A 288,358-nucleotide genomic window follows, 5' to 3' on the forward strand; every position below is an offset into this window, starting at 1 on the left:
TTTACTGTTTCTGATGTATTTTGATAAAAACCAGGGCAAAAACATTGAGAAATAGAGTTTTCCAATAGTCGAAAAACTGTTTTGCATATCACCATACTGTAGCCTAGTATTTTAAAAAATCCTCACATCTACAGCCCAAGTGTATAGTTAGCTTAGCTATAAAATTTGAACTTTCAGACATATAGAAAACTAGGCAACATCGCTGAACACACATTTTTCATTTTGATCTTTTATTGTTTAAGTTTTTTAATCCTTTTTCTTTTTTAATCATTTTTATGTCAAAGAAAATGTGTTTGAACCAGTGGTGCCGAAGTAGGGGGAGATGGGGGGATATATCCCCCACAATATTTTGGCAGCATTCCCCCAATAATTTAGAAAAAAATATTTGCTATGAAGTTGTACTTCGGTTTGGTTGTTTGCAAGCATCTTAAATTTCTGTTGTTTTTCTTTTATTGATGTTTGATCGCAGTTCTAAATTGTATTGGATTTGACGCTAGACAATGAAGGATCGACCTTCATTGAAGCAAACTGCGCCCAAAGAGATGGCTGTGTAGGGTGACACCGATACAGGCAACGGTAGTCAACTATCATGTCATCACAAAAACTTTGTCAGAAATTGTTGCTTCTGGTCTATTGTCTACGCTAGAAGCAAAAATATAAGCACAAGGAATTTTAACAAGCTTAGTTAAAGCTGAAACATATTTGAGACTTGTGCTGATTTTGAAGCCTTTGTCACTTATGGTCTATGGAGCAATTTAGTAGGCCTATCACGTTGCAAGGAGAAAAGGTTGACATTGACTTTTGTGAAGAGCTGTTTCAGACCCTCAAAAATACTCTAGAGAAATATCGTGATTTGGAGTTTGAGAACAATTACAAAAATGCAGTTTCACTTCCGGAAAAATTTGTTGCTAATTTTATCACGCCTTTGCAAGCACCAAGACAAAGATGAGTCCCTGAAAAATTGGGTGGAGGCTCGATGGCAGCTAGCCTACTGCAGACACTCAACTGCATTATAAAATACTTTACAATCAGTTCATGGACAGAGTTATCTTTGAACTGACCGAACGGTTTGAAAGTAGCCTGAATTCCGATTCGGCAAAGTATAAAGAACTTGCACGACTTTTCAAGACCGGCTTTGTTCCTGAAATGGTCAAAAACTATCCAGAGCCGAATAACAATCGATGAGTTTTCAAATTGATTCATTCAGAAAGGCAACAAGAGCAAAATCTCTGTACGATGCTAAAAGAGCATACCAGACATTGTCCGAGTTGGAAAAACCTCTCTCCAAATAGCCTACTACAGCTGATTAAGATCCTCTTAGCTTGCCCAGTAGGCTAAGCTCTGCTGCTTGTGAGAGGTCGTTTTTAAATCTTCGTAGATTGAAAACCTGGCTTCTATTTGAATACAAGGTTGCATAAGGATTTGGATATTGAATAAGCGCTTAATTGATACCGTGTAATTCTTATTCTTACTTAATAAGCATATAGAGTGCTGTGGCTGCAAATGGCAGCGAATTCCAAGAAAGAAAATGAAAAGTGTCCACTGTGCTTTAAGATAGTGGAAAAAAGTGGCGTTCAATGTGATCTTTGTGATTATTGGCATCATTCCCATTGTGTAAAAATGCCAAAAGAAACCCTATTGGTTCTCTCGAAAAATGACAATGAAGCTAAGTGTGGTGTCATCCAATGGATTTGTCCAGGATGCCAAAGAGGATCTAAAAAAATCATGTCAATTATAACCCAACTAAGAAATGTCCAAGTTGAACAGGGCCAGAAGATTGAAAAACTTGAAAGTGATTTGAAAGAGCTGAGGTCATTAACTGATGCTGCTGATAAAAGGACTGTTGACAATGTTGATATGCATGTATCGACCTTAAAAGAAGAAGTAACTAAAATCAAATGTGATGTTTTTGAAGCTAAGGAACAGCAAAAACGTCAGCGTAATGTTATTGTTTTTGGGATGGAAGAAGAAGCTTTTGAAACAGAAACTCAGCGACGCGATGAAGAGGGAAAAAAGTTGTCTGAGGCAATCAGAGCAGTTTTAGGCTGTGAAATACCAATGTCAAACAATCGAAGATTGGGAACCAAAAAGGTTGACTCCAATACTTCCATTAGACCGTTACTTGTTTCTTTGGATTCACTTGAGGACAGACATAAGCTGTTAAGAAATTCATACTCAATCAAGATGTCAAAAAACTTTCAATTCAGAGCAGATCGTACACCCAACGACAGATTGATGTGGAAGAAACTGATGCAAGAAAGACAGATAAAGAGAGATGCATGCACTACCGAAGAAGAGAAATTGTCATGGAAGATAAGAGGAATGAAAGTTGTGAAGGTAAACAAAGATCATTAAACAGCAAAATCAAGATCTTATATGCAAATGTTGATAGCCTTTGTAACAAGAAAAATGAGCTGTGTGGTTGGATAAGTGTATCTAAAGCGAAAATTATAGTAGTAACAGAAGTAAAACCCAAAAACTATGTGTATCAGTTAAATGAAGCAGACTTTCAAATAAAGAACTTTGACCTTTTTGCAAATATTGGTGGGAATGGGAGAGGAGTACTCATTTATGTACATACTCAATTCAGAGCAATCAAGTGGGAAAAATGTCAAGGTGTCATAGACACTGTGGCAGCTAAAATCTCGTTGACTGAATCCAGAAGCATTATATTGGCATGCGTTTATCGAAGCCCAAATAACTCTGAAGATGGTAATAATGAAATAAATGATTATGTGCGAAATCTTGCTTCTAATGCAGTAAATAATGAATTAGTAATACTCGGAGACTTTAATTACCCTGCCGTAGATTGGTCGACCCCTATGTGCACAGCACCCCAGAGCCACCCCGCACACGCATTTTTAGAAGCCTGCAGAGACTCATACTTAAATCAGCATGTCCTCGAACCAACTCGAATGAACCCAAATGGTCAAGGTAACATTCTAGACCTTGTCTTCACTAACAATGACAATTTGATATGTAGTGTAGAAATTGGACCTCCTATTGGCAAAAGTGATCATTGCTCCATTGAGATTATTGTAAACATTGAAAAACCTATCTGGAGACACAACAATTATAAACAATTCTTTCAATACGGAAAAGGAGACTACAATGGTGTAAGGGAATCTCTCAAGAAGGTCAAGTGGGATCTACTGCTCGAAGATAGCCGGGATGTCGAAGAAATGTGGGAGAAATTTAAAAACAAAATCTTGGAAGCAAGAAATAGTTTTATCCCAAAATCACAGGTCCTCAATCATCCCCAATATGAGTGTAAATGGATGAACAGTGCCATTCTGAAGAAAGTGAAAGAAAAACGAAAACAATACAGAATCTGGAAAAGCACTGGAAGCAGAGAAGAATTTCGGATTTACAGTCAAATTAGAAATCAGTGTACAAGTCTCATACGAAATTCTGTAAAAAACATTGAAAAGAACCTGGTTGTGAACATGCAGGAAAATCCAAAAGCATTCTGGAAACATGTCAAGAGTATGACGAGTCATCAAGAAAAAGTTTCGGAAATTGACACACCAGATGGAAGAGCAACTGACGATACTGAAATTGCTAATGCTCTAAACAGTGCTTTTGCATCTGTATTCACAGAAGAAGAAGAAGATGATAAAATCCCACAACCAGTATGTGTTTCTGTTCCTGTGCCCATGGAGAAACTCCACCAATCTGTTGAAGATGTCGACAAGTTATTACTGTCTCTTGACAGTAACAAGGCAATGGGACCGGATGAAATCCATCCAAGATTGTTAAAAGAGGCTCATTCAGAAATTAAATATCCACTGCAAAAAATCTTCAACTGATCTCTTGCAACATCAAAGTTACCAACAACATGGAAAGAAGCAAATGTCACTGCTGTCTTCAAAAAAGGAAACCGGCACTCTGCTCTTAATTATCGACCGATCAGTCTTACCCCCATTGTATGCAAACTCTTGGAAACTACTGTCAGGAACCATTTAGTACAACACATGCAGGCAAATGATCTTTTCTCAAAGGATCAGCATGGCTTCAGGGGTCAAAGATCGTGCTTGACTCAACATATTGAAGTCCTAGATGATTGGACAAGAGCGATAGATTCTGGTTCAGGTGTGCAATTGTGCATTGTGTATTTGTTGATATTATGAAAGCATTTGATACTGTCCCACACAAGAGATTAGTAGCAAAATTGAAAGCATATGGTGTAGAAGCATCACTCCTGCATTGGATTGAAAACTTCTTGCAAGAGAGACAACAAAGAGTCACAATTAAAGGTGCATTCTCCACTTGGACTCCAGTAAAGAGTGGTGTTCCCCAAGGGAGTGTTCTCGGACCCATTTTATTTCTGTGCTACATTAATGATCTGCCAAATGACATGAAAACCACTGTGAAGATGTTTGCAGATGACACAAAAATCTATAAAAATGTTAAGTCCATAAATGACTGCCTGTCCTTGCAATGCGATTTAGATAAACTTGTTGCATGGGGAAAGAAATGGAAATTGAAATTTCATCCAAAAAAGTGCACCACAATGTCTATTGGGAAACACACTCCCAGCTTTGATTATAAATTTAAAAATACCAGTGGAACATCTACAGTCCTCAAATGCATTGAGAATGAAAAAGACCTTGGAGTGATTTTTGACAACAATTTAAACTTCAACACCCACATTCAATCGGTAGTATCTGGTGCAAACAGGCTTGTTGGATTAATCAAGAGATCATTTACATTTCTCGATATAAAGATGTTTCTTATCCTGTTCAAAACATTAATTCGACCCAAACTAGAATACAACAACACCATTTGGCACCCATACCTCAAATACAACATTGTATCTTTAGAAAGTGTGCAGCGCCGAGCAACAAAACTTGTCCCATGTCTCCATGACCTGCCTTACGATGAAAGACTAAAAAGACTAGACCTACCAACACTAACATTTAGAAGACTCCGAAATGACATGATTCAAACTTTCAAGTATCTTCAAAATTTTTATGATGTTAATGAAAAAGAAATTTTTTCCTTACATGAAGGTGTCCACAACACTCGAGGTCACAAATTTAAATTAAAAGTCAGTACCTTCAAAACAACAAAGCGAAGAAATTTTTTTCCGAATCGGATCGTAAATGAATGGAATAAGTTACCTGAGCAAATTGTCACAGCACCTAGTTTAAACAGCTTCAAAGCAAGACTGGATCACCACTGGCGAAATAGAGAAGTTAAATTTGACCCAATTGGGTAGTCATATTTTGCAAGTACTGGCCGCCTCCACTAATGCTGACATTCAGTACATCTTGTAACTTGTACAGTATATAACGTATGTAGCCCATTATTGTATGATGTATTGTATACCTATCTCTACTGACAGTTATATTCTATCTTATATGGTGTCTCCAGCCCCAGGTGTTTTTGTTTGATTTTAGTGTTATGCTGTGCCTTAAATAAGATATGTATCATCTAGGCAGTATTGACTCGTTTTTCTTGGTGTTTTGTCTCTTGTTTATGACTTCCTTGTTGGTATTCTATTTCGTTTTTTTTTTTTTTTTTTAATATTGATACGTAAGTTATGAAGGTGAAAAAGCACTGCTGTGCTTGCAACACCATTATTATTATTATTATTAAAAATACTTTGGGATAGGAAAGGTTGAATGCTAGCATTGTTTGCAACATTCACCAAAATATTCTCAATGACATCAGCATAAATGACATTGCTAATGAGTTTTCAATGCGCACTACCGTAAGACGCAATATGTTCGGTTGTAACAAGTTCTTGTGATGTGTTTGAAAGTTATTCGTTTTGTCATGAATTTGCAGATATTCTTCTGTAGCTTGGATTGTTTTCAGTCTCCTGACTAGTGACTTTGTCCTATAGTGCAGTGCTTCTTAAACTTTTTTAGTTTTGTTCACCCCTAGCATCTATCTCCAGATTTCATTCAACCTTGTCTCATGATATGATAAAATTATCTCGTTTATATACAACAGCACAAAATGACTTAGGTTGTTTCGATTTTAGTTAAGATCAACTCAAGCTAAGTTTTACCATTGCAAATCTACAATTTCTCGAGTCTAGAAATATAAAGCTACAAAAGCACAAAACACAGTCACCAAATTTTTGTACTTATACACTCAGTGCAAGCCAACTTCACTATTACAATAAGCAAAAACAACAGTTCAGTAGTCGATTTAATTATATGAAAAACTTAAAATTGATTTTGTTTTTTGGAAATTCTCACCAGTTCACTGAACAGGTTGAACACCCGGAATATCCGCCCTGCTCGCAAGCTATCATCCATTTCTGACGGTTCACCCTTATTCACCCCTTTTGGTTGGTTCACCCCTGCAAAAATTTTATTCACCCTGGGGTGAACCATTCACCTGTTTAAGAAGCACTGCTATAGTGCACTAAGTGTAGGGACTAAGTCGGCAGCAGTGGCCGAGTGGTTAGCGCGTTGGGCTTGCAGTCGAGAGCCTGCATGTTCGACTCCAGCCACCCGCACTTGCTGTTGTTTCTCTGGGCAAGAAACTTTACGATAATTGCCTCTACCCAGTGATCGATTTCGAGTAATGGGTAGAGGCAAATTTAAGTCAGAAGTAGAGTAGACAACCGGAAACAGACATTGCAGTCGGCTGCAGCGTGGGTCAGGTGTACGTCGGAAGGCGTACACCGATGCATAGCGCTCACGTCCGCTTCCCCGCAATGCAGGATAGCTAAAAAGTATAAAGATATGACAAACAAAAAAAAAACAAAAAAAACTTTCAGTGAAGGAGAGGACAAGAAAAATATAACTTCTGTTTTTTTTTTGGAAAAACTAAACTTAGTCATTGGAAGGTCATAAGTTCGAATCCCGCTGGAGGTACCAATTTTTCTTTGCTTGTTTCTTAATCTTGCAGCAGCCATTCACAAGAGCATTGGTAGCACTTTTATCTCTATGATTTCTGTAGGCTAGGCTATATTATTTTTTTTTTATTTAATTATTTGCATCAGGCACTAAAGAGACAGGCCCATATTCATAAACACAACACAAGTCACAAAACACACACGGTTACATATACAAGCAAAACTTATGCGTACATAGTCACGTTATAGTGAGACGCATAGTCAGAAGAAGCATAACACTCTGAGGTAAAAACTGCAACTAACCACTTGTTAGATGAGCCGTTATAGCAGCTAATTTACCGCGTACCGGTGATTGTTTAATAAACTTAATACTGGTAGCCTACCACTAAAATTGTGAATATAAATATGCATCCCCATCAATGCTCAAAATTGTCAAAAATTTGATAAAACATAGATTTATCCCCCCTCCAATCCTCAACTAACTTCGGCACCACTGGTTTAAACTTGAAAATAAAACTAGGCTTATTTGTCAGTGCGCATTGCTTTTAAATTAAACACGAGATGTTTAGTTTTGTATGTTTGTTGTAAACTACAACAAAGTAGGCTACCCTCTCCACTAATGTAGGCTACGATCAAATTTAAAATTATCGTAGAAAAACTGTTTTAAGCTATGCATGACTACCTATGTCCTATAGGCTACATCACAGGTCCCTCAGAAAAATTAAATTTGAATTGGTGCATATTTTAGGTGCATAAATTTGAAATTCTGAGCATATTTTAGCTCTATATTGTGATAAAAGTTTAAGTAAAATTTGGCTTATAATTGAGTTTCGCAAATATGTAATATTTTGAAGGGGACGATCAGCAAACATAATTATGTGAATAACACGTTTTGAATGATAAAACGCTAGTTTTTTTCATTACCTACTCCACGAAAAATTCTCTTGAGGCCTATTGTCACTTTATATTTTGGATGTAGATACGTTGCTTATTGCATGACATAACTTATTAAATTCAAACAGTTTTTTCCAAGGATGGGAAGTAGACCTATCCTAAAAAGTATCAGTTTTTCTAGTGCCTCCCTATTTGCGTTCTTCTGTAATTAAGACTACCGTAATAGCCTCCTAATCAGCGAAAAAATCACAGCATGCAGAGTTTCCAAAGATAAATTACACTTATTACAGTCAGTAATTCTGTGAACAGAGAACATAAAACACATTTTTGGCAGAAGAAACGCTAAGATATATGAGAAAATTTTTTGTGAAAATTTTCATGGGAGTTCTGCAGCACCGCAGCACACACTAGCGATCCGCCCCTGAATCATCACATAAACTTAGTCTTCTGTAAAGACCAGAAAGATTCATTTGACAAGTAATAGCAATCATACCAGTGGCAGTAAACGCCCTAAACACTGATTGAGGCAAGTAACACTACAAATGATTGCTAGGCTACAGCAAGAAATAAGCTAATCTGATATCGGCTGAGCATGAAAAGGACGGTACAGTGCATATTAAAGTCCACGGATCATTGTAAATGCACAGCCTACATATTTGCAGACAATAAGCACTTTTATCAGCCACATATTTCAAAGTAAACTTGACATACAAATTAAAATACTTGCAAAAAATATACAGACCAACATACAGTATAGGCTACTGTAACCAGGGCTGTGTCGGAGGGATTTTGGCGTGTCCGGAATTGAGTCATTAAAAAAGGCTTACTCCGACTTGATACAAAATAATGAAAAATGAAATTTTTGTTTACAATCTTGTGAAGAAAGAATTAGTCCTTTTTCTTCATATTTAGGTCTAAAACTTCACCCGAAAATATAAATTTTTGTTGTTGTCAATTTTGTAAAAGTCGCTATATCAATTTCGATCACAACTTTGATGAAATTAAATTTTACAAAAATTGAAAACGACAAAAAAAAAAAAAAACTTGGCATCCTTCATAAATCTGGCAAAGAGGCAATGTTGATTCCTGATCCTTCATCCTTATCCTTGGCTTTTCTTTTAGTTTTAGTTCACTTCTAAGTTCAGTTTGTTTTTATTTCTCACAACGAAAAAAACAATATATGACAAACATAGCAGAGGTCTAGAAAAAAGTAGAAGCGACAAAACGCGGACGTTATAACGTGCAGATTGTATATTTTTGTTTTTTTTATTTTTCACCAACAAAACAAAAATAGGTGCTCTTCCACAAGACGCCCTGTTGGTCAACCAGACAAAATGATGACGTCACACATTGGAATGGACTATTATGAAGGAGGAAGTGCGGGGTGGAAATTGAACGAAATACACCAGAAGGAAATTGTCTCCCATTCATTCATTTCTTGTTCAATTTCAACAAATTTGCTATTGTTGGAAAGCACAAGCATAGATCTAACCAACTAAATTAATACCAAGTCCTAAAATACTACTAGCTCCATCTGGTGGCCACCTAAACTTGACCAAATTCAAACCATCACCAAAACTTCATTTTAAATGATAAACAATCTAAATCAAATCTAATTAAAAGAACATGTTACTGTTTATTGAAGTGCTAACTTTCATTGTTATATCTTATTGAACATGCGCGCAATCGTTGTTCGAAGACAGCCCCCCAACGAAGCTTTTGCCCTATGCATTTCAATGGCGAATCGATCGTCTTCCAGTTCACGCCCTGCATGTTCACGATAATTAATTGTCTCCCATTTATTCATTTCTTGCTCAATTTCAACAGATTTAGTATCGTTGAAAAGCACAAGCATAGATCTAACCAACTAAATTAATACCAAGTCCCAAAATACTACTAGCTCCATCTGGTGGCCACCTAAACTTGACCAAATTCAAACCATCACCAAAACTTCATTTTAAATGATAAACAATCTAAATCAAATCCAATTAAAAGAACATGTTACTGTTTATTGAAGTGCTAACTTTCATTGTTATATCTTATTCAATATGCGCGCAATCGTTGTTCGAAGACAGCCCCCTAACGAAGCTTTTGCCCAATGCATTTCAATGGCGAATCGATCCTCTTCCAATTCACGCCCTGCATGATCACGATAATTAATTGTCTCCCATTTATTCATTTCTTGCTCAATTTTAACAGATTTGCTATCGTTAAAAAGCACAAGCATAGATCTAACCAACTAAATTAATACCAAGTCCCAAAATACTACTAGCTCCATCTGGTGGCCACCTAAACTTGACCAAATTCAAACCATTATCAAAAGTTTATTTGCAATGATAAAAACATTAAACGACAACCAATTAAAAGAACTTGTTACTGTTTATTGAAGTGATAACTTTCATTTTTATACCTTATTTAATATATGAGCAATCGTTGTTCGAAGACAGCCCCCCAACGAAGCTTTTGCCCAATGCATTTCAATGGCGAATCGATCCTCTTCCAGTTCACGCCCTGCGTGATCAATGGTGAATCGATCGTCTTCCAGTTCACGCCCTGCATGTTCACGATAATTAATTGTCTCCCATTTATTCATTTCTTGCTCAATTTCAACAGATTTGCTATCGTTGAAAAGCACAAGCAGAGATCTAACCAACTAAGTTATAACCAAGTCCCAAAATACTACTAGCTCCATCTAGTGGCCACCTAAACTTGACCACATGCAAACCATCACCAAAACTTCATTTTAAATGATAAACAATCTAAATCAAATCCAATTAAAAGAACATGTTACTGTTTATTGAAGTGCTAACTTTCATTTTTGTATCTTATTCAATATGCGCGCAATCGTTGTTCGAAGACAGCCCCCCAACGAAGCTTTTGCCCAATGCATTTCAATGGCGAATCGATCGTCTTCCAGTTCACGCCCTGCATGTTCACGATAATTAATTGTCTCCCATTTATTCATTTTTTGCTCAATTTCAACAGATTTGCTATCGTTAAAAAGCACAAGCATAGATCTAACCAACTAAATTAATACCAAGTCCCAAAATACTACTAGCTCCATCTGGTGGCCACCTAAACTTGACCAAATTCAAACCATTATCAAAAGTTTATTTGGAAGGATAGGAACATTAAACGACAGCCATTTAAAAGAACATGTTACTGTTTATTGAAGTGCTAACTTTCATTTTTGTATCTTATTCAATATGCGCGCAATCGTTGTTCGAAGACAGCCCCCCAACGAAGCTTTTGCCCAATGCATTTCAATAGCGAATCGATCCTCTTCCAGTTCACGCCCTGCATGTTCACGATAATTAATTGTCTCCCATTTATTCATTTTTTGCTCAATTTCAACAGATTTGCTATCGTTAAAAAGCACAAGCATAGATCTAACCAACTAAATTAATACCAAGTCCCAAAATACTACTAGCTCCATCTGGTGGCCACCTAAACTTGACCAAATTCAAACCATCACCAAAACTTCATTTTAAATGATAAACAATCTAAATTAAATCCAATTAAAAGAACATGTTACTGTTGATTGAAGTGCTAACTTTCATTGTTATATCTTATTTAATATGCGCGCAATCGTTGTTCGAAGACAGCCCCCCAACGAAGATTTTGCCCAATGCATTTCAATCGCGAATCGATCCTCTTCCAGTTCACGCCCTGCGTGTTCACGATAATTAATTGTCTCCCACTTATTCATTTCTTGCTCAATTTCAACAGATTTGCTATCGTTGAAAAGCACAAGCATAGATCTAACCAACTAAATTAATACTAAGTCCCAAAATACTACTAGCTCCATCTGGTGGCCACCTAAACTTGACCAAATTCAAACCATTATCAAAAGTTTATTTGCAATGATAAAAACATTAAACGACAAACAATTAAAAGAACATGTTACTGTTTATTGAAGTGATAACTTTCATTTTTATACCTTATTTAATATATGAGCAATCGTTGTTCGAAGACAGCCCCCCAACGAAGCTTTTGCCCAATGCATTTCAATGGCGAATCGATCCTCTTCCAGTTCACGCCCTGCGTGATCAATGGTGAATCGATCGTCTTCCAGTTCACGCCCTGCATGTTCACGATAATTAATTGTCTCCCATTTATTCATTTCTTGCTCAATTTCAACAGATTTGCTATCGTTGAAAAGCACAAGCAGGGATCTAACCAACTAAGTTATAACCAAGTCCCAAAATACTACTAGCTCCATCTAGTGGCCACCTAAACTTGACCACATGCAAACCATCACCAAAACTTCATTTTAAATGATAAACAATCTAAATCAAATCCAATTAAAAGAACATGTTACTGTTTATTGAAGTGCTAACTTTCATTTTTGTATCTTATTCAATATGCGCGCAATCGTTGTTCGAAGACAGCCCCCCAACGAAGCTTTTGCCCAATGCATTTCAATGGCGAATCGATCGTCTTCCAGTTCACGCCCTGCATGTTCACGATAATTAATTGTCTCCCATTTATTCATTTTTTGCTCAATTTCAACAGATTTGCTATCGTTAAAAAGCACAAGCATAGATCTAACCAACTAAATTAATACCAAGTCCCAAAATACTACTAGCTCCATCTGGTGGCCACCTAAACTTGACCAAATTCAAACCATTATCAAAAGTTTATTTGGAAGGATAGGAACATTAAACGACAGCCATTTAAAAGAACATGTTACTGTTTATTGAAGTGATAACTTTCATTTTTGTATCTTATGGGACGAATATGACATTATTTCTAAAAAAACGTTATTTTAAAGCAAATCATGAACTAAAGCAATTTTATTGCAAAGTTTAGTCATTGTTTCTTAACATGAAATCAAAACAGTGATGACTGTAGGCTAATATTCTTTATTGTTTTTTTTTCATCATTAAAAAGTGTCAGACAACTGTCCCATAGGTTGCTTACATACATGATCAATGGGACAAGGGGTTATGTCCCAGGAGACACTTTTCTAGATACATCAATTGATTGTCAAGGGTATGATGGAATGAAAGAGACTCAAGAGAAAAGAAGCAGAACTTGTTTTCTTGGTTTTCATCAATAAATAGACCCGCTTTTCTTTTCAGACATGATAAAATAAGACACTTTAAAGGTTCAATGAATTGAAATCTAAAAAGGTATATACTTTTGCCATGATCTATAGCAAAGTGTAGTGTAATAAGGCTTTTCAAGATTGTACAAAATAAAGCAGTAGCTCTTATCTACATCCCTAGTGAAAAATACTTTTTAAGTGAAAAAAATTTCTTTCAGCCTTAAAATAACGTAGGAATATGTCCCAAAAGTGATTGCTTGCACAGTCCCATTGGTCATTCAACCACCAGTTTGTGTTTAGCTTGTCTGAAGACATATCACAGTACAATGTGTACTTTTCTGTTGTGATAGCATCAGACCCAACCATTTGGCTTAAACTGTCATGCCAGGTCCCACTTGATACAACTTATTCATAGTGTAGAAACTGTTAACAACAATTAACCATTTAAAGTTACTTTGGGAGCAGAAAAAAAAATCAACTGACCTCGCCACTTAACTGCACAGCTCCTTTTCAAAAAGCACGATGGCTCATGCCAAAACAATTATGCATCCATTAAAAATAAATTTAACAATTTAACATGTTTTTGTTATTTCTATTTGGAAACCGTTGCAGCAAGCATTTTAGGCTGAAATTTATTTAAAGTTGCTTTCGTATTTTTTAGATCTTGGATATCGCCACCAAACGGTCAACCATCACCATCATTATGTTTCGGCCACAGGGGTTCATACGAACCACATTGAAAACCTGTGGCTGAATTGTAAACGGAAATTTAAAAGAATGGGTGGCACCACAAGGCCCATGATACCTGGGTATCTTGATGAATTTATGTGGCGACATCAGTTTCCACGGGGACGACATTTTCCGGAAGTTCTCCGCGCCATAAGGGAGTCCTACCCCTTACTGTAGCCGCCACATCGTCCATTTGCCAAAAAAAAAAAAAACAGCCCTTTTCAGGGCTACCTAATGATAAAAAAGAGTTGCTGCCCACATAGCCTACTTTGTGATATTTATTCTATAACAAACAAACTAGGCTAAAAAAAGTGCAATGTCACATGAAACAAAATAATTTTTTTAACTTACGTTTGTAACATGATTTTTGTGTGTTAACGTTTAAGGTTTGGACCTATGAATCATTTTGTTTACACACACGGATGCCTTTGGGAAAAAGACTTCGTGTGGTAATGAAAGAACACGAGAATGCAAGCCCAAGTCATTTCATTACGGTTTCGTTACTTACCTTTGATCCATATTTAAGCCTAGGTTTATTAGGCTTAGCCTATGTGTTGCGAAAAAATTTCTTGGCTAAGCATTGAACAAAACATAAGTATCCGCACCCACTGTCTCGCTGGTTGTTGTTGCTTTTTATTATTTGCAGAGGTTTCTCCATCCAAATAGGATCAATTTTCTGGCTCCTGCACTTGGAGCTGACATCACTTGCTTCCTCAACCGAGCTTTTCCAATAGATGTCGACTGAGGGCCGAGTGACAAGAATTCTTCCACGACCTCCCAAAGGATCAAAGTTCTACACCGCTCTAGAGCACACATCGCTTTCCTATTGATCAGTGTTTGTTACATTACTTGATTCGGACAAGCCATCACACCACCAACTAGGCTATTTGTGTGCCTGATCCTAATACTTTCTATGACTTTAGCATTTTTTCAATATAAATGGGACACAATTAATTATCGCGATCACGCAATGTGAATCCAGAAAGACGATCGATTCGTAATTGAAATGCATTGTGCAAAAGCTTCGTTGGGGGGCTGTCTTCGAACAACGATTGCGCGCATATTGAATAAGATACAAAAATGAAAGTTAGCACTTCAATAAACAGTAACATGTTCTTTTAATTGGATTTGATTTAGATTGTTTATCATTTAAAATGAAGTTTTAGGGAGGGTTTGCATGTGGTCAAGTTTAGGTGGCCACCAGATGGAGCTAGTAAAATTTTGGAACTTGGTATTAATTTAGTTGGTTAGATCTATGCTTGTGCTTTTCAATGATAGCAAATCTGTTGAAATTGAGCAAGAAATGAATAAATGGGAGACAATTAATCATCGTGATTACGCAGGGCGTGAACTGGAAGAGGATCGATTCGCTATTGAAATGCATTGGGCAAAAGCTTTGTTGGGGGGCTGTCTTCGAACAACGATTGCGCGCATATTGAATAAGATACAAAAATGAAAGTTATCACTTCAATAAACAGTAACATGTTCTTTTAAATGGCTGTCGTTTAATGTTCCTATCCTTCCAAATAAACTTTTGATAATGGTTTGAATTTGGTCAAGTTTAGGTGGCCACCAGATGGAGCTAGTAGTATTTTGGGACTTGGTATTAATTTAGTTGGTTAGATCTATGCTTGTGCTTTTTAACGATAGCAAATCTGTTGAAATTGAGCAAAAAATGAATAAATGGGAGACAATTAATTATCGTGAACATGCAGGGCGTGAACTGGAAGACGATCGATTCGCCATTGAAATGCATTGGGCAAAAGCTTCGTTGGGGGGCTGTCTTCGAACAACGATTGCGCGCATATTGAATAAGATACAAAAATGAAAGTTAGCCCTTCAATAAACAGTAACATGTTCTTTTAATTGGATTTAATTTAGATTGTTTATCATTTAAAATGAAGTTTTGGTGATGGTTTGCATGTGGTCAAGTTTAGGTGGCCACTAGATGGAGCTATTAGCATTTTGGGACTTGGTATTAACTTAGTTGGTTAGATCTATGCTTGTGCTTTTCAATGATAGCAAATCTGTTGAAATTGAGCAAGAAATGAATAAATGGGAGACAATTAATCATCGTGATTACGCAGGGCGTGAACTGGAAGAGGATCGATTCGCGATTGAAATGCATTGGGCAAAAGCTTCGTTGGGGGGCTGTCTTCGAACAACGATTGCTCATATATTAAATAAGGTGTCAAAATGAAAGTTAGCCCTTCAATAAACAGTAACAAGTTCTTTTAATTGGTTGTCGTTTAATGTTTTTATCATTGCAAATAAACTTTTGATAATGGTTTGAATTTGGTCAAGTTTAGGTAGCCACCAGATGGAGCTAGTAGTATTTTGGGACTTGGTATTAATTTAGTTGGTTAGATCTATGCTTGTTCTTTTCAACGATAGCAAATCTGTTGAAATTGAGCAAGAAATGAATAAATGGGAGACAATTAATTATCGTGAACATGCAGGGCGTGAACTGGAAGACGATCGATTCGCCATTGAAATGCATTGGGCAAAAGCTTCGTTGGGGAGCTGTCTTCGAACAACGATTGCGCGCATATTGAATGAGATATAACAATGAAAGTTACCACTTTAATAAACAGTAACATGTTCTTTTAATTGGATTTGATTTAGATTGTTTATCATTTAAAATGAAGTTTTGATGATGGTTTGAATTTGGTCAAGTTTAGGTGGCCACCAGATGGAGCTAGTAGTATTTTGGGACTTGGTATTAATTTAGTTGGTTAGATCTATGCTTGTGCTTTTCAACGATAGCAAATCTGTTTAAATTGAGCAAGAAATGAATAAATGGGAGACAATTAATTATCGTGAACATGCAGGGCGTGAACTGGAAGACGATCGATTCGCCATTGAAATGCATTGGGCAAAAGCTTCGTTGGGGGGCTGTCTTCGAACAACGATTGCGCGCATATTGAATAAGATATAACAATGAAAGTTAGCACTTCAATAAACAGTAACATGTTCTTTTAATTGGCTGTCGTTTAATGTTCTTATCGTTCCAAATAAACTTTTGATAATGGTTTGAATTTGGTCAAGTTTAGGTGGCCACCAGATGGAGCTAGTAGTATTTTGGGACTTGGTATTAATTTAGTTGGTTAAATCTATGCTTGTGCTTTTTAACGATAGCAAATCTGTTAAAATTGAGCTAGAAATGAATAAATGGGAGACAATTAATTATCGTGATCACGCAGGGCGTGAACTGGAAGACGATCGATTCGCCATTGAAATGCATTGGGCAAAAGCTTCGTAAAAGCTTCGTTAGGGGGCTGTCTTCGAACAACGATTGCGCGCATATTGAATAAGATATAACAATGAAAGTTAGCACTTCAATAAACAGTAACATGTTCTTTTAATTGGATTTGATTTAGATTGTTTATCATTTAAAATGAAGTTTTGGTGATGGTTTGAATTTGGTCAAGTTTAGGTGGCCACCAGATGGAGCTAGTAGTATTTTGGGACTTGGTATTAATTTAGTTGGTTAGATCTATGCTTGTGCTTTTCAACGATAGCAAATCTGTTGAAATTGAACAAGAAATGAATGAATGGGAGACAATTTCCTTCTGGTGTATTTCGTTCCATTTCCACCCCGCACTTCCTCCTTCATAATAGTCCATTCCAATGTGTGACGTCATCATTTTGTCTGGTTGACCAACAGGGCGTCTTGTGGAAGAGCACCCAAAAATAAACTGAACTGCATGATACCAAAGCAGGACAATCAGTTTAAAATATGGCAGGGTCGCAACACCTCAAAGTGCAAGCTTTTCAAATTTTTAATGTGACCTTGTAGTTTTTTTTTTTTACTTTTATAATAATAATAAATATTTGATGTTGTACCGTAAGCACCGAGGTGCTTTTTCATCATTCTGATATACATAACGCATTTACTGTTAATTAGGTTAACAGCTAGTTTCATAACTAATAACTCTAACTATCAATAACATCTGATAACATATATAAACTTTTAGAAGACAAATTAGTGGGAGCAGAAAATGAAAAAAATAGGCAGTGGCTATTTGACCGGCTCCGCTCTTTGAATTTGGTCATGTCATGACGTCACTGTACGTCACTATTTTTTCTTTTTCTCTTTCAGAGCAAAAGACGAGAAGCGCCTAAATATGTTCTAAATTTGACAGTTTTAAACAACACGTTCTCTGGCGCGTGCGATACGTCTCCTGCTCCCACTCTAGAGGGAATGAGTTCGATACTACGCGGAAGCGTTCATTTTCTTTTTCTTTCTTTTACCTAAATTTTGACCCGAAGTGCATTTGTTTAGTCAATTTTTAATTTGAGTTGCCTACAGCGCAATTTTTTATGTCTTTTCAAATGTGAGTAATAAAGTTAGAGTTTTTTTAATTTGCTGAAATTTGAGAATTTCTCTGGGTAATTTTTTGTTCGTCATAAGAGGATCTGACTGTGTTTGCCGAACGACGCATTACATTCACATACCATTACCATATATTAACATCCAATTTTTTATGTCTTTTTAAATATGATTTGCGTCGTTCGGCAAACACGGTCACATCCTCTTATGACGAACGGAAAATTATCCAGAGAAATTCTTCAATTCAAGAAAATTAAAAAACTCTTAACTTTATTACTAATATTTAAAAGGCAGTGGCTATTTGACCGGCTCCGGTCTTTGAATCTGAAACACTATTTGACCGGTCATGACGTCACTACATAAGCACTTTTTTCTTTTTCTCTTTCAAAGCGAAAGACGATAAGCGTGTTAAGTTTTAAATTCAACAGGATTTTTTCAACTGAATCCGTGGCGCATACGTAACGTCTCGGGCTGCCATTCTAGAGGGAATGAGTTCGGTTCTATCCAGAAGCGTTCTTTTTTTTTTTTTAACTAAATTTTTGAAAGTGGAAAGTTGTCTTGAAGGTTGGTTGAGATGATGATTTGAAACTTGACTGATTGTTGTGCGACAATGAGACTGGATTTAATTTTTAACTTCGGACTTCAGCGAAACGTAATCTTACAGCCTATTAGAAGGTGTGATTTTTTCAGAGAAATTGTGCTAAGAAATGAAAGGAATTTGTTAAAAATAAAGACTAGAAAAAACTTTTTTAATTCGTTTTGAAAGTTTTTTATTCACTTGTTGATTCATTCATATCAGTTTGTATCCTTTTGTAGTTAAAAAAAAAAAAAAAAAAGAACGCTTCCGGATAGTATCGAACTCATTCCCTCTAAAATGGCAGCCCGAGACGTTACGTATGCGCCACGGACTCAGTTGAAGAAAACGTGTTGAATTTAAAACTTAACGCGCTTATCGTTTTTTGCTTTGAAAGAGAAAAAGTGCTTATGTAGTGACGTCATGACCGGTCAAATAGTGTTTCAGATTCAAAGACCGGAGCCGGTCAAATAGCCACTGCCTATTTAAAACAACATAAAAAATTGGGCTGTAGGCTACTCAAATTAAAAATTGACTACAAAAATGCAGAAGCCTAGCGACTGAGTCACTTCGGGTCAAAATTTAGTTAAAAATTTGTAAAAAAATGCTTCCGCGTAGTATCGAACTCATTCCCTCTGGAGCACCAGCCCGATACGTATCCTATGCGCCACAGAATCAGTTGAAGATAGGTGTTGAATTTAGAACTTATATAGGCACTCTTCTCGTCTTTTGCTTTGAAAAAGAAAAAAATGCCTATATAGTGACGTCATGACCGGTCAAATAGTGTTTCAGATTCAAAGACCGGCGCCGGTCAAATAGCCACTGCCTTTTGTTTTTGATGCGGTTGTATATCATCTGGTCTTGATGGATATAGTTGCTTTTGCAGAACTACTTCATAACTCAACCAATCAACCATTTTATTTTTCTTGGTTCCACAAGATCTCAAATGTGGAATAGTCCTTGGCTAGGTGAATTATCAATGCCTAATTAAAAACATAGTTTGGTGTTTTGGTATTTTAATTTTGTTGAAAAAGCAACTGATATTTTATATCTATTGCTACATGCTCATATTGGACATGCGAAAATTCTTATCTCAATATCCTTCAAGTTGTCACAAATTGAAATATAGCTACAGGCTACAGCAGCATTGGAGCAGTAAACTTTTTCTGATGTTCACTTCAAAGTGAAACATAATGATTGTCATCGTTGCAATTATGCGTACGATTATGCACAAGTTGTAAAATTTTTCCATAGAACAAAATTTATCTACCCCCTATAAAAGTCGGTTCGAAATAAAAGGAAACCAAACAAATCAATATCCAACCACCTTGCAATTGGTAAAGTTCCTTTTTCCATAAACTGAGTTCTCGCTTTTTTTAAGTGCAAACTAATATTAAGGTATATATATACCTTTTTATATCGTTTTTTAAAGTGCAAGTTATGTGTTATTTGAAATAAATCACTGTCAAATTTCATCTATTGCAGTTTCAATTATATACTGTACCCTAATAAAGAACAGCCTACGTACACTTCAGACACAGCCTGTAATCATCCTAAAATTAATAACTAAGATATAATAAACTAAGTTTGCATGGTGTGAAAACATTGCTGCGTATCTTTGTAATGTGTTTAACTTTTTATGTATTTTTAGTGACAAAATAAACAGTATAAAAAAAAGCCAATATTCAGCACACCTATGCTGAGTGAACTTTAGCTTTGTAGGTAGGCAGGATTTATCAATATGCTGAAATCTGCCTTGCAAAAGTTACCTTCGCAATTGTTTAGTGGCAAGTCTTCTCCTTTGAAAAGATATTGTGAGTTTTAATAATTATTTAAACACATTAGTGTTAAAACAAACAGCTTCTACTTTAAGGCTTAAGTTTGAAAATAGTCTTGTGCATTTTAAGTCAGTCTTTAGTTCACATCAAGAAAACGAAATATCTTCTGAAAGACCTGCACAAACTCACAACAATGCTTCACACTTTGTTTCTGATTTTGTTGCATCTGAAGCAAATGCTTGCACATTCATTTATTTTTAATTTTTGGGTTTCAAAGAATAGATTTATCTTTTACTGTCAAATATTTTATGATTCTGTAAAAGCTATTTCAAAACATTTGCTTAGTTTAAAAACATGGGTGATATTATCATTGTTCAATGTTCATATTTACTTTTTGAATTGCTGTAACTTATCTACAAATTAATCCATTACTATATAATTATGTTGTATTGTGCACATTGCACATATAATTTGTATGTGATAGCTAGATTTTAAACAGTCCAGCAATGTTGTCATATGTGGTTGTGCAAAACTAAATCAGCATTTGTATTTGTTTGAATGATTTCAGCTGCTGTACAGTTGTCTCGAAGAAATGAGAGCACGGATAATCGAATAGAAGTTTTTGTCAATGATCAGTCTGTATGGGTTGAACCAAGTAATTTTTTTGTGGTGTTTTTATATGTTGTGTAATTTTTGTTTCTGATCCCAAGTAATTTTCATTTCTTGCTGAGTATGTTTGACTGAATAGTAAGAGCACCTTTGAGACTCTGGAAGAAATGTTAGTTCAACACTGCTCCATAGTAAACGTTTGTAACTGTGTCTTGGCAAGATACTTTATGACATTCTAAAATAGTTGGAAGTATCTGACTCGATGACAATATTGTCCAGCTGCCTTTTGTGTTGCATAATTATGTGATTTGCTGTGTATGGTATATACTATACCATTGTTTCTTTCTACAAGAAATGTTTTTTATTGTAACAGCTTATTCATCTATGACATGTTGGTTGCAGGAACTACAGTTTTGCAAGCCTGTGAGATAGCAGGAATTCAGATACCAAGGTTTTGTTATCATGATCGTCTATCCGTAGCTGGTAATTGTAGAATGTGCCTTGTGGAAATTGAACGATCTCCAAAGGTAGTGTAACAAGAAAATTGTTATGGTGAAAAGATTGAGCGTTAATTTTCAAACTGTGAATTATGTCACTTTGTTCCATTTATTAAATTAACAAATCAGAATGTCATATTTTATCTTGTATATCATAATTCATTAGGCTCGATCATTTTTTGCTTTGTTTCCTCCAGCCACAAGCCTCCTGCGCTATGCCTGTAATGAAAGGAATGAGGATTAAACCTGATTCTGACGTCTCCAAGAAAGCAAGAGAGGGTGTAATGGAATTCCTTCTTGCCAACCACCCACTCGATTGCCCTATATGCGACCAAGGTGGAGAATGTGACTTGCAAGTATGTCGCTGCTTTATTTTGTCTGTTAGCTTAACAATGAATGACATATTTGTATAAACATTCAACTATATGAAAATAATATTCTCTTTCAGTGTTGTATGTTAAGGTGACAAAAAAGTTGCCTTTTTAAGAAAAAAAACTTCTAGAAAAGATGGTGATGGAATGGCGCAGCAAATACTCACATGTCACTCGGTTTTTGAGTATGTGATTCTGGTTTGACTCCCTGGTTGTAGAAACACTACTCACCTTTTTACCCAGGGTATAATAAATTGGATCATAGGTGTAGTTCCCCAAGCAAAATAGAACTGACCATCCTACTGTTGTCAGCACAAAAAGCTGATGATGAGAATCTAATCTTTTCAACCCCCGATAACAAAAAAGAAAAAAAATTGGATATTAGCCAGTCAATTTGAGTCTTATACGCAATACGCGTGCCAGGTTGACGTCTGCGCTGTGTGGCACCAGATGATTTATGTTTCACTCACGTTGTCGAGTAATAATTTACTTACGATCATTCAGTGACAGACTTTGTTCATTTGAAAATTAGGCCAATTGCATCTCTTCATGGCACATTTTTTTCTAGGATCAATCGATGATGTTTGGCTCAGACAGGAGCAGATTTCTTGAAAGCAAACGAGCTGTGGAAGACAAAAATATTGGTCCCCTGATTAAAACCATCATGACAAGGTGTATCCAGTGCACAAGATGTGTTAGGTAAGTCATCAGCGTTTTTTCTTAACTCTTCACAGGCAAACACTATTAGTTTGTTATTGGAATATTGCTCGGTTTTCCAGACTGTTTGATGGTGTGACTTTTCAATTTGCCCACTTATCGAAGCTTTTGAATTGTTCAACGTCCAACTACTAAGGTTCAAGATTTGAGTTTCTGTTGGATTGTTGCTTTGCAAACTACACTACTCATGTATTACTGAAGTAAATCATCACTCAAGTGCTGCCGAAAATTACAAATTGACTTAAACTTTGGGTAACTTCTTTCTTAGCGGAAGAATTGGTGAAGCCAACCACATGTTGTAGTAGAGTGGTCCTTCAAATGTCACCATCACTTTTGACAAGTAAAGCACTGTTGCCCATTCAACTACTAGCCCTTATCAAACTGGTAGCTGCTCATTAAACCGGAGAATCTGGCATTTGAAAATAGTTTAAACTTAACATACCGTATATACTTCTTTTCTGTAGATTTGCGGATGAAATTGCTGGTGTGTCTGAGCTTGGGACAACGGGCCGTGGAAATGACATGCAAATCGGCACTTACGTGGAAAAGATGTTTAAGTCTGAGCTGTCTGGCAACGTTATAGACATTTGCCCGGTTGGGGCTCTTACATCGAAACCCTATGCATTTACAGCAAGACCGTGGGAAACCAGGTGATTTGGACTCAGTTTTTTGTTCAAAAAACGTAAATTTTAACTTAAGTTTGTTTTACTTCGGTTAAAAGATTATTTATGAAAGCATAGGGCATCGTCTACCAATTTGGATCTGTGAGGTTTGCGTTTGCCTTGTTTAAATCATCTCTTATAATTATAACTAATAAGACACACAGAATCACACGCTATGGAGAAGTTTTGCGTCTTCTGAGAAGTTTTCCCTTGGAAAATCACTTCCTCTAGAAGAAAAACGACGATTAATAATTCCAGAATTACTTCTTAGGAAAGTGGAGTCTGTTGATGTAATGGACGCTCTTGGAAGCAACATTGTTGTGTCCACAAGAGCAGGAGATGTCATGAGGATTCTTCCTAGACTCCATGAAGACATTAACGAAGAATGGATTTCTGATAAAACCAGGTGCAGTAAATGCTTTTCAAGTTTTTGTTTCTCCCCAGACAACAAATCAATCACTTTTTACATTGATTCAACGTCTGCAGATGTTGACTCAATGTAAAAAGAGATTGATTTGCTAGAGTAGTAGCATCGAAAACTCGAAAGGCGTTTCATATCACCAAATAAACGATCTTTCTGATATTTTTACATATATTTTTACATTATAGCAAACCTGCAAGTATAAATTTATCACTAAGTTATGTGCTATTCATTCATAATGTTGTTGTAATTTATCATCCAAAATTGCTGTTTATTGCTAGAGATGTCTGAAATAGTTGCAAGTACAGTGAGTGTAGTGTAAAACAATTACATATGAAAATACTTAAAACCAGGGTTGAGAAAAACCCGGGTTTTTTTAAAAAAGCCCAACCCGCCCGGGTTTTTTTAAAAAAACCCGGGTTTTTTTGGGTTTTATTGTTTTTTTTTTAAAAAGATGCAAAAAAAGGTAGATTCGTGCTTATTTCACTTCAAAACTACTTGTTACAAATGAAGTGTTTTTCACTCACAGTACATGCTTGCATAACTCAATAAAATAATGCACTAAGGCTGTTGTTGCTTGAATGTTGCATCATCCATTAATTTCAAGATCAAGTTGGATGTTGCATCATCCACTGATTTCTATACCAAGTTGATGCTACCGTGGTAGAAATCACATTATTGCATCATTTGCTTTAGATTTGAAGGCAAGGAGCATTTAACTTAAGCCATCATGTTTAAATATTTTTTATCATTTATATGTATACAGTATATATATGTTATATATAGTAATGCATGAGCAATTGAGCGATTGCGTGGCCAATGGCCATTCAGGCAAATGCTCTGAAACAGCCATGCGTTAGAATCCAGAATCTGTAATTGGTAAATAGCCTCCTAAATTGCATTTCACATCATATATGCAGACTACAGTAGAGTAGTACTTTCACCAGTTTAACTATAAGGCCTTCTTGCATAAATGAGTTTTAGTGTAGTATACACAAAGTGGCATTACTTGATTTTTGTGTAACTGTACAATATCCACTGCGTTTTCAGTTTATTCTTGGAAATTTACTTCACAATCACATCCTTAAGTCCTAATTTAAAGTTTGTTTTAAGTGTCTTGTAGTGTTTTTGTTCATTTTTTTAATTTTCTAATAAAAACTGGACAAATATGATGCTCTGGGTTTTTTTATGGGTTTTTTTGGGTTTTTTTAAGTGGGCTTTTTTAAAAAAACCCACCCGGGTTTTTTTGGGTTGGGTAAAATACCGGCAACCCTGCTTAAAACTAGCTAGAACTAAATTTTTTTTAGACTAAACACTTAGAGTAAACTCTTTTTAACATCACGAACTCTTCACAATGTCATCGAACCTTGGGAGTTCCCTTAAGTGTAGTTCTTTGGGTTACAAACCCAAATGTGGTTACTGGGGCATTCCAGCTGCCAAAATTTGTCTTTATATTCAACATTTACACACTGCAGACGTTAAATTGATTCTTACATCGTTTCAACGTCTAGCGTCGTAGAAACAACGTAAAATCAGTGAACTCTTCAGATCTTTGGTCATGAAATCTAACTAACCTATTATAAGTTTTGTGCCCCGTTTTGTTTCCAGATTTGCATACGACGGACTCAAACGGCAGAGACTGACGCAACCGATGATGAGGAACGCAAATGGAAACCTCGTAACGTGTGGCTGGGAGAATGTTCTTCCCCTTGTAGCAGATAAGGTACAACATACACCTCCAACTTTACATTTTCATGTATGTTATTTCAAGAAACTTGGCGCTTCATTGCTTCCAACCCAACCGTCATACCTTTAACATATTACTTATAGATAGCGGTTCACCGCTTGCGCATTGGAATGACAGAAAATGACTACCCCTTTTGGAATTTCTATGTGTTCATTTAGTCACTTACCACGTTATTTTAACGTCAGATAATGTCAGCGAAACCTGGAGAAGTGTCGGCAGTTGCTGGAGGATTTGCAGATGCCGAAGCTCTTACGTGCTTGAAGGATTTGCTCAACTCTATTGACAGTGAGGGACTTTGCACGGAAGAACTCTTCCTTACCGACGGCTCCGGGTAAATATTTACTTCGGCCATGCCAATTTTAAGTCACAGCAAGCCTACAATCAGTAGTAACGTTTGGAATGTAAGCAGACAAACCCATGCCTGACCCCGGAAGCTCAAATGAAGGCGCAGTCTTAATCAACTCTTTTTCTTGGTTCTCCCATGACCACCTGGAGAGTGGAGATGCGGCCTGATTTGTCACATTTTGCAGACTTTGATTACAGCTACTGCTACTGTTTGACTGACATTTTCTGAGATTGTTTTACTTTTTGCTGTCTCCTAATGACATAAAAGCTTTTTGTTGCCTTGGGGAAGCAGTAGCAAATGAGAAAAAGTAAGTTGAAAAACGCTGAATCAGACTGTTATTGAAAATTAACAGTCTGACTAAAATCTTCGAAATCAAATTGTCTTTGTTTTTCAACATCTGAGAATGTTAAAACCTATTGTGTCATCTGGGGAAAACAGTAAAGAAAGCGTAAAAATATAATTTTTAGTAAAATTTATTTAAACATTCGCCAACAGTTAGCAAAATTTAGAAATTTCTGCAAAATGTGACAAATCAGGCCGTATCTTTAGTTAGCCATAGTTCTCTCATAGGCTTTACCTTTGTGAAGTAGATTTTACAAAGTTCAATGCATCGAAATTATTTTCTGGACGCAAAACAAGTTTGTAAGCTAGACCGTTAATGCAAAGTTGTGAACTTCCAACCTGTATCGGTGAACTGTGGTGAAAGGTGAATTAATTCTGGCCCTTTGAAGTCCATGTTGATCTGATGGCATCAACCACTGCGGCCAATCTCATCGTCTCTACTTTCGATAAGTCAAAGCGTAGTCAAAGTTTTCTTTCAGCTTGTTTCAAGTTTATAAAAACCCCTCTCTACTGGTATACAGTGTTACATTCCAATACCTGCTTGATATTCACAGAACTGATCTCCGATCAAGCTATCTACTCAATACGAGCATTGCCGGCATCGAGGAATCCGATCTTGTCCTGCTGGTCGGAACCAACCCGAGGTTTGAAGCCCCGTTGCTCAATGCCAGGATCAGAAAGACGTGAGTACGGAGCTCCATCATCTACCCTGTCATTAAATCAATCATTTTTTGCATTGAACCTTTGCAGACATTGAATTAATTAAAAAAGGGCGTCTGGGTACATGTAAGGTTCTCGTATGTTTCAAAACATTTTGAAAGCCGAACATTTAGCGATTTCTGTGTGAAACTGTGTTGTAACAACAATGTGTTTTTGTATAGCGCTGTATCTATCGCAGGTACGCGTTGCACCCAACGCTTTACAACCAGTGTCAGCGGCTCAGCGCCACGTTGGTGAATGCACCGCTTAAAACACTTAACTTTATATTTAAGACCAGCTATGATATCGTGATGTTTTTCATGAACTACTTCATTTATATCAAAGCTGGATCCACAAAGAGTTGGATGTCTCGCTTATAGGAAGTAAAGTGGACCTAACGTATTCCTACCGTCATCTAGGAGACTCCACTGAAACTCTGAAGCAGATTGCTCAAGGCACTCATCAGTTCAACAAGGTATGTTGAACTAAATTGCATTAGGTCCAGGGGTCACCAAACTTTTTTCTCTGAGGGCCGGATTGCTGCGAGATTAACAGCTGCGGGCCGGATGCAAATTGCAAAAAAGATATACAACTATTTAGAATCTCCATTGACTTGAATTGAGCACAATAAATAACAAAGTCAGCGGTGGAATAGCAAAGTTGTGATGAAAATCGAAAGGTTGCTAGAAAAGTTATCCCCTGCTGTGATACACTACAGGGGCAGGGTATGGTGCTCTTGAAAAAAACATTACATCTTTCCAAATTTAGCCTACGCTGTCCTCATTTGTGGTGGCCTAATGATAAAACATAACACCAACATGTAGGCTGCCTGGTGGAAAAATGTACAAATTAGAGCACGATGCCCTGTAGTGTATCACAGCAGGTGATAACCGTAGTGTATCACAGCAGGGGCTAACAATTTTTAGGATTTTTTTATATTGTCTATTTCTCTGAAGGACCCCAAAGGTTTCCAAGCGTGAAGCCAGTGAGAGAAGTAATTGTCTTCTATGCGGCACGACCATCGACCGATCGTTTAGCTTACGACGATGATTAAGACCAGAGATGTGAAGTCGACGAAAAATCTACGACTTTGACTTCTCGGTTTATAACTGGCCGACTCCGGTTTTAGGGTTGCCAGATTTATTTTAAATTTTTGTCCTTTTTTATTTTTTAAAAATTTAATTTCATTAAAGTTGCAATCAAAATTGAAACTGCGATTTTCACAAAAAACTGACAAGAACAAACACTTCTATTTTTTGATAAAGTTTTTGAGCGCACTACTGACAACAAGAAACTAAATTTTGAAAAAAATTTGCAAACAAAAATTTGATTTATCATTTTTTTATCCGGTAACTCTAAATACCCATTGTCAGGCATTGTCATCTTTTTACGGGCATTTTCGGGCATTGTCAGGGTTGCTAGTTCAAGTTGAACCAGTTTTACGAATTACAATCTGGGGTGAGGATTAAGATTATGATCCGACAACTATTTAAAATGTTTGCCAATTTCTGAAAAAGCCGACAATGCCTGGTAATTTTCAAGGTTTACCAGATTCACGAGTTTTGCCCCCCAACTGGGTTAGTTTGGCTTCCCAGTTGCGTAAAACGTTTGGCAGTTGCAGGTTTTGATATTGCTGATTACTTTGACCAGGTTTTTTTTAAGGTTTGGTTTGGGTGACCGCTAAGTAGTTTTAAGAGACCGCAAGTGTTTCATTTAAATACCAAAAAATAACCATAACTACATACAATCAACGCAACATAAAATGAATTATTTGACAAGGCACAGCTTAAATGATTGTGACAGCGACCAAACAGCCTGCCCAACACGGCCGCCAAAGAAGTTTGCTGCACAATCAAACAAAGTGTGCTTGTTGGCTTCTGCTTGTTATGTTTCCACACGTAAAAATTGATCATTATGCGCCATAAATCAGAAATAAACATTGACGAGTATCGAAGGTGCACTTCTTTTGTGAATAACTCTTTGATTCAGCTGTTAGCTGTACCTCCACTTATTCTTTTTTCCGGACGTGAACTGTTGATCGTAGGCCATATTCGTATTATCGACAAGACATAGCGAGAAACAACCATTACTTTTCTACTGTAGTTGCAAGTCCAAATTTTGGGAAACCGCTGGAGAAATTTGGGGGGGCCGTTTCGGTCCCCAAAAACACCTTAAAAAAACACTGACTTTGACCTCCTATCATTTTGAATCGACTTAAATAAAATAATTACTATTTTTAGTGAAGATGTCTTGCAACACTGAGAATGGGTATTTAGAGGTACTCTTTTTTATCAAGTCAGAGTCGGCCTTTTTTTAACGACTTCGACTCCGGACACGCCAATATCCTTCCGACTCTCCAACCCTGATTAAGACCGCCATCTTTGGCCACTGTGTCTACTAACAAAGAGTATCTCTGAGGATGTTTTGCTTTATGCAGTTTTTGTTTATGTTGTGCTGCTGGTACAAGCGTTTTCATTGAACATCCATCCCTTGCAAACAAATAACCCGTCCCCATGTAACACTTGTTAACTATTGTTTTTACGATCCCGCACTTGAACCTTACTTGCAGTGTGTTTTATAAGAAATTAGATATATGTTTTGTTTTTTTTATTCACTTGTTTTATAAGAATCTGCATTGGACAGTTATGCTGGTAAAAAATGATGAAGTTTAGATGTTTGTGCCACTGAGAATAATGTTATTGATGTTGATACGTTGTAGGACTTGAGCTATAGAGATATTTCGTCATTTTAACGTGTTTTAACGATCTCATTCAGAAACTGAGCGAGGCAGTCCGTCCAATGGTTATCGTGGGCAGTGAAATGTTCCAACGGGAGGATGCTTCAGGCATCCATGCCGCTGTGGCCACGATTGCTCAGAACGCCAGGAAGGAATCGGCGCGAAAGCGTGGAGACGATGACTGGAAGGTCCTCAACGTTTTGCAGAAGGTAGCTAGATGACCTTGTGCTGGTGTTTGCCGCGACAGAGTCGAAATTCAAACTGATTATCCTGTTTCAGTCTAGCACTTCGTAGCGTTCGCGTTTTATCGCTTTTACCTTTTTAGACTTCTGCTATGTTTGGCATGTATTCTTTTTACTGTGATGATCAGAAATAAACAGGAAGCTGAACTGATGTCCTTAAAACGTTTAATCTTTATCGAACAAGAAAAACCCTGGGTACGACACATACATTATTAATTTTTGCTTTATTCAGAATAATGTCAGGTCGTTGAAGATCAAGATTAAGTGTATATAGGAAAGACAAGGAAGCCACTCTTCGTGTCAACATTCGAACATGTTATTAAGTACCTTACCAAAACACAGCAGCGTGCTCTGGATAAGCGTCGAACCGACGTGCTTGAAACATCGTCCCAGCACTCACACCACTGCATCACTGATAAGTTTACATAAAAGAAAATCATGATTTTACTAATTACACAAATGCTGCAAGCCTTACCAGTCTCCATTAAGTTGATGCCAGTCTCTATTAAGTTGATGCGATATTTTTCACTCTCACTTTTTTCACAGGTTGCGAGTCAAGTTGCAGCTTTGGACCTCGGTTACAAGGCAGGGGTCGATCATGTTCGAAATAACCCTCCAAAGGTTCTCATTCTTCTCGGAGCAGACCAAGGAGCGATCACCAGAGAAGATTTGCCAAAAGACTGCTTTGTTCTTTATATTGGTAGGTAGTATGCAAACCCAGTTTTTCCTCACATGATGCACTGCATTGATTTGGGTTTTAAAGTTAATTTACGTCAAAGTGCCATTTTGGTTATGCTCTTTATGTTATGCTCTTTATGTTATGCTCTTTATGTTATGCTCTTTAATAAATATTTTGATTTATTCAGGAACTCATGGAGATTTTTCTGCTCCATTTGCTGATGCCATCCTTCCAGCTGCCGCATACACCGAGAAGACGGCAACTTATGTCAACACTGAAGGAAGAGCGCAACAATCCCAGATGGCAGTGTCTCCTCCAGGAAACGCAAGAGAAGACTGGAAGATCATAAGAGCTCTCTCAGAGGTCAATGTCTCTATTTTTCCTTTGAAACCTTCGAGAGGAAGTTTTTGTGTGATTTTTAGTAACATCAAAGGCACTTTTTGATTTCTATGCAGTGGCTAAAACATGATTTGCATTAAAGGATAATTTGTAATGGCAAATGTCGAACCTATAACCTTTCGCTCGTTGGGCTGATACTCCTCTCACTACTCTTCCACGTATGCATAGAAAAAGTAATTTCTTTCAGCACAATAGTGCTTGTCTCTAGCGGCACAACCTCACCTTATACGATGCAGTAGCCTTGAATTAAGAAAAACATTTAGTAGTTTTTAAACTACAGCCACTACTGTTGTAACAACAGATAGTTTTTTGGTTTTTTTTTGAGCAAACTGATTGCGTTTGTACACATCTGAAATAAACCCATCCCTACGTTTAATTTCCGGAATGGCCCGTTTCGGTGAGTCCGATCCCTTAACGGGGGATTTTTTCAATTTTTTTTTTAAATTATCGGGTACCGTAGCCTAATTATCATTGCCGTTTTAGGGTTAGAGGTTAGGAACTCACCGAATCGGACTCACCGAGTAGTAGCAGACCCTTTAATTTCGCCCGTTCAAACTTTGAACAGATCATGGGAGTGACTTTGCATTATGACGACATCGATGGTGTACGCGCGAGGATGACAGAAGTGTCTCCCAACCTAACCAGATACGACGCTGTGGAAGAAGCCAACTTCTTCCGGCAGGCAACCGAACTGGCGACGGTACGTTGTGTGGTGACGTGAAAGCTTATCTTTTGTTGCTGAATGAACCGAGATCATCCAGTTGTTTGACTTAAGCTTCAGTCTGGACAGTTATACGACTCTTATTACTGATGACTTTATGAAGATACAATATAAAAATCGGTAAAGTAACCAAAACCATGTATTTACAACGGTACTAATTGAACGTTGTTTTTGTCGTATCCAAACTTAAGTTAAGTTTCCACCGCTCGCTATGCAGCTCACGTCGGTGTGTGGGTCACCAAGTATAAACGGATTTGCCGTATCAAGTAGTGATTGAAATAGTTGGAGAATGTACACAATGCCACCAGAAAGACTTATTTACCAAAGAAAAGTTATGTGACACGCTTGACAACTCCCGGTGCATTGATAAAGTTACCAGATGGTTGACTAATTGAAGCTAGTGGAGTTTGAATTGTGGGTTTCATCGAGCTTAGTCGAACGAAAAAAAGTTTGCCAGTTATGGCTTTTAAAGTTAATGCGGAAAGAATTGTGTTATATGCACTGTTTGTCGTATCCAGGCGTGTCCTGCCAAAGGCTCAGCTGCATGCTCTTGAGCGGTGTCGAACCAGCGCCTTTTCGATTGCCGTTCCGGGGCTCTCACCACTCGGCTATGCAGCCGACGTATGCGCTGTTCCAACCGTTTGAATAGTAAAAGCTTCTGCGCTTTGCTCAAAAATAAGTGCTCTCGGCCCTGCTGAAGAACACGCTGCTTTGTCTTGGCCAGGCACTTCGTGACAGGCAATATGGGAGCAGTTGGCTCGATTACTCTACGCTGTACCAGTCTTTCCCTGCTAATAATTATTGTTATAGAATATCTACCATGTTCTAGAATATCTACCATCTACCATGTTCTAGAATATCTACCATGTTCAGTTATAGAATATCTACTCTCCTGACTAGAGTTTATAGTTTGGAATAATTTTGATGAGGTTAAATGAAGAAGTGCGTTGGTCAAGAGCTGTGGTTAATCAATAGACTTTCATTCCGAATGAGAACAACTTTTCTGTAACTAGCTCAATGGCCAAGTAGTTTTTGCCTTTGGTTCTGGTGCTGGTAGATCTGAGATGGACTCCAGGTCTGGTCAAACCGAAGACTTTAAAAACGGTAATAACTAATAATGTGATGATATAAAAGTAAAAATGAGCCCTATCGCAAAAAGACCTTAGCTGTTGTAGAGCGACAATAAACAAAACCATATCATTATTATTGGGTCTGAGATCGATTCCAGATCGCGTCAAACCGAAGACTTTAAAAACGGTTTGTGTTCTTGCATAAAGCAGTGAGGATCAGTCGGGTAATAATGCGACCACATTCTAAACCTGATATAAAATTAAACATGAGCTCTATCGCTAAAACACTTCAGCAGTTGCAGAGCGACAATAATAAAACCATATCATTATTAGCTTTTTTGTTAGGCCTACAGGCTAAATGTCAGCGCTGCACTTTCACTTAATAAAGACCAATCTCCGTCTGATGACTTATATCCCTGTTTTATACGGCTTTTACATAAAAATCACTTTAATTGACGTTATTATAACGAAGTTTCCTGCTTGTTCCGACTGTTTCTGATTGACTATTGATGTTTTTTGTCAGCTTGCCCAACCAACTTTACTAAGCAAGCCGTTGCAATCATCCCAACTCTCATTGACCGACTTTTACATGACTGGTAAGTCGAAGCTTATGCATTGTCTAGGTTGTAGCTTAACATTATGACAGAGATATCAATTCTTCTAACAGGCACTCCTGGTTGACAAGTCGAATCTTTCAGTCGATTTGGAAGGACTTTTGAAATGACAGATCAATCAGCAACATCACGTGTGAATTTGCACACCGTACAATTCAGATAACCGTTTTTGTTAGATTGGTACCTTCAAAATTATTTTTACTATAGCATAGGTGTGCAGATGTTAAATCATTGTAAAAATGAAGGATTTTGCCTTCAGGGTTGCTGGCTGAGCAAATACAATATATGTTTTAACGTAAATTCAACGTTTACGTTTCAGATTCCATCACCCGGGCGTCCAAAACAATGGCCAAGTGTGTCCGCGCTGCGACGGATGGAGTCTCCCCCGATTTATAAATTTTATTCTTTCTAATAATTTATAGTTGAAACGAACAATCACGCTCGGGATGGGCTTTTTACTTTCATTTTTTCGCCCTTGTGCATCAAACTATGAAACATTGTTATCCATTAATAGAAAATAGTCATGTGGTAGGCAAGTACATTTAAAATTTGTTCTAGTTTGGTGATGACGTGATGTGATGACGTTTAGTGACGTGATGAGACGCAAAGTTGGTTTCGGCGTTCAGACATCATCTTTGTCCGTATCTTAAATCAACATTTCGCTGGCAGAAAAGAGTAGAAGACGTGACATTTTTCATGAGTTTATCATTTAATGCTCTCTGAGAGATGTCACAGTCGTGCAACAGTAAAGTGCGTTTAGAACACAAAACAGTTTTGTACAATACGTGTGCTTGTCGTTCAATAAAGCCTACGAGTGCCGAATGTCTCGTCGCCTACCTACATTGCAGAAATTTTTGTTTGCACGAATGCCGAGGTAGCCTAATCGGTAGCTATCGCTAACCAAGGGTTGCTTTCCTGTAAGGGGCGGTCCATAAAAGGCGTTTGCAGTCATGGGTGAGGGTGCAAATTTCGGATTTTTTTTATGACACACTGCGTAGATTTTGAGGACGGGAGAGTAGCAGTCATTTTTTTGCAATTTTATTGAAAACGTATTTCATGGACAGCCCTAACCAGGCCTTTGCGTGGTCGTCAAAGGTCTCAGACAGCAAAATTCAACGTCTACAAACGTTGAATCAATGTAAAATGACAGATTTTGCTGTTTGGGATTTGACTAAGTAGACAGGAATGCAATGAATCCAATCTTTGTGCCCATTTTGAACATGTCATCGAATGTCTTGCCCAGACTTAGTGCGTATTGTCGGTCGGTGTCGGGTCGATACTCTCATCAGTATCTAGAAACTTTGTTGGGCCTCAACAGCTTTGTTCCAAGCAGTAGCTGTGACAAGGGGGTACATGTGATCCCGGGCCGCGATGATTTTAGGGGCCCCGAGAACTTGAAGAAGCTACTGGTATGCTTTGGATATTGTGCGATTTTCTTAGAAACGGCTTGATTTGAGGCCCAAATTATCCTTAATTACCGGCCCTGATCCCAAGTAAGCATCACAAGAAAAAGGAGACAAAGAAACAGTCTGAAAGAAGCTATAGTTCAGTTGGGAAGATGTTCCTGAAAATGCTGTGCCATAAAATAATTTGTTTTCTTAGGGAACGTTCAAATATTACGTAACTCCTTCGAGGGGGAGGGGAGGTTATGCAAAGCGTTAGCGTCACATCGGGGGGGGGAGGGGGTTCAAGCAAAACGTTACGTAACGTTTTCGAGTACGGAATGGTACGGTAGTTTTTTGTGCTGAATTCGTAGTGAAAAAGCGTTACATGGGGCAGGCCCGGATTTAGGGGGGGGCAGAAGGGGCAGTTGCCCCGGGCCCCCCGACTTTTGAAAGGCCCCCTATGTGGAAAAAAATGTGATTTTGTGTTATTTTTTTCCTTTTGGTCTTTAAAGTTTCTGCAAAATGCTGTGCAGCACTGGACTGATGCTACTGTAGACGTAGAGATGGTTTTTCGCGCCGTAGGCTTGAAAAAAATTTTTTGCACGGGGGCCCCCCGATCTAAAAGTGCCCCGGGCCCCCCATCAGCTAAATCCGGCCCTGACATGGGGGAGGTTGAAAAAGCGTTACGTTGGCGTTACATGGGGGGTCAAAAATTCGAAAAAAAGGTGTTACATAATATTTGAACGTTCCCTTAATTGTTTTGAAATAACAGCACCCACATAGCAAAGCGCCTCGATCTGCTACTGACTTATTTGCATACTTTTACGGAATGTTCAAGAACTTCCTTGGCAAGCTGCTTTTATAACAACTGAGAATGCAAGCAAACAAGATCGTAGCAGGTTTTTCAATTATTATGATATGCGGTTTTCTTGCACAGTAATATGATTTCATGGATGACGTCAAAGTAGCTGACAATGATTGTAGGCCAAAGGCATCACAACCAACGTCATGACTAAACAAGATCATACGTTATTGAACAGTTAGTCAATGTGATTTAACGAGTTTATGGATGCATGCATTTCTAAAGCCTGACCAAGGTCAGCCCCGTTAGCTCAGTGGTTGAGCACCCGACTCAAGATCACGCGAAGCTGGTTCGGCTCCAGGGGTGCGCTTGAGCAACGCATTTTAGGACTGCTCTACGTTCAGCGGCAACTAGTGGATGGAATAGTTTCCCCGTACCAACATTTCAACAATCGGAAATTTTATTCTGTCAATCTCGGTAACCGGCCTACGTCAAAAGCCTCTACAAGTACCGGTATGCGAAACTACCAGGAATAACCTATCAAGGCTTTGTCAGTCCCAGGATAAAGATTCAAAGCCATCTGTGTTTCTACAGCAACCTGCGTGATCCAGCCTCAAAACATGATCGCTATTTTTTTGTGGTCGCTCCTGTGACATAGCCTACTCCATCTTGCTTGTGATTAGGATTAGGCTACTTTAGCTTAAAATAGAATTAAGGGTCAGCGAAGCGTAGAAGTTACAAAAAATTCAGTGTATAGCCTAGCCTACTGATCAAAACACAACTTTTTCACAGGTTTTAGATTCTATGATAAAAGTTGCTCTCAAAACTTTGCTCAAAAAATGTTCAGGGTTCAAAAGTTTAACTAAGCTGTAGCTACGCTAAGTAAAAGTTCAGCGTATTGAGAGCATTTTGCAAGGTTCATTTGGCATTTTGATGTTTCGTCACTGAAGGCATTATTGAAGCCAACCGGATCGGCCACGAAGCATCGTTAAATGTTTCTCAATTATTGCACAGCTATTCTCTTGGTCGGGCAACACATCCGTACCGAAATCGTAGGCTACTCCGTGAGTCTGGGGAAAAACTACATGGCTGTGTTTTTGCATGTTGAGTTGTCTACTACAAATCCACCAGAAAACATAAAATCCGGCCTTTGACATGTTCCCTGTATACATCCATTTAGTCCCTGCAAAGCAAAGAGCTAATTTAGTATTAGGTTGGTTGGTTGGTTTTGAATCTTTATCATCGGACTGACAAAGCCTTGATAGGTTATTCCTGGTAGTTTCGCATACATGTAGATGCTCTTGATGCAGGGCCGGTTACCGAGATGGGCAAAGTGAAGTTTCCGATTGTTTAGGTGTTGTTGCCGGGGAATCATTCTATTCATTAGGTGCGGGCGAATGGAGAGCAGTCCTGAAATGCGTTGCTCAAGCGCACACCCCGAGAGTCGAACCAGCGCCGCGTGATCTTGAGCCGGGCGCGTAACCGCTGAGTTGACGGGGCGGACGAAAACGTCTCTATTAGCACGTAAACGTCTCATTTTTGCTGTATTCGGCCAGCCCCATGAGTGGAACATTACCGCATTTGGATAATAATGATGAGAAGGTGCATTAAGCTTACATTAAGAATGATTTCCTTACCGTTTGAATAGAATCTCCAAAATTCATCTTTATCATTTCAATTCCTTCCCTCACAATGTTGTCGATGGCAAGCTGGTTATTTTCTACTTGTAGCATAGTTTCATTCATCATGACGAAACAACCTGAACGTACGCATTGGTCGCAGCATTCGTTTCGTTCCGATCTCACCTGCAAACAAAATTGGTTGGTGGTTTTGTAGCCTATTTGTTGGTGTTGTGCTGGTTTGTTAAATCTTCAATGCAGATGGAATTTTTAATTTTAAAGACTACCTTTAAACATGACGAGTGAAATTTTTTATCAATACAACTGTATAACATGTGGCGGGTCCAGAAGAGGGCAGTTAGGGAGCAGATCGCCCTGTATTTGTAAGAATAAATTAATGCGGACCTACACATCTCCGTGCTTTAAAATCTCTCCTCTTCCTTGCTAGAATCGCCCTTGGTGCAACAAAACCAGCAAGTTGTTGTTTAGCCTAGTTTAGGCTACATTAGTGTCGTTTTTGCTTTTTAAAATTGAGCTGAAATGTAGAGCATTGTTACGGACAATCGTTCCCCAATTCAAACGTCACATAAAACCGTTAAGGTCTACTTAACCTGGCGTCTTACGTCACGGAATATTACTAAAATATGAGCAGAGATTGCACAATCCTTCGTAACACCTGTAGAACATTGCACATTCCTTTTCAACACCTGTGGGAATTGCTTCACTATGTTTATCACTGTTACGTCACAGAAGCTGGTTACGTGCATTTGAAATATCTCAAGTCAGTTTTGTCATTTTGGAATTGTCGTTAGAAAGGTTGGTCGAATATTAAAACTGTTTTGCTTGTGCTTACCACCTAGACAAAATTTCCGTCTTTTATCCTCAGTAATCTGTATTGTGGTGACAAGTTTTAGTGCTTACCGCGTTGCGCTCCCTTTTCGACAGACTGTGGCTATTTTTCTTGAAATACAATTCGTGAAAAGACGTTTTCAGAAGAGTATTTTTTCGGTGTCATCGCATACAGACGAAAGGATTCGGGAATTTTATGTTACAACTTTCCCACGAAGATATTATGGTTTTCCGCTGTGACCAAGCGTTTAAGCTGTTGAAGTCACTATTTATCCCAGACAACAAAACCTGTGATCTTTAACAATAATTCAACGTCTTCAGACCGTCAGACGTTGAATCAATGTAAAGATTGCGGATTTTGTTGTCTGGGATTGCAAGCTATCCCACCCAAAGACATGCAGCTTTTTTTGAATGTGTTTGAGTTTGTGTTTCTAAAATTTTTGACCGTTTGTAAATTTAACAGCTTCTGTTTATTCGCGTTAACCTTTTGTTATTAGATAAACTAGTAAGTTGTGCAGCAATCTTTACCTGAATACAATTGGGGTCGGCTACCAGAGGGTGAACACACAGGCTGGTCTCGCACGTCATTAGGTTATTTCCCCGAAAACAATGCTGTTCCAGAAAAGAGTCAGGCAGCTGGAAAACAAATTACCAATTACCACTGCCGCTTTGCTAGATAGGTTGTTGAACTGTATCAGTTTATTGGCGGAACGGTTAGAACCTTTGCTTTTAGTTTGGTAGGCAGGGCGCACAAGAGGGGGGGGACAACCGGTGCATTGCACCGGGGCCCGGTGAGTACAAAGGGGCCCGACAAAATGTCTAAATTCACGCGATAAAAAGATTGATTTCAACAATTTTGCATAAAATATTGTTTTTGTATTAGTTCCGTATGTCGAATGGGGCCTCTTTATGGGTAGCCTAGGCTATGCCTTTTTTTAAATTACAGAATTTTCATTTTTTTGAGTTTAGGGGGAGGCCGACAAAATGTTTAGATTTGCGTGCTCAGGTCGACTTTGCATAAAATATTGTTTTTGATATTAGTTTTGTATTTTGATTGGGCCCCCTCATGGATATGCCCTTTTTTAGAACAACAAAATTTTCATTTTTTTTGCGTTCAGGAGGCCGATAAAATGTTTAAATTTGTGTGTTAAGGTCAATTTTGCATAAAATGTTTTTTATATTTTGAAGTTGGTATTTCTTATATGAAGTTGGTATTTCTTAATGTCATGAACAATAGCAGTGCATTCATCCTAAGTTTGCTCCCCTAGGCTCTGCAGATTTCAAGGTCAGAAATGGTATTATATGTTAATGTAAAGCTGTATGCACACATAATATGCAATGCTATGTCAGCCATGTCGGATAATATTACAATTTTTATTTTCGAAATGGCTGATTTTACCATAGATATCTTACATATAGATATGCAACTCAGCAATCGTGGAATTATCGTCACGCTCGACTGACTTTATGGACACAATCAACAATCAAGGTTGCCAGCTTGGTTAGCGTATCTATGGTAGGCTATTATTGTACGGTTTGGGCTTGGCGAGTGGTGGCTTTTGAGCTCCTTTGGAATATTTTGTTTGGCGTATATTTCAAGTTTTCACAGAATAGCCTACTATGAAAAATCAAGACAATAATCTTTCTTCACGTAGGTTATGCAACTTCTGTTTCATGATTGTTGGAACTATCATTTAAGCTTATTTCCAGTGACTCATTAAAGCTTGTTGTAGGCAGTTTACAAACCTGAGATAGAGGGGCGCCGGAACAATTTTAGGGTGAGATATACGGTAGCGATAATGCTGGGCAACTCGTTCGTTTTCCCGCTATTATAGCCATGAAAGTCGAAATGTGAGACAGATGAATAATTGCAATAGCTTGAACAAGAAACGAAAGGTAAATTTCACATTCATAGCATCACAATCTGCTGCAAAGTATAAAATGTGTCCACGGGATAATTTGTGTGGGCCTACTCTAGGCTATAGGCCCTATAATTTGGCTAAAAGCAAATAGCAGAAGTTGTTAGCCTATATTGCAAAATTTGCAGTAGCTTACATGACCTTAAAAGGGCACCATTGCCCCCCATCCAGAGAAAATTTGAGGGCAGGGGGCATCTTCCCTCCTGCTAAGACAGCTTCATTAGCATCACGGATCAAACCGCCAAACCAAGACAATTTTAATGTTTGGTACACACCATAACTAGGCTACCAAATGCTATAGCACAGCTTTCGGTAGCCAGCAGTAAACTTTCATTTTGGTAACACTCAGTAGATTAATTGAATAAAACTTCAGCTTGTCCTGGAACTACAGCTCCAAAAAAGGTCTTTACCTACTTATCAATGGTTGACAGGCTTGTTGTTAGGCATTGTCGGAAATTTTCAAGCATTGTCGAACATTTTTAGGTGTCAGGGGCAGTGTTGGGCGCGATAACTCATTTTTCAGTTAAGCGATAACGATAATCGATAAACGAAAAATGCCTAAAGCGATAACGATAAACGATAAATCAAAAAAAAGTTAAGCGATAACGATAAACGATAAATTATCGCCGATAATGTCCGATAACGATAATTTTTTTTTCTTGATTAGCGCTGCCCCATCCCATGCAGCACGAACTGTTTTCATCAACATGACGAAAAATCGAACATAATATACTGTAGTGTAAAGGGACTAAACTTTTTGTTAGTTATGCATGAATAGAATCGCAACAGCGGCAGTAGGTATCGAATCTTCAACCTCTTGATCCAGAATCAAACCACTGAGGTAACCGCCGTACTCATAATTATACCTTCAGATACCAGTTGGATGCTTTTATCAATTGAGTTACACTGCCGCTTACGTGCAGTAGGCAAAATAAATAAATCAAATGAAAATACCATAAAAAATTCCAAACTTTGTATTTTGCTTTCTGCTTTAAAGGGCTGTTTACAGCAAAGTCAGCAATAATTTAAAAAATTCCAAAAAACGCAAAATGCTTGAAAATTTATCAGTAATCTTAAGCGTTATTGGTAGTAAAAATGTGCATAGGCCTACTGTGAAATCCATCAAGCTTGTCAAATTAGTCGTGTTTGTTTTAGAACAATAACATAATTATCGTAATTTACTGATAATTTCAGATAATTTTTTTTGTTTTCTTTGTGAACACCATCATTAAAGCAATCGCAGAACGCTGAGTTGTTGACATAAGAATTACAATATAGGCACTGTATTAGTGGGAATAAAAATAATTGATTGAGGTAGGCTATGTCGCATAGGTAAATGAAAAAGGTAATACTGTATTTAGCATAATTTTACCACGCAACTCGATGCGCCTATTGTCATGCAAAAACTACTACAAGATGCAAAAAATATGATGTCGGTCTGCATGTCAAATGCTTCAAGCAATATCATATTTCGCAATGACTTGTTTCAGTGATGTTGTGTTACTTTGCTAATTTTCATCTTCATATTTTTTGAACTTTCATTTCAATAAAATGCTCGATGACAATATTGACATGACAAAACATGAACAAGACATTTCCCATTTATCACTTTGAGCGATAAGTAAAATGTTTGTTTTGTTTTTTTTTGCTGCATAGCCGAGTGGTGAGAACACTGGAACGGAAATCGAAAGGGCGCCGGTTCGACACCACTCAAGAGCATGCGGCTGTGTCTGTGGCAGGACACTTGAAGGCATGCCTGAAGGTGGACACGAAGATTGGCTTCCTTGCCTTCTCGTCCCCTAAATCTAAATCTTCAACCACCGGGTGTAAGCCTGGATACGACAAACAAAAGTAAAATGTAATACTAATAACGCTTAAGCATTACGCACAAGAAACTTGTGAAATTTGATAACGGATTTGCCTAGCGTATTATATATAAGACGGCTTTTTTCTCAAAAAGTACAAACACAATTAGGACAAAAATAATTTGTGATATGTTTTTTAGGTCATAATTATGCAATATTTAAATTTTCCGAAATTTTTTTTAAGTACTTTCACTTTCGGCACAAATGGGTTAACTTTTTAAGTTAAATGGCACTTACGCATTTGATTATTATTTTTGGATTAAAGTTATATCACCAAGCTAGAAAAAAATCGATCTTACAGTCTATAACCGATCTTGTGTTGTTATTGTGTATGAATTTTGTCTTTTAAACTGAGTTTGTGACGTAACCGCACGTCTCAAGGCAAGTTCTTACAATTTTAGTTAATCTACTCATCTAAAGATTTAATGCGCTTAAAACAGTAAGTTTCATGTTTTGACGAGAGAGATTTTATTTTTTTACGACAATTACTAAAAACTAACACTTCCAACGAAAAAAGAAAACACAAGAATAAAATAGTTGATCGTGAGGTGGCGCGAAAGATCATGTTTCCGATGTAAAAGCGGCCTCGTATTGCGACACTTTCACAAACCACTTGCCAATTTCTTTCGCTTTGCTTCAAAGGAATCTGTACCGCCCGTGCGCTTACATTTTAATTGTAAAATTCACTCGCGATTGCCGATTGCAGCAAAACAACAAGAGACTTGTTGCATGCATTTCATTGCATTGCAATTTGCAACTCTAAAAATTATTGTGTTGTCAGGGCCGTCGCTGCAGGGGGGCGTGCCCCCTCCCCTGACAACGACCTGTGCACACACACTTCAGGCACTGAAGATGAACTGGTTTTAATTTTAGTATCATTAACTAGGTGGCTAGTAAAAATATTACTTTTCATGGTCTTTCCAGTTGTGTGTTGATCCAAAATAAAATTTATCGGCGATTAATTATCGGCGATAATCAAATATTGCCTTTGGCGATAACGATAAACGATAACTGAAAAAATAGTTAAGCGATAGCGATAAGCGATAAAAATTTATCGCCGATAATTATCGCCGATAAGTTATCGCCGATAATGCCCATCACTGGTCAGGGGTTCTCAGGCATTGTAAAGTACTTTAGATTCTTTCTGGCAGGCATTGTCGGCAGTGGCGTAGCTAGGGAATGTGCTGCCCGGGGTGGATTCAGATTTCAGGTCATTTAAACGCTGCTGTGTTTGTGTATACCGTAAATACGTTTACAACCTACGCAAAATAGAAAGGGATCATTCTGCTGCGCATGCAGAGCTGGGAATAAAAATGCATGAAAATGTTCGACAATGCCTGACAAACGTGTCAAAAACCAATAATGATCGACAATGCCTGGAAATCCTAGACAATGGTAGGAAATGCCCAACAATGCCTAAAAGTAGCTTAATCTAGAATGCCTGACTACCCCTGAAAATGCTAGACAACCCCTGAAAATGTTCGACAATGCCTGACAAACCCGTCAACCACTAATAATGATCAACAATGCCTGGAAATCTTAGACAATGCCTGGAAATTCCCAACAATGCCCGAAAGTAGCTACTCTACAATGCCTGAAAACCCCTGAAAATGCTCAACAATCCCTGAAAATGTTCCATAATGACTACCAAACCTGTCAAACACTGATATCGATCGACAATGCCTGGAAATTCTAGACAATGCCTGGAATACCCAACAAATGTCTGAAAGTAGCTACTCTACAATGCCTGACAACCCCTGAAAATGCTCGACAATGCCTGAAAATGTTCCATAATGACTACCAAACCTGTCAAACACTGATATTGATCGACAATGCCTGGAAATCCTAGATAATGCCTAGAAATTCCCAAGAATGCCCGAAAGTAGCTACTCTACAATGCCTGACAACCCCTGAAAATCCTCGACAATCCCTGAAAATGTTCGAAAATGCTTGAAAATGTTCCATAATGACTACCAAACCGGTCAAACACTGATATTGATCGACAATGCCTGGAAATCCTAGACAATGCCTGGAAATTCCCAATAATGCCTGAAAGTAGCTACTCTACAATGCCTGACAACCCCTGAAAATGCTCGACAACCCCTGAATATGTTCGATAATGCCTGAAAATGTTCGACAATGCCTCACAAGCCTGTCAACCACTGATAATGATCGACAATGCCTGGAAATCCTACACAATGCCTAGAAATTCCCAACAATGCCTGAAAGTAGTTAGCCTACTCTACAATACCTGAAACCCCTGAAAATGTTCGACAACCCCTGAAAATGCTCCACAACCCCCCAAAAAGCCGACAATGCCCGACAATGCCTACAATGCCTGACAATGGGTATTTAAAGGTACCCTCTGTGACTGTGATTTGTTTTCAATCGCCAGAATCTCCATAAAGCAGTCCATGCGGAACGAGAATGTGACGTCATCACAAGCAATCTATGCGTCAACTTGAAAACGAAGAAAGTTTTATTTAAATAAAAACCAAAAAAATATATTAAAAATAAAGTTGTTTTGCTTTGCCAAGTTTGAAGTCAATGCATACAGCCATAGCTACGCTGTTAGCCTTCAAACATTGTTACGCACCACTGAGTTGCATATCTAAATGTAAGATATCTATGATTTTACCCACTTGTTGCCATGGTTACAATCAGGTGTTGCCAGAGTGAGGATTAAAGTTAGGAAAGGTTAGGGTTTTGATCTTTGCTCAAGACTAAAAAGATTTCCAAAATACAAGTTTTTGTTTTCAACAGCTATAAACTTATCCTCAAATTAGGGCAGAATTCCATATGTGACAACGCTATTGAGGCTATATTTACACTATGTAGTGTTTTAGCATTTTACAGCATTTTGTCTTTGTGTATAACTAGTGTGTATCTTTGAATTTAAAGTTATATTTACAATAGTGCATTGTTTGTGAAATAATGGAGTGTTAATACTTTAACCTAATTTATCCTTTGTAAGAACGCGCACCGCAAATGTTGCTTGTGATTCGTGAGATGTCACGCGACATGTCGCGCTAAGGGGCCCGGCAGCAACATCTGCACCGGGGCCTGGCAGGGCTCTTGGAGGCCCTGTTGGTAGGCAATGGTTCGACTCCAGGTCGGCTCAGGCCAATGAACATTAAAAACCGTAACGATTATGCTCTTTTTTGTGTCAAAAAGTGAAAAGATGCGTCAAGTAGTTTATGGTCACCTAGCAAAACGCAAAATATGTAGGCCTACCAGGTAATAACCTAGGCTACTATGGTCACTGACCAAAACGCAAATATAATACAAAATTCTAAGAGTTGAATACAATCACTCAAACATCTCAGCCTAACGCAAAAATACGTAATTGGCATGTAATTCTTTAAATTATGTAACTCACCGTGAATTGTCTTTTATAAGGCAATTCAGCACATTTGCATCTAGTGCACCTGAAACACAAGAAAGTCTTGGTGAAAACTACAAAGAGTGTTTGGACAGGAAAATCTTTCTTAGTGTTACGTTGACTCAAGCTGCCGTCTGCAGACGTTGGATCAATGTATTAAATGACTAATTTGCTGTCTGGGGCACCTTATTGACATTTGACAACTGTGCAGTGTGTAGCGTCGCCATTTTGCATTGTTTCAACGCTATCGTTTAGCCTGAAAGTTGCAAACACAGGACAACCCCTTTGAATGATTAAAAAAAGAATAAACTGTTTTGTGCATCTGACTACTCTAAAACTGCCATAAACTTACATAACATTTCAATGTAAAAGAACGTGTGCTACCTTTGCACAAACATCATTAAACTGCAATTAACTTTTTTGTAACAGGTTGTGGTGTCGCGTTCCCATTTTATTTCCTGCATATAAATTACCGAAGTAGTTTGTAGTGGAAATAAAGTAGGCCGCTTTTCATACAAATTTTCTCACTTTATCATTGCAAAATAGCAAGTTTGAGGTTGGTTTATTGCTATCTACTTTGCCTAAGAAGGTACGTATGGTAGATGAGGAAACAACTTAACCCCCGCCAATGCTCTGTGGTCTTTATAAACAAGAAAAATCTTATTGAAAATTAAATATATAAATGTTCTCAAACTTATACTAATGCAAAAGAAACTTACAAAGATCCAGGATATAAGAAAACTTTTCCAGCGTTTTTCTTGCTTAGGCAGCATTCGAACCTTCCAGAAGGCTTGCACATACAGTCCACGCAGGGATTGGGTTTCACTATGCGCCCGACCTGGATAAAGCAAAACTTCAATCTTTTCGTACTTTGGCTGTTGAATACAGTATAATGAATCTAAAAGTTTAGATGTTTACAAGGCATTTAAGCTTAAAACCTAACTTTGTTCTTCTGAAACGTACAAGCAACAATACAACAAGATGCTGCAAGACGAGACTTGAATATTATTGTTCTGTTAGAAACTTCATGACTTATAGTAGCCTAAGCAGCCTATCACAAAAATTATAAATTCTTAAATAGTAAGTCAATTTGAAACCATATTTAAACACATTATCCACATACTACAGGCGTGTAGCGTACATAGCCTAGATTTAAACAGGACATAAACTAGCGGCTAGCCAATTGTTGATTTTTGCATCTTACTCACTGCGACAACTCTTCTTTGGCCTCTTATGATCATTTCCAAACTTGGCCTGCAGTAGCCTGGAATTCTATTCCTAATTCGAATCTGTGCTCGGGATGCTACAACGACCAATAACGTTAGAACTGCAACAACATTTGTTCTTGTCATGGCGAGTCAAGGCTTTGGTTCCAGCAGCAAAAGATTTAACATTTCTGCCGCTTGATTTTCGGCTAAAATAACTTTAGAGAGATTTTCTTCAATTTTCCGGAAACCGTATGACGTATTCGCGCATTTGTGAAATGTCAAGCCGCTTGCTTCCGAAAAGAATTGGAAAGCTTAATCAAGTGCATACGTTTAAAAAACGTTCGCTGCGATCTTTTTCAATTAAAAAAAATTCTCGAAATTCTTAATTTAAACAGCTTGGACCAGGTGGTATAGCAGTTTTCTCACGGAAAACTTGACCCTATTACGTGTTTTGTGCTGCTTCAGCAAACACAGCAATTTCAAACAAGAAACCCCTACGACCTTCCACTGTTTTGCAAACACTTCAGAAAACAACAACAAAAATAAGATGCTGCGAAGATCTGTGGACAAGCTAGTCAGCTGTTTTTGCATTAAACAACGTTGCTTAACAACTACGTTGCAATTTTTACAGTCTGTCTGTTATCCACAGCTGGAAATGACTCACTTTCTAGTTCAGCAAAATATTTTGCAGTTACGAATCCTTTTTGTCTGTTCAATAACAAATATTGTAGCAGCATAGCTTTTGTATCAATGAACTTGCAACCAACTTTTCCCTTGAGCTTTGCGTTGGTCTGTAGCCAAACCACAATGCCGAGAAAAAATCAACTTGCAAGAGAGAGAATCGCAAAATAAGGAAAATTCTAAATACAGATGTAACATATGTACCATGTTTTTAACTAACAAATTTAAATTATGAGAACATTTAGCCGAAAAAACAGAGAGAGACTGTTCACCAGGCATTTTATAATAAAAGTAATTTGCGTTCTTCTGGTGACTATTTACTAGGTTACCTCCTGATGTTAAAGATGATAACTAGCTTTTGTATTTCCGACGTTTCGTCAGTCAGCACGACTGACTTTATCAAGGTGGCTAAAACAGGTTAACACAACCTGTTCAGCAACGATGGCACAACACAAAAACGTACTGATAAAATGAATAAAGTAAGCAGCAAGAATATTTTCTGTTGCGTGTTTTAATTCTGATTCTTGCTGCTTACTTTATTCATTTTATCAGTACGTTTTTGTGTTGTGCCATCGTTGCTGAACAGGTTGTGTTAACCTGTTTTAGCCACCTTGATAAAGTCAGTCGTGCTGACTGACGAAACGTCGGAAATACAAAAGCTAGTTATCATCTTTAACATCAGGAGGTAACCTAGTAAATAGTCACCAGAAGAACGCAAATTACTTTTATTATTTAGCCGAAACTTATGAGAACTGCAATTTGCAAATGCACTTCCACGTATGAAGTATGACCAGGGCCGGATTTAGCTGATGGGGGGGCCCGGGGCACTTTTAGATGGGGGGCCCCGTGCAAAAAAATTTTTGCACTGCACAGCATTTTGCAGAAACTTCAAAGGCTGAAAGAAAAATAATAATAACACAAATCCACCTAAGGGGGCCTTTCAAAAGTCGGGGGGCCCGGGGTACCTGCACCCTCTTCCTCCCCCTAAATCCGAGCCTGAGTATGACCAGTAACGTTGAAAGGGAGGTCTGGAGTTTACAAATTATCTATTTCGAAAGAAAATATTCAGATTAAGTATATCTGGAGGGGCGAAAAAGACGGAAAAATACTGTTCCGATTATAGTTCCATCGGCATCCTAAAAAACGCACCTTGACTCGGAGGATTTCAAATGTTTGAAGACCTAAGCTGGAAGTCGATCCGAAATCTCTAGTTTTGTGGCTGAATCTTCTGTTTTTGCGACCTGATTTTCTATTTTAGGGACGAGGATTCTGTTTTTCGACCGGGATTAGGGTTTTATAACTGGGTTCTGGTTTTGTGGCCGGGTTTCTGTTTTTGTTACGGGGTTTCTGTTTATTAATAAAACCTCCAATTTTACGACGAAAACTTTTACTTTTGTGACAGGACCTTTTAGTTTCATTACTGAAATCATAAGTTTATGACTGGAACTTATGTTTTTTTTATCAAAACTTCTAGTTTTATGACCGAAATTCCAATTTTGTGATTGGAACCTTTAGATCAGAGATGTCCAACCTTTGATTATAGTGGGCCGCATTGTCATTTGAAATAAATTAATGGGCCGCAGGACATATTAAATTTCAAGAAAAATAGGTACATAAAGAAACAATTAAAAACCATTAATTTCATCTTTGAAAATAGGAACAAATAACACACACATAGAAAGAAACAAAAATTTATTTCTACAATACAAAATCAATGAGATTTTTGACATTGTTTTCCAGCTAAAAGGTTATCAACATTTGCATTAAAAGACGTTGTCTTGATTCTTAGGATGTTTGATAAATGTTTGTCGGTCAGTCTGTTTCTTTCTGCAGTTTTGATGTTTTTTATGAATAAAAATAACTGCTTGCAACAATATGTACTGCCCCACATAAGCAATAATTTTCTGGACAAATTAACTAATTTAATAAATTCATTACATGAATGTAATTCTTTATAAAATAAAGGAAGAGTGTGTTCTCTGTGGAAAGTTTTCAAACTTTCTCGACTTCGCAGTTTAATCAGTTCAAGTTGGAATTCGGTTAGCGCTTTATCACATTGAAATGAAACTGGGTCATTGAATAATTTTAATTCAATTTCAATCTTTTTGAAGTCAGAAAATCTGACTGTAAAATCTTTAAGCAAATGTTCACATAACTTAGCATACTTTTCATAGTTTACAGACCTGTCTTGAGCTCTTTTTGATAGACGACGAAATTGTACAATTCCACTTGCTTTCAATTGTGCTATGAAAAGTTTTTATTTTCTGATAAAGCTACTTATTCACTCGAACATTGAACTACACAACTGACTTTTCTCTTGTAGATCCAAATTGAGCTCAGCTAGCACTTCTGTAAGGTCAACTACGAAAGAAAAATCATTCAATCATTCTTCATTTTCTATAAAGTTCACATTTTGTTTCTTTTTCTCCATGAAGTTCAAAAGACTAGTCTACTTGGAGTGAATATGACTAGCGGGCCGCACAAAAATCTCAGGTGGGCCGCAGTGCGGCCCGCAGGCTGCAGGTTGGACATCCCTGCTTTAGATTAAAATGTGGCGTTTGGTTGTAGGGTCAGATCACCAATTTTTTAGATTATTTTTTAAGCCAATAATTTTTATTTGACTTTTCGATTAAACGATACATTTAGTTCGTCTGAAAAAGGACTAAAATTAGCCAAGTCTGTGGCTGACCAGCTCACCAAAAGCTATGAGTAAATGACCTACATTTAGAACCAGAGCATGCATGTAGGCGAACTTATTTGCATATGCCTAGAGGCAGACAATTTGCAATATCACTTGCAGATGTGAATACTCATTACTTCTGCCATGCAACCCCCTTCAAATAACTACGTTCAACAACACGTCCAAGCGCAGAGCTGATAAATTGCAGATGAACTATCACCAACAGTGACTTTGACGTTCAGAAACAATATCAAATTGTGACACGCGGTGGAGCTAAGGATCTATTTTCAGTGTAGATGTTGTTGACCTTTTTTTTTTGGTTGAAGGAAAGCAATTTTCGTTCACATTTTTGAAAACATTTTGATATGCTTAAAATTAAGAACAATAGTCGAACAAAAGTTTGAATTTTATCAAAAAAGACTAGAACATCACAAAGCGTTTATCAGCAAAGTTAGCTTTTAACTTTCGACATCACACAAGAAGTCAGATTGGCTTTTTCGTTCCATCAAAATAGCTCATTAGTCGACTATTGCTAACGAATAGCGTAGCCTAACTTTTGATACACCTTCAGTTTTCAAAAAAAAGCTTACGTTGCATCGATATTAACGATATAAAACTGTTTATTATAATCTGTCAACTCAAATCCTATAAGTTAAAACTTGAATTCGATGCTTTGAGGTTTGTATGCTGTAAAAATGTAAACGTTATATTTTCGGTCGTCGTCGTCGTCGTCGTGTGAGCGTCTGGGGCCGAGGGTCTATCCTTTTACCACCCCAGATTCACGATGTTCCCGGACTACACTGGAAGGCTACTAGAGAGCAGCCAGTCTTTGGTTTCATCATCCATGACACGCAGACCTTCCACTCCGTTAGGTGGCTTGAAGATGGAGCAGTCATTGATGATGTGGTCTGCGGTCTGTTCCTCGGCACCACATTCACAGGATGAGGAAGAGGCCATTCCCCATTGGTGCATGGTTGAGCGGAAAAGCCCGACGCTCGTACGGAGACGGTTAAGGCGCACCCATGCCTGTCTTGGTAGTGTTAGACCGATGGGGCGTGTGTCGGCGTCGGGGATGAACGAGTATTGTATATTTTCGGTATTGTAACGAGTTTAGATATTTTCGGTATTGTAACGAGATTGAAATACAACATAAATTGAAAGAAAAGGGAACTTTCGTTTGCGGATCGCCTGAAACTGTTTCACACGCCCAACTCCAAACGATATCCTGCTCGTAAATTTGGTACCACTGATTTTAACCGGTTTATCAATGGTTAATGAATAGAGCTTTGGTAGAGAGTTTGCTTTGTTGAACCATAGAGAAATAAAACATTGTAACTTTAGCAGGTTTAACATACTTTATTTCACACATAATATAACATAATTAAAATAAAATAAACTCAAACGTTTTCGACAAGTACATTTTCAGTCCAGAGTGTCGTTACAGTTACAGTGCATGGTCAAATTTATCTTACGATTTTTCATTTTATGTATTGCAGATTTAATTCCTGATGAGGACACACGTACATGTCGAAAACGTTTGAGTTTATTTTATTTTAATTATGTTATATTTTGTGTGAAATAAAGTATGTTAAACCCGTTAAAGTTACTATGTTTTATTTCTCTATGGTTAATAAATAGTTTAATAGATTTGCTAAGTTTGGTCGTCTGAAGTATAGGCTTCATTGTTTAGGTTCCAAAAAAATACTTTTACGTCTTAGCTATTGGCTATTGGCTATAGCGAAATCCATTCTTATGTCAAGACATCGATAAAAGACTAGAAATGTTTGGATGTACCAATAGCGGATCTTTTAAGCGGCCGATTAAGCTACTTTTTTTATTACTTGATCAAGAATCAGTTTCCACGATCCTTATTCGTAGCCTAATCAGCGGATTACGGTTGATGCACAAGAATAATATTAGTCCGCTTATAAAGCTCTTAATCAGCCGTTTTTCTTAGTCAGTAGAAAGTCTTCTGGTGATGCATCCAACCCTAGATTGTTGTGCTAGTTTTTGTGTTTTGAACTGATCTGTCAATGCAAATTAGTACTTTTTACCAGTAGCGTAGCCAGTAATTTTGAAAGGGGAGGGGGCTTTGACCACCCAGCGGCGGGGGATCTGGGGGGCCTCCCCCAGAAAATTTTGAAAAATTACTTTGAATTTGGTGCATTCTGAGAGCATTTTCAACAAAAATGTGGGTACGAATATTCCCGTAAAATGGTGCTGTCCGGTAACATAGCAAAAGGATAAGATCATGTTTTCTTCGGCATTTTTCGGAAATAAAGCTAAGTCTCTGTGTTTTCTTGTTGCTAATTCCTGGCTGAGATGTGTTGAATGTTTGGTATTGGCAAAACTCGGTCTTTTAATGCAGTTTTGTTTAAAATTAGGCAATTTTTTTTAGACTGAAAGCATCATTCTCAATATAGTGACGTCAGACGCGTGCCAAAGGGGGGGTTTTAACCCCCAACCCCCCCCCCCCCCCCCCCCCTTGGCTACGCCACTGCTTTTTACGATGTGGGCTATAAAGACGTCAAAGTTGCAATTTCAAGTTTTAGATAACTTACTGCAGTTTTATATTTTGGTCTTTGCATTCTTTTGTGGCTCATTTTCTTTATAACAATGATAAATATTTACTGACCAGTCAAGTGAGCACATGGTCTATTTAATTACAGCATTTTTCACGCTGCCATTGTGAAATTGTGACAGGTTATTTTTCTGTTTGTTGTTAAACATTACCACGCAAAGCAGTCTCAGATTGAATTTTTAGCTGAACATATTGTTCAGTTTGAGGCCTCCGTTAAAATTCATCATTTGAGTAGAAAGATTTTTTGGTTATTTGCTTAAGTAAAAAGCAATTAAACACCGGTAAGCTCAGCAAAATGAAGAAAGGTTTGACCTTAGATTAGAATAGGGATTCTTTTCTTAGGGGCAGGGGGTAGTTTTGAAAATTTGTGGGAGATAGTGAAGGAAGTATGGTAACATTGGTTGTAATAGTTTTACGTCACAATACATATAACATTTGGCTGTTATATTAATAGTTGTATTCATTCGATTGTCAAGTTATTGAGGAATTTGATTTAGTGATCAGGAAGGCAAGAAATTCAATATTTGTGTCGTCATTTCCATCAAATATGCCTTGTCAGAACACAACTGAAATGATAGGTTAAAATTTGAAGATTTACATGTAATAAAATGGGGTTTAGAAAATAGAATTGGAAGCACTTTGGCCCCTAATTCTAAAAGATAGCCTACTGTGTCATTTCAAGAAGAGTTGCCAATATATTTGATTTAGCTTCCTTTAACATGGTACTGCAAAGGTTCATTTTATTGACTGTCCTTGAAATTGAACCTTAGTAACAAAATTAGCTTCAGCAACAGTGGCAAGGTGCTCCCTTTCAAGAACTTCACTTTAGAAGGCACAGCAAATGAAATGTACACACCATGCGGCTCCACTACTACTTTTTCTTGATTTAATCGCTTGATCACTAAACGTTATCTGATGCTGAGAAAAGTTGTGGTGATTTTCCTCTCAAATTTCCCCTCTCACAAAAAACATAAATGCTTTGTCGTGCATAGCACACTTTTTAAGTGAGGCTGCATTGTTTTGTCACTGTTTCAGCTGTCACCTTTTTCGATTGCCATTTGACGTAACTTACACAATAAACATTTTCGTGTTTCAAAATTGGTGAAAATACAAAATTAGTTTTTTTACTACTAAATGGCCTAGTGGTTAGTGCGTTCGCCTCTGAATCGGCAGGCATGGGTTCGATACCCTGTCGGGTTATACTAAAAACTTTTTAAAAACGGTACTGAATATAATTCCTGTTTGGCACTTAGCAATGGAAAAGATTCAGGTAATAATGTACTCAGTTGCGCCTCTATACGGCTGCATTGACACTGTCTGCTTTGTAAAGCGCTGAGGAGCAACGCATTCTGCAATGAATACAGGGTTTTATAAAAACAAGCATTATTATTATCAATAGTACCAAATCATCCCCCTAAAGTTAGTTTTTGGACGCGCTCTTGCACGAGTAACGAATCATGATCCTTATCATTACCTAACTGAAGTTACGATATGTGCAACGCACTAAAAGTTAAATAAATGTGCTAAGTTTGTGATCGCTGTTAAAGAAATCTGCATAATTTGATACAATGTGTAATTTACCAAAATGTCTTTTGCAAATGGCAACACTTTTTCAACAACTCTACCAAACACTTTTTGATCAAATTTGATATAATTTTGCTTTGGCATATAATAAGGTAGCACTGTGCAAGGCAAACGAACAAACGGACGACAAAAAATGAAATATTTTGACAATATCAAGCAAATTACGGGAATAAAAAGTATGCTAAAAGAAGTACTAGCAAAAACAAAACACAGACCAAATTGGAGGGAGTTCATATGGGAGGCCACAGCTGATCAAACATGATTTATCTGTTGAAGAAGAAGATGTTACCAACTCTGTCTATCTAGAGTTCTAGACCAAAGTTGGATGATTTTTCAGTTCAATTAGGCTACATTACAAATACACCATCAAAATTTTTGATTACTGTACAATTACATTGTTCTGAAACTTTAAAATTACAATTGAAGAAAAAAAAAATTGAAGAAATTTGAAGAAAAGAAGACGACAAACACGATTTCTTAAATACTTGTAGTTTGGTTTGGATGGAAATTCACTGAGGCATACTCAGTGGTAAAGAAATTTCAGTTTCAGCTTATTTTAGCATGGAAAAGTAGGTTCAGAAAATGTGTAATTTGGACCCCTCGAGTGTGTGTAATTTGTACCTATGGTTAGTAATTTGTGTATCTTGTAACTTTGACCTATGACTTTAACTTGGACCTTATAACTTGAGACTTATTTGTATTTCATAACCTGTGGGCTTATGCTCACTTTTTAACACCATACTGGTTTCAAATGTCACTTTTCTGCAAATGACATACTTGCTGTATGTGCTCTAATGACATATTGGATCTATTTTTTCTGAGATTCCTTTAACATTCAGAAAATAAACTAGTCTCAGATTCACAGTGAATCAGTATTTTACATACACAATGATGAAATAATTACATTAAATTTAATATATGACATGCTTCCAAAATTTATGAGTATTATATGCTGGCTTGAATTACACATACCTGTGGTTCAATTTACAATCGGCATGTGTAATTTGGACTACATTATCCAAAATCGAATAAATGCATGTTAGAGCGTTTTGATTATTATTTTCAATTTTTTTTTGCTTGCGTATTAAATACATTGTTATATTCTCATAAATGCGTAAAAAAACTATTGGACACGTCGCTTTGACGTTATAGAGTATTTTCCTGAAGGTGCTCAAATTACACAATTACAAAATTTAAACAACAGATGTTTTAGGGCTATTTTTTGCTGGCGTCATTTCCACCTTATGCAAGGTTTCCTATCCAAATCGCCTTACTTCAATAAAATTTTTCGAAGGGCTCCTTTTTGAGTCAATCTTATGTTGTTAGTCCTATCTGCAATTTTTATCATAATATTGTTGTTGAATCCACTGAAGATTTGATGTTTGATTTGATTGAATCTTTATCCTCGGACTGGGAAAGCTTCTTTGAGAGCTTAATCCTGACAGTTTCGCATGCTTGTAGACTGTAGAAACTTTGAATCCCTAAAATCCCAGGCCCGGTCACCGAGATAGACGGAGTGAATTTTCCGAGATTTTTTTACTGTCTCTCACAGTAGCGCAGCGAAACGGAGTTTAGGATTGAAACAAATTCTTATTTGGTGCGTGTGTGGCGTCATAATGGTTATATCAGTAAAGCAATAATCATAAATAATGCTATTGCTGCTTCCTGTCTGTTGTGGTACCCAGATGGCTATGGTGCTATTCCATTCATCTTGTGTATAATTGTGCCGTGCTATTCTTGCAACAGACAAAATAAAAGTTTCTCTCTCTCTTCCAATCTCTCGCTGTGTGGGGACCCAGAGCCGCATGGGTTGAGATCCAAATGCGTTGCTGGGAAACGTCAGCTGTTCATTGGCTTGATTTAATTATGGAATGATATCGGCAGCATATTATAACAAAACGTCGTTTTCCAGCTAGTGAATCATTTCATTTTGCATTGATTCAATGTCTGTAGACGTAAATCAATGTAAAAAAGGAGTGATTTAATGGCTGTAATTTCAGCAAACGCGTAGGGCAAAGCGTGAGCATTTGAAATCGAATTAAGCAATTTTTCATAAAGTGATAAGGTAATACACCACGTGACGTAAATACTTCTTGATGTGAGGCAAATCAATTATGTGTAGATTAGCGGAGTTTCTGGAGAAAATTAAATTAAAAGTTAGGCGACGTATTTAGACAAAAAACTATATTGATCTGATGTGATTGATCAAGTTGTACAATGTAGACCTTGAGATCATGTTCTGTCTTCTTTCACTAATTTTTTTAAAAGAGAATGGTCTTCTGTTGGTGATCAAAAACCATCACAAAAATCAGATTTGAAGTCTTTTTAACATTTTGTGCTGGAAACAATGGAAAACATTGTAGTTATTAGAGTTTAGAATGATTGATGAAATAGTACGTCATTTAGCCAGTAAATTACTTTTTTGATTAATTCAACCCAGGCAAACATTAAAGAAATCTAAAAATATTTGTTCACTGCTTGGGTACAGCCCAAGCAGGCACCACAAAAAAAATTATACGAACGAGTTCAATTTTATTCGCCTAAACATACTGCAACAAGAATGAGCAGTCAGCTCTGTCAAAACCGTTAGAAAGGAACAATAAAGTATCATAATAATGTATCTTGCCGTTTTGAAACTATTAAGAGTTTTTAGCGATTGTGCTTTGCTTTGTGTTTACGCCATGACCAGTTTATCATTTCAAGTTGTCTTCACTCGCTTTTTTTAAAGTGCATAATTTAACACTGTTTTGTTTTATAAAAAAAAATATCTATCATGCTGAAATGAGAGGTCTCAGTATCAAATACGAAAAATAAAACCAGACGGTCACTTATCTGATTAGAAACTAAAGAGGTACTCGTTGCTTTACTGATTGTTCAAGTTCTGTTGAAAAAATGTCCTTTAATTGGTTCATTTTCTTTTTTCTGCATCGAAAAGAGAAGAATTTTTAGTTTTCTTTGTTTCTTTCTTCATGCTGGAGACGCTGCGCCAGAGGCTCGTAAATTACGTGACGATCTTTGTCTCTCCGCTGTTACGTTTGCAGTGCAAGCAAAAAACTGTATTGAAAAACATAACTGCCTTTGCAGTCGGAAAGTTTGGCAATCAATACGGTCATTACCTTTGTGATAGGAGTAGAACTGTAAAGCTTGAAGATAGAAAGATATCAATTTATTTCTTGAGATAAAGGCAAACAGGTGCGTTTTGGTAAGGGTGTAGGGTTGTAAAGATATACGGTAGCTTGTGCACAGTGAAAAGATACTGAAGTTAAATTAGCGGCTGCAACAGAAAATATTTTTTAAAGCAATCTAAGGCAACGTGTAGTTATTTAGATACCATAGCTTGTTTTAAAATTTAAAATATGTCTTTAAATATAAATCTTCTTTTTTTAGGTTAAATAAGATGTAAGCAATTAACCAAAAGGCCATAACCGACGTACTTATTCTTGTACTCAGGCTACCTATGCTTGTTTCCGTGCCTGTTTTTACTTTTAGCAATCGAAGTCACAAAATTGAATCACCATAGTTGTAAGTTCTGTGTATGCAATTCCTTTATAAATGAAGTGCGATCACAACAGCCAGCTGGTGAACTACACTATTTTGGTTATGTTGAGGTTGATAACCGAACTAAATTTCGTCTAAGTAAGTGGTAGGCTAGTGTTCACCATCTACTCAACTAGCCCGACAAAAAGTAGCCTAACTACCGGTGAGATAACTAGCCCGATAGAAAGGAGATCAAATAAAGTCCACTTTTACTTAGGCCTACAGGGCCTATGATATATAATTCAAGTTACTGTGTTTTTGTCAATGCAGCTGAAAGTTGAAGAAAAACTTCAAAGCAGGTCATTTTCCTACTTTCAAATGATTTAAATCATAAACGTAAAAAAAACGCATTTTTTTCAACATAAAGCGACAACAAAACGTGTCCGTACATATCAACCTAAGCTTGCATAAGAAAACAAAAAAATACTGTCTACCATGAGTTTGTTGTAGATTGGAATGGTGATTCAAATCAATATGATGAAGATATACCGTAAAAAGCAACCCATTACAAAATATATATACAGTAGTTATGATTGCAAAGGTAATAGATAAAATTTTCTGTGAGTAAAATGTTTGAATGGGCTATCTCAAAAGTAAACAGAAAATTCAAACGAGCAAGTCTCTGTAAGTACATCACTAAGTATTTAGCAAAGACACAGCCTGTGCAGCCAAAGGTAGTCGAACCAAGAGCAGGTGCAAGGTTGAATTGATCTTATTAATCAGCAACGCAAATGTGAGTCAGCTTTCACGGACTTCTTTAGCACAAGGGAAGCAATGATTAAGGACAGGTATTTGCTTGAACATTTATACTTTCTTATTATGTCGCTTTCGTATGCATTATAACCAAAACTGCCTTTTGTGTATACTAAGCTTGCAATTTCTTATGCGGTGTTTTGGAAAAAAAAAACTTGAATAGACACAGCACGTGCAAAATTTTGAAACAAGTAGTCTAGTTTTGGAAGCGTCTGAAAGATTTTCGTACTTATTTATTTGATTTTCAATGCTTGCAAATTATAAGCTTGTGTTGGTCTTAAGTCACTTTCAGATATGTTAGCCACAATAGTATAACTTAGAACTATCGGCTAAGCGCTTTTTGTGGACTGCAAAACTGGACTTTATTGATTTCAAGTATTGGAAGCTTTTTTAAATGAACAAAAGACTCTGGTGCAATCTGAGAAGTAAAACAGTGAGTTATTGTTTCAATACAGTATTATTGGTTGAAACTACTGATTGCTTTTCAAGTTTATATTTACTTAATATTGATGGAACTGATTTCGGGTCATCTAACAACATATTTACGCATTACATTGTATAGGCCATTTTGTGGTGTTCATTACAATCTATCAGAACAAGGTCGTCTACTCACCACTTCAAACAAAAGGTAACTGCAAAAATGCGTAACCCAATGGTTAGAACAAGCGAGGCACTGGCGAGACAAAAACATTGCCAATATCATGATTGCCGGTTGACTATGTGCATGTACATGTCCCAGGACCCATGGTTTAGCATTTTTTTTAAAATCATTTAGTGAGAACCTACTTGTCTCCAAAGCATAAGAGACTGGTGTTCATTCTGCTGATCATCCTGCTTCGTGTATTGTCCACTCAAAACAAAACGTTTAGTTGACTTGAAAGCATTTAAGAAACAAGATTTGTTTTACATAGCAAAAACACTCAATTTGCTGTCTAGGTTATTATGCGTAGATGCCACGTCGTAAACTTGTTTTGTTTAAAAAAGTAAAGTCAGATGAAACTGCTTTGTAAGAAGTTTCTTTTGGTTTTTGATAAGGTTCAAGTCTCTATTCATTGCTTTTCAGTGTTCCATCATACATGCGGTTGACTAGTACGGAAGCAAACTCTTGTTTTAAATGTTCTAAATCTTTATTCCGAGTTTGCAAATTTTGACATTTCTTGACATGATTTTTTTAAATGAAAATTCTGCAGACACAGACTTAGTAAAACAATTCACCTTTTGGTGCTAACATGAACTCAGACGCATGTGCGCTTTGTGCTGATGGCTAAAAAAATTCAGCCATCAGAAAGCTTTGACTTGATGCCATTCGCAGACTGTTAATTAACGTTATTCACCTAAGAAAAAATCAAATGATCAGTCTTTTTAGGCCCCATCCTAGTTTAATATTTTTTTTTGTTTTCAATCTTTATCATCGGACTGACAAAGTTTTGACAGGTTATTCCTGGTAGTTTCGTATACTTGTAGAGGCTCTTGACGCAGGGCCGGTTACCGAGATTGGCAGAGTGAAGTTTTCCGATTGTTGAAGTGTTGTTGCCGGGGAATTATTCTATTCATTAGGTGCCGCTGAATGGAGAGCAGTCCTGAAATGCGTTGCTCAAGCGCACACCCAGAGAGTCGAACTTGCACCGCGTGATCTTGAGCCAGGCACGAAACCACTGAGCTAACGGGGCGGACAATTTCCTGTAATCAAAACAAAGTTATTGCCTGCCAATCGACTAGGAAACACCACACCATGATAGGGCTTAATTGTTATCGTTCAAAAAGGGATAGCGTTTGCGTGGAGTGAAGAAGCCTTCGCCGGTTGGCCATGCAGATATAAAAGTGCATGCATTAAAGTAATTAGCGGATGACTGGCTGCATTAAAGTGACACTTGTCATAAGCAATTTGTAGGAAAGTTTGTCCGAAGCAGTTTGAATGAACCAAACCGTTGATTGTATCAACTGTGGATGGTTTATCGAACTTTACGGTGTGCATGTTGTAACTTTGGTAAATATTGAATGAAAGAAAAAGTTGTGAAACACATTTTAACCTCACGGAAATTAGACATTTCATGATGCTTCGCTATAACTGTAACCTCTCATTGTAGCCATTTAAAATTTAGTTTGTGAAGGCTGAAGGAATTTTAAATGATCAAAAGAATTTAGTGTTGTTAACGTTTTGTTATTTGTCATCAGCTGGGATCTGTTAAAGAATTTATAGGTGTTTACATTTCGGTTTTAGGATTCAAAAGTGGAATTTATTTAAAAGTTTGATTATTAAAAATAGAAAGTCGCACTTTCTTGGAGCTATCTCTTTTTCTATTGCCCTCTTTTTACAGTGAGCTGCTACAACTTAACAAAAAAAAGTTTTAGAAGTGTAATTTGGACACTCAAACTTTTCACTTTCATTCAAAAACAAAAAACACGGTTTATTTTTTTTAAATTTCCATCAACAAGAGAAGTGCTTTCACTCGTTTGTACGTCAGTGAAACTATTTTTTCCCTGCATTGCTCTAAATGCCTTAAAATATGCATGTCTAAAGCAGTAATGAAGCAGAAAGTGTATCCAGTCTGGTCTAACCAATAATCTGTGAAATGGGTTGTCTTCTGGAGTGCAAAGCCGTTGAAAGGTAGTGGAGTTTAGGAGTCGATATTTTACTTAATTAGCGCACGGCTGATCTTAGAACACCCAATTTTTATTGTTGACATTATCATTTACAACGTTTTATTGATGTGAAAAGTTTTCAATTTTAATCCGAGCTGACACTTAACAGCGGGTCTCCAAAGAATGCAATACTCCTAAAAACCAGAAGCAGACTTAGCATTGGAACTAATATTGACCGAAACTTTGATAAACTGGTCGATGTGAATTATCCAACAAATTACTCTTTTCTGTCTTCCTATTCGTGTGGCGCCATTCTCTCTTCGCAGTTTTAAAAGATACTAGAAGAGAAAACTAACTATTTTGCTCTCACAAATTGTAAGAGGTGGAGTGTTTCTCTTGGCTGCGTTTATTAATTATTTAAGCTCTGTTTCCCAAGGGAGAAGTATAGCGAAAGAACAATGCCAAAAAGAAATAATCGCCTTCATATTTTGTTTTTGACATACCATGGAAGGGGGGAGAAAATAATTAAATCTTGTTCTTGGCTGAAATAAAGTTTTATGTTTACTCAATATTACAAACCCTTGTTTACACAATGAAACAAAAGACCTTTCACCGAAAAGGTTATTAATTCTTTTTGTGAGATTACTTCCTTGCTGCAATTACTGCACTTACAGCAGAATGTTTTAATTAGTATTCTTGTGGCTAATCTCCCACTATGACGTTTTAACACCTCAGCGGCCGACGAGTTGATGGCCTTGCAAGTGTTTCCAGTAGTTCTTGGTTCGATTCCAAGTCGTGCCATACGTGAGTTTTTTTTAACTGTACCAATTGTGTTTCTTCCCGCATAATATATCGAAGAGAAGTAAGGATGAAATTTATGCAGCAGCACGAGTACCGTTAAGGCATAAGATTAAAAAGTAATTTCTATATTTGTTTGAACAACCTTAGATGTTGAAGAGCAATAAAAAGCGCATTAGTACTTTTGCTGTTATTTTTATTTTGCGCCTCTACTGTTTGTGTACGGTTGTATGCCTTTTCGTTTTGCATATTTTTATTATTATTTTTTTATTCGAATACGGACATCCTTGTCTGATGCAAATATGCAATAATAATAAAAGCGTGTCGCGATTGGGGAAATGCAACTTTCCAATATTCCACCTTTGAGGCAGTTTTTTTTTTGCAATATTTCGATTTAAATTGTAATTTTTTTTTAAATTAAAAATATTATCTCTCAGTCAGAAGGGGATGAAAAGTTCACTTGACTAAGGAAGGCTAATTTTCCGTGTGGGCTCATAAATCGATTTGCTCTTGCAGCCATTACATGTCATGCGTAAACTTTCCTAATAGATTGTTCAATGGCATTTCAAGCAATTCTTTAAAAACTCGCAAATATCGCAATAGATCTTTAGAAGCACAAATAAAACATTTAACTCTTCGATCTCGTTAAATGCGATTCTTACAAAAGTATAATTTTAAAATATAAATTACCTGACAAGAGTGGCTAACATATTAAAACAGACGTATTTGTTAGTTTTACTTGGCTTATTTTAGACACTATCAACATAGCTAAGTATGAAATCCTTTAACCGATATTTCCTGGTGTTTAAAATGCTGAAATTAAGTTTTAAAAAAAAGTGACAATTTTTGGTTTTGGCGTGCAATAGCCGGTATTTGTTCCGCTCAATACAATCACCACCATTTCTTATGCATGTACCTTGAAGATATTTGTCAGCTTTATTTGCAGTGTCAAGGTAACACGACTTGACCTAGTAATATCCTTTGCTCCCAACTGTATTAAGTCACTAATTAGTTCAAAGGAAGTTGTGGCAGAGTTGCCCTTTCCTAATTGAAACTTTGCCAATCTTCGAGGTTAATTTAATAAATTTTGTCTTGTTGTACGTGGTTATTTCAGTCACATTGATTAATCATTTGCTAACATAACACTAAGGAAAAATGTTTTCAAGCCGAAGCCTACAACATTTTGCCGACAGATATACGCAAAGGGTATGTGCACAGATGGCTTACGAAGAAGAGCATTTGGAAAAGCAATAAAAGCAAAAAAATTGATTGCTTGTGCTTGTTTTAATCACGATCCTTGTATTTCTATTGTCTTCATGGCTATCTTGTCTATAAGGCGTACGAGGCTTTCTTGCTGAAATTAGTGCTCGAGGGAGAACAATAAAGGGCATCAATAGTGCAACTACTGGTTGCTGCGTTGCCGCTCATGTTCGAAGGGATTGACTTCGTGATGATATTAACGCTGGAACTGTTAACCCGTTAAGTGCGTAATTGATATTTTGGAACTTTCCAAGTCACCGTGCATACTTAATTTGACAACTCCCAGTCTCTTTCGTCGCATTATTACTTCACAGAGTGTTGTGGAGTCCCCAGCCCTCAGTGTGGTGACGTAACTTGAAAACCTTTACGCACACAAAAGCGTCTGTTTGGGGCAAACATCATTCTACATGAATTATAATGGTATTAAAACATATTTTTGGAGGCGATTGCCTCCCCATCAGTTCCCCGTATCTACTTCCCTGCCTCACCGCAATAAGCTTTTGTTTGTAGTTTCTGCTTTACCTTGTTTTATTGACTATCCTGGAGAATTCAACATTGGACAATTGTTTTCCGATGTAATCGCATTATTTCTGTCCGACTGCAACGGTTATGGGAACACAATGTTCAGTTGAAAAGGAGCGATCTTCCTGGCGTCAGCACTACCTGACTACTCACTATAGAACAGCGAGCATTGTGTTTCGCTAACCATACCGGTGTAGCCTTCACACTAGCCATCAAGACTTTTCCTAAAACCATCTGCTTCTTGGCAGTCGAGAGTACACTCGAGGAACACAATGTTTGTCGTTTTTTTTTACACGCTGTGATAACGCGGTCCAGACAAAGGCGAAAAGCACGAAACGGAATTAAATGTGCCATGAAAGGCCGCGTTACCAACATCAACAATATTTGTCGCGATGTGGGGAGTTCGGTTGCATTATGAGTAATTGCATTATTTGTATTTGTAGTTATTTGTAGGCTTTGACAGGAGTTCCAGGGATTAATTTTAGACTCGGGTCCAGAATGATTTCAGGGGGTCGTCACCTTTTTCAAATGGCCTGGATACTCAAAGAAACCACAGTGTATTCCTTGGCTTGGATATAGTGCATTTTCTTAGAAGTGTCTTAATTTGAGGCCTGAGGATTTTGTTGGTACCTGGCCCAAATGATCCTCTCAACGGTCCTGGGAGTTGGATAGCAGAACATGTTGTGGGTGGTGTGGACACTCCTTTCGCTTAACTCTTTCTCATTTATCTTTCGAGATTTATTCTCTTCAAAACTGGCAACACCTTTTTTTAGGTGAATCTATCAAATAAATTGTAGAGTTATTGTTAAAAAGAATAGGCTGCTGTTTGACAAACGATTCTTCACAGTGAATTGAACTCGCAGCCAAATCGTGGCAACAAAATTTCAGTCAAGATTTTCTACAACATTTTGAAGTTTCTAAATTCACATAGCTCAATAATAATTAATTACCAAATAATCTTGTTTTGCTTGAAACTCACAATAGAAAAAAATTTCCGAACGAAACTATAAAAAGATAATTGTGCACACAAATGAAAAGTGTTGTGATTAATCGTGTTTTTTCAGCACACTGATTTACACGCTTCAAAAATTCGCTTTTGCATTGAAGCAATAGAAAATTGGCTAAAATAAAATGCTTTTATTGATTTAATAAAATGATTGATTTTCTTTTTTTTTCCAGCAAAATTGCGGTTACATTTGTCCTGCATTGAAGTAGTTCGAGATTATCTAAAATTTCCATTTCAATCAAAAGAACTTTCTAATCTTAAGTTTTGGTTTGGCCGAGTCTCAAAAACCCAAAAAATAACCGTTGTTCATGGAAACACCAAGTACTGTATGTCCATTTTCAAACGTCAAATCCAGCAAAGTTTTGGTTGCGACGCACACTTTGTATTTGACCTAATCAAGAACGGTAGGTTTCGATAGAAGTTGGGGTTAAAAGTTTTGGTTCAATATTGAATTTAAATTTAAAATTGTTTTTGATAACATCAGAAGAATTTCGACAATCCATTTTTTAAAGAAATTTTGAAATGCCTTTATAGCAAATTGCTTCTATTTATAAAAAAAAAAAACGTTTCGAACGGAAGACACATCAGACACCGATCTAGTTTTACATGTATAAAATTTGTTACAAAAGTTGCAGTTATTCTGATTGCTGTTTTCCCATCGCTGTTATAAAACAGTGAGCACAAAATTGTCTTTGGGCGTTTTATGATTTTTTACCTAACAGAACATTTTGAAATTTGTCAAACGTGTTTCTCACCTTCTCCAACTACGGTAATTCTCAAAGCGTTTTCACAGCGTCCTAAAATGTGCTTAATGTTGATGAAAGGATTTTCAAGGCCCACTTGCAATCTAGACTTGTTCTGAGTGCTCCTACAAATTCCTTACAATCAAAGGCTTCCCAGTAAAAATTGAATCGCTTTGCGGCGCACGGTTTGAAAATCACTGCCCAATAACATACAATACATTACAAGACCTACCTTATATTGTCTGCATACCGAAATATGTTGATCAATTTGTTAACTTAACCTAGTTATGTGAGGAGTGTTTTTACTTTAAAAATGTGTTTTAAGTTTAGTTTTCTTCAGTTTTTGATATATGCTCATGACCAAATTTTTAACTTTTTATATCTGGTGCTAATTTTCATCAGGGGTCCGTCGTGCCCTATGTCGCCAGCTAAGTCGATGCATAGTTGGGTGAGAAAAACAGCTAGAAAATTTTACAAAAACAACACTGAAAATGTAGGCCTACATGCTTTTTTCTGGATTATGTTTTTCCTGGATGTGGCACGGCACGTCCTACTGTATTAGTTACGCTTTGCTTAGCAAGATTTTGTTTTGCAAGCCATATGCAATATCTATGCAGTTGTAGAACTTGTCAACAATGAATCCATTGACCAGTTGTTGCGGATAATTTTGTAATTTTTTTATCACCGAGAGCGTGGTTTTGTCTTTTTACCCCAGAGTTACTGGTAACGCTTGTTGTAAAAACATGCTTCTTTTATAACAAGCCAGTGCACGTTTTGAATGCATCTTTATTTGTGCAAATATTAAGTTTCTTGAGATATCAAAGTAGTTCAAATGGTTTAATTCAAGGCGTTGAAAGCCAACCAGTGGAAATATTTCAGAAAAAGAAAAGCGTTTTACTGCACCTTATAGTCAGGACCAGAGCTACATTTAGACAATTGAGACACTGGTTTACTGCTCGTTTCTGCCATTCTTCAAGCTGCCATAGAAAACCCGTTTTGATCTTTTTTTTTTATTCTTGTGCTTATGTCTTTTTGAATAAGATTGATTTTAACTGCTTTGAAGTACTAGTATAAATATTTTTGCTACAATTATGGCACTCAGTTACCCAACTTTTTTATTTGCTGTACATACATATAAATTCCAATAAGCTTCAAAGTATATCGTCTCTTGTTTTGACGAAGTAGGCTGAAATGCACCATATGGCCCGTAAATGCCAATGACTCACTTTACGTGATGTAATGTCTATGCAGTTGCAGAGCTTGTGAACAATGATTGAATTGACCTGTTGTTTCCGATAATTTTGTAATTTTTTTTATCTCCAGATGGTGATTCAAAGATGGACAATTTTTCACTTTTTGTCTACCATTAATAATTCAAATAGTTTTACTGCCTTTCCGTGACGTCACAATTGAAGCTCCGTTTTGCCAGTTGTAAAGTTGTGTCAATCGAGGAGTTCATAACATAGCTGTAGGAAAATAAAACATTTTGGGGATGCAAGCAAAATTTGCCCGAATTTTATTTTTGCAAATATATTTTTAAAAACGTAACAATTTACAATTTTCCCAAATAACGAGACAGTTTTCCAAAATCCACGACTTGTTTTTGTTGCGGGGGTGCAACTGCATCCCTATCTCCTGCAGCTATGTTTCAAAATTCTACAAGCAGTGTACAAGCAACCCTTCAGAGTGGTTTCGATACTTGTAAAACACCGAATGGCCCGATTCCGTGAGTCCGATTCGGTGAGTCCGATCCCTCAACGGGGGATTTTTTCAATTTTTTTTTTTAATTATTGGCTACCGTAGCCTAATTATCATTGCCGTTTTAGGGTTAGGGGCTAGGGGTTTGGGTTAGAGGTTAGGAACTCACCGAATCGGACTCACCGAATAGTATCAGACCCTGTAAAGCATAATATAAATGAGTTGTCGACGAAATGGCAGCTGCATGGCTGATTAGTGAATAGGTCTGACTCATTCAGCAGAAAATCAGCAAAAAAGAATCCTTTTTTTTTGGAATTTATCAAGCAAGTTCTGTTATCATAATAAATCCTATCGATTTTTAAAATACCAAGTTTTAAAAATGAAAGAATGAAATGCAACAACCGCAAAGATCTTTTTGGCATTAAATTTTCGTCTTACTGCAAACACTGCCTCTCGCCAATATTCTGGTGATCTATCTGCGGTAGTAGAACCAAAATATTTCCATGCTCTTTTTGAAATTACGTCATCAGTGGCATCAAAGTCGATGATTTTTTTCTAGTTCACTGTTTTTTTTTGCACAGTCTCGAACAGCAAAAGCAAAAAAGTAACCTGGAACTATTGATATGCTTTGCAATTTAAATCTACTTTCAAAACAAGCAGCTTCCAGCTGTCGACTTGTAAAAGTCTCTCAACTTTGTCGAATGCACAATTAGACACAGGATTTCCGAGATTTGTTACCTATTTATTTGTCTCATTAGTTTTACAGTTCCGATTTAATGTTTAGGTTTATCCACCGTTTTAATGGTATAAAAGACAAAAACATGAAGACCGAAACATAAAAAATAACAAATAGCATAAAAAACAAAACATAAAGACTGGTCTATCAAAATAATTATTATCATGTTGATTTCAAATCTTATAAGATTTTTACCATCTTTTTATGATCATTGGCATGGAGATATGTCGCATGTTACAAGTCACGTTTTTTTCTTTTACGACGCAGAAATATTAATGACAATAGATGGAGATAAAAACATGATAATTAAGTGAAGTATTATTCACAATTGATTTAAGCAAAAGTTTTATTGTTTAGTGTGTTTAGCTTATAGCTTGTTACAATAAGCTTGTGAACAGTAAAAGTCTGTTTTTAAAATAAAACAGTGTCTGCAAGTTATTAGACTCAATTACTTGTTAAAAATATTTTTATGTTGATAAGAAAAACTAAGCGCTCTTTCAGGCTGTTTGTTTTGAAAGGTGAAAAAAAATCACACCTTCTTGTAGTAATATGATACGTTCAGAATTGTGTTATAAAAACTTTGAATGCACATCACCGTGGCATCTGCCACAAAAACGCATGTTTTACGTGTTTTCAACGTAAAATGATAGTGCATAAACGCATAACAATCAATGTGTGAAGAAGTCACAAATATCTTCTAGAATTTTAAGCATTTTGTTGTTTGCACTGTACCAGACTGTGGTGTTGCCTTGTTATCTTGAACTGAGAAAGTTCTTTTGCACGGACTTCAATGCTATTTATGCTTAACCAACATTACCTTATGCGCATTCTCAAGCTTGCAACCAAAAATAGAAAACAAGATTTACCCCCAATCGAAGTGCATCATTAAAAACACTTCGTTTTTTTTTGGATTATTATTACTTTTCGTCAGTAAATGATTCGTCTCCTTTGCTGGGCATGCGTACAGAGGAGACAGAACAGTCGTTTACGTCAAGGAAGGTGTTTTGTTAATTTTCTGAGTGTTTTTGTCTTGTTTGTGTAGAAGGTCATACAGTGAAAGTTTAAAGTAAGACCGTTTAAATATTATGACTTGGCCGACATGTACGAGTTTTATCAGCAAATATATCAATTTGTACCTGCACATGAACCTGATTACGCAGTCGGCCTGTCCGTTATGCTAGGGTTTGTTTGGTATCTTGTGACGTAACAAAAAAAAATTAAATTCTAACAAAACTAAGATGTCGTACAGCAAAATGAGATTCAACTAGAAAATCCGTCCATTTTGCTTTGATTTAACGTCTAAAATCAACGAAGCGATGTAAGAATAACGCCTGTTATTATTTTTTTTAATTACAATCACTGAAATTCGAAAAAAATGGCAAACAAATTCTATTTCATTTTGCTCACATTAACTTTTTGCGGACATTCACATTTTTGTCTTCAAATTCAAGAACTTTTTTAATTTATAGAATTTCGTATTTCCGAAGGAATATTTCAAAACATTAGCATGAGAAAAACAAAAAACAAAATTTTATTATAATAAATTTTTGCTGGAATGCAATTTCATACCGATACTGGTGCAAATAGTGAAAATTCAATTATTGTTGAGTGCGTTTTTTTCCATAACGTATGACCTTATGTTTTCCTACGGCCAAGCGCTTTAAAGAAATCTGTCACACATCCTTTGATCACTATCACTAAGGTCTGGGTTCGATTCCAGGTCTGGTGTTGTCCAAGGCGGCAATGTTGCTGGCACCGACTAGTTTCTTTTCTGCTTTTTTCAGTTAATAATTCGAGATACTGCGTGGTATTACTGTAGCAATGCTACCATTGATTGATTCTGGCAGTTTCGCATACTCGTAGAGGCTTTGAATCACTGACGCAGGCCCGGTCACCGAGATTGACAGAGTGAAGTTTCCGATTGTTGAAGTTTTATTGCCGGAGAATTATTCCATCCATCAGGAGCCGCTGAATGGAGAGCAGTCCTTATAATGCGTTGCTCAAGCGGACATCCCTTGAAGTTTCTTCGTTCCAGAAGTCACGCGCTAATCAACTGAGCTAACGGGGCGGACAGTATATATACGTCCACTGTTCATATTGTAAACGTTAATTAAAAAAGGCAAAACGTGCAGTGCTTTAGGACTAAGCATGAGCGAAGTAACAATAATTAGATAATATACCTCAGCTGCAATAGCGTTGCCAATCTAAAAATTTATAAAAATGATTTTCACCTTACACAGTAATATGAAAAAGTAGACTTCCATATTGTAGCCTATTACCTGGGCTGATAGCTTGTAATTGTTATGATGAAGCCATGTGCGCTCAGTGGGATTCGAACCAAGGTCCTTTCGAGTGTTGAAAGAAAGTCGCTTTCTTAACTCTATCAAAGAACTTTCTGTTCAGACTAAGTGGATTGTCGTAACAACATCGATTGGAAGTGCCACATAGACATAAAGAAATTCTTTGCTTGGATAAATTATCTGTGCAGTTAAGCTGTACTAATCTTCTAATTAGAAATTAAAAGGTTACTTGCGTTCAGGCACGGATGCATATGTCACGTGGTTCAATTCTGCCCTTCTGATTGGGCATTTCGGTGCTATCGAATTTCTTTTAATTCAAAAGACCGTTTTGGTCGTCATAAATATTTTAACAAAAAAGAAACCCTTATCGATATTGCTTAAACCTAGTTAGACAACAGTTGCGTAGTTTTGATCAAATTTAACGTTTGGTCACGTTGAAATAACAGAAGCAATAGCGATATTTCTTTTCAGATGTTTATTGATTTCTTTTGCCAGGTTTGTTGTAGCTATGACGTTATCATTACAAAGTAACCCACTAATCTACGTCAGAGATATCAACCCTTTATTGCTTTAGTTCAAGGACAAGACAACTTTGTTTGCATGCGCGAATTCAACTTGTAGATTTCTTGATGTTTTTTCTGTTATGTAACCTAATTAAGATGCTTTACCTGTCTAGCGCAGCGTTTAAATTAATTTATTCCTTTTTTTGCTTATCGATACAAATTGGGTTAAGTCCCAATTGAAAATAACTTTTCTTCAACAAAACCGTTCGTCTGTAGTTCATATTTATTGTGGAGTCGTTTTCAAACGCAAAAAAGTTCAATAAAACTTGTCAAAATTATCACTTACACCAAATTTGTACCGCAATACATTGTACAAACATATAGGAATGAACGTTGGCAATAAATCTGTTTCTTCGGCCAAATCAAGTAAAACGTGTTCAATTCTGGTGTTCAAAATTTACTTTTTACTAAAGTTTTTTTTGTCATATTTTTGCTTCGAATTACTTTCTTTTGTGAGAAGTTTTCCAGTTTCGAAGGAATAAAACTTGTTTCAAATTCCCAATGCAGTCTTCGCTAAATCATCCGTTAGTGTTCATACGGTTTTCCATTAAAAATCTGCTTGCAATTACTTATACAGCCATCAGCAAGAGGGATATAGGGCAACCCCTTGTCTTTCAGGCCAATGATATTAAAACTAAGCCCCTTTGTTTGTCATGTACTCTGGAACATACTGCAATAGCCACAAACTGTAGAAAGCACTTGAAACAGTGGGGAATTTTTACCTAGTCCCCATATCATAATTCTATGGCCCAAATTTTTTTTACATTATTTATTAGATATAATTTTTAGTTATTGTCTTGGTGTTTACAAAGTAGTGCAAAAATGATAAAAATATAATAAAAAAAAGATGACAAAACTAACACAATTTAAAAAATCTAATTTAGATCAATAATAATGATTTGCGTCAACTCGAATGCTTTTCAGCTTCAGAATTATGCCTGATGGTTAAAAGTTCAGCAAAAGTAAACGGAAACCTTTTTAAATCACCTGCTGTAATTTTTCTCATTCCCACATTTTCCTTAAATAAGTTCTTTTCAGACTTTTATAAATTCAACAAATTTTAATTTTCTTTTCCAGATTGACATTAAGGTTTTGCTGATGACGAAATCCTGACGTCATGTCAACCCTGACGCTACTTGACGTGGATTTTACTCCTCTGACGAATCAGCATTTGAAAGATCAACAGAGAAGAATAGTCTTGAACAATGACAAGAGAAGAAAGAAAACATTTAAGGTAACCACAGGAGAGATTCTTCATTTTTCTGCTGCTGGCAAAAAGATACTTTTTTGCAGGATTTCTTAACATGAGTTTTATGGGTTTATATATAGTATATCTTTTGTTGCATTTTTGAGTTATTAATTACTTATAACGAATCTTTTATTGATTTTTGAGATGTAAACTGTTGTAGGTCATTTTGATTGCTTGATGGAATCTCTATTCTCGAACTGAGAAAGTTTCTTTGAGGGCTTAATCTTGGCATTTCCGCATACTTGTAGAGACTTTGAACCACTGACGCAGGGTCGGTTATCGAGATTGACAGAGTGAAATTTCCGATATTTGTTGAAGTGTTGTTACCGGAGAGTTATTCCATCTACTAGGTGCCGCTGAATGGAGAGTAGTCCTAAAATACATTCCTCAAGCGCACTCTTCGAGAGTCGAACCAGCCCCGCTTTATCTTTAGTCAGACGCTTAATCACTGAGCTATAAGAGCGGCTTGGGTTTAGTAAATCTTTGTTACATTGCTGAGTTATTATAATTACTTTAAGCAAATCATTTGTTGCTTTTCGAGATTTAAACTGTAATGGGTCATTTGTTGCTTTAAGAGTTATTTTTGCTTGATTTGGTTCTGAGTACTCTTTGTACTTCTTGCGTTGCTTTTCGTGTGTCTTTTATACTTTCAAAGGGATTTTTATCGCGTTTTAGATACTCAACTGCTTTTTTGTGACTATCTTATTACTTCTTCTTGCGTTTGAGGCCGCCACAGATCATGTTGTTACATCCAGGCGCAGCAGCCAATGGATTGTGTATTCATCGAGCGTTGTTATGTCCACATGTCTATCTTGTGGTCAGTATACAAGACATTGATAGATAATGTGTCGATAGTGTAGTAGATAGTATTCCAACCTTGTTTCCTGTCTGAACTTAATTTTCTACACGATCCCATAAGAAGCGCCGCAGCAAGAAATCAATCTGGAAACTTCACACATCACCAGATGTTTGTTGCAGTATTGACATGCTACATTATTGGTTACTTTATGTATCAACTAGAAGGACATAATTAAATACGCGGGTCGGGTTAGTTGAGTTTTTATGATTATCTGCAGTTATTTATTATGATATATTGCCTTTTTGTGGAATGCAGAATCAAAACTTTCAAACATTGATCTCGTTGAATTTGGTCTTATATGACGGAATTCACCTAAATAAACTATTGAATAAAATTAATCTTTTTTTTTGCAAACTGCGTTTAAAGTTCAGTAACGTTTTCACACCTTCAACATCCTTATACAACTTTCTATGTTTTAGAAATTTAGACTAAAACAAATTGAAAAAAAAAAATTCATTAGTATTATCGTCTTAAATAAGGTAGCCTACTTTGTTTTTCTCAATTGAAATGATGTTATACATAAAATCTTACCTAACAGGAGGCGAATTGTTGACCTAAAACGCTAACTCGCTCCCTAACTTTAAATTTGCTTATATATCAACTTTGTGTTACAAAAGCGACATTTTCTTTAGAAATATTACAAGTAGACTTCTTTTTGACAAGTTTTTTTTTCTTCTTCTTTTCAAACCTCTAGGTAGGAGAGTTATTAGAATAGTGAGCAAAGAAGATGTTGTAGGCTACTCTCGACGGTAACCTTTGTTTTCAGGGAGTACTTCACTAAATGAGTTTTATTTTTACAAATCAGGCGGAAGAAACTGAACAGGCTTCCAAGCATTTGAAGGCGAACTCTGACTTAGAAGCTGGAAAAAAGCTCCCGGAGTATCTTGAGAGCGATGTGGATGGAACGCTCTGCATCCCATTGGTGGATCCGGACCCTTATTATGATGATAAAAATGTAAATATTGAAACTGTACGATATTGTTTATTTCAATGCCACATCTAGAACTGTATAACATTGTTGAATGAACAATTATTGCTTAAGAATTTCTCTTTGCTTTTTTCATTATTTTTGTCGCACCACGCATTCTTTTAGATCATTGATGAATTCAAAGGAAGACTTAATGAAAAGTTTAGTGACGAAGTTTTATTTTGGAATAATCTAGTATTTTTTGACGATTACATATAGGCTACAGTAAGTGCCCAATTCAAACTCTGAAGCATTTTGCTCATGTAAACTCATTTTTCTTTATAACAGACCTACATTATCATGGACAACAAGTATTCTATATATCGGTTTAGTGGAACAAGATCTTTCTTCTGCCTCGGACCTCTCAATCCAGTGCGAAAGTTTGCTGCACAAATACTTATTCATCAATATCCTTTTCTGACATATAGCCGCTTACTGCTGGTGACTGGATGTTTAGGGCTATACGAGCTTGTATCATAGCTCTCACAAGGAGATGTTTGTTTCTATATTTTAGCATAAGTTATTTACACAATATTTTGAAGCATTGTTTCATGGATAAAAATAAATGTTATTGTTTGAAATGTCGTCATTGTGCCATCAATTTTACATTAGTTTTAGAGAACTGGTTTGACTACAGTGTAAACAAACTTCGACGAAATAAACAAAAATTTTACTAATTTGTCTTACACACAAATCTTGAGATGAACCAAAACAAACTCATGGGCAAAGTAAATAAGCTTAAAAAAACCAACAATTTTTTTGGCGGTTTATATTTAGCTCATTTCATTTTTATTTTAGTTGTTTAATTCCTTTGGTTTACCTGGGGTGGCAAAAAGAAAGTTCTTTTTCTCTTAAGTTCAACTATAAAAGTTTGTCCTCATAGCTTTGATAGGCTACAGTGTAAGATGGATGTTAAATAATATTCTTCTTCGTATGAGCTTCTGGGGCCGAGGGTCTATAATTACATTTTGACCACCCTAAATTTCCTATGTTGAGATTAATTGATCTGTTGATAATGTGAGTGACATGTTTTTGAAGGTAAGGAAATAGTATAACAAGCGATACACAGTTTGGTAAAAAAAAAACGTTTAAATTTATAAAAGATATTAGCTTCATTTGTGCTAAACCATGTAGACTACTGCTAAAAACTTGTTGCTACCCTTTTACAACTATCTAGTGAGAAGATATGTTTAAATTTTGTCTTTTAAATGTCAACTTTATATTTAATCGAAATCTATCGGCTTATAAATTAATAAACATTAACCTTCTATTACGTAATAGCAATCTTTAAAACCTCTCCAACGTCACGAAAAGCTATTTTCGTCAATCAGTCATTACATTTTTCATCAATCAAAGCGTATTTCAATGTTTCTCTAAATTAAGAAAAACCGGTAAAAGAAAACGAACAAAGAAAAAAAATGCTTTATCATAAATGAGCCTACGAAACTTTCTCATCCTGATTAACATGCACACAATTGCGTCGTTTTAAATTCTTTTAAAATTTTCTAGCTTTAATTTCCTTACCAAACACAATAAAGGCTATAGCATACTTTTTTAGGTAAACAAAATATTGGATCCTAAACTTCTTTGTATACCATAGCAAACAAATTTGGTTGGTCAAAATCGCTCAGAGAACTTCTCGACAATTTGCTACTTTCTTTTGCATACAGTAGTTGAAGTGAATGGTTTTTGTAAGTTTTAAAACCACACTGAAGAACCCATCGAGAAAGTGGAGTGGAAATGCAATAAATAAAAGCAGTGTCATACTGTAATGGTCTGAAATCAACAAACAGTTTTCAATGCTTTAATGCCCCGAATTAATGGCCTCTAGGGTGTCAAACACCATTGCTTTTTTAGAATTGCGCATCACCGTAGGCTACGTAGTTACATAATACGAAAAGATTTTTGCAGAAAAAATACAACAAAAGATTTCTAAGAAAAGTGTCTTCAATAAAAACCTCTCTCATGTTAAATAACTTCCATAAACGGTTTGGATAAAATTTAATTTGGAAATTTCACCAAAGAAATGGTTTCTGTGTTGGATTGATCATAAACAATTTTCCCAAACTATCATTTTATAAGTTGCTTCAATCGATTACGAATAAAAACTACTGTAAAGTATCTCATTGTTACTACATTATTTTCCTTTACTGCATTATTCTTGCAATCACGTTCTTCAATTCCATGATAATGATCACTATCCTCATCAATTGTGTCTTCATGGCAATGGATACCAAAGACATGGAATGGGTTGATAAATATGTAGAGTAAGTATATAGACCATAACCTTTTTTTTTTCTTCTTTGAGCAAAAGTTTTGCCTCCAGTCACAAAGAAATGGCGCACGTGTACGAGGCCTCTAACTGAAGATGACTATCATATAAACGCGTATACACGTATAAAGCCTACGTATATACACGTATATACGCTTCTTATCACCACCATCCAAATTCGGCGTTGTCCCCACTGGTGGAGGACAACACCGAATGGAAGGAGGCTGATTCTTTCCTTGCAGCGACTTCCTTTACTCCTATTTCCCTTATACTTTTCAATAAACTAAATTTACCAGGACTGTATAAACACAAACAAAAGATTGCTACATTGAAAGTCATCATGCAAGACCGTTGTATATGCTTTTACATTGGAAATGTTTTAAGTAATTTATTACCAAATTCAGTCAATTTCGAATAACTCACTTTAAAATGTAAGCTAACGTAAAATGTTGAGTGTTTTGCAATAGTAACCTCTCTATCAACTAAAATACAGCTTGTAGAAGTTAACTTATGTGTTGAAGTAAACCAAAAGAGTTTCCTTTTTCAAATACATTTTGTCACACTCATGTGGTTATATCACAGATATAACACCATTTTCAATCAAGCTTATTCACATAGAACAACATTTAAACATAGTTGACTGGAGATGACTATTAGGATCAATATTGATACCTGACTGGTCAAAAGGTGATCAAGAGATTGCTATAATATCCATACATTTGTAAGCCAGTTTCCTTTCTAAGTATCTAGTGTTTTATTTCTTCATCGAGCACGTAAAATAACTATTGTATCACAAGACACGTCTGCTGGTAGTTGATATTCAGCGCAATTGTGGTCAACTCCTCTTTCATCTCAACTTTTTACACCCATTTACTTTTGCCGAGATTTTTTAACACAAACGTACTCCATCAACACTTTGTATCAGAATTCAGAACCTGTATGTTTATTGTAGAACTTTCTGTTTTGGTGTTAATACATTTCTCCCCTTGACCGGTGCATGTTATTTATATTTGAGTGCATATGTAGTTATTGACCACTTATGTTATTATGTTGTTTTATGAGGTGCAAGTCTACATGAGGCAATTTTTTTTCTTGAATTTTAACCAACTATTCACTACGTTTCAGGAGGATATTCCTTGCAATTTATACTTTTGAAATGATTGTCAAAGTCATTTCGAGAGGTTTTATTTATCCTCACTTTACGTACATGAGGGACCCTTGGAATTTGCTTGACATTTCTGTCATAGCAACAGCGTAAGTTACTGTAGTTAAAAACAACCTTGTCACAAGAAGCCTATTTGAAATGGTATTAAGTTAGCTGCCAACACTCTATAACCGATAAAATTTCACTTTTTCACCATATTTTTAACAATGTTTGGGAATACTTCATTATTATTTTTTATTGATATTGTTTAAACAGCAATAACCTATTTTTACAATAAAATATAAAAAAGACTTTGAAGAACTGAATTTAAAAACACTTTAACTCACAGTTTTAAAATTTTGACTTAGTCCTAAAATTGTGTACGACTAGATAACTAAAACATCTTTCCGTGTGAACGTTTATTCTGTGTATACAAATGTTCTTTTGCCTGTCTTCCTTTACAGCCTTCTCTGTGAGCTTTTAGCATTGTTACATGTGGAAGTGCAAAGTCTTTCTGTTCTTCGAGCCTTTCGCGTTCTACGTACTTTGAAAGCTATTTCAATTAATGAAGGTTCTTTTTCTAAGCAAGTTAGCTGCTTGAATTATAATCACTGACATCTTTTACTACATTTTCTTGCAAAATTTTTCATGTTTGTTTTTTACGAAAAATAAAACTAACCTGATCTTCCATTTCTTGACTGCCTGCATGAAACTTCCTTGTTTTTTTAAATTACTTTCATATCTTCATTTCTCATTTATTTTTGAAACAAGTCTTTGCTTCGCAAACACAGCAGCTTTTTGTTGCATTAAAATTTTAATACGTTAAGACCTTTGAGCTAAGGAAATTAGTTGGAATGGTTGTTCGTCATACAGTTACATGGATTTGATCATCGAAGCGACAGCTGATTCCAAAGGGGGGATACCTGGAATGGCGGCCCTTCGTGCGTTTCGAGTCCTTCGCGCTTTGAAGGCTATTTCTGTAATTCCAGGTTTGAAGTTTTGTGAAGTTAACATAGTTGATAAAAAAAAGCTTTATAGTTAACGGATTGTGAAATATATTTGCATAAGTTTTGATTCAGTGCAGTCGTGGTGACGTGCAGTGGTTAACTAATGGGGGAAAAATCTAGAAAACTCTACTGCACTGTACGAGTATACAGGCTAGGCTATACAATACAGTCAAATTGTTTTTCTTTGGTGAGTATTTTCAACGCCGATTTCATTGGCAGTTAATATCTGTTTATAGGCTTTACATTTTACCTTGTCAAATAAGCTAGACATTACACAAGCATTCGTATTAGAATTCAACAGCACTAACTGCTGATGCGTATCATTGTCATACCATGATTGCATTTGCAACAGTTTGAAGTTTATTGCAATGTCATTACATGTGTGAATTTCATTTTGCATTTTGATTTTTTTTTATTGTTTATCATGTTACTTTGCAATATCACTTGCTTTCTGCATGGAATTTCATCTACCTTTACAAAGTCAATGCAAAACTATGTCAGGAATCGTTTGTTCTTTTTCGCATTGGTGTTTCATGAATTTACGATTTCACAGTTGATATACAAATAAGCTTTGGCGTGACGCCATGGTTGAGCAGTGGATAGAAGCATTATTGGACACAAACGTTTGTGAAGTATTGCCCAAAAAACCTGTAATCAATACCGAGGCTGGGAAAAATTTGTGATCAAAAGAATCTATCTTTCTACATCATAACTCTTTGAATTCTTTTTGTACAATATGGCTTTTTCTAATACATTTCATATTCATTAAGTAATTTTTCAGGTTTGAAAGGAATTGTTTCCGCTCTGATTGAATCCGTGAAAGCCTTGAAAGATGTAATGATTTTGACTCTGTTTTGTCTGGCCGTGTTTGCACTCATAGGTCTGCAACTTTTCATGGGAAGTTTGAAGAATAAATGTATGAAAACGTGGCCACCTGGGTAAGTGAATATGTATGATACTTAATGACAAGCTACAAAATATAAGGTCAAGTACATGTTTAAGTTGAACGAGAAAGCTAAAGCTAAATACAAGATACCAAAGTTAAAAGTTCTGTTTTGCAGCCTTGCTGTGAAGTAAATGGGATCGTTCAAAATAAACGTTTCCAGGTATTCAAAATACTTGCTATATCTTTGCCTTAATTTTGTTTGGAAATCTAAACCATGTCATGTCAATTATGTTTTGTAAATAAAAGGAAGACGTAGTTAGTATTAAAACCTTATACCGCAAGTATGAGAAATTTTTTTTTATTCTATAGTATAAACCTACCACTCATTTAATCAGATCATTTCTATTTTGTGCAGAGACAAAAATAATGAAACGTTGCGGATGGCGTATCACTTTCAAAATTTTTCCGACTACGGAATTCAGTTGCCCATCGTACGTCCGTACGATATTGATCCTGAATTTACACAATCACAATTTGTTTACCAAATACTCGGTGGGGATAAGATCCCATACACCTCTCCGCTTCTAAACACCACAAGAGACAAATGGCCTGTAAGTGGATTATTTGTCAATTTTTTTACTGATGGTTCATGATAAAGTCATCCAGGAATTTACTTTTTATCGTCTTTCCGCAGTATGTTGGTTATGCGTTAAACAGATTTATTGAAAAATTTCATTTGCTGGGCTGAAGTACTACACATGGTACATTGAAAGCAGGGACGGATCTGGCAAATAATTTTCGGTTTCAACACACCATAATGATGAGTAGATCTTCGAGCATGTTACTTTTCTGTGTTTTAAGGGGATGATGGCCCCAATTGCTCCCCATCTGCCCCTGGATCCGTCACTTGTTGAAAGGCATAGATACTAAGCTCAAACCCTTTCACTAATACTGTAAGGAAAAAGATGACTTCTTATAAACATGTATGTATTGTAGCCTGGACATTTGGTAGCTTTACCGATGGTGTGCCGCGAGAATCCAGCCGAATACTGTCACAATGGCACTGTGCCAAAAGGATGGAACAACGACAGCTTCGACGAATGGACAAATAACGACTGTAAGTTAGCTTAGACAGCAATTCAGTCGTTTTTTACATTGAATCAACGTCTGCAGACGTTGATTCAATGTAAAAAAGGATTGATTTGCTGTCTGGGATCATGATAACAAATTGCCTAGCACGTTCATGTCATGAACATTCAACTTATTTACAGATTCTGCCTAATTTTGTTGCAGTTTTCAGTTTTCTTGAAGTATAAAAGTGGGAGTTTTTTTCTGTTTTAATGTAACAACAGTTTCCTTTTACCAGCATTTCTTGTCGTATCCAAGCTTAGGTCTGGTGATTAAAGGTTTAGTGAGTTGAAAGGAAAATAAGCCATCCTCCGTGTCCAACTTTAATTAACACTGTTGATGTGACGCAAAGCAGCGAATATCCGTTTTTCAGATGAGAGAATATCCGTTTTCTATTTCGGTTGCACAAACTTTAGTTGTTTGTCCGTCTTGCTTTTGTGAGAAAGCGAACATCGGAAATCCCCATTCTTGTATGTACAAGGGACAGATACACGCAATACGCACTAGTTAGCGTTACCCCGCACTGATGTCTAATTTATCTGCTTCATAGCCGAGTGACGGCAGCCTTGATTTGACTCGCAAAAGGCTCCGGTTCGACACCGCTTAAAACCATGTGGCTGAGTCTTTGCCAAGACACCTAAAGACTTACCAAAGCGTGGACAAGAAGATTGACTTCCTCGCCTTTCCGTTACGTAATCTAAATCATTGAACACTGGGGGTAAGCCTGGATACGACAAAAACGTTTTATGTAGCTCGTTTCAAACGAGCATGCGTTTGCTTGTTTTGGAGTTTTATTTCAAGCTTCAATTCTTTGGTGTAAAAAAATCCCAAATAATTTGAAATCTTGTTTTTTCAGGTAACTATTGCTTCGTAAATGGAAATCCTTTGGTGTGTGGAAATGGTTCTGGCAGCGGGTATGTTCTCATGGTAACATTCAGTTCGGTAAACGCACCGTTTGCACGTTGATCAACGTTTGCAGACATTAAATCAATGTACAAATAATACATTTACTATCTGAGATATTTGTATTAAATAAAAGAACGGTTCTTTAGAATGTTTTGTTCCGGCAGTTCTGCATGTTTGTAGCTGACATGATTTGCGAATATTTGTTGTAATGTCTTTTAGTACCCCGGAACAAAATAAATGCTACCATTAGATGGTACCAGTAGATGGTACCAGTAGATGGTACCAGTAGATGGTACCAGTAGATGGTACCATTAGCCACGTGCGACATATTGGAATGTTAAGAAAAACACAATTGTAATGCCGTGCAAATTAAAGTGCATTGATTGTTATTTGGATTCTCAAACAAATATTGGCAACTATACCAAACCGGTACGGCATCACGGTTCATGTTTGTTTGTATGTAGCACAACTACAGTCTATACCAGTGTTTCTCAACCTTTTTTGGCCCAACGCCCCCTTTATGAACTGGAAAAATTTTACCGCCCCCCAACAATAACGATTAATTACAAAAAGCGAATATAAAACAATAAATACTGTTAATGCTACAAAAGTGTTCAATGCCAAGCAGAGCGAATTACATCCAATATAGGCTTTTACCAGTCCCTGAAACCCTTACAGCCTGTTTTACCCTAAAAGGTGGATCATCAAAAGGTCCTTATTCAAATAGAATTATATTTCTGTAAGAATATAAGGACCTTCTGATAATCCACCTTTTAGGGTGAAACAGGCTGTAAGGGTTTTAGAAGCTAGTAGCTATATTTGATGAAAAGCAAATATATATTTGCGAGCATGAAAATGAAAACAGTATAGGCCTAGTGGTAGTCAGTGTGAGTCTTGGGCTTGGTGAGAAGAGCCAGTTTCTTCACATCCGGTGTAAAGCCAGTGAGAAACTTTCGAATATCACCTCTTATGGATATGTCAAGTGGGTTTCGCTGTTTGGTATGTAGCAGAACAACACAACAACTCTTTTCTACCAGGTAGCCTATGCGGTAGGAAATGCTACCACGAAAATACGAACCCTTTAACGAAATCGTTACGCTGGGCGGTAGATGGGGTTAAAGAATGCCTCCTAATAATCAAAACGCCTCCCTTAAGCCGAGGTAATCATACCGCCCCCCTAAAAAATCAAAACGCCCCCTGGGGGCGGTACCGCCCCCGTTGAGAACCACTGGTCTATACTAAACCCAGTAAAAAGTACGTTTGCAAACAGTGATACAAACCCAAGTTGTTAAACAAACATAAAAATAAATAATTTAACGGTTGTCATTTTCACCATACATTAGTTTTTGCTTGATTAGCTTGCTTTGTGGTTTTGAGTCTGCGAATGTAAGTCTGACATTTTTCAAATTTCAGGCATGAGCATTGCTCAAATGCTCAAAGAAACATGTTTGTATGCATTCCACCCGAAAAATGAAATTTGGTAAAAGTGGAAATTGAGTGTCCCCAACCCAAAGTTTTGTCTAATGTTGAGTTTAGGAAGATGGTACAAAACTGTAAACTAAACTGTAACTGTAAAACTGTAAACTAAACTCGGGTGGCTAATTCATTCATCTCTTTCTTTTGGGCGCTTTTCCTTCTGCAACTACGGCCATTCAATGTATTACACCCTGCATAGAGGGGAGCAATGTTTTTCAATACCAATTTTTATCAAGAGTCGAACCAGGATCTCATGATTAGAAAGCGAGTTCCTTATCCACTGCACCATTTCACGACTAATATAGTAACGGTATGTCAAAAAATACTGTACATATGCAGGACATGCTGGGAAGGCTATACCTGTTACAACGGTGGAATAAATCCCAACTATGGCTACACGAATTTTGATGACTTTCGCTATGCATTTCTAGCCTTGTTTCGACTGATGGCCCAAGATTATTGGGAAAATCTGTACCAGTTGGTAAATACTTATGCATTATAACCACTTTAATTCTGTTGTTAAATAGAGGAAATACACCAGACAAATTTATTACAAAATCTGCAATAGACTATTTTTAAGATTTTTTAAAATAATGATAGGATTTGGAGTAGGCCTATCGTGTGCTTAGTAATTTTTCTGTTATTCGTTGAAATTGCAAAGCCTTTTATAGTAGCGTCTTATTTCACAATTTACAATCAATATTTATACTGCAACAAGTCATGACTTTAAATATTTAATGTAATCCAGACTGTTTGTTCAGAATTCTCAGATAAAAGGCTGCTGTGATTTATTGCTAGTTATTTATAAAATGAAATAAACCAACCATATGGTTTAAAACGTATTTGATTTAACATCTCAAAGCATTGGTGTTGAAGTAGATGAATTACCGTTTCGATTCATTTTGGTTTTAAACTGAATGTTCAGCCATAGTGTAGCTAACATTGAACAGATAATAAAAAAAGAAATTTAATTTTTGGATAAGAGCTATTTTTGGTTAGTGGCTCTAAACATGTGCCAACAAATTTACTTTCCGTGCTATTAAGGCGAAATTTAGCATATTATTCCGCAGCATAAAATTGCGTGTAGCCTATACTTAAAGCAATTGATCAGCAAAACCATGAAACTATATTTTATTTTTGAAGAAAAACTTTACACATAAGATTTTATAGTCTTGCAGTATCGAGGTTATGAAAAGAAAAACACGATGATTGATATTTCCGTTTAAGTTAATGTCTTACTGAAAGTTGTTCCACACAATATAACCCAAAGAAATTCTATTTTCGACATGCACCTCAGCTTTTCATAACACGTTTTTAATTTTTTTAAGCTTTGAATTGGCAAGTAGAATATTTAAAAATGCTTTTCCAGACTCACTTGAAGACTCTTTTTGTGCAATCGCTTCTTTCACGCGTGAAGCACTCGATTACTGCTCTTTTGGGAACAATTTAAAAGGCTATAAGCGCAAAAACAGTTCACTTATTTCATCGAACAGTTCTGTGCACAGGTTTTAAATATTTCATGAGGTTGAAACCTGGTTGCGTTATTTTAAAACAGCACTTGCTGGTTTCGTGCAGAAAAATTTAGTGAATATGATTGTTGAACCTACATTGGCAAAACCTACTGTGTATAGTTTAGGCTGTACAGTGTGCAGCACATGTTTCTGACTCTATTATGAATTATGTAGACTTTGCGGGCAAACGGACAAATCTACCTTCTTTACTTTATGGTGGTAATCTTTCTTGGTTCCTTTTACTTGGTTAACCTAATCCTAGCGGTGGTGGCCATGGCTTATGAAGAACAACATCAGGTAAAATAAATCCATCATGAATTGTTCGTAGTTTGTACAATCAATGTGAGTTACAAATTTAAGTGGCCATAAAGTGTTTAAATTATAACAATTTTTCTAAACTTTAACAGATCGCATTAAAAGAAACGTATTAACAAATTCCTTTAAAACATTTCTGGGGCCTCCGAAGGGTATTTAGACTCCACGTTGGAATCCATTGTTTTTTTATGTGATTTCCTATCTTCCAAACAGGTTATTTTTCTGGGTATGTAGGCTACTGTATCTGTTTTGAAATATAGCCGATTATATAAACTTGAGGCAGTTAATGACCCAAAGTTTTGTTGTGGCCAAGATCATAGCTGTAATTCGCAATTGGTTGTGGCCAAAACAAAGAAAAGCAAAGATGATTTTCCTTTTTTTAGCAGAGTTTAGGTCACACTGACGTGAATGATAACTGGTTTACTCTCGTAGAAAAACCTTTGACTCTGAATGGTTTTGAAAGTTGTTCGATCGATAAGAAATTGGCCAAGTTAAGGTTCCATTAGATGTAAAGAATTTTACCACAGAAATCAATAGACTTTTTTTGTATCCCACTGTAAGAAAATTTGGCTACTGCCAGAACAGCATTTTCTCCCTTAAAATGCAATATCTGAAGTTCTGGCTAGCATTTGCAAAGTAGCACGCTTATAAAAGAAACTGAATTATGCATGGCTTAGTTGTAGTTCTTAAAGTGAACGGGGTCTCGAAATTGCATTTTTCTGTATCGATTGAACAAGGCAACAAAATCTTATTAGTTAGCAATAACAAAAAGTTTTCTTTGCCAAGGTCCACCGAGCTCCGTTTATCACAACACGTTTTTTGTTTAGATGTTAACCAAATCCAGTTTTGACTTTCACATTTGTAGCATTCTTATCAAACAAGTGACCAGATCAACCCATTGAAAATTCAAACTTATTTTAAGTTCTCAAATTGCAAAATCCAAACTTATGGCTTAACAAACATTTCAAAAAGCCAAACTCTCATTTTTATCACAACTGCATATGCACATCGGCAACCAACGGCAAAGAAATAAAGCGGCACACAGCTGTCACCGTTTGCTGAATGCTGGGTCTCAATGATGCAGCGCTATTTCTGCCGCATGCATGCCATAGTATGATTCACTCGGTCCTTTACTGATATTTTCAGAATGATGAGTTTCCTATATTTATTTTCTTTTTCGTTTTTTTTTTTTTTTTTTTTTAATTACGTTTATACCAATTTGAGAGTGTGTGGTAGAACCAAACATACTTTAAAGTTCAAAATTAATATTGGTAAAGTATCCAATGCCATGCATACGAAAATTAGCGTATAAAGTTGAAAATAATTTAAAAAAGAAACCGTTTTGAAAATACACTAATTCTGGGCTTCTTCCAATAAGGATTTTTCTCTTTCACACTTTATTTCCATGTGCTCTAGCCTTTCCATTACTGTCTAATATTCCAAACTATAAAATGTTAATATTTAAGATTAAGATTGACAGAGGTTCTTGCTGAATTAATAAAATCTGCTGTTCAGGAAGGATTATATTTTCCAAATATGTTATGAAATATTTTTACTACAAATAGACCAATGTTTTGTAGATAATTGCTGCAGAGGAAGAACGTAAAAAAGCCCTGTGCTTGAAGAAGAAGCAACAGCTAGAATCAATGCTGGACGCCGTCAGGAAATCAGAAGTTAGACTTCAAAGTCGAAGGGTAAAAAATGCGCATGTTACCTATGTACTAACATTTCATAATAACCAATGCAGATATGCTGCGTATGCAGATAACATTTTTTTATCATGCTGTGTTGGTAGTATATCGACCGCCGTTACCTATGTAGCTACTAGCATTTCATAAAAACCTATGCAGACCTATGCAGACCTTTTAAGCGTTTATTTAGGATGTTGTAGACGGTATATCAACCGCCGACTATAAAAAAAATCACAGCAGTATACAGTTGTTTTTCATCCTTGTAGTTTTACGCATTCAATTTTGAAACCAAAAATAAAAGATAAAAAAATAATAAAACAAACTGTTTAACAATTCAAAACGTTTTTAAAACGATCCAAAGGCTTTCAAATCCAACAAATATGCCCCTTGAGTCATCTATTATTTTAGGCAAGCCATGCTACCACCATAAAAAGCTCCGCTTGTTCGACTCCTCCTACCCCAGCGTCCATCTTCCGGGACAATGACAATAACTCGGTAAGGAGAAAGAGATTACTGTCTGCTTCCATGAAAGAAAAGCGTGAAAAGGAAGAAGCAGCAAGGCAAACTGCTTCAAAACTAGCTGTAGAGGTAAACTCTCATTTTGATGTGATCATTATTTTATGCAAGTGATGCTGAAGGTGCACATTAAATCAAAAAAATCTTGTCCCGATAAAGTGACTTCAAACCAACATTTGTTTACAAGTTGTTTTTTTTTAAAGTTTTTACAAGGTTTAATTGTTTGTTTCGTGTTTGAGTTTTGACAGCCAAACTAATTGCTGCCATTTATTTATTAATAGGCAAATAGACTGAATTACTAGTTGTAACACAGTTAATCACCTCAAAAGTTTAGCATATGAGCCCATTTTTAATATCCTAAAAGTCTTTTTTTTGTTTACATACGTTCCGTGTGAAGATTTTGATTGGTTTCTAGATTGTCCTGCTTACTGAGTTGCAAAACAAAAATAAACGTCATTAGCAGGTGTGATCCAACCTAAGTAACTACCTAGTGAAATTGCGGTAGCCAACACTAGCTTATAAAATGCGGATAAAATCAGTGAAATCTTTTCATGACAAACTGATGAGTTTCAATGAACACCGAGCTACTCCTACATGGGTAAAAGGCTTCTCCTAGATTTGTATAATGCTCTTCCTACATTAGAAAAGGCTCTTCCTACAGATAAAAAGCTTCTTCTACATTGGTAAAAGGTTCCTCTTACATCAGTTAAAGGATCCTCCTAAATGGGCAAAAGGCTCCTCTTACATTTGTAAAAGGTTCTTTCTACATCGATAAAAGAGTCCTTCTACATTAGTAAAAGGTTTACCCTACATCAGTAGAAGCAGCCTCCCACATTGGTAAAAGGCTCCTCCTGACTTAGTAAAAGCCTCCTCCTACATCTGTAAAAGATTCCTCCTGCGTTGGTAAAAGTCTTCTCCTACATCTGTAAAAGGCTCTTTCTACATCGGTAGAAGGTTCCTATTACAATGGTAAAAGAGTTCCTTCGGCATTGGTAAAAGCCTCAGGCTGCATTGGTAAAAGACTCCTGATGCATTGGTAAAAGGCTCCTGCTGCATTGGTAAAAGGATCCTTCTGCGTTGGTAAAAGGCTTCTCTTGCATTATTAAAAGGCTCCACAAATGGTTTCCATCAGCTAAGATTATAACTGGTACCATAGAACCGTTAACTTGTTTCAAACGATAGCTGAAGTATGTAGCGTTCAGAAATTAAGTATGAGCAAGTATGATTCAATTATTATTCTTGAGGGAACAAGGATTGTTTCTTATCAGGATAACAAAATTAAGAGATCATTCAAAGCAGTAAAACAATAGTAGCTTTTTGTGAAAAGCAACGTTACTTGCTTGACAATCTCTCATACTCTGGAAGCATACGTATCAGGTTATGGGACATTTCCGTTCCTAAGAACAACCACAAAACATTGCATTTAGCCTACTGGTAAGATTACTGTTGTACTGCAAACTTAGTGCAGACTCCAGCTAATTGTATTGGACCGCCTGTGTAAATGAGAAAGCCATGAAAGATTCATGACTTTAAAAGCGAACTGAACAGTTATGTTGCGGCTGCATTGGGTTGCACTTTGTAAATATTTAAAACAATTTTCAAAAAACATTAATATTAAAAGGACTATAACAAGAACTTATGTTTGCGCGTTTGTTTATTTCGTGTAAGACGTATTCCACAGTAAACGTACTACTTATTTTTGGGAAACAAACTCTGTTTAATGTAAATGGCTGACACGGTCTATGCGAAAAAATACAGCATTACAACTTAGAACGTAAACGAACTTAATCAGTTTAATGTTTAGACGTTATTGGAATCCAACAACAAATCCAACTTCGCTCGCCATAAATTAACAAGATCTTAAATAACCTGCTTGTCAAAGAAGTGCAGATTTTTTTCTTTTACGAACCCCTTGTTCTTGTAAACAAAAAGTCTAATATAAAATAAAGAACTTTTTGCAATTATGTTAAGTAGCATAAAATGACAAATATTCTTCCTATAAATATTAATGACATATTAAGATTCAGTCATGATCCACCGTTCAAGGATAAAGTTAAAGTATTTTTGTTAATTTTGCACAGACCGATAACAAGGTAGGCCCCTTTATTTTTCTTATGGTTCAACGATCACTTTTCGTTCTGTGCTCTGGCAAAGCTGGTTCAAGTTTGGGTGACGACATTTTCTTTTTGTTGAATATTTTATGTGACAAGGCTTTCTAGTTTTTCCAGTTTGTTTGGAAAGTCGACAACTGGCTTTCTAATTCTAGAGAAAGATTAAATCAACAAAGCTAAAAATGAGAAGTTATTAACAAAATTTGATAAAACTCCTTGATAAGAATACGCCGGGGTCCAGCTGTTTATCTTAACTGACATAATTGTATTCTGTGTAATTTTAATTTTGTTTGGCTTTATACATGACAAACCTCAAAGCAAGATACAAAAAAGTTATAAAAGTAGGATTTAAAAAAAAACAACTTAAAATGGAAGTAGGGGCCATTTTGTATCAAGTCTACAACATTACCAAAAATAGAGTGGGTGGTTTATTTGCGCGTTTCTTTGTATGAAATTTCACCTTTGTTAATTGCATTAATACAGAAGCCAAACGGAGTTTAAACATTAAATGTTTATCGTTTGCTCTCCCAGATCGGAATGAATGGAGGGGGGCCACCAATTATTACTCAGACAACTCCAAGTCCAGATATGATCAAAGATGCAGTGGCTCAACTTCACCATAGGCAAGAGAATGAAGAGCCAGAGACCTTGATCCCTCCGCAACATCCTCATGGAATTCTAAGGAGCGCACACTCTACTCCAAGGCAAGTAAATTATATCTGAATGTAAATAGCAAACAGTAACAATGATTAATTTTACATCAGTTGGATGCAAAATAGTATCAATGAAAAGTCTCCATAATTGGCGATTCTCAGCAAACTGTCGCGGTTTTTCCGGGCTGTGCTCTGTAAGGGATCAAACCCTTCGCATGAAATATTGTTCTGGTCTTCCTTGGTTTTATTTCCCTTTGATCAGTTTCGATAACAGTATGTTGTATTCTTTGTCCATGTTAAAGTTATCGGTCAAGTGTTGATCTGCCACCAAAAGCTGCTCCGGATGTTGCATAAGCTTCAAGGCCTCAACTAAGATATAAATATGAACATGAATGTTGACTGTAATATTAGACAAATGTGTTTTAGCTTTCAAAACTTTTTAAACTAGACTACTTATTGAAATCAACTTTCCTTTATTTTTTAATAACTGTAATGATTGTAGAGCTTCTGATAACAAGATAATCTGAGTTCACTTGTACTGTAGTATAATCTAGCTGAGAAACAGAAACTGACTGTTTTCAGTGTATTGAGTGAAAGTGCATTAACCTCTATGGCTTAAGATTGCATAATTGTTTTAGGGAGTCTCTTAAAGGTCTCCGAGTTTCTCCAGCAGTAAAGAAAAGAGAGTTTAACGGCGAAGTGTGCTTGGAGAACTTGAGAGGGATAACTAAGAAGAGAAAGGAAAGTGGAGCAAGTTTGTTTAGTGGAAGAGGTGGGAACAAAACTGACTATCTATGTTAATGAACTTTGCTAGTTTCTTATTTTGTATTGTGCCATTTTACAATTCCAAAGTAAAAAATATAATCAGTTGTAGCTAGCTGCTATACGTATACTGCTCAATAAACCGCCAAAACTAAAGCTAGATATACGTAAACAGAATGGTTAAGAAGACCTAGTCAGTCTGACTAGCAGAAAGTAAAAACTTTAACGAAGTTTTTTTTATTTTATTCTGTTTAAAGCAGGGTTGCCAAAAGTTTGTAGCCACGGGCCACAGTTCGATTGCGTAAGACTTGGTGGGTCACATTAAATTTTTCACTCATTTTAGTCTTTAAAATTCGGCCTAAGCTTTAAGATTGTATATTTTGAAAGCTTATTTGAAAATCACGTTATGATCTCAAAAAACTTACATCAACCAGTCATTTTACTTTTTGAGATATCCAATTCTGACAAAGCATTTATTGTAGGTTATGATTCTGACTTTGCTGACGATGAACAGTCGGAGCGTATGAGCACAAACGGTGTTGCGAGTAGAAGAGTATCAGAACACGACGATGACTTCTACCACCCACACGTCACATACGCCAATCAAAAAGGTATGACGTCATCATTACTTCACAATGCAGAAAGTTTGACAAAAGGGCGGGCGCGTGTCTTCAGTAACTACCACACAGACACAGTCGGGTAATAAAAAATAATGAGGACTTAAACGTCATCTACACGAGGCCTACAAAGTCAACAGAAGCATTTGATCTTAATACCACATATTCTGTTTCTATTGTTGAGCGACAGTAGTTTTGCGAGCTACATTTGCAGGACTCTTTCATACACAGTTTCGGGAGAGAGTTTGCTTTCTTGTACCAAAGACAGGCAAGACACAACAATAAACAGAGTTGAGCATTATAACAATATATAGTAAGTTAGATAGTTAGGCTATCTTCAAGAAGTTAATATTTATTGGATTTTTATAAATATTTTCAGATTCCTGATGAGGGCTTAAGTTAAGCCGAAAACGTTCGATTGTTAAAATTATTTACAAATATGTAAAATACAGTATATTGTTATAATGCTCAACCCTGTTGTATTGTTGTGTCTTACCTGTCTTTTATATACAAATTGTAGCCTACATGGGTGTAGGTGAGATAATTAAAAGCGAATACAAGTGGGCTTAAACGCGCAAAAAGACACCGACAAAAAGAGTATTTTCTAATATTCTCTTTGATTTATGTTTGAATATAGACATAATTCAAGATAAAAGCAAAATCTTCTTTCCCCAAGGTCGAAACAGCAGTGGCACTGTAGTGGATCGTAATGGGATGGTGACACTGGTGAACAGACCGAGTCTTTCTAACAACATCGACTTGCCTGAGGTCGTTGTGGAAACAGCAAAGTCAGATCACGATGTAAGTTATAAAACGTCACAAAAAATGCACCTATTGTGACATAATTGTACGCTTACAACTTTTAAAATTTAAAAAATACAGCCAAGCACAAATATCATGCTGTAACATACTTTTCAGCCCTCGATGAGAGGGAAGGAACTTGGTGATAACGATACGAATGCACGTTAGACTTTGGGTTTTAACTAGGGATGCACGCACCACCAGGAAGTGCGAGACATGTTCCCAGGAGATGCGTGGATGTTAAATTATTTGACTTAATTATAAAATGACGTAAGAGGCTATGTTGTATTTGTTTAACGGGACCGACATTTTCGATTGTAGACAACTATTACTTTTCGGCTGTTTTTAGAAAAAGGTACGAAAACTGGTCGGTGATTTCAAAGTGTCACCAACAAAAAAAACGGTTAAGAGCCCCCACGTTAAACAATAATCACCACTGACACGACTTACGACTTCTTTGATGTAGGCTAAAGCTGTTTCCCTAAGTAATTTAAAGAGACCATTGCTATTGTCGTAACGGTACAACATGATCACATGATCCATTGCCCTAACGAAATTGAAAATATTATGGTAAAACAGTGCTGCTTATAGTAGCCTACACGGCTATTGTTTGCAAGAAAACACTGAAAACAGCAAGGTTTTACTACACATCTCATTCAGCTGTGACACTTTAGAAATGATTTAATGTTTTTTTTTGTTTTTTTACAGACGACTTCTGTTGAGTACGAACTCATTCAGATGGATACGCTAAAGCCCTGCACTCATAGATCTCGGCTGTCATCCATCGATTTTTTGTCAGAAGACGAATTAGGAGATTTGAAAAGAAGAACTCAGAGTCAAGTGTCTATTATGGAAAGCGGTAAGTCTGTGTGAAGACGGCAATGCGCTTTATTACAACACAAAAGCCACACAACATAAAAGAGTAGCTATCAGCAAGAAGGTGTTTGACAGGAGCAGAGACCCAAACCGGCAATGTATAAAAGTAAATAAAAAAAACTAGGTCCTTTTATTGTTAATGGTTTGGGAAAAAATGTAGCATCAATGTAATTGAGGACTTTTAGGCGCTCTTCAGCGAAGCGTGCCGTATGGCTTTTCTTGTCTACATAATGTCTTTAACCACACCACTGCACACTGTAGGGCTTTTTAGCAAAACAATATAAGTGATTCACGTTTTTCGGGTTCCACTTTTCTGTATTTTTAAAGTTTCCTTTTTATCTTTGAGGTGGAGATGGCAAACATCTTTAGCCACCTTATTTCAGAATTAGTGCATTGGTGTTACTACAGGACTAACATCGCTTTTAGAGTGAAATAGACTTTACATGATTCTACAGACCACAGGAAAGTTGTTCTTATTCTAGAAGTAAATACAATGGCATGGTTTGCAGTGTGTTCTTTTCTGACTCAACTACGAGGCCACGCAAGATTGATTTTCATAAATTTTGATGTAGAAAAATTAAAATATTACTTTGTAACAATTTCTTTGTGGTATTTAGAAATGGGCGACAACAAAGATAAATGCCCTGCTTGGTGGAAGTACTTTACAACCAAATATTGTATCTGGGACTGCTGTGGATGTTGGATTAAGTTCCAGAAATGTGTAAGAACGTGTTTATTTTTTCGTGTGCCCATACAACAACTAACAAAAAAATCGTTTGCAAGTTACACTCCTTAAACTTTCAAAGATTACCTTATTTTGTGGAAAGAGTCACTTCTCACTAGAGCCTGCATTGCGTTGAATAATTTAGTTGTGTGATTCTATTTGCATTGCTTTACAGTCAGTGTTTATACTTGAGGCTTTGAAAATTTTGTTATGCTTGTTCTCTTTGAAATTTCATAAAAAAATTCTCTTAGGCCTTACTACAGTGACTGACAATAGTAGCCTACAATAGTGCTACAATACTTTAACTTCCTAGTAAGCTACTTTACACCACATCTCCTAACCCTCGTCTTGACCCAGGGGGTATACGTTCCCATAGTTACAAAGGCAATTTGTAACAACTACGAGGTTGCAGCGTTTCGGGTTTCGGTATATACAATTTGTATCAATTTACAATGTAGCTGGGTTATTACGTTGAAATTTCCAATTTTTCACTAAAAAAAAGACAACAATTACAATTATGTTTCTCGGCAGCCGATTTGTAGCAAGAATTGACAGCGACAGACACGTGTTTCGCCCATGAGGCTGGGCTAATCAGTATCGCACCGTATTCTAGCCACAAATTTAGCGTGGAAGATGGCTAGCGTGGAAGCTACACCGTTATGGTTAGCGAATCGCAACTGCTCGCTGTACTAGTGAGTGCTCAGCCTTGTGCTGATAGCCGGGAAGAACGCCCCTTTCTTCACAATTACAATTATAACCATTTTGATGTCTTTAGAATGTTGTGCAAATTCTTGACTGTAAGAAATTAAGCTTTAAAAATACTCCTCGGTTTACGCCTGTCAATTGCATGAATTTCAGATGAAGACGATTTGCAGTGATCCTTTCTTCGACTTGGCCATCATTCTCTGCATTCTCTTGAACACGGCTTTTATGGCTTTGGAGCAAAAGCCAATAGACGAACACTTCAAACAAACATTAAAAGATGGAAACACTGTATGTAATCAACCGTTATCGAAATACTTTTGCACGAGGTGTACGGAAGTAGTCTATATACTGTATATGTTATTTACGTACATTATATATTTCTTAATACATTCATTAAACATAGTTACATAACAATTTACTTGCATAAATTGCTTGTTTATTAACGATTAGGCTATTCTTGTAACATCATTAATTCAAAATTGATTTCCCTATCGTCAGGCTAGTGCATGAAAAATGTAAGATTGAAAAAAGGCAATTATGGTTTATAAAATCTATAATAATCTACAAACGAAATACAAAACTATTTGAGTCAAAATATTTACCAACAAAGATGACTTAGCAAACTTGTTCAGTATGAATGGTAAAGTAGCCAATAGTGATGATGATGATGATGATAGTGATAATAGTAACAATGAAACTAATCCTAGGCTGATATTGATATGCGTGTTTAGGCTTTTACGTTCATCTTTATGGCGGAAATGATAATAAAAATGATTGGATTGAACCCGTATAATTATTTCCAAGAAGCTTGGAACTGCTTTGACGCTGTCATTGTCACGGTATCTTTGCTCGAGTATCCGTTGAAGAACGTTAGTTGGTTTTCGGTTCTTCGGACCTTTCGATTGGTAAGTTCAAAGTTAAAAAAAAAAAGTTTCCATTAAATGTTATATTTTCTCGGCAGCCGATTTGTAGCAAGAATTGACAGCGACAGACTCAGCCTTGTGCTGATAGCCGGGAAGAACGCCCCTTTCTTCACAAATGTTATGTTTGTTACAAGATATATTTAAGTCGGTTGCATCGCAGAGTGGGTGGGAGCCTTGGTAAGGCACTCAAAAGGACGCCGGTTCGACACCCCTCAAGGCATGCGGCTGTGTCTTTGAAAAGATGCTTAATGACACGCCTAAAGATGAACATGAAAATTGGCTTCTTGCCTTCCCGTTCACTTAATCTAAATCTTCAATCACCGGGCGTGAGTCTGGATACGACAAAATAAAATTAATTCGTTTTTTTTTTGTATAGATGCGAGTTTTCAAATTAGCCAAATCATGGCCAACTCTCAACATGTTGATAAAGATCATTGCAAATTCCTTGGGATCTCTTGGGAATTTAACCTTTGTTCTGATCATAATCTTGTTCATATTTGCTGTCGTGGGAATGCAGCTCTTTCAGCCAATGTATACAGAAGCTCCGAATGCTGTAAGTCATTTTGGGTTTGTTACTTTTGTGTTTTAATTGTTGAGTAAAATTTTTAAGAAAATTTATTTAATGATTGAACCTTTATTCTCGGACCGAGAAAACTTCTTGGAGAGCTTAATCCTGGCAGTTTAACATTAAGAGCTTAATCTTGGTAAGTAAAGGTTTAAACCACTGACACAGACCCAGTAACCGAGTTTGACAGAGTAAAGTTTTCTGATCGTTGAAGTGATGTTGTCTGTGAATTGTTCCATCTACTTGTGGTACGTTTTTCGTATGATACTTTTACACATGAAGCTGGTTGTCTATAAGACAGTTTTTTAAAACTGTTTCCGCATTGGTGAACAGTGTTGTAAGCACCGGGTAGTGTAGTCCGTGGACACTGGACAGTCTAAAATCAAATGATCAACAGTCTGCCTGCTTTTTTTTTGCAATTTGGACAAATTGGTATTTTTCATAGATAAAGAGTGATAGCAGTTTTGGGGCGTAATGGGATAAGATTCTATTGTAACTGATCCATTTCTCTCTGCTGCATGTCGAAAAAACTGGGAGGAGTAGCATTGGATCGTTGATAATGTAAAGCAAAGTGATTAAAGTTCTCAAGCTATTTATAGAAGACTAACACTAAAAACCAAATCACACTCTGCTTTGCTGTGGCAGATCATTGAAGACAAAGTGATTCAGTAGAATATCGTCATTCAACTATGTTAAAGAAAAACAAATTTGCATCATATTTTATAGTTTTCTATTTAATGCAAATACTTTTTTTCAAACTTATTTGTTGCCAATTATCTGTTTATAGTGCACGCAAATGATTTTCCTTTCATAGACATACTATACTAAACTGGGCTGCGCTTTTCTTTAGCAATAAAACCTCAGCCGCAAAACTAACACATTCTAACAAGGGCAAACATTTTCCGGTCAATTTCCATGTTGATTATTGCTTCAAGAAAGTCACTTTCTTGAGCTGATTTGCAAGTATCGGTTTCACAATTCGAATAAAAAAGACCGAAAATAAATCTTGTTTTTTTGTATCAGGAGGAATACAGATGGCATATGAGGAACTTTCCGCATTCTTTTTTGATTGTCTTCCGTATATTGTGCGGGGAGTGGATAGAGACCATGTGGGACTGCATGAGGATGGAAGATGGGATGTCAGCGTTGTGTGTCCCTGTCTTCATGCTCGTTCAAGTGGTGGGAAACCTAGTGGTGGGTTTGAAGGAATGGTGTTTTTTTCACTTCATCTCAACATCATACCTGAAAATAAAATTTATGCGATATAATTGTAAACCTTGTGTTGGGTTTGCATTTGTTGATGGAATAATGGAAACGCTCCGTCTCGAAGTTCTATAGTTTTATCAGAAACGTGAAATGAATCACAGTTGTAAAAAGATATTTGAAAAAGAGAAACAAATTATTTTATCTTGCCGTTTATTTTAACAAACGTTTTCTACTGTAGATGATGCTATCATCATCATCATCCACTCAGTCGATTTTGATTCTCGGTCGCTCTTTAAACCATCTCCTTCCACAGCCTTCGATTCCTCACAGCCTCCTCCAGCTCTTCCATGCCTAATTTCCGTCAAAATACTCTCTAAATGATGTAGCCTATCTTAAAAGCATTAAATCTTTTAAAGCGTGGAGCACCGATTTAGTTCAAAAAAGATCAATCGGAAATCTTATTTTCAGGTTTTGAATCTTTTCCTTGCTCTTCTGCTAAGCTCCTTTAGCGCTGACAGCTTTAGCGATGTGGAAGAAGATTCTGGTCCCAATAGTGTACAGCTCTCAAAGATGAGGATTCAGAAATGGCTTACATACATTGCAGTCCATGTTCGCAGGTGCAAAGACACCCTGATGATGTCCTGCAGGTACTTTAAGAAAATAAACCCTTAAGCACATTTATGCTAAGTTTCGCTTACAACAGATACACATCTTAAGAAATGATCGCCAATATCGAAGGAAAGAAAAAGTAGTTAAGAATTTTATTTGATTGTCATTCATTATTCTTGCTACCATTAAAACAGAGTTTATTTGACTGTTGAGTAACTTTTCGATCTTCAAAGCGCCATATAGGCCTACACGCAAGGTAGCTAGGTACCAGTTATTATTTTATCACTTTGGGGATATAAATGGTGATGCTTTCTTAAGAAAAACGTCTGTTACGTTGGTTTTTACCCAACGAGCCAGTGAATCACTTTTTGTCATTAATTTAACGTCTATAGACGTAGAGATACGTGCAGATATTTTTTTCAAAGTATTAACCAGTTTTGATTTCACAAGTTGCTTTCTTTTATCTTGCACTCCACCTGGCAAGATCTATCATCTCTTTTCACTCAATATGCTCGCTATTTTTGCAACCTTTTTGCTTTTCTTTTCTTTAAATTTCTAAACCTTTCCTTCTATGTTTAAAATTTAAGCTTGACAAACCAATCCAGGCTTGTTTCAGAAAAAACTTCAAAAAACCATCTGCTGTATTATCCTCGGATGGAATACACATGAACAAAGGGAAGACGGACATTGTTACTGTTCTAGTGGAGTCACCAGATGAAAGCAGAGGCAACAGTAGCGCTGGAGGAACTACTAAAGCTGGCACAGCAGCTACATATGCGCCAGGGTCGGCGAAAAACATGGATACTTTGAGATTGGTGAGTAGAGATTTTGGAGGTGGTTAAGTTTTATTAATAAAACGAAAGCTGCAATTTGAAGCAACGTGTTTTTAATTGATTAAAGTAATGGGTTGCTGACAAAAGAAACACTTCAGAAAGTTTTGTGATTGGTGATTTCATTTGATCATGGTAAACAGGACTGTGATTATTTTATCCAGTTTCACCAACTACAAGATGATCCGAACATTAAAATACAGTAGCCTACCTTATAAGATGCATAGGCAATTACTTTCAACATATGTTTGATGCAATTGAAAAGACAAAAAAACAAAGAAATTTTCAATTGGATGAAGCAAAAACAATTTTAATCGTAGGAAACAATAAAAGTTCCAATAGCATCTTTGGAATCTGACCTTGAAAACCAAGGGACTGATGATGACTCAGACAACTCAAGTTTGTGCAGCGAGGTAATACACGTATGATAGTTTTCTTTCTTTTAAACAACGATTAGCCACAACATATATCTAACTTGACAGCATTTAGGATTTTCATGTAGGCTACCAAAGTGAAGCGTTGGCAATTGTTGCTGTTGATAGTGTGGATAAACACGTCACGCTGTGTTGATTACAGCTTTGTTAAATCTTTTGTTTCTGTAGAAGTCGTACACAAGTGAAACCAGTACATGCTCTTCTTCATCAATAAGCAACAGCGAGTACGAAAGAATGCAGACCAATAAAGAAAGCGAAGCTTTACCACTCGGTTTGTGGGCTGAAAGTTTTGTACGTTTACTTTTGTTAATCAGGAAAAAAGATAGAGCAGCACGTTTCATTGTAAAGTAACAACCATATTAGTCTTTTTAATGCGTGTATACGACTGAGAACTTCTGACAAAGAACTAAAACGACTGTACGGTTTACAAAGCAGCTGCTAAGTGTGAATCTTTTGCTTTTTTGTTAATCTCAACAAAAAATTTAGACTGTTTTTTTTTCAAAATTGTAGGCCAACATAATTTCTATATTGCAGCCTGTAAAATCAATTTTAAGCGAGTTCAAACATAACTCGTTCTTCTGTTACTTTGTTTAGAAACGGAAAATGCGGATGAGCCTTCCGCTTGTTGGCCGGATAAATGGTCCGCCCGTGTTCCGTGTTGTGATCCTCCTATTGATTACGGATTCCACAGGACCTGGTGGAACGCCAGAAAGATCTGCTTCAGGATAGTGGAGCACACGTGGTTTGAGACCTTTATCATATTGATGATCCTGCTCAGTAGTGGAGCATTGGTAAATATCATTTCATTCAGGTTAACTTTTTGATTGTGCTTTTATATTTAAGCATGAATATTATAGATGTTTTCATGAAGGGCAACCCTAAATGTTCACACAAGACATAAAAATATATTTTAAACTTTAACCATCACTCACACGATTCGGTTCAGTTAATTTTCTTGGACACATTAAATGTCATTTTTTATTAAAAGATAATTTGACGTATAACCTTCTCCATCAGAATCTAATATCCTCTATCAATTAAGATTCGAATGCTTTTGCGCTACACGCAGAAACATGGTTATGGAATCCATTTCTTACTTTATTATTATTTGTTTGCGTTTAGAGCATTGGTGATAAAAACGATTCGCAAAATCGGAGAATTTAAAATCTGTGTTTATTTTTTTGCAGGCATTTGAAGATGTTCATTATCAAGATAAAAAGGAATTACGAAGGGTTTTGAAATATGCGGACCGCATATTCACATACGTATTCATTTTTGAAATGTTATTGAAATGGATCGGATATGGATTTAAAAAGTACTTCACTAATGCTTGGTGCTGGCTTGATTTCTTGATAGTTGGAGTAAGTAGCAATGACTTTGACCCTCAAGATGCTTTAAATATATTTAGTCTTTTAATTAAAACAAATTTATACGATTCCTATTAAATGACAAACAAATTAGAACAGCCTGCATTTTATACAATTATACATTAGTGTTTTGTAAATTAAGAAATTCCTATACAGTTTGAGTATGTGACGTATAGTTGATATCAAAAAATAATAGGGATAGACAACTATATAGCCTATCTGTGCCATCTCAGTTCAGAAACGAATCCTTATCGACGAACTAGCAAAACCTCTTTGAAAGGTTAATTATTGATTTCGTCTACTTGTAGTTTTTTTGGACCGTAGGCTTAGATCCGGTTACCAAGGTTGAAGTTTTTGCTTATGGCTAAAGTGTATTGTCGTTTGTACATTAATATTTTTACTGAGGGCCCCTAGTAGGAGAACAGCTGTTATTGCAGTACGTTTGCCGAGCTGCACCAGAGACGTCGTAGCCATGGGGAGTTGGAGAGGGTGGGGAGCAATAGCCCCCCAAAATTTTATCTTTTTCCTCAAATGGATTTTTAATAACATTGAATTACATATTGAATGACGTTCCATAAATGCTTGGCTGCATCAGCAGCTACATTTTTTTTAACAAACTCTTTATTTCGAGAACTAAAATGTTTTCCCACCATCAATTGATTTTGTCCCCCTAAAATTGTATTTCTAGCCATGCCACTGAGATGCACGGGCCAGGAGTTGAACCCTCGTTGCCTGATCTTGAATTACTTCATTGCAAAGCCAGGTGTTCTTCCACTGAATTATTGTGCAGAAGACAAATCCTGACCGCATTGTGATGGCCACGATTTCAAATTTTTACTATCGTCAACCGTCTTCTCTTATTCTGTTTTCACTGAAGAGTAAACACGTTTCATCCGCAGGTCTCCCTCATCAGCTTGATTGCCGATTGGATGGGTTTAGGTTCCATCACAAGCATCCGGTCATTGAGAACTCTCCGAGCTTTGCGACCATTGAGAGCTATGTCTAGGTTTGAGGGAATGAAGGTAAGTTTTAGCAACATCACTTTTTATGTTTTTGACGTTAAAAACTACTTGATACTAGCCTCCTAATAATGTTATGGGTTTTATTTATTGTTGCTCTACAGTACAACAGCTAAGGTCTTCTAGCGACAGGGCTCGTTTTAAATGTTATACAGTCAACCCCGCTTAATCGGCCCACGTTTAATAGGACCACCCGCTTATTCGGACCATTTTGCACTGGTCCCAAATCCAAATCCATTTTTCTGTACAATTTTCCCCGCGTAAACGGACCACCACCACGCTTAAACGGACCACCCTCCACCCTAAAATAGGCCTTTATGGTTAACGTTTTTTACTTTTTGCACATTTTTCTGGGAGGTGATTTCAAGCGGTACACACAGAAGCAAATGAAGAGGTAGAGGACATCAATTTTGATGCATCATTGAGTGACATAATTGGTGGAGATGAATACAATTGTATTGATGACGATATACAGTGCTGGGAGGAAGTGTGTGACGAAGATTTAACGGAGAATATCGTGGCAAGACATCGCGAAATTGATGATGAAGAAGAAGTCAACGACCAAGAAGACGAAGATGATGAGGCCGAACCTTTGCCTAAGTTTACCCATCGTGAAGCCAAGCATTGCGTTGCAATACTCCAAAAATATTTTGTCGAACAAGGAGCCGAGCAAGACCTCCACAAGCGTTTGGATGTTTGTGTACAGACAGTCCGAAAAATTGCTGATAAAGCCAAACGACAGACGACCCTTGATGCATTTTTCCAGTGACTACTGTACAGTACTGTATTTTGTTTTGATTGTTGATGGTGTTTTGGTTGTGTTTATAGCCGCAATTGTAAAATGCTTAAACTGTTTTCAAAAACGATAAAAAAAATAACGAAATTTGTTCTCCCCGTTTAATGGGACCACCCGCTTAATCGGACCAATTTGGCTTGGTCCCGATGTGGTCCGATTAAGCGGGGTTGACTGTATAAGGTTTACGATGTCATCACATTATTACTCGAAATCGGTACCGTTTTCAAGGTCTTCGGTTTGATCAAACCTGGAATCGATCTCAGATCTACCAGCACCAGAACCGAAAGGGAAACCACTCGACCACTGAGCTGATTCATTACTAGCCAGCTAGTTTGCTGATTGTGGCTGCAAGTTACAGTGCATCAAACTCCCTCATGAAAAAATTTTCTCATGGCAGTATATTAAAGTTGTACTTTCCTTAGAAAAAATCAATTGTGTAAAATATTACCAAATTTGGATGAACTCCACCAGGTCCACATCAAGCATGAAAAAACGAAAAATAGGGTCATTCCATATGCAAAAAAAACAATTTAAAAATATCTCGAATGCGATACCTCTCATATTCGGATGAAAATTTGTCATACTATGCCTTAGGCTACCAAACGAAAGAATCCTAAGTTTTAGATTAATATCTTAAAGGGTTTGTCCATGGCGTCCATTTGAATTTCGAGTACCACCCTCGTTTTTGACTTATGGGGGTAGCGCATAGCCACTTTTGTCGTTTTCAAGGTCTCATAACTTTCATTGCAAATGTAATAAAAAACTAAAATTTGCTCTGCTAGCTCATTACAAACTATACTACACAATTCAACAATAAATAACAACATTTCATGATGCATGGGTATCAGGTAGATCACCAAAATCTTAATATTTCACCCCGTAAAGGTATTTTTTTTTTCAATTTTTGATTGCTTCTGACACTCAAACCAATCAGAATATTCGTCTAAAACATGATTATTTGTAATACTTCGAAACGGTTGTGGTGCCATTAACAATGATGTTATGAGGGTCTGAAGATCCTATCAAACAGAAATTGGCCTTTTTACCCCTATTAACACCAAAAACAATATCTTGAGAAAGCTTACCAACTCTGGGCGGGGCAATAACTCAATGACCACATTGGCTTTGTGCTACTTCAAGGCAGAACATGCATGCCTTGTTTGGAACAGGTCGTACGTTTGCTGTTGAAGCCTACTATAGTGCGGTAATCTTCTGGTTTTTTTGCCGCAAGGTTAATATGCTATAACTTGCATCAGGATGTTTTCATAATTTATCTTATTGATTCTCAACCGGAGATAAATGTACCTCTGAGGATGAATTTCATTTATAATATTAAGGAGTTAAAGTTACTAAAATAAAAATTCAAATTCTATGATAAATACCCAAATCAGATCTGTAAAAAGCTAATAAAAGTAAGTAGGCTATCTGTAGATAAGCGGCAAAAGATAAACAAGACTGAGACGATTGATAATTTCTGGCTAATGTGCTGTATTTATATTCTATGTGTTATCATAACGCAGTAAAATAACAATCTGAACATCTAGTTGCAATTTCCATCCATATTAATAAAAATTCTTAGACTTCGTGTTCTATTATTTTCAGGTTGTCGTTAATGCGCTCATTGGGGCTATTCCTTCCATTGTCAATGTCTTGCTTGTTTGCTTAATCTTCTGGCTTATTTTCTCCATCATGGGTGTCAACATATTCGCTGGAAAGTTTTGGAAGTGTGTCAACATCACAAGCGGAGAAAAGTTGCCACCAAAAAACTTTACATACTGGACACTAGAAGAGGGGAACGTAACTGTACCAGAAATCAACAAGTGAGGAAAAACCATAGTGATTCTCATTTTTTATATTTCGTACATTCTTCTTTGTTGTTATGAGCCTTCACAAAAACTTTTGTCTAAACAAAATCAAGCCTATTTATTAACCACAAGTATAGAATAATTGCAAACAGTGCAATTTTTAGCATATCAAATGTTGAATTCAGCGGTTTAATATTCCCCTATGACTTGTTCCAATATTTCAAAACGTTTACAGTTTTACTAATTTCGCAGAACAATTTGCAAAAATCTGACTGAAAACGTATCAAAGGCTATTCAATGGCAAAATGGAAAAGTAAATTTTGACAACGCCTGGGCAGGATATCTGGCCTTGCTTCAGGTATGGTTTAATTTTGTCGTTTAAATGTGAAAAAAGAGTTTTAAAATGGATCAATCTCAAAACTTTTATCACGTTTCCCCACAAAAGTGCTACTTTTTCCAGCAAAATTTTTAAATTCCTACAGGGCACACCCAACCCAGCAAACTGCAGCTGCGCTGCTATGAGACTGAATCGTTACTTCTTTCACTGTCTTCTGCATTGTTAAGTCCGGAACCTAAATTTTGTTTCAGATCCGCTGCTCTTTGGTTGTCCTTCAAGAATGTATGCGTAAAGCAGCGTATAAAAAAGTGACTGTGGTGATGCCAGAAGTTATTAATTAAGTATCCAGTCACCTTTGTTGTATTGGCATATAGGCCTACTGTAGGCTTTTGCTGTTTGAACACTGTGTTTAAAGCATAGTTTGATGCTTACGTAGAACATGCAGTAATAGTCTTAAAATCGTATAAGCCATGAGGCAGTGCTACTGATGCTAGTTATGCCACACTGCACAGTGCACATATATCACAAATAAATCAAATATAGTTAGTACTATCTGAATCCTTAACAGCCTGTTTCACCTACACGGATCATCAGAAGGTTCTTATTCAAATAGAATATATAAATACAGTAAATTCAGTTAAATATAACTAAATTCAGTCAAATAGAATATATAATAGATTTTATTTGAATAAGAACCTTCTGACGATCCGTGTAGGTGAAACAGGCTATTAAGGCTTCAGATAGTAATAACTGTATTTGATTTAATTCGCTCTGCTTTGCTTTTTTGCTTAGCATTGAGCACTTTTTGTAGTATTAATAGTTTTCATTGTTATATGTGTCACTTAGATTACGTATGTGTTGTAGCTTATTGTTTGTTTTTTTCATGCAATAGGTGGCAACATTCAAAGGATGGACGGCTATCATGTATGATGCTGTGGATATGACAGACTTTGACCTACAACCTTCTTTCGAAAATAGTTTCGTTGTCTATTACTACTTTGTGGCTTTCATAGGTAAGAATCTTGAAGACAAGACAGTTCGTGTCCTGGGTGGCTGATTACACCAAGATTAACAGCCATAGATAGTGGTGTAACAATCATCAGGCCAGCCTCGATAGCATGGAACCTAAAAATGCTGCAGTTTCGACAACAACTAATCATAGTCAATTAAATTGAAGAAATTATATAGTCTACCTTAAAACTCGTCATTTGAAAATTTATCTTTTTATCCCAGAGTACGAACTATCGTTGCACTAACGGTTTTCAAAGTTCATAGTTTCCATTTACTACCTGAATGTGAGAAAATTATTTTATTTCCATCTTATGGAGATGACCTGACTTTACAAACAAAGAAACCGCAAAAAAAGCGACTCATGTTTGACTCTCGGTGTGTGTTTGAGCAAAGGAATTCAGGACAGCTCTTTATTCAGCGGAAACTGGTGGATGGATTAATTCACATACAACAACATTTCAACAATCGGAAACTTCACTCTGTCAATCTCGGTGACGGCGCTGCGTCAGTGGTTTAAAGCATTTACAAGTGTACGAAACTGCCAGGAATAAGCTCTCAAAGAAGCTTTCTCAGTTTGAGAATCAAGATCAAATCAATCAATCAATACCCTTGTCTTACATATAAGTTTGCAGAAAAGACAGTACCCGGATGTGGCATCTAGCAGATTTGATTTTTTCTCTGTTATTTCGTAGTCATTGAAATAACAAGGACCAAGGTGACAACTTTAAATCGGCATTTTAATTTTTCAGTATTTGGAAGCTTTTTCACTCTCAATCTGTTTATCGGTGTCATCATCGATAACTTTAACCAACAAAAGAAAAAACTCGGAGGACAGGACATCTTTATGACGGAAGAACAACGTAAATATTACAACGCAATGAAAAAGCTTGGCTCCAAGAAACCCCAGAAGCCTGTTCCAAGACCAAAAGTGAGATTAACTTTCTATTTTAGCCCAGACAACAAAATCCCTCATTTTACATTGATTTAACGTCTGCAGAGGTTGAATCAATGTAAAAATAAGAGATTTTTCTGTCTGAGAGGTTTCACTTTAAAATTCTACAAGTTGATTTCAGTAGTGGCAATACAGCTAGCCGGAAATGATTTGTTGAACGTGTTCAATAAACAAGCATCTGTCTTCAATTACATGCAAATAGCGCTTGTGGTGCTCAACAGAGTCACAAATGATTAAATATTCATTGTTTGAAAACTCAAGACTCCGCTATGTAGTAAATCCCTGCTATTGTGTAGTCCAGGGGTGATAACCGTGGAAATGACTTCTATAGGGGTGAATTTAGTCTATCAAAAAGGAACATAATTCAGATTTAAACATAGCTGGTAAAAGTGAATATGTATTAAGGAAGTCGGCAAAACATACACGATTATAAGAACTAATAACTATAATAATTACTAACAAAATATAAATTTATACATGTAGTAATTATTATGGTTCGCCCCGATTGCTCAGTTGGTTAACGCGTAAGAATTAGCGCGTAGCGTAAGCGTTAAGCATAAGCGTTAAGCGCGTAAGCGTAAAGCGTTAAGCGTAAGCGTAAGCGTTAAGCGTTAGGCGTTAAAGCGTTAAGCGTAAGCGTTAGCGCGTAAGTCCAATTTCGAAGAATTAAGCAGCGCTGGTTCGACTCTTCGGGTGTGCGCTTGAGCAACGCATTCTAAGAACTGCTCTCCATTCAGTGGCACCTAATGGATGAAATAATTCCCGGGCAACAACACTACAGTTATCGGAGAATTTCACTCTGTCAATCTCGGTAACCGGCCCTGCTTTAAAAGCCACTGCACGTATGCTAAACTACCAGGAATAACTTATCAAGGCATTTTCAATCCTAGGACAAAAATTCAAAACCAACTAACTGCAATGTTGGCATATTTTTATGAGCTTTTTTTTTTCGTAAACAGCTAAAATGTCTTTGCTAAGCCTACCATCTAAATAACGTGTTAAGCTAAAAAAATCAATTTTAGACCGCTTTTAGTGGCATTGTTTAAACAACAAACGGTAAAAGAATCTGTCACAATTTCACAATGGCAGCTTGAAAAATGCTGCGATTAAATAGACCATGTGCTCACTTGGCTGGTCAGCAAATATTTATCATTGACACAAAGAAAATGTGACCGAATAGTTTACAAACAAATATGAAATTGCAATGACTCATTTTTCTACAGTGTCAATATTATGATGGTTTTCGAAGTTTGCGACCTGTCTAACTTGAGTTGTTAAATATAATGTCCAAACCGGTCATTGAAAATGCAATTGTTTCGACAAGAAAAGAAAATTAATCGAAAAGAAATGCACAAAATCTAGACACCACATTTAGGCTCAGCAAACGAATCGAAAACTAAACTCTTTCATCAACGCTTGGAAGGAAACTTGTAAAACTGTTTCAATCTTTGACGCTGTTAAAAAATGAACAATTGAACATTTACAGAGTCAGATCTGATCAAGTTACTTGGCTTGGTATACTGTTGGTTCAACAAGACAATTAAACTCTCAACCAAAGCTCCAAAGTAAAATTAAAACAATTACCCATTTTTAATAGCACTGAAGATAAAAACACTTTAGTTTTTGAAACGTTTGCTGAACATGAGTTTAATATCCACACTATTGGGTGTTTTCAATTAAATTCACCAGACTTTCCAACCATTTTGCTCTTAAGGTATGAGCTACAACTTGTTTTATGATAGCCTACTATTGTTGTATTTAAGATAAGCGCTTACTAAGCAACAGCTAATCAATTACATATTGCACAGAACAAGCTTCAAGCATGGTTCTTTGATATCGTCACCCATCAAATGTTTGAGATCACTATCATGTTACTCATTGTGGCCAACATGGTAACTATGATGGTAGAGTACCATGGGATGACAGGGAATTACGAGAAGACTCTGGAGTATATTAACTACGTTTTTGTCGCAATATTCACTGGAGAAGCCACAATCAAGGTAACTTTTTGTCATATCCAAATAGTTCGGTTGTTGTGATTTTAGGCCACCACAGCATGCAGGGCTACTCAACTGGCGGACCGCGGTCCGAATCCGGACCTTTTGGATGTTGATAGTGGACCTTGAGCTTTTGGAAGAATAACCTCATTGCCACGTTTCAAGGCTTCTTTAACATATTTCTACTGGGAGGAAGCAAGTTTTATTGTGATTATCATAGTTACTGGGGGGCTTCGACTTCCAGACTCCCCAACACTTTCTCAGAAATGCAATTCGAGTTACATTTTACCTGAAAAAGTGGTGGGGTACAGATAGTTTAACTTTCGTGGTTGCATGTGAGAGAGAGAGAGCGAAATAACTTTATTTGGCAATCAGATTGTGAAATAACTTATTCACCGGACCGCTAAAAATATTCAACTTGTCAAACTTGACTTTTGTTAAGACTAGTTGAGTAACCCTGGGCCATAAAGCAATCCATATGCCAACATTGAAGAGATCTCAAAAAAACGCACACTTTGAGACTTGCTTGATGCTTTAGCCAAGATAGCAACACCTTAAAACTGTTGAAGGTCAACGATTTTGGCAAACTGAACGTGAAGCCAAGGAAGCAAATCTACGTGCCCATATTGAAGCATATTTGACATAATCTTGAACGTCTGTAATCTTGACCAATAATATTTTTTGAGAGGATTCATTGCTATAACAATTTTAGATGTTCGCCTTGCGCCATCACTATTTCAAGAATGCTTGGAATGTGTTCGATTTTATTGTGGTAATCCTATCCATTATCGGAAGTACGATGAGCGAACTGATCAGCAAATATTTCGTTCAGGTAATTTGTATTATAATTGAGTTGTGTGTTTGTATATTGTCTAACAACCTAAGTTGTGTAGCTAACTGCTCTAGGCTGATGCTGAGCTGCGTCGGAGTCTGCCTCGCTTTCTGACCTAGTCTTATTCTGAAACGATCCCTGTTCCATATCTAGAAAGCTAAAACCTCAATTGCTAAGGTAACAGGGATCAGTTGTCAGTAGATGTTACAGAAAATATGTTTCGCACTTATTCAGTGCATCTTCAGTTCTCCGATCTTCAGAGAACAGAGCTCAGAGTTCTCATCTTCAGAGAACTGAAAATGCACTGAATAAGTGCGAAATATATTTTCTGTAACATCTACTGACAACTGATCCATGTTACCTTAGCAATTGAGGTTTTAACCTAAGTTGTGTTTTCGAATCATACGAAGTTCTCAGGGTGAAAAATGGCAAGACATGGCGCCATGTCATATCTGAACAACCCCTTAACCTAAAATTGACAGTATAGGCCTTCACTGGTTTTAAGAAGTTATAAAATGCTCATTTAAGTCATTGGAGCTTCTAAATTGATCACTTTAACTTCCTTTTAAGAACGCTATCGAATCTGAACTTTTTAGCTTGTTTTTGACACCCTGTTAATGGCATTTGATTTGCTTGTACTACCGCTAAAAAAGAGCCCAACCCGGTACAAAAAATCTGGCCGAATTCCTTGGAGCAGAAAACTGCTACTTCATCCAAACTTGGACATTTAAAAATTGTGTAGCAAATCAATTGCATGTGAATATCTGCTGTGCGTTGTGGTGAATCTATAACGTGATGATGTGTTGGTATTTGGCGCTTTTAATTATACTTTTCAATTAGCCCACTTTTTCTTTCCAGCCAACTTTGTTTCGTATCATCCGTTTGGCAAGAATAGGAAGAATTCTTCGTTTGATAAAAGGAGCAAAAGGGATACGTACTTTGCTATTTGCTCTGATGATGTCCCTACCAGCCCTCATCAACATTGGCTTGCTTCTAATCCTTGTGATGTGAGTGGTTCGTTAGACTAACTTAAGCTTGGGAGCTAATCATTGATCACATGACTTTGTTTTCTTATTTTCTTTTACCTATTCCAACTTACATGAGGCAATATGTTAGTACTGATGACCTCTTAAGGTTGTCGTATAATGTTAAAACAGACCCTCAATTAAAATTTTACAATTCTTCATTTACTGTAAGTTTGTTGTTAGACAAACTCCACTTTGATACCGTTAACCATAAGTATCTAAAAAGCATTGACGTTGGTAATTAGCCTAGCTATAAGCAACTTACATAATAGCCTACTAGGCCTATCAATTTTATCACAGAGATAGGCTATACTGTAAAAGTGAACAGGTTAACGTCAATGGGTTAAACATATATTTTATTTTTGTTAACACGAAAATATATACTGACAAAACATAAATAAAATAAAACTTCCAAAGTTTTCAATGCATCTTTGTGTCCTCATCAAGAATAGCCTAATTTACGTCTGCACAATGCAAACAAGTAATAAAGTAGCAATTAGAGGTTCAGCTGGAACATGCACCAACTACAAACGATAGTTCTGAACTCAACAACTGGTACGAGAATGGTAACAAGTATACAACACGACGAGAAACGAATCACATTAAGGTGTAAAATACACATGCTTTCTATACATCACTAATACCCTCGACTGTAGGTTTATTTACTCCATCTTCGGGATGTCTCAATTTGGTTTCGTCCACCGTGGAGAAGTTCTGGATGATCTGTTTAATTTTGAAACTTTTGCCCATTCTTTCTTGTGCTTGTTCATGATCACTACTTCTGCAGGTGAGATTGTATAACCGCTTGCATTGAATTGTCTCTATCAACAGTAAATGATTGGTTTGATTAATGGAATCTTTATCTTCGGACTGAGAAAGCAACTTTAAGATATTAATCCTGGCAGTTTCGCGTACTTGTAGAGGCTTTGAACCACTAACGCAGGTCCAGTTACCGAGTTGACATGATGAAGTTTCCGATTGTTCAATGTTGTTGCCTGTAAATTATTCAATCCATTTAATCCGCCCCAGGGGATATGAAGAAGACTTTCTTGATCTGCCACTACAATTTAGTTGGATGAGTGCTGGTTTTTAAATCAAGCAACTTTGGTTCAATTGTCAGGTGCAGCATACGATAGAACAAAGCACTTCGAAAACTTGAGCGCCACTTAATAAATGGAATAATTCCCAGGCAACACTTGAACAATAGCGAGCAACTTCACTCTTTTAATCTATGTGAACAAGCCTGCGCTAGCAGTTCAAAGCCTCTGTAAGTATGGGAAACTATCAGGATGAAGCTTCAAAACTTTCTTCCTCCTTGGAAAAGCAACCTACACAATCAATAAACAAATCTAAATTTTCTCGTTGTAAATAAAGTAATATTACTGTAATTAAAAATCGATCCATGCAAAATACAAGTTAACCTTCTCACCTTCTTTAATTTGTATTCATTTAGGTTGGGCTGGGTTGCTGAGTCCCATACTTGATTCCGAGGATCCTTATTGCAACAGAAATCTTCCAAATGGTAACCCGAACCCTACAGGCGATTGTGGCAATCCGACAGTTGGAGTGATGTTTTTTGTTACTTATGTTATTTTGACTTTTCTGATCGTTGTTAACATGTACATAGCAATCATATTGGAGAACTTTGGCGTGGCAACAGAAGAAAGTACAGATCCTTTGGGTGAAGATGGTAAGTAATATTAAACTGCATGGTGGTCTGCTGAATTACGAGTGCACAATAAAATCTTCATTTCAACTTTGGCTGGAGATAAATAGTCGCGTGTTCAAACATTGAAATTACACTTTTGTTGTCTTTTATAATTCTATTTCAATACTACTACTACGACTACATTATCATAGCCGATGCGGCCTTTATGAACTAGAAAGGCACTCAGTTCGTATTTTTTTCCAGCCTTCACTATGTTGTGCAGTATCCCAAAGTGTTCTTGGTAGGCATTGCTTTTTGGCTATTTTAATAAAGACCTTTTAAAAATCCTACATCAGATGGATCAGTGTTATGGTTACCCCCTATACATAAATATTGGTGATTTCATTTATTTATGCGTTGCCGAGTGGTGAGAGCCCTGGAAGGACACCCGAAAGGGTGCCAGTTTGACACTGCTCAAGAGCAGGGCCGGATTTAGCTGATGGGGGGCCCGGGGCACTTTTAGATCGGGGGGCTCCCATGCAAAAACCACCTCTACGTCTACAGTAGCATTAATCCAGCACTGCACAGCATTTTGCAGAAACTTTAAAGGCTGAAAGGAAAAAAAATAACACAAAATTACATTTTTTCCACGTAGGGGGCCCTTCAAAAGTCGGGGGGCCCGGAGCACCTGCACCCTCTGCCCCCCCCCCCTAAATCCGGGCCTGGCTCAAGAGCATGCGTTGTGTCTTTGGAAAGACACATACAGTAAAGGCATGCTTGAAGGTGGACACGAAAATTGGCTACCTTGCATTCCCGTCCAGTTAATCTGAAACTTTAACCACCGGGTGTAAGCCTGGATACGACAAACAAAACAACACTTTAATTATTTGAAACTTCTCTGCTTACCATTGCCCTTCACATTGAACACTCGTTTTGTGGCTTATTTATTGTAAAATTTTATAAACATATAATATGGTAACTTTAATATAATACAATCTTTTATTGACTTGGAATTTATTATTTGTCATTACATTTCAGATTTTGAAATGTTCTACGAAGTGTGGGAGAAATTCGATCCAAAAGCAACACAGTTTATAACATATTCATGTTTGTCTGATTTCGTTGACACACTTGAGGCTCCGTTGAGAGTTCAAAAGCCAAACAATCATAGCTTAACTGCGATGGATCTTCCCATGGTTATTGGGGATCGTCTTCATTGTCTCGATGTGCTTTTTGCGTTGACAAAAAGAGTGTTGGGAGAGTCAGAAGAATTAGAAGGACTTCGTTCATCAATGGAAGAAAAATTCATGGCCTCTAATCCTTCAAAAGCATCTTACGAACCAATTACAACCACGTTGAAGAGGAAACAGGAAGAGCTTTCTGCCATTGTCATCCAAAGATGGTGGAGGTGTGTTTGGATCGTTTTAGCAAAGAGAAAAGCTGAAATGGAGAAAGAGAAAAATTTCGATGATGCAGATTCATCCGATGGTGGTGATGAAGAATTGTTACTTCCTCCAGATGAACTCGAGGAAGCTCTTCCAGATTCATTGCTTCCTCCCACTTACGAGAAAGCTTCAAAGCTCGACTCAGCGCCGCTCTGGGAAGCATCGACTTTTCCAACAGCAGCAAATGTTCGAAGCGGCCAGAGACCGACTAGCCTCATCAATAATAAAGAAATACATTCAAAGATGTCGCAATCCAGTCCGTCCACGTCCTCACCACCGGACACGTCGGCATCGTTTCCTTCATCTTCTTCAACTCCACATTGTGAAGGCATAAAAGTGAAAAGTAAAAACTCACCAATGAGTGGAGCGAGCCACACTAGTGATTTATCTAAAACGTTTCGCAATCTCAACAGAGTTGAAAATCGGCCTGGGTCGCTTCCGACTGATTCAGATGCCGAAAATAACAACGATGGGACTTCCCGCGACCCAAATCAAACATTTTTATCAAACGCTTTGAATAACGATTGCATAATCGATAATCAGACACCAACTGTCTGCTCTGAACAAACGGGGGCTCCTGCTGCTCGTCCTTCAGCACATCCCTCAGAAAGCGGGGACCGACCAAAGACTTCGTTTTCTTAATATTTATTTTTCTTTGTTTCTTGCTTGAAAGAGTTGACTAGGTCATTTTGCGAGTACTTTACGCAGTTTTCGCTCTGTCCGTTCGTCCGTTTAAAATTGAAACAAGAGATTTGTAAAAATGCCACTTCACAAGAAATGGTAATTTAATACAGTAGGTGCGGTGGCGGTGATTTGCTTTGAGAGAATGAATATTTAATCAACGGTAACAGTTTGTCCATGTTTCGATTCGAAACCATCTTTTCTACTTATTTTTGAAGTCTATCTGATGTAGATAGTCTATAGATGTAATCTGATGTCTATAGAACTTGCTGAGCATGATACTTTTAATGTTTGTGTAGACCAGGGGTGACGAACCTTTTTGCGGTCGCGGGCCACTTTGTCAATTACGCATGAGTTATCGGGCCACACAAATTTTTAATCGTAACCTACTATGAAATCTTTTAGAAGCGACTCAAGATATTGTTCATGAAAAGTAACAAACGACAGATGAAAGTAATAAAACCCACACAGTTGAAATTATCTTACGCAGAATCGAAACATACAACAGTAAAAATAAAAACAAATCAACTTGAGCAAAAAGGATAGAGCAACAGTAGGCCTACTTGCACTGAAGACAGTTTGATTTTCTAAGTTTAATTTTCCAGTTTAAGCGTTTGCTTTCATATGAGTATGATTTCTCCTTTTTTTTGGCTCTATCCTTTTTCCTCAAGTTGAAGAAATGTTTCGACCATTATGCTCCGAAACAACAAATCAGTTAATGAAATTTCTTTTTCAAACAACAAACAAAGCCCATGCGAATCATACTGCTAATGTAGCATTAAAGCAAAAATATTAAAAAATAACATTGCAGCATTGAATTTTTTTGGTTAGTGGGATTTTTGGAAAGTATTTTGCCTGATTAAGCGTTTAATATTAGGTCGAACAGACGATGTGGCAACTTTCAACTGCACACTAAGATTTTGATCTGTCAGTCTCGACCTGTAACAACCTGTATCAAAGGAAAGGTGCACCAGTGAAGGCATAAAACAGCTTTGAGATGTCTTTTGTCTTTAATGCATGAGCGATTGTCAAATTGTTTTGCGGGCCGCACAAAATTCTTTGACGGGCCGCAGGTTCGTCACCTCTGGTGTAGACTAACAATAATATAAACAGCCTATTCACATTGTTAACTTTGACCATGCTTGGACCAAGTCGTAATTTTACTTCTCTATGTACGGTAGCCTAAAGCTTCAATCACAACACTTGGATCCAACGACACTTGTAACCAGATTTTTCAGATGGATCGTCAAGTAAAACAAGACTTTGGCCTAAGCTTCAATTCAAATTGTTATTGCATCAACGAGTAGGCTACCCTAAAAGCCTTGAGATTTTGATAAAACTGCTGCATTTTCAACAGTTTCGTTTTCTTACGATTGTCTCAGTGATAACCCATCAAGCTGCAACGCAGTTGAAGATTTCAGTTTAAAAACAAGCTTACATTATTTTTTACGATCTGTTGGCAAAGCATGTTCTGACGTCAAGATTTTGTCAAAAACTAATGGAATGCGTCGTAGCCTCCAATACAATACAGTATGGTCCAATGCGTAGCTTCTTGTGGCTTTACAAAACTTAGCCTATCCTTCTATAGTTTAAAAAACGTTTTTGAAACTGGGTTTGAACAGCTTTTAAATTCAAGAATTTAACTGTAGGAGGACTACGCCACTCATAGCCCACCATTATCAACAAATTCACATCAAGCATAACTAAAATTTCTTTACAACTTTGTTTTTAATGTTTTTTTGTTTGTGGCTCTTCACTGACGATGACTATAGTGTGTGGCTATGATAAATGTGATTTGTGTCTTAAAGTAAAAATAACCGTGACTTGTTTTTGCTTGACTGAACTAGCCTATTGTAGTTTTAACGCGCAAGCTAAGCTATATAGACATCAGCCGAATCAATGATTTCAGAATTTAATGCTATTGGTCCATTTTCACGTAGAAAGGGATGTTAAAAAAATCATTCCTTTTATTGCAGCCTGTATGAACCAAGTCCAATTATCTTACCAACCGGCACTCTTGTGAATAGGTGTGTTAGAGCCATCATATCGATAACATTGCCTAGTTTTATATGGGGATAATAAAGACCGCAGGCAAGAAGACCAAGTCACGCGTTTTGAACACTCCCTTGCGTTGTACAAAATTAAAGTTACGTCGCTAAAAAGAGCGAATTAAGTTAGCTATCACAGGATGTTAAGTGAAAAGCGAGAGAACTGGGCTTTTATCAAAATGCAAAAACAGGCAATGTAGCCTACACACTATAGGTCTATACAGAGGAGGGCAGTAGCGCGCTACTTTTGTAGCGGCGCTACTTTTTTGGTAAAAGTAGCGGTAGCGGCGCTACTTTTTAGTGGGAGTAGCGGCTGCAGTAGCGACGCTATTTTTTTTACAAAGTAGCGGGAGAGGCGCTACTTTTTTTCAGTCGCACTCCCGCTACCCGCTACTTTTAAATTTAAACTGAAAAAAAACTAAAAAATACTCGTTTTTTTTTTGGCTACACTGGCGTGGTCCAGCAGCTATATAATCGGTTTGGTTGCAAAGTTTCGGTCTTTTCTAGCTGACGTCAACTTCTTCGGCGAAAATCTCCGTGTGATGAAGCCTATCTGCCAGGCTTTAGACATTCTCCAGAGCGAGTCCAAAGCGTATTACGGAGTCTTGCTTCCATCCAACCATTACAATTTGCGTGAAGAAGTTGAACGAGATCCGTGATCTTGTGACCTGTAAGGAGTTGAGAGTGAAAGTCCTTGAAGGGGTGAAGAAACGATTCAACAAGTGCTTCAACGACATGAAATGTGTTATGGCATCATGTCATCATCCCTCCTTCAAGACGTCGTGGCTACAATTTCTGCACTACGTTTCCACGAATGATGCTGACGCACTGCGAGAAAAAGTCACGACAGACGTAATTCGACTGTTGCGGGAGACATCAAGCCAGGTTGATACCGAGAAGAGTGACACCAACGCCAGTTTTACGACTCCGAGGATGAATTTTTTGGTGTGTTGGCGCCAACCCGTGAAACGTCGGTGCAGAAGGAAGCAGCAGTTGTGGACGCCTTTTTTTCGGACAGGAGCAAATCCTTGAGCTTTTCGAATACCGAGTTAAAACATCTGTTCATTAAATACAACACCCATTCCTTCCAGTGCTGCGGTGGAGAGACTTTTCTCTGTTGGAAAAGATGTGCTTAAGCGAAAGGGTAGGCACTTTAACATGCAGATATCTAATCCAGCCACGAACCAATCAGAAGCTACGTTTTCTGTCCAATTGTGACCATTCCAGCATTCAGCCAGAGAATTAATTATTACTTTGAACTCTGTTTGGTAATTACAGAAGAAAGAAGAGCTATAGCCGTGGTGGGAATCAAACCCATGTCAATGAAATGACTAATCTACCACCGCCCTAACCTTCTGCGCCAAGCCAACCGATGGCAAAGCGATGACTTAATTTAGCTAGAATTCGCGTTTTTCCTTTGTTCTTTCTAAACGCAACCTTGATGACGTCATGAACAGCGTAGCTTCTGATTGGTTCGTGGTTTATCAGAAATCTGCTTGTTGAAGTGCCTACCAAGCGAAAGCGGGTAGGACTTATAGTGACTCTCATTTTGAAATGCTCGTGTTATGGAAAGATGCGTAACAATAAATTTCCTTAGAATGTGTTTTCGATAACCTAACGACGTTAAAATGACAGTTTAAAGTCTTTAAACGAATGCCAACATTCGTTTTCAACGTCATTTTTACGTCACTAGGGACTTGAGTGTTTCCTAGTGTCATTTTAGACAAAAGTAGCGGAAGAAGTAGCGGTAGCGCGCGCTACTTTGGTCCGAGTAGCGCGCTACTTTTGTAAATTGGTAGCGGCAGCGCGCGCTATTTTGGCCCAAGTAGCGGTAACGGGTAGCGCACTACTTTAAAAGTAGCGGGTGCCCACCTCTGGGTCTATAATATATTGCTTTTTACAAAATATAGGCTATTTGTGTCCCGATGCATCAGCAGCCTACTCGCCTTTCCTGTTATTAGTTTTACCATTATTGCGATAGTAGAAAATATAGCCTAGGCTAGGTCGGAGAACGACTTTTCATCTAAACTAGGAATGATGCAACAGCAAAATGATTTTGGTATTGGAGAAAACGCTCTAAATATTAGGCCTAATCAATAAAATAGAAAAAATCCCACACTTTACGTGAATGAGCTGCTGGAAGTGGAGGTAATCTGTCGAGAATTCGAAACAAAATTTTATACGCCCAATATTTATGTTTAGTGATAAGGAAAACTAGCTGGTGAACAAGTTATAACAATCTTGCTAAAACTGTATGGGAATACTCACCACACATCCCCGGCCCCCGTGTCAGCCTCATGGTGCCGTTTGACAATATTGGCTTAAAATTGAGAGTACAGGTAGATTACGCAAGTCAAAAGAACGGACAACAGAAAAGAATCAGCCAAATTGATTAGAAAAAATTCAATTGAATGATGAAAGTTGCACGTCCAGGTTTTCACTTAGTTGAGTGGATCAAGCAGCTCTCAGAAAACGAGGAATGCTAGTTCGATGCTCTGTAATAACTCTCCTATTGCTAACTTACTTTTAAAGTTTAAAAAAAAAACGCTTTGTAGGGGTTTTGAACTAACAAAAACAGATTTCTAGTCATCCTTTCCATGAGGATCCTGATTCCTGAACCATTCCGCTGGAAAGCATTATAAGGACCATTTTGATTTTTTCTTTTCCAGTCCATTTGCGTCTCGTGTTTTTATATTTTTGATTGCGTATACCAGTGGGCTATGTAATATTTATTCTATATTTGAAGATGTAAAAAAATGATTACTGTGGTCTTGTTTCAACAATGATCATTCTATCAGTTAGGTCTTTGTGTGTCCATCTACACAACGAATTAGCGCCAGGCCGTCAGACAATCTAACTTAGGAAATAACCACAAACCACACCCAGCCTTCTAAAAACCCTTTTTATGTCGCGGTTGCAGTGAATGGCTGCCACGATAGCCTACTGTGTCATGCCTATGACTTAGCAATAGCAGACATGAAACAATACCTTTTCACGATATAGATTATATTAGTTTAACGCAATAATCGTAAATGGTGAGTAAAGTAAGAGAGAGAGATAAGCTTTTACTGAAACACACTTTTACTTGTTTACCTTCATTAGAATTTTTACTGAAATGATTAAAATTATGTTCAGATAAAGCTATTGCACAACAAAATATAACTCTACACAACAGCAGGATGCACTGAAGAGCTCAGTTAAAAGATGGAATTTTAAACTTGAAAGTCAATCGCAGAATGGAGAAGAAATGATCCCAGGTCGCCCATTGATGAAAACGACCTTGTTGAACATGACGTTGTAGTGACGTCAGGATGACGCTTCAAAGCAGCGGAGTTGAAAAATCATGTTGCTTTTGAAGCGGTTGATGAGGTCATCAAGGTTGCTGCAAAAGATGAAACAAACGTTGTCGAAGAGAAAACGCTTCAAATTTACTTTCTTTATTGCTAAGACATACGAAAAGTTCTAAGCTTGTTTGCGAAGTCTAGGTGTGAAAAGCGTGTGAAAGCGTATCCTCTAAGCGGGAACGATATGCCATTCATGTAATATATATATTCAAGTTTTCAAGAAAAAAAATTATGAACAAAGGAAGTCTACTGCGATTGAAAACATTGTTTACGATTTAAAAAGCTCAATACTCTCCAGTGCAGAGAAGAGGATTATAAAAGATGCTAGGAAATTTTATGAAATAACTTTAAAAAATGGAGGTGCTTTGATTTCCAAAAACAAATAAAACCTTCTTGCAGTTGAAAAGCTAATTATTGTTTTAACTTTTAACATTTTTTAAACGTTGCAGATAAATCGCCATTATGCACCATGCAGCTGTGATTGGCCAACAAAATACCCCACCGGTTCAACGTTTTCTGCAGCCTCTTAAAAAAAGCAGGAATTATTGGTGGACACTCAAGTTTAGGATAATGCATGAAATGATTTTCAAAAGCACATAACTCACCTTCTAGCACAATTGTGGGAGACCGGAGAAATGGTGGAAAGGGCATCACGAAAAGCTTTCCTGGAACAAAAATATGCTTGCGTTTATAACACTCAGAAATCAGAAATTTCATTCTGCCAAACTCGCTAACCAGGCCTGCGTCAGTGGTTCAAAATCTCTAGTCTACAAGTAAACAAAACTGGCAAGAATAACCTTTGACGCTTTCTCAGTCCGAGGATACACATTAAAATATCAAACCAACCGATAGCCTACTACAAGCCAACAACTCGAAGATAACATCAAGAGCTAGGCTGAGAAGCAACTGCTACAAATTGTACAAACCGAACGCTCTTGTCAAACTACTCTAATGGCGTACTATCGTGACAGGGCCATGTCATACCTTGATGTCAAAAAGTTCTAAAACGCAGCGACACATAATTTCATCAGAACATTGCGTCAAGTGAAGCTGGCGTTGGTGCGTGTGCGGTAATAGCGTCTGCGCCTTGGTTTAGCTCATAATGATACGCTTGTAAATGTACACGAAAATTTATTTTCACCAGTTGGATTCTAATAGTGAGACTTTGCTGATACTGGCCAACACTACTTCGTTTTCTGTTTATTGGAATCTCTAGAAAATAAAGGAACTAGAAAATTGAACTCATCAGTTGCATCACCGAAAACGACTTACTCTGACTCCGGTGTACAAAATGCTAATGTCGACTGCTGGAGGGATTCCAAGTCCAAGCGAGCTTGCAAAGACCCATTCACACCGATACGTGTAATGCACTGGACAAGTCGAAGCAGTTCTTCCGCCAGTGCGCGTACAACTTCCGAAAGAACACGTGACACTAGATCGGGGCAGATGGTATAGACCTGCAAAGAAAAGAAACGTTACTTACACTCTATCAATTTTGCTTCAAACAAGTCTGGTCTTCGTTCCGAAAAATAAAGGTCGACTAGTTGTCTGCAGCAACTCTTCCATCTTTCCGTTGTAGCAAATTTGAAGGACAGTTGCCGTGTTTGGAGACCCGGGTCAGGAATCCTGGTCTTCCTAGTAGAGGTCACCTTAGAGTTTGTCATTAAGTTTATTTGCCAGAGTTTGTCATTAAACCAAAAAAGAACAATTTTTAACATTTTGAAATTAAGATTGTTAGCTGCGCAGCACGTCGGTAACTTCAAGAGATGAGAGTCCTTGTACGATGTTCGAAAGGGCATGGGTTCTGCAACTATGCAGAGTACGCGACTATGTTTTTGGTAAGACACTTCATGACATGCCTGAAGGTGAACAAGAAGATTGATTTCCTTACCTTCCCATCCGCTTCAAATCTTCAACCGCCTGACATTAGCTTGGGTACGACCCAAACAAAACACAAAAAATAGACGTTATTCAACATCCGTTTGCAAACTCACTTCTGCATGGATTCCAACGACACTCATTAGCGCGAGTTTGATGTAAGGTCGGACGCCAGTTGGTTTGAGGCACTCGTCCCAGTCGAAGCTCCCCGCATACATGCCAGGCTCCAGGGCGCCCGTTAGCGGTTCGACTCGGTGCTCGAGATAAGCTTCGAATAATTTCTTGTCCAGATTTGCAACTGCTTGTTCGCAAGCCTAAAAAAAAGTGTATGGAATTCAAGTATGTCAGCCTGTTCAGAGCTACACTCAATTATTAAAATTCTTCAATGCTTTTTGTTCCAAGTTATTTGTAAAACAATACATTAACATGCAAGTTCAAGCCACCATTGTACAATGTGAGAAAACATATGTCAAAAAAGTAATGTTTTTTCTAGAAAACATATGCCAATCCCTAACTGCAGACAGAGCACACCGTTTCGGCTTTCCGGCCTCCTCAGTACAGTAGGTACACTGGGTATGGCCATAGAGATATATCCCTCCATGTGATATTTTCCTATTATTTGTGAAACCAAAGCTCCAAAAATGGTACTACTGCCAACCTTGCCAAAGTGATCAAACTGCAAGCAGTGAGCTTTGCGCAATGCACAGCAAGGTGCCTCCAGTAAAGTGCTATATCTTTACTACACGCTCTGGGAAATACAATAGCATTAGTTGGTAGCAGAACTTCGTTATAATCATCATTCTAACTGCAGGAGGGGCAAGGTTGCCGTACAGTGTGGTGGACATATGTGTTGTATGTCGTATAATGTTAACGAATAATCGTTGACCGAATACCTGTGTGGTGAGTACTACATTAGGGAATCCAAGCTGTTTGAACTGTTCCAATGCAACATACAGATAGTTCTTCGTCATGAAAGCCAGGTTGCTAATTCCTACAACCAGCCTTCGTTCCTACAAAGCAATCGGATGCAACCACTTAGTATGGCAAAAAATAATAGACCCATAACAAAAGTTAGAAGCACAATAGGTCAAAATTTTGATCAATATGAATACAGGTCATTGAGCTCGAAAATGAAATGCAGTTAGCCTAAGTTGGACATATACACTAAAAAATAGAAGTAAAGAAGTATACCACTTCGTTTATAATTAAACAATGGCCAATTTAGTCACTAGTGTGTACATTTTATTCAAAATTATCTGGCAAACATAATCCAACAACATTTTGAAGTTGTACCATGTTAAAAGTTGTTGGTTGCCTGTGGCAAGGACTCAGCACCCGCATAAAATTTAACAAGAAAATCACCAAAAACTGGTTGTTTACTTACAAGTGGGGGAATTCCCGTTGGCGATACTGCTTCGGCTTCAGTGTCTTCAAGGAAAGCAGTTCGTTCAAAACACGAAATACAATTCTGAAAAAAAATTACGTCATGTGATTCAAAAACCTTATCTAGAGTACTCAGTAAGCAAAACTGGTCGTTTTTGGTCAGACCGAGGTTGAATCAATGCACATTGCACAGACAGCTTTTGGTAGCTGGGTAGACAGCAGCAGCTCAAACACACAATATTTAACCAAGAAATCGTGTGCTGTGACCATACCCTAAATCTACGAGCGAAATATAACCTTTATTTTCAGAAACAAACAAATGTAATAATAACTAAATCGTTAGCATTAAATCAAAGAATTGTTGAAATTGATCTTGGTACCACTTCTTGTTTGTGTGTTTGGGATTGCATCATTTTATGTTTGAGCATTGACTTAAAACTTTTGGTTGATGCTTTTCGCACCATCGACAGTTTGTATATAAAAAAAAACAAATCTTTTAAGGTTATTAGTTGCAGCCTTTTATGTTACAACAACGAAACTTCCTTACTAACAATGCTACGTTTTGCTAAGGTTATGTGACATAAGAATCGGGCACAATGTAAAAAGTAGTCATACAATGTTTGAAGTCAGGGCCCAAAATACAACATTTTGTTCGCATTTAGTGCAATAGCGAGAACATGATATATGCCGGAGGCGGAATGGCCCGATTCGGTGAGTCCGATTCGGTGAGTCCGATCCCTTAACGGGGATTTTTTCAATTTTTTTTTTAATTATCGGGTACCGTGGCCTAATCATCATTGCCGTTTTAGGATTAGGGGTTAGGAGTTAGGGTTAGGGGTTAGAGGTTAGGAACTCACCGAATCAGACTCACCGAATCGGACTCACCGAATCGGACTCACCGAATAGTAGCAGACCCTGCCGGAGGGCTATTAGACAAATTATTTTGGGTTTTGGAACCACTTCAAATTTGGTTGAAAGTAAAAGTATTACCAAATGGCATTGTCACTGATCACTCACCATAAACAAAGCAGTCAACAGCTGATTGATTTTGCCTTGAACGGCAACCCTGGCAAATACAGGCTCCTCTCCAGACAGGGAATGAAGAACTTCTTTCACGATTGCAAGCAGCTCGACCAGCAAGATGTTCATCTGGGAGGGCTGGAAACAAAGTTTATTCCGATATCAGACATATAGGAGGGAATCTACAAACAGGCCGAGTTGTGTTCCAGCACCGCAATACTGTAGACAGAGGTTTTCCAAACTTGCCTCTATATCCCTAGACTAGATTGACATTAAATTTTGAGGTATTTTCGCTCAAAGATAAAAAAAGGGGGGGGGGAACTGATGCTAAAAAAATTCACTGCTTTAAAATTCTGTAAAAAATGAATTTAGCTGATACAAACATTGCCTCACAAAAACTTGACTACTTGTACTTTATAATGATAAACATTCCCCCAAATTTGGCACTCTTAACTAGCTTCGTGGTACAAAGGCATTCATTTTAGTGGGATTTGTAGTGGGAACATTGAAACACTTCAAACGCAATCAACCTCAGTAACAAAACTAAAATAAACCAATGTATCTTGAAACATGATTAAAACGACAGAATTTACATTATTTTTAACCTTTGCAAAATTACTGATTCAAAACTGAAACATAATTCAACAAAAAAATTAGCATCATAGTTATTCGCTCGGTACACCTCAGCACGTGGTGACAATCCGTAGTGACAAGAGATGAACATACTCACCAGTGCGGTAACTCCTTTGTTATTCACTTCCCATGTTTCCTTTAGTTTCAAAGCTTTCACATCTGTAATGCACACAACATGTTCTAACATAATTTGAAAACCTTCAGGCACTGCACATGCTCCAGACTTCACCACCAGGCAGATTTAGTTTCATTCATGTGAATATCTTAAAAATGGTCTTAGCGGTTAAATTTAATATATCTTTAGCAAAACAGTCCAAGTGTATCTAAAACACGTTCTTCTATTTTTCCACAAAATCCGAATAGTTTCAAATAAGGTTTGAAAAGAGCTTCTACAGTATTAACAAAATTTTTGGCTTGCTTGCTTATGCCAAAATTATAACGAAAAATATATGTTGAAACAGTGAAGACTTGTTTTAACAACTTTATACTTTCAGAAGTTAACATTGTATGACTTCAAGCAACACATTTTGCTTTCTTGAAGAAGCAGAGCATTGGTAGTTTTCCAGTGGTTTGGTATGAATACTGGCATTGCATAAGTCATAAGAAATCAAAAGAAAAATTAACTTCATTTCGCTTCCGATACCTTCGGTGGCTTCAGTAAGGAAACGGCTCATGCAGAACACCCTGAAGTCATGGATGACGTCCTTCAGAGGCTGTAGCGTGCCTTGTGGCAGGTTAAGCTGGGAAAGTTCGCTCAGTGCTTCTCTGAAAGTTCAAAGGTCGGGGAAATGTTTTGAATATTATCTGTCCATGATTTAACAAAAATACCCCACAATTATTGAAACACTAAAGCAGCTAAATGCAATGCAGATGAGATATGATATTTGGCCATTTGTTGAGCAGTGTCAAGAACCTTGGCGACTTACGACCAGATTATTAATCAATGAAATAAATGCAAGTTATTAACAGGCTTACCAATGCAACTCAAAGCTGTGTAAGAGATTAACTTTATCGAAAAGTGTGCGGCAAGTTGTTTCAGACAGTCAGATAAGTGTCTGTAGTTGACACGACTCTTCTTCTTCAAGTCCAATTGCCGGATCCAAACATAAGGGTCAATGCACAAGGACTTTTCAGTCGTGGCATGGTTATAAAACCCAAAAAGCTTGCATTTTCTAAAAAACCAGCAACCTTGCCAGAGCACCAATCCAGCCAGCAAATCAATGTTTTTTACATTCATCTGCAGACGTTGAATCAATGTAAAAAGAATGTGATTTGCTGTCTAGAAATGCTCCTACCTGGTAGACCGGACACATTCTGAGAGAACAGTTGCTGGTATGGGGATGTTGGCAGGCCAGAGACCGTACTCTTCCCTCTCCTTCATGTCTCTCTCATCTTCCACGTACAAAGTGGTGGGGAGGAACGCAGCACGTATGAGATTCACAAACAGCATGATTGTGTCTTTCATCAAGTTCTAAATAATTAATCAGCTGATACCATTATTTGAATGCTTACTAAATTGTGGACAATTCAACACATAATTGTTGTTTTTTAATTAATTAACAAAACAAGAATAAAATGTACAAATAAAGTATTGGCAGTCAATGTTATGGATCCATGCGCAATATGTGGCAAGAGAGTAATAAGCAATTCTATTCAGTGTATTAAATGCAAGTATTGGGTGCACAAGAGATGTTCAGGCATTCATGGAAAGTTGAGTGGGATGCGTTTTGAGTGTAGAAGATGTGAGGGTATTGTAGCTGATGAAACGTACGAGAAGCATGTGACATTGGGATGCGATGAGATAGAAGTTGTTGTGGAGCTTGGCTATCTTGGAGATATGTTAAAAATAGATAATTACACCAGCAGAGCAGTGACTACAAGGACACGTGGGGGTTGGAAAAAGTTTAAAGAGTTGTCAGGCAAACTTTGCAGCAGAATGCTTTCCCGCAGATCGAAAGGAAGATTGTACAAAGCGTGTGTAATAAGCGTGATGTGTTATGGAAGTGAATGCTGGGCGATGAAGAGGGCAGACATTGGGAGAATGCAAACGACAGAAATGAAAATGGTTCATATCATGTGTGGCAAGACACTTCTCGACAAAATTAGAAACGATGTCTTGAGAGAGTGGACTGATGTTGACTGAATCGACTGAAGAGTACTTGCGTGGTCATCATCTAGGATAGGTTGGACAACTTGGACGAATGAATGAGAACAATTTGACAAACCGAGTCTGGAATAAAGTAGCGACAGGAAAAATGAGAAAAGGAAGGTCAAAGAAAACGTGAGATGACACCGTGAAAGATGACATGAACAAAAGAAAACTGAAAATTGAAGATGTCAACAATAGAGAGAGATGGAGGACTCGCTGCAGACAACTGCTCGACCCTGATGTTTCGGGATAAAGACCAGGCTTCTTTGAAGCAAAATGGATGATGATGATGAATAATTATGATGACATTGTGGATGATCTTTTATTTATCAGTACGGTATGTGCTATGTATTTTGTTCTATAGTAAGTGAGCTTCGGATTAAAAGCGGCTTGCCAATTTTGAATATACCTTCATTTCCTTGGTGTGTTTGGAGGCCATCGCCTTCAAATTTTCGACATCAGAAGTTTTTTCGCCAGTCTCGCTGAGAATGACACCGCTCGCGTAATGTTGCCACAGGTTCCAATGCTCTGGTATTTGACTGAGAGCAATCCGAGTGAGCTCCTGCAAGAACCATGCGTAAGTAAGGAATTAAACCAGCGCAGTGGCTTGGTACTGTACAGTAGTTACGGCTGTAGCCTCGGATCCTAAAAGGTCCGCGTTTGATTCCCGGTAGAGTTTTTTCAACGATGTTAAAACATATAAAACTCTTTTCTTGCCTAAAGCAGTAAAGACAAGTCGGGTGATTAGAAGCAAATTTTGGACATGTCTGGATAACGTTTACACTTTACAATTGACTTACAGAGCAACAATAATACAATCGCCACATTTTTAGCAAAGAAAGCATGTTTATTGTGATTACTTGTCCAAGGTACAGAGATTCGTGGTGTCACAAATTGCTTTACTTCACCATAGACACCAAACTTTAACTCGCTTTAGTTTGCAATCAATAAATACATTTTATATTTCTATCACAAAACATAATACAATTCACAAGAAAACAAATCAATAGCCTTTTAAAGTCTGAACCTTAAAACATTTGACCAGGCTAACACTCACAATAGAATTTCAATAAAATTTAATTTATGTGGTGGAACCGGTTTTCGTTCATTAGAACTCGTCAGCACAATTGAATCGAAACAAAAATTAGACTACAATTCACAAGCTCACCTCAAGGTAATCCTTGGTAACCGTCACACTGCCCTGCTCATCAGAGTTTCCAGCGAATGTGACAGCTAAACAGCATGAAATATAGTTATAAACAACTAAAAAACAAAAATTGCAAGGAAATTAGACAAATACCCAAAAACTAAACGCGATAAAACAACAGATGTTTGTTAGTTTTACGTTTGGACAAGTGAACGGGTATGCTAAGTCACGCAAATATATACAGTTATACATGCATACCTTGGGGTTTTAGAGTGCCTAGGCTGGACGCAAGGTTAGAAAGCTGGAAGTAAAATTGAGATGTTGTCCTATTTTCAAAGAAGCTAATCAACTTGCAGCACATCATTTTTATTGTTTACCAAGATTTTTTGAAGTTGGACAATACAGTTTGAGAAACCATATACTGGATTAACTAGAATAACTATACCAGTAAACTGGTGGTACATGTTTTTTGCGATGATTCAACGTCTACAAACGTTAAATCAATTGAAAAAGAACTGCTTTTTATTTGCTGGAAACACAGTAGGCTATAGCACTTTTCCAAAACCACTTCCCAGCCAGCAAAACTTGCTCTTTTTACATTAATTCAACGTCTGCAGACGTTAACTCAAAGTAAAAATAACCAATTTTGCTGGCAGGGTTTTTCTAGAATCTTCCAAACACCTTTATCCAAATGCTTGTTCTTGCAGTCCTTCATGGAATCTTGAATCCAGGTGTGCTGATGTTGAAGGCATTCCCATGCGGGATCTCCTGCATCACCGAGTCCAAGAAGATAACGGATCAGCTTCTTTTGACGCGTTAAAGGCAAAGGAAGTTCTTCCACTTCCTTTTTCAGGCGAGCACGGAAGTCAACGATTCGATTCTCAACTTCACTGTACACTGAAAAACAAACATTACAAAATCAATGTGTCATAACCGCAAACGGACAGAAAGTCGGCTGCATCGCCGAGTGGTGAAAGCCCTGGTACGGCACTCGGGAAGACGTTGGTTCGACACCGCTCAAGAGCATACCGCAGTGTCTTTGGCACGACACTTAAAGATATGCCAGAAGAACACGGAGATTTACTTCCTTGCCTTCCCGACCACCTAATTAAAATTTCAACCACAGGGCGTAAGCCGAGATACGACAACCAATAGAGACAGTTCGAGAACAATTTTAGTTCCCTTGATGCCGATGGCGGTAAAATGTTAATGAAAACTTTGTGGCCTACAGTTGACTTCACCCTGACAATGCAACTAATCAAACCCAAGTTTTGTAAACAAAGAAATAAGACCCAAGCGACGATAGTTTAACTCTGGACATGTGGCGTAGACCATTGAGTAATCGAGAAAGCTAAAAACAGATCACATTGAAAAGTAATTAATCATAACTCATACAAGAAAAACTGAAAATAGCAACCACCTTTCTTGAAAACTTTTATATCAGTGTTTGAAAAGAGCGACTTTGCCTTCTCGTAGTCATTGATCACAATCCCATAATCCTTCTTCTGAATATTTCTTTCAATGCTTAAGGGCAAGTTGAACAAGAACTGAAACGTAAGAGTGACAATTAAACTAATCAAAAAACAAAGAGCCCAAAATGTAGATAATAAACTCATGTTCAGCAATCAGCAATCATTTCGAAAACCAAACTGTCTTCATCTTCAGTGCTACAAATGGACAGAAGATAAGTGCTACATCGAAGACATACATTCATAGCCCAGAAGATGAAAACAGTTTGGTTTTGGAAACGTTTGCTGAACATGAGTTTACTAGTATCGAGATCAGTCATCAAGGTGTGGTTCTCAACAGGGGGTCCACGAACACTTTGGGAATCCAAGAAACGTTTTCAGGGGTCAGTAAAAGTTTCCAAATTTGCAGCATGATTGATAAATTACGACATCTAAAAATTGTTTATACTTTATGTATTGCAGTGATTCTCAAATTTTTTTTATAAGGGTAAGTAATAATGTGTTTAACTTAATTTTTTTCAATGCCATTGCATTTTAGCTCTGAAGATAATCTGTGAAACCGTGTCTTGTTTTCTAAATCGTAACAACTTCTACACGTGTGGCTTTACTCTGCTATTTGGAATACAGAATAGTTCGCCACAGTAAAGCGTCATAAATGTTACAATATCAAAAAGTGTTAAGAGACAACACAAATAATATGAGGACAATCCATACAAGGCCTCTTCACCTTAAAACGTTGCAGAACATTTAGTGTGTTCCGAATTGAATCAGCTCTGTCCTTGCAGCTCAGAACAGTCTTAAACAACGTATTTGCATTCTCGCTGGCCTCTGCAAAAAGTAAAAGAAAAAAAATCGACATCAATGAAAGAGCAAACCATTTACCGAAACCCAATCCATCTGTGATCAGGAGGCACATGCAGCAAAATCTTCTGATTTCACTCATCCAATGAAATGGGCGGAAGGGCTGATGCTGATAGTGTTTTTTTACTCCTTTGGAGTAAAACTAAGACTTTATTTCCTTTCAGGTTCATCGACCAAGTCCTTTCTTAGCAGTCTGTCCATCTTTGCTTTGATCTCTTTTCTTCTCCAAGAAATCGAAATGATACGTTTAAACGTAAAATGTATATACAGTACTGTATGGTATCTAAAGCAAAATACAGTTGTCGGTTTTGTTACATACCGTTCAGTATAGCTTCCAGCTTATCAGTGATATTCGCAGTGCCGGCTCCAAGTTCGTTTTTCTGCATTTTCTGGTAAATACCTAAAAAAAAACAATGAAAGCTTGAAAACACTTCCTTATATAGTAGCAGACTCCCTTTTGTCAAAAGTACCTTTAGTGACAGCAGCATGGAAATAAGCGCAACAGGTTGAGAAAAACTAAAGATTTCAATTCTCTCAAGATCTCGAAAAGAGTTCAGTTGAGATTAATTTCCCCAAAAATATTAATTAAGTGTAAATACCTGACAGCGTCTCATGCACTTCAAAGAACACAGGTAGACTATCTTTAACGTGATTCAAAGGAGCATTGTTGGTGTTCCGGTTTGCCCGACGTTTCATGTATGCATGACCTTCCTGCGAAGCAACAGAAGATGTCAGCTAGATGAGATTTTCCGAAGTACAGTGCACAAAGTATGAAAAAAAGTAATGATAGCCTACCACAGAGCATTTGAGTATCCAAAAGTACGGGAAAACACATCAATAAAAAAATTGTAATAAATACCAAAACCTAGGCTGACTTTTGCTGATGCAATCATGATAAAACTAATACGGTCATTATTGCACAAAGCCGACTACTATATTATGATGGATTAATCTTATAAAAGAATAAAAGACAAGGGTTGTCATTTTGACAATTACATACTATTTTCGCCATTAAAAATGGGTAAGAAATTAAGAATATGCGAAAAGCGAACCTTTAGTTTGGCAAATGAAGTATGACCATGTCGTTCCACAAGGAACCAAGAAGGAATAAAATTTTCATCAGTTGGATCTGGACTTCCCTTTACAAACAGTTCTGCAAGCTGCATACGGGCCTGGGTCTTTTGGCTGCAACGAGAGAATACCAGTTTCTTTAACGGTAAAAACTAATGTTTCTCGGCAGTCGAGTGTAGCAAGAACTCAGCGATAGACACGTGTTTCGTCAATGAGGCTGGGCTCGTCAGTACCGCACCACTAGTTCTTGCCACATAGTTCTCAACCGCTGCTTTTGCCAGTCAACTGAATTCTTACCATAGTTAAAAGATGGTAGAGAATAAAAGAGAATATTGAATCAGCCTCTGAGCTCACAATTTCAGATATGAAATTTACAACACTGTTTGCTACTTTATTTGTTTCCACAAGCAACTGCAACTTGCATTATTGTGGTGCAGTCTTTATGATTGGTGTCAAAGCTTTTGTCTTGTAGTAAGCAACATGCAATATTCATTCATGTTGTGGGGCTGTGGGCACTCGGTCTTGAGTTAACAACTAGGAAGAATATAACAAAGTACACTTAGTTTGCCTTGTCCACAGCAGTTAACCGACGTCTCTCAACAGAGGAAACTACTAGTACTACTACAGTATCATAGCAGATGCAGCGTTTGATGAACTAGACACTCAGTTTGTATTTTTTTCCAGCATTCCCTAATCCCTATGTCGTGCAGTATCCTAAAGTGTTTTTGGTTGGCTGATTGATTTATTTTGTTAAAAATTAGATAAAAATGTCGTTGTTTGCCACAAGCACGTCTCCGGAGAAGGCGACCGCTTAGCCTTAGACAGAGATCTTCAAACTCTTCTTTTCTGATGACGTGACCGAAAAATTTGAATTGTTTTTGGTTATGTTGTCCTATAGTTCCTTATCTTGATGTACCTGGTTTAAAATTTCTGCATTTGTGATGTGATCAGTATATGAAATCTGGAGCATTCTTCTACAAAGCCACACTTCAGCTACTTCAATGTCACGTCTAGTTTCTGCTGTGAAGGTCCATATCTCACAACCATACCAGAGAATGGACCACACTAACATTATAAGAAGTCGCACCTTCAGAGAAATCGAAAGCTTGTGATCTAATAGAATAGGTCATAGTCTATGAAAAACGTCTTCATCTAAGCCTATGCTTTTTTGTATGTCTTTCTTAGATTGAGCATCCGATTGAGCATCCCCTTAAGGCATTGAATAGAGTCAAAATTTTACCATATTCAGAATTCTGATGAAATTTAACTGCTTTTTAAATATAAAAAAATTGATAAAAAATTTCTTTCCATCAGGAGCTTGAATGCATTCAAGGCCGGGCTTGACAAGCACTGGAGCAGTAATCCATTGAAATTTACCTTGGAATCATCTTATGATGTATAATGTATTAAGTGACAGTACTATTGTGTATGTGTTACTGTTTTTCATGTATATATGACCATATTTTCTGCTCCCACTAATATCTCTTCTAAAGGTTTATCTATGTTATCAGATGTTATTGATGGTTAGAGTTATTAGTTATGCACCTAGCTGTTAACCTAATTACGGTAACAGCAAATGCATAACTGTATCAGAATGATGAAAAAGCACCTCATTGCTTACAACATCAAATATATATTATTATTATGAGTTATATAAGGCAAATAAGTTTGGGTTTTAAAAACATAAACCATTAGCCTAGCTATACAATTAACAAGGAATCTAGAAGCATGAGCTGTAAGAAAAAAGTATATACGCTAGCCTATGGGTTTTGAAAACGGGAAATAAAATTTCTTCCTTGTCAATTCCTATGGTCATGTTCTGGTGCAGCGGTTCTCAACCGATGGTCCCCGAAGCGTTTTCAGGGCGTCCATCAAAGTTTCCAAGTTTGCAGAATGATTGAAAACAAAAAAGTTTTCCTGTGTCCCCTTATTATGTATTCCATAGCAGGCCTCGAAATTCGTTTTTGTTGACGGCGGACAAACGTGTCCGGTCTGAGCAGTTATCTCGGCGGACAAATTAAGTCTCACGGCGGACACATCAGTTTTAGCGTCGATCGTCATGCATAATCGCTTTATCTTGATAATTCTTCGCCATTTGAGAACTATAGCTACGGTTTAGATGACTTTTGAAATTTCAGCGAAGTCACCATGAAAGGCTTTCACCATACCAACCACGTGCGCCTGAAGAGTCAAAGCTCCCTGGTCTGCTTAATACGCCGCATAACTGATGAACTTCCACCTACGCGGTCGTGTGGCTTCTTGCGTCACAATGCTCTGGTCACGGGTCGGAAAACTTCTACACAAATGCTGCTTCAGTATTTTCTGCTGTGCAAAGTTTCACTAGGCCTTTTTCTTTAGGTGTATTTTTGCGTATCATGTGAGCGAAAGTGAATTTTTCTAGGGACTTTTCTTTCCTACTGTACTGTAGTACCAAAACTTAACAAGTTTTTCTGCATCTTGCAGTAATAGCCTACTCGCATAATCTAATTTTGTAACCAACCTTGCCTTATCAATATTACTCGGAGATCAAAGCCAGACATTGTGACGTAAAACTTGAACTAAGTTGTGCGTGATTAGTGTAGAAGTACCGGTACTCCCATCGATTCTTAGCAAAGAATTTACCTTTGTTACGCTGATTTAATGTCATCAGTCGTTGAAGCAACGTAAAAATCGAAAGTTTTTTTTGCTTGAATGGAAGATAAGGGATACAGTAATTACATTTTCTAGACGCGCAGGAAATTATATTCTCGCAACAAATGTTCGTCCTATGCAATGACGATTTGTATCGCTAGTTCCTATGTTACTTCTCGGCGGACAAATATGACCGATCTAGATGGTACTTCCCACGGACATCGCATGCTGTGACGGCAGACATGTCCGCCGTGAATTTCGAGGCCTGCATAGTTTGCTCTGATGTTTGAAGTTTTGCTGAATAGTATTTGTAGTCTATCCGGAGCTGTCACTATGAGCTGTCGTCTGCATAGCGAATATTTTTCAGTGCGATGTGCATTATGTACAATTGTGCATTCCTTATTTCCTTGTTATCAATGTTGCACATCCTTGTCATCAATAGAGGAGATAATTTGCATCAAATACGACAGCAAACTAAAACATGGTTAATATAAGGATGCTAAACCAGTAATATTTAACTGTTCACTGTAGAGTCAACTGCTAATATGCTAATACAGTAGATAGAATAATAGTGAATTCACCTTAAATCATCAGAATTAAGTCCAAGAGGGTCTGTTCTTAATGATAATATGGAAGCTTTTTGACTTCGATCTAATCGTTGGTCTACATATTCATTTTCATCAACCCACACTGCTGATTTTTCAAGAGGACCTAAAAGATTGGTTTCATGCAATTTTAGTTTCAAAAAAAAAAAAAAACTACCGTACATAAAATATATTCGAAACACACACTGCAAACAAACGCTAGTAAAGTATATTGAATTGTAGTATTGAATTGTTTAGTAATGTGGTAATATTTATTTAGGTTATATTCAACGTATAAGGATAGTTTATATTTAAATATGAGAATGGTTTGTTTATAAGTTGAATTAAGATGATGGCTATCTAACTGCTTGATAAAATTTCTATCTATCTAATTTGGCTATCTGGCTCCATGAAATAATTTCCACACAATTATTGTTATTCGAATTATAATTTTAAGTTATCAGAAGGTGTTCGACTGTTCGTATAATATTGTAGGTCTATGACACAAATTGAATTTAAACATTACAGAATAGTGACGGAATGGCCCGTTTCGGCGAGTCCGATTCAGCGAGTCCGATTCGACTAGTCCGATTCGGCGAGTTCCCTATTCGGCGAGAGCCTTTTTCGGCGAGTGCCCTATTCGGCGAGTTTTTGAAATTTTAAAAGGAAATTATCGGGTACCGTAGCCTAATTACAATTGCCGTTTTTACATCGTTTTAACGTCGCTAAACGTTGAAATCGTGCAGAAAGGAATAAAAAGAAAATGTTTGAACTATTAAATTAAAATTCGTCATGTCAGTTCAGTTGTTTTTATTTTTGACCATCATATCAAAAACAATACACGTCAACATAGCAAAGGTAGAAGCGACAAAACGCGAACGTTAAAACGTGCTTGAATTCGTCATGTCAGTTCAGTTATTTTTATTTTTGACCATCATATCAAAAACAATACCAAAAACAATACAATACACAAAAACAAAATCAAAAACAACATATCAGAGGTAGAAGCGACAAAACGCGAACGTTAAAACGTGCTTGAATTCGTCATGTCAGTTCAGTTGTTTTTATTTCTGATCATGTCAGTTCAGTTGTTTTTATTTCTGATCATGATATCAAAAACAATTCACGTCAACATAGCAAAGGTGTAGAAAAAGGTAGAAGCGACAAAACGCGAACGTTAAAACGTGCTTGTGACCGAAGTAAGTTATTGAGTTGAAAGAAATTTGGCAAGGTTGCATCACCTTCAGAAAAATTTAAGATATGAAGGAAAAATAAAACAAAGAAAATGTTACAAAAAAAATAATGTTTATGTCTATAAGTTAGTACTTTTGAATAGTTAAAATCATAGGCGCCTAACTATTTTTTTGGCCGTGGGGGCGAAAGCGTGTTTCATCAGCAGCAACGTAAATTCAGCGAAATGTCACGCAGATGGATGACGTAATTATGTCGTCACACTAGGATTGCTTTTATTGCCACACTCGGAGTTATCGCTACGTTCGACCTACTGTTAATTATTATAAACAAAACTCGACCAAAACACATGCTATGCGTCTGCGTTGGCTAGCGGTTGATGGACTACGACTCTTTAAGCTAAGCACAACATAAAGTTTAGCAACGAACTAGATTTATTAGCATGAAACAAGAGACGAAAAGGTATACTGTAAATGGAATGAAAATACTAACTTGATCATTCACTGCCGCGACAATTCTCTGCAGAGGTTTCGACTTTCGAAAGTGACAGCGAGGCTGTTTGCAAGCGCATTAAGTTAAACGCACGCTGCGTCAACGTAGCAAATTATGTTGTTTTTGGGTGCATTCAACATCTGATGACATTGAATCGACGCAAAATGGTAGATTTTTGCTATGTCACAGGCAGCAAAATCAGTCATTTTTACATTGATTCAACGTCTGCAGACGTTAAATCAACGTAAAAATGACAGATTTTTTTGTCTGGGGTGGGATTGTAGCATCGCTACTCGTTCTACTGATTATTTACTGCGAAGCTGTTGCGGTTTGCATTTAAAAATGTTTTCCTGCTGCCGATCGCTAGTTCATCTATTGTTTTATGTATCAATGCCGCATAAAAAGTTGCTCCCACGCGGAAATATGCGTGGGGGCCTGGTCCCCACGGCTTAGGCGCCTATGGTTAAAATGATTAGTTTGGATCAACAAATGTGTGACCTACACTCCTACAGCTTAGATTGAAAGGAAATTATCGGGTAGGCTACCGTAGCCTAGTTATCCCGACCAGCAAAAATTTGTTCCAAGAACCCAGTTAGCCTAACAGTTCATTTTTACATTGTAGTAACAGAACGAAAAGGCTAACCAAGTGTGTGGCCTATCGTTTTAACGTCGCTAAACGTTGAAATCGTGTAGAAAAGGGTGCTTTTGCTGACTAGGATACGTTGAAACTGAGAAACATTCACAGAAGCCCTACGATACGCTGCATTTTTAAGATAATGTATTCAGACGTTGAATCAATGTACAAATGAAATGTTATGCTAAATGGGTTCTTGGAACAAATCGTAGGGCTTCTGTGAATGTTTCTCAGTTTCAAAGTATCCTAGTCAGCAAAAGCTCCCTTTTCTACACGATTTCAACGTTTAGCGACGTTAACACGATAGGCCACACATTTGTTTAGCCTTTTTATTCTGTTACTACAATGTAAAAATGAACTGTGTTCTTGGAACAAATTTTTGCTGGTCGGGATAACTAGGCTACGGTACCCGATAATTTCCTTTCAATCCAAGCTGTAGGCCACACATTTGTTGGTCCAAACTAATCATTTTAACTATTCAAAAGTACTAACTTATAAACATAAACATGATCTATTTTTTTTTTTTGTAACATTTTCTTTGTTTTATTTTCCCTTCATATTTGAAAAGTTGCGACCGTGCCAAATTTCTTTCAACTCAATAACTTACTTCGGTCACAAGCACGTTTTAACGTTCGCGTTTTGTCGCTTCTACCTTTTTCTACACCTTTGCTATGTTGACGTGTATTGTTTTTGATATCATGATCAGAAAGAAAAACAACTGAACTGACATGACGAATTCAAGCACGTTTTAACGTTCGCGTTTTGTCGCTTCTACCTTTGCTATGTTGACGTGTATTGTTTTTCATATGATGGTCAGAAATAAAAACAACTGAACTGACATGACGGATTTTAATTTAATAGTTCAAACATTTTCTTTTTATTCCTTTCTGCACGATTTCAACGTTTAGCGACGTTAAAACGATGTAAAAACGGCAATTATAATTAGGCTACGGTACCCGATAATTTCCTTTCAAAAATTTCAAAAACTCGCCGAATAGGGCACTCGCCGAAAAAGGCTCTCGCCGAATAGGGAACTCGCCGAATCGGACTAGTCGAATCGGACTCGCCGAATAGTAGCAGACCCGAATAGTGAAATTGCAGAACAGGGAATCATTAAGCTATTACGAATTATTACATTTTTAACTAAACAATAAATTTAATTTTTTCTGAGAGCTGAACTGGTCTAACTGGACTGGTTTGATGTGAGCTCTCGTCAAAGGACGAACAAACCATTTTATATTCTGTTCCCTTTTTTCTATTTACTTCGGGAGCAGTTTACATGGAAAATTACAGAATGTTTAGGAAATAAAGTTAGGTCAAACTAGTTCACAATAGTAAAAGGCAGGAAAACTTACATGATGAAATAATGGATCGCTACAATTCAATACACTTACAAACACTACAATTCAATACCATTCAATACACTTTAGAAAAGCTACTAAAACATTTCACCGCAAACCAAGTTTTACAAAACTTAATGTATGTAGCTTTGTCTTAAATACCTGTCTTAATAAACGTAGCGCATAAAAACACTTGCTCATAAATATAACTGCAGACGGGTGCAACCTAGTTCGTACCTTGAACCATTTGTACAGTCAGTTCATACCCTGAAAAGATCGAGAAAAAAATTTAAAAAAGCCGAAGTCGCTGATCGCAGTTTAACAGCACAAAGCCGAAGTCACTGATCGGAGTTTCCCCAAACAATTTGAAACAAACTTGAGGGTTAGGGTTAGCGGAAACTGCGGTTAGCGGAAACTGCGAAACTGCGGAAAAATGTTTGCGGAAACTGCGATCAGCGAGGGTTAGGGCATGGATCACAGAATAGTGATCCATGGTTATTGGTTAGGGTTAGAGCATAGATTACTCTATGGTTAGAGTTAGGGTAAGCGGAAACTGTGGTTAGCGGAAACTGCGGAAAAATGTTTGCAGAAACTGCGATCAGCGAGGGTTAGAGCATGCAGAGTGGGTCAGGTGTATGTCGGAAGGCATACACCGATGCATAGCGCTCAAGTCCGCTTTCCCGCAATGCAGTCCAAAGATATGAAAAACAAACAAACAATAGATTACTCTATGGTTAGGGTAAAGGTTAGCGGAAACTGCGGAAAAATGTTTGCGGAAACTGCGATCAGCGATGGTTAGGGTTAGAGCATAGATTACTCTATGGTTAGAATTAGGGTAAGGGTTAGCAAAAACTGCAGAAAAATGTTTGCGGAAACTGCGATCAGCGGACTTCAGTTTTGAGCTATTTTTTCTCTCGATCTTTTCAGGAGGAAAATTTTAAAATGATTGCGGAAACTGCGATCAGCAACTTCGGCTTTTTTTAATTTTTTCTCTCGATCTTTTCAAGGTACGAACTGACGGTACGAACTGTTCATGGTACAAACTAGGTTGCATCCACTGCAGACAGTGCACACCGTTTCGACCTTTCGGCCTCCTCAGTGCAGTAGGTACACTGGTATGTTCACAAAAAAAATATATATATTATATATATCATATTTCGGCATTTTTGCATAACCATAATTTTAGACACTTGCGTTTTCATGCAATAGTATTCAAGGCATATAATCATGCAAGTTCATATTTGATGAACTTTTGGGTTCCGTTTTATACAACTGTACAATAGTCTGGTATGTTGAAATCACTATCCCAAACCAGCACATACCAACTTTTTCTTGATGAAGACCAGTAAACGATACAGTAGAAGAACCTGTTCCTCCAGAACGAGTGAGCACTACAATTGCTCCTTTTCCAACCCCAATAGACGTTCGACAAATTATCTTGGAAGAGGAAACCCATTCTGCTGTCATGGAGCAATTTTTGCCACAAATTACAACACCTATAAAAATTTATACATACATTGTAGTATAGTAAGCACTATTACGATTGACCTTGTTAGATATAAAAACTAAACTGAACTATTTTATATACTATGAGGAAGTGGCTATTTCTACGGTGCTGCACATACAGTTATTTCAGATAAAATATTTCACTCTACAGCACTCTTATTGAGCATGCGAGCAGTCTACTTAAAGTATATACGGTACAAAGTGCACCACTGCACCTGTTACCACATTCAACAAGTAAACGGTACCGTACTGGTACGGTACTTATTTTATTTCTCATTATGTTTCCCATAAGAACTGGACATTTCAGACAATAACAACACTTAATTCAACTAAACCTTGTTTCAACTTACCTAACACATCATTTTGGTTTTTTCCCAAGTTCTCTCCCCGAATAGTAACTCTAGTACCTGGTGTGCCTTCTCTGGGAGCAATGCCAGTCACAACAGGAGGTGCCATTTTAAAACTAGTCAAATGACAAATTTAGTAACACTGCACAGTTCAAAGCATAAACTTTTTTATACAATCTAAAAAACAAATAACACAGTATTGACTGTTGCGTGCTGCATCGTTTAATGATTTTGCTGTTATGATATTGCACAACAAAATAAACCAATCAATCAATGTTGATGCTGCTGCACATTGGGAGTCTGTTCATGCCTCCTACCAAGCCCATTCGACTGAATTACTTATGGTTTTACTAAAAGACAATTGTAAAAACATATATATAGTTGCGATGCAAAACATATCATGGTTTCAATTTACAGTACTTTTTGGTCCTCCTGTAGAATCCGCCTCTCTGATCTGTGTCCCTGGTCAATATGACGTCACCGAACGGACGCAACTATTAATGAAAAAGGGAAAAAAAGAAAGGTGATAAGCAGCGGAATGGAGGTGATAAAGCAGATAACGCAACTGGAAAGAGTATGTCTTGCTTTATGCGCTTGAAAAGTTTTACGTTTACATCTTATACGGTAGGCTATACAAAATGGGCAATCGTCGTTCAAACGTAATCGCTTGGCGAGACTTTTTTCCAATGCCCTGTACAGGCGAATCGATCATTGTTCACTATAACCATAGATATGTAAGATATTTATGCTATAACTAAGTCACTCCCTTTTTGCTGTGATTGGTAAATAGTGCTTCCACTAAACTTGCTGTAGTTTTCTCATTTCTGCTCGGATTTTAATAATTCTGCCATCGTTGGAAAGCACAATCTTTATCTTGTGATAACTTAAACTTCACCAAGTTGTACCGATTGTCAGCAACTTAATTTTTAAAAATAAAACTGTTAAACCTTTGCAAATTGAAAGAGTATGTCTTGCTTTATGCACAGCACCATCTGGGGTTTCAATGGAAATAAAAACCTAGGGATAATAGGGTTAAATTCTTGCCTGAGTGTGATACTTTTTGAAACATTCTCCAGGGTGGAGAGCAGGTTTGTTTTACTCGTTGTTTCATGTGCAATTTTAACAGTTTTACCATCACTGGAAAGCAAAGGATAGATCTGGGCAATCAAGCAAATTGCGAGTCCCAAAAGACTACTAACTCCCTCTAAAAGTTAGTTAGCCCATATTGTCACTAACAACGCTTAATCAACAATACAATTGATATGAAAAAGAAGTCGAGCTAAACCAATTTAAGGATCCAGTTTTTGTTTTTTCAACTTTGATTTCTATATCCACGTGTCTATATCTTGTTCAATATGCAAATTGTTTTCAAACATCGCGCAGCCGTTGCCCATGCTTTCGCAAAATGTGTTTTTGATAGCGAATAAATGACATTCCACGACCAACTATTGCTTGCGATAATAACGAATTTTAAACTGATTGTCCTGTTTCCGTCTCAAGTAGGAACGTTCCCAGTTTGTCGCCTCTACCCTTTTCTAGATCTCTGCTATGTGTGACATAGGCTACTTTAATTGTTTTTGTTGTGATAATCAAAAATAAAAACAAACTGAACTGAAGCTTGGCATGACCGCGACGAGTAGGCAAATAGGTTAGGCTAGCCTCCCTGTTTTGAATTTTGTCTCACTTGTTCATTTCGTTTTCAATCTTAACAGTTTCATCTGGAAAATCTTAACTTCAGAGATAGTAGCCTAAAGTTTTACTAACTAAGTTTTACTGAGGTATTGTTGGAAAGAAAAAGGATTCATCTACAAGACACAGCCTACTTCACCTCTGTGATCTCACACCTCTATCTACACTTCAAAAAATTAATTTCATTGTCAACCAGTTGAGTGAACAATGTGTTCAGTTCAGAATGTTGCACTTTTAACCTAGCTTTTAAAGGGCACGTAAAAAAAATTAAATCCACTAAAAACATGTGTGCCCAATGCCGCCTGTTAGGTTGGTGGAATGGAATTGAGGGAGCAAGATGAGGGAAATTTTTTTGTTGCAATAATAGAAATAAAATGAATATTGTTTGTCTTCAACTTTAAAGGGGCGGGTGACCAAGTGTTCCCCAAAAAATGCGTAAGGCCTGGATATACCGCACCTTCATGTGAGGAAATTGCCTCCGTGATTACGGGCGAGGGCAGTTTCCGCAATTGTTAGTAGGCCTAAACAATAAAAGAAATCGCTCGGATGACGACTTTGACGAGTTTCCTGGAGGGTAAGTGACAGTGAGTAGGCTATTGTCGCAACCGTCATAGGCCACTGGGAATAGATAATAAACAGAAAAGTGATGTTGTACAGTAGCCTAAGCTATAACCTATTGTTTGACGAAACTTTGACAATATTCAAGTGGAATAGGCCTATTAGATTGTTAGCGATAGAACATAGCATTGAAACTTGGTAGCTTACGTTTCAATCTATGACATAGCTTAACCTCTCTCGGCTACAGATTGTCCATTGAAGCGCCTCGAACATTTTCGATGAACTCGAAGAGAAAACACAAAAGCTTGTCATCAATTGTACCGACGTAAGAAGAGAACATCCTATTTACATGCCAGTACGAGGTGAGAATGGCTTTACCACTTGCCCGTCAAAATAGTTGTTGATCACGTAATCATCAGAACAAGCCAGCTGTGTGAGAAAAGATATTTTTGACTTTGTAACAGGTATAAAAGGGAAGTTGAAAAACAATAATTTTAGTCACTCTAATCTCGATTATTTAAGAGGAGGCTAGTTACCTTATTGATAAACTTAAAAGTAGGTACTTCTGTTATATCAATCAATCAATGTTTTATTTGTCAGTAGGCTAACAGGAACATAGGCAGGCCCGGATTTAGGGGGGGCAGAGGGGGCAGTTGCCCCGGGCCCCCGACTTTTGAAGGGCCCCCCTATGTGGAAAAAATGTGATTTTGTGTTATTTTTTTCCTTTTGGCCTTTAAAGTTTCTGCAAAATGCTGTGCAGTACTGGACTGATGCTACTGTAGACGTAGAGGTGGTTTTTCTCGCCGTAGGCGCGAAAAAATTTTTTGTACGGGGGCCCCCCGATCTAAAAGTGCCCCGGGCTCCCCATCAGCTAAATCCTGAACATAGGTAGGACATGTTTGAAATATGCAATTAATAGGCTACACACAATGCAAAAGTTACACAAGTTCCCATACCGACAGGGAGACAACGAGACGACCATACAGTCTACTAGTCAATTGCCACCCTACGGAAATGACGATTTTGCCATTTAAAATACGCTTACAAGAGAAAAATAAAATAAAACATTAAAACGTTCGTTTATCGTTTCGTTAAAAGGTCGTTTCTCCGTAGGCTGGTAAAAATGTTTAAGATATGTAGCTGGCTAGACTTTCAAACGACAACAACCGAACGGAACAGTGGTGTGAAATAGGCCTATAGCCTAAGTCTTATGTTAATGATCCGAAGACATTCTCTTAAACCATCTCATGGCTTTAATTCAATTGTATGCAATACCGTTGACAGGAGAATCCAGGAGGTACTTTAGATCCGGGCCCAAGAGTTTGAAGAAGCCACCACGTATTCTTTAGATAGGCCTATATAGCCTAGTGTGTTTTTCTTAGAAGTGTCTTGATTTGAGGACTGGGAATCGCATTGGTAGGCCTACAGGGCTCAAACTATCTTCTCAACGGCCTTGACTGTATGGACTCATTGGAGCAAGTTTCTATTCTCACGGTGATCTAAATCAGTGGTTTAATGATCTAAATCAGTGGTTTAATATTTTAAATCAGTGGTTTAATATTCTAAATTAGTGATTTATTTAGCCTATATCAAGTCCATTATCAAAATCAAATTTAATTCAACTACGGTATTAATTATTTTTCATTTTCTTTTAAAATTGGTTGTCTCATATAACAAACAATAGGATTTTACTGTAGTAGCCTATACGGTCTACCTGCTAACTAAGACAATCAGAGTAATGGCTTCATTTGATTACGAAGCCTGCCAAGATGCCGCTCAGTATTTGCGGATGACTCAGGAGCAAATTCTTGCCAATCAAACCAAAAAACCTGATGGTAAGTTTCAGTTTTGAATTTTTTTATTTCCTAAAATGTTCATTTTTTCAGTTGCATGATATTTTAGAACAGTTTAAGTTTGGCTACTTGTTTTTGTTTCAGCTTAATTTTTTTTAATTTAATACAATCATATTGGCCGTGCAGGCTACTAAAGTATTTGTAAAACTTTGATGTGACATCTAACCTCAAATAGGTATAAGCTTACACGTAGTAGTTCAACAAAGTTTAACGTTTGAATTTTATAACACTGTATGATTAATTACCTAAGCTTAGGCTATATGTTTTAACTAATTTTTACAAAAAAGCATTGATACATTTTAGAGCTAGTTAAAAACAGCATTTGTGCTGACTGAAAGCATAGTTTTGTGGCACGAAGCAGCTAAATCCGTTTTCGGGATATTGCTTTACTTCGTTACGTACCACAAACCTAAGTTGTTTCTGATGGAACACAAGGGTCGACTTGCCTTCGCTGAGCACCCCAACATCGAAAGCTCCCACTCTCGCATGTTGCGCGAAAAAAAATCGCGTGTAAGGCAACGTCAACAACGGGAGTGAGGACTACCGACCCGCACTGGTGACCCCTGACGTTCAGAACAACTCTACCTTTGCGTGTCTCGGGCAAACCCAGCCCTCAGACACTAGTGGGGTGTTATGTGGCACGAAGCAGCTAAATCCGTTTTCGGGATTTTGCTTTACTTCTTTACGTACCACAAACCTAAGTTGTTTCTGATAGAACACAAGGGTCGACTTGCCTTCGCCAACCACCCCAACATCAGGAGCTTCCGCTCTCGCATGTAAGGCAACGTCGACCAACGGGAGTAAGGACTAGCGACCCTCCCCCGCAGTTTAAAGAGCTACAGACATCACTATTGATTGAAAATACCACCTTTCATTAAGTAGTTTTGTATCCGATTGCTTGATTTTTCAACACGTAGGCCTACTGTATAAGCATATAGCTTTTTTCACTACTTTTCAAATTATAAGTTTACATTGGATCAACTTTCAAAAAAAAAATATGCAGCCATAGCCTATACGTTTGTCACAACAAATCAGAATACTTTGTAAATTTATATATATTTTATTTGTGTATGCTTTCTAAGCAGCATGAAATAAACCTTTTTGTAAGACACAATAAGACACCCGCAGCTTCTGAGTTGTTGCAGGTGGCTGCTGGAATTGGTTACCTACTGTAGCCTATGTGTAAAAGGAAATCTGAAGATTTAAATGAATTGAAAACATTCTAATGTATTTTATTCAGCATTGTAATAATGTATTGTATTATTACCATCGTCATGCGCAACGTCAAAGAGCATGTAGTTTGCACTACCTATGTGGCGCTATGTAAATGCTATTATAATATTGTCATGGTCACCTGGAGATGGTAGCTCTAGGTAGCCATGTAGGCCATGTAGCCATGTAGCTCTAGGTAGTCATCTCTAGGTAGCCATGCATTGTTTATAGGCCTAATATTCGATTATATAAGAAGAATCGTCCAGACACATATAGCCTAATGTTTAGTTTCGTGCATATAAATATGTGAAACTTTTTTTACAACATTGTGTAATAGCTTTTAAATGAGTCCTGCACCACTCAAAATGGTACAAAGGCCGCAAAAAAAAAACTATTTTGCGATAGCATTCAGACGATGTTGTACCGTTTCTATAAAGTAAATATCAGATAAGAGATATTATTCAGATAGGAAAAAATGCTACCTATCGTCGTAAAGAGAACCGCCGAAGGAGCGTTTCACACTATCTCGTTGTTGTAGCCTAATAGCCTATAAAAAAGTTAGTCCGTAGCCTACATATAATTCCGTTTGAACAAGCTGAAGATGCTATATAGCGAAATCGATGCTTAATAAATTACAATAAGAGGTTAGATTATTATTGTGCAAATGCCAGCATTTGATGAATGCAAATTAGCAGTAGGCTACCTACGTATAATCGATTTAATAAGCCAAAAATTGTGATTAGAGAATGTACAGTAATCGTTAAATATATTTGAATCATCTCGCTGGCCGCATGCAAAATTTTGTGGTGGCCCGCGGGCCGTATGTTGTGCGGCTCTATCTTATATGCAAGTACGCAAACTATGTTACAGGTGCATTTGTTTATTCATAGTTTGACGAGCCTGCATCATTTTACTTTCGAGCAAACGTCAACCTGGGCCTTTTGTCGCAGGTAAAAAATACGTTTGGTTTCCTGACAAAGCTAAGGCGTATGTCACTGGCGAACTAATCAAGACAGAGAACGGGAAATGCACAATCAAGGCTTTGGAAGGAGGAAAAGTAGGAACAGGCTGGTTTTCTTTAAATACAGTAAAGAGCATTTGCCATTGCGGAAAACCTTTTAAATGCCCTCAGTTCGACAATTGTTTTTCATAAACAATGAAATGCTTAAAAGTAGAGATGACTAATAATAATAATAATGTTATGGATTTATTTACTGTCGCTCGACAACAGCTAAGGTCTTTTAGCGACAGGGCTCATGTTTAATTTTATATCAGGTTAACGATATCATCACATCATTATCCGACTTATCTTCACTGCGTTATGCAAGAAAAGATACAATCGGTGCCGTTTAGTCTGTGGTATGACTCGACCAGGAATCGATATCACATCTACCAGCACCCAGGGGCGTATCCTCAATGGAAGCAAGGGAAGCATTGCTTCCCCTGTCAAAATTGAAAAAAGAGAAGCTGATATTTTTCAGTAAAACGATTTCGTAATTTCTTTACCTAAATGCGATTTAGAATGGTTTTTAACTCATGCCCCCCCCGTATGATTTTGAACTCGGTTTTAATTTTAAAAAATTGGAAGCCAACGGAAGCGAAGATTCGTATTGCATCCGTTGCTCTCGTTTTTGCAATAAGAAGAAACAAGTTTGAAAGAAAGGAAAAAAGCAGCGCAAAGTTTTCGCAATTTACGTTTCTTTTAACTAATCGCTGGAAGCGATTTAAAAATTGCTTCCAGTCGCGGGATTGCCAGATTAGCCAAATTTCGCAAATTAGTTTTTTTTAAAATAACTTTTCAAAATGCATAATAATCAATATTTCTCTAATATTGTAACCTTACCAGATGAAACCATATTCAACATTGTTTAATACATGTTCTATACTTGTTTAATACTCGTAATGTGGCGGATCAAAAGTCATCCGCTACTTTTATAGGCTAACTTGCTATTTTTTGGGCTACTTTCAGAATTATTTTTGCTTCAATTTATTAAAATCCACTACAAGTTATAAAATATATATGTAAATTTTATTATTTTTGATAAAAACAGGTAAATATATCCATTTGGTCTTTTTTGTCTAATATTTTCCTTGTTTTGGCCTTTTCTTTGTATTATTTTGGCTTTAAGACTTTTTCATAGTCTGGCAACTCTGCTCTGTTGGATGTTGTGTCAGTGATCCATGTAATGAGAAAATCTAGGGCACTGTTATGGTTATAATATCGGCCTTGTAAGCAAAAGTTTGAGCCAAATGTTAGCTTTACACTGTTATCCTGGCTGGATAGACTTTGGAATAAGACAGGATATGTGAGGTCTAAGCTAGACTTGACTTTGTAGCTGAGTTTTTGGTGTTCTCTAATTATAGTCGCATTTTTGCCCTTTGCCCGTTCGTGTGTAAGAGCTACCTTTAATAAGTTAATAGCTGTTTATCTGCTAATAAATTTCATACAAAAATTACCCTAAAAGTGTTTCCAGAAAGCAGTATAATTCATTATTTGAGTGTAATTTTGCAAAAATTTTCCGGGGGAGCATGCCCCCGGACCCCCCTAGAAAACACGTGCCTTCGGCACGCTCTATTCCCCTACGAGTTTTATTGCTTCGCTTGCTCAACCAACCAGGATACGCCACTGCCAGCACCAGAGCCGAAGACTAAACCACTCGGCCATTGAACTGGTATAGAGATGACTAGTGTTCCCTTCTTGTAAAAGAATAAATAAAAGAATTGCAACTTAGTTAAAACAGCATGCACTTCCTCTTGATTCAAAATTCAAATCGGTTCTAAATTGGGCAAAAAGCGAAGAAATATTTTACTATTGGATTAAATGGAATCGATAGACAACTTTAAAACTAGCCAGAAAACCTTTTTTAAGTTGTGTGTTTACTTGATTATTTAATGTAAAAAGAATGTAAATAGAATTATTCAATTTGAAATGGTTTATTTTTAGGAAATGGTTATCAAAGAAGACGAAATCCAAGAAATGAACCCTGCCCGATATGAAAAGTGCGAAGATATGGCTGGAATGACATTCCTTAACACTTTGCTCCTCAAAGGGAGGCCAGATTTGGCCCCCCCCTCATATTTCCTTTGATTGCTTGAAGCACAGTAACGCCATGCACTTAGTTTTTCTTGACTTTTCCTAAAATTGCCAGGCGGATCTGATGATATTAAATTTGATGCTAAAAGTTGTGTAGTTTTCTTGTAAATTCAAGATTTTGGTGAATTTTTGCTATTTCTAGCTAACTTCCAGCAAAGCGTGAAATGGATTACATTGCGATGACAAGCCATAAGCTCATAATTGCTTCGTGCATCGATATGCGCGAGCAGAGAGAAACATCCTCTTGTTTTCCTTTGTTCGGTTTGACCTCAATAATACAAAGCGCGTTATTTCTTATGCCACAAAAGAAAAGCCAGTGATCACAAAGCTGTTAATTAGAAACAATAATAGCAAACGTTTTTTTGCGTTATCAGCTCTACAAACAATAGCAATCCATGATCAAAATAGTAGGCAATGTAGGCCACAAACTATCCAAAACAGATGTTTCAAGCAGATAATATTCATTGACGAATAAAAAACGTTGCAATAAGAAATCTTCCCTTGGGTAAAGACACGAAAAACCTGGTTTCGAAATAAACGTTCTATGGAAATGCTCTCATTACCAAAACTTGCAATTGAGGAAATGTATCACTGCAAATGCTTTTGGGAGAAGCCGGAGAAATAGCGTTTTCGCAAACAGTAATTGTAAGATACACTCAAAATTATGAGATAGGCTCCATTTAGGCTACACGTAGCAGCTAACTCGATGGCTACATGTCCCTTCCCTGCTTTATGTTGCCTACTTGCTGTTATGTCTTGCATTTTTGTTTCACAGTGCACTGTGTGTTGTTCCAAAGAACGCAAAATAAACATGATAATGCCTTGTCTTACATTACAAAATATACATTACAAAATATTTTGTAATGTAGACGAGGCATAAAGCTAGGCGTCACATAAGACAAACAACGAATCAGCTTTCTTGATCATTGATTCAACATCTGAATACGTTACGCCAATGTATAAGAGGCCGGCTATTGTGAAGACCCGCCATTTATAAACGATCCGATTATACCAAAAGTGAGACAAACTAGTGGATCAAAGAATGAATAAATAATGCTGAGAAAACTAAATCTAAGTGACGAACAATACCGATGTCTACATTTATCTTGGAAAAATGCTGCCTAAACTTATCAACAAAAAATACAGTAAATAACGGCAAGGACCCGAAAGCAGAATTTGCTCGACTTTGGCATGAATTTAGTCAGACATCTAATAATAATAATAATAATTCCACACATACAATAACGGGCCCTCAACGGCTGTAAGATACATAATCAACCTGGTTCTGGGCGGTTTGTGTAACAGTTTAGGGGAAGACACTACTTGAAATGATGCACCACACAAAAGATTTTCAATCAAAACTGAGTCTAAAAACAGATGTGGATTGTGCTGCACAATGACTTCAAGTTTAGGACAGAAAAAGCACAAAAATATCACGATAAAAATAAAGACCTTGTGGGAAATTTTCGAGAATCATAACACGATGCAAATACCATAAACGCGTAGTTTGCATGCTGCTCTAAGCTGGCCGGTAACTACAAAGGTAGACAATACAGGCAGTTTATAATTCGATAACAGCGTAATAAACATTATAAATACATAGACCGACAATTTTCTTTTACAAACGTTTTACGTCTAATAGTAAATTTTCCCCAACAATTTTTGTGAAGCGCTTGCAAACCACGGTTTTGTAAAATAATTCATTATTATTATTTTTTACTTCTCGGATGTTGTAAAACGTCATCAGCAAAATCACTATAAAACATTTCATTACTTCAATGTAGTAGGCCTATGAATTTTTTATAGAATTGTAGCCACGTTGTTTCAACAAAGAAGCCATTTTTTGGAAATATAAAGTTATAGAAAATAATTTGCAATCATGAAAATGTTTGGAAAGAATCTAGGAAGTCTTCTCACAATCTGGCACAAAATGATTATGTTTATTGTATCTCTGCAATATTTTTTACGACAAACTTTGAAGCTTCGTTATAATCATTTTTATCTTTGAAGTCAAAAGTTAATTTTTTTTTGGCCAGAAACATATTCGCTGCCTTGCTGATGTTGTCGGCTTTAGGCGTATTTTTTGTGCTTCAAACAATAAGGACCCAGTCACTCAGCAATCCAGTCCTTTTACATTGATTCAACATTTGTAAACGTTAAATTTATGTAGATTTGCTGACTATGGGTTATTTCACATTTCTTTTGTTTACGCATGATCCTCAATTCGCTGTTGCATTGTTTCGACGCTGGCGGACTAAAAATGTATTTTCAAATTGATTGACAGAATCTTCAATAAAAAGTGAGCTTCGAACTTAGCTTTGTTGATGTAAATGCTGTATTTTTTGTGGATGTAATTTATGAGTCATGTTTATAAACAACCGTAAGCGAAATGACTTATGATGCAGCCTGCATGATATTTGTGATGCGACTTGACACAAATCCACAATTTCAAAAGCACCTAATTTGAACTTAGAAATTTCAGATAATGTCAACAACTTGTTCAATTGTCTTCTCTCTACTAAAAATATTCATACCACAAACTCAATTGTAGACCTAAAATACACAAACGAAGATGTAAACAGCTATTCAAGCAGGCTAAGGTGTTACTTATGAGAAGTCTTGTTCCCTAAAACTAGAAGCTAGCCATGAGTTTTGGAAAGCATTAGTTTAGGACAAAAATGTAAAAGAACAGACGCAGTTTTTTTTTTCAAATTCGTGTAACAATATTACTCTGATTGTAACTATTTTAGAATCAATGAGTAGCCTACAATAAGATTTGCTCGCAAGGCGTAAATCTTTATCAATGCAATGATTCGGCACACCGCACACACACTTCGTGCGGTTGATCGAGCTCTTTGTTATTCAGAACTTTGCATGAAATCGGATTAGCATGGTATTTAAGCAGCGGCAAGATAAATCAAAATTGTCGTTTTTGGGTACCTTTGCAAAAATTGAAATATCAAGTTTAACATATAAAATGTTGAAATAAAGATTTTTCAAACTTATAGACAAATGATTTTTTTTCATACCAGTGCAACTTCTGTTGAAATAGCACCAGCGGATAACACGTAACAACTGATTGAATTTGATCCAAAAACGGCCCCCCCTTGAGCAGTTAACTTCCAAAAAAAGGTTGAAAAGCAAAGGGTTAACGAAGCCTCCGTTTTGAATAACTTGAGAACCCGTTATGAATCGTTTATGATCTACGTGAGTGACTACTTGAACTAATTTTCAAAAGATAAAAGTTGCAGCTAAAATATATGGACGTTAAATAAAACGTTTAACTAAGCATTTTCAATAAACCATGATATGGTTTTATTTGATATTCATTGAAAGAGTCAGTGGTGAATGGGTGGTCGAATGTCTGAAAAACGTGTTAAAAAAATTTAAAAGTGTTAAAACTGCATTGTTATTAATGACTTTTACAAAAGTATCGATCTTTCTTTTCCGGTATAGGCTACAAACAGACCCTATCATAAAAGGCGATAAGCTCTGTTTGTTCCAACGTTTTGTCAGACACTATCGACCAGTAATCATACTTCAATGAACGTATGTGAGACGTAATTTCTATTGACTTACATAGCAACATACCTCAAAAGAAAAATGTTTCCAATACAGGTAATAACCTGTAGGTTTGTTCGCTTGATATTTCTAGACTTACTCCGGACTTTTCTGCGTCACTGTGAATCCTTACAAGATGCTGCCAGTGTACGCTCCTTACGTGATTACCGCTTTCAAAGGGAAGAGGAGAACTGAAATGCCTCCTCATCTTTACTCGATAGCTGACAATGCTTATACTGAGATGCTAATGAGTGAGTAAAACTCTTAAAGATTTTAAAAGTACTCTTTGTTAACATTTTATCCAGAAAATTATCCACCATTCAGTCACATGCGTCAAATTTGCCGCGTCAGTAAATTTAACTCAACACTGGCAATACTTAAAGTAAAATGTTTGTCAGATTATGTACAGTGCTTCTTGAACAGTGTGAAAACATTTCTGTATATTATTTTGATTTAGGATTCATTTTAATGATATGATAGTAATAAATTTACATGCTTCCAAGTGGTTAACTTTTTACTTTATTAGTACTGTATATACAGTAGAGCGGTGGAATGGCGTAGCGGATAAAGCGCTCGTTTTCCAATCATGCAGTCCTGGTTCGACTCCCGGCTTAAGCTGGTTGTTGAAGAACACCGCTCACCTCTACCCAGGGTGTAATAAATTGAGTGGGCGTAGTTGCTGAAGTGCTTTCTGGCTTGCTTTAGATATTGGCACAGCATAGGAAGGGCTTGTAGCAAATCTTCAAGCGACTTGATGTTAATTGACGTTTGTATTTCAGACCGCGAAAATCAATCCATGCTTATTACGTACGTATTGCAACAGAAACATAACTGTGTTTTACAATGAAAATGATTTTGTTAATCAGAATTCGAACTGAACTTAAACCTACTTCCGCCCGCTAGCTCAGTGGTTAAGCACCCGGCTCAAGATCACGCGGCGCAAGTTTGACTCTCGGGGTGTGCGCTTGAGCAACACATTTTAGGACTGCTCTCCATTCAGCGGCACCTAGTGAATGGAATAATTCCCGGCAACAACACTTCAACAATCGGAAAACTTCACTCTGCTAATCTCGGCAACCGGTCCTGCGTCAAAAGCCTCTACAAGTATGCGAAACAACCAGGAATAACTTATCAAGGCTTTGTCAGTCCGGGGATAAAGATTCAAAACCAACTAACTAGTTTATTGCAAAAACAGTGTTCATCATGAGAAAGTGAAAGGGCCAAAGCGTGGATCATACTTAGAAAGTCAAAAGCAAAGAAGAGACCCTCAGTTGCTAATGCAATACTTTTGGTCAAATATATGGTGTTTGAATCGTAAATGTGGCTATTGAGCTTCCCTTGATCTGCAGTTTTCGGCTGTTGTAAGTTTCTGCTTAAACTACCTACCTAAGCTAGGCTACATACGGTTCCACAACATGTTAGTTAACCCTGAAAAGAGATAATTACTTGAGGCCTTCTGTAGTAGCCTAATTGGCTTCATCTTAATCTGCAGAGTGTTGCGACCGTGCTACATTTGAAACTGATAGTCCTGCTGACGCAAATTAATAATAATAATAATAAACGTCCGCATTTTGTTGCTTCTACCTTTCTGTAGACCTCTGCAATCTTTGGCACATTTTGTATTTTGTTGTGATGGATAGAAATAAAAACAAACTGAGCTGAACTGCCATAAATGTAGACTGCCTAAAAAGACAAGAAGTCTTATTCAATCATTTTAGATTAATTTTTAGTATCATTAAAAAGGGGGTGATTTTAATTTCAGCGGTGAGTCTGGAGCTGGCAAAACTGTCAATACCAAGAAAGTTATCCAATATTTTGCTCTTGTGGCCGCTTTCGGAACCCAAGATTCTTCCAAAGTGAATATAAATACTATCATGGTTTCATACAATTTTATGTAATGGAAAGCTATAAAATAAGACAAATAGCACTTAAGTAAAAAGCTTATCAGATCGCTTTTTCTCGTCGTGTACGTTTGTTGAAGAGTTTTGAAAAATATTCACTTTCGATCAAAGTAGCTTCGCTCGTATCAATACCAAGTTACCAACCTATCTCTTAATCGGCTGTTTCTAAAGGGGACTCTTGAAGACCAAATCGTGCAGTGCAACCCAGCCATGGAAGCATTTGGCAACGCTAAAACTGTCAGGAACGACAATTCGTCCAGATTCGTAAGTTTTTTTTAGAAAGACTTTGATCCGTAACTATGTAAAATATGTAATTGCCTTTTCTTAAAGTGCGTAATGCCAAAATAGAAAAAGTTGAACGCAGGGTACACTTCAAACAAACAAAATCTGTAATATAACTTAATGATGTTATTGCTGGACTAACTTTTAAAGAAGAGACTTCTATCTGATTTAAAGCAAACGTAAAAGTTTCCTATTTCAAGACATGGCGTTCGCAGCCTAAGCTACCGTGTATGAAAATTACTTTTTTTTGTGAGGGTAATGTTGACTGACTTTCGATGTTTCACACTTTCAGGGGAAATTTATTCGAATTCATTTTGGAAGTACAGGCTTGCTTGCTTCAGGAGACATTGAGCATTGTAAGTTTTAAAAATGTTTTTTTTATGAGGCGACGTGAATTCTAGGTCACACTTACTGCAGAATGTGCGCAGCTTATTCCCAAGCCTGTATCATAAAATTTTGTCGGGATTAGTTCGTCTCACTTTCATGCCCAGATTAGAAAGTATTTGCATTTTCTAGTAGATCAACCTCCATTTTATTTGCCCAGCAATTTCACTTCAATAGCTTCTAGCTAGGAGAAAGCAAAATGGCATGTGTACTGAATAGCCTACAGGAGCTACAGCATCATGCAACTGATCTTTATCTCATTCCTGCAGATTTGTTGGAAAAATCTCGAGTGATTTATCAACAAGAAGGAGAGAGAAATTATCACATCTTTTATCAGATTATATCTGGAGGAAAACCGGAACTAATAGGTAGCGTATTATAAAACTACTCATATCATAAAAATCAAACATATCTTACAGACACTAACGTTTGGTCATTTGGTTTTCATGCAATGAAACAGTTTGAAGGAAAATATTTTTGTGTTAATGCTTTTTTAGATCAACTGTTGGTGACAAAAGACCCTTATGAGTACAAATCCATCTGTCAAGGCGTCGTGACTGTAGACAATTTGGATGACTCAGCAGAATTGCTGCTAACTGATGTAAGATAGGTTGCAACCTGTACGGTACTTAACAAACCTACGGTATATTGAAAAAGAGATTCGAAATGCAAAGTAGGCCTATTCAAGTTAAAAAAAAACTTGACTAAGTGAAAACAATAGCCTACTCATGAACGGTTATAGGAAAATAGTTCGTAAGCAATTGTTCGTAAAGCAATTGTTCGTAAGCAATTGTTCACCCCTTTCCTTCCCGAATGATTATTTTGGGCGGGAAAATTTTTCTAAAGCTTTCATGGGGTAGTAGGACTTCAAATGACTTCAAATCAAAATTCTTCAAATGACCTAATGACTTCAAAAAAAAAACTGAAAATTTTTTTTTGTTTGTGTATTTTATTTTGTGTTGTCGAACGGCAACGCTGGGAAGGAAAGGGGTAAAACAATTGTTCGTAAACTGTTTTTCGTAAAATGAAATCCTTAAAACAATTCTTCGTAAAGCATTTCTTCGTAGCCTATAGATCAAATTTTAACTGCATGCACGAAAAAATGCTTTAGGAAGAATTGTTTTACGAAGAATTAATTTTACAAACAATTGTTTTACGAACAATTGCTTACGAACAATTGCTTTACGAACAATTGCTCACGAACAATTTGTCGGACACCCTCATGAACCTATACAGAAATATCAAAAAGTGATCAAAATGCTTACTTGCATTTGGAATGAACAACCTCAGAAACAAACCCTCCTACGATAAACTAATAATGATGTATGTGAAGTGGCCGTCGATAAGGCTGTGGCTCTAATCGACTGTTGTTGCCAGAAATCATTAACACGTAAGAAAAATTAACACGTTTTATTTTCTGAGAACAAATCGAGGGGTGGTTGTACAAACTACAGTGCGAGTGTATAAGCAGGGGCGCCGGAAGCGGGGGGGCAGGGGGGGCGGATGCCTGGGATGGATTGGCTAGAAGAGACCGTCGGCCAAACTTGGCCGATTGAGTAGGTAGCACAGGCGGTCATTCAAGCACTACTTAGCGGCCATGGCCGCAGGCTGCTTTAAGGCTTGACAGTAGGTTACATCATTATAACATAGCATGATGTCCTTCTTTGTATGCCGAACACTTGTAGGCTATCACTACTCAATACATAGTGAGCTGATAGATTAGCATTATCGTTATATCTTAAAACTTGAAAAAAAATTGGCCCTTTAGTAAACAAAAGTGCCCTTTTTTTGTAATCTTGCCCCCCCAGTCAAAAATCGTTCCGGCGCCCCTGCGTATAAGGGCAGTGCCGTGTGTAATTGATCATTTGCAAGGCCAAATTAAGGTGTTTTAATGTGTTGTAGAACACACATTGGGCTATTGTATTTTTGTTGAAGTTGTCCCACCAAATAGGCTACTACTCTGTTTCTGGCACTAGTTGCAACGTTTATTTGATGAAAGTGAAAGTAAAAGCAAAGACAAACAAGTTGATATATTGCTTCACCGACGTTTCGAGCACTATTACAATGCGCATCCTCAGAGGCCAGAGCGAATAACATACAATCTTTGTATATTTTATTTATCTCATGGCAGGTTTCATTTGTGTGTGATTCGCTTTGAGGATGCGCATTGTGATGGTGCGCGAAATGTCACTGAAACAATAAATCGATTTGTTTGTCTTTGCTTTTACTTTCACTTTCATCAGATAAACGTTGCAACTTGTGCTATAAACAATCATTTTCCTGAAGAACACCAAAATTTTTCAGTATTCAGACTAAGGCTGCTTGCTGGTTTAGTCCCAAGTTCAGTGATCAAAAATAAGTTACGTCTTGTTCAACGTAAGACACATTTTACCAGGAAGCTTTTCATGTCTTGGGATTTTCCCAAGAGGAGATCAATGGCATCTACAGACTGATGGCTGGCATCATGCATCAGCAGAACATGAAGTTTAAGAACAAACAGAGGGAAGAGCAAGCCGAAGCTGATGGCACTGAGGGTGGGTTTGCTGGTTTTCTGCAGATAATGTAGGCCCATAGTTATTACATAATAATAAAAAGTAGGCTATATACTATATGTAACAATTATATATAATTAAATTATTATATTATGTAGTTACAAAAAAATGAGCTGGCAAAAAAGTTATGCGCGATCTAAGGTTTGATGTTAGATAGCCTAACAACCATCAGGCGCAACACTTATTCAAATAGAATTCTATTTATCACATTATCTTGATTTCATTCAAAGATGCCGATAAAGTTGCTTATCTTTTTGGACTCAATTCCGCTGATTTCATTAAATATTTGTGCCATCCTCGTGTCAAGGTTGGAAACGAATATGTCACAAAAGGACAATCTTGTAATCAGGTGATTACTTTTTGTGGTTTTAAAATAACGAACCAAAATTGGTTGATTGTGGGGAATCTTTTCCTCAATCTAAAAAAGCCCATTTGAAAGTTTAATTTTGGCATCTCTAAACACATGTAGAGGTTTTGAACCACTGACTCAGACCCGGTCAATGAAGTGCACTAAAATTAATTTTGCTCAAAATGTTGTAAAAAGGTAGGCTACATGCTGAAAGTCAAAGTCATCATTGTACAGTACTGAGCAATTTTGTTACTCCATTGCTTTTAACGTTGTTTACCTGTTGAGTTGCCGGGGTGGCTGATGAGCAATAGCTACGTCTTGATCTTTCCGATTTTTCAATCGTATCGCCCATTCTTTATTTTTAAACCTTACACAGATCTTAATATTAAAAATATATTTTTCAATATCTTATCCAGGTCCTGTACGGCATGGGAGCTCTAAGTAAAGGTCTGTTTGGAAGACATTTTGACTGGTTAGTCAAACTCATTAATCAAACCTTGAGCACTAAATTGCCGAGAAGTTTCTTCATTGGTGTCTTGGATATCGCTGGATTCGAGATCTTTGATGTGAGTGTCGGAATCATTCAAAATCTGCTAGGTTTCATTTTGGGTGTCCGGTAATTTCATCGCAGTAGTTTCGTCGTGGTAATATCATCGTGGTAATTTCATCGCATGGTAATTACATCGCAGTATATCACATCGTCAGGTAATTACATCGCAGTATGAGAGCTGCGTAGGCTACCAGCAGGGTTAGGGTTAGGTACCAGAATTCAAAGAATAGTCAACGATTTTGAAAATCGCGAAATTCTGGATTTCTTAAGAGGAATTGCACATAACTTGTCGTTTTGATTAAAAAGCAACTGTCTCAGATATTTTTAATATGGTTACTTCATTTTAATTTGCTTATTACAACAACTTTGAACTTTGAATTTTAATGGGTTTCATTTACTTTATCATCCGCCTTTTCACTTTGAAAAAAATGGGTGGACGTTGACGAAGAAGATTAAATTACTGACGATGTGGTGTCTTGCGATGTAATTACAATGCGATGACAATGTATGCGATGTAATTACCATGTGACAAAATTACTGCGATGAAATTACCACGATGAAAGTACCGCGATGAGATTACAGTGAATCTTCATTTTGATACTTCGAATTTACAAAACGGAACAATTTTTTTATAGCATAATTTCTACAACGACTATTACTTTTTCAGATTTTATCGGCAACCAGAACTAAGCAAAACACCTCTATAACAATTTAAGACTAGCCTACATAAGTATTTAATTCTCTCCTTTACCGTGTTTTGCTGGATTTTTAGTTCAAATTAGTAAAGATATTTATTATTTTTAGAGCAACAGTTTTGAGCAACTTTGCATAAACTTCACCAACGAGAAACTCCAACAGTTTTTCAACCATCACATGTTCGTCTTGGAGCAAGAGGAATACAAGAAGGAAGGTATCCAGTGGACTTTCATCGATTTTGGAATGGACTTGGCTGCTTGCATTGAGCTTATTGAAAAAGTGAGGACATTTTGTCAATTTTTGATGATAACAATTCTTTTTCTGATGCCAGATAGCTCATTTTTTATAGATTTTAAGCTTTCTTCTTCTTTTACATTAAACTCCAAGCCAGAAAAATATACTATCTTTATATTTATGCAATGTCTGCAAAAGTTGTATTTATAAAAACCATTTTTGCTCTAAAGCCCGGGCTATAACAAGCTAAACACTGTTGGATTTTAGTAATAAATAAAAGTATCTACTGTAGTAAAACCATCTCAAACGAGTACATCAGCTCCGGACGCAAAGTCCAAGGAATACACTTCTTAGGTAGATTGAGAATATTGTAAGTCGTCTTTACGTGTCGTCTTTTTGGGTTCAATAAAATATTCAGAATCAATGTAAAAATTGTATAATTACTATCCATATGTAATTATGAACGACCCACCAAACGCCCTTGGTTCAACGCCCACGGAGATTTGTTTTCACTTTGCTTCTTTTATCTGTTTTGTTTGTTTGTCGTATCCAGGCTTACACCTGGTGGTGGAAGATTTAGATTAAGTGGACGGAAAGGCAAGGAAGCCAATCTTCGTGCCCACCTTCACTCCTTCAGGCATGCCTTTAAGTGTCCTGCCAAAGACACAGCCGCATGCTCTTGAGCGGTGTCGAACCCGCGCCCTTTCGATTGCCGTTTCAGGGCTCTCACCACTCGGCTATGCAGCCGACGGTATATAGTTCTTTTATCTGTAGAGAGCACTTGGGGTCTAAGTATTTTTGCTTTATCCGTCTGTAGGTTGTCGATTCTTGCTCAGACTGTAACTTACTGAAAGATTTATTAAAAAGCAGCCAAATTTTGGTTTGATCCTTCTTCTCTACACTTCCCTTTTTTTGTTTTTAGGCTGTCGATTCTTGCTTAATGTGCAGAAAGGCTATTGAAAAGCAGCCAAGTTTTGTTCACTTTAGTTAAAGCACTCTCATTCTTTTAAATCTTGAACATTTTACATCGTAGCCTCTCGGAATTATGTCCATATTAGAGGAAGAATGCATGTTCCCCAAAGCAAGTGACAACAGTTTCAAAGAAAAGTTGTACCAGAACCATTTAGGAAAAAGTAAAGCGTTCGGGAAGCCAGTAAAGAAGACGAAATATGAAGCTCATTTTGAGCTCTATCATTACGCCGGGACTGTGAGTTGTCATTCGTTTGTATTAGGATGTTTTTTGTTTACACTGAACTATTAAGGTAAAGTAGCCTAATAATAATTGTGGGGAAAAAAGTTATAGATTTATTTCACATTGTTTATCATTGATGTTCTATTAAAAAAGGATTTTTTTGGGAAGTTTTCATGCCTTTTTTGGTGGTATTCCTTGTTGAATGTTCTTTCGTATGAGAGGTTGCTTTTTTGGACTACATTTCATTGGGGTCAAATGTCCGGGCATTCTTCGAGCAGCCACTTGATTGTAGAGTCTTCTAGCGTTGACAGGCCAACTGCCCTTGGAGGAGTAAACGTTGGGCAGTGGTAGAGGATGTGATCTGCTGTCTGTTCCTCTGCACCACAGTTGCATGCCGCAGGTGTTGTAATTATGGGTGATTATCCGGTCTCTCATTTTACCCAGGTCGCTTACAACATTTGTGGTTGGCTTGAAAAGAACAAAGATCCACTTAACAACAGTGTAGTAGATCTTTACAGAAAAGCTTCTTTGAAACTGATGCAAACTATTTGGGAAGGCTACGTCAGTCCCGACGAAGGTACAGTATATCGGAATATTGTAGTCTGTAGTCTGCAAGGCTGCAAATACGAGGTTGATAGTAAAATCACACGACTGTAAAAAAAAAATTCTAAGTGCACTTCAATATATTTGATATTGAACTTCTTTGTATGTAAAACTTATATGCAATTTAAAGTAAATTACTTTTTAATGTAAAATACAAGTCAAAACATACCAAGCAAAATACCTAGCAAGACTAGAACTTTACGGTACACTTGGGCACTGTTCAAAAGTCACATAACGCCATGTTCTTGCTTCAAGCTGTACACTTGCACAATATAATGAGTCTGATAACCTCGTTCTTAAGGCTTTACAAAGTTTACATACTACTTAAGCACTTGGAAAACCGGTGATGAAAGTTTTTAAAGAATCTACTTATTTAATATTTTCATGTATTCCCTGTTTCCAATGAGGCGATATGTAAAATTTATTTAGAAATTTCCTAACCCATAAAGGCTTATTTATTGCTATTTCGATATTAAACAAAGCCTCTTCGCGTAATTACAGCTGCCAGTGGAGGTGGCAAAGGAGGAAAGAGGAAGAAGGGAGGCTCATTCATGACCGTATCAGCTTTACATAGACAATCTCTGAACAGTCTTATGACAAACTTAAGGTTTGAGATGTTTATTTACAATTACTTCTTATACGGTTGCTGGTGGCAGCGTCTAATTCTATATCAATTCATTATTTGATTGCTTTTGGCATCTCTCAAATTGATAAACGACTTTAATACAACACATAGAATGCTAATCTAGCCTAGGTTACGGTCTAGGTCACAAGTTTAAAAAATAGTTTACGTTCGGTCAAATGAAGCATTACTATTGATTTGACTTCAACGAGAAGACATTTTATTTTCTTACCTGTTAAGTGCGCATCACGACAACTGTCGTTCGACCCAGTCACTATCACTGTGCACAACATGACAATAATGGATTTAAGTACCGTACTGTAGCCTTTCATGGCGCATTTGATTGTTTTTGTACGGTACTCATTGCTTTGTCGGGTGAATTGGAGTATGTTGTTTTGTTATTTACTTTTTCTATTCAAGATCAACTGCCCCCCATTTTGTTCGTTGTTTGATTCCGAACGAACAGAAGTGTCCTGGATTGATGGAATCTCACCTTGTTTTGCACCAACTCCGTTGCAATGGTGTCCTTGAAGGCATCCGCATCTGCAGAAAAGGATTCCCAAACAGAATTCCTTATGGAGATTTCAAGCAACGGTGAGATTGAATTTTTTTATCAAAATCTCCTTGCAAATGATAGCTGGCGTATGTGATAGACGCTTGAAAATGTGTTTAGAAGAGATAATAAGTTAGTCGATTACAAAAGCAACGAATTTAGTTGCACCATTGTAAGCCATAGCTGCAAACTCATCAATATGTCAATTTTAATGAGAAAAATTTTTTTCATGATTTTATTGTTCAGAAATAATTTAATTGTAAATATTCTCTCTTCCCTATCTTAGTTACCGCATACTCAATCCCAACGCCGCTCCGGAAGGCCAATTCATGGATAGCAAGAAAGCTTCAGAGAAACTTCTTGGAAGCATTGATATTGACCATGAGAGCTATAAGTTGGGACACACAAAAGTAAGTTATTTGAATTCAAATTTCTTTATTTGAGCTTCACTGGTCGTGGTCTATGCAGGGCTTCTTCCTAAACTATGAGTAGCGACACCAGACGGGTCGCAAATCGTAATTTATACTTGCCAAATAAATTAAAAGTGAACCTACAGCTGGAAGTTTTAAAATTTAAACTTCCCAGTAAGGGGTCGCATTGGAAATTATTTTCTGAAATGGAGGTCGCACAATAAAAAAGTTTGAGAAGCTCTGGTCTATAGGAACGAAGGTCTAACCTTTAAATTTTTTATTTGAGATCTCCTGTATGCTTTGAGGTGTTTTAGTAATTTATTGACAAATCGTTTCGGAATGTTTCTCTGTCGCTGTTTTTCATTTTTGTTTGGTCTTTTACATTAAAATATAATGGAAAAGGCAGTTTTATTTCCACTAATATGAACAGTTTGATCTCGTGAACTGTAGTGAAGCTCTAACAGAACGCATTGAACGCATTTATACCAATGTATATAATCCATCCTATCGAACAGTTTGTAAAGAAGCATAAACATTTGACTTGTAATGGTACTCTGACTGATAGCTACAATATGTTTCGGTGGCTGGTAAAACATGTTTGGTATTTTCAAAATCGTAAAAATATATCAAAAAATGTTTCTTTCCCAATGTTAACATCGGCGTTAGTTAGGCTACACGCCTCTGGATTTGATGAAAAAGCTTCTAAAAAGGTTAAAACTTGCAACATTCAAATCAGCTGTGAAGAAGGGAGCGTTCTTCCTGACTGTCAGCACAAAACTGAGCGCTCATTAGTACAGCGAGCAATTGCGATTTGCTAACCATAACGGTGTAGCTTCCGAACTAGCCATTAGACCATCCAATCTGTTTCTCGGCAGCCGATTGTAGCAATAGTTGAAGCGATAGACATTGCGTTTCTGTGCTACTGCATTTCTTTTCTCTTCTTTCATATCAGGTCTTCTTCCGAGCTGGAATGATCGGCAGACTGGAGGAACTCCGAGACAATAAGTTATCGTCCATCTTCAAGTTGATCCAGTCTCGTATGCGAGGAATGCTCATGCGGAAGGAATATCAAAAGATGATTGAACGAAAGTAGGCTACAAAGTTTTGTTGATTGGCACCAGCAATTGACCAATCTACGAACCCAATTTGTCCTAATTTTAAACCTGAAAATCAAACGTTTTGGATTGACGGCCTACGTATTGACAGTTGAAAAATAATTCACTGAGATCCATATCAAGACTGCAATTCTGGATTACAAACTATAGCTAGCTTACTCAAATTCTGCAGTGAATTGGAGTGCTGCTATTGATCCATTTCGGCAAAATGTCCGGGTACTGGTTATATTGCATATTGTAGTCGGTAGGTGGTCGGTAGGTGTATCGTAGACCTGAACACACCAATGATCAAAATAGATGATATAAGTCACTTGTAAATCAATTTTCAATCAATGTGATATCGGTTGCACATTAACTGTCACTTTTGCAGACAAGCTTGTCGAATTATTCAATCCAACTTGAGAGCTTTCTTCGGCATGGCTAACTCTGAATGGATGAAGCTTATGTTTAAGATTAAACCTCTACTCAAGACTGCGGAAGCAGCCAAAGAGCTAGAAACACTTGAGAAAGAATTTGAAGAATGCAAAGTTAACTTGGAAAAAGAAATTAAGAGACGAAAAGAGTTAGAGGAAATGCAAGTTTCGTTTGTACAAGAGAAGAATGACCTGCTTATGCAACTACAGGCTGTAAGAATACAAATTTGGCTTGATTTCATTTAATATTAATTTGTCTTTTCGATAGAACTTAGGTTTGCAACGACAACCTAAAGATTTTTCATTATTTCAACACTTCAAAGACATCATAGAAAAATAACTCACTCAGATTTTCTTACTTCCTAAACAACTTTTCTTTATCGACACAAAAGTTTAGCCTACCTTGTCGAATGTATATCTGGTTTTGAACATGTATTTTTTTGACTTACCAGAGTTTCAAAGTAGTAAGTATGAGCTTAAGTGTTACTAACTCCAACAGTTACGATCAACATTCAAATTATATTATCCATTTTTAGCAACAAGATCAAATTGACGACGGTGAAGATAGATGTGATCAATTGATTAAGACCAAGGTGGAACTTGATGGTAAGATCAAGGAACTGACTGAAAGATTAGAGGATGAAGAAGAGTTAAACAACGAACTGGTTTCGAAGAAGCGGAAGTTAGAGGATGAATGCTCTGAACTTAAGAAAGACATTGATGATCTTGAAATCACACTAGCGAAAGTTGAGAAAGAAAAACATGCAACTGAAAACAAGGTAAAACAAATGAGACTGAATTGAGTTTCTATTTACAAACTTTAAAGTGGTTATTGCAGTGAAAGTGGTTATTACGTTATTACAACACTGATGTGAGAACCGGAAAAGATCTGTAAAGACTGGTAAGAATAGCAAAGATCTAACCCAACAAAAGATATGATTGACTTATGTTTGTTTGTTTCATCAGCTCAAAAATATACAAGAAGAATTGGCTTCACAAGATGAACTGATTACTAAGCTTCAGAAGGAGAAGAAAGCTCTTCAGGAAGCTCATCAGCAAACTCTTGATGATCTTCAATCAGAGGAAGATAAAGTAAATAGTTTGACAAAGCAAAAGACTAAACTGGAACAACAAGTTGATGACGTAAGTTGATTTTTTTTTCTTTTTTTCTCTGAGTTTGTTTTTCAAAACTACTTTTTTTCACTATATAAGATCTTTTCAGGAAGTTGTCGACTAGCAAAAGAAAAATTGCAAAATGCAAGTAGCTGTAAAACTTAACAAGTTATCTTAGTAAACTTAGTTATCGAATTGAATTGAAATTTCGATCATCAACTCACCCGCTTATAACTTTAACTTTAAATTTGATTACACAAATAGTGTTTCGTTATTCTGAAGATAGCACTTGAATTTAGATATGAAATGTAAGTTTCTGGTAATTTTACTTTTTACTGCAATCATAGCACACATGTAATAAAAATGTTTTTTGCTATTTTTCAACGTGCAAAAAGTGAAACTCAGTTGAGTAATTCAAGGTACAGAACCTTTCAAAAAAAATAAACTTCGGTTTAGTGAATTTTTTTAAGTAGGAAAATTTTATCTTGGTTACTGCTGCTGTTTGTAGCTTGAGGCTTCACTTGAGCAAGAGAAGAAGCTCCGTATGGATTTTGAGAGGACAAAGAGGAAGCTAGAAGGTGACTTGAGACTTACACAAGAGACTGTGATGGATCTTGAGAACGACAAGCAACGACTTGAAGAGAAATTGAAGAAACGAGAGTTTGATTACAGCCAACTTGCAACAAAGCTTGAAGATGAACAAGCTCTGGCTAATCAATTGCAAAAGAAGATTAAAGAATTGCAGGTGCATACAAATTGGGGTTATGGAGTTGCCTTATGCACGTGCACTCAGATACTTTATCATCATTTGCAATTAGACCAAACGCTTTACAACTGGAAAGATGTTTATTATTATGCTACCTCAAGATTAAAACGTTAAAGTACTGTACATTGACCCAATACAAGCTACAGTATAACGATAAACTTTAAAACAATTGTTTTTTGACAAACTACGCTTGAACAATACAGTCAATAAATCTACCAGATTATAAAACCAATAAGTACAATAATAAACTACAATAGGTTGACCTTTTGCTTGAATTGAAGAAAATTTTGAATGATCGACAAATGTGAAGAAATGTCGTTATTTAGGTGGCTAAAAAACAAAGTTAGCCAAACGGATAGTGATAGTTTAAATTTTGAGTTTTAAAACAATGTTTAATTTTTAGGCACGCATTGAAGAGCTTGAAGAAGAGTTAGAAGCAGAGCGTGCTGCTCGGGCTAAGGTCGAAAAGCAGAGATCTGATCTCTCCAGAGAGCTAGAGGAGCTCAGCGAAAGATTGGAAGAAGCTGGAGCAGCAACATCCGCTCAGATGGAACTAAACAAACGACGGGAAGCAGAATTTGCAAAACTTAGACGAGAACTTGAAGAATCAAACCTCGCTCATGAATCAACTGTGTCCACACTGAGGAAGAAACACGCTGACACAGCTTCCGAAATGAGCGAACAGGTGATCACATTTTTTTACTACATTTCAGTTGGTTTGCCTGCTCAATGATCTGTAAATGATGTTACATTTTATGCATTATACCAGGGGTGTGCAACGTGCGGCCCACGAGCCAAATGCGGCCCGCAAAGAAAAATTGTGCGGCCCACGAAGATGTGCCAATTTTGAATTGTGCGCAGCCCGCGAAACGTGTTTATAATTTAGTTTAGTCTGGCACGTGTGAACTATATTCATTGTGGATTGGATTGTTGTAGATTTCGTACCTTCTGTTAACCATTTTAGAAATCTCCCACCGGCCACCGCTAATCCATTGTATTTAAATATTTGGAACGTAAAAATGTATGGTCACATAAAAGGCATTATGAACAAATTACGACTTTGGAAAGCTCATGTACAGACAGGAAATTTTTTTCACTTTCCAACTTTGAGAGACTATGGAATGCATCTTGAGAAGAAAACTGAATTTGCAGACCAACTTGGAAAATTGTTGTATGAATTTTTGGCTCCTTTCAAGGACTTCAAATCTCATGAACACTTGTTTGGTATATTCGCTTCGCCATTCAACACAGACATTGACAAAGCACCAGCAGATATAACTTGAACTGATTGATCTTCAAGAGAAAACGGATTTGAAAGTAAAGTATTTGGAAATGAATCTTGGCAATTTTTACCGAAAAAATCTCAAGATAACTTTCCACATTTGAAAAAATCCATGGCTTCAAAAATGGCTCTTTTTGGCTCAACATATTTGTGCGAACAATTTTTTTCTAAAATGGGCGTCATGAAATCTCCCTATCGATCGGTTCTGACAGACAAACACCTGGAAAATGGACTTCGAATTGCGAGCACTTACATTAAAGTAAATTTGGAAAAAGCCGCCGGGAAAAGAAGCCAGCTGCAAACTTTTCACTGAACTCGTTTAAAGACGGTGTGACAATAAATTTGAATAACAGTTTTCTTCAAAAATTTATGCTTCTTAACTTACTATTTCTGCAAGGAGATGATCTCTCATAATGCCATAAGAACAACATGAATAACAAAAAACTACTTTTTTGTGCCTGCAACTACTAGAAATCATATGTTAATAAACAAGCGGCCCGCGGTTTCACCCAGTTATTTATATCTGGCCCTCCTGTAATAAAAGTTGCACACCCCTGCATTATACTACACATGTAGCCAGGGCCGTCGAGTAGATATTTTGACCCCGGTACCAATGAGACCCTTGAGCAGAAAATCAAGACGTTCATAAAAAAAACGCACTGTCTCCAAAGAGTGTGCTGTGGTTTCTTCATGTTCCCGAGCCCCTTGAAAAAGTTTCGGGCCCCTAAAATTACCCCGGGCCGGGTATAAAAGTACCATCCGGGGCCCCTTGGCAAAGCTACGGCCAGGGGCGCCGGAAGCGGGGGCAAGGGGCGGCTGCCCCCCTGCCCCCAATTTTTCTACAGATGGAGGGGCAGGGGGGGCAATGGTGCCCTTTTAAAGTCATGTAAGGTACTGCACATTTTGCAATATAACAATTTCTGCTGTTTGCTTTTAGCCAATTTATTTTTGCAACTGCAACACAGTACAGGCCTTAAAACTCGTTTTTTTTTTGGCAGCCATCGTGTCCTACCCGGAGCTCCTTCTCGGCAGCCAAATCTGCGTGCTTGGAGGCCAAAATACAAAATAAAAATAACGATAGCACAAGTAAATAAAATTAAACTTGCAACAATGCTAAAATGCGTTGTTGCGTTGTTTAAGTCTGGGCCTGGGCGACGTCCTACAATAGAATCGTTGCACCACGCAGTAACCGCTGTTTCGGGATTGTAATCCAGTAGTGACGGACCACCTAACTACACTCGCACAAGTGTCTCCAATGTGGCTGATTTTAAAGAAGTTCGCCACTCCCCTAGAATTCTTTTTAGCAACAAAAAACAACGTTTGACATGTGTTGACGATGACGGCAAGGTAATGAAATAAGTATTTCAATAATGTGAAGGATATTACTATAAGAAGCATAATTTTTGCAAAATAACTTATGATCAAAAAATTTTTCCCCTTGGATGTCAACTAACATAGTTCTCCTTTTTAACAACGATTCAATGTCCGACAACATCGAATCGACGTAAAAACGACAATATTGCCAGCCGATGTAAATTAGCACTTCGGATTAAGACTTTGTTAAAATAAACGTCGGGAATTACAAACAAGACTTACAGCGCTGGTGATCGCAGATGGATATATTCCATCAATAACAAATATTCCCGCACAATGCAACAGTGGCGATTATGACGCGCTGACCTAATTTTGCGTCACTCTTTGATACTACATATTTTCGACAGTTAATTCACGATCATTCTATTGCGAAATTAAATAATTGGCTAAAAGAGACCGGCGGCCAAACTTGGCCGATCGAGGAGGTAGCACCGGCGGTCATTCAAGCACTACTTAGCGGCCATGGCCGCAGGCTGCTTTAAAGCTTAGCAGTAGGTTACATCATTATAACATGGCATGATGCCCAGCGCCGGATTAAGGGTCTGCTGGCCTGGTAGGCACATTTTATAAGTGCCCCGAAAATCAGGGTTGCCAACTAAAAAATTAGAATTATCAGTGTTGCCAAATCATTGTCACAAAGATCGTTGTTGCAACTAGCCTATAATAATAATCTTGTTTTTATTTGCGCCTATTGCGATAACATACAGTACACTGCGATCACATATGCGATACAACAGACTGCAGGAAGCAGCGAAGTGACATATAGTCTTCGAGTCAACTGCTCCCCTTATTTTGGCTTGCCATTAAGTGTCTTTGCCGAGACACAGCCGCGTACTCTAGAGCGGTGTCAAACCAACGTCCTTTCGAACGTCGCGCAGACGTTCTCACCACTCGGCTACGCAGCCGACATATAACACAGGGTGCCGTACAAAAACTTGGTCATATGCTTAACTAAATAACAACTTTGCGCGTTTTTGCGATTGAAAACGCGTTAGGCCAACTAGTTGTTGGAGGTCAATCTTACGGAGTAGATCGCTTTCAATACACAAAGTACCAGTGTACCAAGACGTTGTTGACACATTGTTGATGTTTCAATTCGTCTTTTTTTAACGATTTTGCAACCTTTAATTCATCTTGAAAAGCAGAGCTATTAAGATAAATACTTATTAATTTAAAAAATAATTATTTTGAAAACATGACTAAATTTCTACTAATTTTAAAACGGCCTGAATTTTTGACTGGCCTGTAGGCACGTGCCTACTTTGCCTAATGGTTAATCCGGCACTGATGATGCCCTTCTTTGTATACCGGACGCTTGTAGGCTATCATTACTCAATAGCCTACATAGTGAGCTGATAGATTAGCATTATCGCTATATCTTATCTTAAAACTTGAAAAAAAATTGGCCTCTTAGTAAACAAAAGTGCCTTTTTTTGTAATCTTGCCCCCCAGTCAAAAATCGTTTCGGCGCCCCTGGCTACGGCATGTAACGATGTGAACAATATTATACAATATGCTACAGGTAATATGCTATATCCAAAAGATATAAAAAGTATTTTGACGTCATACTTGCTCGATTAACATCGATGTAATCAATAGTAGGCTACGTTTGTTTTGATTTAGATCAATAGTAGTAAGTTTAGATTTAACAATTGACAATTGATGAAGTTATATTTTCAAAACATTCTCCAAAGCATTGAATTGAAAACAAAAGCCCTTCTTTGATTGGTCATATGAGTCACGACTTAGAGCAGCTGTTTATCCCATGTATTTTAGTGATGTTGCAGTGTAGATTTAACAGTTAACGTTGTTAAAATAATCGTAAATACATGGACAACAGTTTTTGCATTTTATTTTATGTTTGATTTGCGTTATATTTGTAAACGTTTTTCGAAAATAAACCTAATTGAATGCTACTGTGCTCCATAATCTTACCTCGGCTTTATTCTGAAATTTGTTAATTTTCAACAGATTGACAACCTTCAACGAGTGAAGCAGAAGATTGAAAAAGAGAAGAGTGAGATGAAGATGGAGATTGATGACTTGGCAACGAACGTGGAGAGCGTTACTAAGGCTAAGCTCAATTACGAAAAGATGTCAAGGAACTTGGAAGAACAACTGAACGAATCCAAGATGAAAAATGATAACTACATGAAAGAACTAAACGAATTGAATGCTGCTAAAGCAAGATTGTCATCAGAAAATGGTAATTTGAACATTTGTTACATGTTTCGTTGATACCAGGTTTATTTTTAGGACTTAGTCTCACAACACTCCCTACTACGTAAAAAAACGTTAGGCCAAACTTGAATTAATCCTTGTCTTGGAATCTTGCAGAAGTAATCTACAGGTAAAATAAATTTGGGAAATGATTTTTTTGTAGTGTAGTTGTAATGGTAGCTGTTCTCTCTGCTCCTATTTTCAGACATACTTTTCACCTAAGGTCGATTACGACTCCCAATTGGCCTTGGTTTATGTAATATTTGCTTTCGAAGTTTGTACGCTCTTTTTGAGCACATGAACAAAAACATCTTTTAGGTGAACTGGGCCGAAGACTTGAAGAAAGAGAACATTTAATGGCACAACTGACGAGAAGCAAGAACAGCTCATCGCAACAGATCGACGAGCTGAAACGAGTTGTTGAAGAAGAAACAAAAGCAAAAGCAGCTCTGGCTCATGCAGTGCAGGTGAAAAAATATTTTCACCCAATATGTGGCAAAAACTTTTCAAAAATGCAATTTAATAACGATTGTTACCACGTTGTTTAAAATCAGGGGTGTGCAATGTTTTTTTAATAAGTGACATAACAATTTAACCGCAGGTGTTTGCACATTCTATCTTACTATTTGCATTCACTTTTGTTTTGATAATAATAACAACATTTATATAGTGCCACATCCACAGTGCAAACTATGCTCCTGAGCGCTGTTTTTAAAAGAAAGGGGCCCATTTTCAAATGATAGTCGTGTCAAAATGACCAAAACAATTTTTGCAGAAGCATTTTTCACTAGCGATAGATGCAGTGGTACCTTTTTTACTGACAAAGAACGTTGATATGCTCCAATTTGTGTTAGTTTTCGTGAAAAATGGGCATGCGCAGAAGATAAGCCCGAGCGCATTTCATTGTGAGACTCATATCTGTAAATACAAATAACAATTAAGGCTTCTCGTCATGACAATGACTTGCTTCGGGAGCAATACGAAGAAGAACAAGAAGCCAAGGCTGAATTGCAGCGAGCTTTGTCGAAGGCAAACGCCGAAGTCGCTCAATGGAGGAACAAATACGAAACAGACGCGATCCAAAGAACGGAGGAACTTGAAGAAGCAAAGTTAGTAAATGAGTGAACGAATGGTGATGATTTCAGTAAATTAATCCAAAAATAAAAAAAGTCAAATTAATATGAACCCATCGGCTGACTTTTTTTAAGTTACAGAGCTTTGAACATTGATTATTGTTGAACATTGATTATTGTTGAACGTTGATTATTGTTGAACATTGATTATTTTTTATTTCTCAGGAAAAAACTTGCACTTCGTCTTCAAGATGCAGAGGAACAGGTCGAAGCCATTCAGGCAAAAGCATCCAGTCTCGATAAAACAAAGAACCGATTGCAGGGAGAGATTGAGGATCTCACCATCGATTTGGAGCGTTCAAACTCTGCAGCTGCTGCTCTGGATAAGAAACAAAGAAACTTTGATAAGGTGAACACAGACAAATAGGTTAATTGCAGTCAGCCTGATAACATATCTGAAACGCTTTTTGAACTTTTTGTCTAGTTCATAATTTTGTGAAGTTAGAAGCAATAAAAGTTTAGGCTAATTATTTTTTAATAATTTTTGCCCTTTTAAAATCATAAACAAACATAGCTGAGCAACACAACTATATTTAACATTGTAACAAACATAGGCTACATGAATTAAAATAACAAACGTTTTCGACTATGCATATTATATATAGTCCTTTTCAAGGCTTTAAAAGGAAAGCAATTTTACATGTAACCTCTAAGAAATATTAAAGAAACAACCAATGTAACAACAAAATATGGTTCAATCTATACATTGAGAAACTGCTATCCCGCTCACTTACAAAATGATTACGCAGCACCACGGGTCGTAGTTGATAGAAAAAAAGTAAATAATTCAGAGAGGAAGTGTCCAAACAGATTGCGCAAGATGGACGGAAGCACAACACGAGATAGTTGCACTAAACAAAGCACATTATATACGTGAAGCAAAACACGTGACAATTTAATCAAAGATGATTAGAAGATAGAAGAATCTGACAGCGAACAATTGCCTGTTAAGCTCTAGGTTGGAAGATTTAATAATTAATGCCTCGTGAATCTAGGTGTCGAACTCGGACAAATAATTAAGAACAATCTCGAAAGACTTCAAGACTCCTTTAAAAATAAATAGGAAGACACATAAAATCACATCAAGTGCTAATTAATATTCAAACGCATAGGCTACAGTTCAGCAGTGCCAGTGCCAAACTGACGCAAATACAAATTAGTGGCCTATTGAATCAATTGATGTCACTACTCGATGTAATGGTATAATTTCGATCAGGTGCTTGGTGAGCATAAACAAAAAGGCGAAGAAATCCAAGTGGAACTTGAGCAATCTCAAAAAGAAGCAAGAAATTTATCCACTGAGTTGTTTAAAATGAAAAACGCTTATGAGGAGTCTCTGGATGCCTTGGAAACAGTAAAGAGAGAAAATAAAAATTTACAAGGTGATGATCGCGAAGTTTTGTAATTCTGTGTCTTGACGTAAGTGTACAGCACCTTCAACGAGATTTTCGCCAGTTTGGCTAACATGCAATTTTTCTACTAACAGCAAGTTTTGTTTATCACTTTTTGATGCTTATATTTGAGACGTTGCGACAGTTGGCTGAAAAACACCAATTATGGAGACTTTTTATTGACACTACTTTACACCCAACTGGTGTGAAACGAATTATTATCATCTGTCACAATCAAGGTGCAAATGCCTCGCGATGGCTTGCTTTGTATCTTCAACGAATGTGCTATTTTCATTATGGAATTCTGGTGCGTTGTGTTATTATCGGTTATGACCTGAAGTAACCTCTGATTGAGAAATTTGTATTATGTAACGTATTTCTAGAATCATCTGTAAGCATGCAAATCTAGAAGGTTCTGTTGTTTTTCATGATTTCTGAGCGTCGTTTGTCATGACGTCATAAGGTTGTTTATCAGTAAATGTCCGATTGCGAAATCGTTATTATGTAAGAATCTTCTTGCGAACGTGACCTTCTAGAGACTTCTGTTGTTTACCTTTTAAATGCTACGTGACCGAACGATGGTTCTTTATGATGTAACCTTCTCGAAGTTACTGGACTGAACAGCCAACTATAAATAGTGGTGTAGTTTGTATTTCTGATTTATGATGAGTTGATTATTATTATGATGAGTTGATTATTATTATGATGATTATTATTGAGTTGGTTATGAGAGTTGTGCTATGAGTTGTGGATTGGTAGTTGATGCAGAAATTAGAGTTATTTGAGGAGCCGTTCGTTAAAGTTTTTCAAGAAGTCAGATTATCATTTCACTAGTAGAATTATTCGACATTTAATTGACTGCTTTTCGGTTTGACCCATTAAACTACGTCATTGAACCTTTCCAAGTCTTTTTCCTGGTAAGAGATAGAAAGAAATCGTGACATTCTGGGGGCTCGTCCGGGATAAACCGAAAAAGAAAAACCGAAGAATACCGAAAGATTTATTGAAAGAATAATAAATTAATGTCAAGATGGCGGATACTGTCAAACATGAGATGATTGAAGACTTAGGGAGCATGGCTGAACGAATGGGGCTGACTGGTAATGAAAAGTCTCAGTTTGTGATGGAAGAGTATCACAAGATAATGGACCAAAAAGCTCAGCGAGAAGCTGACGAAAGAGAAGATAGAAGAGCTGCTCGTGAAATAAGGAAAGCAGAACTTGAAGCTGAAGAAAAACGAGCACAGCGTGAAGCTGAAGCTGCACAACTTGAAGCTGAGGAAAAGCGAGCACAACTTGAAGCTGAAGCAGAGGAGAAGCGGGCGCAGCGCGAAGCTGAAGAAAAACAAGCTCAACGAGAAGCTGAAGCTGAAGAAAAACAAGCTCAACGAGAAGCTGAAGAGAAACAAGCGCAGCGCGAAGCAGAAGCTGAAGAAAGAAGAGCGCAATATGAATTGGAAAAGTTAAAACTTGAATTAGAAAGACAAAAGCTGGACATTGGTGAGCGATCTAATTCTACTAATGATAGTGCTCGAGATGTTATTGTGGCGCAAGTTAGACGCCCAGATTTGCCATCATTTGTTGAAGAAAAAGATGAGTTGGATAGTTATTTGTTAAGATTTGAAAGATATGCTACAATAGCCAAATTAGAGAAGTCGACGTGGGCTACCCAGCTAAGCATGTTATTATCGGGACAAGCTCTTGATGTATATTCAAGACTTTCACAAGAAGAAGCCATGAATTACGACAGATTGAAGTTAGCTCTGTTAAAGCGATACAATTTTACCGAGCATGGATACCGTCAAAGATTCCGTGAGGCAAAGCCTGAACGACACGAAAGCCCAGGTCAATTTATTGAACGTTTAAGAAACCTTTTGTTAAAATGGTTTGAACTTTCGGGGGCCGAACAATCATTGGACGGATTGGCAAACCTTATAGTTAAGGAACAATTCACAGATTCATGTTCAAAAGATTTGTCTGTTTATTTAATGGAGAGAAGTCCAAAGAATCTAGAAGAAATAGCTAATGTGGCAGAACAGTACTTAGTTGCTCATGATGAGAAGTTGTCGACTGAAGAAACGTTGTCATGCGATAATGACGAGGAGCAAACAAATAATTTTAAAGGAGGTGCGGTTCCAAGAGAAGTACGTTGTTTTAATTGTAATGGCTTAGGTCATAAGTCTGTTAACTGCCGGAGGAAGACTAACAGAAATCATCAGGAATCGAGGAAGTGGTGCAATCGTTGCAATAGGCAAGGACACGAAGCGAAGGAATGCAAGGACAAGTCGTTATCCTTATCCAATCAGTCTGGAAAAGATAAAGACACGGACGTTTATCGATGCGGTTGTGCGTTAATGATTCCTGAACCCACGCTTGGGGAGGAGAAACCGGATGAAGATGTTTGCGGAAAAATAATACCTGAAGATTACCTGCCAGTAGTAGATGGAAAAGTTGGAAACAAAAAGGTAAAAGTTTTACGTGATTCTGGTTCTACGGGTATAATGGTGAGGAGAGATTTAGTAAATGACAATCAGTTAACGGGAAAAACTGGCCATGTGACAAGGATAGATACCACTTCAATCCAAGGACCGTTAGCGATGATATATATCGAAACTCCGTATTGTAGTGGGACTGTGAAAGCGTTATGTTTACAAAACCCTTTAGTTGATCTTATAATCGGAAATGTTATTGAGAGAAATTCTGAAGTTACTTGTTATTCTTGTGGCAAGAATGGTCACTTTGCTCGAGATTGTTCTGCAGATAATCAGCAACGATCTCACGATGACGGATACAATGAGCGCGATGAACCGAGGAGAAGAGGCAGGCGACGACCATTTGGAGTTTGCTATAGATGCGGTAGACGCGGACACTTCGCCAGGGAGTGCGTTGCTGACGGCGGACATTCAGAAAATAGACGTTGCCGTGACAACCACTGCTACCGATGTGGGGAGATTGGACACATAGCCAGGAGCTGCCCTTTTGATGAAAAGGCTTGCTACAATTGTCATAAAGAAGGTCATCTCGCCAAGGACTGTCCGGAGAGGAGGTGTTTCCGATGTAGGAAAATGGGTCATCTTGCTCGCCGATGCACTGAAGACATTGAGGACGATGGAAACTTTCGCAGAAAACGTGACTATTGTTTTGAGAAAAGCTATCGTTGGTAGTTCATGCAACGATGGACTTATGAGAATTGATTATTGAGTAATTAATTGTTTTGTGGTGTGTTTTATATTGATTGTGTTGTTATATTGTTTGCAACAATATTCTAAGGGGGGGCGTATGTCACAATCAAGGTGCAAATGCCTCGCGATGGCTTGCTTTGTATCTTCAACGAATGTGCTATTTTCATTATGGAATTCTGGTGCGTTGTGTTATTATCGGTTATGACCTGAAGTAACCTCTGATTGAGAAATTTGTATTATGTAACGTATTTCTAGAATCATCTGTAAGCATGCAAATCTAGAAGGTTCTGTTGTTTTTCATGATTTCTGAGCGTCGTTTGTCATGACGTCATAAGGTTGTTTATCAGTAAATGTCCGATTGCGAAATCGTTATTATGTAAGAATCTTCTTGCGAACGTGACCTTCTAGAGACTTCTGTTGTTTACCTTTTAAATGCTACGTGACCGAACGATGGTTCTTTATGATGTAACCTTCTCGAAGTTACTGGACTGAACAGCCAACTATAAATAGTGGTGTAGTTTGTATTTCTGATTTATGATGAGTTGATTATTATTATGATGAGTTGATTATTATTATGATGATTATTATTGAGTTGGTTATGAGAGTTGTGCTATGAGTTGTGGATTGGTAGTTGATGCAGAAATTAGAGTTATTTGAGGAGCCGTTCGTTAAAGTTTTTCAAGAAGTCAGATTATCATTTCACTAGTAGAATTATTCGACATTTAATTGACTGCTTTTCGGTTTGACCCATTAAACTACGTCATTGAACCTTTCCAAGTCTTTTCCTGGTAAGAGATAGAAAGAAATCGTGACATCATCATTGTTTGAGACGTCAGGTGTCCAATGGTTTCTCTCAGACGTATGTTTGGAAAAATGAGTAAAATAGGCTTTAATTTGAAGAGTCTATCATTTTATTTGGCGTACGAATGTGATCTGACCTGGTGAAGATGTGTATCAGATAAATTTTGTTTTTGTTTGAATAAATATTTTAGTACCAGTATCATATTTAGAGTCCATTTTTTTTTTCATTTAGCTAATGTGCACTACCACGCTATACAAAGCCTTTATTGTATCACAAGAAACGTTATTCCAGTTTTATTTTAGAGGAAATTGCTGATCTCACTGACCAAATCGGAGAGGGAGGTAAAAGTATCCATGAACTGGAAAAGGCAAAGAGAACCTTGGAACACGAACGCAACGAAATGCAAGCGGCTTTGGAAGAAGCAGAGGGAGCGGTAGAAGGAGAAGAGTCAAAAGTTCTGAGACTTCAAGTTGAGCTTGCTCAGATCAAGCAAGACTTTGAAAGACGACTCTCTGAAAAAGAAGAAGAGATTGACAATCAAAGGTTTGTACCTGTTGGAGAGAAATTATTCCGGGAAAATATTTCCATCTGCTAACACAAATATGAAATTAAATACAAGCTTCTAAAAAATTAAGTCTAGATTCTACCAGGCACAAGCAGCCTAAGCTACAACAAAACAATTACTGCAAATGGGTACAAAAGTTTGAAACAAAACGACCCACACAAGTTTGAAAACAAACAATTTGGAATTGGATTTTGTAGACGCAATCAGCAACGTTCGATCGAGTCGATGCAAACTACTCTCGATTCCGAAAGCAAAGCTCGGCAAGAAGCTGTCAGGATTAAGAAGAAGATGGAAGGAGATATCAATGACTTAGAGATTCAGCTTGGCCATGCCAATCGTCAAGCAGCCGAAGCCCAAAAACAAGCAAAATCTGTCCAGTCGCGTATTAAAGTGAGTGGCCTTTTTCAGGCGCTACGCCAATTGGTATGCTACAAAAACTGTACTGTGTCAGCTTTGCCAATGTAGGCATAAATGTTACATGACCATAAAGCTAACACAACTTCGATATTAGTTATCCTCCCATATCTTATAAAGAATCACCAATGCACAAGATCTTTGTCCGACGTTTTTAGGATCTTGAAATGCAAGTTGATGAAGCACAACGCCATGCTGAAGACATGCAAGAACAAGCTGCTGTCATTGAACGACGAAGTGGTCTTCTCAGCGCGGAAATCGATGAGCTGCGATCTGCACTTGAGCAGGCTGAAAGAGGACGTAAATTAGCAGAGACTGAGCTTCTTGAAAGCAGGTTGTTATAGCTTTTACCATTGTTAGCTGATTATAATAAGCTCTGTTCTCGAACTGAGAAAGCGTCCTTTTCCGCTTAGTTGAAGTGTTCCGCAAACTATTGTCTGTTGATTTCTATTGCATTGAATATATGAAGTAATTGTGGTAATGATATCTACTTGTTGTTTTGAATGTTGAATGTCAGAGCAGTTATACTGTACCTTGAAGGAATTAGAGTCTTAATTCCTTTATATGAAATTACGACGCACATTCTAGTGAGCGCTCCAATCTCTTGCACACCCAAAACACAGCTCTAATCAACCAGAAGAGGAAGTTGGAAGGAGAACTTCAGACCATGCAAGGAGAAGTGGAGGAAAGCATCCAGGAGCAGCGGAATGCAGAAGATAAAGCAAAGAAAGCAGTTGTTGATGTAGATATGATGTAAAAATGATACAATCTTTTAATGCGATTAATGTTAGCGAAGGATGTTTAAACTGAAAATTAGAACTGGCACTTTTCTTGATAGTATTTTATTTACAGTATTTTATTTAATTCTACTGCATAGTCTGTTTCCGGGCAATAAGACTCCTTAATTTTTTAGAACTATGTAGGACCATCACTCTAGTGAAGGCCTGTCGAAAGAGCTTTGCTCATAGGCACAGCGAACAGCGTCGGGTAGTAAATCGATCACTTAAACTGATATTTCGTACTGATACTTTATAGTCTACTATAGGCCTGCATAATTCACACGAATATAAAACTCTTTTAGGCTGCAACAATGGCTGAGGAGCTAAAGAAAGAGCAAGATCTTTCTTCTCATCTTGAAAGAATGAAGAAGAACATGGAACAAACTGTGAAAGATCTTCAACAAAGACTCGATGAGGCAGAGAACATTGCTCTCAAGGGAGGGAAGAAGCAAGTTCAGAAGCTTGAGACACGGGTGAGTATTCTACACTCACAACGTAACATATTCCTTTTTACCCACTACATCACATCACGATTGTTACTACGACATCACAGTCCTGTCAGAATATTTTCTACTTGCGTTGCAATTGTGACATATCACAATCGCACTTGATATTCTCGTAGATTCGTGAACTTGAAAATGAAATGGATAGCGAACAAAGACGCAATAGCGATTCAGTGAAGTCACAACGTAAAGTAGAACGGCGGTTGAAAGAAGTATCTTATCAAGCAGAAGAAGACAAGAAGAATTTGACTCGCATCCAAGATCTTGTTGATAAGCTTCAAATCAAAGTGAAGACGTACAAAAGACAAGCTGAGGAAGCGGTGAGTTGTCTTATGATGTTAATTGATCCATCTTAGTGCAGCCTATTTTAGCCAATTTAATTTAACTTGTCCAAGCTGATAGATCAGTTTTAAGCACCAGACATTGCCCACATGGAAACGGTAAGATCGTGCAGCGCTGGTTCGATTCTCGGGGTGTGCGCTTAATCAACGCATTTTAAGAACTGTTTTCTATTCAGCGGTACTTAGTAGATAAAACAGTTTACAGATAACAACACTTCCATAAGCGAAACCTTTATCCTATCATTCTACGTAAGCAAGCCTACATCAGCGGTGCAATGCCTCTTCAAACAAAACTGCAAGAATTAAAACCTCAAACAGACTTTCTCACACTGAGAATGAACATTCTCACAATCAATCAGTCTTCCGTTAAAATCGCAATCTTTTTACATTTCTGGATAAAATAAATAGTTTTCACGATGTCATTTATTTTTTAAGAAAAATTTTAAGCTGAGGACCTTTAGCGTTGTTTCACAAACTTTGTATACAATCAACGACATTAAGAGGAAAATTTGTATTCTGTAGGTACCAATGAGATGCCCGAGGGCCGCAATTCCTAAAACCAAAAACAGACACTACTACAAAGGGAAAATATCTGTAAAATTGCAGAGGAAAACGGCAGTTTTCTCACAAAATCGAATCTACACGCATTACAGCAAAATAATTTTCGATGTTTTTTTCCAATTTGTTTGCTCCGTACCCCCCGGAGTCCTGTCAGCGGTTATAGGCAAATTGTTCGTAAGCAATTGTTCGTAAAACAATTGTTCGTAAGCAATTGTTCGTAAACTGTTTTTCGTAAAATGAAATCCGTAAAACAATTCTTCGTAAAGCATTTCTTCGTATACATCAAATTTTAACTGCATGCACGAAAAAATGCTTTAGGAAGAATTGTTTTACGAAGAATTAATTTTACGAACAATTGTTTTACGAACAATTGCTTACGAACAATTGCTTTACGAACAATTGCTTACGAACAATTGCGTACAAACAATTTGTCGGACACCCCTGTCAACACTATAGGTTATTGACAATCAGTCAACTTTAAATTACAAGTTTTATTTTTTTTTTGATTTAGTTTATTTTTTCTGAAACAACAAAAAGGTTAAAAAACTTATATTGATTTAATCACTATTGATACTGTAGAATAAAAGTTTCTTGCTGCTCTTGGATGATCACAATAATTTAGGCTGTTGACTATGTTATATTGGCAAGAGTAGGCTACAATGTCAGGATAAAGCATCTCCATACGACCTTTCAACTTACCAACTTAGTGTTTTTGCTGATCAGCAAGTAAATTTCTTTTTCCTGTCTTTGAAATCTATTAAACGAGTGTTTCTTCGCAGGAGGAGCTAGCCAATTCGAATCTGAGCAAATACAGGAAACTGCAGCACGAGTTGGATGATGCGGAAGAAAGAGCTGACATGGCGGAATCTGCTCTAAATAAGATGAGAAGCAAAGCTAGAGATATGAATAAAGTAAGACAACAAACAATCTCTGCTTCTTTTTTACCCTAAATATTACACTCGTAGTTAGTCTGCCTAAGGAGTAGCCTACGTTACAAAGATATGAATTTGCTTACCTCCCTCATTTCAAAATAGGTGGGTCACCTTACAAAATAACTAGAAACGTAGCCTGTAAGGCTAAAGACAAGTTTGCTTATGATTTTCGATTTTGCTTAGTAGGCTATGTAGCCTACTTCGAGACGAAAGTGTTATCAAGTGTTATCTCGTGATAGAATTGTGCTCCCAACTTCCTCGATCGACTTTATTATAGTTCAGGCAGACTCTGTGTTTAAACTAATATATCCATCAGCTGTTAGCCTTCTTGCAAAATCAGTAATTGAAAATAAACAAAGCGTAGCCTACAATAAAGTAACTGCTTAATATTGGAAAGAACGTGGTTAAAATCATAGGCTATTGATGTTTTTCCTATTTCAGGAATAAGTGGTCCAAAGTCTGAACGCTGAAGTTTTTCTCATCACCACTTTGACGAGCTCGTTGACCTGCTTCAGTTATATCTTGTATTGTGTTTTTCATGCAAATAAATATGATTTCTCATGTTGCACACAATTGTAATTTAATAATGATTGCCAATGTTAGTTTGGTCTAGTTAGTTCTATTGTAGTTTGGTAAGTCGGCTGCTCTTCTCTCATCCACCAGGTCTTTTACTCTCATTTTCTAAAAATTTTGTCTTTTTTCTTTGCCTTAGCTTAGGCCTATGTTGTAGCTTAGGCTATCTTCCATGCAACTTATTATTTTAGTTGACCTACATAATATAGACCTACCTTGATAGCCTAATCCTCCAAGTTAGAGAATTATGCTAAATGAATTGATTTTATCTTGAAATGGTCACCCTGAAACTTGAAATATCTCCGTTTTCCCACGTTGCTTTATTTATATGGTGAGCCTTCCTAATTTTTTGATAGTTTTTAGGAAGACACGAAAGTGATATCCAAATTAGCAGAAATCCAATGCAGTAGTTGAAATAGCTCAAATTCCATCCAAATCCAGTCGCTTGCTAGTTGCGCGGTCAATTGCTAGTTGCGCGGTTTTTATGCAAAATTGCACTAGGCCAATAGTTTTTTCTTCCGAGTTTAGGGAAAATTTTGACAATTACCCGCGAGGTTGGTTAAATTTTTATCCTCGGACTGAAAAATCTTTTGCAAGGTCATTCCTGGCTGTTTAGTAAGCTATAGTTTTGGAGGCTTTAGTAGAACACTGACGCATTCCCGGTTGCCAAGAATGGCAGAGTAAGCCTAAAGCTTCCAACTGTCGAAGTGTTGTTGCCTGAGAATTACTCCATCCACTATAGACGCCGCTGAATGGTTGGCATAGCCTACTTTGAAACCAGGGCCGCTGAGAAGACAATTTGCGCCCGGTAAGGTATTAATGAATCCTGGGGCCCCTGATCAGAACGCTTCTCATAAATGCGCACCACATCTAAAGAGTAGGCTACTCAGTTGTTTCTTCAAGTTTTTGGGACCCTCGGAAAGATTTCAAGCCCCTAATGTTACCCCGGGTCCGAGTCCAAAAGTACCCCCTGGATACACCCTGTCACACCTACTGGTTCAAAGCCGTTGCCCAAGCGCACATCTTGATCCAGCGCTGCTTAATCTTACATTTTTTCGTGCATAAACTCAGACGCTTAACAAAAATTTTACAAAAGGAACCATTATTTCTTAGATTTTATATTTAAAATAAGGCTGCTTGAACGAAAAAAGAATGTAGCTCAACTCAACAAAAAAATATTGAAATTCTCTACAAAATATATTACTATTAGGCACGACTGACAGCCATACACAAGCAGGCAACTAATTCCACATCACGTTCACTAAAAACAAGAGTTGAAACGTGACGTAAAATGTTCAGGTCAGTAGGCAAGTCCAAAGAATAGCACTGTAGCCTAATAGTTTCTCTCTAGAGTAGTGTAGCCCATGTTGTAGGCTATATCTGAATTGTGAAAGAACTACAGCTTATCAATACTATGTACAATCAATGAATCAAGCAACACTTTACATTCAGCAACCACTAAGCTAAGCGAAGTAAGTCTAAGCGAAGTAAGTCTAAGCGAGAACTACAACAATACTAAACTGATCATTGCGCATACGATAACAAGATGGCAACAGTGGGTCATTGTTACGTCACACACAAATACCACAACCCCCCTTTGTCTACAAGGAAGTTGCGAGCAACAGTTTGTTTCTCAACGTCCGGAGTTTTATGTACAAACATAGTCATTTAACTTTGACGGTCCTTTGGCACGTCGCCTGATGCTCCGTCGTGGAGGTATCGGTCGCACAATAACATTGTCATTAAAATGAACTTTCCGATTCGGCGAAGGTATCTCATCCTCTCCTTCGGTTGTCCTGTGAGTCGCGATGGCATCATCTATCTCTGGTCGCAGAAATCGTCGATTACGCCAGCAGATTCGACCACTGGGTAGTTTGATGTTGTAATCACGGTTTTTACCTATGCCAACAACTTGACCGATACGCAGGGGCGCCGGAACGATTTGTGACTGGGGGGGAAAGATTACGAAAAAAGTGCACTTTTGTTTACTAAAGGGCCAATTTTTTTTTAAGTTTTAAGATAAAATATAGCGATAATGATAATCCGGTATACAAAGAAGAGCACCATGCTATGTTCTAAAGATGTAACCTACTGTCAAGCCTTAAAACAGCCTGCAGCCATGGCCGCTAAGCAGGGCCTGATTAAGGCTCACGGGGGCCCGAGGCACAGCTAAGCTTTGGGGCCCCTATTGGCAAACGCTTTCGATGCAGAGCAGGAGTGCTCAACTGTTACTGCAAAATCGTTACACAATTTGAAATTGTTACTCAAAAATAACAAGTGTGCACACACTGGCACAACAACTTTCACTACCTATGCCTACGGTAGGGGAAAGTGCTATAAAGTGGACCTATAAAGTGGTGCTATAAAGTGGCTGATAATTTGGACTACTGCTGTTTTTTCAATGACTGAAGTAAATAATTTCATGGTTTGTGAACAGCTTGAATTAACTTTTTTTACTGACCTAGTTTTTACTATTTCAGAAATTCAGATTCAAAGGATTGAGCTGGTTCTTTGTTGTTACTAGAGGTTTTGTGTTTTGGGGGTCTGCGATGTTATTTTGCTGGTCTAAACTATTGAGAATTTTTCAAATATTGCTACAGTTACAAAAGATTATACAAAAGTAATCTGCAGGAGAGGCATTACTAATAACTATCTGCCAAAATCTTGAAGAAATGTCCACTGTTTAATTCTAAATGACACCAAGCAACATAAGATTATGCTAACAGTAATATGGACCACCTAACTGTTTGGTAATATGGACCAGTGGTCCAGGTTATGGTTAATTGGTAGAAATTTGTTTCTCAGTAATGAAGACAGGCATAGAAATGAAGTTCCATGAGATTTATGCATTTTTTTCAAACTTTCTAGAGTGCATCATAAAATATATTTGTAACTTGCTTTCTTATAATGATAAAAGCTACTACCAGTAATTTGCATAATCACTTTGATATTATAAACAATTTGATTAAGTTCTGACGACATGTCTAAGCATGGAAATTGGATTTAAAATGAATTTAAAAAAGCAGGAATTTACCCCATTAATCCTCTTATATTTGATGAAAGTGATTTTCACTCAGCTGAAGTTACTGACAAGCCTCATGAAGTAGACACCTCTCCAAACAATGTATCACCGCTGATAATTGATGATCAAGATATGTCTACTCAAGATGCAATTTCTCGAAACATTTCACCTTTGTCACAAGATGTGGTAAACATTGAGAAAGTGGCAAAAAAATCTATCATGTCAACAGAATTAAATGCTGGAACTTTAGCTGATGCACCGTATGAAGCAATCTCACAAGCACCAGGACCATCGTCATTGAGTGTTAAGAACTTAAGCTACAACCTTGTTCAATTAGCATGTCATGCAGGGTATCTGTCGAGGACATAAGCCCACTTCCAAAACAAGTTACAAAGAGAAGAAAACGTAGAAAAACTACAAAGGCTACTGTGCTGACAGGTACGCCACACAAACATAAAATCAAGTTCACAGAAAAAGCTAAACCAGCAAAACAAGTGAGAAAAGGCTTTAACCTTTAAGTTTTCAAAAAAGAGAGTTATTCCAAGCAATGCTGCTTCTGCATGCACTTGTCTTGTGTGTGACGAGTCCACTGATGAGGATTGGATTCAGTGTTGTCAGTGCAAGAAATTGGCCCATGAAAGTTGTGCTGATATATCAAATGTTCATTTTTACTATTGTGACAACTGTGCCAACGATCAATGATTTGAAACTTGTTTGAGATGACTATCATGAACGTTTCAGACTATTTTTATTTATTGAGTGTTTGTGTTCTATTTCATGCCTTTGAAGTTTGACTTCCTTGATATATTTACTTTCACATGGCAATGGTCCATATTACAGTATGGTGGTTGGTGGTCCATATTATGAAACAGGTGGTCCATTTTAGAAACTGGGTTGATAACATGGACCACTATATAAAAAAAATAATAATGTAGTTTTCTTTGTTTGTGTTATGTTTTTTTGATTGGAATTGTTTTTTCAAAACAACTAGCCTGTAACTAATTAAATAAAGTTAGTTGCACCCCAATGTTGTGGATCTTTTTAAAAATATTAAGATTTTTCATTAGCTGGTCCAAATTATAGTACTTTCCCTACTAATGTAAAAAAATGGGGGCCCCCAAAACCAGGGGGCCTGAGGCCTGTGCCTCGTGTGCCTCATGGTTAATCGGGCCCTGCCGCTAAGTAGTGCTTGGATGACCGCCGGTGATACCTCCTCAATCGGCCAAGTTTGGCCGCCGGTCTCGTCTAGCCAATCATTTAATTTCGCAATAGAATGATCGTGGATTAACTGTCGAAAATATGTAGTATCAAAAAGTGACGCAAAGTTAGGTCAGCGCGTCATAGCCTAATCGCCACTGTTGCATTGTGCGGAAATATTTGTTATTGATGGAATATATCCATCTGCGATCGCCAGCGCTGTAAGTCTTGTTTGTAATTCCCGACGTTTATTTTAACAAAGTCTTAATCCGAAGTGCTAATTTACATCGGCTGGCAATGTTGTCGTTTTTATGTCGATTCGATGTTGTCGGACATTGAACCGTTGTTAAAAAGGAGAACTAAGTTAGTTGACATCCGAGGGGAAAACATTTTTTGATCATATTTTGCAAAAATTATTACCTTGCCGTCGTCGTCAACACATGTCGAACGTTGTTTTTCGTTGCTAAAAAGAATTCTAGGGAAGTGGCGAACTTCTTTAAAATCAGCCACATTGGAGACACTCGTGAAAGTGTCGTTTGAATAGTACTGGATTACAATCCCGATAAAGCGGTTACTGCGTGGTGCAACGATTCTATTGTAGGACGTCGCCCAGGCCCAGACTTCAACAACGCTAAGTGATCATTTTAGCATTGTTGCAAGTTTAATTCTATTTACTTGTGCTATCGTTATTTTTATTTTGTATTTTGGCCTTAAAGCACGCAGATTTGGCCCCCGAGAAGGAGCTCCCGGTAGGCCACGATGGCTGCCGAAAAAAAACGAGTTTTAAGGCCTGTACTGTGTGGCAAAATTTTGTGCCGTAAATATTATTTTGAGGCAAAAATGAAAGATTTTAATTAGGCTAAAAGCGAATAGCAGAAATTGTTATATTGCAAAATGTGCAGTACCTTACATGACTTTAAAAGGTCACCGTTGCCCCCGCTGCCCCTCCATCTGCAGAGAAATTGAGGGCAGGGGGGGGCTTTCGCCCCCATGCCCCCCCGCTTCCGGCGCCCCTGCCGATACGATCCCATTTATGTGAAACTGGGTTTTGTATACGTACACTTTGACCGATAACAATGGGTTTGAGAACTTTGGAATGCTGGTTATAATTTTGTTCTGCATATTGCTTTATGCTTGCTGCAGCTTTATCCCTATTTTCAAATTTATTTTTCCACGCTTCACTAAACGACTGGATCCGGGCCGGTACGATCGATCGTATGGGAGATCCATATAAAATTTTAGCGGGTGATAAGCCATAAGCTTTCGGAGTATTTAGCCATTCTAGAAAGCCTTCACAAAATTCTTCGCTGTCAATGCTGCCTCTTTCAGACGTTTTAGCAAGGAGGTTCTTCATAGCCTTAACAGCGGCTTTAGCATGTCCGTTCGACTGAGGATAATGAGGTGTGCTGCGCACAGAGGTAGCACCCAATCTTTTTAGGAATTGTCGAAATCTACTGGAAGTGAACTGAGGTCCTCCGTCTGTTCTCCCGCGGACTGGTACACCTGTATCTACAAAGTATTTCCTGATAACACTGATCACCTGTTGAGAAGTTGGATCGTGGTTAAACTCTGTGATCTTTATCCATCCAGACAAACGATCAACATACACGAGATAACACTTTCCCGCGTAAATGAAAAGATCCATAGAAACTTCTTCAAAAGGGCGAGTTGGAGGAGGATCAAACTTCATTGGCTCTTGCTGTTGGCTGGATGAGTGCTCTTGATACTTGCTACAAGATTCAACTGTAGTCTTTATGTCATTGTTGATAGCTGGCCAATAAACAGTTTGTCGCGCACGACGTTTGGTTTTGTCAATGCCTTGATGAGAAGAATGCAGCTTGGTCAGGATTTCTTTTCTTTTAGCCTGAGGCACCACGATGCGATGACTGTCCAAGAGAATCAATCCATCCTCGATCGACAATTGATCTTTTAGTTTCTTAAAAACTTGAGAAGCAGAATTCGGCTGCTTGTCTTGAAAATTGTTCTGGATTGACGCTATAAGCTCTTGACTTTGTTGATCTGTGCGAGTGGCTTCTTTGAGTTCTTCCAATACAGGATCAGCACGGATGGCACCTTCTTCGTTTCTGAGGATTGCAAACACCTTGTGTATGGTCGTACTGACGACTTCGTCAGTAATCAAGTCGTCTTTCTCTGGGTCTCTGCATGGAGCTCGGGATAGGGCATCAGGGATTTCATGATTTTTTCCTTTTCTCCAGACAGTTTTGAATATGTAACCCCTAGCTTTTCTTTCAGCCGTTGAATTCTGGGATTGTCCACCATATCCAAAGTTTGATTGTCCAGGATTGACTCTAATGGCTTATGATCCACGACTATGTCAAATGTAGGCAAACCTTTGAGGTAAATTTGACATTTATTTATTGCCCATACCACTGCGAGTAATTCTAGTTCAACCATGGCATACCTGGATTCTGTTTCAGTCGTAAAACGAGATCCTGCCTTTGTGAGTTTCCATGTGTCATTGTGCTTCTGTAAAAGAGCATACCCTAATCCCTTGAGTCGGGACGCATCAGTTTGAAGCATAGTAGGTAGCTTCGGATCAAAGGAAGCTAGGATGGGAGGACTGCAAAGGATTGCTTTTGTCTCCTTGAATGCTTCATCGTGAATTGGGGTCCAAACAAAAGCGTTTTTGGGTTTCAACAAATCTCTGAGAGGAGAAGCGACTTCACTCAGTCTGCACGTGCAACCTCCTAGCTGATTTGCCATACCCATGAAGGAGCGAAGACCTTTAAGGTTACTGGGGGTGGGAAAATCGGAAATAAGCTTGTATTTGTTTAGGATCTGCTGTTATTCCATCCTCACTCACCACATAACCAACGTAGTCAACGGTGGTGCACATGAAGTTAAACTTACAAGGATTGGGTGTGATTCCATACTTTCTGCATCGATTGAGCACTTCGACAACGGTGTCGAGACTTTGTTGCGCTGTTTTGCTGTAAACTAGAATATCATCAACAACTTTTTCGACAAAGTCGATGCCGTAGATTGCTTCATCACCTCTGGCACAGTACTCATCTTGGGAGGAAGTTAATCCCATAGGCGCTCTTAGAAACTTAAATCTTCCGTGTGGAGTAATAAAAGTAGTGAGGTCCTGGCTTTCAGGAGCTAAAGGGACTTGCCAATATCCTTTTGCCGCATCCAATGTAGTAAAATATTTTGTCCCAGATGGGATATTTGTGACGGCTTCATGCGGCGTCTTTGATGAATAGTAAGGGCGTCGAACGTAATGGTTTAATTTTTGAAGATCAACACATAATCGAATACCTCCTTTTGGCTTTGGCACCACAACGATATTATGAACCCAATCAGTTGCTTCTGTAACTGGTTCTATAACACCAGCTGTAACTTGTTTTTCAAGTTCTTCTTTAAGAAGGTGTCTGTACACCAAAGGAATTTGACGAGGCGTAGATACAGCATATGGTTGTGCTTCTTTCTTCAAAGAGATTTTCATCGGCTTGACATTCATTTGACAGAGTTCGCCATCGTTAGCAAATACATCTTGAAATTCATTCAAAAGTGTATGTTTCATCTGATCGACTTCTAGAGTAGGTTTATTTGAAATATTAAACTTGCTTTCTTTTACACTTGAAATTTGCTTTGCGGTATGCAATTGTTGCAAGGTTAGAGGTTTAGGATAGTCTGGTGGCAAAATCGTAAGTTGCTTGCAAACATACCATGCCAGTAAAAAATCTTCAACTTCGTTACACACATAGATGGTTTCTTTTGAAGACATTTCTCCATACTCTATTTCGCAGTGCAAAGTGCCAATGCATGTAAGTGACTGTCCATTCGCGTTCATCAAAGGGTCGTTAGTTGGTGGATTTAACATGCTAAGATCGTACCCTAACTGATTAAGCTTGCCTGTTCCTATAAGGGTGGCTTCAGCACCGGTATCCGGCGTGGCTTGACTGGAACCAAAAACACTTCTAGATTTTGCTGATCGCAATGCGGGTAGGCTATCCTTTTGCAATGAATTAATAGCATTTCGTTTAACTTGACCTGTGTGTTTCTTGCTAGTTACGCGACTGACAGAATTTGACGTCTTAGAGTGGCATACAGAAGCAAAATGTCCACTTTTGCGACATTTTAGACATACCTTGTCTTTAGCAAGACACTGGGTTTGCCCGCTGGGTGGGCAGTTCGGTTTTCCACATCTTCTGCATGATTTCACATCTCTCTCTTTAGATCAAATATAGTTATTACTATCTGAAGCCTTTACAAATTGTTTCACCTAACGGATCATCAGAAGGTCTGAAAAAACATGTAAACAGTAAAAAATCGATAATTCTGAAAAGATATTAAATATTACAACTGTAATTTAATCTGCCAAAAAAATCTCTAAACCTGTACTTCCTGAGAAGATATTAAATATTACAACTGTAATTTAATCTGCAAAAAAAACTCTAAACCTGAATTCCTGAAAAGATATTAAATATTATAACCGTAATCCAATCTGCAGAAAAAAAACTCCAGAATTACTAAGGACAGCCTCCATCCGCCACGATAAAGTTTCAATCAATTTGTCCCAATGGAAACCAAGCAACATGATGGCAACATCTATGACATCACAAAGAAGCAAAATGCTTGTTATGATCGGCGCAACCTGTAGTAATCTGAACAGAATAAATAAAAATTGTTTTTAAACCTGTAAAAATTAAATGAGATTTATAACCTGTAAAAATTAAATGAAATTTAATTTTTTTCAAAATTATAACCTGTAAAAATCCCAAGGAATTGTGATGATGTAACCTGTAGTGTCCTGAAAAAATGAAATAAAATCTGTTTATAAACCTGTAAAAATTCAATGAGATTTATAGCCTGTAAAAATCAAATGAAATTTTAAAAACCTGTGAAAATCAAAAGGAATTTATTTTATTTTGAAGTACTTGAGTTTAAATTTGTTTCTATGACGACATTTGCCGACCAGTTCCGAACGCTTGTTCAAAAGGTGGCCACTATCAGCCTTCAGAATGGCCAGCTTTTCAGCCAAACATAGGCCACAATTGTTACGACCACCACCACCATAAGGCCGAGCACAGCTGTGGATGTCGCGGAAATTTATTTCGGTTAATGAACCTGCTCCGCGTCCTTTCCATGGCAGCTTCGTCTGATTTTGCAGCTTCTTCTGATCTGCAAACATCAGTTACTTTCTGAAGAGGTGGAAGCGGCGTGATAGCTAACAATTTCTGTCGAAGTTCCTTGTTTGAAATTCCAGACATAACTTTTGTAACTAAGCGGCGATCTAAGCAACTCACACAAAGATCGGCTTCTATAGCTAACGTTTTAATAGCAATAAGAAACGAATCAAAAGATTCCCCTTCGAGCTGTCTTCTTTCTTCGAAAGCTACACAATCCAAGGCTATGTTGCATTGGCTTCGAATGTAACCCTTTACTTTATCGAGAACTTCTTCCGGTTGACGCTCGGTGTCATCAGGTATGAGTAAGACATGTTCGAGAGCTTCTCGCATTTCCATAGAGAAAAAACTTCTCATTAACGCTAATTGGCTGTTCCGAGATAGCTGTGCTGCTTGCGAGACTGTGACATAATCGTTGTACGACTTCCGCCATCTTGAATATTCGCCTAACGAGACTCCTGCATTAAGTACGGGCGGCTTCTGCGCATCTGCTTTTGAGGGTCTATGATTCCCGGCCTCACTGTGCCTAGTTGGTGGGCAATCTTCTGCAGGCGTTTGCGGCTGACGCATTTGAGCAATTAGATTTTGCATTTGTTGCTGACTTTCAGCTGTCTGCACTTGAGCAGATGTTGCATTTTTAATTGCGATTTTAAAAATTGTTGAAGCCATGCTGGAGTGGCTGAGCTCGCGGCCATTTCATCAGCTTCAGTGTCTGTGGGTTGCGCTGTACTGAATTTAGATAACTTCTTTTTAGCTGCTTGAAGTTCAGCTTATAATTCTTTGCGCGACTTTGGCATGATTAGAAATACTAGAAAGCCTATGCTAACCCAAAAATTTGCTAAACTCAGCTGACAATAAATCTAGGCTATCAGCAATTTAATGTCCTTCTAGCTTTCTCTTGGCTCGGCTTTAAAATGCCGGCGACGCCATGTTGTATATTCAATTCAATTTATTTTTTCTTTGTCAGAATGCAAAAGAAATAATATTGTGAAAATGAAATACAGTAACAAAACTAACCAAAGGAAAAGGTGGCAAAACCTTAATGGTTTAAGACGTGCGTGAAAGAATCTAATATTGCGGTATATGCATCAATAAATATAGTTAAGCACGGCCACCAAACCTGATACTTTAAAATGAGTTGATGAATTAGTTAAGAATCAGTCGCCTCCTCGTTCCTGGAACAACTGGAGCGCCAATTCTTAAAGCAATGAGAACACGATTGAACCTAACAACATCACAAAAACAAACTAATATACACAGTTACACACACATATTGAAATTATGTAACGGACTATCAAAACAAGCACTATTTACAGATTTCATACAGAAATAAAGTGTTCGCAGCAACGGTATTAAGTACCGTAGCCTATATATTGCAGAACAAATACATAATATGGCAGCTCATTATCAAGATAAAATAGTAAAAAAGCTTTGTTTTTTAAATTAATTTTCTGCACATGTAAGAGCATAAGAAGCATGATGATATAGCAGCGTGTTTTTGGTAGCCTATTTCTAATAAGAGTTGAATCATCTTTTATAGCGTCAATGAGAGATGGAGTGTTTTTGGTATCGCTAATGAGAGGTGGAGATTCTTTGGTAGTGCCGATGAAGGATGTAGTGTCTGAGTTGTTTCAAGCATCTTTTCCAAACCAACCTAAATAATAATCTTACGAAAAGTCAAGCGATCCTCTGAACGAACATAATAGCTTATAATAATCAGGGAGTAGTTAGATGCAAGCTGGTAGTAACATAGTGATATATTCTTATCTGGCAAATATTAAATTATAGAAAATGGCATAGTAGCTTATTCATGGAAGAGTAAAGATAGTAGGCTAATCATCATCCTTATCCGGTCGGGTGTAATATATAAGATATACGTATAGTAAGATATGTTAATGTATAATATAGTAATATATGATATGTAGGATAAATTTACAAAAGTGGCATTTGGAAAGGCATGCTATACCAGGATATGGTGCAACAAACAGTCAGATAATTAAAGAGTTACAGCATAGGTTGTTAGAGGTTAATTTTCAAAACGCAAGTGCTTTTTCAAGTTACTGCAAAATATTGAAAAGGTTTCAATTTCAGTAATGGTTTTCGGGAGATGGTTCCACACTTTAACTCCACTAACCTGAATGGATTGTTGAGTCAAGCTTTTGGAGAAGTAGGGGAGGAAAAAGTGATTGTTGCTTCTGGTTGATATTGAGTGCAAATTGTTATTAAGTTGAAATAGAGAATTAAAGCATTGGGGTAAGTGATTGTGTTTGAGTTTGAACATAAATTTTGCAGTTTCTATTGTGTATAGTTCGTCAATTGTGAAGAAATTATGGGATTCAGAGTGATTTGATTCATGTTTTGCAATCATTTTTATAAATTTGTTGCAAATCTTTTGAAGCTTTTTTAAAACAGTTACATGACCATGCTTCCATACACTTATGCAATACCGGAGATTGCTTTCAATTAAGGAATGATAAAGGCAAACCAAATTGTTGGTGTTTAGGTAGGGCTTAACCTTGCAGATAACTCCAAAGTTTTTGCGAAGTTTTTGCAGTAAAGATAGCATGTGGGGTTTCCATGACAAGTCTTCGCTCAGCAAAATGCCCAGAAAACTAATAGTGTTGACACGTTCAATGGGTTGATTGCATATAGACAGTGTGTAAGAGAGGTTTGAAAGTTTATTTGTATTATTGAATAACATGTATTTTGTTTTTTTTACATTTAGTGATAACTTATTTGCTGCTAACCAATTTGTTACTCCTGTCATTTCCTCATTCGCCATTTCGAAAAGTTTATCATAATTTTTACTGCAAAAGAATAAATTGGTATCGTCAGCAAACATTATAGATTCAGAGTGTACTAAACATCTCGAAAAATCATTAACATAGATTAAAAATAATAGTGGTCCAAGGATCGATCCTTGTGGTACTCCATAACATATTTCTCTTTTAGCAGACATTGAGTGAGATACTTCTACAACTTGAAATCTGCTTTGTAAGTAACTTCTGAACCAGTCATGGGCTATACCCCTAATACCAAAATAGTAAAGTTTGTTTAGCAGAATGTGGTGATCGATAGTATCAAATGCTTTGGACAGGTCCAAAAATATACCTAGTGTTGTTTCTTTTCTTTCAATTGCATTTGAAATTTTATCAACAAGATGTAATGCTGCATGACTTGTTGAGTGATTTTGTCTGAAACCAAACTGCTGACCATAGAAGAAGTTATTGCCTTTTAGAAAATTGTATATTTTATTGTACATTATTTTCTCAAGTACTTTTGAAATTGATGGTAATAAACTGATAGGTCGATATTTACTGCAGTCTTCTGCTTTCCCTTTTTTAAATACAGGTATTACTTTAGATGTTTTGAATGATGATATGAATTTGCCATTGATTAAGGATAGGTTAAATATATGTGCAAGTGCAGTAAGTATATTGTCTGGGGAAGCTTTTATAATTTTTGTTGGTATTTCATCAATGCCACAACTTAGTTTGGATTGAAAGGAAGAGAGAATTTGCTTAATTTCAAGAGTGGTGGTGGGCTGCAAAAAAATTGATTTACTAATAGGATTGGAAAGGTATTCTGAAAATTGTGAAGTTTTGTTTGGGATTTTATCAACTAGCTTTGAGGCAATTGAAGAAAAATATTCATTAAAGTAGTCAGCTTTATCTTTGTTGTGAGTTAAGATTTTATCTCCAGCAGCCAGATGGGACCATTTGTTGCACTTACTTCTCCCTAATAGCTGATTTAAAACACTCCAGGTGCTTTTAAGATCATTTTTGTGTTTTAACAGAGCAATTTTGAAATGATTTTGCTTTTTGAGTTTCAGTGATCTAACATAAAAGTTTCTCAGAGCATTGTACCGGGATTTATTTATTTCAGATGATTTTCTAATGTACTTTTTATATGCAAGTTGTTTTTTTCTATGAAGTTCACAGAGTTCAGCATCATACCAACATTGGGTTTTTGTGTGTTTTACTGATTTGACAGGAAAACTATTTTTAAATAATTCGGAGTAATTATTAAAAAACCTATTGTAAGCTGCATCAGTGTTAGTTTCTTCCATTATATTTTTAGTGTTAAACTCTGATAGTCTTTTAACAAAATTACAGATGTTTGTGTTACTAAAGCACCTTTTCTCTTTGAAGTGGAAAATTTTTTGAATTAAACCTAATTGAGAGCATTGTATTACAGGCAGAATATCTGAATTGTGAAAGAACTACAGCTTATCAATACTGTGTACAATCAATGAATCAAGCAACACTTTACATTCAGCAACCACTAAGCGAGAACTACAACAATACTAAACTGATCATTGCGCATACGATAGCGAGATGGCAACAGTGGATCATTGTTACGTCACACACGAATACCACAGCCCAGTGCTGTATTCAAGGGTATACGGCGGTATACGCAGTATACTCTCTGCTTTTTCGAGTAACTAGCCTATAGTAGGCTATGCCTTCTGGTTTTCTAAAAAATAAATAATTTTGTACCTCTAGTCGAATTTTGATGCTGACACTGCTGAATGTTGAAACTTGCTGTCTTCACCGAATTATAATTGCATCTGAGCAGTTATGTTATGGTAGAATATTCATGTTATGGTAGAATAAAGATTAATATTTTGCAAGTTGTGTATTATTTATCATTTTGGAAAATCAGGGCTTGAAGTGATAATCTGTACAAATAATAATCCAAATAATAATAAGTCATACAGCAATTGATTCTACTAGTGCATCTTATTCAAATAGAATACAAAATGTACAATTAGTAAATGGTCAAGAAATATTTCACATAAAGTTTCTCAATTTATGCTTAAGAGTTAAGATTTAAACATCTCGTTTTACCAAATGCAGCTAATACAAAACTCAAAGAGAATTGCTCGTTTATGCTTCACAAGTAAACAGACTTTGCCTTGCTAAGCTTTTATGCTGATTGCAGCAAAACACAGAGGAACTGTGTTATTTAAAGACAGCGAAGAGAAGTAACTTCAATAATATGCCTTGGTTGAAGCAAGCAAGCAGATAACAATCGTTCGCCAACGTTAATACAACATCTTTCAAGATGCGGCGAAAGGCTTCGAAGAAATAACGCGCTTAGCCAGTATTTATAGTCACATACAGACACACAGCATTTAGACGTTGAATTACCGTTGGCCGTGCTATGCCAACGTTTAAATGGATGATGAAAAACAACGATTAATTTTCAGCCCACAAGATGACATAAATTGTTTTTTAGAGCAATAGAAGTTAAAAATAGCATTTTAAAACAACACACTACAGATACTCTGGTGCCGTTTTATGAGTCACAATCCCTTGCAAGCCCAGTCTCTTGTCTAGAAACTGACAGCAATTATTTAAACTTGTGTTTCGTGAAGAATAAGGAATTGCTAAAAATGTAAATTGTTTTCGTACAATTCGATGGATCACCAACTCCGTGGAAAGAGATATATGGATTTAAGTAAACACAAGCTTTATGTCTGTAAAAGTAACGTAATAATTCTATCAGCACGAAGACGCGATTGACGTTTCAGAGGTTTGTCTTGAAACAACAAGCATCGCTAGGTCTGGCTGATGCTTGACATAATACTCAAGGCGATTATAAAATTAACAGTCTATTGTTCACAATCATGAAGGAAATGAAGGGCTACAGTCAAAGAGGTGCCACTCCTCAATCGGTGTCTTGCTAAAGCCACATGCCCTTGCGCGATATCGAATCGGCGCTCAACCAACTTTCTGGACATGTCGTCATTTTTTGCAGTGTTTTTAATGTTAACAAGCTAAATGAAGCACATATTAAAATTGATGAACAAAATGTTGTTAGTAGCCTAGGCTATTAGTTTTTCCTGGCATTTGAAAGAAAATATTTGGATTCGACTGGTCAATTAGGCTACGTAGAATTCGACTTTATAGATCTACAATTGAAAAATTGACCCAACAATAAAAAATTGACTTTTTATTAACCTATCAGACAAAGAATATTTGAAACTTGACTTTATTTTCCCTAGTAGGCTAATAAGTAGCATAATTGATGATATCATTAGGCTAGAAGAATTCTGTTATGTGTAGCTCCTGCAGCTTTTTCTTTGCGGCATTATTGTGTTCCTTTGTGTCTTTGATATCGTGAAAACCTGGAGGCCTTATAGGTTATAATCCCTGAAGTTTTGCTATCAGTCAAGTGTGTCATGTTTAGGAATTTGAAGCGCTAGCTAGGTAGCCTACTAGTGTGCTTCTTAGGAATTTGGAACGCTAACTAATAATTTGAGCGCATTCTTGCAATCGGTAGTTTGATACACATAGCCTACCGGTAGCTTATAGGCTACACGCAGAGGTGGGCAGTAGCGCGCTACTTTTGTAGCGGCGCTACTAGCGGCGCTACTTTTTCGTTAAAAGTAGCGGTAGCGACGCTACTTGTTAGTTCGAGTAGCGGCTGCAGCAGCAGCGCTATTTTTTTCCAAAGTAGCAGTAGCGGGAAAGGCGCTACTTTTTTTCAGTCGCACTCCCGCTACCCGCTACTTTTTAACTTAAAGTGAAAAAATACTCGTTTTTTTGGCAACACTGGCGTGGTCAAGCAGCTATATAATCGGTCTGGTTGCAAGGTTTTGGTCTTTTCGGCGAATATCTCCGTGTGATGAAGCCTATCTGCCAGGCTTTAGACATTCTCCAGGGCGAGTCCAAGGCGTATAACGGAGTCTTGCTTCCAATCTTTTCAATTTGCGCGAAGAAGTTGACCGAGATCAGTGATCTTGTGACCTGTGAGGTGTTGAGAGTGAAAGTCTTTGAAGGGATGAAAAAAAGATTCAACAAGTGCTTCAGCGACATTGCGTTATGGCATCTTGTCTTCATCCCTCTTTCAAGACGTCGACTACGTTTCCACAGATGATGCTGACGCACTGCGAGAAAAAGTCAAGACAGATGTAATTCGACTGTTGCGAGAGACATCAAGCCAGGTTGATACCGAGAAGAGTGACACCAACACCAGTCACGACTCCGAGGATGAATTTTTGGTGTGTTGGCGCCATCCCGTGAAACGTCGGTGCAGAAGGAAACAGCAATTGTGGACGTATTTTTTTTCGGACAGGAGCAAGTCCATGAGCTTTTCGAATACCGAGTTAAAACATTTGTTCATTAAATACAGCACCCCCATTCCTTCCAGTGCTGCGGTGGAGAGACTTTTCTCTGTTGGAAAAGATGTGCTTAAGCCAAAGCGGGCAGGACTTAGTGACTCTCATTTTGAAATGCTCGTATTGTTGAAAGATGCGTAACAATAAATTTCCCTTAGATTAGAATGCGTTTTCTATAACGACGTTAAAATGACAGTGTAAACGAATGACAACATTCGTTTTCAAGGTCATTTTTGCGTCACTAGGGACTTGAAGAGTGTTTCCTAGTGTCATTTTATACAAAAGTAGCGGAAGAAGTAGCGGTAGCGCGCGCTACTTTGCTCCGAGTAGCGGTAGCGAGTAGCGCGCTACTTTTGTAAATTGGTAGCGGGCAGCGGTAGCGCCCGCTATTTTGGTCCAAGTAGCAGTAGCGGGTAGCGCGCTACTTTAAAAGTAGCGGGTGCCCACCTCTGGCTACACGTAGCTTTAGGCCTAGGCCTACGCTTTTTAGCGTTGTGCGTCTACTGCATGCCACAGTGCGTTTGTGTGTCATGATTAAGTGTATCGATTGCCTGGAGCATTGCAACCATACAAGGGCAGGTTAGTTGATACAGAAGGTTAGTTGATACACCACTAAAAACGGATTCCAGAAAACGGATTTTGTACAAATACCGCCACCAACTGGTGAAGAATAATGATTGAGTGGTGATATGATGATTTCGCTGTAATCCAATTTCAAGTTTGTAAAATAATGCGAAATGTTCAAAAATTGAGTTTTTTTGTAAATTTTTTCAAATTTACAATTCAGTTAATTCTTGAGTGTTTGAAAAACGGTAAAAGATTAACTTATTGGCGACAGGCAGTGATAGGTGTATAGTATCATTGCATAAATCAAATCATTTTTTACCGACTTAGTTAGATTGATGGCAGACACATTTTTGATAAAAGTAAGGAAAAGGTTAGTTGATACATTTCAGCCCAGGCTAGTTGATACACTGTATCAACCAGTGGCGTACCGTGACCACTTTGACAGGGTGTTCAGCGACGGCAAAGCAACAGCGGGGGGTCTGGGGGGCCTCCCCCAGAAAATTTTTAAAATTAACATTGAATTTGGTGCGTTCAGAGAGCACTTTCAGCACGAATTCTGAACATGAACAGAAGTGACAAAAATAATGTCGGAATGGAGAAGAATACAAAATAGATCTTTATTTGATAGCGCATTGAATGAAAGACTTAACAATATCAAACATTAAGTTGCATTTCTAAAGTCACATAGCATACTTCAGTTCACTTTTTATTTCCGACCATCAAAACGAACAATATTACTTGCCATAACACAGCAGGACTCTGAAAAAACGCGAAAGTTAAAGCGTGCTCGAGATGAAAATGATTTAGCCTACTTCATGCAAGGATTAGGCACGGTCGCAACACCTTGAGAAATGTACAAGCGAAGTAAAAACAAACAGGTGAAAGTTAAAACAAAAAACAATAGCAAAGCAACTCGATAATAAACAAGAAAAGAAAGTCGATTGCTATGTTAGTCGGCTGTACTGTAGCCTACTTTTATCCGCCGTACTACTTAGTAAAAACGAAAATGTTTAACACCTCGACTACAGAAGGAAAATTCATCTATAGCATAATTCGATTCTTCTTGTTTGTGCAATAAATTTTTGAATTACATCGTCGTAGAAAGCTTGCTTTTGCTTCAGTTCTAGCAAAAGTTGTTTCCAACGCTGATCACCTCAAATTCTAATCCAACAAGCTAAAACTTGCTATTGCCTGGGATTCCCCCAATGACGCGCCAAGGTGTGCAGATCAGCGAGTGCACAGCCTGGCTGACCTAAAACCATTGCTGTTTTCGCTGCCTTGTGACGTCATTTTTCTTAATTGTTTATTTTAAATAGCACTCGCCAAGCTGTTAGTGCACACCCAGCTTAAAGATAATGACCGAAAAAAATTAAAGGCAATGACCTCAAACGTTGAAGTATTAAAATTAGAAGGGGATGAATTTTACAATTGAAAAGAAAACAATCAGCATGCAGCAAGATGTTAGAATATCATGAAAGTAAAGAACATCGACAACCGATGGAAATTTTCTTTTTTTCTGGATTTCTTGGGATGTGCAGTGCACACCTTGAACACCCTGAATATACGCCACTGGTATCAACTAACCTGCATTCATACATTCAGTAACCTGCAATATTTCAACCATATTTTCAGGTAAAATAGGCCTAGCCTACATGTGAAACTCTGTAAATTGGTTTGGAATTAGTTGTTGAACTTTTGAGCTGTGTGTAAATGAAGCTGCAGAACCTGTGAACTTGACAGCATCACAGAATTAATAAGGCCCCTTTGACAACATGCCCCAGTTTCATAAAAGAAAAACTGATCCATGCAGTGGCGTAGCCAGGAATTTTGAAAAGAGGGGGTTTTGACGGCCGGCGGGCGAAGCCCGACGGCGTCTTCGCCAAGGGCGACACCCAGCGGCGGGAATCTGGGGGGCCTCCCCCAGAAAATTTGAAAAAGTTACTTTGAATTTGGTGCATTTTGAGAGCATTTTCAACAAAGATGTGGGTATAAATATCCCTGTAAAATGGTGCTGTCCGGTGGCATAGCAAAATGATAAGATCATGTTTTCTTGGGCATTTTTTGGTAATAAAGCTGTCTCTATGTTTTCTTGTTAATTCCTGGCTGAGATATTTGAATGTTTGGTATTGGTAAAACTCGCTCTTTTGATGCAGTTTCGTTTAAAATTTAGGCAAACTTTGTTTTAGAGACATAAAGACTGAAAGCATCATTCTCAATATCGTGACGTCACACGAGTGCCAAAGGGGGTTGTAACCCCCAAACCTCCCCCCCCCCCCCCTTGGCTACGCCACTGGATGCTACAGATCAACTGAAGACTCTCTTACTGTACGTTGTACGTAAACCCTGGCTGTCATAAGAACTGACAATTATATCAATTTCCAAATCTGTATAACAGGTTCGCGTTAGGAAGAACATCCGGATGTAACATATCTTTATCACATTTTACACTAGATAACACTATAAGACTGCAGCACTGTCATGGATTTTGGTTAACCCTGACCTGGCAATGTGGTTCTACTATCTACACTACAGTAGTTTGAGTATAAATTTCAAAAGTAGCCCCTATAAAGTAGCCTATATTATATTCTCAGTATAAATGAGACGTATTTTGATCGTATCAACTAGAAGTTCCATGTATCAACTAACCTCACAGGTGGATACAAACCGGAGATGTATGTTTGAATGAGTCTGAACTGATAACCAGTGACATCAAACAGACTAAACTTGGGGGAAAGTTAGCCCAAAAAACGAAGTTTTTTTAGCACCATAAATGGTGTTTCTATATCCAACAGTTTTAGTAAAATCTCACTAAATGTGAAAATTGTATCAACTAACCTGCCTTTGCCCTACTGTGGCACGAAGCAGTTAAATCCATTTTCGGGATTTTGCTTTAGGCTACTTCGTTACGTAGGCTACCACAAACCTAAGTTGTTTCTGATAGAACACAGGGGTCGACTTGCCTTCGCTGAGCACCACAACATCGGGAGCTCCCACTCTCGCCTTAACCGTACCTGTTACTGGCGTAGACCCTATGGTCTCGCCCTCTGTTAATTCAGCAATTTCACATAGAAGCAGTGACGCTAGAAACCTGAGATTTCTTGACTTTTACTTTTTTTCTTGCCCCAACGTTTAATCCCGATTATGTTGGTATCGGATAATTGTGAAGTTCACAATAAACCTTTTGTCACAGCCAGTTATGAAATGCAAGAAATTTGCTGATATTAAATAGCTTGATTGACAGTTTACTATTAGCGTGCGGTTTCATTTTGTGTTTGTCACTCATAAGGCGACGGCGCTAAAATTCCATTCTGTACCCAGGCAGCAAAATCCGTCATTTTTGCATTGATTCAACGTCGATTTTGCTGTCTCGGTAGCCTACTGAGTCGGTCTCTGACGCGATATGAGTCATATAGGCTATATGCAATACTACATACAGAGCTACATATGCAATAAATTAACTCTCAATAACTTAAAACCGACTTGCTTTGCAAATTGTGGTTGATGAAATTACCGATATGACGTTATGATATTTGCCAAAAAAATGTTTTCCTAAGTTGTATCGGAAACTGAGAAAATTATTAGCCTATCAATCGTTTTTGCCACATCACCTCGGAAACATACTGTGGGCTACTAAGTGGAAAATAGTTTATAAACCACGATCAATTGCGTTCACAAGAAGATAAACTTAAAAACGTAAACATTATGGAGAAAATATCCTATGAAATTAGAGAACAACAATAAATAGTTTATCATAGGCCCCCCTGCACATGCATGACATAAATTTTATTGAGAAATAATTGAATTGGCAACTTTAATTTTATAATTTTCTGTTTCCAGTTTGCACCTCTTTGCAAAATGCAAACCAGTAATTGTTTGCATTGATTCATTCGTTGTCTGCTCTCAGCCGACAAATCTCATCGAAGGTGCATTGCCGAGAGGAGAACTTGTATTGACTGTGTTTTTCGAATAAAAAGTAAAAAGCAACTAGAACTTCAATACATCAGCAGGGGCAAAGTAATTTTGAAGCGATCTATGCTAGGCCACAAGGTTTTGGTCAGGCAGAACAGGTGACATGGGTATTGGGTACGGTAGCACAAACATTTAACAGTGTTAAAACAAGTTTTAGTTAAATCAGCCATAATGTTATTGCCTTAGAAGAGAAGTTGTTTAGTGCAACTGTTTTATTTGCATACCATGCAAACAATCAATCTTTCAGCTTTCAGTCTCTTTCAGCTGTAGATGCCTTGCCTCCTTATCTTCAACAATAATAAACTGCATTTTGGTTTATAACGTTTGCCGCTATTTAATCAGACTAAGCCCGACTTCTATACTTAGCCTACCATACTATCAAAATTGAGCCTACTTAGTTTGCTATCTTCACCGAATTATAATTGCATCTGAACAGTAAGTTAATAATTTGCATTATTTTTCATTCAGTATAATAAGAATGGATGTTGTGGACCCCAGCAGTGTGCACAATTTGGACCATGCAAGGCTAAAGTCATACTTAGTGCAATCTGTTGGGATTGGAACTGTAGCTGATCAGCTTATTGTGAAGCAATTCAAGTATATGTGATTGTTTGTAGGCTTCGTTATAGGCTAGTCAAAGTGTTTTGATAGTCTTTTTCTTCGTCTCCGACTTAACAATTCTTTTATTGTTTATTATTATATATATATAATTATATATGACATTAGTCGTAGTAATTTTTATTATTATTTGATTTTATTAAAAAAAAATCTTCTGATTATCCCAATAAACAGCCAGATTTTTAATAAATATGCTACCGGTAGTGACTGTATTTGGTGTGATTTGGTGAAGTTATTTCTATAGATAATAGAGGTACCGTATCCTATAGTACAGTAATTACTAATTATTCAGAGGTATTATAATGAAAGGCGGCTATTGTTGCTGTAAAATCATCACACCAGGGTTTTGTGAATGCTTACCATTGTTGTTCTAATTGTTCACCTTTTGCGGTATTAACTAGATCGCCATTGGCATCACACTAGTGTAGTACGGGTCTGCTACTATTCGGCGAGTCCGATTCGGCGAGTTCCCTATTCGGCGAGAGCCTTTTTCGGCGAGTGCCCTATTCGGCGAGTTTTTGAAATTTTATGTTTGAAAGGGAATTATCGGGTACCCGTAGCCTAATTATAATTGCCGTTTTTACATCGTTAAACGTTAAAATCGTGCAGAAAAGAATAAAAATAAAATGTTTGAACTATTAAATTAAAATTCGTTACGTCAGTTCAGTTGTTTTTATTTCTGACTATCATGTGAAAAACAATACACGTCAATATAGCAAAGGTAGAAGCGACAAAACGCAAACGTTAAAACGTGCTTGAATTCGTCATGTCAGTTGAGTTGTTTTTATTTTTGATCATGTTATCAAAAACAATTTACGTCAACATAGCAAAGGTGTAGAAAAAAGTAGAAGCGACAAAACGCGAACGTTAAAACGTGCTTGTGATCGAAGTAAGTTATTGAGTTGAAAGAAATTTGGCACGGTCGCAACACCTTAAGAAAAATTTACAAAATGAAGGGAAAATAAAAAAATAAAATGTTACAAAAAAAAAAATCATGTTTAATGTCTATAAGTTAGTACTTTTGAATAGTTAAAATGATTAGTTTGGATCAACAAAAGCTTGGATTGAAAGGAAATTATCGGGTACCGTAGCCTAGTTATCCCAACCAGCAGAAATTGCCGTTTTAACGACGCTAAACGTTGAAATCGTGTAAAAAAGAGAACTTTGCTGACGTTGAAACTGGGAAACATTCACAGAAGCCCTTCGATTTGTTCCAAGAACCCATTTAGCCTAACAGTTCATTTGTACATTGATTCAACGTCTGAATACATTATCTTAAAAATGCATAATCTTAAAAATGCAACGTATCGAAGGGCTACTGTGAATGTTTCTCAGTTTCAACGCAGGCCTTAAAACTCGTGTTTTTTTCCGGCAGCCATCGTGGCCTACCGAGAGCTCCTTCTCGGCGGCCAAATCTGCGTGCTTGGAGGCCAAAATACAATAACGATAGCACAAGTAAGTAGCATTAAACTTGCAACAATGTTAAAATAATCACTTAGCGTTGTTGAAGTCTGGGCGACGTCCTGCAATAGAATCGTTGTACACACATTAAATGCTCTATCGGGATTGTAATCCGGTATTGCGGGACCATCTAACGACCCTAAATTGTTTTAACTGCTCGCAGCTCAGTAAATTGTTTCAACTGCATACCGCCTTTCATAAAACCTGACCATTTATATCGTTATGATGTCACCATTGAGGGTGTGAAGTTACTAACCCACAGCGGGGACATTTTATTCGGTGAGTCCGATTCGGTGAGAGCCTTTTTCGGTGAGAGCCCTATTCGGTGAGTTTTTTTTTTTAAATTATTGCGCGCCGTAGCCTAATTATCATTGCCGTTATAGGGTTAGGGGGTTGGGGGTTTTTGGGGTTGGGGGTATGGGGGTTTTTGGGGTTGGGGTTTTTGAGGTTGGGGTTTTTTGGGGTTTGGGGTTGAGGGTTTTTGGGGGTTGGGGTTTGCGGTTTTGGGGTTAGGGGGTTGGAGGTTTTTGGGGTTGGGGGTTTTTGGGGTTGGGGGGGGTTGGGGGTTTTGGGTTTTTTTGGGGTTTTGGGGTTTTTGGGGATTTGGGTTTTTTGGGGGTTTGGGGTTTTTTGGGGGGTTGGGGTTTTTTGGGGGTTTGGGGTTTTTTGGGGTTTGGGGTTCTTTGGGGGTTTGGGGTTTTTTGGGGTTTTGGGGTTTTTTGGGGGTTTGGGGTTTTTTGGGGGTTTGGGGTTTTTTGGGGGTTTGAGGTTTTTTGGGGGTTTGGGGTTTTTTTGGGTTTTTTTGGGGGTTTGGGTTTTTGGGTTAGGGGGTTTGGGGTTAAGGGTTTTAATTAGGCTACGGTACCCAATAATTTTCAAAAAAAAATTCAAAAAAATCACCGAATAGGGCTCTCACTGAAAAAGGCTCTCACCGAATCGGACTCACCGAATAGTAGCAGACCCGTTTTACCCACGGATGTCAACTAACAAAGTTCTCCTTTTTAACAACGATTTAATGTCCGACAACATTGAATCGATATAAAAACGACAATATCGCCAGCCGATGTAAATTAGCACTTCGGATTAACACTTCGTTAAAATAAACATTCGGGAATTGCAAACAAGACTTCCAGCGCTGGTGCTCGCAGCTGAATATATTCAATACAACAGTAGTGATTCTGACGCGCTGACCTAATTCTGCGTCACTCTTTGATACTACATATTTTCGACATTTAATCCACGATCATTCTATTGCAAAATTAAATAATTGAGAAACCGGCGGCCGAACTTGGCCGACGGAGGAGGTAGCACAGGCGGTCATTCAAGCACTACTTAGCGGCCATGGCCGCCGGCTGCTTTAAGGCTTGCAACGTATCCTAGTCATCAAAGTTCTCTTTTCTACATGATTTCAACGTTTAGCGACGTTAAAACGATAGGCCATACATTTGGTTAGCCTTTTCATTCTGTTACTACAATGTAAAAATGAACTGTTAGGCTAACTGGGTTCTTGGAACAAATTTTTGCTGGTAGGGATAACTAGGCTACGGTGCCCGATAATTTCCTTTCAATCCAAGCTGTAGGCCACACATTTGTTGATCCAAACTAATCATTTCAACTATTCAAAAGTACTAACTTATAGACATTAAACATGATTTTTTTTGTAACATTTTCTTTTTTTTATTTTCCCTTCACATCTTAAATTTTTCTGAAGGTGTTGCGACCGTGTCAAATTTCTTTCAACTCAATAACTTACTTCGGTCACAAGCACGTTTTAACGTTCACGTTTTGTCGCTTCTACCTTAAAAACAACTGAACGGACATGACGAATTCAAGCACGTTTTAGCGTTCACATTTTGTCGGTTCTACCTTTGCTATGTTGACGTGTATTGTTTTTGATATGATAGTCAGAAATAAAAACAACTGAACTGATCTGACGAATTTTAATTTAATAGTTTAAACATTTTATTTTTATTCCTTTCTGCACGTTCAGCGACGTTAAAACGATGTGAAAACAGTTAGGCTACGGTACCCGATAATTCCCTTTCAAAAATAAAATTTCAAAAACTCGCCGAATAGGGCACTCGCCGAATAGGGAACTCGCCGAATCGGACTAGCCGAATCGGATTAGCCAAATCGGACTCGCCGAAACGGGCCATTCCGAGTGTAGTACAGCACTGATGTAAGTGAGCTTTTAAACAAACAGTGTTACGTTTTGTCACCTTCAACAATGAGAAAGTATGTTTCGTAGACAGGGGTGACTTGGGACACGTGGGTGACTTGGGACAAAATTTACTACATCACTTTGAGCGCCGAACACTCAGTTCAACTTCTACGCAATGCTGCAAAATTTACACCACATATGTAGGCTACACATAGTTTCTGCTTAAGTGAGTTTAATATTCATATAAAAACTAAGTTTTCCATGAATCTGTGCTAAGTTTTTATTTTTTTGCTTTTGAGGGTACCTGAAAAAAATTTATCAAGTTCGCCATATTGCCTTGCATGAACTTGGAAAAGTGTACTGTATATTGTTTTTGTAGACTGTATAGTTGTGAAACCATCACTGATACTCAAAATGTTTAGAAAATATTTTTAAGGTGCAATTTTTACCGCCAAACTTCACCCACGTGATCATGGGGTGACTTGGGACAGCTACTCACTTTCACACTGATCACAGAATTAGTCTTAGGAGTAGCAACTCTGTTGAAATAGCAATTATTGCCAAACTGAATATTAATTTCTTGAAACTCACTATTATAAATGGGAATGATTCATGAATTCCTCATGTTCAAACTGGCTGACATCATTTTGCAATTACTGCAGGTGTTCTCTTTTGATTCTAGTTGCTCGTTTCCATAATTATTCTTCTCGTTGTCGTATTTTACAAGCAGGTTTATGAAGCAAATATTGTTCTTGAACTTAAAAAGTATGGGAGAGTATGGGAGTTTGCATATTGAACTCATTGTACAATTGTGATATTTTTTATTGTACAGTTCCCTTGTAATAAATTTCAAATGCAAAAAATTGTTTTTGTTTCATCTCTGTTGTAAATTATGATCTTTTTATGGGGTGAAGACTTGATGCAAATTAATATTTGGTGTTAGTGTGATTATGACTGATTTTGTCAGAGTCTTGTTAACCTGGTTTTCCTAATCTGCAACTGCAGTGCAAAAACGAAAAAATAGGATATTTTGTGTCATATCACACAGTTCTGTGTACAGTATGTGTGTGCTTAAAATTAAAGATCATTCTTTTAATCAGTTTCTTCTGGTGTTAGTGAATTTAAAAAAAAGGCATTACTGTCCCAAGCAACCCCATCCATGTAACTGTTCTAAATCTGTTGTTTTTAAAAGTCACCCCCACCCGGGGTGACTTGGGACAGGCATGTTTTTTTTAAAAAAAATCTTGGAATTGAGGAAAACATTTTTGATCCATATTTTTTTGTACTCACTCCAGTCTGACTCATACAATGACCTATGCTGGGGCAAAGCACAAAAAGACATTGCTTGGATATTTGCAATCAAAGTTTAAAACTGTCCCAAGTCACCCCCTTCCACGGTTAAATTTTAACAGACCTTTTTGGAATTTAACTGTCTTTTAAAATGGGCTTTGCCCTACAAGCATAGTTTGCAATTCAGAAATTTAATGCAAGTGTTAACATAATATCTATATCCCATATTACCATTGGCCTCTTGCTTATTGTTTCTATTTTAATTATATGAAAGCATTGGACAGTCAAATCCTACGTATTATGTCAAACTTGGAAATAGAGAAATGGTGCTTCGAAAGCGACCGCCTGGAAAGTTGTTACGTGGAGCACATCAGGTACAGTACTGCATTGCAAAGTAATCATTTGAATGCTAATGTCAATGGCATAACAAAAGTATATTGCCATATAGAGCATGATACTCCTTGCACAACTGGAGTAAACTTGACCTCTGGTTACAGCAGAAAGTTGCTTGCTTGTGAGGATAGGGAGGAGTTCCCTAAACTTTTTCAAGGTTGACTTGCACCGCATTATAGCCGCTTGCTCACACCCCCCTCCAGAAGACATGGTATCACCAAGGTAGCAAAAGTCAACTACCACGTCAAGTGTGCCACCTTCAACCTCAACCTCGCTTACCGGCCTGTCACCTATTGGTCTTGTTGTGCCCTGACAGCGTGGGCATGAGTAGTGTGGGTCCGGTCTGAGTGACCCTTTAATTCCACTACGCTTTTTGTGGGCCCAGTGGGAGCAATTGGTGCAAAAGATAGAGTTTCTACCGATTCCACTTAGGCATACTGAGCAAGGGTGCTTTCCTGATCTTCTTGCTAATGCTTTATGAATGTAGAAAATAATTTTGTGCCTCAGTGACCTCGAGAGTGACAATAAGAGGAACCTCCCACTTTTGAAGAGTAATGGAGATAAATGTGCCTCAACCTGATCTGTAATGTCATTTGACCTCAACTGCTAAAAGCATAACTAAAGTTAGACGTATTAGTTAGGTAGTATTTCTGCAAGTGTTGGATGGTGCAATAGATAAGGTGCTTGCATTCCTATAATGCTTATAAAACATGGTTTGACACCCGTCTTGAGTTGGTTGTTGAATAGCACCGCTCTACCCTGGAAGGCATAATAAACTGAATGAGTTTAATTGCTGAACAAAAGCTAACTGAGAGAAAGGAACTGGCCACCCTACTTTCATTAGTACCAATTACCAGTGGCCAGAGGTGGGCAGTAACTAGTTACAAAAGTAACTAGTTACTGTAACTAGTTACTTTTTGAGTAACTGTAACTGTAACTTCGTTACTATTTTGCAAAAGTAACGAAACGCGGTAACTAGTTCCTATTTTAGCACTTTTTCAACAGTTACAGTTACAAGTTACTTTTGTATTGAAATTTCAGTTTTTAATTGCCGTTTAGTTCTCTGCACGTGTTTGTGTCTTGCTTAATGCGTGTTTGCTGCGTTTTGCGCAATAATGCATTTTTCTCGCAGATATATCGGCGCAGCACTGCGCATGCGCGGTTCTACTTTTGTTTTGTGGTCTGGTGGAGAAGGGTTGCCATATTGGCGAACTTATCGCCAAAGTCCAGAAATCTGGCGATTTTTTAAGACGTTTAGCTTCATATTTATGATTTGGCTCTTTTTTGGCGATTTTTGATACCTGATTTGGCTAAATTAATAGTTTTTGGCGATTAATCAATATGTACCAAAGACAGGCAAAACACAACAATACAACAGGGTTGAGCATTATAATAATATATTTTACATATTTACAAATGAGTTTAACAGTCAAACGTTTTCGGTTTAACTTAAGCCCTCATCAGGAACCTGAAAATATTTATAAAAATGCAGTAAATTTCAACTTCTTGAAGGTAACTAACTAACTGACTATAAGCGTCAAGAAACACGCAGCGATTAAAAGCAATTGTTGATGCTTATAGTCAGTTATACTTAGTTATCTTCAAGAAGTTGAAATTTATTGCATTTAGTGTAACGCTTGCAATGCCTCTAAAAAGATTGTCTGACATTAAAACCAGCAACAGCATTGCTGTTTGCTTGCCGTTGGTAGACGTTCTTGTGGAAGCAATACAAACCAGATTTGGTCATAGGTTCGAGGACAGCGACTTTCAGCTTGCGACTGCATTCCACCCACAATTTAGACTTATCTGTGTTTAATGCCTGATCATTAAGCGACACTGCTGAATTGAAGACCAAAATAAAACAGAACATGCTTCAAGCAATTGAAGAAGCAAACTGCTCTGCTGAAGAGGGGAGTAGCAGCGACACTGAAGTGGATGGTGGTAGATAGAGCCACGGAAGACTTTTTGCACCACTTTACGCAAAAACCAAGAAAAGAAAGCAATGCGCGTTGAATCTGTTACAGGAGTATTTGGAAGCGGACTCTGAGGACAAGTTAAGCGGATCCAGATTCACAATTGGACCGATGAAAAAACTGTTTTAAAAACATAACACTCCCATTCCGTCAAGTGCTGCAGTAGAAATATTGTTTTCATTGCAGCACTTGTTCATCACCAGACTTTACTCGTTCATCCCCGACGCTGACACACGCTCCATCGACCTGACACTACCAAGACAGGCATGGGTGCGCCTCAACCGTCTCTGTACGGGCGTCGGGCTTAAATGGCCTCTTCCTCCTCCTGTGAATGTGGTGCCGAGGAACAGGCCGCAGACCACATCATTGATTGATTGATTGATTGATTAAATCTTTATCCTCGGACTGAGAAAGCTTCTTGCAGAACTTAATCCTGGCAGTTTCGCATACTTGTAGACTAAAGGCTTTAAATCACTGACGCAGGCCCGGTCACCGAGATTGACAGAGTGAAGTTTCCGATTGTTGAAGTCTTGTTGCCGGGAAATTATTCCATCTATTAAACCGCTAAATGGAGAGCAGTCCTTAACGTGCGTTGCTCAAGCGCAGGCCCTGAGAGTCGAACCAGTGGCGCTTGATCTTAAAGCTTCTTCGTTCCAGAAGTGACGCGCTGACCAATTGAACTATCGGGGCGGACATCATCAATAACTGTAACTTCTTCAAGCCACCTACCGGAGTGGAAGGTCTGCGTGTCATGAATGATGAAACCAAAGACTGGCTGCTCTCTAGTAGCCTTCCAGTGTAGTTCGGAAACATCGTGAATCTGGGGCGGTAAAAGGATAGACTCTCGGTCCCAGAGGCTCACACGACGACGGCGATTGGGCAAGAACATTTTAAAGCCCAACAGAGCAGGCCTGAGTGACGAGCACTTTGAAATGCTCGTATTTCTCAAAGGAAATAAACATATAAGCCACTGAGTATTTTTTTTTAAATAAAACCTTGTTGGTTTTGTACTTGTGCTGTTATGTTAGCATGGATGGCTCTAACATTGTATATCAAACATTGCGGTTAAACTGGACTTGCATGCAGAGCTGGCCAGGTGCAGAATTTTATGTTCAGATTTGTGAGTAACTGAAAGTAACTAGTAACTGTAACTAGTAACGGTAACTAGTTACTTTTTAAAATCGGTAACTGTAACGGTAACTCAGTTACTATTTTGGCCAAGTAACTGTAACTGTAACTCAGTTACTTTTGAAAGTAACTTTGCCCACCTATGCCAATGGCTTAGTAAAATTAAAGCCATATCTCCTTATTCCATGAGGTTCAGTAACAAATGTGGGATCTTTACCTACTACAGTAGTACTAACCACATCACTGCAAATATAACCATTTATCTTCCAAATAACTTTTGACAAATATATTGTTTATTTATAGGTTGATCGAGAGTATCGAGTTATGAAAGCTGTTTACTCAAAAGGATTTCCTGTCCCACAAATGATTCATTATTGCTTGGACAAAAATGTAGTCGGCACTGATTTTTATGTGATGGAATTCATGCCTGTAAGTTAGGGTGGCCAAAAAAAATGGAAATTTTTTATTTTTGTTTGCACACCCTCTCATTTGAGGAGGATTCATGAAAAAATGACACTGTGAAAATTTGAAGTGAATCCGACAAGAGGAAGTGCTCTCCCACCGACCTCAAAGTTTGCTTTCTTTGGCATAATTCGTCAAAATTCCTTGAATATGTGACGTAATTCTTTTTTGACTTATTTACATTGCAGTTGCAGCATTTTTGTGTAAACCATTGTTTTACTCTGAATTTATGATATAATAAGTGTTTCCACATGCAGAAAAACAGAAATAATACACAAAATAGATCACATTAACAAGCGTTTGGTATGAAATAAAATGCACTAAACTTTAGCTAAAACCGCATAAAAGTACGTTCACCAGTCACGATCGCAACACTTCATGTGACAACACATTGCCCAGAAATTGCAAGAGAAATGTTTGTAAAGAGTCAAGCCATTGGTTGACTTTATTGCACTTGTTGGAAGCAGCTTTCTGTGGTGCTTGACCACTTGATAGAGGAGCTGGCGCTGTTGTTCATTTTTTGTATGGACTTCATTGAAGTCAGTAGCTAATTTGACTGCCCGCTCTGCACAATCATTGACGGCTTTGAGATGACGCCAAACTTTGCATGCTTCTTTATAATCATCACGATCACGCCATGTGTCAACAGAAGCAGTGACTCGAAAAGGTTAAGTGAACGCTATGTTACAAACTGTGCCAAAGAGAGACGTTAAAACTTGACAATTTTGTTTGGGGCAACACGACGAACATCTTCGGGAAATGGGTCTTTCTTAAGAGCATTAACGATTGCCTTCTTTTCATCATCTGTGTTATTATCACTGAATAAAGGCAGTGCAGCAAGATCCTCACTGATGTACCACAAGCGCAACCTCAACTTTTTTTTGCCACTTGAGAAATTGCATTGTCAACCTCTTTCTAATCCTCTGTGAGCTGTAACATTGCTAGGTCATTTGTAGGGGCAGATATTGATGAAGGTGCTGCAAACCAAAAAGTGGCATAGATGGTAGTAGTTAATATTACTTCATCTGCAACTGTACTGCATGCAAGTGGCAGTGTAATCTTATTGACCTTCATCTCGTAGTAGACGGTGAAGAACCACACCCCATACAGGCAGCTGACATGGCCCTCAAGAGAGTCAACAAATGGACACCCACTCTCTTGTGTTGACTCCCTTGAGGGGCTATGTCAGCTGCCTGTATGGGGTGTGGTTCTACGAGATGAAGATCAATAAGGTTACACTGCCACTTGCTTGCAGTACAGTTCTTGTGAGTGAAAGCTAATATCGCTACCACTGCAAAGACTCACGTTGTTACCAAACTAAAACGCATCCGTCAAGAGCATATAAGAGAATCAAAGCACAAAGGGAGGCGAAATTCAGCTTCCCAGCTGACCTCAGAAGCTGACTTCACCCAGAGCTTAAGTGCATTATTTGATATTGCACATGCTAACTGGGAATGCCGCATAACAATACCAGAAGATTGCCAGTTTTTGATAGACCAAGGTGGTGCATGACAGATACTGATGACAACAGAGGACCCAATGCATCGGCAAGCTGCTGCAAAGTATAGAAAGCGCAAAGATGATGAACAGAGACGCAACGGAAATCGCATTGATCCAGTACCATCAAGTGCTGCTGCTTTCTCATCTGAAAATGATTAGCAAATGATGAAGATTCTTCCAGTGACCCACTGTTTGCACCGTAAATCCAAATAACACCAAAACAAAAGAAAACCCAGTAGGAGCAGCCATTACCAAAACGCTGCATTATCGATAATCCACTGTTTAATGCAGCACTGAACAGAACTATAACATCAAGTCGTCAAGCAATGATGATCGTCACTCCTGCTCTTGCTGCAGCTGGAATTGATATAAATGAATTGACAATGTCACATTCCTCTGTCATGAATGCTCGAAACACCTCATGTGAAAGCCTGGCAGCTGCAGTGCTGCAAAAATTTAAACCAACAGTTACAGTTCCACTTGTTGTTCATTTTCATGGTAAATATTTGACTAATGCCAATGGCACAAAGTGCGAATCTTTGGCCATTGTAGTTTCTGGTATGCATGTTGAGATACTGCTTGGCATTCCGAAGCTGCCTGTTGGAACGGGATCACTAATGGGCCAAAAAGTAGTGGAATTCATACACGAGTTGTAGCAGAGCACTTAGCTGCACTTTGTTTTGACACGACATCAAGCAATACGGGAATCCACACTGGAGCTATCACTGTCATGCAGCAGGCATTTAATCGAAGGCTGCTAGTTCTTGCATGCCATGATCTCAAAGTCGTCAATGATTGTGCAGAGCGGGCACTGGGCAGTCAAATTAGCTACTGACTTCAATGAAGTCCTTACGGAAAATGAACAACAGCGCCAGCTCCTCTATCAGGTGATCGAGCACCACAGAAAGCTGCTTCCAACAAGTGCAAGTAAACGCCAACATGCCAACAGCTCCATTAAATAAAATCAATGGCTTGACTCTTTACAAACATTTCTTTTGCTTTTTCTGGGCAATGTGTTATCACCTGAAGCGTTGCGATTGTGACTGGTGAACGTACTTTTATACGGTTTTCGCTAAAGTTCAGTGCATGTAATTTCATTCCAAACGCTTGTTAATGTGATCTATTTTGTGCATTATTTATGTTTTTCTGCATGTGGAAACACTTATTATATCATAAATTCAGAGTAAAACAATGGTTAACACAAAAATGCTGCAACTGCAATGTAGATAAGTCAAAAAAGAATTACGTCACATATTCAAGGAATTTTGATGAATTATGCCAAAGAAAGCAAATTTAGAGGTCGGTGGGAGAGCACTTCCTCTTGTCGGATTCACTTCAAATTTTCACAGTGTCATTTTTTCATGAATCCTCCTCAAATGAGAGGGTGTGCAAACAAAAATAAAAAATTTCCATTTTTTTTGGCCACCCTACTGTAAGTGTTTTTAATACTACGTCTAGTATCAATGCATATTTGTTAACTTTAATTTGAGAGAAGACATCAGTGCAAGGAATCTGGATAGAATCAACCCCAACAACCGGGAAGCATAGCAAAAGAACTGTCAAAACTAGCGGGGACAAACGCCTGGTCTCATCTATTAAAAAGATGATTTGTTTGAAACTTTAATTCTCATTTTTACAGTAAAATCTTCTAACAAATTCCTGTTTAAAACTAGGGTCGTGTAGTAGCTATCAACATGAATGGAGTTAATCCACACGATCGACGGGAGTGTGTAATGAATGGTGTGCAGGTTCTGTCGCAACTTCATCAAATGGACCCTGTTGAAATTGGACTGCAAGGATTTGGGAAAAAGTCTGGTTACTGTGGAAGAGTGGTAGGTTTTGGTTGCAGTCTTTTCAGCAAATTCGGACAGTTATTTGTATGTTGCTGTATCCTGTGTGTTGAGATGGGACACTTCTTATTTTTTATTTATATTACAATATGTGCAATCTTTCATGAAAGGAGAAACGGCCACTGATACAGACCAGATATAAAAATGTATGGTTTAATGTGTGAGTTTTGTATAATGTGAAAGATGCTTGGTTTTGGACTCTTCAACAACTTCATGTGCTGCTAACGTAATTTGGTGTCTTGTTAGCTGAACACATGGAGCAAGCAGTATTATGCATCTGCGACTGAACAACTACCTGACATGGAAAGGTTAATATCATGGTTGCAAAAGAAGCTCCCTTCAATTTCTGATGAGAGTACCATTATTCACGGAGATTATTCTTTCAATAACATTATGATGCATGCATCAAAGGTAGTTTTTATGCAGAAGTACACTTGTTTGTTTCTTTGTATTCTTCTGATAATAAGGCAGCTTTAATTTGAGGTGATGGGCATCTAATGAATAAATTTAATTACCGTACCGAATTGTTTACTGCATCGGTATTATTGTCAAGTTTGTACACAAGACATGCATGTGAAAATGTTTAATTTTTGTAAATATATATATTATATAAGTGTTATAAACTACATAACAAAACCTTATTGTAAGGTTTAACAAACTAGGAATCTGAACAAAACTACAAGGAACAAATCAATAGTTAATACAACTCTAGAAGTACTAGAACACAAAAGCCAGTACCTCAAACATCGGCTACCTTACACCAATTATGCATTGTGAAATGAAAGAACTTTAAGAACGCAAACAAGCATTTGCAGTGCGTCGCTGCCTGAGGTGAATACGGGCACCGAACTAAAAACTTCTTATGTAACAACAAAAGAGATTTCACAACAATAAATAATTAAATATCGACATTTTTCTGGAATGTCTTGGCTAGACAGTATTTTTGAATGATTGATTTAATTTTATGTATATATATACAAAACTAGGCTGAGTTCAACGATAGAGCAAGAGTTTGCATGATGCATTGGGCTACAGCCGTGTACCACTGTACCATTCAAAGAAGAGTAGGTTATTATGTATGTATGTCTCAATTAGCCTAACCACTCTACAAGATTTTCCATGACAAATATTTCACATGTTTTAGAACACCGTCCTAGCTGTGCTGGATTGGGAGCTGTCTACAATTGGCCATCCACTCATGGATTTTGCTTATTTTTGTTTGCCTTTTCATGCTCCTCCTGAATACTTTGTCCTGCAACAAATTTCCGATGATGCACTGGAGTATGTCATCACTTATCCTCCTATAAAAAAAACATTGGTGTCATATGATCGGAGTGCGTTTGCTTACACTTTGCTGGTTTACACCAGTTGACTGTTAAAACCAAGGCTGTGGAGTCGGGCGAAAATTATATGACTTCGACTCCTCGACTGGCCCACTTCGGACACGTCAAAATCCTTCCGACTACACAGCCCTGACAGAGCTGTGAAATCGGGCGAAAAATATAGGACCCCAAACACGCCAAAATCCCACCTACTCTACGACCCTGACTCCATAGTCCTGGTTGCAACAACCATAAGGATCAAAAAATGTTAAAAATCAAGTTAGTTGATACGTGTTACTACTTTTGATTTACACTGATACCTTGCCAACAACTTGTCATGCGTTTTAAAGATAATAAATCTTGTAATAATTATATACCTTTTTTTTCTAGTACATCAGTCAAATCAGTTAAAATATGCAATTTTTGTTTAGCCAACTGTTCAAAAGCATACCTACTGAAGCTGAGCTTGTGAGGTATTACTGTGAACTTCGTGGCATTCCTTATCCCGTTCCAAACTGGAATTTCTTTATCGTCCTCAATTTATTTAAGTTGGCCAGTATTCTCCAGGTACTTTTTCAGTCAACAAATCACTATTTTATACATTGATTCAACATCTGCAAACATTGAATAAATGTTAAAAAAGAGTGGTTTGCTGGCTAGGTTGAAATCGATCTTAAATTTGTTTATTATACCAACTTTGAATCTGATCGAGTTAGTTACTTGCAAACACCTGTTGATAACGTCGAATGTTATTTTGCTTATCACATTTAAATGATTTTAAAACCGCATTTTTGTAACAAAAGAAATGATGGCTCTGTGCCAGTCTAACAATATTTTGTTTATATCTACTACTTAGTTCGGAAATTTTTTGTTGCAACTGTATGTTTGTTCTAGTTATACTTGTAGCTAAGTTTTGAAATCTAAATCACTAACACTGTACGTAAACCAATATTAACTTGATGCTTTTAAACAGGGTGTTTATTCACGTCATCTCCAAGGAAATGCCAGTTCCCCCGCCGCTGTTATGTGTGGAAAAGGTGTTCTACCATTAATAAAAGCAGCACTAAAGCTGACAGAAAGGTTAGGCATTCACAATGGGTTAATTTGGTTCCCCAGTTTAATGTAGGTCTTTTCATGAAGACTACAGCCAAAATCAAGGTAGCAAACAGGGCCTTTGTCGAGAGAGCCACAAGCTTGTCAAATTATGTAACCACGTCACAGGATCAAACATGATATTAATTTGCGGCACAAAACCAATAATTTCCGAAAAATTAATGCAAATGCAATATGAGCCTTTTCATGGCTGCAGGCATTCAATTTTGTATCACCATTGCTACAATTTCTGATCTGATTTTTGTGGCTTATAGCCCATAGGTGTGCTATAGTTCAAAAGCTTTCATCAATGTGGCAAAGATCGTTGAGAGCTTTTTCTTCATCATTTGGTTAATGTTTAATTTGGCACGTACCGCTCTGGCCAGCGCAAACATCGATTGAGGCTATGGAAAAACTTGATGTTTGAAAAGCAGCGTTCAGGTTACAAAGGTCAGACTGAAAGACAATCATGTTTACCTATCAAATGTTTATTCGCTGTTGTGGAAGTAGAAGTGCAAATGAAGGGGTAGTGGGTTCAAATCTTATTTCAGAGTCATATAATATTTTTATCGGTAATATTTTTATAATATATTATAATAATATTATAATAATATTATATTATATTAATATTATATTATATTATATTATTAATATTATATTTATATTATTATATTTATATTATTATATTATTATTATTATTATTATTATATTATTATTATATTTATTATATTATTATTATATTATTATTATATTTATATTATATTATATTATATATATTAATATTATATTATATTAATAATATTATAATATTAGGTAATATTATATAATATTTTTTGCTCTTATCAAGTGGTATTCGTTTCTATATTTTTAACTTCAATCAGCTGAAGCACTTTGCCTTCAGCTGATTGAAGGCACGTGGTCAATGACAGAATATGCACCATATCCTGTCACGTCATAAGTTGTCAGGATCAAGGTTAAATTAAAACTAGTGAGCAAAATGGACGTTTTTCAAGAATGTGGCTGTTTCAAAAACTTTTTATTTGAAGAAATTTTGACAAGCGTAGAGACTGAGATATCAGCGTCTGCTTCATAACTCAGATATTCACAAGTAGCTCGTTTTTTTTTTTAAATTTTTAAAATAAATTGTAATGTTGATTCCTCTGTGAAGCTGTGTTTGTTCAAACTATCTAAAAATATTCTTCAAATAAATGTTGTGCACTTGAAAATTTCATCATGTTTTTATTCAAAAAGCCGTGAAAATTCAGCTCGAAAATTTTTGGTTAAAACATTGGTATATGCATTGCATACTATATGCCATTCTACATGCTTCTAGAGACTGCAAGGACAGCCAATATTTTCTAATTTAGCGACTTGTCCAACTTTCGATTTTTGTATGGAAATATCAAATATGTAGACATGTTGGCTCTGTTGCATACCTTGTCTTGAGCTTCTGTTAGACTTTATATCACTAATTTTTTTATTTGTTTTCAAGGTGTAGAAGTTAATTTTAATTCTGTTTTAAACAAAGTGAGATGAATCCTCTTGCATCCATGGATCTTTCCCTGTCTCCAAAAGGACAAAAAGTGCTGAAAGAAGTCAAGGAGTTTGTCAAAGAACACGTGGAACCGCGAGAGCAAGTATGATTCCTTTATTATAGTCAGGGGAAAAAAGTCTTGATGGCTAGTGTGGACCGGTATGGTTAGCGAAACACAATTCTCGCTGTTCTATAGTGAGTAGTCAGGTAGTGCTGACGGCAGGAAGATCGCTCCTTCTCAACATAGTCATTTAGAGTTAACTTGGTCACAGTTAGCTGCATTTTCAAAGAAAAAAAAGATTTCGTATTTTAGATAGTTTATTGCAAACGCCAGCACTATTTACTACATACAAGCAACAAACTGCTAACATATTTTTTTTCAGGAATATTATTCTTACCTGAAAAATGCGAAAGATCCGTTTTGTGTTGTTCCTTTAATGGAGACGCTGAAGGTAACTGTCCCAGATAGTACTGTTTAGTAAAGGAATTGTAGTTGCTAGATTACAATCTAGATCAGTGTTTCCCAAACTTTTTTTTAATAGCGCCCCCAAGGACAACGAACAGAGTATCAAACGCCCCCTTCGACAAAAAAAAGTAAAACCAAAGTTATTTTACATTCTTCACAACTTAAAGTCCAACTCTAATGAGATTGGTGCAATGCCATCAGCCTCTTGATATCGGGTTCAAGTTTGGATAGGTGCAATCTTAAGTCTCATCGTCTAACTATGTCAAGACGTTGTCACGGCACTGAAAACACGCTCCACCAAGTAAGAGCTGTGAAAGGCAATGATAAAAACTTTGACCCGATTCCACACGTGAGGGTATTTCTATTTGATTTGGTTCTGTAGCTAGAACGATTGATATGAGATACTGAACTTCGGTTTGAGTGCAAAATCGCTTTGCAATGTTATCAGTTCCTCCTCAAGAATTTTATGTTCGGAAATATCACAAAATGGGTCGATTACCCTGTCAGGGATTTCTAACTGGACTACGTCTTGGAATCGAACTCCCATGTCTTTGTGTACTTCTTGAAGATGATTGTTGTACGTCTCTAAATCAACATCAGGTATGCCTTTGTCACTGGTATCAAGTTGTTGCAAGCTTGAGAATTGGAAAAATTCTCGTCTAGCTAAATTTCGTTGATACAAAACGAGCTTATTTCGTTACCCTAAAGGTATAATTTCAATTCATTAAAATATGTCTGACAAGTAGGCGATATCATTTCTCACAACCAGGACGTCATTCGCGAGGCCAGTGTCACGACTCTGAAGAAATTCCACGATGGTTTCAAACTGTGAATAAACTCCTGCAACGCCATTTCTCTGGGAAAGTCATCGTACTTTGCTGTGGACTAGTAGCCTAAGCGCTCAAAAGCTTCATCATTCTCATTGCACAATCGTTTGAATAAGCGTGTATTTAGAGCTTGCGCTTTAATTTTATTCACTGCTTTGATGACAGTGTTCAAAGATAGATTAAGACGAACGCTAGATCAAAATACTCTCGGATTGTAAGATCGGATTTGCGTCATCGGCCATCGCAGTGCTTCAAATTGTCATGCGTTACGACCTCAACTAACTTGTAAGGCGCTCCGAAGCGACGTTGCCAGCATAAATGCCACAATATCTGCCACAGAGCTCTTATAGTCACCGTCTTCTTTTGTATTACTTTGAAGCGAAACATGACAAACAATGCTTTGCAATCCTCTTCTTGTAACTGCCCGATTTACCTTCAGCGCCCCCCAATCGCCCACTTTATAGCCAGCGCCCCCTTCATGGTCGCAAACGCCCCCAGGGGGGCGCTGGCGCCCACTTTGGGAACCACTGATCTAGATTATCAATTGCTAGATTATCAATCGAACAATAACAATAAATAGCGTGTTTTTTATATAGCTCTGTATCATGGCTCTGTATCCATCGCTGCTGTGCGTTGCTCTCAGCGCTTTACAAAGCAAACCATGTCCATCGGAGCCGAGTAGATTATTATTCTGAATCCATTCCTTTGCTGAGCGCCAAGCAGAAATACACATTTAAAAAGCCTTGTTACCCAACGGGGTAACGAATCTATGCCTATTGTCTGCCGTTTCAGAGTCGGACGCTAGAACCACTAAGCTGCGGAGGCAGTCATACATTACTTAAAATTGTGGTGTATAGTGAATACTCGTGTATTGCTCAGTCCATGATGGGATAAGCATACCAGGCCAGCGTGTTTTTATGATTCTGCTAATACTACAATCTGCTAATACTGTTTCAATGTCTTTTGTTTAATAAAGTTTATCAGAGAGATGCATGATATTTGTCATAAAGCACAATTAGCTCATGCTTGACAATAGATCTAACAATTTCAGAGTTTATCGTTAAATTTTTAAACCCTCAAATAAAATTTGTCTGCATGAACCCCGGTTTTTTGGTGATTGCGATAGACGTTTTATTATGGTTGTTTCAGACAGTTATATGGATCTCTTGTGGCTTATTTCTCAGAAAAATATATATCTGAATGTGCTTGGGTTTGCGAGCCTGGTTGGTTGTGACGTTGCGTTTTTGCGTAAGATTACGTTAATACGTATACGTTACGTTCATTACGTAGAATTACGTTTTCCATTACGTTTACAGGCTAAAGCAAAAGCTGTGGGCTTGTGGAATTTATTCCTTCCAGCCGTGAGCGGCCTGAGTAACGTTGACTACGCTCACGTTGCGGAAATCCTCGGAAGGTCTCCGATTAGTTCCGAAGTTTTCAACTGCAGCGCTCCAGGTGAAATCGATGATAAACCACATTATCAAACTATCTTTCTTGAACATTCTTGATATTTTTATCCTCTACCAATATTTACCCATATTTTTATGTAAATTACCAAAATTAAAAAAAAAAGCTTTTTTAAACTACCCACCCGGGTAGTTATCCACTATAACCCTGATGGAGTCACAGTAAAAGAATCAAACTTTGTTTTTAAACAGTTACGATTGTTTATATACAAGCCTATAACGCTATACATCTCGTTCGGATTGTTAGTAACAAACTGCAAACTGACAGATACGGGCAACATGGAGGTGCTGCACATGTATGGTGATGATTTTCAAAAGCGGACTTGGCTTCAACCTCTTCTAGACGGCAAAATACGATCAGCATTTTGCATGACAGGTAGTTGCAGGATTTAAACTACTTTTTATATTGTTAGCCTTTCTCGGTCGACAAATTAGTCCTTTTTTTTACATCGATTTGACATCTGCAGACGTATAATCAATAAAAAGAACTGATTTGCTAGTTTAATAATCTTGTATATCATATTTAGCATTGGCAGATTATTTTTCTTGTGCTGCATTTTTATTCCTACTATTTAAATGAATAACTTTACATTGATCCAGCATCAGTGCGTGTTAAATTATTTATCGTTAATTACAAGGGGTGTGATGATAATTGTTTAATTACTAGTGACTGCATTCAGAGGCCCCATTTATTGTAGGTCCAAATCAAATTTATTTAAGTTTATGGAAGATTGTAGGCTACTGCAGACCGTTCTGATGTTCGTTTCAGTCTAAGTGCGGCCCTAAAATTAAAATCTCCATTCCCATTGCAGAATTGCTTCATATTCTATTATTTCTGTGCGAAACAAAAGCGTACTCTTCTGTTACCCTGAACTTAAAACTTCTCTCACAGAACCACAAGTTGCTTCAAGCGATGCAACGAACATGGAGCTCGTCATTAAAAGAGATGGCGACTCCTATCTTGTCAATGGAAGAAAGTGGTGGAGCTCTGGTAATTTGTTGTAACTTTTTCAAATGTTATTTGTGCCAAGAACTATTGTTTTTCATTTGATTAGAAGGACTTTTGTAGTTTTTGCTTAGCATTTGTTTTAGTTTTTTGAAAAGCATTTGATGTATTAATGGCTCGTCTGCTGGGCAACAGGTTTTTGACTGGCATGTTAGTTTTTCTTTTGTTAGCCTTCACTTGAACTGTTCTAATGTATCTACTTGACTATACTGTATACACCCTAGAAAATCTAAGTCGCTTAGTCTTGTCATTTTTTTGCATCCAGAGTAAATCATTTACTAATCTTTTATGTTAAACAAGAAATGCTCTAGTTTTCCGAAAAAGCAAAATAAATTTTGGAAAACCTTGAAGAAGTTGCTCAAATTAACTGTCGAAACGTTGTTCAGGAGCCGCAGACCCTCGCTGCACATTCGGCATCGTGATGGGGCGAACTGGACAGTCAGGGACGCTAAAACATAGGAGCCACAGCATGATTATTGTGCCGTTTAACACCCCTGGAGTTACTCGAGTTAGAAATTTACACGTGTTCGGTTATAACGGTATGACGTGGTTTTTAACGTTTTTAGACCTCAGATTCTTATTTTCACCTGAATATAGACATTTGCAGGTTCATTTGTGTCAACTGGTCTCAACCATTTGTTATCACTGGTGTCAACAAACATATCTCAGACAGCAAAATCCGTCATCTTTACATTGATTCAACGTCAATGTAAAAATGACGGATTTTGCTGTATGGGATATTCATTCAAATTAAAACATTTCGTCAAAACACCCTTTTCATGAACATAATCTTTTTTAAGGGCCGGTAAAAAATTGATGATAATAGTCTTCAATTTTGGTCATTTGCCACACTAAGGCAACAGAATTGTGTACCTAAACTTCCTCTACATTTGTTTGAATCAGAAAATTTGCATGTACTACTTGACACACTCACCATGCAGATATACCTTCTTCTAGCATTGTGAACAACTAAACTCTACACTTTACATTGCCACTCTTCAACCCTAAATGTTCCTCTTGCTTAGATGCTCCTCATGGACACTCTGAAATGAAGTTCGACAATGTACGAGTGCCCGCTCGGAACCTTATCTTGGGAGAAGGAAGAGGTTTTGAAATAGCTCAAGGCCGGCTTGGACCTGGACGTATCCATCACTGCATGCGCTCAATTGGTAAGTGATTATTTTCACAACCCAATACCCAACTTGCGACGTAGCGTATTCATTTAAAAAATTTTATTTGAATGAGCTTACAGTAATTAATGGTGACCTTGTGAATGTTGCTTGAGTAGGGTAACCAGAACACTGTAGTAGATATTCTTTTACTTTCGTAAACACTTTAATGCATTTCTATGAGGTGTGGTTTGATCACACGTCTACGTTGTAAAGTTTACTTTTTGTGTCTTGCTTAAGCATTTCAAACAATTCTTCTTTAGTTTTGTCAATTTTATTTTACTTGCCTTAACGTAACCAATATTTAGGAGTCGATTAAAATATTAAATTTCAACATTTCTGTGGTATTTTAGAGTTTTTGACCATTGATTGTATATTTGTGCATCACTTCGTGTTAGAAGTGGCAACCATAATTTAAGATCACACAGTAGTAGGTAGTAGTAGTCCAGTTTTAATCCGGTGATGTCCCCGTTGCCGAGGGTGGCCGGATTCACCTCCAAGTGCCGCAATCGCCTTCACACCCTGCCTCCACATCAGGGTGTGAAGGCACCACTTGTAATTTTTGCAAGATATAATATACTTTGTAAGAAGTTTGAACGGTTGTGCATTGAGTAAATTCAGCCGTAGCTCTTTCAAGAGGAGCCGTAAACATGAGTAGCATATCTTCCATTATATTTCCTTGTCCTAGGTCTAGCTGAGCGATGCATGGAACTTACAATGAAGCGAGCGGCGGAAAGAAGACCATTTGGAAAAAGGATTCTAGAACACGTAGGTGCTTCCATCTGCTTTTCGCAGTAGAACATTTAACATTTACAACCCTAACATGGCTGTATTTTGGGTTTAGAACTATACGAATAAAAAATTGTTAAACTATTTCGCCCTTTCAAATATACTGCCCAAGACTTGTAGTAATAAAGTCACTGTTTCTTAGTTTTAAACAATCGTCTGCTGAGATCTTTTTCTATTTAATCTTTTAATTGTCCGTTGTGGCAATCACAAGTAACACATTTGGAAAGCGTTGTTACTTTTAGCGAAAAAAAAACAAATGTCACATCATCTAAACTCGGTTTTATCCTCACTAGTGGAGACGATATCCCCACTGGTCTTTTTCATGTAGAGATTGTTTTTACCAATTTTTCCATCGCATCATCCTCCATCACTCCCACCTGGTCTGACCTAGAATTTGGTAACAAGCGCACTATGCTCCTGATTGAACAGTAACATCCTTTACAGCAAGTGGCCCAGCATCAAATTGCGGAGTGCAGGGTTGCCATTGACCAGTGTCGGTTACTGACACTTCATGCAGCGAACATGATAGACCATCATGGGGCGAAGAAAGCTATGAAAGAGGTATGCCGTTACAACAACTCAAAGTAATCAAACTGAGCGCAAATGCTTTACAACCTATTGATATATTTTAACTCTATAATACATAGCGGATTGAAGTGGTGCCTAAATTATAGCCCTATTAAATGCATCAATGATTTTAGTTTATCTCTAGTTGGGAGCCGTTTGGCTAGTTGTATTTGGAAAGGAATTTGTTTGGCCGAAGCGAACAATTTTTGTTCATGCAGAGATCTTTCAAACGAAAGTCTTTAGAAACTGAACTTAAATCGGAAGAGAAAAGAATTAAACGTAAAGTTCATTTCGAAAATACTTTTATTTGAAATACCTCTGCTAACCAACTAATGATGTTGAGCAGATCGCCATGATAAAGGTTGCAGGACCCCGAATGCTGTGTGACGTCATAGACCGAGGGATACAGATGCACGGTGGTGGTGGGGTCAGTGACGACTTCCCACTTGCCGCATGGTACGAAGGTTTTCTTATTAAGATTTGTCATTCATTTGTCACTCTAACATTTGTTCCCTTAGCAAGAAGATTTTGCAACAGTTAATTGTGTACCGATTTTGTTCTTGAAATAGTAGTAGGTCTTTTGTTAATTAACGTTGCTGACCTTATTTCTAAATGCTGGGCCATGCGCAGCAATCCAATTCCTTATCATTGTTTGTTGCGCAACAAGAAATCACGATTATTTGGTCACAGTTTGAAGCAAACTAAATACTGGATCTTCATCAGCATCATTATGTGTTCTAGCTATAGAGTCCAACGTTGAAAACTGTACTGCAGATAATGCAGCGTATACTTTCTATTAATAATAGTTTGAATTATTTTGTCCAGGTATGCTGGGGCTCGTTCTTTGCGTTTGGCGGATGGTCCAGATGAGGTGCACTTAAGTTCCATTGCTAAGCTGGAAATAAGAGATCAAATGAGGAAAGCCAAGCTGTGAAGTCATTGCATGACTATTGCTTACTGTTTCAGATAATTACGGTTTGAACAAATGTAATTGGATGTAAGAAAAATAATTTTTGCGAAAGAGCTTTGTCGCTATAGGATGTTTTTATTTTCATAAAGTGCTTTTGCTTTCCATCGTGAAGGCTCAGGCCATAAACGCAGTATGTTGCAATGTGTTTCTCGGCAGTCGAGTGTAGCAGGAACTCAGCGATAGGCACGTATTTCGCCCATGAGGCTGGGCTCATCAGTACCGCACCACTAGTTCTTGTGCGGTACTGATGAGCCCAGCCTCATGGGCGAAACACGTGTCTATCGCTGAATTCTTGCTACACTCGACTGCCCAGAAACACATGTTTTTGGGAAAAGTCTTGATGGCTAGTGCGGAGGCTACACCAGTATGGTTAGCGAAACACAATGCTCGCTGTTATAGTGAGCAGTCAGGTAGTGCTGACGCCAGGGAGATTGCTCCTTCTCAAACATGTTGCAATGTTAGTAAGTTTTTAGTTTTTTCGCAGTGTTTTACTTACTAAAATCGTTGTCTAATGTCTATCCATTGGCTGGTTGCAATATTATCAAACTGTACTGCTTTACAATAGTACGAGCAAGTTAAGAAAAAAAGGTGATTTTTCTATTCGACGCAACTTCTACGGTCTTTTGCCTATTGAAACACTAAAAAAAGATTAGTTCCTATTTGAGAGAATAAAAGTAATGCTGGTATGGTGTCGCCTATGATCTACGCTTTCTATGTTCGTATGATTTCACCGTGTAAACAACAGAGTGAGAGGCACGACTGAAATACTGATCAGGAGTAAAAGCACCAACAAAAATTTGATCAATGACATACCATACAAACACCAAAATGTTTCTGCTTTTCGATCAGGTTTGACACAAAAAGGTGATGATTTTCACAGAATTGTTCATTTTTACATTGATTCAATGTCTGCAGATGTTAGATCAATGTAAAATGGCCAGTTTTGTTTACTGGATTGACCTTGTTTACGGTTGTAAAGACCTTTTTGCGTTTCTTGATCAAAAATTGTCTTTCACTAGTTCCACCTTTTTCATAATCTATGCAATATGCATGCTGTAACTTCGCTTTTTCGTCTGAATACGTTGTTTTTTTTGCATTGTTTCAACATCTGGAAACGTTAAAGCAATAAAGAAGGAACAACGTTTGTATCTGCGTGAACTATTGCTTAACCGCTTGAGTTGTAATAAAAGACGTTAATTTTCAATGCCATTACAATGGGTTCCGAGAATATGGAGCCTGTGGGCAATGAGTGCAGTCGAGAGAGACAGTTGAAGATTTAGGCGGCCACCCTTCTGAGAGATCAAAATTATGATACTTCTGTTAACTAGGCCATTAATTTTTGTCGTCAAGTGCAGCAATCATGCTTACCAAACAGTTTCAAATTAGGCTGCGTTGTTTTGTCCAGTGGCGGCTGGTGAGTCCTAGAAATGGGGGTGCTGCGGACTCCCGTGGTCTATGTCACTTTACATTTTGGATGTAGACACGTTACTTATTGCATGACATATTAAATTGAAGCAGTTTTTTCCAAAGATGAAAAGTAGACCTACCCTAAAAAGTATCAGTTTTTCTAGTGCCTCCCTATTTGCGTTCTTTAACTAACAACACTAATCAGCGAAAATGTAAACTACTAATTGGTTTATTGCGTAACACTTTATTTCACAACGTGAAGGCGGATTCAAACTGGTGTTGCCATTGCGCCGTAACCTGCTTTTGACGTTACCACGACACCAGACAACTATTTATCGCCTTTTCACATTGCCTTTTTGCCGTGTGCTGCTTCAAACACAGCACGTCGCTTTCCTATTCCCTTGTACAGGCAATTCAAGAAAACACGCGGCTCTACGACGTCACAGTCAGAGTGTCTCTTCAGCTGTAACCTTGCGCAAAATACGGTAGGCACTTTTACATCACCCACTCATCGAAGAGCGCCTGCTTTTCAATGTGAAATTGCTTTGTGTTTTGTTTAGTCACAATTTTCCTTATAAACTCCTTATAAATTTTTCGTTCAGAATATCACGTGTCGAGTCACATGACTGAAATCAGCTGAATCGCGAGTGAACATGTCACGCATGATTGCGTACCTCTTCGACGAGTGGGTGATGTTAAAGTGCCTACCGCAAAATACTTGGTAGGCACTTTAACATGCAGATATCCAATCCAGCACGAACCAATCAGAAGCTACGCTTTTCGTGACGGGTTGAAGCTTGCGCTGAAAGTCTAGACAAACTACAGTATTGCACACTGCACAGATTGTTCCGTTCATATTAAAACCAGTTTAACACCATCTTTCTGATTTATTTTTAAGCCATAAACACAGAATAGGTTACATAACCACATTATCACCATAAAAACAATTATTTAGCCAAATATGGTAACGCAAAACTAAAATAAAAGTTTGCAAGGGAAGGTACCATTTTCTGCAGTCCAGAACATTATATCGAAGGCAGACCAAATGAGGGCTATTTTCCCCTGAATTTGATAGAAGTAGTTGTGTGTACTTTTCAGTTTTAGTTCATCAACAACGAAATGGAGACAAAAGTCATCATTAAGAGCTGCCTTTTGTACACAGTTGTTTCTATATTTAAATTGACACTTCACTTCCAAGAGTCCAAAGTTTTTCCCGGTTTACTTGTCAAACACTTTTCCACCTGGGGAAGCTCCAAAAAAAAATTAACCCAGGATTGACTATTAGGCCGCTGTCAAAAATCTCTACGTCTCTGTTTAGTTGTTTTTTCATCTCTTCCCGATACAACCGAACTGCATGCTTCTCCTTTGTCAAACCGTGGCGAACAGCTGGAACATGGTGTAGCATTGGTGGTTTAAAAATTGATCTTGAAAAGGAAGTAGTTTTCCGCTTAATAATTTTTCCAAAATTTGAGGAGGTTAGTTGTCGTTTTCGGCTATTGAGTCATAAAACTGATTGGGACTGCGAAGTTGTTGCCTTCTCAAGAGCATGTAATAATAATAATAATCAAGTTTTTATTTGCGCCCATTGCGATAACATACAGTACACTGCGATCACAGATGCGATACAACAGACGACTGGAAGCAGCAAAGTGACATATAGTCTTCGAGTCAGCTGCTTCCTTTGTTTTGGCTTGCCACTAAGTGTCTTTGCCGAGACACAGCCGCGTGTTCTGGAGAGGTGTCGAACCCATGTCCTTTCGAAAGTCGCGCAGACGTTCTCACCACTCGGCTACGCAGCCGACGATGTGCTTCCTGTAAGCCCATGTACAAGCGTCTTCATTTGATGCATCATGATGTTTCAAAAGGTAGGAAAATGGTGTATTTGAAGCAGAGCATGCTGCAAAGGCTTCAATTTCGCTTTCAAGCAAGGGACGTTTAAGGTCATTGCATCTGGCATCGAATCTGCGTGATGTGATGGTGCTTTTCACCCTCCGTTTGGTCCGGGCAGTCTCCGCTCTTGTAAAGATGTAATTTGTGACTGGTTCTGCAAAAATGGCGTCGCCTCTTGGTTTGTGCCACTGTTGCTCTGTGCTGGTGCAGGACAAAGCTCCTGGGATCATTTTTACATCACGAATGTGAAAATGATGCATCTTGTATAGCAATGCAGTAATGTGACTGCATCTACCACCAAGTCTGCAACACAAAGAAATGCAAATTAATACCAAACAAAAGTTTATGCACGGTAACAGAACAAAGTATATATAGCCTACTATGTAACCAAACGTGGTAGGCCTAGTTTTAGTTATCCATGTTAGTAGCATAAACTGCTTCATATTACTACAGTAGGTAGGCTACATAAACCGCCATGGGCTCCGTTAGAGGGGGGGCCGCGGGGGTGATTACCCCCCCACCAATCAAAGTGAGGGGGTAACTAATGCAAAATTACCCCCCCCCCCACTAATGTAGAAATAAAAATTTAATTTTTATATTTTTTCTACTTTTGTGTTTTATTTTTATTTTTTTATTTTGTTGTACAACTTTCTAGTTGTTTGCTTGGAAACTCCGACTCGCAAGACAACGCAAATATGCAATAGAGACTGCATAATGCTATGGGAATTGTTCAGGAGCTAAGTAGTTTGCAAAATCAGTCTGACAAGTTCAAAATCGCCCTGCAGGAGGAATCCCACCATGGCTTGCACAGTTTGTGCCAAACAAGATGGCTGACACGTGTATGGCCATTTCTTCAGTGTTGTCAAATTACAAAGCCTTGCTAAACACACTTCAAAATTTCAACAATGCGAAGTCATTAGGCCTTTATTCCCAATTATTGCAAGGCAACACATACTTTGCATTGCAGTTTTGCCAAGTTTTATTCAAACCACTTGAAAAGATAACTGGCCTGTTGCAGATCAAGTCTTATACCATCAGAGACATGATGGAGCTGGTTGAAAACTCAAAAGTTAATTGCCAGAGTCTTAGAAATGAAGAACAATTTATGCAGTTATACAAGGAATTTCAGCAGCAAGTAGATAGCTTAGGCTTAGCTAAGTCCAAATTTCAAGAAAGCGCTGTGAGCAAAGTGCTTCCCATGACCTCGCTTCTCATTACAGAAGGCAGTTCTATGCATCTATTGACAGCAAAGTGCAAGGCCTCACCCACCGCTTCAATGGCGAAGAAATTAAAACTTATCAAATGCTTAAAGTTTTAGTATCTGGCACAGTTAACGACAGTGCTGTTACAGCGTTGGAACGATAGACTATGGCTTCAACGTGAAAATTTTGGGCCAAGATTTAAGCCACTTCCATCAGAAATTTGGGCGGATCAAGTATGTGTGCGATGTTCGACATAAGTTAATGGGACTTAGACCTATTACTGTCAAAGAGTTTTATGCCAGTGCGGAAAAACTTGAAAAATTGCTATTGGTCAATGGCCCTTCTTCTGCACAAGCTGAAAGATCGTTTAGCTCGCTACGCCGCATAAAAACATGGCTCCGAAGCACAATGACTGCTTCAAGACTCAATTTCATTGCCATGCCCATTAAGTGTATTTGAATGAACTAAGTGTAGATGAAATCTACAAAGATTTTTTTTTCAACAATGCACAAAGATTTAAAGTCTTTGGCGACTTCTGACTGCTCTGCTTAGAATAGAAGCAGAGTGCACACAGCGTTTTGTTTGAGTTGAGTTATTCGTTTATAATGTTATTTCTTTGTAGTTTTTATAAGATATTGGCACAAGGTATTAGCCTACCTGGGTGTTATGACATTTTTTGTTTAGTGTTATTTCTTATACGGCGCAGATGGTAGGCCTTCCTGTAGTATCGATCAAGATGTCTCTTTATTTTCAGTTCTTGTAAAAGTTAATGCATTTTAGCTTCTTCTTCTTCTTTTCTGAGTTGAATGTAGGCCTAACCATAGCCTAGATGCTGAAACGTTTCATTTCACTGGGGATGTTATGGCACAGGTTGTCGTGCTGTATTCATGTAATTGTAAATTAAGTTTTATAGATTATAGCTTTGACCTTAACGCTTTTGGCCTTTTAAATCTAACCTTTTAGCGTCTGAAGTGCAAAATTTGGAGGACTTGAGCCAAGGAAGAATGCAGAGAGGGATTTTGCGTAAGCTACGTCCCCTCTTCCAGTCAAAATTGTCTCAAAACCTCAACAAAATGTGGCAAATGTTAAAAAGCTTTTGCTCGTAATTTCAGATTCGCTGAAAAATTTTTTCGATTTTAAATCGTGCAGAAAGGCAAAAATTTTGCGCCTTCGGCGCGAAACATGCAGCCTAAGACGCTGTATAAGAAACTGAAGCTTTCAGGAATGCGAACGGGGTTTGGGGAGCGACCTTTCAGAAGTAGGCTATATGTGATGCGATAATCCAATAAGTCCCTGTCGATGTCAAAACATCGTTCCCGCCCCTGCTTAAATTACCCCCTCCCCCACTCTCAGGAAGTGTCCGGAGCCCCTGTAAACCGCATATAGGCTTAGCTGTAAGCTTAATATCAAATGGCTTATGCTACAAGCAGCAGTAGCAATAATATGGTTGATAAAACAATAATCCTCAAAAGAGTAAAAAGACTAGTTTGCAACTACATTACAATTTAATATCACCCATCCAAACTTTCACATGACATAGAAAGAAATATTTAGCATTATAGATTGCCTACACCTACAACCATTTACTTACCCTGCCTTACAAGAGCACTTTGCTTTCTGTATTACTGAAGTCGATTGCTTCATCTGAAGTGTGAGTTCATGCGGTTTATCAGTTTTTCTCTGACTTCGCCAACACTTTGCCTTGCAGATAAAACTTTGAGAATCTCCACGTTTAGTAAAAATTTCACACAAATAATCTTCAATGAAATACTGATAACCTCCTTTGAGAGGTCTTGCAGATGGTCCAATCCAGTCTAATATTGATCTTATATCAAACGATGGTAAATATAGTAAAGATTATGACCAGTTATTCACTTCCATCGTAGATATTTAGCATCGAAACAAATAACTTGACTGGTAACAGAGAGTTTCGCAATACAGTACCTAGTTTCCATGCAATGCAACGCTTCAACCTCTCAGTGCGCATTGAAGCGTAACGTGGAATCCCTCTATTCTGTGAACAGAGAACATAAAATACATTTTGGGCAGAAGAAGTGCCAAGATATTTGAGAAGTTTCTTGAGAAAACTTTCATGGGAGTGCTGCAGCACCGCAGCACACACTAGCGAGCCGCCCCTGGTTTTGTCTCTATATTTAACTGCCATTCTGTTGTGCAACAACATTGAGCAGATGCCACTGCTAAAGGAGTTGGCTCTGAAATATCTCAGCATACATGCCACTCAGCATCATCCGAGCGATGCTTTTCCCGTGTGGCAGGGCTCTCACAAATGAAAACCAGAAAATCCCTAAAGCTATGTCAAAAAATCCCTAGATAGCATGAAAAAGCCCTAAACATATCATAATTAGCGCGTTATATTGGATTTCAAATGAAATGTAGCCCAACACATGTCAAGAGAAAAAATTTAAAAAAGCCGAAGTCGCTGATCGCAATTTCTGCAAACATTTTAAAAGGGTTAGGGTATCGGAGTATCGGTATCCGCAAACAAACAAACTGAAAAGATTGAGGAAAAAAATAGAACATCGCTGATTGCAGTTTCCGTTTTTCCGCAAACATTTTAAAAGGGTTAGGGTTGCTCGGAGTTTCCGCAAACATTTTAAAAGGGTTAGGGTGTTTCCGCAATTAAACAAACTGAAAAGATCGAGAGAATAAAATAGAACAAAGCCGAAGTCGCTGATCACAGTTTCCGTTTTTCCGCAACTTCCGCAAACATTTGAAAATTTCCAGGAATGATCTTAAGAGTTTACCGAAGTCGCTGATCGCAGTTTCCGCAAATATTTTAAAAGGGTGAGGGTTTAGAGTTAGGGTTGATCGGAGTTTCCGCACACATTTTAAAAGGTGTTAGGGTTGATCGGAGTTTCCGCAAACATTTTAAAATTTCCGGTAATGATCTTAAGAGTTTTTGTTTGTTTGCGGAAAATTTTAAAATTTTGCGAAAACTGCGATCAGCGAAGTCCTTCGGCTTTTTTTAATTTTTTCTCTCGATCTTTTCAAGGTACGAACTGATGGTACGAATTGTTTATGGTAGGAATTAGGTTGCATCCTTTTGGGACTGCTTCCATTCAGCAGCACCTACGGTGGTGAATGAAATAATTCCTTGGCAACAACACTTCAACAATCGGAAAACTTCACTCTGCCATTCTCGGTAACCGACCCTGCGTCAAGAGCCTCTACAAGTAGGCTAGGCCTACCGGTATGCGAAACTACCAGGAATAACCAATCAAGGCTTTGTCAGTCCGAGGATAAAGATTCAGTTAACCAACATATCTTTTACATCACAAAAGACTACAACGATGACCAGTTGTTTTGCGGATGAAACATCCGTAGTTTCATCCGATGTGATGCTGAATTTTGTCTTTATTAACGTACATATCAGTTTCTTAGCGAAAAATAAACTAGTTCCTTGCCTCACAACATTGGTGCACTTTGTGGCATTAAGGTTCACTGGCGATAAGGCAACTTAATAAACGCCTGGTATAGTGGTGCTGCTAGTCAACCCTGGGCCACTAGTATAAAAGCAAACCTTATTGTATCTGGTGTAGTGGCAAAAAAGGAAACAAACAGGCCACTGACCACAAGGAATCAAGTGACGGTGACGTGATTTCAAAAATTAATTTCATACCACATAAAATTAAACAAAACAGAATTTACTGATTAGCAAATTATACAATACGATTTGCAAGAAATTGCGAAAAATCCCCAAAAAATCCCTAGATCATCAAAATCCCTAGATGTGTCCCTAAAAGAGGCTAAAAGTTCTAATTTGGAACTAAATCCCTAAAAGTGAGAGCACTGCGCGTGTGGGCTTGACGGCAACTAAGCTGCGCTTCCGTTCAGCGTTGCCAGATGGAAAAATAGAATATCAAATTAAAAGATTCTGGTGAAATTTAAAAGTCTTTATTGACAAGCTTTTTGACCTTGGAACCAGATAACTTTGAAATTTTCCCCACTCGATTTTTTTCAAGAAAGTTTTTTCAATTTTTTTAAACTTTTCAGCAAATAATTTCTGCTCGTATTGAAAGCGTTTTGTAAGAGGTTTGCGTATGCGTGATGGCAGTGTCTTATGTCTTAAAAACTATTTGTATTTTAGGCGAAATTGCTTTATTTAGGGTGTTTTAAATATCTGGTGAAATTTTAGTTAATTTTTGGTGCCAAGCGGCTTCCATTATCTGGGTCTGAAATTTATTTTGGGTCTAAAATTTTTTTACTTTTTGCGTTGCTGGAGCCTGGAAGTTAATAGGATTCGATATTCTGGGTTCTGTTTAGTATTCCGGAATAATTCTGGAATAGTGAATTATTCTGAATTGCCCATCCTTATGCGTTGTGTAATGGCGTCCGCTAGGGTGTGTCGTGTGCCCCCAAAAATTTAAAAAATGGTTGAAAACAAAATTATTTTTTTTTGTGGGTGAGGCTTGACTAAAAAAGCAAAATTACAAAATTTCAAAAAATTTGGTCAAGGTTTAGGTGCTCCACATCCCAATTGCCTGTATCCACTTGTTGGCTTGACAATAGGGTGGATTGAAAAATTTTTTTTTTTTAATTAAAAAAAAGGGGGGTCTAGACCACTGACAAATTGGCTAAAAACAATAACAAAACTGGTTTCAGGGAGTTGTACCACATATTGGCCGTTCTACCCCCCATTTTATGGGGGAATACCCCCAAAATTCTCAAATCGGTTGTAACTTTGGAACTGCTGGTGCTAGGAACATGAGCTTGGTATCAAATGATGCAGAATCATAATGTTTCTATCTGCTCTATGAGGATTTTTTGCCTTAATTTCATTAGAAAAAAAGTTATGACAAAAAGCGTATATTTGACAATGTTTTGGACAAAACGGTAGCGCAGGCACAAGGTAATGGGTAAATGCACATGCTGTACTGCATATGTTGATGCAGGTCACAGATGACTTGGATACTTATTGCTTATTGCATTTGCAATAAATATACAGCATGGTATGCATAATATACGGTACACACTACACATGATGTAGAGAATACAAGGCTTAATCGAGAGCATGTAGGCAGAGGTCTAACGGTACAGTAGTGTGACTGGAAATACAATATAGTGCTCGTGTCATGTACACACACAGTTGCAAGTAACAACTTTACTGCACGACCTGGGGGTTATTAACTGGACTGTTCAAAGTGTAGGTGCATAAAACAAATACTGTAATTAGTAGACATAATTGGTGATGGGTAGACTGTGATCTGCCATGAAATCATTGTCAAGGAAATACCAGCACACAGATTGATATACTCCATACTGCTGCATGTGCTAGACTACCTGTACTACATTGAGACTTTAGCAACCAGCACAAAAAGGTGAACATGTCAATCTAGTGGGAATTCCTTCTTGCTGTTGAATTCTTTCATAAGTTGACGAGATCGCACCTTCTGACGAATCAGTCCATCCCTTCTTTCAAAACCTACAGCATATAAGCTTGCTTTAACAGTCACTAGCTTAACGTGACACTCCACTGCTTGGTTGTGGCAAGGATAATCCAGCCGCAGAGGTTCGTCGATGACATTGTCAAGCTGTTGATCTGCTAGTGATCTCATGATAGGTGGCTCAGACTTATGAACTGTGCCAAGCTTCACAAGTTGGTGGTATGATTTTGCCTTAGTATTAAGCTGTGGCACAAGAAATCTGCATATTGCAGATGGCACGGCTGGTGAAATTTCCTTTCTCAGCTTTCGATTTTCATCTTCTGCTTTTTGTGAGGAGCCAACATGATTCTTGCTTTGCTTTTCCTGTGCTTGTGCACCTAAGGAATAGATTTGTTGGCCTGCTGCTTTTCTAACTTGGCAGTCTTCATCACCTAGCATTCCAACAATGACATTTTCAGAGTGAGCGAATAATGCATTGCATTCCAAAACCTTCTTGGAAATCTTTTACTTCTTGGTTTGGGAAGATTTCTTTGCAACATGTTGAAGAAGTTTTTTGACCCATCAGATAATGAATTGTGGTGTTTTATTTGAAACCAAGATGGGAAGCAAACCTTGATGCAGTACTCAGACAAGTTCATGAAACTTTTGGAAGGGTTGATTGCATGAGTGTATTTACGAAGTAGCCTACAAGCAAGTGTTAGCCACCTTGAATTGACATAATTTCCCGACTGACAAAAACTGCAAATCTTCATCAACATTCAACATGCCCAAGCACAATGCAGGCATAATCCATATATTACACTGGTAAACAAAAAAAGAATTATTTTTTGCTCCATAAACTTTGAAGACTGATTTAGAGTTATTTTGCGGTGCTGAATCCGAATCTAACCTCAGATCACGTCAGCTTTGTGAGATATGATAACAACAAATGGTTACTTTTGTCAAAAGTGGAAGATTTGGCATTGCGTTCACCACCAACATATGCAGTGCTATAACGAATGGTTAGTGTTAGACAGACCAAAACAGCCTAAGTAAGGTTACTGTACAAGCATTGCCACAGGCCTACTTAATCCTTTGTGGTTTCATGCAAACCTTTGACGGGGGGGTGGGGGGGGGGTCAGTTATACTTTTACCCTCCCTTTTAGATTGTTATTACTGCATGGTTAATAATGTTGCTTAGAAAACAAATTGGTATCAAAATTATATTTGATGTATTTCAGCTACCGGTACTTATGCACGACATGGCCTGGATTTCTGCATATAGCAAAATAAGTATGTGCAATAAACGCAACGTCAAATCTTCCACTTTTGACAAAAGTAACAATTTGCTGTCATCACATCTCACATACCTGACGTGATAGGATAAATCTGAGGGCAGATTTGGATTCAGCACCCCAAAATTACTCTAAATCAGTTTTCAAAGTTCATAGAGCAAAAATCGTGTAGACCAGTGTTATGTTAAAACAAGGTATTTATGGAGTATGGGGGTCGAAATTCCTGTATTTTTAACTGCAATGTGGAGCACCTAAACATTAATATTTTTTGCTGAAACTTCATATTATTGTTGTTTCAGTGAAACCTCACCATTGAAAAAAAATAATACAAAAAATATGAACATTGGGGCACACGACGCACCCTACCCCCGGCCCCAAAGGCTCACACGACGACGACGCCATATTTTAAACTGATTGTCCTGCTTTATAATAGTAATCGTGTTTTTATTTGCGCCCATTGCGATAACATACAGTACACTGCGATCACAGATGCGATACAACAGACAACAGGAAGCAGCGAAGTGACATTTAGTCTTCGAGTCAGCTGTTCCCCTTATTTTGGCTTGTCCTTAAGTGTCTTTACCGAGACACAGCCGCGTCCTTTCGAACGCCGCGCAGACGTTCTCACCACTCGGCTATCCGGTATCATGCACGGCATAACGTCCGCATTTTGTCACTTCTACCTTTTTCTAGATCTCTGCTATGTTTGTCATATATATGCTGTTTTTTCGTTGTGATGTTCAGAATTAAAAACAAACTAAACGGCCACAAAAATGCGCAGCCTAACGATTGAGTCACTTCAGGTGAGAATTTAGCTTTAAAAAAAAATACACCTCTTGGAAGGATCGAACTCATATCCTTGGGAGTACGAATCAGACGCAGACCTCACGCGCCACTGAACCACTTGGCAAAAACAGTTGAATTTAGTTATATATGCAGCTTTTTTTAAGCAACAGCGCGCATGCGCACTAAAAGCGACGTAAAGATTAGAAAAAAGGCATGGAACGGCTGTATTTACGGCGCCGTAAATGCAGCCACTTCCAACAATTACCGTATGAAGTTTTGCAAAAATGCCTTTAATTTGTGCGTCCAGTTATCCATAGCATTACAGTAATGGATACTAGGGTCTGCTACCATTCGGTGAGTCCGATTCAGTGAGTCCGATTCGGTGAGTCTGATTCGGTGAGTTCCTAACCTCTAACCCCAAACCCCTAACCCTAAAACGGCAATGATAATTAGGCTACGGTACCCGAGAATTAAAAAAAAAAATTGAAAAAATCCCCCGTTAAGGGATCGGACTCACCGAAACGGGCCATTCCGGGATACTAAATGCACAACAACGGGTTCAGGCAAAATCAGTCTGTTAGTGTTTTGTTAAAGAGCTTATATCAAATCCTGCAAACATATCTTTCTTAAAATCAATGAAGACTGATAGCGACAGGACAGCCACAATAGCCGGATTTGACTATTTCATTCGCACGATTCAGAAGGAAAGAAAATAGGATTCTGAGTGCAAAAAAACGACAAAAATACTGTAAAAAAGAAACACAAAAACTGCTTCTACTGTAGCTCTTAAGATAAGGAACTTCTCTGGTCAGCTTGTTTACAATGTTTACATCACATCGGTGAAATCGTTGTGTCACGTATTTTTGAAGACTTAAAGCTATTACTGCAGTATCATAGCCGATGCGGCCTTTGATGAACTAGATGCTCAGTTCGTAAATTCTTCCAATGTTCCCTTTGTCGTGCAGTGTCCCAAAGTGTTCTTGGTTGGCTGATTGATGTATTTCGTTGAAAATTAGATATAAATGTTGTTCGTTGCCTGCCACGAGCACGTCTCCCGAGAAGGCGACCGCTTAGACAAAGATTTTCGAATTCTTCTTTTCTGATGATGTGACCGAGAAATTTGAGTTGCCTTTGAGTTATGTTGTTCAATAGTTCCTTATCTTGATGTACCTGGTTTAAAGCTAGAGGTTTCAAAATAACCAGAAATGAGTATCTTCATGAGACTCCGCAAGAACTGGGATTCTATTCCACAGAGGCCAACTGCTAAGTACACTGGATATCAACAGCTTTCCAGTAACAACACACGATCTCATTCAGAACCTCAAAGATGACGTTGTTCAACTTTCACAAAGCAAATTGTTTATTTGAGGCAACTATAAAGAACTTATGAACTTCTGCATTGCTTATATCAGTCCTGGTCTACAAAATGTGAAATTCTACTGTCCTGGGGCCACACACAAGGCCAGATGGATAGCCAAATTGATTCGTTCCTTTTAATTGGTGCTCCTGGAAAATCAAATAGCTAAGTTACCTTAGGGAACTATCACATCAGTCCCACAAATGGCTAAACTGAAAGATCTCGTGAACTTTATTTCACTTGTCTAGTTGTCTACTGTACATATTGGTTTCGGTGTAGTGTTCAGTCCTCGAAATTAGCGGCGGCACACAGCAATTGCCGTGGTAAATGTCGCCGCAAACGTCATAATGGCCATTCTGCTACGGCGATAAAAATGCCATCGCAAAATAAGCATTTAATTCGGACAAAAATTGTTCAAAATTTCTTCCTGTTTGATTTACTCGCAGCGTGAGTTTAATCAGCAGAAACATCGCACCAAGACCTCACCTCGGACTATTTTACTTGCTGTGAGCACTCACGCAGTCTTCGAAATTAGGATATTTTTACTTCGCAAAAACCTTGATGAGGTCAAACGGCAAAAGTTGAAATTGCCTAGGCAATTGCTGTGAACGTTTATTTGTACCAAAACAATTTATTTGTACCGAAAAATTTTTACCAAAACATGTAAAACAAGAAGAGAAAAAAAATATTCGAATAGTCTATCACGTCCGCACTGTTTGATTTGTTGTGATTTAATAATACCAAAAGTAGCGATAAAGCGAACAACGCGATACGCACGCTGTAGTGGTGATTCACATTAAATAAGTCACGGGGGGGGAGGAAGTAAGTTAATTTTGGGTTGGTTCAACGTTCGAGTCAGCACAAATCGATTTAATTTTGCCAGTGGGTTATAATGCGTAACAACAATGCCCAATAAGAAATTTACGTTTGTTTTACATTAATTCGACATCTAGCGACGTTGAATTATCATGAAATAACGTTAATTGCTTAATCAGGTACCGGTAACAAATCAATAGCTCTCTGCGAGAAGATTGCCTCGATTTACGTATACACTCACATATTTTCGGCACAATTAGGATACTGCGAGCAACACAATGTCTGTTGGATAAAGAACTAGTCAGAGTCGGAATCATCGGAGGATGAGGTTGTCGCGTCGTCACTGAAATACTTGAAGACGCAAAACTGCCCTTTCATGAACGCGATGCCATATCATCGGAAGCATTACTTTTCTTTACTGCCAAAGAACCATTTATTCGATGAAAGAGTAACTTTTGCGTAACAATTAAGCCAGTATTTGTAAGGTTGCAAACTTTTTACAGTTCACAAGAGTATTGTCAGCGCATAAAATACAGTAGCTTGCGTAATACTCTGGTCTACCGCCGTGTGACACGATGAAGTGCATGAAATTTCGTTTGATTAAAGCATACGGCAATTGCCGCCGCAATTCAAGGTTTGTTGATTTGGCGACGGCAATGTTTTTGCCGTCGTAGATGGAAGCTAATTTCTAGGGCTGAGTGTTGCTGTAGAGTGTAGATGCTCCTTGGAACTGTTTGACTATGTACAAGAACATTCTCAGATACGTAGCTTTAAACGTCACTTTTGGTATCTCTCTGCTGAGATGGTACCACTGGCACTGTTCAGCTCTGAAGTTCAGGAAGTGGAAAAACATCAATGGCTGATGAACTTATACATGTAAAACCTACAGATCCTGTTTTTACACCAGCAGATCGGTTTGGCACTGGCTAGCTGCAGGAAACCACGTTTCCATCGGAGATCAACCTGGAATCAAAACTGACAGATTTTATCACAAAGGACTCTCGGTTCTTTTTCTCTGTTTTAGAGATGAATGATGATTTTCTTCCTTTATCAGTAGAGAAATGGTCAAAGTCGTACCAGAAAGCTGTTTACAATACAATGTTGGTTCCATCAATGTCACAAATGATGTGGCTGAACGTGGAGTTAAACTGAGCACCGATTACCTACATAGTGCCAGAAACGAGGAACACTATCAAAACACTTTACAAATAGTGGAAGCCAACAGAAAAGACACACCTAATTTGAGAAAGAGAAAAAACTAATATCCTCTTGCACAGATGAGACTAGTCGATCACATTGCCGTCTGTGACAAAGTGTGTTTGTAAAAGTTTGCAGTTATACAGATTCAAGTTTCATGTAGCAAACTTACTAGCCTATTGTTAACCTTCTAGATGTGTATTTGATCTATTTCCAGTGCGAATTTTAGTAGAATTTTAGACCACTTCCGCTCACTGAAGTTGTATTTTTAGCTATTCCAACGCGCAAAAAATGTGAATTCACAGAGAACTTGCATAGACAAGCATATTCTTTTAATTCCCTGTACAATAGATAGTCGAACAGGCATACTTTTCATGAGTTTTATGCATATTGTTTTGTTAAAACATGGCAAACCGGAAAATTTGAATGGGATGGTGGCCCACATAAACGTGCTCCAATTCTACTGATTTTTGGTCCAGCAAAGATTCTTGGCTAGTGGAAGAATCTCACAAATCTACAAGTCAATAGTACTAAAAAAGGAAAAAACAAGGGGGTTGTGTGCAGTGTGCACGCTACCCAGGATGTGGGGTCTGCTACTATTCGGCTAGTCCGATTCGGCTGATCCGATTCGGCTAGTCCGATTCGGCTATTACCCTTTTCGGCTACAGCCCGATTCGGCTAGTCCGATTTGGCTGATCCGATTCGGCTAGTTCCCTATTGGGCTACAGTCTTTATCTGTTAGTTCCCTATTCGGCAATTTTTTGAAAATCCAACGATAATCCTTCTGTAATCCAACATCGTTTCTTTTGCATTCCGACAAAGAAAAACAAATTGAAATGAAATTTAGCGAAAAATGTTTGAACTATTAAATTGAACTGTTTGCTCACATAAAATAGACAACGTCTTCTGTTTATTTAGAGAATGTTGTAATATCGCTTCTTTTATAGTTGAAATCATCGAAGCTTTAGATGAGTGGGGTTTTGACCTAACCATTGAGATCTTAAAACTAAAAAGCGAATTAAATTTATTTTTGAACTATCAATGTTTGCTCAGATAAAATTGACATGTATCATGCGTCGCCGTCTGCATGCAAACTTAGAATATATTAGAATCCTCAACTATTACAAAATTCTAAATCCAACGACACTTTCTGTTTATTTACTGTAGAGAATTTTGTATTTTGATCTCGAAGCTTTAGATGAGTGGAGTTTAGACCTAACCACTGAGATCATAAATCATATTTATGACACCGGTTACATCCCTAGTGATATGGTACGTTCCATATTCATAACTTTACCAAAGAAAACCGGAGCAACAGAATGGTCACTCCACAGAACAATTAGCCTTGTGAATTACGTAACAAACAGCTTACTCCGAATCATGTTGATGAGATTGAGACCAAAACTACAATCGGAAATTTCAACAGCACAGTTTTTATTTGTTCCAGACAAAGGGACCACAAAAGGAATTTTTTACATTAAAAATGATAACAGAGAAATGTATGTCCGGTTCTTCTGTTTATTTAGAGAATTTTGTATTTTAATTCGACAATATGGTATCTTTTGCATTCTTGCATTTTATCCAGTGTTTACCTTTGAGTGCCTTCCCAGACGGCAAAATCTGTCATTTTTACATTCATTCAACGTCTGCAGACGTTGAATCAATGTAAAAATGACGAGTTTTGATGGGTTCGTTCAAAATATGTGTTTTACATGAAAACAACAGTTTTCATGATTACCAATAGGGGTTAATGAGATAAAGTCTCAGCGAAAACGTGTCAACGAAAAAAAGACAGTTGCCAAATAGCGTTTGCAATAAAAGATGAAGTTAAAACCTAAGTGGCAGTTTAGAGTAAACCTGGGTTTCGGCGTTACATGACCTGAAATTCCTTTGGTTAGTTCCTTCGTTAGACTCTCAGTTGATGTTACTTGATCATGGCAGAGGAATCGATTAGTACGCAGCGCAAAGGTGAGTTTTTTCTACATGATGGCTACATGTTTCAACTAGCTCAATATAGTCCAGACGGGCTTAAGAAATACTGGCGTTGTTCCCGACGTGATGAGAAATGCAAGGCTCGCATCAACACTTGTGTGGCAACAAATCAGGTAATAATGTGTGTTATGATGACTATATTTTGATCATTTGAGAAAATGTGCCAAGAAATGTCAAGTACTTGAATTGTAATAATTGCAACCGTTGTTCACCTGCATTGACGTTGGACCTGGGAATGCACCACGGACTGCCCTACCCTAATAATAACAACTGCTTTGATAGTGACGTTGTGCTATTACTTATTACTAGAGCCATTTTTTTACCTAAAAAATTGAAAAATATGACTTTATTTTTTGAAATATATGATAATATATGACTTTGTTTTAAGCATCAAATTTATGCTAATCTCTAATTAATAACTCGTATGTAAGTTTTTACATGTATTTTGAACAATAACACACTCGAACAACTAACAAAACACTTCTATTTCACTTGAAAATCACTACAAAAATTCAAATGTCTAATGCATCCACTGGCGCCGACTTGCGGGGTGGCCAGCCACGCCACCCCATAACCTCTATGGCATGATGGCAGCCACCCCGTTTAGGTTACATTACTTACTGCAAATAAATGTAATTTGAACGGACGTTTAAATCTTTTTTTGATTATTGGTTTTCGCTTCAAGTCAACGTAAAGCAAGAGGTGAACCAATACAGTATTGCGAAGAAAATGATTGTTTTTGTCACAAGCATGATACTTGCGTAACATCAAGCAAGCTACGTGAAGATTACGCAACACGTGGCTACGATTTGTTTCCTTGTTGTTGGGATCGTTTTATTTGTTACTTTTCATAAGTCATTGTTACATTTGTTAGGTTTACAATGGGATTTATTAATCAATAAAATACGATCTTTCCATTGCCTCTCCCAAAAATCTTTTTTGAAAAATTTTAAACTGCTTAATATCGCTATAAATTATGACAGCTATAAAATACTCGGAAATAAAATTAGCTCCACCCCCTAAATGAATATCTATTTTCAAATTAAAAAAATGCAATTTTCGAATGCTTAGTAAAAATCAAACAAAAACATGCAGTTTGAAAGTTTATAGGTTGCCATATTGTGCTATCTGCCACCCCGTACAAAAATAAAAGTCGGCGCCTATGTGTAGGCCTACCTACCAAACCAGCTACTTAGTAGTACGAGTCAAAGCTCTGTACTCGAAAAGTACCCTTGACTCTTGAGGTCTCAGCACTGGTTGACTTAGTCGCCGTTAAGCTGAACTATCGTAAGTCCAAATTTTTCAAAATTGCGTTTTTGGTTGATTTGATATCTTTATAAACTACAGTTTATTTTGTTAAAGCATCGTAAGTCCATTTGCTTTAGTTTTGATGATACAGAATGATGAACTATCGCAAATTGGAGTTACAATAGTTTTGCAAAATAATAAAATGGGACTTACGATACTCTGCTCTGAAAGTAATTTTACACGTTTCACGTTAACACTCCCTTTTCTTTTAGGTAATTTTTCTTTCAATCGTTTTTTGCATGTTGATATTCAAGGCTTACTTATATTTCTTTCTATTTCGCATAACAATTTTGCTGTTTTATTGTAACTACATTTCGACAATTTTTTATTGTTAAACTATCGTATGTCCATACTCATTTTTCTAACGTTCAATTTTTGCAAAAAAGAATTATCTTTTTTTCAACAACAAAGCTCCATGAAAGACAATGTATATATAGTTTTCATGTTTTTCCGTTAGAGAACTTTTAGAAAGATCAAACAATGTACAGCAAACACAGCGTGAACTTTAAAATTCAATTTTCTCAAAACTGCATTTTTGGAGTTACGACGGTTCAGCTTATTAGCGACGTAGTGGCCTACTGCAAGTGTTTATAATGTTCAGAGACTGGATTGTGTGTTGCAAAATAATGTGTCAAGATGATGTCACAATGCAAATTAACATCAAACAGCAAGCGCTATTACTAGGCTACAGAAAGTAATAAAAATGTTGCTTCCAATGCTAAGTGAGACTCAGCGTGAGAACTCTCATTGCCTCCCTTCCACAAATTATTATCAAAGTTCAATGTCTACAGGAGCTGTTTGAACTGCATTTACAAAGTTACTCCGGCTCAATCTTTGTATTTTGAAGTAAAAATGAAGTCATATTTTATGATCTAAAACAGAAAATATAACTTTTTATGACTTTATAACTTCTTAAATAGACACCGTAGAAACGTCGTTGCAGGCCTCGAAATTCGTTTTTGTTGACGGCGGACAAACGTGTCCGGTCTGACCAGCTATCTCGGCGGACAAATTAAGCCTCACGGCGGACACACCAATTTTAGCGTCGATCGTCATGTTTAATCATACTATCTTAATAATTCTATTTGAGAACTATAGCTACGGTTTTAGAAGGATTTTTTAAATTTTAGTGAAGTCACTCTGAAAGGCTTTCATCAGACCAACGACGTGCGCTTGAAGAGTCAAAGCGCCGTGTAGCTGATTAATACGCCGCATAACTGATTAACTTCCACCGAACGAGGTCGTGTGGCTTATTGCATCACAATGCTCTAGGTACGAGTCGGATAACTTCTACACTAACGCTACTATTTTCTGCTGTGCAAAGTTTCACAGACTTTTTTTCTTTTAAATTCATTTTTGCGTGTCATGTGGGCGAAAGCGAATTTTCCTTGGGCCTTTCTTTCTTACTGTAATACCGTACCAAAACTTAACAAATTTTACTGCATCTTGCTGTAATAGCCTACTCAGATCATCTAATTTTGTAACCAACCTTGCCTTATCAATATTACTCGGAGATCAAGGCCCAGACATTGCGCGTGATTAGTGTAGAAGAACCCGTACTCCCATCGATTCTTAGCGAAGAATTCACCTTTGTTACGCGGATTCAATGTCATCAATCGTTGAAGCAATGTAAAAATCGAAAGTTTTCCTGCTTGAATGGAAGCTAAGGGATACAGTATTCACATTTTCTAGATGCGCGCTAGAATGCGCGGAAATTATATTCTCGCAACAATTGTTCGACGTTCGCGCTATGCAATGACAATTTGTATCGCTAGTTCCTGTGTTATTTCTCGGCGGACAAATATGACCGATCTAGATGGTACTTCCCGCGGACATCACATGCTGTGACGGCGGACATGTCCGCCGTGTCCGCGGTGAATTTCGAGGCCTGTCGTTGTTTCACTGTTATCGGTTTGACAACTTTCTGCATTACCAAAATAATATGACTTTAATGACTTTTACTGGCCCTACTTATTTCACAGGTAGTGAACACTGGCAAGAATCAGCATTTTTAGAAATGAAGACGATGTTCGATCAAGCTCAAACTTTCAGGAATGTCGTTTTATGATTATTCGCAAGAAAGAAAGTTTGTAGCAATGAAATCGGAGAAAAAGTCCGTTTCGACCCACCCTACTTGTTATGTACCGTTTTGATTGTATTGACTTGTTAAACTAGGGATTGGAATTTTGTAATAGTTGAGGATTCGAATATATTCTAAGTTTGCATACAGACGGTGACGCAGGATACATGTCAAGTTTATGTGAGCAACATTTTAATTTAATAGTCCAAAAATAAATTCAATTCGCTTTTTATGTTTCGCTAAATTTCAATTCAATTTATTTTTCTTTGTCGGAATGCAAAAGAAACGATTGATGATGATTATGTGTCTCATCTGATACAGACGTTGGCGATCATGGTCTTCCAATCTTTTCTGTCATTTGCCGTTCGTATAAAATCGTTCGTTTTAACTGTTGTGTTTGTGGCCCATTGATTCAATCTGTTTAAATAAGTTAATCTTTGACGGCCACTGCTTCTTTTTCCCATCCCAAATCTCCCTGTCTGTAAATATGACCTACAAATTGCATCTGGCGCCTTCTAACTGTTCTTATTATCATATCGTTACTTATTGTCTAGCATTCACATCCGTAGGTTAGAATTGATATTACATATGCTTTCAAAAGTTTAATTTTGGTCTTTGTTGTCATGTTGCGATTCCTGAAGACTACGCTCATTTTACTGAAAGTATCCTTTGCTATAGCGATTCTCTTTTTAATTTCAGTGTCACTTTGCCATCGCAAGTTATAGTGTACCCAAGATATTTCAATTTATCAACTTGTTTCACACCATTGAGTGCAACACACCATTGAATGTATGGTTGCAATTTGGATAAGTTTTCATTTTTGATACGGTCATACATTCTGTGTTTGAATTTAACTCTTACCCATTCGTGTACTGTTATTGACAGCACAATTTAATAAGTCCTGTAGATCGTTTGCAGATTCTGCTATCAGGACTGTATCATCATTCATCAGCGTATCTCAAGCTTGTTACATTTTGTACCCCAACCTTTACTCCATTCATATGTTCGATGTCTCTCAAAATCATCTCACTGTAAGCGTTGATAAGATCTGGAGATCGGACACATCTCTCTGTTATCATTTTTAATGTAAAAATTCCTTTTGTAGTCCCTTTGTCTGGAACAAATAAAAATTGTGCTGTTGAAATTTCCGATTGTAGTTTTGGTCTCAATCGCATCAACATGATTTGGAGTAAGCTGTTTGTTACGTAATTCACAAGGCTAATTGTTCTGTGGAGTGAGCATTCTGTTGCTCCGATTTGGTTTGGTAAAGTTATGAATATGGAACGTACCATATCACTAGGGATGTAACCGGTGTCATAAATATGATTTATGATCTCAGTGGTTAGGTCTAAACTCCACTCATCTAAAGCTTCGAGATCAAAATACAAAATTCTCTACAGTAAATAAACAGAAAGCGTCGTTGGATTTAGAATTTTGTAATAGTTTTTGCATGCAGACGGCGACGCATGATACATGTCAATTTCATCTGAGCAAACAGTAATAGTTCAAAAATAAATTTAATTCGCTTTTTAGTTTTATGTGTGACCTAACCATCTCAATGGTTAGGTCAAAACCCCACTCATCTAAAGCTTCGATAATTTCAACTGTAAAAGAAATTTAATTATTCAAACATTTTTCGCTAAATTTGTCGGAATGCAAAAGAAACGATGTTGGATTTTGTTGGATTACAGAAGGATTATCGTTGGATTTTCAAAAAATTGCCGAATGGGGAACTAACCGCTAAAGACTGTAGCCCAATAGGGAACTAGCCGAATCGGATCAGCCAAATCGGACTAGCCGAATCGGGCTGTAGCCGAAAAGGGTAATAGCCGAATCGGACTAGCCGAATCGGATCAGCCGAATCGGACTAGCCGAAACGGGCCATTCCGCAGGATGTGATGCTTATTCAGAAGCCAAATGCAAGTTTTGCCTCTAGTAAACATCATATAAACTCAATTAAAAATAAACCATTGAAATAAACAATATCTAAAGCTGTGATAAATGCAATAGTTAAGTTTACACTCGGACCTCACATCACCACCACCTCGACCACCTCATTGGACTAGAAGCCAGTTTGCACACAAATGGTCATATACTAGTGTGTTATACCTAGTAAGGCGATGTGAAAATCAAAAAATTTAAAAAAATCAAAAATCGAATTATCACACAGGGTGACTATTGCTATGTAGAGCATTTCTGTAAAATTTCACGCAAAAATATTCAGTAACCTTAAACATGTAGTCGATTTTGTCCCTGGCGTTTGTTGCCAGCACAGAGTTGCCAGGTACAAATTTTTTGAAGAAAAAAACTTTGTTTATTTTTTTTAAATTATAAAAATTTCCAACTTTAACAACCACAACAACAATTACGTATGACGCGACTGCTAGTTGCCCTTTTAGTTAAAGGCTGGGGGTGTACGGTAAGATATTAAACAATCACCCGGCAACCCTAATTTTGCTTGGTCAGCAAAAGCTGATGATATTAAAGCCTTTTTCACTTCTATGGCAAGAGTAGGAATGCACTGTGCATAAGATGACACTTTGGTTTTGTTGTAGTAATATGTATTACATAATCCAACAACGCACTGCACTAATATTCGATTGTTTTGGGCGATTTACATTTGTTTTTTTGAGAGATATAGTACCTTCAACTCTACCAATGGTAGCTTACACATCAACCAACCAACTTTATATGTGCTTGTAAAACGTGTACAAACGAATGAACAAGAGTTGCTGCCTTTGGTTTGCGAATATTTTTTAACATGTTCACAGCAAAAGATTGCAGAGCAGGATCATCACTGGATACTGGGGCATTGTCACATTCAGATGTATATACTTGGTGCAGCTGGTTCGAAAGGAGAGTCATTTTCTTCATCAATTGCTGCAGAAAACTTCTGTTTTTTCCAGTTCTCTTCCTCTACCACTTGTGACTTCTTTGCTGCAGCGAAATCATCTACTCGCTGTTGTTTGAGGCTCTTGAAAAACAAGTTTTTTGTGTGAATGATAAATGTAAAGAACACAAAATAATCCATGTAAATCAGTTCAGTTTATTTTTATTTCTGACTGTCACAACAAAAAACAATATATACCAAACATAACAAATAATACTCTTTCGGACAAATGGCAGCAAAAATCAGTGATAGTCAAGAAAAAACTTCTCAACATAGCTCGACTAGCTTTAGTGAAAGCACAACCCTGTCTTTACAGACATAGAAATCAGAACATCTGAATCTCTTTCCCGCGAGGAAATGCTTTAGGAAAAGGAAAAATCCACTACCTACTATCTAGAGTTGGTTGCACTACATCTGCAATGGTGAAGTGGGGTTGTAGAATTGGCAGTAACTCATTGTCTCTCTCATATGGCTCCATTCAACAAATGTTGTTAGAAGAGCCACGTCAATGACAACAACTGACCAACCCCAGCACACAATATGAGACCTGTCTATGCATGACCCGACCCTGTTATCAAAGAATATACTTATACAAGCCTGTGATCGAACAAAAGTTTGGTACATTTCACAGAAAATCACTAGACAAAAAAATTTGTAAGAACTCACCTTTTTGTTAACTTTCTTTTGAAGCGTTTTCGTTGTCCTTTTGTCAAGAGGCCCAATTTGGTATAACGGTGCTTCTACTCCATGATAACGTTGGGAGAGGAGAAACCTCAATTCTGTTTTAGGAATGCGATCTTCATTTGAAAAGAGAATAGTTAGCTTTTTTTCCAGCTTCCTGAAAAAATAATTCCTTATGAGTGCTCTATCTTCGTAAACATGCAATTAATTATTTCAACACATTAAGGTTTTGAAAAGTGTCTGCTATTTGGTTATTGTACGTGTACTGTCCATTCATGCAAGCTATATGTTAGTATTTTTAACAACTACCGATACCCTTCATCCATATGAAAATATACGAGTTGGTCTATGTTTTATGCCTCTACCAAGCTTAATTAAAACCTGTCAGAGATAAAGTACTTGAGTATCACCTTCAACAAAGCACAGAATGCAAGAACATAACGTACCATAGTGTTGGTAAATCAGCAGTGGGAAGCTCCTTCGAGGGTCCAATGACAGAAGAGCTTTCCGTGCTTCTTACTCTTTTTTAAAACTTTTAGGCATGATTTAACAGTTAACAATGCTACCCACAACAAGGTCACCTTTATGAACTAAAGATAATATGTGAAGAGATTAATGCAATTTTTTGAAAACAGATAATCTACATACAGTACAGAGAACTAAGAATTTAAGTGCTGAAAACTTGAGATGTCTGAGCCTTCCGTAATACCTCTGGTAATACTATGAACTTTATTAATGTCATTTTAAAAGCTATATATTATAAACGCAGAAATATCAGAACCACAAACTGCAACTTGACCTGAACAAGCAGTTCTTATTCCAGAAGACCTGATAATTACAGACATTGCCTCCTACTTTACATGATTTGGAAAACCTAGCCTAACCTAACTTTGAACCGAAGCCTGAATGATTTAACAACCAAGCATAAAATTATAGTAAACAGTTCGGCTAAAACAACTTCTTATCTGAATTTTGCAACCTTATCTTCAGTAATCAGCATCAAGCTATAAATCTCTAGTCTCAGGAGTAAGGACTTTCAGCAGCAGACAGCAATCGCTCACGCGCGCGTGTGTGCGGCACACAACGCGTTTTCCCTAACTAGCCAATCAGAGCGCGCTATCTGGATCACGTGGATTGATGCGTTGTGATAGTATTTTTGTGGAATCACCTTGCAAGAATTAGAAAATACTAATCTTAAAATGATTACATGTTTACGGATACTGGATTTTATTGCATAAAACTTCACAAACATACTCTACACAACAGTAGTCACCCTGTGTGATAATTCGATTTTGTCCATTCAAATTTCACATCGCCTTAATACCTAGGTTACACTTTTTTTTAGTATTTCATCCATAAAACTGCCCAAAATATCTAAAAATGCCATTTCTTCCCCATAAAATGCGTTTTTTAGAGCAAAAATGTCATTATGCAATTTTGGCTGCCCATGCATCATTTTAGACTGCAGAATTGACTTCCCAAGACTTGATTTAGTGGGGTTAGACACCAAAATCATTAGCCTACACCCATTGGCGTAATTTTTTTTAAAAATTTGACGAAATTAGGGGTGCTCTAAGTTATCTTATGAAAATTGTCAATATAGGCTGTCAATATAGACTGCAGCGGTATGTCAAACGATCAGATAGAAATGAAAACAAGTATTACATGCGAGGCGAAAGTGCTCTTACATTGAATATTGAAATATATTCGACTTTAATTTGTTCACATCTGCCTTATAATGCGGCTTGCTATAAATTAATCACATCCAAATTTGTTTCTGCGGGTCGTTGTCTTGGAAACAAACTCCGTGACAAGTTCTTCCATGTTTAATTTCTCCGCCAATTTGCGATGACTACCTGTAACGGCCAAATTGTTCAGTCGTTGTTGCGTTTGAGTGCTGCGAAGGTAGGTCTTCAAGCGTCGTAATAACGAAAAGGAACGTTCGACTTCACAGGAAGAAGTCGGCATAACAATGTAAGTTACCAAAACTGCATATATATTTGGCATTATATCGACCATTGAGGGCTGTGCAATGAATTTCTGACGTAGCGTATTCACTGTCACAACATCACCGTCACGTTTGCAACAAGCGAACCACTGTTTGCGTTCACGCAGCAAATCCTTGCGTTCCCAGTCACCATCATAAAATTTGCTTACTTTTGTAACATCGGCTTCTTTCATTGTGGGATTCTCTAGCAGCTCTAGTAGCAAGTCTGCCATTCGGTATGATGAAGAAGGGAAACGGCTAACGATTGCATCTGACGCCGTTTGCAGAATGTTTTTGTAGACGTTTGAGTAGAAAACAGCACTTCTTGACGCAGTGCGCGTGTTTGTGCTTAATTGTTACGCAATAGTACAATCATGTCTGCCTTTGATATGTGTGGCGCTGCGTGCCACCCACAAATGTAAAACACTGAAAATATTGCGCTTTGGTGAAACGACTTTCAAGAAAGAAAAAAAAAACGTTATTTAGCAATGCAAATTTCCATTTGAATCGGTGTATTTTGTATGCAAACCAGGGCCCAAGGGTGCTCTCACATTTATGTTGTTACCTTAGATTTTCATTTTGGGGTGCTCAAGCACCCTTCGCACCCCTGAAATGACGCCTATGCCTACACCCACTAGAAAAAAATTTATAGCCAATTAAAGAAATTTTGGCTCGGCGGCCACTAGAAAGCTCTTGGATGGGGGTCAAACGGGGTCAAAAAATGTTTTTTCAAGTACCAATGTAAAAGATAGCCCAAACTGCAACTTTTGGCAAATGCACTAAGCCGAAATCAAAAATTCATTTTTTTTTATCCACCCTAGCCTGGATATTCACAGCATGCTCATGGTTGCTTGTTAATTCAACTACCTATATATAATACTTGCTTTACATCTAGCCTACTGCAAAGGCTTTGTTAAAAAAAACAGCTTACTGGTAACTTTTCAACTGTCTTTGTAAACAAGTATTCTTTAAATATGCTCTACGACAGTCTACGTAACATTTGCTAACTGTCTTCTGTAGCTCATTGTACCAGCTACACTACAAAACTTTCTACAATTTAAAAAAGAACCACATGTTTAAAGCACTACAAACTACCGCCCTGGTAGTGTCATGAGAATAAGGCAATCGCTGCAAGCCTTCATATCCCCTTCTCTAGATATCCCTGGCAAAAAAATTTTGTAGATTAAAAAAAGTCGCAAGCAAAAAAGTTTGAAAAGCCATGGCTTAAACAATATCTTCTGGCATAGAAGCATATATAAACATTTTTTTTTAAACCTGTTCTTTTATAATATAAAAGAACAGGTTTAAAAAATATTTTAATATTATTAATTCTGTATTCTAGTACTAGAAGTAACAGCTGCTTTGAATCTAAACTTCTGTGTTTCAATACAGCAATAAACGTCGTTGTTTAAAAATGGCTTCTTATTGGAAGTCACAACCTAGAAAGTTTTGTGATGTTTGTAAATGTTGGATTGGAGATAATAGGGCAAGTATAGATTTTCATGAACGTGGGAAGAGCCATCAGGAAAAGAAAAAGAAACAGTTGGATGAAATCAAAAAGAGGAGCATGCAACAGGCTAAGGAAAATTCTAAAGCCGGTTTATATTTAAAGCAGATGGAAGAAGCTGCAAGAAAAAGCTACATGCAAGATTTAAAAGATCAAGGCATAATCAAAAATAAAGCAGATGAAGAAAAGTATTTAAAGAAACAAGTACCAACTAGTTCAAAACCTGCCAAGCAGGAGACTTTTAAATCTGTCAGTAAAAAGCCTAAACCCTATGTATCTTCACTTTCTGCTTCAACCAGTACTGTTTGTAATGACAGCGATGCTGCTGCTAAAAATACTAAAACTGAGAACAACACCCAACCATTTGGAAAATGGGTGACTGTAGAGTCTTCAACTGAAACTCCAAATGAACAAACGGTTCCTTTAGTTGCAGCTAAACCTAAATCTACGGAAATAAAATTTACTGAAAAGCGTCTGGCTTCAGTAGATAGCGATTCTATAGAGCCTGTTGCTTTCAAAAAGAGAAAGCCAAATTTTTCTAAAAAAGCCCGTAGCATAAGAGATAGAACTGAAAGTTAGCAGACAAGTTTATGGGAATACTTTGTTGCGTTTTGTAAAAAACAATATGATGGAAACTTGTTTTGGTTAAGACAGTGTATGATTTTTATCATTTTTTTGATCTAAGCATAGTAGGGTGGCTCTTAAAATTGAGTTTTTGAATTTTGCATGGGACACCCTTTCAAATGGTGAGGTTGTCAGAAAAAATAACTCTTGCAAATTTTTTTTAAATTTGAAGTTGATTTAGAGGTGGCCCTCCCCCCCTAAAGTTCTGTGCCCTCTCTCGAAATACCAAATCTGCGTATCTCGAAAACCACTTGAGCTAGAGATACGGTTTTTGTGTTAAAAGATGCAGAAAACATGGTTTTCTATCTGCTTTCTGAACATTGAATGCATCTATCTTGAGTAGAAAAGCAGTTATTTAGAAAAAACGCATTTGACCAAATGTTGATTTTACAACCTTTTTTGTGACCACGAAACCATCTACAAAATTTCGTTTTTTTTTCTTAATTTTTGCACCTTAGAGGGAACACTGGTAACGATATTCATTTCAAAATGTAATTCTGGTCAGTACTGCAAGAAGCGATATTATCGACAATATTTTACATATTGCCTTGCGTATCGTGACAGGATGTCTGCGACCTACACATTGTACACAATCGGACAATTTCCCTGTCCTTGCAGGCAACCAACCAGCTGAGTTTTGTCGCGAAGAAGCCATCCTGTCTCTTTCTCGGCATTACGAACCCCAACCACTTGCTCCACTCAAGTCTCTACAAGTCTGTGAGCGAGCAATCGAGCATCCTCGCCAACTGAAATCGAGACACCCATTTGTATGTGACGCACAACTCCTGATGAAAACCGCTGAAAACCAATCCATCAGCGCGGCTACCTGGGAGGACAACAAATAGAGCTCAGAGAGGAAGAAGAACTCCTCAAGGCTCTAAAGTTTTATCTCCGACACCAGCCCCCATCCAACCAGAATGCATAATTTGCCAAGGAAGGCCTGGGTGTGGCACAACCGCCTGCGTGCTGGGCTACTGGAGTCAGACTATTCCGCTCAAACATGCACAAATTGGGGATGGCTCCATCCGCAATCTGTGAGTGTGGCATAGAGGAACAAACCACAGACCACACCATCTGTAACTGCGCCAAATGGTGTGCGTGGTCTGCTTGAACTGGATGACGAATCAATGCAATTGCTACTCGACACCTGCTCAAGCATCTAAACCACATCGGCACTGCCCAAGGGTGGTAAAAGATAGAGCCCCTTGACCCCTGGAGTAACAAAGAAGGTTTAAACAAAGAAGAATCGACAATATTGTTCTTGTTGGAATTTGGATTCAACAGTTTCCTGTGTTCAGTAACAACTTGCAAAAGAAACTGAAGTTGGTACTCATCTTCAGTTGAGAGTTTGTTAAAATCCGGGATTAGACTGAGAGCAACTCCTCTCTCTGCTCTGTCATTGACTACTGAAAGTCCCTTCGCCATGTGTAAAGCTTGAATAAATGCACCATCTTCAGTCCAATGAGCAGGATCCTTTGAAAGTCTAATTATTGCTTCATCTTCACCCAACAGCTGAAACCATTTTGAATTAGAGGTGCAATACTGTTCTAGACCCTTATTGCTAAGAAACGCATCTACTTTGATGCTTCGTCTCCTTGGTGGACGTTCTGCTGTTTCATTTAACATGGTTGCCACCATTACCTTGTTACTTTCCACAGACAATCGAGAGTCAAACAAGGCTAGTTCAACCATTTCTTCAGACAGATACCATAAATGCAGACCAAGCTTTTGCATAAATCGCCTTCGCCTTCCAACAAGTGCAATGCATAGCACCTGAAGCTTGAAAGCAGATTCCACACTCAGGAGTTTCTTCAAGGAATATGACAAAAAACGGGCATTTTAGCTATTCATGAATGCATAAAAGTTTAGGAATACTTATTTCGTTTATTACTTTACCAGTTTTACAGGTTAGTTTATGAACTTTGTTTATTGAATAGCTTGGGCCACAATACTTGTTTAGCACTGTTTTGTGCTAGAATACCGAAAACAGGTTTTTTCTAAATAACTGCTTTTCTAATCAAGATAGACGCAATCACTGTTCAGAAAGCAGATAGGAAATCATGCTTTCTGCATCTTTTGACACAAAAACCGTATCTTTAGCTCAAACAGTTTTTGAGATATGCAGATTTGGTATTTGGGAGGAGGGCGCAAAACTTTAGGGGGGGAGGGCCACCTCTAAATCAATTTCAAAGTCAAAAATTTTTTTGCAGGAGTTATTTTTTCTGACAACCTCACCTTTTCAAAGGGTGTCCCACACAAAATTCAAATTTTTTTCATTTTTTGCCAAATAAGAGCCACCCTAAAGCATAGCTTCCATGGTTTGTCATTTATTATATATATACTTAGTTATTTCACCTTTGAGCTTTGAAAAACAATGTTTAAGTTTGTTTGGTGACGATACAAAGGGATCCTAAGTCACTGAAACCAACCTTGTGCACCATACTGTATTGTTGTGTCACTTCTGTATGTATGTAATAATCAATAGTACCGTACATACTACATAGGTTCACTGGAATTTGAATGATATAATTGATCAAACTTAGGTTAAAAAACGACAAACTATGCATGTTGAATAGGCTGTACCAAATTTTGGTGACTTTCTCTGATTTCTTAGCAACTCTGTCAAAAGTTGTGGCTCAACCACCAAATCAAAATGCCATAATTATTTTTTGGTTAGATTTTGTTTTTGGGCCTCCTCAATGCTCGTTTCCATGACAACGTGTAAAAAATCACAAAATTGTTATAACTCCACAACCGCTTAAGCTAGATCAAATTTTTTTTTTAAAAGCTGCAGAACAGCTAAGTTCCTATCTGTTGTCAATACATTATAAGAGCCTAACTATTGAATTTTTCAAGTAAAATGAAAAAAACATGTTTTTGCCTATTTTTACGTTGAAAGGTGTTTGTGCAATGACAAAAATGCTATTAAGGTCAGTTATATATTCTTGATGCAATCATGAATAACACAAAAGCAGTATACAACTTCCAAAACAATGACAGTTTTACATTAGTAAGCAGATAAGACTTTTACAGGCATGTACTGTTGTCTACATGCTATAGCATGTTACGACATCTGACATCACCATCCAAAACCAAATTCAATTTGAAGACAAAACCAATGCTCGGACACGAGCTGGAGCCGACGATAGCCTGTTTTAACTATCATTGAATATGCATTAAAATAAATATTGCAGTTACTTTAGACATGACTAACCACTTTGTGATAATCCTTCATTTACTATCATCTTTCATTCACTTCTCAATCCCACCAATAACATTATATTGTCAATAACAGGAATGCATAGCAAAGCAAGTACAGCTGAGAATGAGGCCTCACTCATTTAAGCTGAACTCCAGAATTATCCAGCGATTAAAAATAAAATAGTTGGATTTTGTTTTGATACCACTGCAGTTAACACTGGTCTTCGAAACGGTGTTATAGTCAGGCTTCAGCAATATCTGGGAAGGAAACTGCTTTTGCTGGCATGTAAACATCATGTGTATGAATTGTGTTGTGGTGCAGCATGCAGAAAAGTATTTGGTGAAACAACATCTCCTTCTGAAAAGGCTTTCACTCTGTTGCAGATGAATTGGCACAAAATTAACGTTTACTAGTTTGACCTCTTCGACATCAGTACATTGCCACGTAATTTACAGCGCCGTTGTGAACAGGTGTTACAGTTTGGTGAAGATTATTTTAAAAGTGGTGAACACTCACGCCTAGTCAGGAAAGATTACAAAGAATTCTTGTGCTTAAGCATTATTTTCTTAGGAGGATCCTTGCCTACAAGCATGTCATTTTCAGTCAATGCTCCAGGTGCCATCTCGCATGCACGCTGGATGTCCAAAGTAATCTATACTTTGAAAATTGCTTTGTTTTCCTCTTCCCTACTCATCAATAACTTATCATACTTGTTAAGAAAATTTTGCAATTGATTCGATGTTTTGTTCAACGAATTTTGTACTTTGTACAACGAATTTTGTAGTTTTGCTTCCGAATCAGCCACCAAGACAGTGTCATCAGCATACCTCAGGTTATTAATGTTAGTTCCCCCAACGGCCAACATTTACGCCAGCTTCTTCATCAACCCATGGGAGGATGATCTCACCGTATAGTGAATCTGGGTAATGCGCAGCCATTTTTAACAAACTTTGCTCTCATTTGGTCAAATTACACCTTAGACAATCCAGTTTTAACTTTTTAAGTGCCTTGCTACTTGTAGATCAATTGTACTAAGAAGTAGGTCAAGTGCGCCTTTTGTTTGTTCTCGAGCGAATTTTAGGCATCGCTTGTGCAATAATCGCTTAACTACGAATTCGCAGTACTCGTTCAGCTAAAGCGCACCGCGCAATCGAATGCGCAGTTAGGCTGCATTATAACAGCTTTGTGCCCTTGCAGTGTACCACCAGGCAAAATCGGAAGAGGGAAATTTATCAATGTTAAGTACACTACAGTTCAAGCTTTACATGACAAGCACAGACGTCATTTATAGTACAAATTTAAAGAGAAGAGAAATAATTCCTCATACACAAAAAGGTACAAGCTGCCTTTGCCGCCGCAAACTTCTAACTACGTTGATTCAACATCAAGAAACACAGAGTCAACAAAATGTAAGATTTTGCTGACGCACAAATAAACGACTAAACCAGTGGTTCTCAACCTTTTTTCTTTCGTGGCCCATTTTTGTTTGCATAAAAGTTCTGTGGCCCATTCAGTTTTTATGTTATGTAAGAAAAAAATTACAAAAAGGTTTATAAACAAAAAGCAGCAGAACATTGCCTTTGGAATGTTGCTGGAGTCTCCTTGTTGAATCCAGGCGCTGACGCTTCACACAGTCTTCTTTTCGTTAAAAAAAATTATATCTTCATCCTTGTAATTAGGATGAACATTTTCCAGGTGAAGTTTCAGTTTTGATGGCCTCAATGAATGATGACTAAGAACTTTACAACATACTACATATTGTCCTTTTACTTCTCTGTTATCAAAAATTGATGTACATACTGAATGTAATTTTCATCAAACTTAAAGCTTCGAGTATTGTCAATTCCTCCCCAAAATCATCCACAAAATAAAATGTTGCACGTACTAAAAAGCGGATCTGCAGAAGTTCAACAAGGCTATTGCTTATAAAGATGGCTTAATTGTAACCACAAACTAGTGAATTACAATTACATCATAAAGTGTTGTAAAACTGAGTTGATGTAAAACTGTATGTTGCAATAATTAGAATGGTGATTGCCACTTTGTAGCTAAAAACAGCAGCATCATTCATTGTAACTAAACAAAAAACTAAACATTGTAACTAAACAAAAAACACGCAAGTGTAAAATTGACTATAGTGACAAAAATGAAGCAAAATGTTTCAATAAATCTTTCAATTTTTGAAATATGTCTGTGGCTCACCTCAAAATGCTTGTATGGCCCACCAGTGAGCCATGGCCCACTGGTTGAGAACCGCTGGACTAAACGAAGCGGCGTTGACAAATTATAACACAATGGGCATTACGTAGCTGCTTTCGCATCAATACAAATCAGTCAGTTGCCTAAAAAACTCTGTTTATGGCACAAATTATCATATCATTAACAAAATAGCAGATAAAAGTTATGACTGTTTATTGCACAAATTATCAGCAGGGGTTATCAATCAGTGGGGACATTATCTTTAAATGCTCGAAACAAAGGAAATAATTTGCTTTCCTTGATAATGCTTGAACAGTGAACGTAACACAAACCATGTGATATTGTAGGAAGATTTAGATAGTCTGGAAAATATGAAGTTATGCCTTCCGTAATCCATAGTTTGTCTTAACGCTGAATACCATACTAAAATGTTTTTTGTTTTCTTTCTCATTTTTATCCTCTGTTGTGGGAAAGCGAGTTGTATTAAGCTGCACCCACCGTGGAGCCGTCGGCATCACTGTTTCTGGTTAATTTACGACAATTTTTTGCTGTAATTGTTGTTGTCTAAAACTTTATTATCTTAATAACACAAGTAAACTTAATTCTGTGCTGTAACTGTCCAAGCCAAGATTCTTAATTAAAGCGCGCTTTTGCTGCACCAGACAACAAATCACTCGTTTTTTACATTGATTCAACGTCAGCAAATTTTAAAGCAACGTAAAAATGACTCATTTGCTGTCTGGGAATTAATATACAAACACAACAGACCGAGCCGCCATTTTGTATCACTGTCTGGCTTCTAATTTCAAAGCATCACGTGGTTACCACGCATTTAACACGTGACTTGTTGTGGCCAAATGCTTATTTTTCCATTTTCTTAAAGAAACAAAATTTCTTCTCTATCATCTTTTAGTTTGAATAAAGGCTTGTGTGCATGATCGCTAAACGTTGGAGCCGTTTCGATACAAGCGCTCTCTTCTTTGCAGCAGCGAAATTAGAAATCCGACCTCCAAAGTGAAAATGAAGAGAAAACAGGTAACATATGAAAAGAAAGATTTTAGGCTAGATACCGTCCAATCCTTCTTTTGACTTGGTTTCCACTGAACAGCTGGGTAGTTTAGCTGTATATAACCAACTTTTAAATATCAAATTTCTTTGTTTGTTTCTTATAAAGCGCACCGCTGCGCATTATCGCTGTTTCTCCTGCGCTGCGCATCACCCAGATTGACAAGATACCGAAAACTTTTCACTTGTTTTATAGTTGTTCCGTTCATTTTAATTTAACAGATTGTAATTTCATTTTCTTTTTTGTTTGTGATTACCATCGTTTCCGTTTTCTTTTCATTCATTTCCATTCCAAATTTTTTACTTTGAACATTTACTTTATTCAACGAATTTTGTAGTTTTGCTTCCGAATCAGCCACCAAGACAGTGTCATCAGCATACCTCAGGTTATTAAAGTTAGTTCCCCCAACGGCCAACAAATACGCCAGCTTTATCATCAACCTACAGGAGGATGATCTCACTGTATAATGAAAAAAGGCTTGGAGAGAGAATGCATCTCTGTCTACGCCTCACTTGATTGATATCCAATTGCTGATGGTGTGATTGATCTTTATTGTTGCAATTTGATCAAAGGAAAGGTTTTGAATAATACGTAGATCCTTATCGTCAATTCCAATGTTATCTAGCATCTCCAGTAATTTGGTATGATTTACTTGGTCGAAAGCTTTCTTACAATCAATGAAAACGATATACAGATCTTTCTTCATTTCAATTGATCTTTGAGCGATATTTTTTAATACAAATACGGCATTTCCTGTGCCGCGGTCTGGCATGAATCCGTACTGTTCTTCAGCAATTTCATCGTTGATTTTGTTCTTGATTCGGTTCATGATAATGCGTAGTAAGATTTTTGTAATATGTGATGTCAAGCTGATTGTGCGGCGGTTTTCACTTTCCTTTGCTTCCGGTTTTTTAGGTAATGCTATAAAAATTGATTTGTTCATATCGGTAGGCATCTTTCCTGAATTATATTATTGAATCAATCATATATCATATCATCACAATGCAGGAGGCAAAAAATTTTCAAAAAATTTCGAAGAGGCAAAAAATTTCCACAACAGTACCCATTAAATGGTAAAATACCATGATGATGAAGCGAGTGTTCGATTCCTTTGGTTTGGAATAGATTTTCTGGAGTTCTTTACTACTTGCAAAATGTTCTGAAATCGTTTCTCATTTCGAGCAGTGCCGTGAAAGTCATAGGCTAATTTTACGCCCCGCTCTGCTGCGTCATTAACCACTCTGATATTTTCTGCAACCACTTAGCATTTTTAAAGATTGAATTGTTTTCCCAGCTTTCAACTGATTCATTTAGAAATGTTGGATCAATTTTTAGAATTTAAAAAAGTGTCAAAATTGTCTTCTTCAATGTAAAAATCTAGATCTCTTGAAGTACCGTATTTGTGAGAAATTCAAGAAACTGTGGCTTGCCAAATCCTGATCCAAACCTTTTATTGCATTCACCAGTGTCTTTGATTGAAAGCAATTTTTTGCCATCATACTTTTTGTTAAATTTCTTACATTGTTGCTGAAGAAGGCCAATGGAACAACCTCCTCTGTCAAATACCATATGTGTCTACTAAAGCTTCTTAATGCTTCATTAGCTATAATGTCATCTACTGCTTGATAACCCAAAAATGAATAAAGTAATAATTGGTCATTTTTCACAGCAGTTGATGGTACAGGAGCAGTGAGCCACAATGGGATGTAACAAAAAATCACAAACTTCACAAAGCAGCGAATCTTTAACAACTGCCCTCTTCCGAAAATTTTACCTCAATAGTTAATACAGGATTATTCATATGTTATGTATAATTGTATAGGCCAGTGGTTCTCAAACTTTTTCAAAAAAATTGTTGAACGGTCTCCTTGCAATTTTTTTCAACGACTCACGGTCCTCTAAAACTTAAGGCAAATTAGCGTAAAAACGGTAAATAATAATTTATTTGTTACAACCATGCAATTAAAAATGCACACGTCAATAAAATGGGTGTACTGCTTGGGTGTTATCAGTTCTATGTTAGGTTCCGTTTGGTTCAATATGATCTTGATAACTTATAATGCCTTACATCCAACCTGTTTTGAGCTAGGTATCAATGTGACATTGACTTCTGTATCTTTGACACCACCTGCAACAAAATGTTTTCCGATAGCTCAGATATTCTCCTACTCACAGTGTCGTTTGACAGAGACACTTGCTTCAGCTTTTGAACTTTAGATTTTCCCAAAACTTTTGATACAATAACTTGGCAACAAGGCAAGATCAGTTGCTCTCCGATGGTGTGAGGCTTCTTAGCGATAGCTATTTTTCTTGCAACTTTGTAGCAAACCCTTAACCCTGCAATATTTTTCTTCCATTGACCACCAGTGCTATAAAATCTTGACCTAACTAAACTATCAGCTTGCCGTTTAAAAAAATCTGCACCTTTGTTTTGAAAATCTGGATGATGTGTTACCAAATGTCTTTTCAGCTTGCTAGGTTTTAGAGCAGAACTTGCTAAAACTTTACAGCATAGCACGCACTGCGCTTTTCTTCTCCAGAATGTATCACAGTGATATCAAATTGAACATAGGAATCATTGGAAGTTAAAAAGTTCTTAATTTTAAGCTAATTTGACTAAGGCTAAAAAAGCTAAAAGTTCGGAAAAGCATTCAATTCAAAACTTAAATCAGTAAAAATAACCAGCCTTTATCAACTTCGCTTACTTCCTTTTTTAGTGAAATATATTTCGTAATTCTGTTCTTGATCTGGTAAACACGAGTGTCGTAAGAGTACGTCACCACTATGCACTCCTTGATGTTACAAAGGCGATAGAAACGAAACAAAGGCTATCACAATCAAACGAAAGGCCAGGCTTAAAAAACTATGTGGAGGGATGCCAAGCCAGCTTACTAAAATACATCTTTTAAGTTTGGTTTGGAAAATAAGTTGCCTGAAAATTTTTACTTTCCACAAAAGTATTTTCTTCGGGATCGTGTTAATTTTTTTGGAAAGTGTTTCGCGGTCCTAGAAAATTGTCTCGCGGACCCTAAAAGGACCGCGGACCCCAGTATGAGAACCACTGGTATAGGCTAACATTTATTCTATAAACTGCTATTGTGAAAATACCACATTTAAGTACAGAAAATATGCAGATTGCAAAATATTTAATGCAATACATCTGGATGTTAACATATTATTAAGCTATCTCACTTTCCCAAGAATCCTAACAAGCCAAGCTACATGTACCTATGCAACAAATTTCACAAATATTTTATTAAAGCAATGTTTTGAAACATTAAATCAGCATTGTTTCAGTTCTAAAAATTCACCTCAATAGCAGACAAACTGACACAATTCTGTGGTGATTTCAAATCTTTTAATAAAAATAGGCACATTCTACTGATTAAGTTATAAACGGCATCATGGATTATTAAACAACGGTAAATATCAAATTCAAGGTCACTGTTTCATTTGAAGTTCAAAGTGTTTTCGGTCAATAAAGTTTAACTTATTGCAGATCCCAATAATCCAGATTGCAAGAAAACTGAAACAGTTCATGACGAGTAGTTCCAACTACAGTAGGAAAAGACAGCTTCAAAACTATATCTTTTTTAGGGACCATGCTCCTTCGTCTCCTGATTTTATAGTAAATGTAGAACATCTTTCGCCAACACTCGACTCAAAAATACGCTCTCAAATTCATTTCTATCGATTGTATCAACACGAGTTATATAGTGTACAAATCTTGATTTTCTAGGAATTTTGACAATCACATAGTCTCCTTCTACAGCATCTTCTGCTGGTTCCTCTTCATCTATGTCAGAGTCGTCCATATTTACATTACTTTCGCTAGATGAACTGTAAACAAGAACTGACTTTTTCTTGCTGTTTTTTTTTGTGAATAGTGATTTACTAAGGGTTGCATTTTGCTTCTTTTGTCGAACTTCTGTTTCTTTGGCGATTTCGTCTCTCACTGGAGTGTCGGTTAATAGTTTTGCACTGCCATTTTTTATCTTCATCATACACCGTATCTTTTCCAGTATAAATAAAAAATCCCATAGTAACCGGATGAAGACTCACAAATTTCAAAAGATTTTATGCCAAATCGGGCTCTTTTTGTGGGGACGTATTGCTTAGTTCCATCCCAGTCGGCCTTTCCATAATAGAAGTGATTCATCTACAGCCATATCCCTTTCCAGCTCATACAAATTAGAAAATTTCGATTTCATATGCTTCAGGATCGGCCACTATTTGAAAAGCTTTTTGGATGTGTGCCTGTTCAGATTGAACTCTTCTTTGTTGTTGAAGTGTAAAAATTTACTCAACAGTATAAAGCGATTTTTTCCATGACTTCACCAAAAAATGGAGTAAACAAAGATGATCTTTTACTGAAGTATTGCTGCATCACAGGTTTACGGTTAACACCTTGCATCAGCAAAAGTCCTAAAAAAATTAGAATTTCATTACTGTATGTTTTATTCCATTGTTTTGATCTGGATCGCCGTCTCAAATTCAGCAACCTTTCTTCTAAGAATTGCTTGGCATAATGATATGTTTCGCTTTAGCTGATTTCATCAGCTACCCTGTTGCCATACTTAAAACAATATTATCAGTCTCCTCCGTTATTTTCTGAATGGCAGTTGTAAAATCTTCAATAACAGCTTGTGCTTTCACAGAATCAACAGCACGAGATTGCAGTTGAGAAAACAAATCTTTCTCAACATCAGGCATAATTTTGTTGAAAAATTCCAAACAAAATATAAAGTCCTTGTCGCCAAGCATTCTTCTTCGGCCAGATGCAGCTTGAAGTGTGCTGGTTGAGTTACTTTTTTCTAATTCACAACAACATCTCACTAAAGCATCCTTTACCTCTGACACTACAGTAACAGTTCTGCTTTCGAAATTCCACCTTGTGGCAAATGAACCGGGTACACGTCTCCCACTGGCTTCTTCTAATGCTGAAATCCTTTGTGGAGTGGAAAAAATGCAGGCATGCTTGACAAATCACTGAAGAAAACTCTAGCACTACTGTTTTGTGAGGCGGCTTTCTTCAACAACAAATTCAATTGATGATTCAATAGATGCCCTTAGTTCGTGTTTGTACACCACTCCTGCTGCCACTTAAAGCAGCTGCACCATCATAATTTTGTGCAATGACTTTATTAGAGTTCTTCCAAATTATATCTTTCAGTATGTCAAGTAGCACTGAAGCACGTCCTTCAGATGTAACATTAGCTGGATTAAAAAATCCCCTATGTCTCTCCACTGGTTTAGAATTCAGGATATAACGTTCCACGATTACCATCCTTAGCACGAGCATATGCCCATTTATATGGACCATAAGCACTAAACAGTCTTATCCAGCGGTTGAAGCTTATGGCTTGTATGGGTCGGAATGGTAAGAAGTACAATGCCATTTTCTCTTGCATAGTCAACTACTTGCAAGGATACATGGGACTCATGATTGTCCATACTGAGTTTTGAAGATGCAAATGCGATCATTTCCAGATCCAGAATCATAAAGTAGAAACACAGTACCATCATCGAATTTCTTGAATTCTAATGGAATTATCAGTTCTTGAGCATTTGACGGCTTCACAGGAATATTTTGTACTTGCCTTCTGATTCGCTGAATACTACGTTTCAAAACACGTTCCTCAGGAATTTGAGCTGCTGCATTTGGATTCAAATCTACTGTTGCCGCCGTAACGATTTGCTGAGTTGTAGCGTAAGACGTTGCTCTTTGTAAAAACCTGGGCACAAACGTCCAGAACCTGCTTACGCTGACCATTTGGAGCGTGATTATGTTCTCCAACAAATTTCACTGCCTTTTCATTACAGAAGCTCGGAATGGCCCGTTTCGGCTAGTCCGATTGGGCTAGTCCGATTCGGCTATTACCCTATTCGGCTACAGCCCGATTCGGCTATTACCCTATTCGGCTACAGCCCGATTCGGCTAGTCCGATTTGGCGAGTCCGATTCGGCTAGTTCCCTATTTGTCTACAGTCTTTATCAGTTAGTTTCCTATTCGGCAATTTTTTGAAAATCCAAGGATAATCCTTCTGAATCCAACAAAATCCTTCTGTAAATCCAACGACGCCTTCTCTTTATTTAGAGAATTTTGTATTTTTTTCCACAATAGGCTATCGTTTTTTTTGCGTTCTTGCATTTTATCCAGTGTTTACTTTTGAGTGCCTTCCCAGACGGCAAAATCAGTCATTTTTGTTGTCTGGGTTCGTTCAAAATATGTGGTTTACATCAAAACAACATTTTTCATGATTAACAATACAGGTTAATGAGATAAACAGAAGTGTTTTGTTAGTTGTTCGACAGTTCGAGTGTGTTATTGTTCAAAATCATAGGCGCCTAACTATTTTTTTGGCCGTGGGGGCGAAAGCGTGTTTCATCAGCAGCAACGTAAATTCAGCAAATGTCACGCAGATGGATGACGTAATTATGCCGTCACACTAGGATTGCTTTTATTGCCACACTCGGAGTTATCGCTACGTTCGACCTACCGTTAATTATTATAAACAAAACTCGACCACTTCGGTTAAGCAAACACATGACATGCGTCTGCGTTTGCTAGCGGTTGATGGACTGCGACTCTTTAAGCTAAGCACAACATAAAGTTTAGCAACGAACTAGATTTATTAGCATGAAACAAGAGACAAAAAGGTTTACTAAAAGGTATACTGTAAATGGAATGACAATGTTTTGAAAATGGAATGCAAATACTAACTTGATCATACGCTTGAAAATATACCTGTGGAAAGTAAAATCATTCATGTTAACATCAATTCAGCAGCACGTCACCTTGAATAAATTTAAAAGTTGCTGACATCCGTAAGCAGCCTTTGAAAAATAGTTACGGAGAGACGTTTGATTAAGTTTTCGACTTGCTCCCTTTTCACTACAGTATCGCAACTTATGACTGACCGCTGTAAAACGCCCGTTTTCGCGTTGCAGATGAAACAAAAGATGCGCATATTTCGCCTTTGATCGGGTTTTTATGGCAATAATCGTGTGTGCGCCATTCAGTTTGCGTGAGTCCATTACTGCGTTGATTATGCGGCGTGTGCGCAATGCGGTTTGTACCAGCCCTTGTTGCGTTGGTTAGTGGTTACCTCGGGCCGAGACTTCAAGTTCATTTTCACAGCGAGCGATTCACTGGGCACCGCGCAATTTACTGCAGTGCAGAGGTTTCGACTTTCGAAAGGGACATCAAGTCTGTTTGCAAGCTCATAAAGCTAAACGCACGCTCCGTCTACGTAGCAAATTATGTTTTTCTTTTGGGTGCATTCAACATCTGATGACATTGAATCGACACAAAATGGTAGATTTTTGCTATGTCTCAGGCAGCAAAATCAATCATATTTACATTGATTCAACGTCTGCAGACGTTAAATCAATGTAAAAATGACAGATTTTTTGTCTGGTGTGGGATTGTAGCATCGCTACTCGTTCTAGTGATTATTTATTGCGAAGCTGTTGCGGTTTGCATTCAAAAAATGTTTTCCTGCTGCCGATCGCTAGTTCATCTATTGTTTTATGTATCAATACATAAAAAGTTGCTTATTTGAGTTTTTTCCAATTATATCATTCAGTACGTCAAGTACCACTGAAGCAAGTCCTTCAGCTGTAACATTAGCTGGATTAAAAAATCCCCAATATCTCTTCACCAGTTTAGAATTTAGGACATAACGTACCACATTTACCATTTGCGTTTTGGCATAAACATCTGTTGTTTGATCACACAAGACTGCTACATACTCTGTTTTACTTATTTGTTCCTTAATGTCTTCTCGGCAAACATCTAGTATGTAATTTTGGATTGTTTTTGAAATGCCTTTAAACACATTAGGTGAATGAAAATGTGTGTCTAAGCTGGTGTCAAGTTTACACAGAAAATTAATCAATCCCAGAAGCACACCAGGATTCTTGGAAGTTGATGTTTTGTCAAGCCCTTTTGGAGGAAGTTCAAACTTTCCACAAAATCTTATGAATTTTGAAAAATTATAGACTGTATAAGTCAAAATTCATCAAGTGCAGTGATAACTTTATCAAACCAAGTTCTTAGAAGAGCAGTGCCCAGCTTGTTAATAGGAATCAAGCAAACCACATCTTTGTACTTCCCATATATGGACTGTACCATAAAAGCAAGAACTGTTCTTGCGGGTGCACCATCTTCAGTAGACAGTAATCCAACAAATGATTCATTGCTATACTCCACACATTGTGCTGTATAAATAAACCTCATCATTCATGAGAGTTACAGTACTATTTTTTCTTGCTCACTCAAGTCTGATGTTCTTATATTAAAAAAATCCAAATCCAACTTGCTACTTTGCAGTGTTACTCCACATGAAAGATTTCGTAACGCACTCAAAGATGGCAATACAAATAAGTTTTTTAACTTTTTATAAAGTGAAGTGCTGGTTAGTTGCCAAAGAAAAGCTGTAGTGAACAAACTCGAAGAATAGGGTCTTCCATTTTTAGGAACTTGGGCCGACTTTAACTGTTCCAAAAAGAATTTTAACAAAGGCAATAAAAACTTAGAGTTATCATGTGATACATATTCTTCATCCATGCATTCTTCAAGAATAGTCATAGCAAGTCCAATCAATTGAGTACTGTTAGAGTTAGTTGCAAGGGTGGAAGCTTCACATAATGTTTTGCAGAATGCAACTGCAAGTATGTTGGAAAAATCAGAAGAAGAAGAGTAGATGCGCTTTAAAGGTATTAAATGCTTAATAAAAGCATGTGGCAAAAAGCTGACTTAACATAACACCTAAGTTCTAAACTATCTTTTACCAAAACAGATGCCAATAAACTCAGTGCCTGTCCAAGTGTCCAGGTTTGGTCAGTGGTCACAGCAATGTAGTGAAATGATGCACAGATGTCTTGAAAGACAGGCTCTATAAAGTCATCTGGAAGTTTTTTGTTTGTGATTTTTATTTTGAAAGTGGTAAAGTTTTCAAAACATTCTTGAAATAACTCATCAGTTAGTTTGATTATGGCATTATTTTTATTTTCTACTCTTCTAATGGCAGCTGTGGTAGGACCAGCAGATGAGTTTTCTTTGCTCAGATACTTTCGAAGATTAGGAAAGATATGTGAAAGTGCAGATTGTTTCGAAAACAGTTTTTGCAGTGTATGTGTGTTTCTCTTGTTATGACGCGAAATGTTTTTGTCAAGAGATGCCATAATGAAATCATTTTCATCAAAGTGAAGTTTACACACTCTGTGAGAAGATGTGACAGTCCAATGTTGCCTTGGAATTGAGTTCACCCATTTCCGCCTCAAAACAGGGTCTGTGGGAAATTTAAACCATGCTATCTTTTCATCATTCTTACTGGATTTGTAGCCAGTCTTGCATCTTGGTACACAACAAGTGTACGTACACCATTCTAGAACAAGACTACCAGTACTAAACCAGTAACATGTAAGTTATGAGTAAAACTTAGCAAACCAGAAAACCAAGTGAAAAGCTGAACATGCAACAGCCTTAAAGTAGCTTGTGACAATTCCAAAAAGTTTAGGTTTTTACTGTTGGGAAAATAAATAAAAAATAACCTTGCAAGCCTGAAATCAAGAAAAAATATTTTGTTGGTAGCAGGAATAGAGATTGCCTGACCACACCACATTTTCACTTAGACTAATTTTGCAAAATGGTAGCCTATTGGATATGTCTTCTAAGCTACAAGCAGACTTAAATTATCAATCACACCTGACTCAATTATAAAATTTATGCTAACTGTAAGCTGGCCGATAAACCTGAGAGCTTTCAATTGATAATTGTGAAAAGTCTTTAATTGTGAAAACTTTTCATTGTGAAAAGTCTTTAATCTATGCTTTTGTAAAACTGAGCACAAAAACAAAGCATTGTGATGATGCCATACTATTGCTTTATACATTCCGTACATTTATGGTATAATCTATTTTAAAATTGTCGTCTACTTATTACTACAACCTCCATCACAGCAGCGCACAAAGAACAGTGACCCTACTGGTGTATAACGTAGTTTCAGTTGTGCAGAGTTGCCAATCCCGTAGTTATAGATATCCCTGATTCCGATGAAGACATCTTCAAAGTAATCTACGATCGAGTAAGCTTCTGTTGGCATAGTATCCTGAAGTGTTTCAAACGCACTAACTATGTCATTTAGTCGAATGGAAGCCAGGACTGGAAGTAATACGGATATTTAGAGCAGTTAGCATCTGCCTGGCATTGCCCTTGCAATCCTCCCGCCTGTACTTTCCAGTATACACATTGCGATGAGTGAAAAAACAGCCTTTGACTACTGCCGTTGGGAAGTTGTTCGTAGTCGATTAGAAAACATGTGGGACTTTACAGTGGGTTGATCACTTGCAATTGATGAAACATCTCTGTATAAGTGTTCTGTTGCTTGTTTGGTAGCAGAGCATAAACACATGGAATAATCCTGTTTGCAGTCAAGCAATGAACCGTGTAAAGTGAATAGAAAAGCTCTAGTACAACTTAAAAGTCCTATCCCCAAACCAATTGCTCGAATTTTGCAAAAGCGCGTACGCTATCGCACAGCAAAAAATCCTCGCCATCTGCCGTCTTTTTGTATTGTGTTGGGATTACCATATCAGTTAAGTTTTGTAGAATAGGCTGCGCAGTAGTGACAAAATGATTAGTCGTTTTGTTTTCCCAGTATCACATATACCTACAAAACATGATTGTGTAAACTTATTCGTCTCTGAAACGAGTACATCGAATGATGGACGTAGCTTATTTTTGACATAGCATATCAGCAATTATGGTTAAAGCAAAAAACATTAAGCTATGTGGATTTGAACATAGAAGCCAGACACAGGTTGTTTGCTCGTGTTTTTGAATTGTGAAAAGGTTGAGTCATTGTTAGGTATAGCTTCTGTTAGAACTGAGATTCACAATTGAAATGAACTTCACCTGCCCGTCTTTATATAAGGGCGGAGCTACACTAAATGTTCCTTCCATGTATAATTTGGTTACTCTTGAAATGCGGGCCTGTTCCAAGTTTGACTCCCTGCCAAAAATTAAAATTCTGTTTCTTCCATCTGCTGATCCAGAATCGTGCAACAAGAACTCCTCTTCTACAAAAAAGAGTTAGAGTGAACAAGATCTCATGTCTCACATTACGATTCGTTAAGAGCAAAATAACTGAAACGACTCAAGACAACATGTTTCATAGACGTTTCGAGTGACTTTCAACTCATTTCAATAGTAATTAGTGAGTTAATGAACATTGACGTAAACTTTGTAAAGCTGTTACTTTACCTATCAAATACGAATATGCCATAGGTCAAATGTCGCTTCGCCAAATTTTCAAATGCTGTTTGAGCGTGCTGTTACGAAGAGGTAGGCTACGTTAATTTCATATTAGTTTTTAAAATGTCTTGCTGGCGCAACAAAAACATACGGTACATAGTACCTTACTACAGTACACATGAACTGTCAGAGCTGGGAGCAGGAACGATCTTTGAAACACTATCACACTAAACACTAACACATAACAAAATGGAACATACGTTTGGTATCGCCTCGGTATGATCAGTTCTTCCAAAGATAGAGGGTTTGCAGGAGGTGCGTAGGTCCGTGTGCGATTTCGCTGGACCATTCGAGCCATGTTACGTTTCTGTAATTTTGGTAAAGCAACTGAGCTAATATCAAGACGTTGCAACTCAGCAGCAACAAGCTGCGACGTCTGTTCCATGGTAATAGATGCTCTTCGTTTCACACTGCTTCGCACTTATGCTGCTTCAACGTCTGCGGCATCCACCTCATGGTTGTGGGTGTGTTCAAATTATTTTAAAATGATGCTGGGCGTTTGGCATTAAACCGCAAATCATTTTAAAATGATGCTGGGTGCGAAAGAGTTAAGCAGATCAAAAAAACGGCCAACCTGAACATGATAAAACCAGCAGCTGGACTTATGCTTGTTCCTTCTGGTTGTCTTAAATTTAAATCTGGATGGCGTTGCAGAAACCCTTCTAGCCATATAGACCTGCAGTAGCTTGTTCTTTGTTTTCATCGAAGGTACAGGAACATTATTACATTTTGCAAGTTGGAATGCTAGTGAGCACAGAGTAGTTGGTGCTACACCAAAAAATCTTATTTGTATGTCTTGGGCATGCTGATTGCTGAACCAGTTCATTTTCAAACTCACTGTTCAGAGCTTGTCTGAAACTTCTCAAACTGAGCACACCAGGCTTTGCCACCTTATCTTTTAAATGTCTTTGTAAAGTAGATTTGGGTATTTGGTACTGTTTAGCCGCTTCTGTCAAAGACAACTTCTTGCTTTTCACACCTTCTATTGCATTCTCGATATTGGTATCCATCCATTTACCCATTTCAGTTTTTCTTTTATAAGGACGAACCATTGTCAAAATTAAATTGTGTAGGCCACCGGTATAATATAAATGTAACTAATGAATAATAGCGACCACAACTCTAGCACAACAATTTACGTTCTCTGCACCAGTAGGCTACGCTACAGCTTTTGTTAACCGCGGTAGAGCGAATTGAGAACTATGTGGCAAGAACTAGTGGTGCGGTACTGATGAGCCCAGCCTAATGAGCGAAACACGTGTCTATCGCTGAGTTCCTGCTACACTCGACTGCCGAAAAACAAAACAGCTCACGTCATGACGACACAAACCAAAATACGTCACAGACCGAGTCACACGGAACTCTAATAACACTCCCCCATGATGTCCAAATCATCGTCAACAAAATAATCATTAAAGCGAGTTGACAATCGCCTCTGACGCACTACGCACTGAACGTGCGAGGACGAAATATCCTCTGGTTCATCAGCCCCCGTCAGTCCTGGGTTGATGACTCCATCGTCATCGATGAAAGACTCAGAAATACTTGGCACAAATTCGTGATCATCGGGTGCCAAAGGCACAGCAATAAAGTTTTCACTTTCGTCTCTGCATTGGTGAGTTCATCTTTTGATATCACGCACGTGTCTGGGCATTCCACCGACTTCGATGTTGTATTTGGAATTAACTCCTGTGACCCTACCAGGATCCCATGAAGAAGTACAACGTGCACCAGGAGGTTTAACCCAGACTTGATCACCAACAGAAAATTTACAGTCATCGCATTCACCATCGTCCTTCTTGTTCATTTCAGTTTTCTTTTCGAGAAACGGGTTTCGCCATTCATATGAGAAGAGTTTCCTTGATGGAATTATTCTATGATTATGATGGGGAGTGACATTGTACCAAAATACACAGTATTCGATGCTTTTTTTTGATCTTGCAGACATCCTTTTTATTGTTCTATGGTTACGTTCGACTATGCCATTTCCGGAAGGCTTGTAGGCACATCGAAAAACTAAATTTACCGACCATAACTCACAAAATTCCCGCATTTGCTTTGATGTAAATGATTTAGCGTTGTCGCACAAAATCTCAACTGGTGGGCCAAACTGGGAGAATATTTGCCTCAACACTTACACAGACACAACTTCGATCTCTGATTCACTTACAATTATTCCCCATATGGCAAATCGACTTGGACCACAGTCAACTACTGTCAGATACTTTTGACGGCCATGATGCGTCACATCTATTGCTACACGTTGCCAGTCCTTTCCGACACTCAGGTTTCCCTCTTCAACTCTTATCGGACTTGGATCAACTGATTGACACTCACGGCAGCTCTTCACAACGCGATCTGCTTCTTGTCTGGTGATGCTTGGTTCAACTTTTCTTACGAAATACAGTGTAGTGTCAACACCACAGTGGTGTAAAGCGTGAGATTGTAAAGCAACACCAGGGTTTTGCGATGTGCTCTCGCCAACAGCAACAGCACCAACTGCTTTTGTAGAAGATTTTTGTAGCCACTGCTTTGGTACGCGCGTTAGTGTATCAGCTTTATTTTTAGCTGAGGGCACAAGAGAAACATTCCATTGCACATCATACGCTTCCAATGTTTCTAAAAGCGTTGAAAGTCTTCTTTTTACCAGCATTTCGGAAAGACCTGATACTCTGATACGTTTGTTCTTTTTCAACATTGACGACATCCATGAATAAACTGTTGCTGAGTCTGTCAATATCGCAATGTTTCTTGCAGACCACTTCATAGCCAAATTAACTCTTGTGACCTTACCAGGATCCCGTCCACAGTCTTACCATTCTCCCACGTTCTTCTTCGAAATTTATCGAAGGCTAAAAATTTGTCCTTAGCAAATGCACTCCTCAATGCTTTTTCAATTGCATCGGCGTCTTTCCCACGTTTTCCCCACTGCTTAGTTGATCGTAGACCGCAAACGCAGGTCCATCGAGAAAAAGCGGAATGACGACCGCCAAATCTTTCAACTTGAGCAAGCTTTTTGCTAACTTAGCCTGCTTCAACCAAACTTCCACATCACTGGCTCCGCTGTATCTGTTCAAAACGTCCGTCACTTTCATGCTCATCTCGTATGCCATAAAGTGAAGAGCACTTGCCTCGATAGCTTGTAACTAATGAATAATAGCGACCACAATTCTAGCACAACAATTTACCTTCTCTGCACCAGTAGGCTACGCTACAGCTTTTGTTAACCGCGGTAGAGCGAAGATGATAAATGAGTCCTAACAAAACAGCTCACGTCATGATGACACAAACCAAAATACGTCACAGACCGAGTCACGCGGAACTCTAATAACAATAAATGAATGCTGATAAATATTTTACATCTTGAAGGCTAGAAGAGTCGTAACAAAAATTCAATCAACTGAAGAACCACAGATACAATCTAGACTTTTAGAGTCTCGTGTTGCCCTAATGTACTGTCCCACTTTGCCCCTAATGCAGCTGTTCCACTTTGCCCCAAAGTATAGCCTTTAGAAAATAACATCTCTGCTGAAACCTGTTAAGTTTTAGGTAGAAGTTGCTTTTGTTACTAACAAATAGGCTACCGGTACTGTCTCAATGTCTAAGATAAAAACAAAGCTACCAACAAATTCGCTTATGTGGTAGCTACTACTAACATAAGCTACTACTACTACTAACTAAGCTACTACTAACAAATGTGGTAGCTACTTTTCCATCTCTTATAACCAACCATGCCAAAACACATTTTACTTCCTCACGATACGCGCTGTGCTCTGCCAGTCGCCATTTTTCCACAGCAAATACAGTTTATAGTTGCCTAACTAGTGCTTCCGGTTAAAGGGAGCCAAAGAATACAAAACGTGAGAAATCGCGATGTCCCGCTTTGCCCCGTATTCCCCTACACTAAAACATGCTGTTGAGCACTCAGATCTACAAAAATACTTTTCCACCACGTACAAGTCAGTTGATTACGGTTTTGCAAGTTGTTCGAGTGAACAGTGTTGCTACTATTGTGTATCGCTGTATTAATAGTAGAGTAGCCTCTCCTCTTAGGGCTATGACTACTTATTGTGTGGTTTTACTTCGTCCATATGAATGTTAGCAGTTGGTGTTTTTAAATGTGTGTTTTTTCACATAGCATATTAATTTCGTAGGGCATAATGTTCTCTTAACATTTGCATAAAGCGGCTGGATTTTACTTGAGTATCGCTACAGTAATTTTTTTTCCTTCGTTTAAGTTTTAATGAACATTAGCCTATCCCATCTTTATTTTCAATGTAATTTTCCAATGCTGGATATTTGTCACCTTTTAGAGGCTTAGAACACGGGAAGCAGGAGCTTGTTGTCTGTTGTATTTGTTATAGCTGTCTGTTGTATTTGTTATAGGCTAGCTCTAGTTTTTTCGTGTTGATGATACTTTTACCGCACTGTTCGAATAAAAGACGAAATAAAAGTGTTACTCCCTCTCTTGGCGTGTAGCGATCAGTGGTTCAGGTGATATAGGGCCTTTGTGGGCTGTGTAGGCTTAGCCTACGAAACGGTTGAATGTATGAAAAGTGTTAAACACAAATGAAATTTAAGCGTGGGCTAAAAATCAAAAAATAAATTTTGGATTGCATGAAATCGAAAAATTTTATGCAACAAAAAAGACAAATTGCTGATAGGCCTAAGTGTTACCACGTTTTTCGAACGAATTAGGCTATTCTATTGTAGCTGTCTCAAGGACAAGAGCAGCCTATGAATGTGCACCGCGAACTAAGATGATGGGATTGTCATACTGATACAATCTAGCCAAATGCAGAACATGGTTACCTAGAGATACAGCCTGATTTGTCACATTTTGCCAACGATTGGTGACTGAAAAAAATTGTCTAACAATTATAGGCCTATATATAAAAAAAACAACCCTACAAGGCGTCCTAAATTTATAATCAAATCAGAGATATAAATACAGAGATAGGCAAAGTGGCCAATTCGTAAATCGATGTTGAAAAATGATGACGTCACCGTCACGGTGCGTGGATATGGATCAACAGCGATAAGGGAAAGGCTACGAGGCATTCAGTAGAGTATTTCCGATTTCGGAGTTCACTTAGTTCACGTTTTGAAAACGAAGGTTATAAAAGCATACGATATATTTTAGGCTGTAGGAAAATAGAAGTTTTATCCAGGGGCGTATCCTCAATGGAAGCAAGGGAAGCATTGCTTCCCCTGTCAAAATTGAAAAAGAGAAGCTGATATTTTTCAGTAAAACGATTTCGTAATTTCTTTACCTAAATGCGATTTAGAACGGTTTTTAACTCATGTCCCCCCGTATGATTTTGAACTCGGTTTTAATTTTAAAAAAGTTGGAAGCCAACGGAAGCGAAGATTCGTATTGCATCCGTTGCTCTCGTTTTTGCAATAAAAAGAAACAAGTTTGAAAGAAAGGAAAAAAGCAGCGCAAAGTTTTCGCAATTTACGTTTCTTTTAACTAATCGCTGGAAGCGATTTGAAAATTGCTTCCAGTCGCGGGGTTGCCAGATTAGCCAAATTCCGCGAATTAGTTTTTTTTTAAATAACTTTTCAAAATGCACAATAATCAATATTTCACTAATATTGTAACCTTACCAGATGAAACCATATTCAGCATTGTTCAATACATGTTCTATACTTGTTTAATACTCGTAATGTGGCGGATCAAAACTCATCCGCTACTTTTATAGGCTAACTTGCTATTTTTTGGACTACTTTCAGAATTATTTTTGCTACAATTTATTAAAATCCACTACAAGTTATAAAATATATATGTAAATTTTATTATTTTTGATAGAAACAGGTAAATATATCCATTTGGCCTTTTTTGTCTAATATTTTCTTTGTTTTGGCCTTTTCTTTGTATTATTTTGGCTTTAAGACTTTTTCATAGTCTGGCAACTCTGCTCTGTTGGATGTTGTGCCAAGTGAGCTATGTAATGAGAAAATCTAGGGCACTGTTATGGTTATAATGTCGGCCTAGTGAGCAAAAGTTTGAGCCAAATGTTGGCTTTACACTGTTATCCTGGCTGGATAGACTTTGGAATAAGACAGGATATGTGAGGTCTAAGCTAGACTTGACTTTGTAGCTGAGTTTTTGGTGTTCTCTAATTATAGTCGCATTTTTGCCCTTTGTTCGTTCGTGTGTAAGAGCTACCTTTAATAAGTTAATAGCTGTTTATCTGCTAATAAATTTCATACAAAAATTACCCTAAAAGTGTTTCCAGAAAGCAGTATAATTCATTATTTGAGTGTAATTTTGCAAAAATTTTCCGGGGGAGCATGCCCCCGGACCCCCCTAGAAAACACGTGCCTTCGGCACGCTCTATTCCCCCACGAGTTTTATTGCTTCCCTTGCTCAACCAACCAGGATACGCCACTGGTTTTATCTATGTTCCAATACGTCTTGGCTCACACGTTTTGTTCAAACAAATGGCATGTTGTTTGACAAAAGAAAAGGCATTCGATAATTCCAATCATGCCATCAACTGATAATTTCAATCCTTTAAAGGTTTGGTACTGCTAGTTTGCATTCATCAAATGCTGGCATTTGCACAACAATCTAACCTCTTAGTGTAATTTATTATGTTAAGAATCGATTTCGCTATAGTAATAGCATCTTCAGCTAGCACATGTAAAAAAGAAAATTTGAAAAATACGTAAAATGAACAAATAAAGCAAACTCCGATGTTATCAACACGCATAAAATTATATTTTAAATAGATGGTTACATAATATTTAAAATCAAAACCTGCAAGCCTAAATCTTAACTGGTGTTCTCCCACGATTACCAACAATATACTGGTACAAAATGCAAGAAATACATTATCCTTATCATCCATCTAGTAAATTACAACAGTTTAAGAAGGCGAATACAAAGAAAAACGCAATTTAGTTTCAGTCCATTGCCGTAAGTTTACATTGATAACACGTCAATAAAGAATAAGTGTGAATGGGCAAGGACTAAGATTGAACACGCTCTTGGGTTTTTTGACCTATGTAGGGCAGGCTACAATACAGTTTTGAGTGACTAGTGGCGTTCGTCGTTCATGAGGTGCCAACATAGAAAAGTGGTCCATATCGGATATTTTTTTAAATATGGTCCATGGGCCAAAAAGGTTGAGAATCACTGCTCTACATCAGGGCCGGATTTAGCTGATGGGGGGCCCGGGGCACTTTTAAATCGGGGGGCCCCCGTGCAAAAACATTTTTGACGTCTTTGGAATGAATAGCATTTGGAAGAGCAAGGATATAAAATTAGAAACAAAAAAGAAGCTGATCAAAACTATAATATTCCCAATTGCAACTTACGGATGCGAAACATGGACAATGAACAAAACAAACAGAAGAAAGATTGACGCATTTGAATTGTGGTGTTGGAGAAGGTTACTGCGTGTTCCTTGGACAGCCAAAATAACAAACGAGAAAATTCTTGGAACAAATTAAACCGGACATATCCCTAGAAGCTAGAATCGTCAGGCAGAAGCTTTCATATTTTGGCCACATAATGAGAAGCAAATCAATGGAAAAAGACATCATGCTTGGTTTGGTGAGCGGAGGAAGAGGAAGGGGGTGCCCGGAAACAAGATGGCTTGACACGATTGTAAATGACAGTGGCATGGGAGTGCATGAATTGAAGGAGGCTGCGTGGGATCGAGAGATGTGGAGAAAGATGACGTATAGAGTGACCGAGAGTCGTAAACGACTGAACGGATGATGATGATGATGGGCAAGGTTTGGTCAGATATGAATTTATTTTTTCTAATTGCCTTGGAAACTTGAGTGTCTGCATTTATCTGTTCATGCCAATTATTAAGATACGGCAAAAATACACCTTGCAATCGTTCAAGTCTGGCATCAGTAGTTGAATAATATGGTTTTTTCGGTTTCCGGTTTGAATACTAAATTAGATCGTAGGCTAGCCTACTTTCATTTCATCAAACGTTATATAAAGGTATTTCTCAAAATCTTTGTATGAATGACTTTGATTTTTTAATGCATCCAGAATATGATTGTTGAATGTCCCGGTTTGGTTTTGATGCACATGACGATAATCAAATAAAGTACGTTTTGATGGCAAGCGCAAAACTCCACGAAGTTGATCCGAGTTGATCATATGCAGAGGAACTTTTTAACTGCAGGCTGAGAGCAAATCGGATAATTTCAGGATGATATTTTGTTTTACAATTCTTTTGATTAACTTCAAGTTGACTTTCAAAAAATATTTTTTGAAAATTAGTCAACATTGTAATACATTGTATGCTTTGTAATATACAATGCAATTAGTGCCAATGACCGGCTTTGTTGTAATACCGGGACACATCTTTGCTGGAAGTGCTTCTAGTTCTGTGATTTGGGCACCAAGCTTGTAACAGAACATTGTGTCCTGACTGTCCTCAGACACTTTAAAATGAAAGTTAGACACACTAAATTTGTATTGTAATGTTGAGATATTTACAATAAGAACAAGGTCATTCTTTTGAATTGAAATATAATCTGCATGTTCTTGAAATTGCTACCCAATTCGTTTTATCCTGTTAAAAGATTTCTTGACATCTCCAATGTTTTCATGTATTGATGGTGTAATACTGTAATTCGGTCTCGGACCAATGTTAGACGCATAGTGGATAGCCTACAGCAGCTTATCGCCGGTTCTCTGTGGCAAGTTTAAGCATGGGACGGCACCAAACTTCAAAGATTTACTGCTACTTTTGGAATTTATTATTATGTCCTCTGCATTAAAGTGTTTCTCACAAATTCCAGCATTTCTTTTGTGAAAAACTTGTTTAATATTATCTCTTGGATCACGTTCATCTCTGTACTTAAGTATGACATTCTTCAAAACTTCATTATGCCACACTTTGTACTTCCCTTTCGCATAAACATTGACAGTTTAAATATAGAAAAACCTTTTTATTTCTATCCGTGTGACACTGAGGGATTGGGCGATTCGAAGCTGGCATTTATAATCTAATAAATAACTGCAAATAAATAGTATAATGATAACATTCCTGAAATTATAAAACAAATATGAATGATTATAATAACAAAATTCATAACTGTAAAATACACCACAATTCATAACCTAATCTTGTAAATGGCAAAAGAACTACCATGCCCAGGCCATGACTAAGTATTTAGCCAGGTAGTTTAAAAACTGAAACTCTTGCTAAACCTGCATGTTGCTTCCTACATATACTCGCAAAATAATCAATAAATCCAAAAGGGCTACCGTAATCTGCTAGGTTTATTGCCGACTGGTCAATAATACATACGGTAACTTAGCTTGATAGCAATTAAGTTATCTACCATATTTAATTTTCCAATAGACGAATATTAATGCAAGCTCTACAAAACTGAATTGGAACCATCAAATTCCATGGAACTTCCTCACTAAACCTGTAAACCTCTGGTAAACTGCTTGAAATTATCACGTTTTGCAGTTTGCGGGCATCGAGAGCTGCCGCTTGATCCCTATCCAGTCAACCGTGACCGCTTTTCAACATCGCCGCCTGTTTAAAGCGTACGCGGATTCTATTGCCTATCTCTTGTATTTATATCTCTGATCAAATCATGACGTACCGTACGACGTAGGAGTATATGGTTAGCGCGTGACTTCGTGAACGAAGAAGCTTCAAGATCAAGCGGCGCTGGTTCGACTCTCGGGGTGTTTGAGCAACAACTGCTCTCCATTCAGCGGCACCTAATGGACGGAATAATTCCCCAGTAACAAGACTTCAACAATCAAAAATTTCACTCTGTCAATCTCGGTAGCCGGCCATGCGTCAAAAGCTTCTACAAGTAGACCACGCGTAACTACCAGGAATAACCTATCAAGGCTTTGTCAGTCTGAGGATAAAAATTAAAAACCAACCATACATGAACCTACATAGCCTATGTAGTAGCGTAGTCTACGTCATGAATCAAATCAAACTTTTACCGTATCAAACACAGGAATCACAGTTTTAGCCTACATGTCCCGGTTGCTCATAAAAGGTCGGAAGCTTCAACTCATAATTCGATTGGCTGTAGGGTTAGAGCAGGGATGTTCAACCTTTTAATACAGTGGGCCGCATTGTCACTTGAATTAATTCAATGGGCCGCAGAGCCTATTAAATTTCAAGAAAAATGGATAGGCCTACATTAAGAAACAATTAAAAACCATTAATTTCATCTTTGACAATAGGAACAAATAACAGTAGGCGACTCAAGTACTAAACGCGTGCTTTAATTCTTCGAGTCTTATAGTTATAAGCACTGTTGGGCGCGATAACTCATTTTTCAGTTAAGCGATATCGATAAACGAAAAATGCCTAAAGCGATAACAATAAATCAAAAAAAAGTTAAGCGATAACGATAAAATTATCGCCGATAATGTCCGATAACGATAATTTTTTTTTTCTTGATTAGCGCTGCCCCATCCCATGCAGCACGATCTGTTTTCATCAACATGACGAAAATCTAACATAATATCGGCTACTGTAAAGCAGTGGCGTAGCCAGAAAAAAAATTTGATGAATTGAAGAGAACGACAAAGTGTTTAATTTAAGACATCTGCAGTGGCGTTTCCTGGTGGGTTAAGAAAGAGAAGCAACAAAGCTGATGGGGGGTTAGAGCGTGCCGAAGGCACGCGTATACTAGGGGGGTCCGGGGGCTTGCTCCCCCGGAAAATTTTTGCAAAATTACACTCAAATAACTTTCAGGAAACACTTTCAGGGAATATTTGTATCAAATTTATAGACAGATAAACAGCTATTAACTTATTAAAGGTAGCTGTTACACACAAACGGGCAAAAATTGCGGCTAAAATTAGAGAACACAAAAAAACTTAGCTACACAAAAACTACAAAAAAAAACAACAGAGTAAGCCATCCTGAAGTTGCTTCCACAGATTAGTTAAAAGAAGCGTAAATCGCGTAAACTTTGCGCGATTTACGATTTGCAAAACTCATTGGTGTCTTTCTGTGTGTCTAAAACAAGTCCTGGAGGGTGTTAATAGCCAGATGTCATGAAAAACAATATAAATTTATACAAATTATATTATATTTTCAACAAAGGGTTCAACTTCGGAATCCAAACTTTGAAAATTTGGGGGGGGCCATGGCCCTTTTCGCCCCCCCTCCCCTGGCTACGCTTATGCTGTAAAGGGACAAAACTTTTTGTAAGTTATGCGTGAATAGAATCGCAACAGCAGCAGTGGGTATCGAAGCTTCAACCTCTTGATCCAGAATCAAACCACTGAGGTAACCGCCGTGCTTATAATTATACCTTCAGATAGGCTACCAGTTGGATGCTTTTTATCAATTGAGTTACACTGCCGCTTACGTGCAGTAGGCAAAATAATTAAATCAAATGAAAATACCATAAAAAATTCCAAACTTTGCATTTTGCTTTCTGCTTGAAGGGTTGTTTACAGCAAAGTCAGCAATAATTGAAAAAATTCCAAAAAACGCAAAATCAAACGAAATTTATATCGGAACAACAATATCGGATTTTTCAATGTTAAAATTAGCCATTTCGCCTACTGCCAAAAACGTTCTGATAGACTCCCTGAGCTTCCGATCCTCGGATTCCACTGAATGAGTTTGCAGCGCTTCCCCAGTTTTCTGGCTGAGTTTTAAATGATTTTTCATCCAAATTCACTAGGCTATTATTTGTTACGTTTTTGTCTCTGTGGCCTCTCCTTATAAACCGATTTCTTATTATGTTGATTAGTTAATTCTGATTTGCAAAATTACCATTCAGCAATCAGCATTCATAATATTGTTGCCCCACGAAAACTTATGGCGTTTATTATGTGACCGGCTTTTTTATGACTTGTTCATTGGGTTAACATTTTGGTGATCTCTCACTTTGGGCAGGTGACCCCCTCCCTACTTTTTTCGCTCTGGCGAAATGTATGCCTTAAACTTTTCTTTTACTTTAAACAGGAACAACTTTTAACTTGCTACGCCCCTAATCTAAGCCTGGGTTATGCAATAAAATCTCACTCTCCAGAGTCTTGATCTTGAAAAGTGCGGTAAAATGCACGATGCTGCAATCAGAGTTCTCTTTCTACTGCAATGCTTACTTGAAAGCAGCCTCGTATTGCGACACTTTCACAAACCACTTGCCAATTTCTTTCGCTTCGCCTCAAAGGAAGCTGTGGCGCCTGTGCGCTTACATCTTAATTGTAAAATTCACTCGCGATTGCCGATTGCAGCAAAACAACAAGAGAATTGTTGCATGCATTTCATTGCATTGCAATTAGCAACTCTAAAAACTATTGTGTTGTCAGGGCCGTGGCTGCAGGGGGGCGTGCCCCCCTCCTTTGACAACGACCTGTGCACACACACTTCAGGCACTGAAGAAGAACTGGTTTCAATTTTAGTTTCATTAACTAGGTGGCTAGTAAAAATATTACTTTTCATGGTTATTTCAACGATATTTCAACGTTATTTCAACGATAACTGAAAAAATAATTGAGCGATAACAATAAACGATAAAAATTTATCGCCGATAATTATCGCCGGTAAATTATCGCCGATATTGCCGATAATGCCCGGAATGACTCTTCGTACCCCTCAGGGATAGTACCCCTAGTGAAAATTTCTCTCAGAGGCCCTGATCAGTGTCCACACATTATACATAGCCTACAGTAACATGCAAACATGTTGCCTAATGAGGCAATTAAATGATAGCAAACATGCTTTTTTACTGGCATAAATTTGTATGAAAATCTGTCATGGAAACCACACATGCAACATTTGCTGCAAAAGCTTCGAAGAAATTTTGGTATAATTACCAAGATTAGACCCTGTCTTAATTTGTCAAATTTGATCTGCTTATACCATTCTTTAATTGAAAGCATCTTGAGATATTGACTTGGAAATATGGCAACGAAGGACTTATACAAAAACTTCAAAAAATCAGTGACAAATTTCATCGTAGCCTATATTTTCGTCCCAACAATGATAGTGGTCACAGCGGTAAACCATAATCTCTTCGTGGGAAAATTGTAACATAAAGTTCCCGGATCCGTTTGTCTGCATATAGTGACCGAAAAAGAAACACTTCTTGAAACGTCTATTCAATAAGTGTATTCCTGTAAAATTAGCCCGCGGCTATCGAAATAGGGTGCAACGCGATACACCTCTAAAACTGTCACTACGATACAGATTACTTGGATAAAAGACGGAGAACTTGACCAGCTAGCAAGCACCAAATAAACCAGTTAAATGTGCGACCGACTTCCAACAAACAACTTCGAGAATGAATCAGAAAAATTTGTGATAACTCAAAGGCACGCCAGCAGTAGCGCGACGCAACATTTCATGTTTAAACCGGTTTCAACAGGTTTGACACAGGTCTTACGGACGATGGTGCAATTTTGGCTCATGTTTTAGGAATTTCCATGACGTAATATTCAGTAGACCCGAACCCGAACGGTTTCTACATGACGTTTGACCAGGCGAACAACCGTCTCCTGGAACATAGCGGCCCCTAGTTATGACAGTCTGACATGGCATAACTAAAAAAGAATTGACGACAATTGTGAGCCAATGCATAAAAACACATGATACACAAATTGTTTGAATCACTCACGTTTAAGTTAATACGCAAATACAAAGGGCATGCAAAGAATGAACAGCAATAAGAACACGACGATACATGAAATTGGTACCATAGGTATTAGGTACACGCAAAAATGATGCTATATACAATCATTGCGATAATAACCGACTGTTCTGGGCTCAGACAAGTGTCGGCCACCACAGACAAAACCAGGCTCAAACCCTAACACTTAGGTGTTCTTTACGGGGGCGAGGCACGAAATATCTCTCAACACATAGTCTACTTTCACTTTCCCCGTACTCTCATCATAGTTGCAGACGGCAACTTTAGCTCTATGAACCACAGGCTTCCCTTTCCTAATTTGTGGAACTACCTCATGCACCCTCCCAAGTTGATACTTCCCACGTTTACCAATGTCCTGGAGAGAACCTACTGGTCACAGCGGTAAACCATAATCTCTTCGTGGGAAAATTGTAACGTAAGATTCCCAAATCCGTTCGTCTGCATGCAATGACCCAAAAATAAACACACTTTCGAAACGTCTATTCAAACAGTGTATTCCAGTAAAATTAGCCCGAGGCTATCGAAAATAGGTGTAACGCCTACACCTCTAAAAAAACTGTCACTACAATACAGATTACTTGGATAAAAGACGGAACTTTTGTCCAGCTAGCAAGCACTAAGCCAGCAGTTAAATGTGCGGCCAACTTTCAAACAATCATTTTACGAATGACCAGAATAGATATCAATATCTCAAATTCACGTAGAAAGTAACTGTGACGCAATAAATGAAAGACAATTATGAAGTCATTCCAACAGGTGTTTAAGCTGATGTAATATTTCCTGTTTAAACAGGCCCAAACAGGTCCAAACAGGTCTTATGAACGATGGTGCAATTTTGGCACATGCTTTAGGAATTTCCATGACGTAATATTCAGTAGACTTGAACGGTTTTTATATGACGTTTGATTTGGTGAAAATTGTCGGGAACACCTACCACTACAAGTTGACCAGGCTCCAAATTCTCGGCCATTTTTAGCCATTTTTTCCGGCCCTGAAGACCTGGCAAGTAAAAATCGATCCATTTACTCCAAAACTGCTAAGAAAGTGACAAATTGAACCGATAATCCCTTCTTAATTGGTCACGATCATGTGGTTGCCCAACAGCACAGTATGGGTCTAAGTATGGGGTCAAAAGTGAGGCAGGAGTGATGACAGTAAAATCCCTAGGGTCGTCACTCAAAGGTACCAAAGGGCGTTCGTTCACGATCCGAACGGCACTGCCTGTGTACGTAAGCAGTTCAATAAAATTGGGCTTACGAATTGAAGAGTCCAAAATGTGAAAAAATGCAATTTTAAATTGTTTAACCATTGCCTCCCAGGCGCCACCTTGCGCCGGAGCATACGGAGGTATAAATTCCCAGTTTATTTCTCTCTGTCTCAGGGCGTTGTGAAATTCAGCTGATTCTATCAACTCGGGTAACTTCTTAGATGCTGCCTGAAAGGTACTTCCATTGTCGGAATAGATAGCATTAACCTGCCCACGTAAATCTGTAAACCTTGTAAAGGCAAGTAAGAAATCACTCAGCGACAATGACGTAACCAGCTCAACATGAATAGCGCAAGATGCCATACATGTGAACAAGAGTCCCCAAGCTTTTTTGTGACTTCTACCTTCAACAAAGGTTAAAGGTCCAAGATAGTCTAAGCCGCAATCAAAAAAGGGTTTCCTATGCGCAGTTGTGCGATACAAAGGTAAATCAGACATGAGCTGCCTTATAGGCCGTGCTTTCTCAATCGCACATACACCACAATCATTAAGATACCTCTTCACGGAGGCATTACCATTAGCGATCCAAAACTTCTGTCGCGTAGACAACAAAGTGTGCTGTACTCCACAGTGCGCATTTCCATTATGATGCGACAGTACAACAAGCCTAGTGAAGGGGTGCTTCGAAGGCAAAACAATCGGATGCTTTGCTTCAAGAGAGATCTCGGGAGAATTACTTAAGCGCCCTTCAATGCGGATTACACCAGCGTCATCTACACAAGGTCTGTACTTTTTAAGTGAACGTAATTCTTTCAAGCGTTCCTTCTCACGTTGCGAAGCGCCAACACTACCTCGCTTTATCACTTCCTCAAGGGCATCCGGCGATCGTTTGGTCATTAAATGTACCACATCGCCATACACGCTCTTCTGAACAAACTTCACAGCCAACTCTGAAGCACTGTTAAGATAAGATGCATCCAGTTTTGGCTTCACAAAGCTACGCTTTCTCGTTTTACAGCACAAAAATTCAACAAAAGCAACCAAATAAGCGATTCTCTTTTTCATAACATACAAAGAAGGTGCGGCCTCGATCAATCTGTGAAGGCCACCCTGTCCAACGTCGAGCGACCCCTCTTCGTCACGAAGGTATAGGCTATGGACAGGTACTGGAGTGGCGTTTTCTACAGATGGAATTTCTTCACACTGATAGAGAAGACTAGAACCATTTAACCACAACTCTCGAAATTCTTTCTTTGTAATAATATTTGGCCTTGTGCCAACATCAGCTGGGTTCATATCGGTAGGGCAAAAACGCCAATCCTGGGCTCCAGACAACAATAAAATATGCTCAACTCGACGCGTAATAAACTTATTCAAACGTAAATCAGGGTTTTTAACCCACTGCAACACAGTACGAGAATCACACCAAAAATACTTAAGGCAGTCGGGCATCTTCAATGCCTCGTAGGCCTGCTTCACGAGTCTTGCTGTATTCAAAGCGGCAACAAGCTCTTTCCTAGCTATCGGCCAAGAAAACTGATTTTTTACAACAATGGTAGATTTACCCAGAACGAAAGACACACTCGGAACTCCGTTAACCAGTCTACGTAAGTAAACAACAGAAGAGAAAGCTTGATTCGAAGCATCACTAAACCCATGCAATTGATATGAAACAATATCATCCGGACTGCACACACCAGAGTTTGCAAAATACCATCTCGGTAACGAAAAATCCTTAAGCAGGTCCAAAGAGCGAAGCCACGACTCCCACTCTTTAACAAAGCTATCAGGGACCTCGGTGTCCCAATCAAACTTGTCTATCGCCAATTGCTGAAGTATAAGGCGTGCTTTTAGAAAAAATGGCGCTCCAAAGCCTAGCGGATCAAAATTTTGTCCAAGCTGACTGAGCATACTTCGGCGCGTGTGTTTAGCTAAGGGCTTTAAGGAACATGCGATACGCATCTCGTCAGACTCGGTTTGCCACACACAACCCAATGTCTTCGCTGATGG

At 37.6% G+C, this 288,358-nt stretch overlaps 8 protein-coding genes across 9 annotated transcripts; 6 read left to right on the top strand and 2 right to left on the bottom strand.

The window, feature by feature from the left end:
* Positions 1–20,052: 20,052 nt before the first annotated feature.
* Positions 20,053–33,870, top strand: LOC145768100 (NADH-ubiquinone oxidoreductase 75 kDa subunit, mitochondrial-like). Its single transcript, XM_082579571.1, has 17 exons — positions 20,053–20,211; positions 20,744–20,830; positions 21,187–21,311; positions 21,479–21,637; positions 22,221–22,351; positions 22,834–23,019; positions 23,303–23,437; positions 25,061–25,175; positions 25,385–25,530; positions 26,442–26,570; positions 26,932–27,061; positions 29,362–29,532; positions 30,112–30,265; positions 30,432–30,607; positions 31,209–31,343; positions 32,958–33,030; positions 33,368–33,870. Exons 1-17 carry the CDS (start codon positions 20,139–20,141, stop codon positions 33,442–33,444), a joined length of 2,202 nt encoding a protein of 733 aa, XP_082435697.1. The 5' UTR covers positions 20,053–20,138; the 3' UTR covers positions 33,445–33,870.
* Positions 33,871–35,333: 1,463 nt separating this feature from the next.
* LOC145769498 (uncharacterized) lies at positions 35,334–46,832 on the bottom strand. The gene is made up of 7 exons (XM_082581146.1): positions 46,742–46,832; positions 46,078–46,196; positions 45,589–45,707; positions 44,867–44,915; positions 38,232–38,339; positions 36,873–37,040; positions 35,334–36,418 (listed from the first exon to the last, which is right to left on the bottom strand). The coding sequence occupies exons 1-7, from the start codon at positions 46,812–46,814 to the stop codon at positions 36,317–36,319; spliced, it is 738 nt and encodes a 245-aa protein (XP_082437272.1). The 5' UTR covers positions 46,815–46,832; the 3' UTR covers positions 35,334–36,316.
* Positions 46,833–71,219: 24,387 nt separating this feature from the next.
* Positions 71,220–114,589, top strand: LOC145768856 (sodium channel protein type 9 subunit alpha-like). The gene is made up of 41 exons (XM_082580462.1): positions 71,220–71,336; positions 73,016–73,165; positions 73,466–73,584; positions 75,349–75,444; positions 76,575–76,703; positions 77,467–77,582; positions 78,382–78,538; positions 78,902–79,097; positions 79,483–79,603; positions 80,471–80,528; positions 82,336–82,477; positions 83,682–83,804; positions 85,403–85,516; positions 85,922–86,119; positions 88,672–88,848; positions 89,436–89,565; positions 90,038–90,166; positions 90,810–90,973; positions 91,682–91,832; positions 92,467–92,570; positions 93,432–93,566; positions 94,010–94,183; positions 94,578–94,754; positions 95,790–95,960; positions 96,441–96,619; positions 97,198–97,396; positions 97,732–97,833; positions 98,014–98,116; positions 98,440–98,636; positions 99,033–99,206; positions 100,112–100,234; positions 102,630–102,847; positions 103,085–103,190; positions 104,062–104,182; positions 104,930–105,108; positions 106,941–107,132; positions 107,842–107,961; positions 108,820–108,968; positions 109,643–109,773; positions 110,440–110,676; positions 111,673–114,589. The coding sequence occupies exons 1-41, from the start codon at positions 71,220–71,222 to the stop codon at positions 112,719–112,721; spliced, it is 6,927 nt and encodes a 2,308-aa protein (XP_082436588.1). The 3' UTR covers positions 112,722–114,589.
* Positions 114,590–117,822: 3,233 nt separating this feature from the next.
* LOC145768580 (exocyst complex component 2-like) lies at positions 117,823–138,654 on the bottom strand. The gene is made up of 21 exons (XM_082580107.1): positions 138,492–138,654; positions 137,958–138,131; positions 132,976–133,105; positions 129,745–129,877; positions 129,292–129,403; positions 129,012–129,092; positions 128,559–128,659; positions 127,783–127,909; positions 127,044–127,259; positions 126,384–126,448; positions 125,625–125,777; positions 124,362–124,537; positions 123,710–123,831; positions 123,164–123,225; positions 122,431–122,571; positions 121,415–121,498; positions 120,924–121,040; positions 120,147–120,344; positions 119,425–119,609; positions 118,758–118,817; positions 117,823–118,190 (listed from the first exon to the last, which is right to left on the bottom strand). The coding sequence occupies exons 1-21, from the start codon at positions 138,595–138,597 to the stop codon at positions 118,115–118,117; spliced, it is 2,619 nt and encodes an 872-aa protein (XP_082436233.1). The 5' UTR covers positions 138,598–138,654; the 3' UTR covers positions 117,823–118,114.
* On the top strand, positions 124,571–125,209 carry LOC145768220 (uncharacterized). Its single transcript, XM_082579707.1, has 2 exons — positions 124,571–124,584; positions 124,636–125,209. The coding sequence occupies exons 1-2, from the start codon at positions 124,571–124,573 to the stop codon at positions 125,207–125,209; spliced, it is 588 nt and encodes a 195-aa protein (XP_082435833.1).
* A 3,785-nt stretch (positions 138,655–142,439) lies between the features above and the next one.
* LOC145768516 (uncharacterized) lies at positions 142,440–180,234 on the top strand. The gene is made up of 39 exons (XM_082580024.1): positions 142,440–142,570; positions 144,751–144,857; positions 146,745–146,813; positions 150,027–150,101; positions 150,550–150,706; positions 151,235–151,262; positions 152,218–152,311; positions 152,528–152,620; positions 152,931–152,994; positions 153,292–153,390; positions 153,520–153,623; positions 155,418–155,556; positions 155,805–155,923; positions 156,340–156,489; positions 157,278–157,448; positions 158,437–158,610; positions 159,040–159,172; positions 159,700–159,805; positions 160,241–160,414; positions 160,660–160,783; positions 161,736–161,872; positions 162,269–162,524; positions 162,848–163,090; positions 163,278–163,454; positions 163,933–164,169; positions 164,594–164,875; positions 168,818–169,052; positions 169,385–169,533; positions 170,009–170,175; positions 170,365–170,548; positions 171,416–171,581; positions 175,876–176,116; positions 176,336–176,528; positions 176,711–176,886; positions 177,141–177,294; positions 177,634–177,804; positions 177,954–178,154; positions 179,516–179,647; positions 180,110–180,234. The coding sequence occupies exons 1-39, from the start codon at positions 142,474–142,476 to the stop codon at positions 180,113–180,115; spliced, it is 5,784 nt and encodes a 1,927-aa protein (XP_082436150.1). The 5' UTR covers positions 142,440–142,473; the 3' UTR covers positions 180,116–180,234.
* A 20,970-nt stretch (positions 180,235–201,204) lies between these two features.
* Positions 201,205–226,523, top strand: LOC145768559 (acyl-CoA dehydrogenase family member 11-like). Of its 2 annotated transcripts, none has more exons than XM_082580084.1 (20): positions 201,205–201,373; positions 201,744–201,872; positions 207,080–207,179; positions 210,603–210,728; positions 213,935–214,093; positions 214,358–214,522; positions 215,256–215,392; positions 215,865–216,000; positions 216,407–216,513; positions 218,054–218,162; positions 218,443–218,511; positions 220,669–220,807; positions 221,087–221,194; positions 221,711–221,809; positions 222,211–222,363; positions 222,850–222,993; positions 223,682–223,761; positions 224,227–224,343; positions 224,696–224,805; positions 225,175–226,523. In XM_082580084.1, exons 1-20 carry the CDS (start codon positions 201,339–201,341, stop codon positions 225,281–225,283), a joined length of 2,331 nt encoding a protein of 776 aa, XP_082436210.1. In that variant the 5' UTR covers positions 201,205–201,338; the 3' UTR covers positions 225,284–226,523. The 2 variants fall into 2 exon arrangements, with proteins under 2 accessions (XP_082436210.1, XP_082436211.1); XM_082580085.1 differs by having other exon boundaries at positions 201,280–201,382.
* A 26,467-nt stretch (positions 226,524–252,990) lies between these two features.
* LOC145769616 (uncharacterized) lies at positions 252,991–253,782 on the top strand. The gene has a single exon (XM_082581287.1). It carries the CDS (start codon positions 253,006–253,008, stop codon positions 253,675–253,677), a length of 672 nt encoding a protein of 223 aa, XP_082437413.1. The 5' UTR covers positions 252,991–253,005; the 3' UTR covers positions 253,678–253,782.
* The last annotated feature ends 34,576 nt before the right edge of the window (positions 253,783–288,358 follow it).

Source organism: Aplidium turbinatum, chromosome 4, assembly GCF_918807975.1.
Source record: "Aplidium turbinatum chromosome 4, kaAplTurb1.1, whole genome shotgun sequence".
Taxonomy (NCBI): Eukaryota; Metazoa; Chordata; class Ascidiacea; order Aplousobranchia; family Polyclinidae; genus Aplidium; species Aplidium turbinatum.

What these genes read in the sequence shown, in the direction of transcription:
- LOC145768100 (XM_082579571.1), top strand. Translation starts at nt 20,139, where the DNA reads ATGCTGAAATCTGCCTTGCAAAAGTTACCTTCGCAATTGTTTAGTGGC. An exon ending in CAGTGCACAAGATGTGTTAG is followed by an intron (nt 22,352 to 22,833) that starts GTAAGTCATCAG and finishes TCTTTTCTGTAG; the next exon opens with ATTTGCGGATGAAATTGCTG. An exon ending in GACCGACTTTTACATGACTG is followed by an intron (nt 33,031 to 33,367) that starts GTAAGTCGAAGC and finishes TTTACGTTTCAG; the next exon opens with ATTCCATCACCCGGGCGTCC.
- LOC145769498 (XM_082581146.1), bottom strand. Translation starts at nt 46,814, where the DNA reads ATGCTGCTACAATATTTGTTATTGAACAGACAAAAAGGATTCGTAACT. An exon ending in CTTATAAAAGACAATTCACG is followed by an intron (nt 38,340 to 44,866) that starts GTGAGTTACATA and finishes TTTGTTTTCCAG; the next exon opens with CTGCCTGACTCTTTTCTGGA. An exon ending in CCGACCCCAATTGTATTCAG is followed by an intron (nt 37,041 to 38,231) that starts GTAAAGATTGCT and finishes TTTTGTTTGCAG; the next exon opens with GTGAGATCGGAACGAAACGA.
- LOC145768856 (XM_082580462.1), top strand. Translation starts at nt 71,220, where the DNA reads ATGTCAACCCTGACGCTACTTGACGTGGATTTTACTCCTCTGACGAAT. An exon ending in CAGCAAAGTCAGATCACGAT is followed by an intron (nt 90,974 to 91,681) that starts GTAAGTTATAAA and finishes GTTTTTTTACAG; the next exon opens with ACGACTTCTGTTGAGTACGA. An exon ending in TTGCTTCTAATCCTTGTGAT is followed by an intron (nt 108,969 to 109,642) that starts GTGAGTGGTTCG and finishes CCTCGACTGTAG; the next exon opens with GTTTATTTACTCCATCTTCG.
- LOC145768580 (XM_082580107.1), bottom strand. Translation starts at nt 138,597, where the DNA reads ATGGCACCTCCTGTTGTGACTGGCATTGCTCCCAGAGAAGGCACACCA. An exon ending in TTACCAAGGATTACCTTGAG is followed by an intron (nt 125,778 to 126,383) that starts GTGAGCTTGTGA and finishes TGGTTCTTGCAG; the next exon opens with GAGCTCACTCGGATTGCTCT. An exon ending in AACACACCAAGGAAATGAAG is followed by an intron (nt 124,538 to 125,624) that starts GTATATTCAAAA and finishes TTAATTATTTAG; the next exon opens with AACTTGATGAAAGACACAAT.
- LOC145768516 (XM_082580024.1), top strand. Translation starts at nt 142,474, where the DNA reads ATGGCTTCATTTGATTACGAAGCCTGCCAAGATGCCGCTCAGTATTTG. An exon ending in AAGGACAATCTTGTAATCAG is followed by an intron (nt 155,924 to 156,339) that starts GTGATTACTTTT and finishes TATCTTATCCAG; the next exon opens with GTCCTGTACGGCATGGGAGC. An exon ending in ATAAGTTGGGACACACAAAA is followed by an intron (nt 160,784 to 161,735) that starts GTAAGTTATTTG and finishes CTTTCATATCAG; the next exon opens with GTCTTCTTCCGAGCTGGAAT.
- LOC145768559 (XM_082580084.1), top strand. Translation starts at nt 201,339, where the DNA reads ATGCTAGGCCACAAGGTTTTGGTCAGGCAGAACAG. An exon ending in TTATGATGCATGCATCAAAG is followed by an intron (nt 214,523 to 215,255) that starts GTAGTTTTTATG and finishes CACATGTTTTAG; the next exon opens with AACACCGTCCTAGCTGTGCT. An exon ending in CGAAGAAAGCTATGAAAGAG is followed by an intron (nt 224,344 to 224,695) that starts GTATGCCGTTAC and finishes GATGTTGAGCAG; the next exon opens with ATCGCCATGATAAAGGTTGC.
- LOC145769616 (XM_082581287.1), top strand. Translation starts at nt 253,006, where the DNA reads ATGGCTTCTTATTGGAAGTCACAACCTAGAAAGTTTTGTGATGTTTGT.